The following is a 266,676-nucleotide window of genomic DNA, read 5'->3' as shown; positions in this document are numbered from 1 at the left end:
GTGTTGTGTTACAGCTGTAGCTGCTGACTCTAAGAATGCACTATTTAAAGGGATAGTTCAACATTTTGGCAAATTGGCCCATTGCCATAATCGCTATAGTCATAGCAGTAGGTTCGTTACCTTTAATTGTAGGTGTAAGCTATTTTCAGTACGGCGGAGCGCAGCAGCAGGCTGCTCAGAGCTACGCTATGGAGGCTAAGGGAATTTCTTGGTTTCCCTCATTAAACTCATCAAATTCAACATCCCAAAACTCCACAGCGCTTTTGTAGACAAGTTGTGACCTGCACAACCACCACGCTATGAGATAATGACGGAACGATACGAAACGGAGCCGTTTTCGAGGTAAATACAGGGTAAATACGGAGACTGCTTGCTGAAAAACTGTCCCTGAACGCAACGCGCATCAGCGGTTTTGTATGAATTTACCTCGAAAACGGCTCCGTTTCGTATCGTTCCGTCATTATCTCATAGCGTGGTGGTTGTGCAGCTCACAACTTGTCTACAAAAGCGCTGTGGAGTTTTGGGATGTTGAATTTGATGAGTTTAATGAGGGAAACCAAGAAATTCCGTTAGCCTCCATAGCGTAGCTCTGAGCCATACTGAAAATAGCTTACACCTACAATTAAAGGTAACGAACCTACTGCTATGACTATAGCGATTATGGCAATGGGCCAATTTGCCAAAATGTTGAACTATCCCTTTAACAGCTGAGCAATAATCCAGTCTGGCAAGTATAATATCTTATCCCTGTTTCGTCCGTCTGTTTTGTTCCTCTTAAATGAATGACTGATATACCAACTTGTTTAAATGCAATCAAATGTACAGTAAGGCGTAGAATGTAAGATTTCACAGCACCAATGTGCTGTTGTAAGTATTACTGCAAACACGATGTATTAAGATGTCTATTTGACTGAGATAATATTGAAAATGTGATATGTTTTTTACATCTCTTTTCGATGTGAGGTAGGCTACTTCGGACCCCAGGAAGACTAGCTTGTGCCACTGGCAGCAGCTAATAGGGATCCTTTTAAGTAAATAAATGAATAAGTCTACATCTCTCCTCTGCTCCTGGACGACTCTTCTCAGTTTTATTTTGACTCTGCCAGAATAAAAACTAGTGAGGACCTGGTCGTGTCCAGTTTATGGTGAAATGCTCCTTTAAGTTCCAGATTAACGGCACGAACAGATGAAACGCTTCATTCAGACCAGATAGTCTGTGACCGAAGCAGCAGGATGTTCTGCTGCATCAGTTCAACCTTTTCACAGGCGTCAGTTTGGACTAAAGCAGCTGATATTATGCTGCGTTCGATTGCACTCAGAACTCGGAGAGACCCGGGTCAGAAATTCTGACTTCCGAGGTAAATGCGTTTTATTGCAACCTCGGAAAACATGGCCGGCCGCAGTAAGCTGATGTCTTTCGAGCATCAAAAAGTAGCTGCTGCTGGGGAAGAACATGAGCTGCTTGGGGGAGAGAGAGAAAGAGAAACGCCACTTTTGCAACACACAGTCTTGAACGCAGCAGCGAGGGGAATCCTGCAGCGTCACAGCGAGCCGTGCAGATGTCAACACGTGGAACTAGGCGATATTCCCTTTTCCATAACTTCTCCCTTGCTTAAATGTCTAGGTTGGAAAATAAATAGCCTCAATAAATAAATAAATACCTCTCGCGGTGTGCGACGCCATTTTGCTGTGACGTAATTCCGACCGACTCGGGCTGCTTGGATCCTGTCACTACCCGATTTGCAACGCTACCCGATCTGTGACAAAACTGGTCTGCGCATGCGCAGACCGGCCGCCATCTTGGACAGCTGCCTACGGCAACTCCACTTGGACAAACTTCATTTGGGCACTGCCCGATTTGCGTACATGCTTAAAGTTCTGTGAATTTAAAATACGGTACTGTGAAAATGATTAAAAAATAAAATAAAATAAAATAAAAACCGCGGAGGTCCGTCATAAGACAGCCGCGGCAGACTGGTTTATTCAGTGAGTGTTGTGGTAGTTGTGATTGTTTGTGGTTGTCATGGTGATGAGGCCGGCGAGAAAAGAGGACAGTAAACATTAAAAGTCCGCCTGTGTTCCTGTTTTCTGAGCATCAAGATCCAGACCACCACAACCAACCCTCAATTTACATTACTAATAAAGTATTTAAAAAAATAAATAAAAAGATAAACCGTCTCTGGCGACGCACACAGGGCAGTGATCCTAAGTCAATTCAATTAAGTTTGTCCAAGTGGAGTTGCTGTACGTGGCTGTCACAAATCGGGTAGCGTAGCAAATCGGGTAGTGACAGATGCTACCCGAGTTCCCGAGCCGGAGTTCCGACTTCAACGGCCGCTCTATTGCATTTTTCCGATTTGGAGGTTGGATCTTTCTGAGTTCCGAGTGCAATCGAACGCAGCATTAGTTTGTACTGAGTAGGATTACTCACAGGATTACTTTCTAAACACTGACAGACTCCAGCTGCTTCTTTACCGTTCCTAACCTTCCTCCTGCTCTTCATGTGCTCAACACTTATTCCCTGTGTGAACTACAGTAACATATGTTCATTTCTTCTGTCTAATAACCAGGTCACATCCACCATCAGCAGGTCATCAATAACTGATCAGATTGATCCGTATAAGGACGGAGCAGGTGGAGGTGATGACGTCACACCCACACCTGTTGTTGCCCTGGTTACCGCCTCAACGGTTAGCCTAATGGTTTCATTCAAGTTCAGCAGCGTTTTCCCTAGAAGGGTTTACATGAACACACACAGACACACACATGCAATTACAAAAGGTGTGTGATGTTGTGGATTCACAGTAACACACAGCAGCATGTTGTTACCTGTCCATGTCCATGTGTGTGTGCGTGTGTGTGTGTCCATGTGTGTGTGTGTGTGTGTGTGTGTGTGTGTGTGTATCAGTGCTGGCTTTGTGCCCATCACCACTCATAAGAAAAAACACTTTACGTTGCACACAAGCAACAATCAGAGCAACAAACACACACTTTAACCACAGGGTGTGTGTGTGTGTGTGTGTGTGTGCGTGTGTGTGTGTGTGTGTGTGTGTGTGTGTGTGTGTGTGTGTGTGTGTGTGTTGTGTAATAACCTCACTACACACCCATTACCCCCCCCCCCCCAACCCCTCCATGTAGCTTTGTTATGTATATGAGAATCATTATGTAGGGAAGTAAATGTATTATTGCATAGAGGAGGAGAAGGGGGGGGGGGGGTAATAGTATTGTTGTGTGTTTGACATGAAGGAGGGGGGGGGGGGGGGGCTGTTCCCCAGAGGCTGCCCCCCCCCCCCACCCTCCCCTCCTCCCCTGTTGCTCCATTATCTCCCCCCTTCTCTCCTCCACTTGATATTAAGACAACAGGGAGGATTATGTGGAGCGACAACAGGGAGAAAAAGCAGAAAGCAATTTGGCCTGATGGAGGTGATGGAGGTGATGGAGGGGGGGGGGGGTCTTCTCTGGTCCATGATGTTTCTCTCAGACTGACGGAGGAAACGTGTTGAAGATGAATTCTCATCTGAGGTCGGTTCACGTTTCAAACTGAAGCTTCATGTTGAAAACTATTTATGACAAGTAATCAATCAATCAGTCAGCTGGTATTATCATGTTCACATCATCAGAATAAAAACAACAGTTAACACTGATGAAACTGCCCCGACTTCCAGGGACATGATTGAAAAGTTTTTTATTTTTTATGTTGGAGCAAACGGACATACGTTTAAATCTGTGACGTTTCCATGACAACAGGAGTTCATATCCAAGGAAACTCCTGGAATGAAACGTCAATAACATGAAGGAAAAGCAGTGATGAACAAACCACAAACTGAATCAACACAACACCAACATTATTTTAACATATTTGAGGATCATTGCAAAATAAAATAAAAATTAAAAAAATCTGTGTTTATGTATCATTGAGAAACGTCTGTTAAAAAATTGTTTTTCTTTCTTATGACAAGCACAAAAAACTTGGAGTTTTTGCAGTGTGAAGCTTCCTGCAGGTTGATGAGCAACTTTATTCTCAGCAGCGAGTTCCCTCACTGCAAAATCTCAAAATCTTTCCAAGAATATTTGTCTTATTTCTTGTCAAAATGTCTCATTTCTAGTCAAAACTAATCTCTTTCCACTTAAAATAAGACTCATCACCTAAAAATTTACTTATTTTTAGATCATTTTCATTTGTTTCAAACAAATTTTCACTTGAAATAAGTAGAAAAATCTGCCAGTGAAAGCAAGTTTTTTGTGTTTGTAATAAGAAAGAAAAACTTGCTCCACTATCAGATTTTTCTACTTATTTCAAGTGAAAATCTTCTTGAAAGAAGTAAAAAGTGTCTAAAAACAAGCTGCTTTTTAATGTGATGAGTCTTATTTTAGGTAGAATGAGATTAGTTTTGACTAGAAATGACATTTTGACTAGAAATAAGACAAATATTATTGGTAAGATTTTTGAGTTTTTGCAGTGTATCAAGCACAAGCACAAAAAAGGGGTATGAGTCTTATTTTAAGTGGAAAGAAAAACTTGATCCACTGTCAGATTTTTCTACTTATTTCAAGTGAAAATCTGCTTGAAAGAAGCAGATTTGTTTGAAACAAATGAAATATGTCTATAAAAAAAAGGGTATGAGTCTTATTTTAAGTGGAAAGAGACGAGTTTTGACTAAAATTGAGACATTTTGACAAGAAATAAGACAAATATTCTTGGACAGATGTGGAGTTTTTGCAGTAGTGCAGCAGCTTCCTACAGGTTGATGAGCAGCAGTGAGTTCCCTCCATCAGAACGAGCTGGCCGGGCGGCGAGCGAGAGCAGACAAACAGCTCAGACTAATAAAGTGACAGAGGAACAGAAGCATCAGCTGATTATCCGGCTGCGGTGGTTTCCTAATGAAACGCCGGCGGCCGAGCCCTTTTCGGATCTATCTTTAGGAGAGGAGTCCTGGTCCTGGCGCTGATCGATCGCCCCCCCCCCTCGGACTCTCAGGGCTTAATGGGAGGGGATGGCAGTGGAAGCAGAGAGAGCAGAGCGGTGCTTTGCTTTTAGAGGCCGGAGCGGAGAGAGAAACCTCGGCCAGACGAGCCGAGTGAGAGAATTATGTTTAAATGAGACTAAATGACCGGTGAAGGTTGTGGTTGAGGCTCCGAGCTGCAGACCAAGCTGTTGACTCCTCACTCCCTCACACACACACACACACACACACACTTGGATGCAGCTGTAACACACATGTTGCTGCTGTTCCTAATGAAAACTCCTGAACCTGAGTCGTAGCTGGTTAGTCGGTGATTCTCTGAACTCTCTGAACTTTGGGTCGACTCATTTTAGAAAAACACTTTCAACCCTGTAACAACGACTCAGTGTTTTTTGTTAGCCTACAGGGTTGAAGATTTGGGCTAAAAGTCAGTCGCCATAAATCCTTAAAGGGATAGTTTACTCTGACTAGAAATGACATTTTGACTAGAAATAAGACAAATATTCTTGGTAAGATTTTGGAGTTTTTGCAGTGTTTCAAGCACATTTTCACTTGAAATAGAAAAATTGTTTTTCTTTCTTATGAAAAGCACAAAAAACTTGCTTTCACTGGCAGATTTTTCTACTTATTTCAAGTGAAGATTTGTTTGAAACAAGTGAAATATGTCAAAAAAAAAAGGGGTATGAGTCTTATTTTAAGTGGAAAGAGACTTGTTTTAACTAAAATTGAGACATTTTGACAAGAAATAAGACAAATATTCTTGGAAGGATGTGGAGTTTTTGCAGTAGTGAAACTTCCTGCAGGTTGATGAGAAACTTTATTCTCAGCAGCGAGTTCCCTCACTGCAAAATCTTAAAATCCTTCCAAGAATATTCGTCTTATTTCTTGTCAAAATGTCTAATTTCTAGTCAAAACTAATCTCTTTCCACTTAAAATAAGACTCATCATATAAAAATGAACTTGTTTTTAGATCATTTTCACTTGTTTCAAACAAATTCTCACTTGAAATAAGTAGAAAAATCTGCCAGTGAAAGCAAGTTTTTTGTGTTTGTAATAAGAAAGAAAAATTTGCTCCACTATCAGATTTTTCTACTTATTTCAAGTGAAAATCACTTGATCAAATCACTTGATCATCAATCACTTGATCAATCAAATTACAGGGGGTCTCGGCGTAGCAGTGCATGTCCATATGACGGTTGCAAATGGATACCAACTGTCTTCATAACAAAAAGACACACCAAAAAACATCCAGATACCTCCATGCTGCTCGTATGTAATGTCCCTCTGGTATTGAAGCCCTGAAATGCGAAATTGTCCCGAAAACACTTTAATAATAATTAATAATAATAATTTAATAATTGTTTGTAGCAGAAGCTTCTCGAAGCTCCTCTTCCCGGTTCATCCAAATTTGACGAACCGGGAAGAGGAGCTTCGAGAAGCTTCTGCTACAAAACAAGCTTGAAATATAGACCTATTACTGTAAATTGTTTTCGGGACAATTTCTCATGTCGGGGCTTCAATACACCGGCTTCAATACACCTCTGAATCTCTCTGATGTTTGAATATGAATTATATAATAATAATAATATGAATCAGAGGAGAGCGTTTTAAAATGAGTCCAGGGGAATTTTACATTTCTAACTTCTCAGTAACTGAACAATATAAAGGAGCGACAGGTTAAAGTCTGCAGGCCGACGGTGACATTCTGTATGTAACAATCATAATAATAACAGTAATAATAATAATAATGATAAAGGTGAATTTGCCAGCACACAACAAACAGCCGGTGCAGCCTCTCCTCTCTCTGCAGGAGCTTCACAGTCACAGTCCTGCTGGTCTGGAGGAGGAGGAGCGGCTCAGACCGGATCAGACCGGATCATTAACGAAGCAGCCGGCCCACAACCGAGGCTCTGATTGGACCAACCTATAGAGAATGTACTTCACTGCAAAAACTCAACATCTTTCCAAGAATATTTGTTTTATTTCTTGTCAAAATGTCTCATTTCTAGTCAAAACTAATCTCTTTCCACTTAAAATAAGACTCATCACCTAAAAATTAACTTGTTTTTAGATCATTTTCACTTGTTTCAAACTAATTTTCACTTGAAATAAGTAGAAAAATCTGCCAGTGAAAGAAAGTTTTTTGTGTTTGTAATAAGAAAGAAAAACTTGCTCCACTATCAGATTTTTCTACTTATTTCAAGTGAAAATCTGCTTGAAAGAAGTAAAAAGTGTCTAAAAACAAGCTGCTTTTTATGTGATGAGTCTTATTTTAAGTAGAATGAGATTTGTTTTGACTAGAAATAAGACAAATATTCTTGGTAAGATTTTGAGTTTTTGCAGTGTAACGATCTGTAAATTATAGTTATCTGCAGAAAAGTAAGCGTGGTGCATTCAAAGCACCATGGGAACTATCAGTTATTTACATACGGTGGTATCGGCGTTGCAGCGTTTCACGTTTTTAAAATATTGGTTCAGTCCAACATCGTCAGCGCTGAGGAAGTGACATCATCAAGTCTTTAGAAGAACAAACTGTAAAGAGAAGAAAGTGTTGAACATCTTTTCTTACATTTATTTCATTGTTTTTATTGAGAGATCGACGTCATCACCTCAACATCTCACCTCCATTATAAATGATTGTTAGGAAAAAACTTATAATAGTGTTGAAAAATATTATGATTTCATGATTTCCTATAGTCCCGCCCTCCACGGTTACACGGCAAAAACTCAAAATCTTTCCAAGAATATTTGTCTTATTTCTTGTCAAAATGTCTCATTTCTAGTCAAAACTAATCTCTTTCCACTTAAAACAATACACTTAAAAATGAACTTGTTTTTAGATCATTTTCACTTGTTTCAAACTAATTTTCACTTGAAATAAGTAGAAAAATCTGCCAGTGAAAGTAAGTTTTTTGTGTTTGTAATAAGAAAGACAAACTTGCTCCACTATCAGATTTTTCTACTTATTTCAAGTAAAAATATGTTTGAAAAAAGTAAAAAAATGTCTTAAAAACAAGCTGCTTTTTAATGTGATGAGTCTTATTTTAAGTAGAAAGAGATTTGTTTTGACTAGAAATGACATTTTGACTAGAAATGAGACAAATATTCTTGGTAAGATATTTGAGTTTTTGCAGTGTACTGTTGCTAGGTTGGACAAACAATGGTCACGAAAGGGTTAACTCCCATTGGAAACCATTGAAAATTAGGCAGATTTAAATTGCTAGTAAGGAACATTTGAATTAACATAAATATTAACAGAAAAATGGCGTCCGTGATAGAAGACAGACATGGCTAAAGAGCGACTGAACCTTATCCACCGCTCCATGGATTGATTTCTCACCTGAACGTCTCTAAGTGTTGAAGTGTTTTTACGTCTGTGTTTTAATTTCTTTCTGGTTTTTAGCCGTCGGACGCCGCCGCGTTGGCTCTGAGCTGCAGGAACACGAAGCTTCACACAGGAACAAAAACAACAAAACAAAACAAAACCAAAACTACACAACAACAACAAACTTCAAATCCAGTTTTTATAACGATGGAAGTTAAAAGAAAAAGAAAAACTGCTGTGACCGACTGGAACCTGAAGGCATCACGAAGACACAGAGAGATTAATGTAGAAGAGAGAAGACAGAAAACAACATTAAAGGTTCAGTGTGTGTGTGTGTGTGTGTGTGTGTGTGTGTGTGTGTGTGTGTGTGTGTGCGTGTGTGTGTGTGTGTGTCTCATTGCTGCAGCAATTAAAGAAGAAGACTTTTGTCTATTTAGAGGAAATGGAAGAGACAGAATTGATCGGTGAGCCTCTAGCCACAAGGCAGTCTCCCAAATGTCAGAAACAAACAACACACACACACACACACACCTACACACACACATAGAGACACACACACACACCTACACACACACACACACACATTTAGCCATGAGCCATGAGCAGAGTCAAACAGAGCTGGTAAACAATGACCTCCCTCTGACAGACTCACACTGAGTCCAGCTTTAATAAAGAGGAAACAACACAATCTGCTTCAGCTACACACAACACACACACACACACACACACACACACAGAGACACACACACACACACCTGTGAGATGTTGTTTTTAACATGCACCTGAACGTCTCTTTTTCCATCTTTATAAACTGAAAGCATCATCACCATAATCCCTATAGTCATAGCAGTAGGATCGTTACCTTTAATTGTCGGTGCAAGCTGTTTTTAGAACGGCGGAGCAGAGCCGTGAGCTGCTCAGAGCTACGCTACTAATGGAGGCTCATTATGGGATTTCTTTGTTGGTTTCCCCTCCATCAAACTCATCAAATACACAATCCAACAACTCCACAACGCTCTGGTGGACAAGTTGTGAGCTGCACATTCACCACGCTATGAGATAATAACACAACGTTACCACACACACTGCAAAAACTCAAAATCTTTCCAAGAATATTTGTCTTATTTCTTGTCAAAATGTCTAATTTCTTGTCAAACTAATCCCTTTCCACTTAAAATAAGACTCATCACCTAAAAAGTAACTTGTTTTTAGATCATTTTCACTTGAAATAAGTAGAAAAATCTGCCAGCGAAAGCAAGTTTTTTGTGTTTGTAATAAGAAAGAAAAACTTGCTCCACTATCAGATTTTTCTACTTATTTCAAGTGAAAATCTGCTTGAAAGAAGTAAAAAGTGTCTAAAAACAAGCTGCTTTTTAATGTGATGAGTCTTAATTTAAGTAGAATGCGATGTGTTTTGACTAGAAATGACATTTTGACTAAAAATAAGACAAATATTCTTGGTAAGATATTTGATTTTTTGCAGTGCAGAGTTGTTTTAGAGGGAAATACAGAGACTGTTGATGAAAAACTGTCCCTGAAGGCAACGTGCATCAGCTGGTTTTGCATGAATTTCCCTCTAAAACAACTCTGTGTGGTAACGTTGTGTTATTATCTCATAGCGTGGTGAATGTGCAGCTCACAACTTGTCCACCAGAGCGTTGTGGAGTTGTTGGATTGTGTATTTGATGAGTTTGATGAGGGAAACCAACAAAGAAATCCCATAATGAGCCTCCGTAGCGTAGCTCTGAGCAGCTCACGGCTCTGCTCTGCCGTTCTAAAAACAGCTTGCACCGACAATTAAAGGTAACAAACCTACTACTGCTGTGACTATAGGGATTATTATGGCAATGGGCCAATTTGCCAAAAATGTTGGACTATCCCTTTAATTAAACTCCAGTGGTGTGAAATTCAATAATGAATAAAATACAGATGATGATGATGATGAGTAAAGTTGAGTCTCTGAAGAGTTTCAAGGTAAAAAAAACAAAAAAAAACTTGTGTTTCTATTTATCCGACACGTCTGTTCTTCAGCTGCTGCATCGTCTCCCACGGCGACATTAACACACACACACACACACACACACACACACACACACACACACACACACACACACACACACACACACACAGAGTCTGTCAGTGCAACACAAATGTTCAGTGTTATTTAAAGAAGTCCAATTAAAGGTAAAATGCTCAACATAATCTCTCTCTCCACTTTCATTAAGTTGCTTTTCCGCGGAGCGACGGGCGAGATGAGGACGAGCTGACAGCAACTGGAACCTCCCACGCCGCCTCAACGCCTCCTCAACGCCTCCTCTCCTCGTCCCCTCGCCTCCTCGTCTCCTCGCTGCTGCACAGAGCGACAGCGCCCTCTAGTGGACGACGCTCACAGGAGGAATCCTTCAGCTCAGAGAGGAATAAAACACATCTCACACTGCAAAAACTCTAAATCTTTCCAAGAATATTTGTCTTATTTCTTGTCAAAATGTCTCATTTCTAGTCAAAACAGATCTCATTATAATTTAAATAAGACTCATCACATTAAAAGCAGCTTGTTTTTAGACACTTTTTACTTCTTTCAAGCAGATTTTCACTTGAAATAAGTAGAAAAATCTGATAGTGGATCAAGTTTTTCTTTCTTATTACAAACACACAAAAAAACTTCCTTTCACTGGCAGATTTTTCTACTTATTTCGAGTGAAGATTAGTTTGAAACAAGTGAAAATGATCTAAAAACAAGTTCATTTTTAGGTGACGAGTCTAATTTAAAGTGGAAAGAGATTAGTTTTGACTAGAAATGAGACAGATATTCTTGGAAAGACCTTGAGTTTTTACAGTGTAGCTTGTTTTTAGACACTTTTTACTTCTATCAAGCAGATTTTCACTTGAAATAGAAAATTTGTTTTTCTTTCTTATTACAAGCACAAAAAAACTTGTTTTCACTGGCAGATTTTTCTACTTATTTCAAGTGAAGATTTGTTTGAAACAAGTGAAATATGTCTTTTAAAAAAAGGGTATTTTTTAGGTGATGAGTCTTATTTTAAGTGGAAAGAGATTAGTTTTGACTAGAAATGAGACATTTTGACAAGAAATAAGACAAATATTCTTGGAAGGATTTTGAGATTTTGCAGTGAGGGAACTCGTTGCTGAGAATAAAGTTGCTCATCAACCTGCAGGAAGCTGCACACTGCAAAAACTCCAACTTTGTCCAAGAATATTTGTCTTATTTCTTGTCAAAATGTCTCATTTCTAGTCAAAACTAATCTCTTTCCACTTAGAATAAGACTCATCACCTAAAAAATACCCTTTTTTTTTAGACATATTTCACTTGAAACAAGTAGAAAAATCTGCCAGTGAAAGCAAGTTTTTTGTGCTTGTAATAAGAAAGAAAAACTAATTTTCTATTTCAAGTAAAATATGCTTGATAGAAGTAAAAAGTGTCTAAAAACAAGCTACACTACAAAAACTCAAAGTCTTTCCAAGAATATTTGTCTCATTTCTAGTCAAAACTAAACTCTTTCCACTTAAAATAAGACTCATCACCTAAAAATGAACTTGTTTTTAGATCATTTTCACTTGTTTCAAACTAATTTTCACTTGAAATAAGTAGAAAAATCTGCCAGTGAAAGAAAGTTTTTTGTGCTTGTAATAAGAAAGAAAAACTTGCTCCACTATCAGATTTTTCTACTTATTTCAAGTGAAAATCTGCTTGAAAGAAGTAAAAAGTGTCTAAAAACAAGCTGCTTTTTAATGTGATGAGTCTGATTTTAAGTAGAATGAGATTTATTTTGACTAGAAATAAGACAAATATTCTTGGTGAGATATTTGAGTTTGTGTTTAAAGTTTGAGTTGTTTGGTGAAGTAGAAACTTTTCTCCATGTGGTCGTTGCTCAGTGGTTTAGACAGTAAAGTCTTCATCCTCCTGTTTCCTTCTGGGTCAAACTGACCCAATCTGTTCCCTTCTTCCTTCTTTCCACAATCCTTCCTTCCTTCCTTCCTTCCTTCCTTCCTTCTTCCTTTTTGACCCAGTTGACAAATCTGTTCCCTATACCTCCATCTTTCTTTCCTTCCCTTTTCACTTCCTTCCTTCCTTCCCTTCTTCCCTCCTTGAATGATTCTGTTCCCTCCCTCCATCTTTCGTTCCTTCCTTCCTTCCTTCCTTCCTTCCCTTCGTCCTTACTTCCTTCTTCCTTTTTGACCCAATTGACCCAATCTGTTCCCTCCCTCCTTCTATCATTCCTTTCTTTTTCCATCCTTCTTTTCACAATCCTTTTTCCCTTCCTTCTTTCCTCCCATCTTTCCATTTGTCCTTCCTTCCTTCCTTCTTTCCTTCCCTACCTCCCTTCCTCCCTTCCTTCCCTCCCTCCCTTCCTTCCTTCCTTCCTTCCCTCCTTCCTTCCCTCCCTCCCTTCCTTCCTTCCTTCTTCCTTTTTGACCCAGTTGACCAATCTGTTCCCTCCCTCCTTCTATCTTTCCTTCCTTCCTTCGTCCTTCCTTCCTTCCTTCCTTCCTTCCTTCCTCCCTTCCTTTCTTCCTCCCTCCCTTCCTTCCTTCCTTCCTTCCTTCCTTCCTTCCTTCCTTCCTTCCTTCCTTCCTTCCATTCATCCTTACTTCTTCCTTTCTTTTTAACCCAATTGACCCAATCTGTTCCCTCCCTCCTTCTATCTTTCCTTCCTTTTTCCATCCTTCTTTCCTTCCTTCCTTCCTTCCTTCCTTCCTTCCTTCCCTTCGTCCTTGCAGGAGGGTTAAGACACAGTTGATATAGTTTTTAAATATCTGGACTCAACCTGTGTTTTATTATTAATGTCATGATTAATTCTTTGTATTTCTGTTCCTCTACATGTAAAAGACAGTTTTCTGACCCTGTCGTGTTTCTATTAAAGACTCTTTCAACAACACAGTTTCTTTTTGTCACAGTGAATTAATTCTCTTTTATTGTGAAAGTGTGACAGACAGACAGTAACACACTGTGAGGAAAAACCAAACACGGTCGGTGTGTGAACGAAGCTTCGTAGATAAAGACCTTCATCTTCATCTTCACGTTTGATCTTTTGTTTTTAATTTGATTTTTTTTTTTTTTTTACTTTCTTTAGTTTTTAATGTTTTCTGTTTGTTTAAGGTCAGAATGAACTCATGTGTTTGTGTTTCCAGTGCAGAGTGAACATGAGGAACCAGGAGTCTCATCGTGTTGCAGCGCAGATCTCAGACTGATGCAGGAAGGAGGAGGAGAAGCTCTCAGGGAGGAAAGTTCTCCGTCATGTTGAGTTGTAGATCTGAGGAGGAACCAGGAACAACTCACTCAACTTTCTGTGAATGAACTGACACATGTTGCTAGGACGATGATCCATCCATCACTTGTTGTTGTGTGACACAGAGCTGCTGCTGCTTCTGTTTTCCTCTAACTGTCCATTCATCCATCCTGAGCAGCGATGAGCCAAAGTCTCATCATCTTAAAAGGGACAACGAGGAGTTTCTCCAGCGGCAGAACGAAAAATTCTGCAACAATAAAAAAGTCTCATGTTAATGTGGATGAATCTCCGTTACCACTTGTTAATGGTCCATTTTAGATAAATCTATGGTTTTGTCTCTATGGTTATTTTGTTATTATTAGTGGTGGTGGAAATGCTGGGCGAGCCGACCAGCGTTTCTTTACTTTCGGTTTCGTGGCGAGTCATGAGAATAACGCCGCCGTATGAATCTCCGTTTATGGTGGGAACTACGACGGTATGTGATCGTCTTCCAACCTCTGACTTTAATTCTTGATGAATGAAAACATGAGTCTGTCTTGCGCCGGTCAAAGAATTTCACGGTGCGGAGGCTCATAAATGTAGTGTGGAAACACTTCACTTTAACAAAACTCCTGGTTGTCCCTTTAAAACTACATTGTGTATGAATTCCTCCATCTAGCGTTGTGGTTGTGTATTTTTCATGCTGCATTCAGGTGAAATTGGGCAGACGGCAGAGTAACGGCATAAACAAGCCTCTATGTAAACAAGTGGTCCGTCAGCACGAGGCAAAACAATACACGTGACGATATGTTGTCATGGCGATGTCGTATTGTTGACCTGACCCACGTTTTAAGTAAGTAAGTAAAACTTTATTTATATAGCACCCATCATAGTACGCTTCACATTATGTAAAAAAAGACATTCAATCACACAAACAGTATGAAACACAATTGGAACTTAAACATTATAGATATGGACAAAGTGCAGTGGTAAATCGGCAGTGGCTCAACACTTAAAGGCTTTCTCTGGACTTCTGTGACTAAAACGACATCTGGTTTGTTAGCGACGGCCGTCTGCCCGACTGCAGGTGAATGCAGCATCAGTGTAACGCTCCATTCCTCCTCACTGCGTTACCACGGTGACTGATGATGAACTGATTGAAGCCCCTCGGATAAACGTCTTCCCAGACAAATAACCTACAAGTCCAGTTGCCTACGAGATTCAATTTGCACAGAAAAGAACAGGAATACAGAATAAAAAACTAAAAAGAATCAGTTTAAGAGGTCGGACGATAAAAGAGATTTTTAAAAAGTGATTTGAAACACTTCTTTTAGTCAAAGAAACTGAACAAAGAGAGAAAACAGTGTCCGTGGCCCTGCACTGACCCGGCTTCATTCTGCATCCAGACGTCTCATCATCAAAAATGAATGAATTCCCTAAAAATACAACAAGGCTGCTCATTGACATGAGAAGAAGCAGGGCCGAGCGAGGGAGAGTAATACTAATGAAGACCTGAGAGAGAGAGAGGTAGAGAGACAGAGAGGGAGAAGGAAGAGAGAGAGAGGCATCAGAGGAGGAAGATGTGACATCATCATCAACGTGATTGAACTGGAACGACTGGATTCTTTGTTCACTGCAAAAACTCAACAGCTTTCCAAGAATATTTGTCTTATTTCTTGTCAAAACGTAATTTCTAGTCAAAACTAATCTCTTTCCACTTAAAATAAGACTCATCACCTAAAAATCAACTTGTTTTTAGATCATTTTCACTTGTTTCAAACTAATTTTCACTTGAAATAAGTAGAAAAATCTGCCAGTGAAAGCAGGTTTTTTGTGCTTGTAATAAGAAAGAAAAACTTGCTCCACTGTCAGATTTTTCTACTTATTCCAAGTGAAAATCTGCTTGAAAGAAGTAAAAAGTGTCTAAAAACAAGCTGCTTTTAATGTGATGAGTCTTATTTTAAGTGGAATGAGGTTTGTTTTGACTAGAAATGACATTTTGACCAGAAATAAAACAAATATTCTTGGTAAGATTTTGAGTTATTGCAGTGAGTATGTTATGTTTGCAAGTTTTTCTTCCTTATTACAAGCACAAAAAACTTGCTTTCACTGGCAGATTTTTCTACTTATTTCAAGTGAAAATTTGTTTGAAACAAGTGAAAATGATCTAAAACAAGTTCATTTTTAGGTGATGAGTCTTATTTTAAGTGGAAAGAGGTTAGTTTTGACTAGAAATGAGACAAATATTCTTCTAGATTTTGAGTTTCTGCAGTGTTATTATTGCGACTTCAATAAAGTTGAAGAGAAAAAAACAAAAAAAACATGACATCTGGACGTGACAGTGAATGTTAACCCTGAGTCTACAGGTGTGTGTGTGTGTGTGTGTGTGTGTGTGTGTGTGTGTGTGTGTGTGTGTGTGTTAGCTCTAATTGCAGCTCGGTGTGTTTCTGTCACGCCGCTTCAATCAGCAGCTTCTGTTTCCTGTCGCGGCCGCGTGGCGCCGCATGCTGATGAGCTCATGCTGCAATTAGGACTGTGTACGGCCGCTAATGTGTGTGTGTGTGTGTGTGTGTGTGTGTGTGTGTCTAACATTAGAGTCTGATAGAAACAGGTGTGAGGAGGGGGGCGTGGCCACGTCGTCTCCCAGAATGCATTGCACACACTGCAAAAACTCAAATATCTTATCAAGAATATCTGTCTTATTTCTAGTCAAAACAAATCTCATTCTTCTGTTCGGCCATTTTCTTCCGCCTTTTTACGGTCTTCCTCTAGTCCTTCATACTTTGTGCTATTTCAACAATTCATATATCAAAACGTGCAGCTTTTTCTGGACTTTATCGGATGTATTCAAATTTTTCATACTTTTTATACTTTTTCAAATATTTAACTTTTTCTGATTTTTTTCAGCTTTATAATGTGTGTGTGTTGCGTCTAACGAGCAGAGCTAGAGTGGTGCTAGAGTGGAGAGAGGCAAAAAAACATTCTAGAGTTTTTCTGGCTAAACTGTCAGCACGGCCACAAATTAAACTCTAGACACATTATTTTCTCCAGTTTTGTAGCCACACTTGTCTTCTGGCTAAAATTCTGGTCAAAAATGCAAAGAGACTTAGATAATAATAGGGCTGTTTTCGACTAAGGATTTTCATAGTCGAATCTGATTCGTCAGATTTTGCCATAGTCGACTGATCGTCGAACCTTTTTTTTTTTTTTTTTTTTTTTTTAGATAGCAGCAAATTTGCGACTTTTTCCGTTTCAAACAAAAGAGCTAAAACACCCCAAAAATATGGTAGGTGTAAAACAAATACCTTTATTTATTTTCCACACTTTGGATGATTTTTAGTAGCCATTGTGAGCCAGGGTATGCGTTTATGTTACGTTGCCCTGGACAACGCTCCTGCTCGGACTGTGAGTGGCAAATCAAACATCCCTCAACGTGGTGAAGGATAGCGGTGGTCGTGGACACAGAGAAACCGGGTAAAACATGTAGTATCAAAACAAACGGAGGTCAGAAGGACTCGACAATCCGTACATTACGTTAATCAATCCTGTAACACACAGTGTGACCGCGGCACCGGCAGAGAGACAGACAGGCTGCAGAGGGACGAGATCACAGCTGTGACTCCCGACACTGATGGTGCGTTCATGACAACTCGGAAGTCGGAAAAAAAAACAAGTTCCTCTTCTGAAAAACTCTGACATGTCAAACTTTAGGATGTGTTAGAGACTAATTCATCTGTCTAACCATCAGAACTATTAACACTTGAAACGGTAAACACAGCTGATCCATCGAAAAAAAATCACCGCTGGAGTTAATTTATTTTCCGTGATTGAAAGCAGGTTCTTGAATGTAACTCGGTCAAAGTCAGATGTATCCTCACAATGTTTTGCTGTTCTGTCAGGTCATGCATGATAAATGCTGACAAAGTTAGACTGTCAGACTTCCTTGATTTTAAACTTTGGCGGCTCTGCCCCTCGTCTTTTTGCCACTCCGTGAGTGTTCTGCAGTGACTTTGACGGTCCTCCTGCTCACCTCCGCTCATTTGAAAAAAAAAAAAAAAACCTCCGCTCATTTAATTGTGCAACTGCAGTGGGTGATTTATTAATACGTAGTAAGAAGCTAAGACTACCGTTTAAACGCACACATAATTTTGAACTCTTTATTAACAGAAAGTAGGCAGATTTTGTATCAAAATAGTCTTTTTATAACGAAAAAAGACATTCTATGTAACAATTTATGCTCAGCAGCCGTGGGCACCCCATATAGTCAGAATGGTAGGGGTTAGATTCGACTACGAGGTTCATAGTCGAATCAGACCCCTCCGAATCGAATCGTCGAATCGTCGACTTTTGGAGGTCAGCCCTAGATAATAATTTAAAATATTTTTTAAATGCAGCCAGGGAGCTCTCTGCTCTCATTCAGCCCAATGCATTTTTTTCACAGCAGCAGGAGAAGGAGCTCAACTTTGAAACTTGCTGTTAAGTGCTTTTTAATTCATTTTAATTCACCAAAAAATAGTCACAGGTCACAAAAAAGTCCTCTTCTTACCTGGTGTGGCTAATTTCTGCACTTTCCTTACTTTTTTTTTTAAGCAGAAGCCAGTGATCCTCTTATTAAAGGTTTTCTTTGCCCCTCACACACTGTCTCTGTCTGTAGCCTAGTGGTTAGCTTGCTGGGTTAAAGACCTGAAGGTTACTAGTTAAAATCTTGCCTCAACAACAATTATAGTGAATTATTTTCCCAGTTGTCCTCTGTTGACTTCTGATAACTTGCTTCATGTTGAAACTGCTGCTCTCAGCCTGAAATTCACAGAAATTTTCATTGTAAGTCATTCAAGCTTGACTCTCAAGCTTTCTTGGTGTTGATACAGTGTGTTTCCAACAGGTGCAGCTTTGGGCTCGTTAACTTCAGAGTGAGACAGAGTGCAGCTCATCAACAGACAACAGTCTCTGTAACTGTGTGTGCACTGTGGCCTAGAGGCAGAGTGAAAGTCTACTGACCATGAGGTTGTGGATTCGATTCCTACCTCGGTCAAACATTTGTATGGTGATCACTGCTTGCACTGTTTGCTAATTCTGCAACAGCGTTCAGCTGCTTTCAGCATTCACACCATTTCCATTCTTGGAAATGCTTTTTCTAGTTCTACATAAAATAAGACTCATCACATTAAAAGCAGCTTGTTTTTAGACACTTTTTTACTTCTTTCAAGCAGATTTTCACTTGAAATAAGTAGAAAATCTGATAGTGGAGCAAGTTTTTCTTTCTTATCCAATCCAATCCAACTTTATTTGTTGAGCACTTTAAAACATCCACAGAAAACATGAAACATGGAATTACACATAAACAGATAAAATAATATAACAGGCATATAACATGGGTAAAATAATAGCCGTGCAATAAAAGAAACAATAGAATAAGATGAAAATCTAATCAAATCAAGTCAAATCAAGCCAACGTCTTACTAGGGAACAAAGGCCAAGGAGAAGACGTGAAGAGATTTAAAAACGAGACGGTAATGTTTTGAGAGAGATCGTTTTTGGAGCTGCAACAGCACAAAAAACTTGCTTTCACTGGCAGATTTTTCTACTTATTTCAAGTGAAAATTAGTTTGAAACAAGTGAAAATGATCTAAAATCAGGTACATTTTAGGTGATGAGTCTTATTTTACACACACACACACACACACCTGTGGACTCAGGGTTAACATTCACTGTCACGTCCAGATGTCATGTTTTTGTTTTTGTCTATTCAACTTTATTGAAGTTGCAATAATAACACTGCAAAAACTCAAAATCTAGAAGAATATCTGTCTTATTTCTTGTCCAAATGTCTCATTTCTAGTCAAAACTAATCTCTTTCCACTTAAAATAAGACTCGTCACCTAAAAATGAACTTGTTTTTAGATCATTTTCACTTGTTTCAAACAAATTTTCACTTGAAATAAGTAGAAAAATCTGCCAGTGAAAGCAAGTTTTTTGTGCTCGTAATAAGAAAGAAAAACTTGCTCCACTATCAGATTTTTCTACTTATTTCAAGTGAAAATCTGCTTGAAAGAAGTAAAAAGTGTCTAAAAACAAGCTGCTTTTAATGTGATGAGTCTTATTTTAAGTAGAATGAGATTTGTTTTGACTAGAAATGAGACATTTTGACAAGAAATAAGACAAATATTCTTCTATTATTCTAAAAGATTTAGAGTTTTTGCAGTGCACCTGAGCAGCAGTCTTTGTGCTTCATTCCTCCATCTTATTCTTTTATTAACATATTCCTCCCCCCTCTCTCATATTTGCTGCTGTATCCAGTCCATCACGGCAAATGGCTGTTTTTATTTCAATTTCACAAAATTGGATTTTAATGAATTCCACAATGAAACCGAGCAAGAAATTATTTTCCAATATCCTCCATCGCTCTGAGTCACCGTGGTAACACTCGATCTGATTAGGAATCTGGAGTTTTCAGCAAATCAGGTGTGTGTGTGTGTGTGTGTGTGTGTGTGTGTGTGTGTGTGTGTGTGTGTGTGTGTGTGTGTGTGTGTGTGTGTGTGTGAGGGGGGGTTACAATAATGTTTTATTTTTATTTGTTAATCTAAGATGCAGCAGCAGCAGGAAGAGGAAAGCTCCAGGATTCACACAAAACATCTACCTTTATTTTGAAGGAGCTTTAATTCAAGCATCTACCTTTATTTTGAAGGAGCTTTAATACAAACATCTACCTTTATTTTGAAGGAGCTTTAACACAAACATCTACCTTTATTTTGAAGGAGCTTTAATACAAACATCTAGGCCTACCTTTATTTTGAAGGAGCTTTAACACAAACATCTACCTTTATTTTGAAGGAGCTTTAACACAAACATCTACCTTTATTTTGAAGGAGCTTTAACACAAACATCTACCTTTATTTTGAAGGAGCTTTAACACAAACATCTACCTTTATTTTGAAGGAGCTTTAACACAAACATCTACCTTTATTCTGAAGGAGCTTTAACATAAACATCTACCTTTATTTTGAAGGAGCTTTAAGACAAACGTCTACCTTTATTTTGAAGGAGCTTTAACGAAAACGTCTACCTTTATTTTGAAGGAGCTTTAACGCAAACATCTACCTTTATTTTGAAGGAGCTTTAACACAAACATCTACCTTTATTTTGAAGGAGCTTTAACACAAACATCTACCTTTATTTTGAAGGAGCTTTAACACAAACATCTACCTTTATTCTGAAGGAGCTTTAACACAAACATCTACCTTTATTCTGAAGGAGCTTTAACATAAACATCTACCTTTATTTTGAAGGAGCTTTAACACAAACGTCTACCTTTATTCTGAAGGAGCTTTACCATAAACATCTACCTTTATTTTGAAGGAGCTTTAAGACAAACGTCTACCTTTATTTTGAGGGAGCTTTAACGCAATCATCTACCTTTATTCTGAAGGAGCTTTAACACAAACATCTACCTTTATTTTGAAGGAGCTTTAGCGCAAACATCTACCTTTATTCTGAAGGAGCTTTAACGCAAACATCTACCTTTATTTTGAAGGAGCTTTAACACAACCATCTACCTTTATTTTGAAGGAGCTTTAACGCAAACATCTACCTTTATTTTGAAGGAGCTTTAACGCAAACATCTACCTTTATTTTGAAGGAGCTTTTTATTTTGAAGGAGCTTTAACGCAAACATCTACCTTTATTTTGAAGGAGCTTTAAATCAAACATCTACTTTTATTCTGAAGGACCTTTAACGCAAACATCTACCTTTATTTTGAAGGAGCTTCAACAGAAACATCTACCTTTATTTTGAAGGAGCTTTAACGCAAACATCTACCTTTATTTTGAAGGAGCTTTAACACAAACATCTACCTTTATTTTGAAGGAGCTTTAACACAAACATCTACCTTTATTTTGAAGGAGCTTTAACACAAACATCTACCTTTATTCTGAAGGAGCTTTAACACAAACATCTACCTTTATTCTGAAGGAGCTTTAACATAAACATCTACCTTTATTTTGAAGGAGCTTTAAGACAAACGTCTACCTTTATTTTGAAGGAGCTTTAACACAGACATCTACCTTTATTCTGAAGGAGCTTTAACATAAACATCTACCTTTATTTTGAAGGAGCTTTAAGACAAACGTCTACCTTTATTTTGAAGGAGTTTTAACGCAAACATCTACCTTTATTCTGAAGGAGCTTTAACACAAACATCTACCTTTATTTTGAAGGAGCTTTAGCGCAAACATCTACCTTTATTCTGAAGGAGCTTTAACGCAAACATCTACCTTTATTTTGAAGGCGCTTTAACACAACCATCTACCTTTATTTTGAAGGAGCTTTAACGCAAACATCTACCTTTATTTTGAAGGAGCTTTAACGCAAACATCTACCTTTATTTTGAAGGAGCTTTTTATTTTGAAGGAGCTTTAACGCAAACATCTACCTTTATTTTGAAGGAGCTTTAAATCAAACATCTACTTTTATTCTGAAGGAACTTTAACGCAAACATCTACCTTTATTTTGAAGGAGCTTCAACAGAAACATCTACCTTTATTTTGAAGGAGCTTTAACACAAACATCTACCTTTATTTTGAAGGAGCTTTAATATGAACATCTACCTTTATTTTGAAGGAGCTTTAACAAAAACATCTACCTTTATTCTGAAGGAGCTTTTACACAAACATCTACCTTTATTTTGAAGGAGCTTTAACACAAACATCTACCTTTATTCTGAAGGATCTGTAACACAAACGTCTACCTTTATTTTGAAGGAGCTTTAACACAAACATCTACCTTTATTCTGAAGGAGCTTTAACGCAAACATCTACCTTTATTCTGAAGGAGCTTTAACGCAAACATCTACCTTTATTCTGAAGGAGCTTTAACGCAAACATCTACCTTTATTCTGAAGGAGCTTTAACGCAAACGTCTACCTTTATTCTGAAGGCGCTTTAACACAAACGTCTACCTTTATTTTGAAGGAGCTTTAACACAACCATCTACCTTTATTTTGAAGGAGTTTTAACACAAACATCTACCTTTATTTTGAAGGAGCTTTAACACAAACTTCTACCTTTATTCTGAAGGAGCTTTAACGCAAACATCTACCTTTATTCTGAAGGAGCTTTAACGCAAACATCTACCTTTATTCTGAAGGAGCTTTAATGCAAACATCTACCTTTATTGTGAAGGAGCTTTAACGCAAACATCTACCTTTATTCTGAAGGAGCTTTAATACAAACATCTACCTTTATTTTGAAGGAGCTTTAATACAAACATCTACCTTTATTTTGAAGGAGCTTTAATACAAACATCTACCTTTATTCTGAAGGAGCTTTAACACAAACATCTACCTTTATTCTGAAGGAGCTTCAACACAAACATCTACCTTTAAAAAGAAAAGTAAAGTGAGATTCTTGTTGTGAATGTGATTCCTCTGGACAGGTTTTATGGGTTTTTGTTTGGTTTGTTAGATTGTGTAATAATCTGCTGCTCGACCTTTGACCTTTGACCTTTGACCTCTGGCTGCGGCGGCGGTGGATGAAAGGTCGCGGGGTCGGAGGAGTCTGGATATTATTTGGGGACCGGGAGGAGGAAACTCGTCTCAGGCAGCGGCTTGTGAAAGATGTTTCTTCATAAACCGGGTTAAAGATCCAGATAATGACGAGCCAATCAGCAGCTGACACACACACACACACACACACACACACACACACACACACACAGTTTCTGTCCCCAGGTAACGTTATGGAATTACACTGCAAAAACTCAATATCTTACCAAGAATATCTGTCTTATTTCTTGTTAAAATGTCATTTCTAGTCAAAACAAATCTCATTATATTAAAATAAGACTCATCACATTAAAAAGCAGCTTGTTTTTAGACACTTTTTACTTCTTTCAAGCAGATTTTCACTTGAAATAAGTAGAAAAATCTGATAGTGGAGCAAGTTTTTCTTCCTCATTACAAAAAACTTGCTTTCACTGGCAGATTTTTCTACTTATTTCAATTGAAAATTTGTTTGAAACAAGTGAAAACTGCAAAGCCAGAGTTAGAGGGACATCAACAGAGCACAGATTTAGCTCCATGATTTACCTGTAGGCCATGTTACCCTTGTATGTTTACGTTTCCATGGTTTCAATAGTCGCGGTAAATGCATGGATTTTTTTTTTTCAATGAAAATCTGTAAAACGCATGGATCTTCACACCGGCATTTAACAATGGATATCACACAAATTGACATCCGTGTTAAAAGCCAGTGTTAATAGACCGAATCTCCTTGTTGTTTACATTCTACTTCCGGGTAGAAAACCAGCTGTAATGTGAATGAGATCAATAGTAACGAACAAGAGTTTAGCTATCATATTCGGTAGCTAAGCTAACGGCGGTAGCTTAGCTAACAGCAGCTAAGCTAACAGCGGTAGCTAAGCTAACGGCGGTAGCTAAGCTAACAGCGGTAGCTAAGCTAACGGCGGTAGCTAAGCTAACAGCAGGACGTCAGCTGTTAAAACCCTCCCGTTGTGGGACACCACATGAAACTACTCCAGTTAGCTCAGTCATGTTGGAACTCAGATATCCGCTGGAGAAAATATTTTTTCATGGAGCGTTTATTGAGTCACTGAGTTATTAAAGTTAAACAGGTAGCTAACCGTTAGCCCGGCTAATCTATGATAACCATTTTACAAAAACATGCACACAGAAATAGTAATGTTTGTCCAATCATTGGTTTTATAAACTTTACAAACATCAGATTAGTCTAAACGGTGATATAGTAACATGAAAAATTAGATAAATATAGAGAAACTCTCGTCCGTCACTATTGTTCTCATGCTGGTTTTCTACCAGGAAGTAGTTGGAAACAACAAGGAGATTCGTCCTATAGATCCATGCGTTTACCGCAACTATGACAACGACTGGAAACCATGGAAACGTAAACGTAGCCTATACAATTCCACCGGAAATGCAAAAACCGGCTTCCGGTTTTGACCATAGATGACGTTGGGAAACTTGTGGATAGTGGCTGGCATGGCGAGTCTAGACGGGAAAGACCGGACCTGTCAATCAATAACGACGGTGAAGCTCAGGAGAGAAAGAAGCAGTGATGAGGATGAAGATGCTCCAGAGGCTCCATGAGGAAGAGAAGTTATCTCACCTAGGAACCAAAATGGCTCCTTACACTGCAAAAACCCAAAATCTTTCCAAGAATATTTGTATTATTTCTTGTCAAGTGTCTCATTTCTACACTTAAAATAAGACTCATCACATCAAAATCTGCTTGTTTTTAGACATCTTTTACTTCTTTCAAGCAGATTTTCACTTGAAAGAAGTAGAAAAATCTGCCAGTGAAAGCAAGTTTTTTTGTGCTTGTAATAAGAAAGAAAAACTTGCTTCACTATCAGATTTTTCTACTTATTTCAAGTGAAGGTGTGGAGGCTGATGCACACCTAAAAAATCTTGAGAAACAGGTGCGTTGGAGCATAGGTTGGGAGTGAACAAAGGAAAAAAGGGTCTGCCGCACACTGTCAAGTCACTTGCAAAAGGCTACACTGCAAAAACTCAAAGTCTTTCCAAGAATATTTGTCTCATTTCTAGTCAAAACTAATCTCTTTCCACTTAAAACAAGACTCGTCACCTAAAAATTAACTTGTTTTTAGATCATTTTCACTTGTTTCAAACAAATTTTCACTTGAAATAAATAGAAAAATCTGCCAGTGAAAGCAAGTTTTTTTGTGTTTGTAATAAGAAAGAAAAACTTGCTCCATTATCAGATTTTTCTACTTATTTCAAGTGAAAATCTGCTTGAAAGAAGTAAAAAGTGTCTGAAAACAAGCTGCTTTTTAATGTGTGAGTCTTATTTTAAAGGGATAGTTCACCCTAGAATGATATTTCGCTCATTATCTACTCACCCTCATGTTGACTAAGGGCTGGAAGAACTTTCAGAGTCCACCGTCCCTTCTCTGAGTTACAGGGGGTCTTGACGTAGCAGTGCATTTCAATGCCATGTTCGCACTGAGACCGACTAGAGTCTTCAGTATCAGTGCGAACCTTGCGCATGCGCGCTGGCAGCGGAAGACCCGGACAACAACACTAGGAGCTAATGCTACAAACATGCTTGGAATGTGGACTTATTTAATTTTTTTCGGGACAATTACGCAATTTGGGGCTTCAGCACAAGACGGACATTACATACGAGCAGCATGGAGGTATTTGGATGTTTTTTTGTGTGTGTTTTTTTACGAAGAGCTCTGGTGTCCCTTTGCTACCGTGGCATTGAAATGCACTGCTACGCCGAGACCCCCTGTAACTCAGAGAAGGGACGGTGGACTCTGAAAATTCTTCCAGCCCTTAGTCAACATGAGGGTGAGTAGATAATGAGCGAAATATCATTCTAGGGTGAACTATCCCTTTAAGTAGAATGAGATTTGTTTCGACTAGAAATAAGACAAATGTTCTTGGTAAGAGTTTGAGTTTTTGCAGTGTATCATCACGGTCAGAGGCAGGACAACTAGACATCTCCTCCTCCTCCTCTTCCTCCTCCTCTTCCTCCTCCTCCTCTTCCTCCTCTTCCTCTTCCTCCTCCTCCTCCTCCTCCTCCTCTTCCTCCTGCAGCCAGATTGCAGCTGGGAGGAGATGAAGCTTTATTTTAAAGAATCAATCCGACAGAGTGAACTGGTAGAAATGGCAGCGAGATAATGTGATGGTGTTTGGCGCCGTGACCTTTAAACGCGGCGGCGGCGAACTGCTACTGCTACATCCCAACCAGTCAGAAACCCTGACCTTTGTAGAACCATTACAGAAGCCTCTAATCTGTGTTATTTACACACACACACACACACACACACACACACACACACACACACACACCGCTGACGAACATGTACTGCATCTTCTTCTCCATGCACATGTAGCCTACACTGCAAAAACTCTAAATCTCAAGAATATTTGTCTTATTTCTTGTCAAAATGTCTAATTTCTAGTCAAAACTAATCTCTTTCCACTAAAAATAAGACTCATCACCTAAAAATGAACTTGTTTTTAGATCATTTTCACTTCTTTCAAACTAATTTTCACTTGAAATAAGTAGAAAAATCTGCCAGTGAAAGAAAGTTTTTTGTGTGTTTGTAATAAGAAAGAAAAACTTGCTCCACTATCAGATTTTTCTACTTATTTCAAGTGAAAATCAGCTTGAAAGAAGTAAAAAGTGTCTAAAAACAAGCTGCTTTTTGTGTGATGAGTCTGATTTTAAGTAGAATGAGATTAGTTTTGACTAGAAATAAGACAAATATTCTTGGTTAGATACAGTATTTGAGTTTTTGCAGTGTACTGTAGCTACCTGTGTAGACGCACACACAGCGACGTGCAGCCATGCAGATTGATTTACCTACGACACGTGCATGGAAACAATTAGCAGAGACACACAAGGTTGGGAAGATGCAACAACACAACTGAGACACACACACACACACACACTGCAAAAAATCAAATATCTTACCAAGAATATTTGTCTTATTTTTAGTCAAAATGTCATTTCTGGTCAAAACAAATCTAATTATAGGCTACTTAAAATAAGACTCATCACATTATAAAGCAGCTTGTTTTTAGACACTTTTTACTTCTTTCAAGCAGATTTTCACTTGAAATAAGTAGAAAAATCTGATAGTGGAGCAAGTTTTTCTTTCTTATTACAAACACAAAAAACTTGCTTTCACTGGCAGATTTTTCTACTTATTTCAAGTGAAAATGTGTTTGAAACAAGTGAAAATGATCTAAAAACAAGTAGATTTTTATAGGTGATGAGTCTTATTTTAAGTGGAAAGAGATTAGTTTTGACTAGAAATGAGACATTTTGACAAGAAAGAAGACAAATATTCTTGGAAAGATTTTGAGTTTTTGCAGTGTCCTCCTCCTACTCCACTGCAAAAACTCAATGTCTTACCAAGAATATTGTCTATTTCTAGTCAAAATGTCATTTCTAGTCAAAACAAATCTCAAATGATCTAACAACAAGTTAATTTTTAGGTGATGAGTCTTATTTTAAGTGGAAAGAGATTAGTTTTGACTAGAAATGAGACATTTTGACAAGAAATAAGACAAATATTCTTTTGCAGTGCACACAGAGAGAGAGTGAGCAGGCTTCCTGTTGGCTGAAAGGCCAGATGTGATAATGGCTTCCATCCTTCCTTCCTTCCTTCCTTCCTCCTGTATGTTAATGCTGCTCCTCAGTATTCTGCTCAGCCGCATCATTTTGAATTGCAAAATGTCAAAAGTGGAACGACGACACATTGTTTGTAGCCTAATGCCAACGGCAGCAGCAGCGTTTAGAGGGAAATACAGAAAAAATATCCTGTGGAGTGTTTGAATAGATAATTATGTATGTGTGTGTGTGTGTGTGTGTGTGTGTTAGTGTGTGTGCTGACTGCAGACTGAACAATGTGACTGAGGCGGAAGAGGAGGAGGAGAGAGAAGGAGGAGGGGGAGGAGGAGGAGGAGGAAGAAGAAAAGGAGGAGGAGGAGAGGTGAGGAAGAGGAGGAGGGAGTAAGAAGAGGAGGAGGAGAGGAGGAGGAGGAGAGGGGAAGAGGAGGAGGAGGAGGAGAGGGGAAGAGGAGGAGGGAGGAAGAAGAGGGGGAGGAGGAGGAGGAAAAGGAGGAGAGAGGAGGAGGAGGAGAGGGGAAGAGGAAGAAGGAGGAGGGGGGAAGAAGAAGAGGAGGAGGAGGAGGAGAGAGGAGGAGGGGGAAGAGGAGGAAGAAGAGGAGGAGGAGGAGGGAAGAGGAGGAGGAGGGAAGAGGAGGAGGAGGGGGAAGAGGAGGAGGAGGAGGAAGAGGAGGAGGGGGGAAGAGGAGGAGGAGGGAAGAGGAGGAGGAGGGGGAAGAGGAGGAGGAGGAGGAAGAGGAGGAGGGGGGAAGAGGAGGAGGAGGGAAGAGGAGGAGGGGTGAAGAGGAGGAGGAGGGGGAGAGAAGAGGAGGAGGGAGGAGGAGGAGGAGGAGAGAGGAGAGAGGAGGAGGGGGAAGAGGAAGAAGGAGGAGGAGGAGGAGGAGAAGGATGAAGAGGAGGAGGAGGAGAGAGAAGGAGGAGGAGGAGGAAGAGGAAGAAGAAGAGGAGGAGGAGGAGGAGGAAGAAAAGGAGGAGGAGGAGAGGAGGAGGAAGAAAAGGAGGAGGAGGAGGAGGAGAGGGGAGGAAGAGGAGGAGGGAGGAAGAGGAGGAGGAGGGAAGAGGAGGAGGGAGGAGGAGGAGGAGGAAGAAAAGGAGGAGGAGGAGGAGGGGGGAAGAGGAAGAAGAAGGAGGGGGAGGAGAAGGAGGAGGAGGAAGAGGAAGAAGAAGAGGAGGAGAGAGGAGGGAAGAGGAGGAGGAGGAGGAGGAGGAGAGGGGAGGAGAGGGGGAGGAGGGAAGAGGAAGAGGAGGAGGAGGAGGGGGGGAGGAGAGGAGGGAAGAGGAAGAAGGAGGAGAGGGGAGGAGAGGGGGAGGAGGAGGAGGAGGAGGAGGAGGAGGAAGAGGAGGAGGAGGAGGGGGAGGAGGAGGAAGAAGAAAAGGAGGAGGAGGAGGGAAGAAGAGGAGGAGGAGGGAGAGGGGAGGAAGAGGAGGAGGAGAAGGAAGAAGAAAAGGACGAGGAGGAGGGAAGAGGAGGAGGAGGAGGAGGGGGGAAGAGGAAGAAGGAGGAGGGGGGAGGAGGAGGAGGAGGAGGAAGAGGAGGAGGAGGAAGAGGAGGGGGGAGGAGCATTAATTGTTGCTGTAGAGCTGCAGACAGCGATCGATCAATAGGGCTTCTAGATCAATACTTATAGATCAATACAGATCAATACTTATAGATTATCCTCTGTCCATTAGCAATAATTGGTGAAGTTTGAGCGACGCCGGTGCAACAGCATCGACCTGCACACACACACACTCTGACAGCCGCCGCAGTTTTAGTGTGTCACAATCTGATCAGCCACAGCTTCGCTTTATTGGGATCGATCAATAACACACACACACACACACACACACACACACACACACACACCCCGACTCAGAGAACTGGGGGTTTTCTGCCTGTGGAGATTTTGTCATGTTGTTGTCAGCTTGATTTACTAAACATGGAAATATATAGGCTAGCTACGTCTCTAATGACACCAGATCAATGATGCTGATTGGTTTGGTTTGATTGATTGGTTTGTATAGAGAGGCTATTGCTGTATCACTTCCATGGTTTAAAGGACTATACCGTAGTTTCCTAATATTTTAGGCCTAAAAATGGAGCTGGAATAGCTACATGGTTGTGGCTAGATGGCGTAGCCTAGCCTACATGAGCTGCAGGAAGCTAACGCCCTAGAAAACATGCAATCTTTAGCTAGGCTACTTAGCTGTGCCTAAACCCAACCAATGGCTTCACTTAGGCCTACATTTTGCTTTTGCTTTTTCCTATTTTACACCTGGACATGTCAGTTTTACTAAACTCAACCAGTCGGGAGTTCTTGACGAGATTTGGTGAGATTCTACGTGACTTCCTGCAGCTCATGTAGCGACGCCATCGAGTCACGACCGTAATACAAAGTCTCATGAGAGTCAAGTTGATGCTCAGAGTTTTACAGGCTGAATAAACAACATCCAGACTATGAAGATGCTGTGATTGATATTAAACTAACTGATTTTCCTTTGTTGATAAAACCAACAGGAGCTGTAACAGACTGAGACGGTCAACTCTACTCTAGTGCCAGACTTCGCGAGACTTTGTATTCCAGCTTCCTTTCCAAACATGTCGTCTTTCTATGAAGTGAACAAACCCCTCGGTGTCTGTTTAACAACATCTGATGTTGTCTGTTTTATGGGATGTAAACAGCCTAAAGATTCTACTGTGTTGATGCAGGGACAGACAGAACTACTGCAGGACAGGAGACAGGAAAAGGAAAATCTAAACATTCAGTCTGTTAGAGCTGAAATATTAGAAACTAGACTAGAGCCCCAGGTTGGATTTGACTGGAATCGTCCTTTAATGTGGATCCATGGTTCATCAGCACAGTGTTTCCAACTTGGCGACTTTCTCGCTAAATCTGGTGACTTTCCGACCCCTCTTGGTGACTTTTTTTTGTCAATAGTAGCAACAAATCTAGCGACTTTTTTCTGGTGTTGTGACGAACGTTTCTGGTTTGGAGACTCTGATGTGAAAGCACGTTATTAGCTGTTTTTAGCGTGTCTGCAAGTGCTGCCGTGAGCTATGTTAGCTGCTAGCCGCTAGTTGGTTAGCTGTTAGCAGTTAGCTTGCTTGCAGTCAGTTGGTTAGACGTTATCTGCTGGTTATCTTTAGCTGTCAGTTGGTTAGCTGTTGGTTGTGTTAGTTGGTTAACTGCTAGTTGGATAGCTGTTAGGTGTTAGCTGCTAGTTGGTTAGCATTAGCAATCAGTTGGTTAGACGTTATCTGCTGGTTATCATTAGCTGTCAGTTGGTTAGCTGCTAGTTGGTTAGCTGCTAGTTGGTTAGCTGTTAGGTGTTAGCTGCTAGTTGGTTAGCATTAGCAATCAGTTGGTTAGACGTTATCTGCTGGTTATCTTTAGCTGTCCGTTGGTTAGCTGCTAGTTGGTTAGCTGTTGGTTGGTTAGCTGTTAGCAGTTAGCTGGTTTGCAGTCAGTTTGTAAGACATTCTCTGCTGGTTAGTTGAGCTTTCAGTTGGGTTAGTTGGTTAGTTACTGTTAGTTTATTTAGCCTATCTATTTATTTAGGCTATTTAGGCCTAACTGATTGTTACATGGATCACAGGCAGTTTTGAAATATTAAAGTGACCAATAAATAATCTATAGGCTGCATTAACACATTCATGAAATTATGCACAACAGACACCATCATAGGCTACAGTTATGATTTAAATAAAGTATAATATGATATAGTATAAAGATATACTAACATGATATAATAATTAGTAGGCTACTATTGAATATTTGTATTAATGCCTCTATCTGATTTTATCATCACATCATAACACAGTGACTCTGTCTTGACTTCAGTGTCATCATTATTCTGTGTGAGTGTAAAGGAGGTGATTGTCTTTTTCCTTTAAACTGATAAGAAGAGGGCCTGTATGTGGTGTCAGAGCTGAGACTGATGCACCACTGTGGTTATTTATTTATTTATTTATTTATTCATGTATTTCCTCTGTTGCACAGTAACATAGGGTGACATCAGGTAAATTGGGCCACTTTTTGGTAAATCACTTAGGAAACCAAGAAAAAGCACTGTGTGACACTGAATTAAATTTGTGTAGTTAATATTGACTGTTTTTAATATTTTTTTGTTGAAATGACATAATAAAATATAATTGTTCAAGTCCTATAGCTTTTGAAACATCGGCTGTCCAACATTTTTGAGATGAGCATTGTTCAGGTAAAATGGGCCACGTGTTCAGGTAAAATGAGCCAGTCATCAGCTAAAATGAGCCACTCAAGCAAAACACCGCCATTTCTTCTTCTTTTTCTTCTTTTTTAAAGTTTAGTTTTGGGCTTTTAGGCCTTTAAGTGATAGGGCAGCTGTAGAGAGACAGAGAGACGGAATGACATGCAGCAAAGGACCACCAGAGGAATCGAACCGGGGCCAAGGACTATAGCCTTTGCACATGGGCACCTGCTCTATCCACTGAGCTAAACAAAACACTCAAAACACTATCATTTATGATAAAACAATCCACATATATAGCCTAATATTATTATATAACATTTGAATTCATGAACAATAACACTGAAGCATTAAGAATAGAATATTAGAATAACATCATGACAATTTTGGAACTTGTGTGTGTTTGTGGTGTTAGTGTGCGTGCATGTGTGTCTGTATGTCTGCGTGCGTGCATGCGTGTGTGTGTGTGTGTGTGTGCGTGCACGTGTGTGTGTATGTGTGTGTGTGGTGTTAGTGTGCGTGCATGTATGTGTGGTGTTAGTGTGCGTGCATGTGTGTCTGTGTGTTTGTGTGTGCACAGGTCACGATGCCTCCTGCACCAAAGCTAAAACACACACACACAAACATTGGGTCTGTATAATAACAAGGGCAATGTGAAGATACATAATATATGCTGGAGAAACCATCAAAACTCAGCTCTGAAGGTGGCTCATTTTAGCTGAAATGCATGGCTCAATTTACCATGATGCATTAAGGTAAATTGGGCCACCCACAAAAAATGCATTTAAATTAAAAACAAGTAAGCTTAGCAAGAATTTTGCATTCTATCCAATGGGGGGAATCACAATGTGTATTATAAATCACATTTTTTATTGTAGATCTGTTTTTTTACGGAGTTATCAACCTTATCAGTTTCAAGTGAAATTTGTTTGCCAGGCCACTTTTCGCACACTTCTCATCAGCAGGCTGGATATAAAGCATTGTCCCACTCACAACAGCAACCAGAGACTCAAATCAATTGTTTTTTGTCAAGTACAGTTGTAGCAACAATTTGAAATCATTTACAGCCATTGCCTGTTAAAACTTAAAAAGCTAGGAGGCTCAAACCTTAATTGGCTCATTTTACCTGATGGCCCAATTTACCTGATGTCACCCTAGTTGTTTTTATTTATTTAAAGCTGCAGCTGTGGCGTGATGAGGTGTGAGGACAGTTTGATGTGTGGTCACATGTTGGTCTGTGGTTCTGCTGCGTCCTCGATCACGGCGCCGTGGGCGTTTAAAAAAACACAGAGAAAATGATTGTTTCTCAAGAGAGTGTTTATTTTTTTTCTGGAGGGAATAAAAGAAAGAAGAGCAGCAGAATCTGGAACTCCTTCAACCAGAAAAGCAATTTTTTCCTTTGCAGAAAAAAAAGAAGGAAAAAAAAAGTAAGAATCGGAGAATAAAATCAATTTTTCCTGCTGCTAGATTTCCCTCTCTTCTGTGAGTGTGTGTGTGTGTGTGTGTGTGTGTGTCCCTGATGGACGGCATCCACACTGCAAAAACTCAAAATCTTTCCAAGAATATTTGTCTTATTTCTTGTCAAAATGTCTCATTTCTAGTCAAAACTAATCTCTTTCCACTTAAAATAAGACTCATCACCTAAAAATTAACTTGTTTTTAGATCATTTTCACTCGTTTCAAACTAATTTTCACTTGAAATAAGTAGAAAAATCTGCCAGTGAAAACAAGTTTTTTGTGTTTGTAATAAGAAAGAAAAACTTGCTCCACTATCAGATTTTTCTACTTATTTCAAGTGAAAATCTGCTTGAAAGAAGTAAAAAGTGTCTAAAAACAAGCTGCTTTTTATGCGATGAGTCTTATTTTACAGTTTTTCTCGATTGCTAAGACACATTTCTCGAAAGCTTCTCTCATTTTCTCTAAACTGTGAACACAAACCCCAATTTTCAAGCTACATTCACAAAACCTCAGACTCTTCTTGCAAAACCAAACTTTCACCTCAAAACAGTTCAATCTGGTGCCCAAAACTGAACTTTGTTGCCAAATCGTGCCCCGAGTCAATCAAAATTAAAAACACTACTGAGCAGCCACTAAACACTACATAGAAAAATAGAAAACACAACGCTCAGCACATGAAGCTGTAGAAATAAATGTTTATCGTTCACTGTAGGCTAAATGCATGTTGCAAAACAAAAAACCTGTGCATTTACACTGTAGCACTTCTCTCCTTCCCTTTCTTTCACCCTCCTCCTTACCTCTCCACATCCATTTCATCCCCTTTTCCCTCCTTCTTTTTTTCTGCCCAGTTCATCCCTCCCTCCCTCCCTCCCTCATCCTTTCTTTCTTCACCCTGTCGTCTCTCATCTTCTCCTCTTGCAAAACAAAAAACCTGTGCATTTAGCACTTGTACATAGTAAAAAAAAAAGGAGTACAAAAAACAGAAATCTTGTGCATTTTACACGTAGCACTTGTACAGTACAAAGAAAAACAGAAATCTTGTGCATTTAGTACTTGTATGCAGTAAGCCTACGTAAAAATAAAGTACAAAAATATAGAAATGAGAAGTGCACAACTCAGCCACAGCGTAATTTCTCTGTACTGGGTCAGGCCACAGGACTTCATCCTGAACTGGCTTACAGTATATGTGCCCTCACATCATTGGACACAAGTGTTATCAATTTTGAGTTGTTGTGTTCAACCGGTGAAACTTGTGCTTTACTTGTGTTTGACTTTTGCCTCCTGTGCTCAGCATTATGCAACACAGGTGCATCACAATGAAAATGTGTTGGTAAGTTGTGTCTAAACAGGTGAAAAGTGCTGACGGTTTTGCCAAAAGAGACTGATTCAATCAGTGGGTTCAGGCAACTGAGAATTTGGTTCAGACAACAGGGTTTAGTGTTTTAGCAACTGAGAAAAACTGTAAGTAGAATGAGATTTGTTTTGACTAGAAATAAGACAAATATTCTTGGTAAGATTTTGGAGTTTTTTGCAGTGTATCAAGCATATTTTCACCTGAAATAGAAAAATTGTTTTTCTTTCTTATGAAAAGCACAAAAAACTTGATTTTTCTACTTATTTCAAGTGAAGATTTGTTTGAAACAAATGAAATATGTCTAAAAAAAAAAGGGTATGAGTCCTATTTTAAGTGGAAAGAGACGAGTTTTGACTAAAATTGAGACATTTTGACAAGAAATAAGACAAATATTCTTGGAAAGATTTGGAGTTTTTGCCGTAGTGAAGCAGCTTCCTGCAGGTTGATGAGCAACTTTATTCTCAGCAGCGAGTTCCCTCACTGCAAAATCTCAAAATCCTTCCAAGAATATTTGTCTTATTTCTTGTCAAAAAGTCTCATTTCTAGTCAAAACTAATCTCTTTCCACTCACCACCTAAAAATTAACATGTTTTTAGATAATTTTCATTTGATTCAAACTAATTTTCACTTGAAATAAGTAGAAAAATCAGCTTTTTTTTCTGCTTGTAATAAGAAAGAAAAACTTGCTCCACTATCAGATTATTTTAAGTGAAAATCTGCTTGAAAGAAGTAAAAATTATCTAAAAACAAGCTGCTTTTTATGTGATGAGTCTTATTTTAAGTAGAATGAGATTTGTTTTGACTAAAAATAAGACAAATATTCTTGGTAAGATATTTGATTTTTTGCAGTGCACTGATCACACACACACAGACACACACATGGCTTGTGCAACAGTGACATCTCTTGGTGAGTGGGGGCCGGTGGTGCAGTAAACACAGATTATCATCATCACATCATGTAGATGAGCTCCGTCTGTACACGACTTTCTCTCTCTGTTTCTGTTCTGACACTCGTGTGTGTGAGTCCTCGCAGCGACACACACACACTCCGACTGCGCCGCCGTGTGTCGACAAGGCTGAAGGTGACAGGAAGTCACCGCTCTGACAAACAGCAGCGAATACATTATTATTATGACACTGATCCAGGTGCAGCGTGTGATTGGCTCAGAGGCAGCGGCCACGTCTGAGTTACAGAAACAAAGATACATCACTGTCAAACCAGGAGGAGTTTTAAAAGGATAGTTCAACATTTTTGTCAAATTGGCCCATTGCCATAATCCCTATAGTCATAGCAGTAGGTTCGTTACCTTTAATTGTCGGTGCAAGCTGTTTTTAGAACGGCGGAGCAGAGCCGTGAGCTGCTCAGAGCTACGCTACGGAGGCTCATTATGGGATTTCTTGGTTTTCCTCATTATCAAACTCATCAAATACACAATCCAACAATTCCACAACGCTCTGGTGGACAAGTTGTGAGCTGCACATTCACCACGCTATGAGATAATAACACAACGTTACCACACAGAGTTGTTTTAGAGGGAAATACAGAGACTGTTGATGAAAAACTGTCCCTGAAGGCAACGTGCATCAGTGGTTTTGCATGAATTTCCCTCTAAAACAACTCTGTCTGGTAACGTTGTGTTATTGCTCTGCTCCGCCGTTCTAAAAACAGCTTGCACCGACAATTAAAGGTAACGAACCTACTGCTATGACTATAGGGATTATGGCAATGGGCCAATTTGACAAAAATATTGAACTATCCCTTTAATGTTACTTATGAAATGGAAAGGTGAAATCCAGCCATCTGATTGGTTGTTAGCCGTGGTATAATGAGCATATACCACACAGCCTCGAGTGATATATTGCTTAAATAACAAATTTGGTTGGAATGCCCTTTAGTGGACGCAAGACAAAAAAAAACACACATTAAAAATTTACAACGTTACCACACAGAGTTGTTGTAAAGGGAAATTCATGCAAAACCTCTGATGCACGTTGCCTTCAGGGACAGTTTTTCATCAACAGTCTCTGTATTTACAAGGCTAGTAGCTACTAATATCATGGACCAAGTTAAATCCCTCTGATCCTCTTTTCTATAGGCTGTAGTTACAAACTTCTGAAACTCACTGAATGCAACACTCTCCACAACACTGCAGCCTGTGTAATGTATGATGAAGCATTTAGACTCAATGACAACATGAGAGGGAAACAACTTCTAAAGGGAAAGAAATGGAAACTACAAGTCTTCGAGTCACCGTTAAAGGACCACAGACTTGGAATGAGGTTGAGACGAGCACGATAAAAGAGTCTGCTACGGAATGTGTCTTTATTTGATGAGACTGTGTCACTACTACGAGGCCTACAATTTGACAAAGTGTTGAACTATCCCTTTAAACAGTGTTTGAATGTCTGTTAGTGTATTTTGTGCACTGATTTTATCAAAATGTAGTAGGCTAGTAGTAGTTTATTCGATCTTTTACACAAAATTGTTAACAGTTGAGCATCAATCAGAGTCAGTCAACTTCCATAAAACCATCATTAGTTCAACTAGTTCATAAATAGATAAAGGTGCAGGCTGAAGCTCTCTAGCTTATAAATGCCAACTACCCTTTAATTCAATTTTCCATTAAATCCATTAGAGCTCTTCATGATTTCAGAGTCATAGAAATAAATAAGTAGCCTATCCAATAATCAACAAGTGTAGCCAAAAAATAAAAGAAATAAATAATTTAGCAGCATTACAGTTGCAGTCAACACCCGATTAATCAATCCTGTTTATAGCTTTCTATCATACTACGTTTTAATCTATTTCTAAATTGTGTTATGTTTTGCTATTCCACAGTTTTACTCCCGCCACACAGATACATGTGCTTTTTAATGTAGGTTCTTGGTTGTTTTAAGTGAAGTTTCCCTCTTAGCTCATATCTCTTCTCTCTTTCCTTGAACATTTTTTTGAATATTATTAGGGAGTAAATTTTTCTTGGCTTTGTGTTTTTAATTCCACTCGTTGTGTTTAATCTAGATAAAGACTCTGTAACTGAGCCTCTGTATCACAGCAACATGAACTCATTCATCCAACACTGAAACTAAAACACTGATTTATTGTCTTTACTTCGCCTTTGTGAGTTTGGTTTGTTTGTTTTCTTTGTTTGTCCCGTGCAGGCCGCCGTCACGGTCCCGGACTGGCTCCTCCTCCTCCTCGGGCCCAGGTTCGAGTCCGACGGACTGACTCTAACAGTCTCTGGGTCTGCTGCAGGTCTGCTGGGGCGGACTCGAACCCGGTCCCGGTACCAGAGCAGCAGCAGCAGTAGCAGCAGGTCGGTTCGTCCAATCACGGAGCTGCTCACTCTCCAGCTGCTCTGCTACTTCCGCGTCTGCGTCACTGCGTCATCTGCGTCAAGAGCACCAACGTCACCAGCGCAAAACCGGATACAGTTTGATCTTTTTCTCCAAAATAAAAGCCTCAATTACTTTTACGTTATTCAGTTTAGGGGATTAAAAAAATAAATTCAAATATGAAATCTACCTGTCATTGATTGATTGGTTGATTGATTGATTGATTGATTGATTGATTGATTGATTGATTGATTGATTGATTGATTGATTGATTGATTGATGTGCTACATTTACTTTTTGTGTGTATGATATTGTCATCAGTGCCTTTGTTTGTATTATTCATGCTACAAAGACAATACTGTGACTTTCAGATGAATTATTGTCTCATTTTATCGAAGATAGATAGATAGATAGATGGATGGATGGACGGACGGACGGACGGACGGACGGACGGACGGACGGACGGACGGACAGATAGATAGATAGATAGATAGATAGATAGATAGATAGATAGATAGATGTACACACAACACTTATTCCCTGGTTAGAAAGGGAGAAGATATTTCCTGCCCTCTCACTCAATAGGCTACATCATTATTCAGAAATAATCTGTCAGTCACTTAGCAACAGTCTTATAACAATAAACTAAACTAAAATATGATATAATTATATTATATAATAAATACATGAGTTATCTCTGATATTTTAAGTCAAACAATGGATCCTAAGAAATCAGTCATGTCAGCATTAATCATGAGCCTAAATTATTTTTAACCTTGGCAAAATGTGAAGTAGATTTTAATAACTGTATGTTTCTTTCTGATATGAAATATGTCCTGAGTGTTTGTGATGTGTGAGAGGGTGTATTATGGGGTGTATTATGCACGTGTGTATAGATGTTTAGAACGCTGTGTAAACTGATAATTCTCACCTTTCTATTGTTCTTATTCACCTGCCCAGGGACGACGGATGGAAAGTAGCTAGTGAGATAAATCCACTACAAGGCATCTCTTCTCTTCTCATTTCCAGACTAATGTTATTTTGTACATTGTCCCTGATACATATAAACTTATTAAACTAAACTAAACTAAACTATTTTGGGGTCATTCCTTTGTTCCCACAGCCCTATGTTCCCACATTTCTAACTTTTGTTGTCACTGAAAATTAGGCCCTATGTTCCCACAGCCCTTTGGTCCCACCATTGGTTGGGTTTAGGCAATGAAGAAAGGCAAGGCAAGGCAATTTTATTAGCTAGTATAGCCCGTTTTTACCACCAGTTTGTCTCAAAGGGCTTTACATCCCATCATAACAACATCCTCTGTCCTTAGACCCTCACATCCACTGAGGAAAAACTCCATGGAAAACCCTTTTAACAGGGAAAAATCGGAGAGTTGGTTAAGTTTAGTAAAAAGACCAGGTAGAGGCTAGACAGGCCAGATAGAGAGAGTCCAGATAAGTAGAGAGAGTCCAGATAGGTAGAGAGAGTCCAGTGGGAACATAGACACGCTCATCCAAGAGGCTTCATCAGTTCATGTAGCATCTGACCAGGCTGGGACTGGTCCAACTATCTGGTGTGGAGACTCACTATTTAACCTCTTGTGAACGCCCACACTAGAGGTTAAATAGTGAGTCTCCACACCAGATAGTTGGACCAGTCCCAGCCTGGTCAGATGCTACATGAACTGATGAAGCCTCTTGGATGAAGGTGAAACGTCTTCCTAGACAAATAACTAAGTCCAGTTGCTTTCGATTTAACCTCCTTTGAAATACTATGACCTGGACAAATGAGAATATGCACCGGCTCATAGACACGCTCCCATTTGGACGCTGTCAGGTAGGCTATTTGCAGGGTTTTATTTTGAAATCCCTGAGCGGAAGCGCTGCAGCTGCTGAGGCGCTGCAGCTCCGACTTCTCTTCTCTCGGCTCTGTCTGAAGTGAAGTTGTGCTGAAGTTTTTTTAGTCTCTCAGGTGTTTGTCTCTAGTCTCTGTCCCTCTGTCTCTGTCCTAGTCTCGGGTTTAGGGGTTAGGAGTTAGGGGGTTTGGACCTGTTCGGTTCGGACGCAGCGATGAGCGGAGCCGCGGTCCCGGTCCCGGCGGACTTCTCCGGCCACATGCTGGACCTGGACGAGGACGAGGACCTGGAGGTCTTCACCAAGGTACTGGACTACACACACACACACACACACGCACACACACACACACACACACACACACACACACACACACACACACACACACACACACACACACACACACACACACACACACACACACACACACACACACACACAGATAGAGACACAAAGTCAGACAGAACCACTGGTCTCTCTGCGACGTGGACATGACGTCACTCTGCGTAAAGTTGATGCAAAGTTCATGCAAAGTAAAGTTACTCTAGAGTTGTTGCTGTAAATTAACTTAGTGTAAAGTTGCAGTAAAGTTTCCCTGGTCTGTCTGTCTGTCTGTCTGTCTGTCTGTCTGTCTGTCTGTCTGTCTGTCTGTCTGTCTGTCACGCGGAGGAAGAAGGGAACCGTGTCCGGTGTCAGCTGATCTGATCCAGGTCCAGTTCTGTGACCATTTAATGTTTACACTGCAAAAACTCAAATATCTGTTACCAAGAATATTTGTCTTATTTCTAGTCAAAACTAATCTCATTCTACTTAAAATCAGACTCATCACATTAAAAGCAGCTTGTTTTTAGACACTTTTTACTTCTTTCAAGCAGATTTACACTTGAAATAAGTAGAAAAATCTGATAGTGGAGCAAGTTTTTTGTGTTTGTAATAAGAAAGAAAAACTTGCTCCACTATCTACTATGGTTTCAAGTGAAAATCTGCTTGAAAGAAGTAAAAAGTGTCTAAAACAAGCTGCTATTTAATGTGATGAGTCTTATTTTAGGTAGAATTAGATTTGTTTTGACTAGAAATAAGACAAATATTCTTGGTAAGATTTAGAGTTTTTGCAGTGTGGACCTTCCTTCCCTCAGCTATAAATGTTTAGGTTTTCCCTTTGTTCAGAGTCTTTTCTTTACCATCACCCGCTCGGGTAGAAACTGACCTTTCCTTGCAAGGAAATAAAAACGTAAAAAAGTTTTTCTTTCTTATTACAAGCACAAAAAACTTTCTTTCACTGGCAGATTTTTCTACTTATTTCAAGTGAAAATTAGTTTGAAACAAGTGAAAATGATCTAAAAACAAGTTAATTTTATGTGATGAGTGTCATTTTAAGTGGAGAGAGATTAGTTTTGACTAGAAATGAGACATTTTGACAAGAAATAAGACAAATATTCTTGGAAAGATTTAGAGTTTTTGCAGTGTAATGAAGAAAAACAAACTAGTAAAGTTACGGTAAATAAATTCAGTTAAAGACAAATGAACTGTGTTTAAATCAAACAACAACCAACATACAACTGATCCAGGGGAGTTGAAACTGTCAGTCTGACTCACCTGTAGCTACTCACCTGTACACACCTGTACAGACCTGTACTACCTGACTCCTCCTCAGGGTTAAAAGTGTTTTTTTTACAGTAAAAATATCCAGTTTATTGACAGTAGTGTAGGTAAATGACAGGTGAAGTCTGAGCTGCTGCTGCTGGGTTGATCTGGGTCCAGTCTAGTCTAGTTTAGTTTAGTTTATTTATTTGTTTCATTCATCGAAAAAAAGAAAAGAAAAGAACTCAAAAAACAATAATGCAACTCCTTGAGAGGGGCAGAAAGAAGTGAACTCATGTCGTCTAACCCTTTATTCAAGAAATCCTTTTACAAATTAGATAATAGGCCTATAGTTTGTATACAGTTGATTAATTGGGGTTGTCTTGGACATAATAAACTCATAAACTAAACTAAACTCTCATGTGGACGGCTCTACAGTCCAATTTAATACTGTAATATACGGTTAAAAGAGTTAAAAAGAGATTTAATCTATGGTTAAAGATTAATATTGATGTTTAAAAGATTAATACTGATTAATAGAGCTGCTTAAAAATATAAATAGTGCTTTATTAAAATAAAGAAGTGCAAAATTTTATGTTACAATCTAAGTTCATGAGAGGTAGGCTAATTGTCATGGTAAATATACTTACACTGTACTGTAAAAAGTGTACAGACTCATTTACGATGCTTTGAATGCTGTTTATCCTGCACTCAGGTGACAGGTGAGGCCAGAGTAAAGATGGCCGCCGGGTGTCTGTCAGCTGACCAGTAGAGCTGCTCTGTGATTGGTCGAAGTGTTTATCATGTTCACTTTGATCTGCTCTGATCGTTTACAGCTGAACTCCTTCAGTCTCAGTCTCAGTCTTTATTGAACAGGAGTTGTTAGTGTTTTATGTCTGTGTCACACACACACACACACACACACACACACACACACACACACACACACACACACATAGTGACAGTGACCGTGGCGACCGCGCTCCGGGGAGGAGCTGCTGACCTCAGCTGTTGTTACAGGAAGCAGAGCAGTGTGTTTGCATGAAGTGGATCATTTGACTGAAACGCACACACACACACACACACACACACACACACACACACACACACACACACACACACACACACACACACACACACACACACACACACACGTCACTGTGGCTGTAGTTTGACCAGTTTATCACCGGCTGTAAAGTAAAGTTACAGCTCTGCAGGTCTCTCTCTGTGTGTGTGTGTGTATTTCCTGCATTTAGAGTTGAGCTGTGTTTGAGTCCTCTGAGCCACCGTAGTCATGTGATGTCACCTGACCTGAGCAGCTGTGATGAGTGTTAACGGGTGTTTATGTTGAAGCCTGTTGAAAAATCGTGTGTGTAGAGTGTAGTTTGGGGCCGTGAGCAGCGTGGAAAGAGAAAAGTTTCACACCCATTATAATCTCAACATTTCTCCTTAAATGATCATGGTCATTGAACAGTGATTGATCAGAAACTATTTTACCAATCCAAATGTGGATTAAAACACCGATAGAGGAGACTTGTGTCTACATTTTAAGGTTTAAATGGAGTCTCTAGGTGGAAGTATGCAGGAGTAGTAGACGTTTGAAAAAGTCCAATAATTCCTCTTTTTAACTACTCTTTTTGGCTCGTCCCATTCACTTCAATGCAAAATTGAAGAGAGGAGGAGACTCTGAATCTCCCTTCTGATTGGCTGACTGTTTTCTAAAGTGATCCAATGAAAACAGAGCAGATTCAACCAAATCCTGCAAGTTGTTGGATGGATGGTAGTCTGGGGCCGTTGACTCGCTGTTTTGGTAGGAAACAGATCCAGGGCGAGAGAGACAGGCCTTTCCGTCAAAATAAAAGCACCGAGCTAATAAAATGCGGTAAAACTCTTTAATTTAAGGAATATAATTTACAAGAAAGTCCCCGAGCCATTAAGTTAACATTTTGCTTTTATTGTATTACAAGTTAATGTTTATTTTATAAGTTTTATGTTGGTGAACACTTTTATTTTGGTGAATTTGGTGATTTCGGTCTCCGCTACAGACGGGAACCAGAATGCAGACGAAATTCGAGGTAACGGACACCAGGCTCTTCGCTTGTCTGAAGAGCCTGGTGATGCGAGGCTAGATGGATGGTGTTGTCCAGGTGGTGAGGGGGCGGGGCTTAGTTGTGACATCACAAAGTGACAGGAAGTCCTGATGGCTGGTTTTAAGGCTGTGTAACTTTCTCTGTGGACTGAGGCTTTGATACTTTTAAGATACTCATCAAACACACACTCTGTGACACACACACACACACACACACACACACACACACACACACACACTCTCCACACACTGAGACTGAGACAGAGTCAGAGACCTGATGACTCCTGACGTCACTGTTTTATAGTGATATAATCGGGTTTTACGGTGATGTCATGTGGTCTGACAGTGATGTAATCTGGTTTTAGGGTGATGTCATGTGGTTTTACGGTGATGTCATGTGGTTTTACGGTGATGTCATGTGGTTTTAAAGTGATGTCATGTGGTTTTACGGTGATGTAATCTTGTTTTACAGTGATGTCATGTGGTTTTAGAATGATGTCACACAGTTTTATAGTGATATAATCTGGTTTTATAGTGATGTCATGTGGTTTTATAGTGATATAATCTGGTTTTACAGTGATGTCATGTGGTTTTACAGTGATGTCATGTGGTTTTAAAGTGATGTCATGTCTCTCTGGTCCAGAACACGTCTCTGTCGGACGGCGGCCCGGCGCCGACCTCGCCCAGCTCGCTGGTGAACCAGTACCGCCTGGAGGAGGAAGAGGAGGAGGAGGAGCAGGAGGAGGAAGAGGAAGAGCCGCACGACGCCGACACCAAAGACATCTTCGTCACCGTGGACAACCCCGAGAGCCACGTCACCGCCATCGAGACCTTCATCATGTACCGAGTCCTGACCAGGGTGAGAGCCGGACCAGAACCGGACCAGAACCGGACCAGAACCGGACCAGAACCGGACCAGAACCGGACCAGAACCGGACCAGGGGCCGGATTCACCAATATATTCTTAAGAAAGATCTTTAGAAATGTCTTAAGAAGAAAATTAAGAAGTTCATAAGAAAGTTCTTAAGTGCAATTCCTCAATATTTTCTTAAGAACTGTAATTTCTTACAAACCTCTTATTTTTCCTACTTAAAGCAGAAGTAAGCGATCCGGTGGTTTTGGCTAATGCTGCGTTCCAGGCAGGCTTTTGAAACCGTAAATTACAGCTTCAAGTCACGACTTACGACTTTGTAGCGTTTCAGGCAACCCACTCGTGTTTCTCCGACCTGTTTTACCTGTGAAAGTCACTATAACGGCCACTCGTAACTTCTGACCTGTGAACTCGTACCAGATCGAACTGGTACCACTTCGCAGGTCGGAAAAACACCAGTTACGAGTTGACTTGAACGCACCATAACAGTCCTCGTCCCTACGTCACCACATTCACGGCGTCCCTTGGCTGCACACACAGCCCTGCATGCCGTTCTCTCTCCTCATTGGATAAAAACTGTAGGATACGATAAATGTTTTCTCCTGGGCTCAGAGCAGAGCAGAGGGACTGACAGACCCGTGTTTCAGACCAAACACTCTATAGAAGTGATTGCTGTCGGAAGATACAACTATTTAAGACTTATATTAACACAAATATATCACTTACTTCTGCTTTAAGAACTTTTTAAAATAAGTCATAGCATTGTATGCACCATCAAACAGCATAGCAGGTCGAGTCTGGAGTTTTGTTTGTTGCAGTTTATAAACCAAACATTGTAACTGGGCCCCGCCCCCTCCTCTGGAGCTAAGCTACGTAGCCTCCTGCCCCAGACAGCAGCCGTTGTCATGACAACAAAGGACAGGAAATACAGTCTGAGTGAAGCTCTGGAGCCGTGGGCCGATAGCCGACCGTCACCGACACCAGGAGCCTCCAGTGTTGTGTTGTTATGTCTTTGTGGTTAGGGTGAGCTGGGAAGACGGTGTTAGCGGCTGGATGCTAACCGCTACCGCTAGCCGAAGTTAGCATCGAGCTAGCTCACTACTTGGCCCTAATACTTGTTACCAGTGGAGGTTTTAGTTGTCGGTGACGGTGGGGAATCGGTCCGCGGCTCCAGCGCTTCACTCAGACTGTATTTCTTTTTCTTTGTTGTCATGACGACTGCTGCTGCTGAGAGAGAGAGACGTGCTAGCTGCTAGCACTCGTTAGCATTTACATTAACATTTATTGTTGGGCACAAAACTATGACCTAGCTACTAGTCTTGTCTAAAATCTGTTGAAAAAGGTGATTTTAGAGGCTCACCGTAGGAATTTAAGACAGGTCAAGGTTGTCTTAAAGTTAAGAAAAAAGTAAAGAACAACAAACAAATTTGAGAACTTTGATTTCAAGAATATCATTTGTTCTTAAGTTTTTTTCTTAAGAAGAAAGTTGAGAAAATACTTAAGAACTTTTTTGTAGAATATGACTTCTTCTCATTTTTCTTCTTAAGACTGAAGTTAAGAAAAAAATAGTCTCGCTGGCCAGACCCTCCTCCAGAGAAGAAGGTCTGGCTGCTCCGCCTATGATTCTGTGATCGGAGAAAAAAACGCTCCGGCCGTTTGGAATTCTTTCAACCAGTTACAATCGTTGTGATCGGCGCCGTAGCAACGGTGCGCTTGCAAAATATTGCCGGTTGGAAACTGGATTTGGGACCGCGGTTTAACGACGGTCGGCAACCGCTGACAGATACTCTGCAAAAACTCCAAATCTTACCATGAATATTTCTCCTATTTCTAGTCAAAATGTCATTTCTGCCTCATATTATACCTCAAATAAGACTCATCACATTAAAAGCAGCTTGTTTTTAGACACTTTTTACTTCTTTCAAGCAGATTTTCACTTGAAATAAGTAGAAAAATCTGATATTGGAGCAAGTTTTTCTTTCTTATTACAAGCACAAAAAACTTGCTTTCACTGGCAGATTTTTCTACTTATTTCAAGTTCATTTTTAGGTGGTGAGTGGAAAGAGATTACTTTTGACTAGAAATTAGACTTTTTGACAAGAAATAAGACATATTCTTGGAAGGATTTCGAGTTTTTGCAGTGTATTTATTCTTTTGTTCAGTTCAAGACACGGATGTATAATAGATCCATGGTTCGGTTCCTGTTGTTTGTTGATGTTTCCCAGGCTAATCGCAGCAACGCATTTCCGTCAGGCCAGACTAAGAAAAAAATGACACTTAAGAAGATTTTTTTTCTTAAGAAGGTTTTGTGAATCTGGCCCCAGCTGAGCCGGTTCTGTTCTGACCCTCCTCTCTCTCTGTCTCTCTGCAGACCACCAGGAGCGAGTTCGATTCCAGCGAGTACGAGGTTCGCCGCCGCTACCAGGACTTCCTGTGGCTGAGGAGCCGTCTGGAGGAAAACCACCCCACACTCATCGTCCACGTAGGTCACAGAGCTGGGCCACGCAGGGTTAACTTAAAGGGATAGTTCAACATTTAGTCAAACTGCCCCATTGCCATAATCCCTATAGTCATAGCAGTAGGTTCGTTACCTTTAATTGTCGGTGCAAGCTGTTTTTAGAACGGCGGAGCAGAGCCGTGCCCGTGAGCTGCTCAGAGCTACGCTACAGAGGCTCATTATGGGATTTCTTGGTTTCCCCTCCATCAAACTCATCAAATACACAATCCAACAACTCCACAACGCTCTGGTGGACAAGTTGTGAGCTGCACATTCACCACACTATGAGATAATAACACAACGTTACCACACAGAGTTGTTTTAGAGGGAAATTCATGCAAAACCGCTGATGCACGTTGCCTTCAGGGACAGTTTTTCATCAGCAGTCTCTGTATTTCCCTCTAAAACAACTCTGTGTGGTAACGTTGTGTTATTATCTCATAGCGTGGTGAATGTGCAGCTCACAACTTGTCCACCAGAGCGTTGTGGAGTTGTTGGATTGTGTATTTGATGAGTTTGATGAGTTAGAAACCAAGAAATCCCATAATGAGCCTCCGTAGCGTAGCTCTGAGCAGCTCACGGCTCTGCTCCGCCGTTCTAAAAACAGCTTGCACCGACAATTAAAGGTAACGAACCTACTGCTATGACTATAGGGATTATGGCAATGGGACAATTTGGTAAAATGTTGAACTATCCCTTTTCCTCTGTGTCAGCGTTCCTGTGGTTCACTCACTTTCTGCTCAGCGGAAACTCTGACCACTAATTATTATTATTGTCTGAGGGAATCTGATCCTCGCTGCTGCTGCTGTTGCCGCTGGCGACGGCACCTCTGACATCACAGCTCTGTCTTTCTGCTTGGTGCAGGTTTTCCACTTTTTAACTTTTCATTAGAACATCTGTTATATAAATATAAACATAAAGGACACACTGCAAAAACTCAAAGTCTTACCAAGAATATTTGTCTTATTTCTAGTCAAAATGTCATTTCTAGTCAAAACGAATCTCATTCTACTTAAAAAGCAGCTTGTTTTTAGACACTTTTTACTTCTTTCAAGCAGATTTTCACTTGAAATAAGTAGAACAATCTGGTAGTGGAGCAAGTTTTTCTTTCAAACACAAAAAACTTACTTCCACTGGCAGATTTTTCTGAAAATTAGTTTGAAACAAGTGAAAATGATCTAAAAACAAGTTAATTTTTAGGTGATGAGTCTTATTTTAAGTGAAAAGAGATTAGTTTTGACTAGAAATGAGACATTTCGACAAGAAATAAGACAAATATTCTTGGAAAAATGTAGATTTTTTGCAGTGCAGAAAGACAGGAGGACGTGTGGTTTAGTGATCAGAGGTGAAGTGGTGCAGTGAAACACATTTTCAATAAAAAAAAAGAAGGTTCAAGTTCAAGTGTTTAAAACAAAGTTGTGGCATTTTATTTTGTGTGTGTGTGTTTTTTCCCGTTCCAGCCGCTGCCGGAGAAGTTTGTGATGAAGGGAATGGTGGAACGCTTCAATGACGACTTCATCGAGACCCGGAGGAGAGCGCTGCACCGCTTCCTCAACAAGATCTCTGACCATCCCATCCTGTCCTGCAGCGAACACTTCAGAGTCTTCCTCACCGCTCAGGTCTCACACACACACACACACTGCAGAAATAATAACTGGTATCATTCACGATCGTGGGGAAATAGAGAGTGGGGGTAGGAGTTAATACGTTTTTACTACTTTTCAAACATGTTTAACTTTATTTTATTTATTAGTATTCTTTAGTAAAATGAGTTTTTTTCTCTTTCCACACTCCTCCCAGACACAATTTACACTCTTCACACATATTTTTTTCCAAATTTGTAGACAAACTTGTTCTGTTTCTCACCATGTGCTCAGAATATCAGAGAGACTAACAGAATTTACAGAATAAGCCTCTGAGTGCGGCCACGTCTGTCTCTGCTCCTCATTGACTCCAATACAAAGATTTTCTGAGAGAAGCAGAATGGACCCCTGTTTTAAAATCGCAAGTGTCTCCAAAATATTTACTGTAGAAACACCAAAATCACACCAAATCGTTCAGGAAGTCCTTACAGCGATGATGGTCTGTGTTTTGTTCTGATAGGAGTTACCGTTTTGTCACAGTAAGCCTAAATGTGAGACCAGTGCAGAGGCAGAAAATGGCTCTTTTTCTCCACGTTTCTCTCTGCCTCAGCCTGGGGGGCCCCTATCGTCATTGGCAACCACCTCAAGTTGCCGTGGTAACCTCTTATTCTCAGGCCAGAGCTCGTTAACTTCATAAACAATCCACCTGGAGCTCGTTAACATGTTTATAAACACACACACACACCAGGGTTTCCACTACCAGTTAGCATTAGCACCACTGGACTGGTCAAGGCTGACCTGTCGTCTCTCAGCAGCATCACGCAGCCTCGTTAAAACCTGATTAAAGGGACAACGAGGAGTTTTGGAAAAGCGAAGTGTTTCCACACTACATTTATGAGCCTCTGCACCGTGAAATTCTTTGACCGGCGCAAGACAGACTCATGTTTTCATTCATCAAGAATTAAAGTCAGAGGTTGGAAGACGATCACATACCGTCGTAGTTCCCACCATAAACGGAGATTCATACGGCGGCGTTATTCTCATGACTCGCCACGAAACCGAAAGTAAAGAAACGCTGGTCGGCTCGCCCAGCATTTCCACCACCACTAATAATAACAAAATAACCATAGAGACAAAACCATAGATTTATCTAAAATGGACCATTAACAAGTGGTAACGTAGATTCATCCACATTCATATCAGACTTTTTTATAACCAAATAGAAACTCCTCGTTGTCCCTTTAATTAACCGTGTGTGTGTGTGTGTGTGTGTGTGTGTGTGTGTGGTGCAGGACCTGGCGTCCCACAGGAAGCAGGGTCCAGGTTTCCTGAGCAGGATGGGGGAGACGGTTCGGGCCGTGGCCAACTCGGTCAGAGGCCTGAGGAGCCGACCGGAGGAGTTCAGCTCCATGCAGGACTACGTGGACGAGTTCAGCAACAAGGTCACGTCTGTGGACAAGGTCACGCAGAGGATCATCAAGGAGCAGAGAGGTGCTGCTCTTACTCTTCTTTCTGCTTCTTCTTTTCATGGGGGGCAAGCAAGCATGTTAAAGGATAATTTCCGTTTTTTACAATCTGGACCTTATTTCTAGCATGAAATACGATCACTTTATATTATATTTGTCTTATTTCAAGTCAAAACAAATCTCATTCTACTTAAAATAAGACTCATCACATAAAAAGCAGCTTGTTTTTAGACACTTTTTACTTCTTTCAAGCAGATTTTCACTTGAAATAAGTAGAAAAATCTGATAGTGGAGCAAGTTTTTCTTTCTTATTACAAGCACAAAAAACTTGCTTCCACTGGCAGATTTTTCTGAAAATTAGTTTGAAACAAGTGAAAATGATCTAAAAACAAGTTAATTTTTAGGTGATGAGTCTTATTTTAAGTGGAAAGAGATTAGTTTGACTAGAAATGAGACATTTTGACAAGAAGGAAGACAAATATTCTTGGAAAGATTTTGAGTTTTTGCAGTACAGAAAGACAGGAGGACGTGTGGTTTAGTGATCAGAGGTGAAGTGGTGCAGTGAAACATATTTACAATAAAAAAAAAAGAAGGTTACGGTTAAGTTAAGGTCACTTACTCCCCCAGGTAACTTTGGTGTCATTACAAGTCGTTCCGACGAAATTAGATGCAGCCAAGAGCCTCTAAATAACACATTATCTGCAGAGAAACTCCTTCATTTCACCAATATTTAGTTCTGATAGGCTAGTGCTATTCCCCTCTGAGTCCGGGGTTAGCTGTTATCAACATCCGGGGTCTGTAGGTTGACCTACTGACCTCTGACCTGGATGATGTCATCTCCGACAGCTGCCCGGTGCGGCTTGTTGCTAGCGCTAATGCTAATGCTCAACCTGGACTCACTAAAGCTCCGGCTAGTTGAGATAAAAATGGACCCGAATGCCGAAGCAGAATTATTATTATCAGAATGAGCCGGGCGGCGCTCAGAGATGACATCATCCAGGTGAGAGGTCAGCAGGTCAACCTACAGACCCCGGATGTTGATAACAGCTAACCCCGGACTCAGAGGGGAATAGCACTAGCCTATCAGAACTAAATCTTGGTGAAATGAAGGAGTTTCTCTGCAGATAATGTGTTATTTAGACCCTGTAGACTCCATTATACGGATATACGCGCCTCTCGGCTGGAGCTCATTTCATCACAACCACTTGGAATGACACCACAGTTATCTGGGGGAGGAAATGATCGGATTTTATGCTAGAAATAAGGTCCAGGTTGGAAAAAAATGGAAATTATCCTTTAAAACCTTTAAAACGTACCTGCTACAGTTTTACAACTTTCACCAAAAAGTCGCCCAAATACTTTAGAAACCTTTCTACAAATAAATCCAGTGCAAATTATGAAGTCCACCATCTGTTTTCTTTCTTGTCCTGCAATCTTTGCTCAGTTGACACCAAATTTGCTGAGACTGCCTCTTCAGACCGTCCTCCAGAAAAATACCACCCGGCTTTTTGATATATATATTTGTAAAATGCATGAAAACGTTTTTTTCAATATTATTACCATCAGTCTTTACTCTGTTTCCTCATTTTCACAGCACACAGAGGGAAATAAAATGTTTAGAGCCAGATGATCAATAATTGATCAGCTGAGAAACAACTAAATTAAAAGAAGAAAAAGAAGGAGAAAGAGTTAAATATAAAATATCTCCGATAATAAAAATTTTGAAGAGGAAAAACAAAGTTTTCAATAATGTTTGGAAATCATTGATCATCTGTCACCTCATTTACATTTAGTGAACTCTCATTGGTGAATGGTTGTTTTCTTTTGTCCAATGAGAAGAGGTGTTTAACCCTTTCATCAGTCGAGGTGTTTTGTTGACCTTACCGGCCTCGGAGGCTGAGGTTTCCCGCGGCCAGTGAACGCCTCGTGTCCCGTGTGTTGCAGAGCACCTGGACGAGCTGCGTCAGTACGGTCCGACCTACGGCCAGTGGGCGGAGTCGGAGCTGCAGCTGGCCGAGCCGCTGAGGGGCGTGGCCGGCTGCGTGGAGCGCTGCAGCCAGGAGACGGAGCAGCAGATACACCAGCTGTCAGACGTCCTGGTCCCGGCGCTGCACGAGTACGTCCTCTGTGCCGAGACGCTCAAGGTCAGTCCACACACCTCAACACACCTTAATACACCCGAATAAGACTAAACACACCTGAATGCAACAGAATGAGACTAAACACACCTCAGGGTTTCCCCCAGTGTATTATAAGCCCGGCGGGCCGCCAGCTGTTACCTGTTAGCTGTTAGCTGGTAGCTCGTAGCTGGTAGCTGTTAGCTCGTAGTTCGTAGCTGGTAGCTGTTAGCTCGTAGTTCGTAGCTGGTAGCTGTTAGCTCGTAGTTCGTAGCTGTTAGCTGGTAGCTGGTAGCTGTTAGCTCGTAGTTCGTAGCTGGTAGCTGTTAGCTCATAGTTCGTAGCTGGCAGCTGTTAGCTCGTAGTTCGTAGCTGTTAGCTGTTACCTCGTAGTTCGTAGCTGGTAGCTGTTAGCTCGTAGTTCGTAGCTGGTAGCTGTTAGCTGTTACCTGTTACCTGTTAGCTGGTAGCTGTTAGCTCGTAGTTCGTAGCTGGTAGCTGTTAGTTCGTAGTTCGTAGCTGTTAGCTGGTAGCTGTTAGCTCGTAGTTCGTAGCTGGTAGCTGTTAGCTGTTACCTGTTAGCTGGTAGCTGTTAGCTCGTAGTTCGTAGCTGGTAGCTGGTAGCTCGTAGTTTGTAGCTGGTAGCTGTTAGCTGTTACCTGTTAGCTGGTAGCTGTTAGCTGGTAGCTGTTAGCTCGTAGTTCGTAGCTGGTAGCTGTTAGTTCGTAGCTGTTAGCTGTTACCTGTTAGCTGGTAGCTGTTAGCTCGTAGTTCGTAGCTGGTAGCTGGTAGTTCGTAGCTGGTAGTTCGTAGCTGTTAGCTGTTAGCTGGTAGCTGTTAGCTCATAGCTGGTAGCTGGTAGCTGTTAGCTGTTAGCTGTTAGCTGTTAGCACGTCGTTTCCTGCAGCGTCAGAGCAGACTCCTGTGAGCTGAGACGCTTTCACCTGATGTGAAAATGATCCATTGTTTCATTTTTCAGCTCGTAAGGTTTGCGTTTACACACGTTTGTTTTCACTCTGGTCCAAACAGTAGATTACAGAGTATCTTTGGTAGATCCGTGAGTGTCACGTTTCCATGACGACTGACTGGAAAAAGACGCATGTTACGTCACGTGACTCCAGATTGTAAAAATCTCTGAGGAAAAAAAAAAAAAATCTCTGAGAAATAATGCTAGACTTTAACAATGGAGACACCAGGCAGTTGATATTATTTATTTAAATAGTATTTTTTGTTTTATTATTATTCATTTTTGGTTGATTGAACAGCATTTCTAGAGTGCAATCTGTAAGACTCTGCTATATCTGGTGTTTAAATATGTTACATAAATGTCTTATAATAAGACATGATAATGGTAATATTTTCACATTTCCAGTCAACTTTTAACATTGATCTTAAAACCTTATTGAATAACTCCTTAACAAGTTTTTTGGGGGAAACCCTGCACCTGAACGAGACTGAATGACAGAGTCTCCCTGTCTGTGTTTGTGACCTATAATGAGTCGGTCCATCCTGAAACAACACTGAGTCTCTGAGGACTAAGTCTGTCTCTCCCCTCATGTCTCAGGCTGTGATGAGACGCAGAGACAACATCCAGGCCGAGTTTGAAGCCAAGAACGAGGCGCTGGCTTCGAGGAAAGTCGACCCAGAAGCAGTGAGTGTGACTCTTTACCTCCACACACACACACACACACACACACACACAAACTTAAAATCTTTCCAAGAATATTTGTCTCATTTCTTGTCAAAACTAATCTCTTTCCACTTAAAATAAGACTCATCACCTAAAAATTAACTTGTTTTTAGATCATTTTCACTTGTTTCAAACTAATTTTCACTTGAAATAAGTAGAAAAATCTGCCAGTGAAAGCAAGTTTTTTGTGTTTGTAATAACAGGGATGCAAACAGCGGCCGAAAAGCGAAACTCGCTTTTTTCATGACCAATTAGGTGACTTGTGTGAATCGTTCAGATCCGAAGAGTTTTTGTTTTGGAGAGGGGGGGGGGGTCTCAGCGTCTCAGCTGGGGTCAGTAAAATGTTTTTCTAACAGGCTGACAGTGACAATCACGTGAAACTGAGGCGAACTCATTCATGGTCTCTGATTATATTAATAACAGCCGACCTCCAATGTAGACGTGCGACATGCGCGCTCATTAAAGCGGCGCGTATCCGCGTGCATCGGTGCGACGGCGACGCTGTTGTTTTCCCCCCGTGCACGGTTCCCTACCTTATGACTAACATTCAGTGAAGACGTAAAAATCAGTATTTCCAAAATTGAAATATTGTAAAGGATCTTTTTTTTAAAAGCATTTTTAATATAGAAATGTTGGCCTTCTGAAAACTATGTCTATAATCAATCAATCAATCAATATTTGGTTGGGGGGTTGAACTACTACTTTGTTAATGGTGAGCCCCCCCCCCCACGCCAGACAATTCCTCTCTTTTTTGGTCCTGACCCGTTTGCATCCCTGAATAAGAAAGAAAAACTTTCTCCACTATCAGATTTTTCTACTTATTTCAAGTGAAAATCTGTTTGAAAGAAGTAAAAAGTGTCTAAAAACAACCTGCTTTTTATGTGATGAGTCTTATTTTAAGTAGAATGAGATTTGTTTTGACTAGAAATAAGACAAATATTCTTGGTAAGATGTTGAGTTTTTGCAGTGCGCACACACACACACACACACACACACACACACACACACACACACACACACACACACACACACACACACACACACAGACAGATTAGGTGTAATAAAGTGGAGTTATATAGTGGAGCAGCAGCAGCTTCCTGGGAGGATTAAGTGAAGCTCCCGGCTCGTGGACTGGAAGCTCGTCCTCGTCCTCGTCGATATTATATCTGCGGGTGTGAAAGCGGCGGCTAATCGCTGCGTAATGAAAAGTTCCCAGATCCTCTTCAGACGCCGCGGCGCTCCCAAATGTCACGAGACAAAGAGCCCAGATGGAAAGTTAGACGAGCAAAGGACAGAGCTATTTATAAACTCTTCACCGGAGCTGCAGAGCATCCTTCAGGAAATTTTAATTAAGAAGCAGGACTCAGATATTCCCCCACAGACTCTACTACTCTAGTCAGCTTGTTTTTAGACACTTTTTACTTCTTTCAAGCAGATTTTCACTTGAAATAAGTAGAAAAATCTGATAGTGGAGCAAGTTTTTCTTTCTTATTACAAGCACAAAAAACTTGCTTTCACTGGCAGATTTTTCTACTTATTTCAAGTGAAAATTTGTTTAAAACAAGTAAAAAAATATCTAAAAACAAGTTAATTTTTAGGTGATGAGTCTTATTTTAAGTGGAAAGGGATTAGTTTTGACTAAAATTGAGACATTTTGACAAGAAATAAGACAAATATTCTTGGAAAGACTTAGAGTTTTTGCAGTGTGAAGCCATTGGTTGGGTTTAGGCACAGATAAGTAAAGTTTACATGTTTTCTAGGGCAGTGGTTCCCAAACGGTGTGCCGAGGCACACTGGTGTGCCGTGAGGCAAGTCCAGGTGTGCCTTGGGATTTTGTGACAACCATACATTATTATTGCAATATACAACTACACAAAAAATAATTATTTTTAATTTACTATCAGTACTTTGTATGCGCTCATTTCATAATACAGAGGCAAACTCTATACCTAAAAACAATTCTTAAAAAACAAAACCTCAAAGAGAACCCCATATTTTGCACAATATGTTTCAATACTGATCAATCTGTAGGACCATGGACGGTGCAGCTTCCTTGCATTGACACTTCTCTGTGATGACATTTTGCAAAGTTTCCTTTGACTTATTGTGACCTGTCTGGTTTAAATGGTTGTATTGCTGCTTTGATGAAGCCTAATTTGATGAAGTTTCAAATTAATTTTTTAAAAATATTTTGTTAATAAATATGATTTCGTGAGTAATGTAACCTAGTTGTCTTTGTCACATTTTATTTGGCATTATTAAATAATTATGCACATTTACAGATATTTTACATGATATAAGTGATAACACGTGTTATGAAGGCTATTTTGAACAATAGGTGTGCCTTGAGATTTTTACTTGTCCTTTGGTGTGCCTTGGCCACAAAAAGTTTGGGAACCACTGTTCTAGGCTGTTAGCTTCCTGCAGCTCATGTAGCTGGGTCATTATCAAAATACGGTGATTTTCCGAGGCAAAAAAGTAAAAAATTTTAATTCAGTTTTCACAAATTTAATTTAGTGGGAACTATTTATTAGCATGTTGACCATATTACCAACTATAATGGACAACTATAATATTTTTCTTTTTTTTTCATCTATCAAACGTATTGAGTTTTCTGTCATTAACACCAATGACAAATATCTATAACAGGCTAATTACACAAAATAGTGTCCAAGCTAGCCCAAAGCCAGCATGAGTCAGCACCTTAAAATCTATAAATTATACTTATTGAACTGTTTTTTTGGGAGTTCTCTTACATATTCTTAACCTTTCAAAATAACGGTCTGTGATGCCAGTAACACCAATGACACCAAATCGAAGGACAGAATTCTTTTAAAAATATTTTTATTATTAAACAGCCAATTTAGATTTCATTTTATTCATATATTAAGCCCAGTGTTTGCTCATTATTGACCACTTTTTTTTTTTTTAAACAAAAAAGAGGAAATATTTTTACACTGTCCAATAGCGTTGAACCATGGCAGTGGGACAAGTGTTTTTTTAGGTACAAAGGAAATTAAAACTGAAAAAAATAAAACAAAACAGTAAATATATAAACTGAAATTATCATCATCATTTAAAATGGTTTTAAATTACATAATTTTGGTTTAATGTGGATGATCTTTTTAAATTTTCAAGCATTTGTGTGTCTGGACAGGGACATGGCAGGGACATGTTTTTCACCGTATTTTGATAATGACCCAGCTACGCCATCTAGCCACAACCATGTGAAACTCAGAGCAGTGCATTGTGGGTAACAGACTGATTGTTGAAAGTGAAGTGGAAGTGGAGCGACTTCCTCTGCTCAGTGTTTATGTTTATCTACATGTGATCATGACTCATTGAACAGTTGGTTAGTAATAAGTTTATATGAAAACAGGGAGACAAAGAGCCCAGATGGAAAGTTAGACGAGCAAAGGACAGAGCTATTTATAAACTCTTCACCGGAGCTGCAGAGCATCCTTCAGGATATACGTGCACCAGTGTGTGTGTGTGTGTTTATATAGCCTATATGTGTGTGTGTGTGTGTGTTTATATAGCCTATATGTGTGTGTGTGTGTGTTGCAGGTGTGCGTCCCCTCACCTCGCCGATATCAAAATCCATCTGTGAAATTTTAATTAAGAAGCAGGACTCAGATATTCCCCTACAGACTCTAGTCGCCTTAATTAGTGTGTGTGTGTGTGTGTGTGTCACTGCCTCCTTTAACTGATCTGTGCTAATGAGAAGAGAAAAGACTTTGTCATGTGTTTCTGTGTGTGTGTGTTTCTATATGTGTGTGTTTCTATGTGTGTGTGTGTGTGTGTGTGTGTGTCGGGGTCTTTGAGTTAATTTCTCAGTGTGTGTTATTGATCAGACGAATCAAGACGCTCGACAGGAAACGGGAGGTGATCAATAGAAAATAACGATCAGTGAAGTTCAGAGAGTGAAGATGAACTCAACTCAACTCAGCTGCTGTAAAACTTCAGAGGTGAAACACACGAGTGGCGGGAAACACAGCGTTATAAATAAACAGCGTTATGAATTAAAGGGACAATGAGGAGTTTTGGAAAGCGAAGTGTTTTCACACTACTAACGCTGTTAGCCAATGTTGATCCGATGGCCAATTGATAGCTTTCATGTGACGTCACGGCCCGTATGGAACGCCCCCCTGGCGGTCAAAACAATCCACTTCCCCGCTGTCTGCAGCTTAGGACAAGGCAGAAAAACACACACTGCTCCCTGCTGCTTCAAAAATACCGGTGTTATGGCCCAACTGGTGTCTGATTTAACTGGTTACCGTACCGAACAACAGCTGTGCTGCACTTCCGTCCGCAGATTTGTCACAAATTCACAAATCAAGCCACAGTTCACATGTTACTGCAGCCAATATGCTTCTGTGAGTGAACCTGTTCAGGCAACCTACAGTCAGTCAGCGCCACACGACTCTGACTCTGCACAACACTGCACAGTATGACAAAGCCTGTCATGTTAAAGTTACGAAGTAATGGAAAACACTCTGAAAATACAATAACAACATCGTCCTCGCCGCGCCGCGGTCGGTCCCGACCCCCGTTACCGTGCCGCTGCCGCCGCGGGCGGTGCTGTTGCCGTGTCCAGTGGCGGGCGGTCCCGCCGGGTTACCATCGCCGCCGCCGCCGCCGCCGGTCCCGCTGCTGTCGGACCGCCGTCATCGTTGCCGTCGGTAGCGGTGCGTAGCAAAGCTCCGGGGGGTAAAGGGGGGGCAGCTGGTCACCGTGCAGCCCAGCTAAGGGCTCTGGTTTGTGGGTGAGAGGAGCAGGGAGCCTGGGCTCAGTGGGCTGGAGCTCAGACTGTGGAGCTCAGCGGAGCTGCGGTACCAGGACGGTGTTCCCACACAGGAAAGTTACAGGTACATTTCTACCACTTCAACGAGTTCAGAAACATTATTTTAAGATCAAAAAACTACAAAATGGGGCTTTTAATCAGACACCAGTTGAGCCATAACACCGGAGGTATTGGTTACAAGCGGTGGAGGATGATGGATTCTCCACCAGGTAAATGTAAACATCGCCCAACTGGAGCTTCGGCAGGGAACTGGTCATTTTAAACAGCTGGTATACAGCAGCTGGTGTTGAATATGGGTCACAAGTGCCCAAAACTTCAAAGCTGTTTTTATATCTTTCTTTCTCGGCTGCTGGCAGATGATTTAAGTCATTACTCGGTTGTTTGTCCATAGAAAGTCCATTGCGGGGCCACTTTGGAATGTTGCTTTTGACCGCCAGGTCCCTGGGAGGTGACGTCACTGAAAGCTATCAATTGACCTATGGCTAAGCCCCGCCCCCAAATGCGATGAGCCAATCACAGTGCGCATAGCTAGCCCATACACTGGGACATTCTCTGCTTCCACGTCCATTGAAATGCATTGCAGTTAGTCAGTTTTCATTCGTTTTTCTATGTTTTTTCTTGACATTTTAAGTTTTAAATGGTCAAACGGTGTTCATGGGGCACATGCAACTCTGACACTAGGTATCCTGAGAGGCCACGGGGGGATTTTTTTACCTTTTCCCAAGCCACATCTCAACCCAGAGAAGTGTCTGCTCTGGATAAAGTTATGCAGTAGACCACAACACCAACTAAACCTGGATAAACTTAACAAGGATGTCTACATCTGTTCTAAGTTAAGTCAACAACGTATTTGAGGCAACATATTGTCAGAGATGTTTAGATGTTAGCCAGCATCACAACTAAGCATAAAGTCTGCTAGCTTAATGCTAACGTATAATGTAAAACTCCATAGACAGGCTAACAGAAATTAGCCCGTCGCTATCGGTGTTTCGCGGCAACCGGCAGCCATAGCAGTAAAGATAAGTGAAGTTTTGGTGACAGAGATGGTATTTAATCTTTCTGTCTCCAAAAATCATCAATTGCCTCCTGTGAAATGTCTCTACTGTGACAGCTGTTGCCATAGCAACTGCCACCGAATGTTGACTGTTTGTCCCAGTGAGTGGAGGGGGCGGGGCTTAGCCAGAGGTCAATTCTCATCATTCCCCGGCATCAAGGGAGTTATGGTGCGTTCCAGGCAACCCGTAACTCGTATTTTTCCGACCTGTTCCTATGGTTACCCGTTAGAACGTACAGTCAAACTCGTAACTTCCCACCTGTGAACTCGTACTAGATCGATCTACTCCCAGTTCCCAGTTCGTAACTCGTAACTTGCCTGGAACGCTACAAACTCGTAACTGGTGACTTGAAGTCGTGACTTACGGGTTAAAAAGCCTGGAACGCACCATTAGCATGCCAGCTGATGGATTATTGATTGGTTTATTTCTGTCCAATCAGGAAGCTTCAAAGTTTTCTACACGGTTCAGTAACAAGATGTAAATAAATTATAATAAATAATAAAAAAAACAGACATTTCTCAGTGTCAGAGTCCAACTCCTCCACTGGTTGGAACCAGAACCAGAACATGAAGAGTTGAAGCGTCCAAACCGACCCACTCACTGTAGATCAGTCTGTCTCTGTCCACCAGCTCACAAGAAGAAACAAATCTCATTCTACTTAAAATCAGACTCATCACATAAAAAGCAGCTTGTTTTTAGACACTTTTTACTTCTTTAAAGCAGATTTTCACTTGAAATAAGTAGAAAAATCTGATAGTGGAGCAAGTTTTTCTTTCTTATTACAAACACAAAAAACTTGCTTTCACTGGCAGATTTTTCTACTTATTTCAAGTGAAAATTAGTTTGAAATAAGTGAAAATGATCTAAAAACAAGTTAATTTTTAGGTGATGAGTCTTATTTTAAAGGGATAGTTCACCCCAAATTCAAATTTCACTCATTATCTCCTCCCCCTCATGTGGACTAAGGGCTGGGAGAAGTTTCAGAGTCTTTTCTTCACTCACGTCACTTTTCTTCGTCCAAAAAGACACACCAAAAAACATCCAAATACCTCCATGCTGCTCGTCTGTAATGTCCGTCTTGTATTGAAGCCCCGACATGAGAAATTGTTCTGAAAAAAATTAAATAAGTAGAGTAGTAGAGGGTGAGTAGATAACGAGTGCAATTTGAATTTTGGGTGAACTATCCCTTTAACTGATCATTGTGATGTGAACTGAACTCACAGGTCAAAGGTCAAACATGGCTTGCATTTATTTATTTTTTTAATCTGTTTTTGTGACTGAACTCAGTGCAGCTTGTTACCAGGCAACAAGAGAGACTGAAACATGTGGTTTTAACATCTGGTCGTTCACCAGTGTTTTAGTTTTCACACAGTTCAGGTGAGACGTCTGAACTGACTGAATTTAATAGACTTTATATATATATATTATACTTTATAAGTCCCAAATTGATTTTTCTTCACTTCAAACCAAACTCAAATTAATTGAATTGAATTGAATTAACTTTATTGATCCCCCAAGGAGGGAAATTTGTTTGTCCCAGCACCACACAACAATAAAAGGCAAATACACAATATTTATAAAAATAGACAGATACTCTAGACACACACACAACATTCATTCATTAAAAATATGGTCAGCTAGAATGCACAGGTCTGGAGGCTACAGATAGATAGATAGATAGATAGATAGATAGATAGATAGATAGATAGATAGATAGATAGATAGATAGATAGATAGATAGATAGATAGATAGTTTTAAAGTGGATGTGAAACACCGTCACACCGGACGGATCAGACAGATTTGACTTCTAATCATAATTTGATGAAGAGTGGGATGACGAAGCCTCTCAGGGTTTCACCAGAGGAACCTTTAATAACAGCTGATCTGTGTGGAAACTGTCTTTAAAGCAGCTTTAACAGATTTTTATTGTCACTGGTTGAAGGAAGGAAAACAAGAGCTGGAGAGTTTCTACTGTGAGATTTATATAAAAATACCTTCAGTTTCTCATGAAATAAAAAAGAAAACAGACATTTGAGCATCACTCGTTGCGTATCCTCGGTGATAACCCGGTTTCCCTGTACCTTTCTTAAATTAATAAAATAGCAAACACAATATACCGTACATCTGCCTGTCTTCTAGTTAAATTTTTTACATAATCAATTGAAATAAATAGGCAAAAGTGAGAGAAAAAGATGGAAAAATGAAAAAATGAAAAAATAAATCATAATCCCTGTATTGAATTGAGTTGAATTCCTTTATTGTCATTCATACCAAGGTATAAACGGAATTTAAATGCAAACCTCCATGTGGTTACAGTAAAAACATCAGTGAAGATAAGAAAGAAAGACACACAATCAACAACATAGCAGTAGGGTCGTTACCTTTAATTGTCGGTGCAAGCTGTTTTTAGAACGGCGGAGCAGAGCCGTGAGCTGCTCAGAGATACATGAGCAGGAGAGTTTCTATAGACCGAATCTCCTTGTTGTTTACATTCTACTTCCTGGTAGAAAACCAGCTGTAATGTGAATGAGATCAATAGTAACGAACGAGAGTTTAGCTATATATCATATTTTTCACGCCCTATCACCGTTTAGACGAATCTGAAATGATTGAAGAAACATTACTATTTCTGTGTGTGTGTTTTGTGTTGCTATGTGTTGTATTTATTCAGTTTGGGGGAATCACAGTGTCTAGAAAGCATCAGTGGCTCAGCTGACAGGGACAGCTAACGGTAGCTAAGCTAACGGTAGCTAAGCTAACAGCGGTAGCTAAGCTAACAGCAGGACGTCAGCTGTTAAAACCCTCCCGTTGTGGGACACCACATGAAACTACTCCAGTTAGCTCAGTCATGTTGGAACTCAGATATCCGCTGGAGAAAATATTTATTCATGGAGCGTTTATTGAGTCACTGAGTTATTAAAGTTAAACAGGTAGCTAACCGTTAGCCCGGCTAATCTATGATAACCATGACTAATTACAAAAATGTGCACACAGAAATAGTAATGTTTGTCCAATCATTGGTTTTATAAACTTTACAAACATCAGATTAGTCTAAACGGTGATATAGTGACATGAAAAAGTAGATAAATATAGTGAAACTCTCGTCCGTCACTATTGTTCTCATGCTGGTTTTCTACCAGGAAGTAGTTGTAAACAACAAGGAGATTCGTCCTATACTGTGAGATTTATAAAAATAACTTTAGTTTCTCATGAAATAAAAAGAAAGCAGTGTGTATCCTTGGTGTTAACCCTGTGTGGTGTGTTGTGTTGTGTTGTGTTGTGTGTGTGTGTGTGTGTGTGTGTGTGTGTGTGTGTGTCAGCTGCAGGATGAGGTGGATGCGCTGGCGGACCGCGTGGAGCAGGCCAACAACGCCCTGAGAGGAGACTGGAGCCGCTGGCAGAGCAGCATGAGGACTGACCTCAGATCAGCCTTCATCTCCACGGCCCAGAGCAACGTGCAGTACTACGAGAAGGTGAGTCGCTGCACAGCCTGCTCCTCGTAGAGTCGTGTTGTAGATGTGAAACGGTCGTGGCTCGATGGCGTAGCTACATGAGCTGCAGGAAGTCACGTAGAATCTCACCAAAACTCGCCGAGAAGAACTCCCGACTGGTTAAGTTTAGTAAAACTGACGTGTCCAGGTGTAAAAAAAAGTGAGAAAAAAAAGCAAAAAGTAAGTGCACTGCAAAAACTCAAAATCTTACCAAGAATATTTGTCTTATTTCTAGTCAAAACAAATCTCATTCTACTTAAAATAAGACTCATCACATAAAAAGCAGCTTGTTTTTAGACACTTTTTACTTCTTTCAAGCAGATTTTCACTTGAAATAAGTAGAAAAATCTGATAGTGGAGCAAGTTTTTCTTTCTTATTACAAACACAAAAAACTTGCTTTCACTGGCAGATTTTTCTACTTATTTCAAGTGAAAATTAGTTTGAAACAAGTGAAAATGATCTAAAAACAAGTTCATTTTTAGGTGATGAGTCTTATATTTTAAGTGGAAAGAGTTAAGTTTTGACTAGAAATGAGACATTTTGACAAGAAATAAGACAAATATTCTTGGAAAGACTTAGAGTTTTTGCAGTGTGAAGCCATTGGTTGGGTTTAGGCACAGATAAGTAAAGATTGCATGTTTTCTAGGGTGTTAGCTTCCTGCAGCTCATGTAGCTACGCCATCTAGCCACAACCATGTGAAACTCAGAGCAGTGCATTGTGGGTAACTGACTGATTGTTGAAGGTGGAGGAAGTGGAGCGACTTCCTCTGCTCAGTGTTCATGTTTATTTACTTGTGATCACGATTCATTGAACAGTTAGCTAGTTAGCTTAGCATCAGTCTGTAGCCTCGTCCGTCACTTTATCGTTCCCCCAAGAAACAAGAAACACTTGTGTTAAAGGTATAGTACGTAGGAATTCCCCTCCATCTAGCGGTGCGGTTGCATATCTGAACGTATTCTTGATGCTGCATTCAGGTGAAATGGGGCAGACGTCAGACAGACAACAGACGCTGCATGTAACAGGATAAACAAGTGGTCTGACAACATGTTGTCATGGTGATGTGGTATTGTTTTACCGTCTTTCTCTGGTGGAGTAAAATGACCGACGGCCGTCTGCCTGACTGCACCTGAATGCAACACCGGTGCCTCCGTCCTTCCTCACACTACACAGTGGTGACGGTTTTAACAGGCCGTTTCCGTGGTTACCTACGGTCAGGATGCAACATGGCCGCCTCGGTTCGGTGCGTCGCCCACTTATGTATCTGTAACGACTTGTAACAACTCATTCTAAGGAACCAGAAAGCTTTACTTTGGATGCAGCTGTGATTCACCTTCAGTCAAATACGGATTTATGAAAGACAGGTTTGATTTTTGATCATAAAAAGACAAATAAGTTACAGACTGGGACTTTAAACCTGCAGCAGCTCTGTGTCTAAGAGTTGAGTTGAGCCTTCAGGGCCGCCGTAGAAAGACTCAGACCTGAAGTAGTTGGTCACTCGGTGAGTTTCAGTCTCAGAGTTCAGTTCTTGTCCCAGTCGACATGCAACAGGTGAATCTGATACCTGGCGGTGTTTCCTCCTCAACACCAGGTGGCGCTATGAGTCATTTCAGCAGCTTAACACAGAATCCTTCCTGTTGACTTTCTGTCACTGAGTTAATAACTGGACATAAAGAACTTAGAGTTCTCAACTACTTTAAGTTCTTTATGTCTTGAAACATAAACAACTGACTCAGGTCATTTATTTCTTTATAAAACATCTTCAGAGATGAACCGATGCATCAGCTCCGGTGTTTTTGGTTTGTTTCTTTTGTTCGTCTTCTCTGCTCCACTTGGTGTCGTCTCTACTGTTGTGAAGCGTGAACACGTGCGTTTCAGTTTCAGTCAGATGAACGTGAAAACATGCAGAAGAAAACAGGTTTCAGATGAAGGAGGAAGGAAGAGGAGGAGGAAGAGAAACAGAGAGATGAGATGGAGAAAAGCCAGTGTCCACGACAGGAGAAAAGCATCTGGAGGCAGTGACAGGATGAGACTGTGAGGTTGTTACGGTAACAGAGACACGCCTGGTGTTGGTGCAGCTGAGCCAGCAGAGGGCGCCACAGCTTCAGCTTCATCAGTGAACACAAATCTATAGATGTATAGGCGGCAACACAAACCACAATAATCAACACAATCAGCATCACTACACCTGAAATAACTATAAACTGAAACCAGAACACCTTTATTTATCAAAGTTAACACAACCAGTCAGTGTTTAAACATCAAACTGACCATGAGACTTCCTGACTACACATTATCTATAGATTGAGAATTAAAAAAATTATACCATGGTCTGGGTGATTCTGATTGGCTGCTGGGTGTCCATTAAAAAGTGATAATGGACACCCATAAAGATGTTCCGGTCAAATTGCCTGATTACGTTCTAAATATTACTGCGCTGGCTCAAACGCTTGTTGGTAACCACGGCGTTAAATAGTCCACTCAGCCGCTTATTGTGAAAGACGTATGATTTTAACGGTAAAAACAACATTAAATTATAAGTAATTGATTTAATAATTATTTATCTGGTAAGTGACCATGGTATAAGCGGGATAATGCCCTTCGAGGTGTCCGATTATCAGAGATTAATGGACGACGCGGAAGCAACCGCGTCGTCCATTATCCCTTACATGTTGTGGAAACAATATTATAGGATAAAAGATGAAAATATAAAAAATATATATATATATTTATAGTGTTCAGAGACACACACACAGTAGAAATATGAATATAGATTAAATATTAAACTCTGACACAGATACAAAGCTGTAGATTATATGACTTTATATTATTATATTATTATTATAGGAGGAGGAGGAGGAGGAAGAAGTCCTTTATGGGATTATTTCACATCAGTGTGTGTGTGTGTGTGTGTGTGTGTGTGTGTGTGCGTGTGTGTGTGTGTCTGCGTGTGTGTGTGTGTGTGTGTTGCTGTCATATTTGGGGTTTCTGTGTGTGTGTCCAGGGGCAGGACGTCTCTCTCTCTCTCTCCTGCAGCGGCTCTGACAAAAACACTCATCACCCGCCACGGTTGCCCCCGGCGATCTAACGCCACGCGACCAATGAGAGCTGCTGTGTGTGTGTGTGTGTGTGTGTGTGTGTGTGTGTGTGTGTGTGTGTGTGTGTGTGTGTGTGTGTGTGTATATGTGTGTGTGTTTGGGACACCGAGCGGCGGCCGTGATGTGATGTCGTGTCGCGTCCTGTCGTGTGATTGGTCGACGTCTCAGTGGGTTTATGTCTCACACACACACACACACACACACACACACACAGTAACACACACACACACACACACACACACACACACACACACACAGTAACACACACACACACACATGAACTCCTGAATATTTCAGATAAAAACATGAAATATGAATGAGTGAGTCTCAGAAGCTTCAGGAACAATAACAACATTCAGATTCCTGATGAATTAAACAACAGTTATAAGATAAACTCTGACCGCTGATCAGATTTAACTATCTTTAAAGGGATAGTTCAACATTTTACCAAATTGTCCCATCACCATAATCCCTATAGTCATACCAGTAGGTTTGTTACCTTTAATTGTCGGTGCAAGCTGTTTTTAGAACGGCGGAGCAGAGCCGTGAGCTGCTCAGAGCTACGCTACGGAGGCTCATTATGGGATTTCTTTGTTGGTTTCCCTCATCAAACTCATCAAATACACAATCCAACAACTCCACAACGCTCTGGTGGACAAGTTGTGAGCTGCACATTCACCACGCTATGAGATAATAACACAACGTTACCACACAGAGTTGTTTTAGAGGGAAATTCATGCAAAACCACTGATGCGCGTTGCCTTCAGGGACAGTTTTTCATCAACAGTCTCTGTATTTCCCTCTAAAACAACTCTGTGTGGTAACGTTGTGTTATTATCTCATAGCGTGGTGAATGTGCAGGTCACAACTTGTCCACCAGAGCGTTGTGGAGTTGTTGGATTGTGTATTTGATGATGAGTTTGATGAGGGAAACCAAGAAATCCCATAATGAGCCTCCGTAGCGTAGCTCTGAGCAGCTCACGGCTCTGCTCCGCCGTTATAAAAATAGCTTGCACCGACAATTAAAGGTAACGAACCTACTGCTATGACTATAGGGGTTATGGCAATGGACCAGTTTGACAACATGTTGAACTATCCCTTTAAATCTACTGTTACGGCTTGGTGCCACTGGTTAGGGCTGTAGCCGTTATCAGAGCTCAGACTTTGTGTTAATGTGCAGCTGCTGTTTAACATCACACAGACAGAGTCGATGACACAGTGAGTGGTCGTTACCTGATCGACTCAGGTATCGATCAGTTCTCACCTGTTCATCCTCAGAGACCAGTCAAGTTTGTCTCGAAGTAAAGTTTATTATCTGTGATGTTGGTGGTCATCGACCTTTATTCTGAAGGAGCTTTAACCTCTTCATGCAGAGGCCATTTTTGGCAATTTCCACCAGTTTTTGTATCACTGCAATTAAAGCTTTATAACTATAGAAAAAAACTCCCAGAAAACTATGTTTTGTACAGTTTAGTAAAGTAGATCCAAATAAAGAACTTGTGTGGTTAGACGATGCTGAGAAGCTAAAACTTCTTTTTCATTTGAATATTTTTGTATTTTCTTTATTTCTTGAAAAGGCTTGGGCAACGAGACGAAGAGCGATGTCTAGTCTTAGTTTTTGTGTTTGTTATTGTGTCTTGTAATCTCATACGGGATGGGCCACAGTGGTGGCATGACAGGAAAAAAAAAAATTCATTCATTCACTACAGAACTTTAATCCCACAACTATGGTTTATGGCTTAAATGAAAGAAAACATTTGTCCCTTTACATCTATATCTATAAAATATTGAATTGAGTCATTCCGTAAAAAATTGGTCTTCTGAAAATACAAAAATATATATTAAAAAAAGGTGAAAAGGTGATATTTCAAAATCCTAATTATAAAACAGGTTGAATTTTACATATATGGTTCACACACTCCCTGTCCACATGTGTACCAAATAGAGTTTTACCAAACAGTGTCCCTTGGCGATCTCCAGTGTGCCGAACCTGTCCGTCCTGCAGAGTTTGTTTGTCCTGCTCCATAATTCCGGTTATTAGCCGAGGACACGACTCAGACTGCAGCTCGGCTCGTTAGCAGCTCGTCTCGTTAGCAGCTCGGCTCGTTAGCAGCACGTCGTGTTGTTTTATTAACGGCTGTGTGTGTGAGCGGCCGGGAACAGACAGAAACTTCAGCTGATAGGAAGAACAGGAAGCATCAGGATCAGGAACGTTTCTCTGCTTCTGCTTTGACTTTTATAAACGTAATAACTCACATCAGTTTCCACGGCAACAGGAAACTCTCTGCTCTGTGATGATGGTCTGGTTAATTATCTCCAGTTGAGACGGAGGTCAGATGTTTCCTTATAGAAACACAACGCTAACCCTGCAGTTTGGACACAGTCAAAAGTTTAAGTTTAAGTGTTTAAGTTGAAACCTGTCGATCACTGTTTTATAATATAAAAAGTAAGAAATACACACAGCCAGAACACATTGGCTGAGCTCAAACAGAAACAAGTTCAACCATAATAATAATAAATAATAAATATTTTATTTGAATAGGGACAGTGCATATTAATGAACATTGGTATAAAAAATACTGCAGTAAAAATGACGGATTATAGCCGAGCCGCTAATTTACGTCCGTAACCATTGATTTTCATCGAGGTGTTTTGTATGAAAATATAAAAATAAATAAAATAGTTATAAGATATTGGTGCTCAGTTTGAAAATGTATTGTGTTGCTTATTCTACTAAAACTTCTTATTTGCAAGATAAAGTTGATTATTGATTGACTATAATTTTAATATTAAAGTGAGTCAGACACAGAGACTCATCTCTTCATCATGGTGACTGTTAATAAAACTCACCTGTTAACACTTCATTCACCACTAAAGCGCCACACAGGCCCCGCCCCTTTGACCATATTTGTGGCCGGCGCGTTCAGACTGAAAAAATAATTGGTTCTGAACCTGAAAAGTAAAAAAATAGTTGGTTTTTCCTCGCAAACCGTGTCATAATCAGTGGGCGAGTCACTTAATACGAGCAGGAAGGAGAAGGAAAGCAGCAGGAAACCGTAATAAAACCATGTTATATACAGTAGCTTAGTAAAATAAACCTTACTGCAGACTGATGTGTTGATAGTAAAACATGTATTTCTTGATGTAAATGTGGTGGTTTGTGTCCGTAGGCTCCAGAGCCCCGAGGCAGCGCTGCTCTTCTGTCCAATACACACAGGAAGCTTCACTTTACATTCAGACTAACTAATGCTACTGATACAGCTGTTAGATTTCATCACTGAGACCAACATTTATCTCCTAGAAATAATTTAACCAGCCGGTGGTAAACCTCTAAAAACCTACGGGTAAGTTAATTAGCGATGGTTTTCTCCCCCGGGATGAGGACGGAGGTTGGCCGGCCGAGCAGCTCTGCAGACCGGCTGCTGTCTCTGTGATGTCCCGGTCGCTGCAGAGCTTCACTTCTCTGAAAAACATCGGAGCAAACTTCTAAACAGCCGTCGTTTGGATCAACTGGCCGTAGATTTGGGATCTAAACAGTTACTTTCTCACATGAAAACATATTAAAACTTAATAAAGTAGTACGGTAGTTTTTTGCTGTTTCGGAAAGAGCCGTTGCTGTGGTTACTTCCGCCTGTGTGACTCCAGAACCAGAACCAGAACCAGAACCGTGGCAGTAGTTGCGTTTCCATCCACCTTTTCTTATTCACATTTTCAAAAATTGCGAATAAATACTTGGATGGAAACACCAGAAATTCGAAAAAAAGGCAGTAAATGCGCATAAAAGTTTTTACGCTTTGGGAGTGGAGGTGGATTTGTCAGCGTATCGATAAAAGGAAAATGCGAGTTTTTGTTATGGAAACAGGTTATGTGAATTGAGGCAGAGTTTGTGGGTGAAGACTTAACCCAGCGACGTTCAAAGAAATGGCTTTGTTGTCAACAGATGCACATGGAGGAGAGGAGCGTAACCAGAACAGCGGAAAAGCAAGCGGACTGTCACAGTTCCTACTGTCTTTCTGTGTAAATATCTCATGTTACAACATGAAAACCTGCAGCTTATATTAAAGTGCGGCCTATATGTACAGTATTTTCTTTTAAAATGTAGCTGGTGCGGATTATACAGGTGCGTCTATAGTCCGGAAAGTACGTAAATTGTCCATGATGTTGAGTGTCAGCTGAGTGTCAACTGTTGTCATGGATACATTCACGCTCTCTTATGACGTAATCTCACAGCACACTCCTCCTAATCGCAAAACACTAATGAATGGAAACGGTCATAAATTCACATTTGCTTTTTGCGCATTTTCACAAAATCCGCTTTTAAATTCGACACATTTGGATGGAAACCCAACTGGTGTGAAACCGCTCTGTCTGTATTTACAGTGTGTGTGTTTCCTGTCACACACATACACACACACACTGTTGTAATGAATGAGAAGCGTTTGTACCGAGCAGCATCAGAACCGAGCGGAGGTGTCAGAGGTCGGTTTGTTATTCTCAGTGAAGAGAGGAGGAGATATTATGGTCTGTAGGCAGAGACGTGCACGGACTCTAAAACACTCAGTGAATATTAATATGTTGAATATTAAAGATGAGAATCTGCGTCAGAGACAAAATGAAACAAGAACTCACTGACACCAGCTCCTCTTCCTCTTCTTCTGGCTTTTATTTTGAAGGGCTGATCCAGGAGAAGGTCAAAAAACCACCTACCTTTATTCTGAAGGAGCTTTAACACAAACATCTACCTTTATTCTGAAGGAGCTTTATTACAAACATCTACCTTTATTCTGAAGGAGCTTTAACACAAACATCTACTTTTATTTTGAAGGAGCTTTAACACAAACATCTACCTTTATTCTGAAGGAGCTTTAACACAAACATCTACCTTTATTCTGAAGGAGCTTTTAATACAAACATCTACCTTTATTTTGAAGGAGCGTTAACACAAACATCTACCTTTATTTTGAAGGAGCTTTAACACAAACATCTACCTTTATTCTGAAGGAGCTTTAACACAAACGTCTACCTTTATTTTGAAGGAGCTTTAATACAAACGTCTACCTTTATTCTGAAGGAGCTTTAACACAAACGTCTACCTTTATTTTGAAGGAGCTTTAACACAAACGTATACCTTTATTCTGAAGGAGCTTTAACACAAACATCTACCTTTATTCTGAAGGAGCTTTAACACAAACATCTACCTTTATTCTGAAGGAGCTTTAACACAAACATCTACCTTTATTCTGAAGGAGCTTTATTACAAACATCTACCTTTATTCTGAAGGAGCTTTATTACAAACATCTACCTTTATTCTGAAGGAGCTTTATTACAAACATCTACCTTTATTCTGAAGGAGCTTTAACACAAACATCTACCTTTATTCTGAAGGAGCTTTAACACAAACATCTACCTTTATTCTGAAGGAGCTTTAACACAAACATCTACCTTTATTCTGAAGGAGCTTTATTACAAACATCTACCTTTATTCTGAAGGAGCTTTAACACAAACATCTACCTTTATTCTGAAGGAGCTTTAACACAAACATCTACCTTTATTCTGAAGGAGCTTTAACACAAACATCTACCTTTATTCTGAAGGAGCTTTAACACAAACATCTACTTTTATTCTGAAGGAGCTTTAACACAAACATCTACCTTTATTCTGAAGGAGCTTTAACACAAACATCTACCTTTATTCTGAAGGAGCTTTAACACAAACATCTACCTTTATTCTGAAGGAGCTTTAACACAAACGTCTACCTTTATTCTGAAGGAGCTTTAACACAAACATCTACCTTTATTTTGAAGGAGCTTTAACACAAACATCTACCTTTATTCTGAAGGAGCTTTAACACAAACGTCTACCTTTATTCTGAAGGAGCTTTAACACAAACATCTACCTTTATTCTGAAGGAGCTTTAACACAAACATCTACCTTTATTCTGAAGGAGCTTTAACACAAACGTCTACCTTTATTCTGAAGGAGCTTTAACACAAACATCTACCTTTATTCTAAATGATTTATCTATAAGAATCTAATAAGACACCTGCAGCTGGGAGGGAGTTATAACACCTAGCTGTAGGAGGAGGAGGAGGAAGAGGAGGAGGAGGGATGGAGGGAAAGAACAATGTGAGGAAAGAAAAAGACAAAGACAAAGAAGAAAAAGAAGTAGAGAATGGGTGAGGGGGGAGGGAGGGAGGGAGGAGGAGGAAGAGGAGGCTGGAGACTCAAAGACACAATAGAGGTTTGAAGGAGGAGGTTTAAATATAGACAGAGAGAAGAAAAACACTGAACATCACAAAGAGCCTGAGAGATGGGGGGAGGAAGAGGAGGAGAAGGAGGAAGAGAAAGAGGAGAAGGGAGAAGAGATGGAGGAAGAGGAAGAGAGAGGAGGAGGAAGACCAGAAGAAGGAAGAGGAGGATGGAGAGCGAGAGAAAGACGAGGAGAAGGGAGAAGGAAGAGGGACAGGAGGAGAGAGGAAAAGGAGGAGGAGGAAGAAGATGAGAAAGGAGAGGAGGAGAAGGGAGAGAAAGAGGGAGAGGAGAAGGAGGAAGAGGAAGAGAGAGGAGAAGGAAGAAGAGGAGGAGATGGGAGAGGAAGAGGAGGAAGATGAGAAGGGAGAGGAGGAAGATGAGAAGGGAGAAGAGATGGAGGAAGAGGAAGAGAGAGGAGGAGGAAGACCAGAAGAAGGAAGAGGAGGATGGAGAGTGAGAGAAAGACGAGGAGAAGGGAGAAGGAAGAGGGACAGGAGGAGAGAGGAAAAGGAGGAGGAGAAGGGAGAAGGAGGAAGGGAGAGGAAGATGAGAAGTGAGAGGAGGAAGAAGAGGAGGATGGAGAGCGAGAGAAAGAGGAGGAGAAGGGAGAGGAAGACGAGAAGGAGGGAGAGGAGGAAGAGGAGGAAGTTGTGACTGACCAACGTTCAGTTTCTTCTTTCTTCTAACGCTGCATCATCATCATAGATCGGTGGTTGTGATTGGAGCTCTCTGATTGGTCGGCACAGAGACCCTGTCACTGTGTGTGTTTCCTGCTGCAGGTTGAGCAGGTGTTTGAACCTGATGACATCATGGTGTCATCATGAGGGGGGTTTAACTCTACCGTTTGACTGTTATTAGGTTAAAATTCTGGCCAATCAGGGCGCGGAAACGTTGAGTGACAGGTCCGAGCAGCTCCGTGGACAGCTGCTTCGAGGCCAGTGGGCGGGTTCTCGGCCGGTAAATCCAACATGGCGCTGTTCAGGCCGCCATATTGGATTCACAAAAACGACTCAAAACAAAACCACTGGGGGACGTCACGGACGCTACGTCCATTCTTTTTACAGTCTATGGTTTGGATGCGTAGCAGCAGAACAAAGACGTTTGTTCCACTCGACACTGATTCAGGATTAAACGCTGGAATTGGATTTTCCTCTCTGAGCTGACAGAGATCCAAGCTCCGCCCCCTTCCCCTCGCTCCTCTTCCTGCTCGCTGCTCGCCGTGGCTCCGTCTCTCTGTGTGTGAACTGGAGATGAATCAATCTTGTTTCCTCAGATTAACGTGCAGCCGTTTCCTGCTGCTGCTGCTGAGTCGACACGTTAAACCTCCGCTCGCAGATTTAGAGTCTCAACGAGCTTTGCTACAAACGCCATCACTCCCTCTCTCCCTCTCTCTCTCGCCTCGGGAGCTCAGAGCAGAATGTAGATGAGCAGCAGAGACAACAACGGTTAGAAAGTTAAATCACCGCTTTGTTCAGACACTTAGAGAGTAAAAGCCTCAGGACGAAAACCTCCAGTCTGCATCGGTGAGGTCTCACCGCTGAGCTCTGTAACACCCGAGGTCTCACCGCTGAGATCTGTAACACCTGAGGTCTCACCGCTGAGCTCTGTAACACCTGAGGTCTCACCGCTGAGATCTCTGGACCTAAATATTGGTTGCCAAATATTTCGCAATTTCGTGACGTTTTTTCATCAAAACCATTCACACCGGCGGCGACGCGAATATGCAACAGATGCAACAATTATAAAGCAAAGTTTCGACCAGACCAACAGACCGTGACTCCGCCCCCTTTAGGAGACCAACAGACCGTGACTCCGCCCCCTTTAGGAGACCAACAGACCGTGACTCCGCCCCCTTTAGGAGACCAACAGACCGTGACTCCGCCCCCTTTAGGAGACCAGCAGACCGTGACTCCGCCCCCTTTAGGAGACCAGCGGGCCGTGACTCCGCCCCCTTTAGGAGACCAACAGACAGCAGACCGTGACTCCGCCCCCTTTAGGAGACCAACAGACCGTGACTCCGCCCTCTTTAGGAGACCAGTTGACTGTGGCTCCGCCTCCTTAAGGGGAGACCAGCAGACCGTGACTCCGCCCCCTTTAGGAGACCAACAGACCGTGACTCCGCCCCCTTTAGGAGACAATCAGACCGTGACTCCGCCCCCTTTAGGAGACCAGTAGACCGTGACTCCGCCCCCTTTAGGAGACCAACAGACCGTGACTCCGCCTCCTTTAGGAGTCCAGCAGACCGTGACTCCGCCCCCTTTAGGAGACAATCAGACCGTGACTCCGCCCCCTTTAGGAGACCAGCAGACCGTGACTCCGCCCCCTTTAGGAGACCAGCAGACCGTGACTCCGCCCCCTTTAGGAGACCAGCTAACACTCTACAGGTTGATGTGTTTGCAATTTATTTTCATAATGTAACATAAAGTTCCCAAGAAAATAAAAAATAAAAATTGACGGATGGTTACCATGGAGATAGATGCAACAGCATGACATTGCGGAGTAATATTTTTAGTGATGAGTCAGGCGCGCTGTCGTGCTGATTTGAGCACGCTCTAAATGTCTTGTTGACCAATCAGATGCTTGGTCGGGACCAGTGGTGTAGTGGGGGTGGACGCCATCGAAATACCATCCACTGCCACACTAAGTTTAGTGTCACTGAACAAGACTGTGGTGTTTAATTGTTATCTAGCCTAATGCCACTGCCACAATTCATCACCCTTTCCAATTTTAAAACCAGACTTAAAGCAGAAGTCAGGTGAATGTTTGTGTTAATCTAAGTCTTAAATAGTTGTATCTTCCGACAGCAATCACTTCTATAGAGTGTTTGGTCTGAAACACGGGTCTGTCAGTCACTCTGCTCTGCTCTGAGCCCAGGAGAAAACTTTCCTTGTATCCTACAACCTTTATCCAATGAGGAGAGAGAACGGCATAAAGGGGCAGTCCTCTCTGTGTGTGCAGCCAAGGGATGCGCCTGAATGTGGTGACGTAGGGACGAGGGCGGGGACTGCTATCTCCATCGGCTGACAAGAAGTTAGCCAAAACGACCGGATCGCTTACTTCTGCTTTAACTAAATTTTAAAAAACAGTTTGATTTTCATGTTCTATTTCAAATATAAAAAAATAAAATCTCTAGACAACAGAAATTAAAAAACAGACCAAAAACCTACCTGTAGGCCAAAAAAAGGTCTTTGGAGCCCTCCTCAGATATGATTTTAGACATGGCAAAACAAGGCCTGACATCTACAGAAATCTGTGTGCATAATATCACACAAAAGTGGGTGCAGAAGAGGATTTGAGGAGATTTTGAGCTGAAAATGGCAGAAACTTGATGGGAGTCCCCAACATATCTGGAGTTAGAGGTGGAAAAAGTCATAACTGATCCAGTCCATCCCACAGTCTTACCTCGAAAATGACAACTTCTGGTGTCAGAACATGAAAAAAAAAGGTTGTCTTTGGTCTGTTTTTTAGTTTCTGTTGTCTAGTGATTTTATTTTTTGTTATATGAAATAGAATAAGAAAATCAAACTGTTTTTAAAATGTAGTTAATTGCTCTTTGAAACTCAAAAAGAAGAATTCTTTGTGTTTCCATTTTATTTCTTGTATTTCAACATGAAACTCAAATAAACCAATCTTTTTTTTGTTTTTTATTTCACATTCTTCAAAAGAAAATCCAATGACCAAAAGATACACTGACCCTAGCATAAATACATATTTCAAATGTGTGTGTTTTAGTGCCTGGCGGTGTGGGAAACCTTCCTCCTGTCCCAGCGGGCCGAGCCGAGCGAGCAGCGAGACGGAGAAGAGGTGTGTTAGAGGACGAGTGGAGACTCATGGACCCCCCCCGACCCCCCCTTTTCTATCTCTCTCTCATTCCAGTGACAAACCTTCGACACTTTGACCAAACGTACGAGTGTTTACACAAACCTGCCAGTCTTTAAAGGTGCCTTCTGCTAAAAATAAAGTGCTAACGTGTCAGTTTTTCTACATTAATGATTAATAGATGATGATGATGATGATGATGATGTCACTAATTAGAGAAACAGCTGAACCAATGAGGAGGCAGCGTGTGACTATGAGACGTGACCACTACTTTGTTGTTGTCGTTTTGTTTTTTTACCAAACTCCCGTCGTCATGGCGTCAGAGTGATGTCATCGACCAACAGAGGTTCATGTTTACATGTTGTTTCTCTCTCTTTGTGCTTTTATTCTGAAAATTTTTGAAAATGTAAAAGAAAAAAATCTGAATGAGTTTGTTTCCATAACGATAAATAATAAATAAATAAATAATAATAATAATGGTGATGATGATGATGATGATGATGATGATGATAATAAAGACAGATCTGACCCTGTGTGATGTCGGTTGTCGTGGTAACTGCAGCTTCACTCACTCACTCACTTCCTGTTTGAGTTCATCGACCAGTAGCAGCGTCGCCTGGTCGTCATGGTTACAGACAGTGATAAGAAGAACGACAACGTGGTTTAACTCTCCTATCGACCGGTCGGACGACAGCAACGACACGGGAATCGAACAGGGAGCGGAAGAGTCGACAACATTAACACACACAGACACACACACCCCTCCTCCTCTTTCTCATCTTCTTTTCCTTCTTCACCTTCCTCTTCTTCCTTCTCCTCCCCCTCTTTCTCCTCTTCTTCTTTCTCTTTTCCCCTCTTCCCCGCTTCTTCCTCCTCCTCTTCATCCTCTTTCTCCTCTTCTTCCTCTTCCTCCTCTCTTCTTCCTTCTCTTCCTCCCCCTCTTCTTCCTCCCCTTCTTCCTTCTCTTCTTCCTCTTCCTCCTCGCTTCTTCCTCCCCCTCTTCTTCCTCCTCCTCTTCATCCTCTTTCTCCTCTTCTTCCTCTTCCTCCTCGCTTCTTCCTCCCCCTCTTCTTCCTCCTCCTCTTCATCCTCTTTCTCCTCTTCTTCCTCTTCCTCCTCTCTTCTTCCTTCTCTTCCTCCCCCTCTTCTTCCTCCCCTTCTTCCTTCTCCTCTTCTTCCTCCCCTTCTTCCTCCTCCTCTTCTTCTTTCTCTTCCTCCTATTTCTCATCTTCTTCCTCTTCCTCCTCCCCTTCTTCCTCCTCTTCCTCCCCTCTTCTTCCTCCTCTTCCTCCCCCTCTTCCTCCTCCCCTTCTTCCTCCTCTTCCTCCCCCTCTTCTTCCTCCTCTTTCTCATCTTCTTCCTCTTCCTCCCCGCTTCTTCCTCCTCTTTATCCCCCTCTTCCTCCTCTTCTTCCTCCTCCTCTTCCTCCTCTTCCTCTTCCTCCCCCCTCCTTGTTCTCCTCTGCTTCATGTGGAGCCTCTGGTTTATTTAGAGAAGCTTCTTTAATTTATAATGTGATGAAGTGTGGAGGGAAAAACCGACAGTAACAACATGTTGTACAGCGGAGGAGGAGGGGGGGGGGGGGGGGGCTGTTGACTCTGACTGTTACTGTTAGTGTCTCTGTTACTGTAGAGATGTAGGGTAGTGAACTGAACTGTACTGTAGACTAGTGGAGTTTAATGTACTAATGTATACTGTACTGTAGTGGAGTGGAGTGGAGTGGAGTGTACTTCACTTTGTTGCAAGGCAAGGCATCTTTATTTATATAGCGCATTTCATACCAAGGCAACTCAAAGTGCTTTACATAAAGACAAAACATTAAAAAAGAAGCATAAGACAGAATAAAAACAAACAAAACACTAAAAACAGAGCAAATAAAAGAAAATAGATAAAGTTTTAAGTTCTCAGCTATAAGAACGTGAAAAGAGAAATGTTTTTAACCTGGATTTAAAAGACAGTTGGGGCTGATCTCAGTTCTGCTGGTAGTTTGTTCCACTTGTGTGCAGCATAACAGCTAAATGCTGCTTCACCATGTCTGGTTTGAAAGTGTAGTAGCCTACTATAATATACTATACTGGATTAGCCACATACTGTACTATACTACTATACTGTACTGTAGTATAGTATAGTATACTATAGTATAGTGTGCTGTACTTTGTTGTTGTATAGTTAAGTTATTGCACGTCTGTCCGTCCTGGGTGATGATCCTTCCTCTGTTGCTCACCCTGAGCTTTCTCCTGGTTTTCCCTGTTAAAGGGTTTTCCATGGAGTTTTTCCTCAGTGGATGTGAGGGTCTAAGGACAGAGGATGTTGTTATGATGGGATGTAAAGCCCTTTGAGACAAACTGGTGGTAGAAACGGGCTATACAGATAAAATTGCCTTGTCTTGTCTTGTATGGTGTTGTGTACTGAGTGAAGTATAGTGTACATTAAGCTGGTCTGCTCTCCCTGCCTCTCTTACCTACCAGAAGCTTCCTCCTTCAGCTGTTGTTAACATTTCCATGTTTCTCACATTCTCTGTTATAAACAGTTTTCTTGTCTGTAACAACATCTCTGTCCCGTCTGTCCGTCCTGGGTGAGGGATCCCTCCTCTGTTGCTCACCCTGAGCTTTCTCCTGGTTTTCCCTGTTAAACAGTACAGTGACTCTGTAGAGCTGCTCTCAGATTTATGGAAGAACTGGTCATCTGGCTGAGGATCAATCAATCAATATATGAAAACATGAAGTTTGGTCATAATGAAGAAAAAAGTATTTTCTGTGTTTTTACATTCATTTATTTCTTTAATTCACAGAAACAGGAAGTCACATCAGAGAGAGTTCAGATGATCAACATGTGATTTTACTAAATGTGAAACAGTCAGACACAAACAGGCAGTGAGTGAGTTGGTGTCCACAAACAGCTTTACAGAATCATCAAGACTTCATCAGATGTCAAAGATGAACCTGAACTCATTGATTATCAGTGATTGATCATTAGAGATCCAGTCAGACTCTCTGTGGTGTCACTCTCACACAAGTCAAACAAACAACTTTCTGTTTTTAATAATGAAATGTATTGAAACAATAAAATTGAATTCCCCTGAGCGTCTCACAACACTTTCACTTTCTGTGAGCTGTTTCCTGCAGCAGCTGGTGGCAGCGCCTCACACACTGAACATCTGACAGTATAAAATCAACCAATCAATCAATACCAGATTGAATCAGGATGTGAGTGTTTTAACTTCGGGACAGAGCTGCTCAGGTGAGGGGGATCAGACTAGAACATGGACAGACAAGCACACAGTTTATATACACACTACAGCTGTACATTATTATCATTCAGAGTCACAACAAAGCAGTTGCATTAACACGTACATTATTATTATTGTTGTTCACAAACTCAGTCATTATACACTCATACACTTCTTTATCAACAGCTGATCAATCATCAGTCTAGTTTTAAATACATCACCAAAACAACATGATAATACAGTGGTCAATAACACTTCTATAGACCCATTATAGACCCATTTAGCGTGGCAACAGAAATACTATTTTGCCCCGGCCACTCAAACGAGTGAGCAAGCAGGACAAGCTTTTTAATTACACCATGGTCTGGGTGAATACTCGATTCTGATTGGCTGCTGGGTGTCCCCATGAAGATGTTCCAGTCAAATTGCCTGATTACTTTCTAAATATTAGTGCACTGGTTCAAACGCATGTTGGTAACCATGGCAACGGAGACTCGGACCACAACTCGGACCAGCAGTAAGAAGTTCACTGGCCGTCTGAAATAATACTTTGACTTTGTGTCACGTAACACTTTCCTGCAACAGCAGTGCATTATACAACACATTAATTGTTCTGAATGTGCTCTTCATTGTTGTAAAACAAGTAAACGAATATCAAAGACATGTTAACATGATAAGTTTCATATTGACACAGTCAAATCTACTGTATTGTTGCCTGCATGGTGTTCGGCTGCACTTTGTATAAAAAGCAGTAAAGCAGTAAAAAAACAAACAAACAAAACAATCTCAATCACCAATATACAATCGGATCGCCAATCGGCACAACTTTATTAAATAATCCTCTCAGCTGCTTCTTGTGAAAAACATATGGTTTTAACCCCAAAAACAACATTAAAGTACAAGTAACTGATTTCATATTTCTTTCATTCATAAGTGACCATGGTATAAGTGGGATAACGCCCTCCGAGGTGTCTGATTAACGCGCACATCACACACACACAGCGATGGGACTCATTGCTCCTAATAATAGTCCAATACACAACAGAAAATATCAATAAAAATGTGTATTTACCTCTGAAAACCATCCACAAACTGTTCATAGAACCATCGGCCTGCTTAACCCCATATTCTTACTTCATTTCTATAGTTTCCTTTTGTTTCTGATTCATGGATCGAATAAGGGGGACAACTGATTAGCTGGTTGAGCAGGTGGAGGATCACTGATCCTCCAGCTACATGTCCTCCAGTCCAGGATCACTGATACTCTAGCTCCAGGAAATTGAAGTGCATGCAGCTCTACCGTTAATGTATATCTTCTATAGCTATAACCAACACCAACATAACAACCACCAACAACAACAACAACAACAATAACAACCCACAGAGCAGTCAGATCAGTCTTTGGACCCTTGTCTCCTCTCCCCTCAGTGTCTCCTGCAGAGAAACACACACACACACACACGAGCATCAGTGATGTCATTCTGACTACACCTCTCAGGTGTGAACAGGTTCATATGAACAAACTCACCTGAGTCTTGAACAGTCAGGTCGATGCTGCTGATGAGTTCAGGTTTACTTCCTCTTTTATTTCCAACAAGACACTCGTATCTCCCGGTATCGTTGACGTTGACGTTCTTCAGAATCACAGAAACATCTCCGTCCTTCATCTCTGGATCTTTCAGCTCCACTCGACCAAGATAAGACGGATGTAGGGAGCTGTTTTGAAACTGTTTGTCCTTGTAGAAGAAGATGTAACCTTTTGACTTCAGATCAGGTCTGATCCATTGTATCAGTAAGACTACAACTTCTCCTGAACTACGACACGGTAGAGTGGCGTCTTCTCCTGGTTTCACTGTCATCGCTTGAGGATCTGAATCAACAAATATATAGACACACGTGTTAAGGCGGGTTTACACTGTACGATTTTGCCACGATTTTCTCCTCCCAGACGAGTCGCAGCCTAATTTGCATAATCTTAGAGGGATCGCGGGGTCGTGAGCATAATCGGGACGTATGGTTAGTGAGGCTCTGCGTCACGTCCCGACGTCCTAAAGACGAGTCGCCGACCTCCCGATTATTTTCTGACATGCCAGAAAATTTCTCGTCGTGACGGACAATGTATGGGGTCCTACGTCACGATTCTGCACATACGACAGGTTTTTACCATGATAGTCAGGTACAAATATGACTTGACCCTAAACAAATTCTAACAAAAGGTTTCTCAGTTGTTTTTTATAGTATTAGATGTCCTTAATAACATACTAAAAGTTTGTCTTTATCACTCTGTAAATGAGAAAATACTGTCACCAGCCCTAAAAATTCAAGTTGGTCGTGTTTTTAGGAGTAAAATGTTGTATAAATCAGGCTATGAATGATATATCAACAATCCCCTCTGTAAAAACCTTCAGAATATAGAAAGGGATCAAACTGGAAGGTTTGGTGTCTGTAAGTGCTGCTGAAGTGGAGATTTCGGGCTCTTATACAACATTTTACTCCTAAAAACACGACGATATTTGAATTTTTAGGGCTATAGTATTTTCTCATTTACAGAGTGATAAAGAGAGATATCCAAAATCCCCTCTGTAAAAACTTCTGACTCTAGTATGTCAACAAAATAAAACAAGAATTTTGAAAGTGGCTTTTATCCATTGTTCAGATTTCGGATATGCAAATTAGCGCATATTTCATGAGATATTGCCTAATTTACATATTTAAACATACAATTTGACAAAACTTGTAATACAAAAAATATTTGTCTTAATGTAAGTGATAAACTTGGGAAGTTTCATGGTGATATCTGTTAGTTAAAATTTTTACCCTATTCACCTGTGGTGTCTCCTCAGGCTTCCTATCCATCTTGGACGCCATCTTGAAAATAACACCTTTCTAGTGGTCAAATTTTGGTAAACTTTTAGTATGTTATTAAGGACATCTAATACTATAAAAAACAGCTGAGAAACCTTTTGTTAGAATTTTTTTAGGGTTAGGTGGTTTTTTTTCATATATGTACCCGCCTATGACAGATTGTTTTAGCACAGAGCACAGAGCCTTTATGAACCTGAGTGTGATGCTGAACCTCGTCAGATGGAGTTAGAACGGGCAGACAGAGAGAGGAGGGACAGGGAAGTGACCAGCTGAAGTTAGACCACAGCTGTGACAGACAGGGTGACCGGGTGATGATCAGTAATGCAGCGCAGTCCGTGATGGAAGATCAGCCCGACAAATGTACACACACTATCAATCAGCAATTGAGGACGATTATTTTTTCTTGCCGTTACAGTATAAAATAGCGAGCCTACACCAGCCACTTCCACTGTGCTCTGGCTCCTGATCAGCTGAATTTTTAAACAAAGTGCAGGCGAGAGAGAGAACTAGTGAGGCTCCTCTGACAGCTGCAGGTGAGCTGCAGGTGAGCTACACGTCAGCTGGCTGGAGAGAGTAGCGCCGTCCTCTCCCTCTCTCTCTCTCTCTCTCTCTCTCTCTCTCTCTCTCTCTCTGCAGCACCGGCCTTGGAGGTGATGCGCGCTGTCTGTCTGTGTGTGTGTTTGTCGGTCTGATCTTCCACATGGACTCTGCTATATAGGAACCAACATCAGGAACCAATGTCAATTTGATGTTTACAATCGAGCAATTATAGAGCAGCACAAATCTCAGCGGCATCGCAGGGTAATCGTGGTGGAGAGCAATCGTAGAACGACGTGCAATTAGTGGGGGTCTGAGACTGATCTGAGACGTAGGACTGAAGAGGGACGCTCGTGCAGTTTGAGATGTGAACAGACGAATAGTCGTGCAGTGTAAACCCGCCTTTAGTTAGAGATCCAGGCGTTCATAGAAAACAACTGTCGTGGTCTTGGTCTGGTACCAGACCTAACCCTCTGAAACTCTGTTATGGAGCCAAACAACAGGAAGTGATCCACCATGATAGAGAGTGACTGACAACGGCTCTTACTTCACACTACAGTAGGTAACCAGAGTTCAGTTCCTTACCTCCAGAGGACAGACATGAAGGGAGACACAGCAGGAGACACAGGGAGAACATCAACACCGAGGAGGAACACATCTTCTTCTTCTTTAAAGTGGACAGTGAGCAGCAGCCGACCTCAACTAACCTGCTGCTGTCAATGAGCAGTAGCCTACAGCACTCTCTGGTTGAGTCTACACACCACACCCAGAGGAAGGAGTCACATGAGTGAACGCACTACAACATGGCTCATTTAAAACACCTGCATGTGCATGCATGCATGCATGCATGCATGCACGCACGCACACACACACACACACACACACACACACACACCACATATACTAATTCAACTTAAACATTTTATAATTTGATTTAAAGCAGAAGTAAGGTGAATATTTGTGTTAATAGAAGAGAGCAGAACACCTCAGATCATTTGCCGAATGAACCACTTTTGTAAAAACTATACACTAATTCATAAAATTCATTTTGTTGCCAAATGGAAACACACACGTTTTGTTTGAACCAGTTACAAACTGCTGTGTTTAACCTAAATCACTATCAGCAGTTCTACTTCTCAGTGATAAGAGTACTGTAAGTGAAGAACACAGAGAAATTGCAAATATACAGCAAATTCACCAAACACTGACACATTGTAAATTGAACATACCATTTGTTTCTCCATAGACTTAAATCAGTCAACATGTCAACAAAACCTGTCCCAGGCTTCATGTTACTACAGTAGAGTTCATCACACTGTCTGTGGACAGACATACAGTAGCCTAGTGTCCAGGTTACAAACTAAAAAAAAACAAAGAACTGTCCATCTCTTCACCTGGCTATTTCTAGGCAAGACAAGGCAATTTTATATGTAGGCCTATAGCCCGTTTTTACCAACATGCCATCACAACAACATCCTCTGTCCTTCACATCGACTGAGAAAAAACTCCATGGAAAACCCTTTTAACAGGGAAAAATCGGATTCTATTTTGGTAAAAGACAGGTGACAGGTTTCTATCATGCTTAAACCAGATTGGTGTGTCTACATTTCAGCAGTCATAATCACGTGGCTCACAGGTGTGGTCTCTTAACAGTTAGGCTGCATTCCAAAAGCAGGTTGTTCCATTTCTCTAAACAGCTGATGTGAACTCGGTGAGATCGACCCTTGAGGGATGAGTGATCGAGTCAACATTGATGGTCACTCCAGACCATAGCCTGTAGAGAGAATGGACGTAGCACCGTGACGTCACCCATCGGTTTGGGGGAGTCTGTTTTGTGTCTCTACTACGGGGGTTTGAGCTGCGCCATGTTGGATTCTACTTGCCATATTTGGAGCGGTGTGGCCGTTAGCCGGCCGAGAGCCCGCCCACTGGCCTCGTAGCAGCGGTCTCCAACGTTTCCACGCCCTAATTGGCCAGAATTTTAAACCTAATAATAGTAAAACAGTAGAGTTAAAAAAAAAATTCACCCCCCTCAGAGTGTGTGCGGGGGTAGAAACTATCGATTGAGACCAAAAAAATAAAATGTACCAGGCTGTAAATGTGTTTTTAAGCTGTAAAGTGGGTGATTTTAACATGGGGGTCTATGGGGTTGCTCCCTTCTGACACCAGCCCCCAGAGGAAGCCGAGGGGATTGCAGTTTAGTTTTTTGAACACGGAAGTGAGCTTCACTTCTCAGACCGACAACTGCCCCCTTGCTCCAGAGCTGTGTATCACCCACAATGCATTGCAGTGGTGCACGAAAAATACACATGCGTTGGCAATAATGAACCTCAAACACTGGTTGTGTGTTTACCACCAAGGAAGAAGAAAATTAATGTCAGTAAATATTCAATAGGCTCTATGCCGAGGGTCACATGACCAAACCGGAAACCGGGTAACTCCACTTCCGCTTAGATTCTGACAAGCACAACGCGCGGTAAAAACAAATCAAACAGACCACAGCCAGCTACTTCTACGCGTTCTTTTGCTACAGGTACGTTATAGTCTCTTTTATGTTGTATGTAATGTATAATGTTTTTTTATCGCTTTTATGTTTTATGTTTGAAAAATGTCGAGTAAAGACAGGGAAAAGAAGATGAAGTGCCAGTCAAGGCAAAGTGCTAGCAACCACAGCTTTTGCTGTGTTCCTGAATGCCCTATCTCAGGGAGATTCAACAGCTCTGTCAGTTTCCACTCGTTCCCCAAGGATGTGGACCAAAGAAAGAAGTGGATTCACAATATTAAAAGAAAAAACGTAATAATAAAAAAGAGCACCACCGTCTGCAGCCGGCACTTCCTTCAGACCGACGTCATACAAGGAGGTTACAAGTTGTATATTAAATGTTTTTTTTTATGTTAACAATGGACATTGTTGAATAAACTTCATATTTCATTCCTTTGTGTAATCTTTTTTTCAAACTGGTAATTGCAAAGTATACAGAAATATAGAGAAGGCATTTTTTAGAGCTTTTAACCTTTTTACCATGTCCACAATATGTTTTTTACATTATAGGCTACATTACATATGAATAAATTAACCGGTGGAAGTCTTAAATGTTTATTTCCATGTTGGAATAGCAGTGAACCGATGACAGGCTCATAAAAACAGATTAACTCAGCCAGTAATTAATCGTGAGAATTTGCAGGGAACAAGTAGTCTATAACCTGGCAGTAAGTTACAGACAGCGAGAGTTAGCATTAGCACAACTATTAACATTTTATAAGCCCTTGTCCATTTTCGTGGTAGGAGCTTTAGATATGATTCGATGGACGTCGGACATGCTCAGATTGGGTAATTCCTGCAGGCATCGTGAATAAAAAAGTTGTTGTGCCATCCTGGGAAGAGCAACAACAAAATCGTGGAAAAATGAAGTGGGTTTGATTTGTTTTTACCGCGCGTTGTGCTTGTCAGAATCTAAGCGGAAGTGGAGTTACCCGGTTTCCGGTTTGGTCATGTGACCCTCGGCATAGAGCCTATTAGACTAGTTTAGCAGTGACAACTTGTTAGTTACCATGGTGACTGACTCAGAGTTTAAGTTACCTCTCATCCTGGAAAGGAAAACCAGGAGTTTCCCGGATCTCAGGGTTCACTTACTCTGGGTTTTGATAAAACCTGCTTTCTGGAATATTCCTCTGGCCCTGACTCCGGGTCCACATGGTAGAAAATCTCTCTAAGTGAAGCACCTGCTCTCTGTTTACAGGAACCATGCCCAGAGGATGACATGTGATGCACTCTGCAGTGTGCAACTGCAATTTGCAAACTGTGACTATAGGTCACATCCTGATCACAGACCAGTGGTTAAACGTGAGACAAACACTCTTTCACTTGTCTTCATGAAATGGCTGCTTCTTTCTATCAACGAGTAACAAGATTTTAAGTTTTGATATAATGATATACTAATCATTTTAATTTAAATAATTTGTAAATTAAAGTCAAGCCTTTCTTATCATTAGATCAGCTTCAAGTGAGGGTGCTGATGTCCTTGCTGGTTGAGTCCTGTCACCTTCTAGATTTTTTAATTCTGTCTTAACTCGTGTCTTTATGTTTTCACTTCACACACTATTTTTGTTGAATACAGACACTCAGTCTGTGAATAGATAGATAGATAGACACTGTGCTACATAATTTGAGTACAATACATAATTTAAAAATGATATAATACTTGTGCAAAAGGGCCAAAACATAATTTAAAAATGTATGTTGTTGTACATATTATTGTTTATGTTCACCTACTACCGAAGGGTGGAGAGTTTTACGGTCTGATTGCCACAGGGAGGGCGTTCTGTAGTGGTAACACCCAGCTAACCACAAGGAGGAAGTGAGAGAGTTTTTCTTTTTTTTTTTTTTTTTTTTTAGTTTTTTTTTTTTACCGTAAACTGATCGGAGAACAAATGTAACATGTTGATGAAGAGTCAGGATGGAGGAAACGTCTCTGCTGATGCTGCTCTGTAAGTTAATTTGTCCTCATGTCTGTTGGTAGAAACTTTAGACCAGGGATATTCAGTTAAAATGCATTGAGGTCCCGTTACTAAACTTATAAAGTCCAAATGGTGTTTTATAGCCTACCCCTATGTCAATTAAATAAAATCAACGAAGTACTTTTTCATATCTATTGTCAATTTTCAATTTTCCTCCATTTGGTGATGCCTGCTTTAGACATTTTACACCTTAAGCTGTCTGAGCTGTCGGAGGTTCAGTTCAGATTGGTTTCACATCAAAAGTTAGTCGTGGTCCTCAGTCTGTGGAGACGGTAGGGTGGTCGTTTTCTGTCAGTGAAACTTCACAGAGATATCAACCTAGAGGGTTTGAAAAACATGAATCCACAGAGAAGGAAACAAGACAGTCAAGAAGAACTATGAGGGAAGCAATGTGTTCACAGTCAAACAATGTGCCGTTAGCTCAGTGGAGACAGCCTCTGGGATGGATAATACAAGACAGAACCATTTTCTCTGTTCTGTTCCCATTCTACCTCAGTAATCGCAAAACTAAACCCACTTCAGTTTGTCTGTTTATTGTTGTGTGAAACTGTTGTGTCTCTGCAGGTGTGATGTCTCTGCTCTGCTGCACAACCCACACAGGTCAGTGAACTGCTGTAACAGTAGCAACAACAGTCGCCATGTTTCCATCCAATGTGATTCAAATTACTGAGAAATGCGCATTAAAGGAAATTCAAATCCTGTGTGTTTCCATTAAAAGCACAGACTTTGGTGAAAAACACAAAACTCACACGAGTTTTCCACAGATTGGCATGGCAACCAGCCTGTAAACGCTTTACTGCCTTCCCGACCCGGAGTGTGGATATCACCATGGAGAGAGGACATAGCTTTAGTGACAAGCGGGCAGTGGACAGCATTGATGTTTTTCTCCTTTACTAATCTTTTAAAAAGTTACTACGGTGTTTTGTCCTCCGTCCACACAAATCTGATGTTGTCGCCACTCTCGTCAGACAGTAACTTTATTCAACTCCCCTTTCCCCTGATTTTAGAATTGTTAATTTATAGGAAATAAACTCTCTTTTTTTTCTTTTTTTTACTTTCAAAGCCGACTCCTCCTGATATCCGCACCTCACATGCTCCACTGCCCGTTGCACATGTCTGATGTTTTGTTTTTTCTTCTCTCTAATAGGCCTATATGTATTCGATGAGAAACAGTGTCTCAGATGCAAAAAAAAAAAATCAGAAGGAAACGTCTGACAACAACGTAATCAATCAATGACGGAAAAGCGGAATGTTTGAAAAATAGTAAAGTGCCGCTACTCCGACAATGAAAAAAAAAAATAATGCAGCTATTCTGACAATTAGAGGTCAATGTCGAAATAGCGGCATGTAACTGATGGAAACATGGCTAGTGACAATTAAACACTGGTTTTTATATTGGGTTGACCTAGTTAATGGTGGAGTTAAAGGTAGGGTTAGAGATCCTATTCTTGAACATTTTTTACAAAATCCCGTTACTTCCTGCTTCCGCTTCGGCACTCGAGCTGTCAACAATGAAGGACCGATAAGTTACACTTAAAGTTTGTTTACTGAGCTGGATTTATTTAACTGCCCCATGCTCGACCTGAACCCTGTTGCTAGGCAACCATGTCAACACATTCTACCATAAATGAATTAACTATCACGAGAAAAGGGTCTTATAGCCTATTGAGATAAGATTTTGGATGTGGCCGTTCTCGGCTTCCGTGTGTAGCTACGTTACAGAATGAATTGTTGTTGCTGCTCAAGTGACCTTGTTGACATGAAGCTGTTTTCTCCTCCCCAGCTCGTCTGACTGTGAGTCCCAGCAGCTCTCAGCTGTTTGAATATGAATCAGTGTCTCTGAGCTGTGAGGAGGACGACAGCTCTGCTGGATGGAAGGTGATGAGGAGCACAACTAGACAGCAGAAGACTCGGTGTGGAGCTGGATGGGGAACATTAAGTGGTTCCTCCTGTGAGATCGGCTTCGTTGACCATTTTGACAGTGGAGTTTACTGGTGTGAGTCTGGAGAGGGAGCAACAACCAGCAGCATCAACATCACTGTGACTGGTAAGATCAGACTGTGGAGTCAGTGTTAATGCAGCTGTGTGGAAATGGATCAACTGCTGTACTTTGTCTCTGTGTTCAGATAAACCAGTGATCCTGCAGAGTCCTGTCCATCCTGTGATGGAGGGACATGATGTCACTCTGAGCTGTCAATCAAAGGAGACCCCTCCCTCCAACCCCCCAGCTGCTTTCTATAAAGATGGCTCCCTCATCAGGACTGAGCCTACACGTCACATGACCATCCGCCATGTTACCAAGTCTGATGAAGGCCTCTACAGCTGTGACATCACAGGCTATGGAGGGTCTCCACCCAGCTGGATCACTGTCACAGGTCAGAAGTCAGGTCAGGAGGTCAAAGGTCAGGTTTTTCATGTGCTTGATGTCAAACAAACAGATGTCCAGACATATTGGTAATGACAAGATAAGCTAACGCTGGCCATGAAAGGATGGCCTAAGTGTAGGCTAAGTATTAGCTATGCCTATGTTCCCAAAGCCTTATGTTCCCACAGCCTTATGTTCCCACAGTCTTATGTTCCCACAGCCTTATGTTCCCACAGCCCTATGTTCCCACGGTCTTATGTTCCCACAGCCCTATGTTCCCACGGTCTTATGTTCCCACAGTCTTATGTTCCCACAGCCCTATGTTCCCACGGTCTTATGTTCCCACAGCCTTATGTTCCCACAGCCCTATGTTCCCACAGCCCTATGTTCCCACAGCCCTATGTTCCCATAGTCATATGTTCCCACAGTCTTATGTTCCCACAGTCTTATGTTCCCACAGCCTTATGTTCCCACAGCCCTATGTTATGTTCCCACAGTCTTATGTTCCCACAGCCTTATGTTCCCACAGCCTTATGTTATGTTCCCACAGTCTTATGTCCCCACAGTCTTATGTTCCCACAGCCTTATGTTCCCACAGCCTTATGTTATGTTCCCACAGTCTTATGTTCCCACAGCCTTATGTTCCCACAGCCTTATGTTCCCACAGCCTTATGTTATGTTCCCACAGCCTTATGTTCCCACAGTCTTATGTTCCCACAGCCTTATGTTCCCAGTCTTATGTTCCCACAGTCTTATGTTCCCACAGCCTTATGTTCCCAGTCTTATGTTCCCACAGTCTTATGTTCCCACAGCCTTATGTTCCCACAGCCTTATGTTCCCATAGCCTTATGTTCCCATAGCCTTATGTTCCCATAGCCTTATGTTATGTCCCCACAGCCTTATGTTCCCACAGCCTTATGTTCCCATAGCCTTATGTTATGTTCCCACAGTCTTATGTTCCCACAGTCTTATGTACGTTCCCACAGCCTTATGTTCCCACAGCCCTATGTTCCCACAGCCTTATGTTCCCACAGCCCTATGTCCCCACAGCCTTATGTTCCCACAGCCTTATGTTCCCACAGCCCTATGTTCCCACATTTGAGATTTATCACATGGCGCATGCTCTGCTACGTGTGGAAAGATGTCTATGGGTGTGATGTTATGGGAACATAGGGCCTAATTTTCAGTGGGGAAAAACAGGTGACTCTCTCGATCTATCTGGCCTGTCTAGACTCTACCTGCTCTTTTTACTGAACTTAACCAACTCCTTTCTTCATCGCCTAAACCCAACCAGTGCAAAATCTTTTGGGGAAAAAATACTCTATTAAAGGAATTGTTGGAAAGGCAGGATGTTTAAAAAAAAAAAAGAACAAAAATACTGTCATTCCGACCATAGGAGGCAAAAATTGTCGGAATGACGGGACGTTTGATAGAAAATTAAGTGTTGCCATTTAGACAATTAGAGGCCTATGTCGGACTGGTGGGATGTCAGAATGGCGGTTTCCCCCCTGTGGGAACATAGGGCCAAATTTTCAGTGAAAAAAAAATGTTAGAAATGTGGGAACATAGGGATGACCCTGTTTCTAAGTTCAACCTTAAGTTAAAATTTAGCTAACTGAAAACATTAGGCAGCTAACCTGTAAGCAAGTCAATGCTAAAATTTGGGACAAGCTAACCATAGCATCCATCACCAAATACAGTATTTGAACTAAGTTTGATTCAGAACTCTCAGGTTGACAAAGAGTTTGTTTATACCCATGATGCACTGCAAACAGGAGCTGCCGCTACTCCGACAATGAAAAAAAAAAATAATGCAGCTATTCTGACAATTAGAGGTCAATGTCGAAATAGCGGCATGTAACTGATGGAAACATGGCTAGTGACAATTAAACACTGGTTTTTATATTGGGTTGACCTAGTTAATGGTGGAGTTAAAGGTAGGGTTAGAGATCCTATTCTTGAACATTTTTTACAAAATCCCGTTACTTCCTGCTTCCGCTTCGGCACTCGAGCTGTCAACAATGAAGGACCGATAAGTTACACTTAAAGTTTGTTTACTGAGCTGGATTTATTTAACTGCACCATGCTCGACCTGAACCCTGTTGCTAGGCAACCATGTCAACACATTCTACCATAAATGAATTAGCTATCACGAGAAAACGGTCTTATAGCCTATCGAGATAACAAAATAATAAGTCGTTATCACGAGAAAACGGTAATAAAAAAATATATTTTGGATGTGGCCGTTCTCGGCTTCCGTGTGTAGCTACGTTACAGAATGAATTGTTGTTGCTGCTCAAGTGACCTTGTTGACATGAAGCTGTTTTCTCCTCCCCAGCTCGTCTGACTGTGAGTCCCAGCAGCTCTCAGCTGTTTGAATATGAATCAGTGTCTCTGAGCTGTGAGGAGGACGACAGCTCTGCTGGATGGAAGGTGATGAGGAGCACAACTAGACAGCAGAAGACTCGGTGTGGAGCTGGATGGGGAACATTAAGTGGTTCCTCCTGTGAGATCGGCTTTGTTGACCAGTTTGACAGTGGAGTTTACTGGTGTGAGTCTGGAGAGGGAGCAACAACCAGCAGCATCAACATCACTGTGACTGGTAAGATCAGACTGTGGAGACACTAGCCCTTTTTCCATCCAAAGTGATTCGAATTACTGGGAAATGCGCATTAAAAGAAATTTACCAGATAGCAAAGAATCATTGAAACAGTGTTGAATCAACATTATTTTGTCAATGTTGAGTCATTGAAATTGAATTGAATCAACGTTGGACTGGAACGTTGATTTTAGATCAGTTTGCACCCTTTTTTAATATTGAAACAATGTTGATTTTCTAACTAAAGATCAATGGAATTTCAATGGTATTTCTACTAAAAAGATATTGAAACAATGTTGAAATTTCAACCATTGAACAATATTGATTTTCTAACTAAAGCCTGCCACACACATAAAGATTTTATAAATCTCAACCGATTTATTATCTGTGAGAGACCCCACACATAAAGATACAAAATCTGTGATTGAACAGTTTTGATCGTATTGTGTGTGGGGTGCTGCGATATTCCAAACACAGCTCACCACACACATTAAGATTTTTCGACCTCTGGTCAGAAAACAATCCGGCATCAGCAGCGATACCAGGGGTGTCGTTGTAGCTACTCTTTCGGGTCTATTTCCGGAATGGACAATGAGAGCGACGTAATTTCTTTTTTAATGAAAGCGGGACACTTCAGCCTTTACAACGATCCCATCTGTGTGTGTCTGTGGCTCCGGACACCGAGCAGTCAAGCGGCTGTCCAATAGGGAGCCGTGCGCTGTCACATGACGGGCTGTGAGCGGCGGTCACATGATCGTTTAAACATGGCTGCTGTATTGCCGGCTGTTGCCGGCTACGAGCACTACCGTCTTTGCTATCGGCTTCAGGAAACCTCCCGTGTATGTGTGAATGTCTGTGTGAACCTCATGTAATGCCAGGGCTCAGGGCTGCACCGTGGCTCTCTGTGGGATTGCCGGTGCTGTGTGGAGAAGTGGCTTGTTGCTGCGAGCAGCATGCAGAGCTCGGTGCAGGCGCTTCTCCGCACAACACCAGCTTTCCACACACAAGATGACTTTTGATTGAAACGGCCACCGAAGTCGGCCCCGATAATCGTAAATATTGAACATGTTTAATACTTACGATTATCGGCGCCGAACGTTTTCCGAGCCGATTGTCGGGGGAATTTTGACTCTTAACACACCACACACTACAAGAGAATCTTATAAGATAATCTTAAGACCTTAAGATAATCGGGCGGTGTCTGTCCGTGGTCGGAAGGGGGAAAATCGGGGCAAAATCAGCCCGATTATCTTTATGTGTGTGGCAGGCTTAAAGCGCAACTGAATTTCAATGATATTTCTACAAAAAAGATATTGAAACAATGTTGAAATTTCAACCATTGAACAATGTTCATTTTCTAACTAAAGCTCAACTGAATTTCAATGATATTTCTATTAACACTAATATTGAAACAATGTTGAAATTTCAACCTAACTAAAGATCAACCCACTTTCAATGATATTTCAAATGATATTAAACCACAAAAAATACTAAATATGCCTAAGAAAAATAGGATGATAATAATACAAATAACTGCTTTATCTACAGTAAGGATGTTAGGAGTACACTGTAACAAATTTAGGCTATATTTCTGTGAATATCAGTTACATTCTGATAAGGGTCACTTTAAATGTTCACCGTTCAGTGTTAACAGGCATAAGTGACTCAGTTTAGCAGTTTAGAATATATACAATCTCAATTTTCAATGCAGTTAAAGACTGTATTGTTCTGACAGGTACTTAACAATCAATAAACAACCTACAAAGGATGTACATCACACAAATGTTTATTTAGACAGGCAGTGTCAACATAAATACTGTTAGACATCCCAGATTAACAAGCTAAAAATATTATAAGTAACAGTAAAAAACAGCCAAACTGTCTGCGGGAAACAATGTCATTTAACTAAAATTGCCCCTTAGCGAACATTGAAACACAGCTTGTGTTTCCTCTCATAAGATCTCTGTGCAGTAGGCGTGTGCTTTACCTCAGAATTGTCCATTGAGGGTTGTGTTTTACCTCTTACAGAGTTCTGTGAGGTGTAGGTGCATGTTCATCTTTGTCTGGTTATGTGTGGACAGTCCTGATTTAAAGAGGAATCTTCTTGGTCAGGGAGAGATGATCGTCACCTTGCTGGTCGTTGTTCCTCGCCCTGGCTTTATTCCAGCGTTGCTTCTCTAAAACAACGACAGAGAGAAAAATCTAAATAACTCAGGGATGTACAATAACATTACATGCTTATAGTCTCCACTGGTTTAATGGGGCAATGTCAGTCTGTCGGAACAACATCTGGAGTTAAGAACAAGATATAAGATTGAGCTCACTGACCTACATGATGAAATTCCATGAGGTTCAGACATCTTCTGGACCATCATAGGTGTCTTCTTGATGACACTTTCCCTGGATAGCCTCTGTTCCCCTCTCTGGGTAGATACCCATGAAGTGTCTGAAGTCAGAGTAGTCTATGATCAGAGACTGAATGAAAAACTATAACATTTTGGAGTTTAAAAGAGGTAGTAGTTTTCCAAAAACTTCAAGTATCAGCAACAATATTAAGTTTAAGTACATTTCTAAAAAGTCTATAAACAATGATCTGATATATGAAACAATAAAAATGAGCCTCAAGGCTGTGGGAACAGCCTCATGTTCCCACGGTCTTATGTTCCCACAGCCTTATGTTCCCACGGTCTTATGTTCCCACAGTCTTATGTTCCCACGGTCTTATGTTCCCAAAGGCCTCATGTTCCCACCGTCTTATGTTCCCACAGTCTTATGTTCCCACAGTCTTATGTTCCCACAGTCTTATGTTCCCACGGTCTTATGTCCCCACGGTCTTATGTTCCCACGGTCTTATGTTCCCACGGTCTTATGTTCCCAAAGGCCTCATGTTCCCACGGTCTTATGTTCCCACAGCCTTATGTTCCCACGGTCTTATGTTCCCACAGTCTTATGTTCCCACCGTCTTATGTTCCCACGGTCTTATGTTCCCACGGTCTTATGTTCCCAAAGGCCTCATGTTCCCACGGTCTTATGTTCCCACAGCCTTATGTTCCCACAGCCTTATGTTACGTTCCCACAGCCTTATGTTCCCACATCCCTATGTTCCCACAGTCTTATGCTCCCACAGCCTTGTGTTCCCACAGTCTTATGTTCCCACAGCCCTTTGTTCCCAGAGTTTTATGTTCCCACAGTCTTATGTTCCCACAGCCTTGTGTTCCCACAGCCTTATGTTCCCACGGCCTTATGTTCCCACAGCCCTATGTTCCCACAGTCTTATGTTCCCACAGTCTTATGTTCCCACAGTATTATGTTCCCACAGTCTTATTTTACCAAAGCCTTATGTTCCCACAGCCCTATGTTCCCACAGTCTTATGTTCCCACAGCCTTGTGTTCCCACAGCCTTATGTTCCCACGGCCTTATGTTCCCACAGCCCTATGTTTCCACAGTCTTATGTTCCCACAGTCTTATTTTACCAAAGCCTTATGTTCCCACAGCCCTATGTTCCCACGGCCTTATGTTCCCAAAGTCTTATGTTCCCACAGCCTTATGTTCCCACAGTCTTATGTTCCCACAGTCTTATGTTCCCACCGTCTTATGTTCCCACAGTCTTATGTTCCCACAGTCTTATGTTCCCACGGTCTTATGTTCCCAAAGGCCTCATGTTCCCACGGTCTTATGTTCCCACAGCCTTATGTTCCCACGGTCTTATGTTCCCACGGTCTTATGTTCCCACGGTCTTATGTTCCCACGGTCTTATGTTCCCAAAGGCCTCATGTTCCCACGGTCTTATGTTCCCACAGCCTTATGTTCCCACGGTCTTATGTTCCCACAGTCTTATGTTCCCACGGTCTTATGTTCCCAAAGGCCTCATGTTCCCACGGTCTTATGTTCCCACAGCCTTATGTTCCCACAGCCTTATGTTACGTTCCCACAGCCTTATGTTCCCACATCCCTATGTTCCCACAGTCTTATGTTCCCACAGCCTTATGTTCCCACAGCCTTGTGTTCCCACAGCCTTATGTTCCCACAGCCCTATGTTCCCACAGTCTTATGTTCCCACAGCCTTGTGTTCCCACAGCCTTATGTTCCCACGGCCTTATGTTCCCACAGCCCTATGTTTCCACAGTCTTATGTTCCCACAGTCTTATTTTACCAAAGCCTTATGTTCCCACAGCCCTATGTTCCCACGGCCTTATGTTCCCACGGTCTTATGTTCCCACGGTCTTATGTTCCCACGGTCTTATGTTCCCACGGTCTTATGTTCCCAAAGGCCTCATGTTCCCACGGTCTTATGTTCCCACAGCCTTATGTTCCCACGGTCTTATGTTCCCAAAGGCCTCATGTTCCCACGGTCTTATGTTCCCACAGCCTTATGTTCCCACGGTCTTATGTTCCCACGGTCTTATGTTCCCACGGTCTTATGTTCCCAAAGGCCTCATGTTCCCACGGTCTTATGTTCCCACAGCCTTATGTTCCCACGGTCTTATGTTCCCACAGTCTTATGTTCCCACGGTCTTATGTTCCCAAAGGCCTCATGTTCCCACGGTCTTATGTTCCCACAGCCTTATGTTCCCACAGCCTTATGTTACGTTCCCACAGCCTTATGTTCCCACATCCCTATGTTCCCACAGTCTTATGTTCCCACAGCCTTATGTTCCCACAGCCTTGTGTTCCCACAGCCTTATGTTCCCACAGCCCTATGTTCCCACAGTCTTATGTTCCCACAGCCTTGTGTTCCCACAGCCTTATGTTCCCACGGCCTTATGTTCCCACAGCCCTATGTTTCCACAGTCTTATGTTCCCACAGTCTTATTTTACCAAAGCCTTATGTTCCCACAGCCCTATGTTCCCACGGCCTTATGTTCCCAAAGTCTTATGTTCCCATAGTCTTATGTTCCCACAGTCTAATGTTCTCACAGCCTTATGTTCCCACAGTCTTTTGTTCCCACAGTCTTATTTTACCAAAGCCTTATGTTCCCACAGCCCTATGTTCCCACGGCCTTATGTTCCCACAGTCTTATGTTCCCACAGTCTTATGTTCTTACAGTCCTATGTTCCCACAGCCTTATGTTCCCACAGTCTTATGTTCCCACAGTCTTATGTTCCCACAGTCTTATGTTCTCGCAGTCCTATGTTCCCACAGCCTCATGTTCCCACAGTCTTATGTTCCCACAGTCTTATGTTTCCACAGCCTTGTGTTCCCACAGCCTTATGTTCCCACAGTCTTATGTTCCCACAGTCTTATGTTCTCACAGTCCTATGTTCCCACAGCCTTATGTTCCCACAGTCTTATGTTCCCACAGTCTTATGTTCTCACAGTCCTATGTTCCCACAGCCTTATGTTCCCACAGTCTTATGTTCTCACAGTCCTATGTTCCCACAGCCTTATGTTCCCACAGTCTTATGTTCCCACAGTCTTATGTTCTCACAGTCCTATGTTCCCACAGCCTTATGTTCCCACAGTCTTATGTTCTCACAGTCCTATGTTCCCACAGTCTTATGTTCCCACAGCCTTATGTTCCCACAGTCTTATGTTCCCACAGTCTTATGTTCCCACAGCCTTGTGTTCCCACAGTATTTGAACTGAGTTTGATTCAGAACTCTCAGGTTGACAAAGAGTTTGTTTATACCCATGATGCAATGCAAACAGGAGCTGATATTTACCTGACCAGGTGTGATTTGCAACCCCACTCATAGGTTCAACCCCTCCCCGTCGCTCTGCCCCGCCCACCTCTGGAGCTCCGCCCCCTGCCTGGTCCGTCCTGCAGCTTGTGCTGTTCGTGGTCCGATACCTGGTGGTGTTCAGTCCGTACTTCATCTGCACCGTCCTCATGGTGTCTTTGTATCGCCGCAGACCCACAGGTAACACTCCACTGATTGATTGATTAATTGATTGATTATAACATGTATAAATATGTTTTCTACCTTTTCCTACCTTCACCTGTTACTGGCAGATAACCAACCGTCCACTGAAGCCAAGCAGAGATGATGTCATGGCATCGAGCACCGAGCACGACTTCTGAGTGAATAGCCTACATGTTTAAAGCTGCAGTTTATCAATAATCAATGCTTATTGATCGCTATAGCAATACTTTGATTCTATCCACCTTATTCCTTGGGGCGTTGCAAATGCACCTGGAAGAAACACATTGTGATGAATGTAATGAAACGATAGCAACTCATTACGGATGTTCTAGGTCTTTTTGATTAAATTAACATTAGGCTAAATAATGGATTTATTTTTAACTACAACTTTTGTGGGGGGATGGGGCGCCCACCTTCCCAAATACACTGTAGAAAATAATCATTAAAACTACCAGAACAATCCACATTTACCTTTCAACGTGTGGCAGCAGCACGCCTGCAAGAGCTGCCTTGACCTGTGATACATGAACACCCTGCTGTTTGTATTTCACCTGACGTTGAGATAAGACCCATGGCTCGGTGATGCTTTAAGGTAAATACAATTGTGGCCCACATCTTTTATTTAACAAAACGCAGCCGTCCTTATAACTGTGTAGAAAATGCTTTTTAAACATTTCCAGAGCTTTTAAGATTGTTCATTACCTCACCATCTGCAGCAACTGAGATAACAACATAGCTTAATATGCTCTGTGTGTTATATCTTTGGCCACTTGAGCAACAACAGGTGGTGTTCCCACATGCTTTATGTCTCTAACACTCGAAAAACATATATTAGCGTGCACTGTAAGCATGTAACAAACGCCAATTCCGTTTTGCACCGGAAGTCGCTCCCATAATTCACGCAGCGCCTCATGGAGGCTAGGTGGATTGCTTCAGTGTTTAGCTGCTTCGTGCTCTTGTTTAAAAATGTTTCACTGCTGTCAAAAAACAAATAAAATGTCAGACATGATTTCACTTGAAGTCTTTTCTGTGTTTTCACATTCATTTACAGTATTTCTGTTTTTCAGTCTTCAAGCTTTAATTCATATGAGACTTGATCAGATGTCAAAGATCAACCGATCTCATTGTAGTTACTAATCCTCAAAGACCCAGTCAGACTCTCTTTGAGACAAACTGTTTGTAAAAACGGGCTATAGAAATAAAATTGCCTTGCCTCTTTAGTATATTGTATTGTAGTAAAGTGTACTGTACCATGTTGAAGTATCACCTGTACAGTCCGACCACCTCAGTCAAATCTGAGGTCGAATCTCATTAAATGTGATTATTGAAGAAATTATTGAATACCCCCCCCTCTACACCTTGAGGCCTGGTTGTATAATCTCTGCGCCGCCATCTTGTCTTCTCTCTGGACCCACAGACGTGTTCTTAAACATGAATCATTGCATCTTTACCCAGCATGCACTGCTGCTCGTGTGAGCGCCGTCCCACACTCTGAGCCTGAGGCCGCGTCCAGACGCACTGTGACATAATACGACCTGATGACACACACACACACACACACATCGTACACAAAGAAATAATCTCATTTTAAAGTTTGTAAATTCAAGTTTTTTCCTTTTTCCTTGTTTGATTGTGGAGTGAATTAAAAGGAAGTCAGGTGACGTGGACATTTCAAAGTAAAAGTTCAGAGGATTGTGTAGCTGTTCTCTATCTACACAGAGTTATTCATTTATTTCTGTGTCGTTTATCATTTCCTTCTGTCTGATTCGTTTCTTCTGGTTTTGTTTTTTTAATTGTGACAATAAAAATGTAAAAAAAAAACATCTGTTTTCTACGACGGAGTATTAGGGCCGCATTGACAAATAAAAAAATCTAAAACTTCAAGAATAAAGTCATAAATTTACGACTTCTCGTAATGTTATGACTTTTTTCTCGTAGGAAATTGACTTTATTCCCGAAGTCTGTGTTTTGTTTTGTTTTCTCAATGTGGCCTTAATATTCCATCGTAGTTTTCTGTCGACAAACAACTTTTATTCTCCTAATGATGTGACTTTATTCTGGAAACTTGTTTTTCCATCTGTCACGAAGCTGAAACATCACGATGTGGAAACACTGCAGCTTTGTGTGTGTGTGTGTTTGGATCTATAAACTCACATTAAACAAAATGAGTCTCAAAACACAAGAACGAGGAGTAAAAACCACCTGGACACAACGGTCTGAACCTTTCTGAGTGTTTTTTATTCAAAGGCTGTAAATTTATTTTTCTACAGTGTAAAAGGTCACAGTCTGAACTCAGGGTGAGAGAAGAAGAAGAGAGAGTTGAAAAAGAAACATAACAGAATATAAAAACAAGGAGAAGGAGAAGAAGAAGTTGGAGGAGCAACAACATCCAGAAACAAATGATCCACTTAAACATGTTGGAGAAAAGAAACAGAGCCAAGATGGCGTCCGTCACTACCCACACAAACACAACAGAGTCGATGAAACCTTGAACAACAACAGGAAGTTGAGCTCGTCTCAGTAAAACAAGGTGAAACTGATCTGAGACCAGAAACAAAGTGGTTATTTATATTCATATTCATAATTCCAAACATATACATTTGTACAGTTCTTTTCTCTGATATACTATTATAGGATAGTTGTGTTGCCGTAGCGATGCAGGTCGTGTTTCTGAGCCCTGAACGTGAACGTGAAGTGAACTTTGTTTTTTTTTAAAGCAGCAGACGTTGGTTTAGCGGCGTGGGCGGGGCCGTGGGCCGTGGGCGGGGCGATGGGCGGGGCCACGGCTCGGTTTTTTAAAGTGCTGCCGTTACTGAGTCGTTTTGTTCCGAAGTGCTTCAGTGATTCTTAGAAAAATAGATTTTAGAGATTTTTCAGGGGCGACAGAATCAGACCTTCGATCTCCACTTCCTCTCTCTCTCTCTCTCTCCTGATTGGACGAAATCCTGACGAGTTATTGCTACGAAAAAGGTTCGGTAGGTACAGACGAGCGATGGCACCAATTATCACCACATTAATATTAATTCATATTAATTACTGCTTCAAACAAAGATTTAATCAAACAACACCAAATTAACCAATAATGAACCAGTTAAAGCTGCAGTTCCCATTTTTGGCCACAAGGGACAAAAACGTCAAAAACAAGCTAAGGAAGAAGAATCAGCTGATTAAGACCATCCACCTGTTTCTAATTAAACTAATTAAACCGCTTCAATCTGAGTCACCGAGTCTCTTTTTGCTCCAGTTTGGCTCTTTAGCTGTCTAGGGATGTCACGACGATTAGCCTACTTGTTCTGTCTGTTAGCCACTTAGCTCTGTTAGCTCTTTTAGCTCTGTACTCCACCTGAAGGAAACAGTGTCAGATTCTCTGGAACTATTTTGTTGTCGACTAGACGACAAACGTCTGATGTGGGCGGAGCTTCACTCATGACCACAGAAGTATTTTAGCATTTATTTACTGTAATATTTAAAATATATTAAATCTGAAATATGGTAGGTTGGTAGGCTATAAATCTATCTGCCCCCTAGTAGCAGCATTAATCTATCTGCTCCGTAGGTGGGTCTAGAAACGAGCCATAGACACAGTCGGCAAGCAAGGAAACATCACTTCCGGTTAGGGCCGTGGGGGAAAACAAACCGTGTCCCCCATACACACTCATGCAAAAACGCGGCATTTTAAACCTTTGTCAAAGGCTTTTTCGCCGTCCTGTCTTAGTTTTAATCACATGTATATGCTGACAGAGAGCTATATTTTTAGAAACTCATCACGATCTGGGTCGATTGTTGTCCGTACATTTAAAAATATTAGGTATTTCACAGTCAGTCATATTTGTCTTCCCCCACGGCTCTGACGCTCTCTTAGTCGCCGCCGGCCGGCTCTAGACACTGCCTGAGTTATTGTGTATTATTTTGCACCGCAAATAAATTCAAAAACCACAACCTGAACTTTTATATCGGAACTTCGCTCATCTTCTCCAAACGTGTAACGCTCTGACCGGAAGTGAAGGTTGCCGACCCTGCTGACTCGGTGTAGGCTATGGCTGTGAAAACTTTATATTTTAAGATGTACGGACAGCAATCGACCCAGATCGTGATGAGTTTTCTAATATCTAGCTCTTTGTCAGCACATACATGTGATTAAAACTAAGACAGGACGGCGAACAAGCGTTTGACAAAGGTTTAAAATGCCGCCTTTTTGCATGAGTGTGTATGGGGAAAACGGTTTGTTTTCCCCCACGGCCCTAACCGGAAGTGACGTTTCCTTGCTTGCCGACTGTGTCTATAGGAACTTTTTGAGTCTGGAACACCGTTTGTGTTGACCAATCACAGCGCTCTATCTATTTAGAGAGTCGTTGGGCGGCTTAACGCCATGACAACATACATTTTAATTGGCTCGTCAGGCTAACGTCATCCTGCTCTTTGCTCTGATTGGTCGTAGCGCTACCCTATTGGTGCAGAGGCAGTTTGAAAGACAGCCTTCATCCCGCCCCCTGGATTGAGCCGAGGTCTACCGCTCGTTGACACACTAGACATGTTAATGATGTAGTCTGGTGCGTCAGGCTAGTACGTTGGTCAAACTGATGCTAACAGGTGGGCGACGTCCTCTTTATCTGAAAAGTTTCCACATGGTGACGACTCGGAAAACTCTACGGTGAGATAAATGAGCTAAAAGAGGCTAACAGACAGACAGAGCTAAGTTACAATCAGCTGCTTCAATGTTTGATTCCCTCTGAGAAACATGACAACGTTTAAATCACAGCTGCTCAGTCTTTGTGCTAAGCTAAGCTAAGCTAAGCTAAGCTAACAGAGAAACGCGTCATCTCATCTCGTCATCAACAAACTGACTGCTGCCTTCATGTGCTATGGTACAGATGGTATTTTCCACTTGTGACCTGGTATTTACCAGTGCGTTGTTGTTGTACAGAGAAAATAAAGATGGTGGACACACAGATTCAGACTTGTTACTTTGGTAAAACCATAGATATATCACACGTGCAGCATCTACGTGTATCTTGGATTGCCTAGTTCATCTCTTACAGCAAGAAGATGAATTATCAAAACTCAAACGGTAAATATTGATATTCATGGAGATTTAGCACTGGCTATTTGGCTTTTTAAAAGTGTTTGCATGCAGGCATACAAGTGAATAGCTGCTAACTGTTTTCTAAAGGCTTGCCTTGCTTACCATTAACCAATCTTGCGTTGCTCGCCGCCATGTTGAAAAGGTCAAAGGTTATTTTCATCTCGGCAGCTCGGGCATCAAAACATTCTACGAGTTGCCCAGTGGAAAATACCACATGAGAGGGTGTTCATGTGCACTTTTCACTTCGTCTTTTGGTATTTACCATAATTACCATAGCACATGAAGGCACCATCATATCAACACTGAGCTACAGGACACGTTCTGATTGGCTGGAGGTGTGGCCGTGGACACGCCCCCTCATGAATAAAGCGCGGGGGAGGGGGGGTCGGGGGGGGGGCAGCTGATTCTTAGAATAAATATAAACTGATAAAAGAGGGGGGGGGGGGGTGATTGTCTCAGTGGCTGATGAAGCTTCGACAGCTTTGTGTTTTCATTGGTTGGAGTCGACTACACACACACACACACACACACACACATATATATATTTATATATTTATACTGTATGTACACACACACAAACGCACACGCGCACTGAACAAACCAACAAAAAGACGCGACTACAGCACATGACCTCAGACTCTCTCCTGATTGGCTGCTTTGACCTGAGCCTGAGTTCATCAAACCACTGTTCATTGGTCATCGGGTTGTTTGATGATGTCATCAGCTCGGCGTCGGCGTCGGCCCGGTCCAGATGTTCCAGCTGTCAGTGTCTGATCCGTACCCGGAACACCATCCGCTCCAGACGCTTCTGCTCATGCACACTTCCCCCCTTCTTTTAGTTTACGGCGACACCGCGGATATGGATGAAAACAGAGACGTTCTATGAGGAAAAACACAAGCACGTCGCAACGAATTCCCCTCTGTTCTATTTCTGATTAAATTAAATGTAATGTAGACGATCAGTTAATTGTAAAACATTTATTTATTGATGTAAATGTGGTGATTTCTGCTCCTGAAGCTTCACTTTTCATTTACACAAACTAATCAATGAGACCATAAATTAATCTGCTCCTTTCTCCACCGGCATGACGACGTCTGGGTGACCGGTCGATCACAGGTTCGATCCCCTCAGCCGGCCGCTGCTGCCTCTGAGATGAGCCGAGCAGCGAGCTAACGTTAGCTCCCGGTGGCTACTCCCAGTAGCTCTGCACTTCTCCCAAAACCTCGGAGCAAACTTCCAAACAGACGTCAGTTGGATAAACTGACCACAGATCAGGACTCTAAACTGTGACTTTCTCACATGAAAAAAATATTTAAAATTAAAGCAGAAGTAAGCGATCCGGTGGTTTTGGCTAATGCTGCGTTCCAGGCAGGCTTTTGAAACCGTAAATTACAGCTTCAAGTCACAACTTACGACTTTGTAGCCTTCCAGGCAACCCACTCGTGTTTCTCCGACCTGTTTTACCTGTGAAAGTCACTATAACGGCCACTCGTAACTTCTGACCCGTGAACTCGTACCAGATCCAACTGGTACCACTTCACAGGTCGGAAAAACACCAGTTACGGGTTGCCTTGAACGCACCATAACTTCCTGTCAGCAGATGGAGTTAGCAGCCCCCGCCCTCGTCATGGATCTATTGGTCCTCGTCCCTACGTCACCACATTCAGGCGCATCCCTTGGCTGCACACACAGAGAGGACTGCCCCTTTATGCCGTTCTCTCTCCTCATTGGATAAAGGTTGTAGGATACAAGGAAAGTTTTCTCCTGGGCTCAGAGCAGAGCAGAGTGACTGACAGACCCGTGTTTCAGACCAAACACTCTATAGAAGTGATTGCTGTCGGAAGATACAACTATTTAAGACTTAGATTAACACAAACATTCACCTTACTGATAGCTTTAATAAAGTGACGTTTTAACAGCGCTACAGCGACTTTTAGCTGCTCTACTGCTAGGCTAGCAGTTAGCATAGCTTTGAAGCTAATGCCGAAAACGGCGCATGCGCAGAAGTCTGGAACGGATCTTGTTCCGGGTACGGATCGGGCACTGACACCAGCTGCTTCCTCTGAGTGTGATGAAGATGATGTCATGAAGATGATGTCATAAAGCTGAGACGCAATTCCTCCTTGGATCATAAACCGAACCAGGAGAGAGAGTTTGAAACTGTTGTCCGGTCTGGAACAGTCCAGGTTCTGGTCCGGTCCAGTTTCTGATCCGGTCCAATTTCTGGTCTGATCCGGTCCAGGTTTTGATCCGGTCCAGGTTCTGATCCGGTCCAGGTTTTGATCCGGTGCATAGATGAGGTCGTGGCAGCAGCAGCAGCAGCAGCAGCAGTCTGTCCTGTCCTGCTGAATCTCCTCGGCCTTTTTCCTTTAGATACAAGAAGCTGAACGACGACGACACAGAACAACAAACACACACACACACACACACACACACACACACAGACACAAACACACACAGACACACACAAACACACAAACACACACTCACACACCCGATGGATTTAGCGCTGCGTTCCGCTTAATGGGATTGGACGGTGAAGAGCGTGGACGTCCAATGGGTCTGCCACACGGCCGACTCCACGTCATGTGACCTCAGCGAAGGCGATGTGATTCTGTAGGAGGAGGAGAGGGAGAGTCAGACACACAACTACACACAACTACACACAACTACACACAGCTACACACAACTACACACAGCTACACACAGCTACACACAGCTACACACAACTACACACAGCTACACACAGCTACACACAGCTACACAGCGGCTTCATCAGAGCTGAGAAACACAACACACAGAGTTTATAATCCAACCTGAGAGGAAGAGGAAGTAGAATCACATTCACCACGCTATGAGATAATACTGTAACATTAGAGACAGTACAGAGTTGTTTTAGAGGGAAATGCAGCCGGAACTACTTTCCAGACACGGCTGCTGCTGGGCGGAGGGATTTCAATAGCGCAAAGTAGTTCAGAGTGTTTGCTTCATGTGTCGTAATAAAGTTACATAATGTTACATGATTATCTCATAGCGTTGTGAATGTGCCGTTTATCTGGAACTAACCAACTCACTCAGTAGTATTCCTCCACACAGAGAGGCTCCGTGACACACTGTATCCCTCCGCCTATCAGCTGTTTAGATCAGCAGCATGTAGAAAAGGCTTTTTTTTGCTCCCCCCAACACTGAGTGACCATCAGGACAACGATTTAGGCGTCAAAAATGGCCGGAATTCTCCTTTAATGTGTCCCCCACTGCTCTGCAAAGCGCTGTATCCCTCCGCCTCTCCCACACAGTTGATAGGCGGAGTGATACAGCGCGTCGCAGAGCCTCTCTGTGTGGAGGAATACTACTGAGTGAGTTGGTTAGTTCCAGATAAACGAAGGTTAGGGAGGGAAGTCCAAGTAATTTGACATATTTGAGCATTTTATAAAAAAGTAACGCAATAATTGTAATTAATTACTTTTATCATGTAGTAACTCAGTTACTTTTGGGGAAAGTAACTAGTACCTATAAATAATTACTTTTTCAAAGTAACGTGCCCAACACTGTGTATAATTATGTAACATTACGACACATGAAGCAAATACTCTGAACTACTTTCTCTTCTGAAATCCCTCCGCCCATGAAGCAGCCGTGTCTGGAATGTAGTTCCGGCTGCATTTCCCTCTAAAACAACTCTGTGTGGTAACGTTGTGTTATTATCTCATAGCGTGGTGAATGTGCAGCTCACAACTTGTCCACCAGAGCGTTGTGGAGTTGTTGGATTGTGTATTTGATGACTTTTTGTACCGTTCACCTCCATTGTGTTGACTGAGCAGCTCACGTCTCTGCTCCGCCCATCTTAAAACAACATGCACCGATGATTAAAGGTGATGAACCTGCTGCTATGACTATAGGGGTTATGATCTGACTAAATGTTGAACTGTCCCTTTAAATATCAAACGTTTAATGGTCTGTTTCCTGTCTGTTCAGTTTGAGCTCAAACATCACAACGTCTTCATCGTCTTCATCGCTGCAGGAAGTGAAACACACACACTGCAAAAACTCAAAATCTTACCAAGAATATTTGTCTCATTTCTAGTCAAAACAAATCTCATTCTACTTAAAATAAGACTCATCACATTAAAAGCAGCTTGTTTTTAGACACTTTTTACTTCTTTCAAGCAGATTTTCACTTGAAATAAGTAGAAAAATCTGATAGTGGAGCAAGTTTTTCTTTCTTATTACAAACACAAACAACTTGCTTTCACTGGCAGATTTTTCTACTTATTTCAAGTGAAAATTAGTTTGAAACAAGTGAAAATGATCTAAAAACAAGTTCATTTTTAGGTGATGAGTCTTAGTTTAAGTGGAAAGAGATTAGTTTTGACTAGAAATGAGACATTTTGACAAGAAATAAGACAAATATTCTTGGAAAGATGTAGAGTTTTTGCAGTGCACACACCACGCAGAGGAGAAGACACACACAAACGCAAACCTGCCAAACCCTCTGGACTCTCAGAGCTCAGTGTGTGTGTGTGTGTGTGTGTGCGTGTCCAGAGAGGTTTGGCAGCTCTCAGGTCAGTTTGTCTGTTGCCTTCTGTGTCGCAGCCTCTGGACCCAGCTGAGACTCTGCAGCCACCGGAGGAAAGACCGCAGACGCTGCTTCAGGTTCCACGAGTCCTCGTCCTCCTCATCGGTCTCCTAAAGCACAGTGTGTGTGTGTGTGTGTGTGTGTGTGTGCATGTGTGTGCATGTGTGTGTGTCACAGAGTGTGTGTTTGATGAACATCTTAAAAGTATCAAAGCCTCAGTCCACAGAGGAATGCACACAGCCTTAAAGGCCTCATGCTGTGCACTTTTCTCTGGGTTTATTTCCCTAACCAGATGTATCATTGGTTTGAGTACCTGTGATGGTTAATGTTTCTTAATATGGTTTCTACTGCCCCTTTCTGTTGCCTCTTTCTGGAGCTCTAGCAGCCACAGGTCATTTGGCCAATCAGAAGAGAGAATGAGAACCTCTCCTCTGATTGGCTCACTGTTTTTGAGTGGCATGTGGTCGGGCCAATCACAGGCAAGTAACTGAAACCTAAGCTGCATTCATACAAATTGAAAAAAAAAACAACTAGTCACGGTGGGCGGAGTTACCTTGGTGTGACATCACAGAAAGCAGGAAGTGCTATCTGCTCGTCTTAAAGAGACAGTTCCTACAAATGGGCGGTGTGTGTTTCTCCGTTTATGACCAGTTTGATGCATGGGGCAGTTTATACGTCTATCTATATACATCTATATCATCTATATACATCTATCTATATACATCTATATCATCTATATACGTGGCCCAGAGACCTCCCCAAGCACCAAAAAATAACCACAATCACATTTTTCATGCCATGGGGCCTTTAAAACCAGCTGTCAGGACTTCCTGCCACTTTGTGATGTCACAACTAAGCCCCGCCCCCTCACCACCACCTGGACCCACCATCCAACAACAACAACTTGTAGGATTTGGTTTCTCTGAGTGTTTTATTCTGAAATCTGCTCTGTTTTTAATTGGATCACTTTAGAAAACAGTCGGCCAATCAGAAGAGAGGATCAGAGTCTCCTCCTCGCTTCAATTTTGCATTGAAGTGAATTGGACAAACCAAAAAGTGCAGTTAAAAAAAGTACTTATTGGACTTTTTCAAACATCTACTGCTCTGGCATACTTTCACCTAGAGACTCCATTTGAACCTTAAAATGTAGACACAAGTCTCCTCTATTGGTGTATTAATCCACGTTTGGATTGGTGAGATAGTTTTTGATTAATCCCTGATCAATGACCATGATCATTTTAGGAGAAATGTTGAGATTATAATGGTTGTGTATTGCATGGAATGTTCGTGTCAGAGTGGATGACATCATCAGCTAGAGTGGGAAAAGTTGTCTGAAACTTTTCTCTTTCCACGCTGGTCCTAGCCACAAACTACACTCTGCACACATGATTTTTTCTGCAGTTGTAGACAAACTTGTCCTCTCTCTAACAATGTGTTCAACAAAGCAGAGAGACTTACAGAATTTAAACTGTGAGCCTCTGAGTGTGGCCACGTCTCTCTTTGCTCCTCATTGACTCTAATACAAAGATTTTCTGAGAGAAGCAGAACGGACCCCTGTTTATAACTCACAAGTGTGTTCAAAATATTCACTGAAGAAACACCAGAATCAAACCAAATCGTTCAGGAAGTCCTTACGACGCTCACGGTCTGCTTCTTCTTCTGATAGGAGCTGCCGTTTGGTCAGAATAAGCCCAAACGTGAGACCAGCGCTGAGGCAGAAATCACACTCTTTCTCAACGTTAGAAATAAAGCCGTTTCTCCTGGGCCGTTGGGTGAATAAAGGCCCCGGCTACTATTAGAGGAAATACGGTAAGATCGTGGGTTTGATTCCCATGTTGACAGAAGGTGTGTTTCCATGGAGACTGTTTCCTCCATGAATAGATTTTTCTGCTTTTGGCTCGACCAACACAATATCGTTCTTTCATTCATCTCTGCATAGCGCTCTTTCTCCGTTATTGTCGTTCACAGAGCGAAAAACAAAGCGAAACTCATACGGTCCAATTCTAGTTGTTGTTGTTGTGTTGTGTAGTAGTTGTGTACTGTAGTTGTTGTGTAGTTGTGCAGCACTGACCTGTGAGGCGATGTACTTCTCCAGAGGACTCTCCACTCGGCCCATGTTCAACACGCCGCTGCTGCTCCTCTGCTCCGCCGAGGAGTCGTCACTTAGCAACAACTTCCCTTTGAAGTTATGGACCACACACACCACCTGACACACACACACACACACACACACACACACAGGTGAGTGTATGTAGGTCACATGTGTACAGATTTTTCCTGGAGGGGGGGGGTCGACTTTGTGATGGATGAGAGCAACAACATGAAAGAAGTCATTTACTGCTGCACTGCAAAAACTCAATATCTTACCAAGAATATTTGTCTCATTTCTAGTCAAAACAAATCTCATTAAACTTAAAATAAGACTCATCACATAAAAAGCAGCTTGTTTCTAGACACTTTTTATATATTTCAAGCAGATTTTCACTTGAAATTAGTAGAAAAAAGTTTTTCTTTCTTATTACAAGCACAAAAAACTGGCAGATTTTTCTACTTATTTCAAGTGAAAATTTGTTTGAAACAAGTGAAAATGATCTAAAAACAAGTTAATTTTTAGGTGATGAGTCTTATTTAAAGAGGAAAGGGATTAGTTTTGACTAGAAATGAGACATTTTGACAAGAAATAAGACAAATATTCTTGGAAAGATGTTGAGTTTTTGCAGTGTGTTGAGTCCAGTGTGTGTGCACTGCAAAAGCTCAAAATCTTTCCAAGAACATTTGTCTTATTTCTTGTCAAAATGTCTCATTTCTAGTCAAAACTAATCTCTTTCCACTTAAAATAAGACTCACCACCTAAAAATTAACTTGTTTTTAGATCATTTTCACTTGTTTCAAACTAATTTGTGAAAGCAAGTTTTTTGTGCTTGTAATAAGTCAGATTTTTCTACTTATTTTAAGTGAAAATCTGCTTGAAAGAAGTAAAAAGTGTCTAAAAACAAGCTGCTTTTTAATGTGATGAGTCTTATTTTAAGTAAAACGAGATTGTTTTGACTAGAAATTAAATTTTGACTAGAAATAAGACAAATATTCTTGGAAAGATGTTGAGGTTTTGCAGTGTGGAGAGTCCAATGTGTGTGTGTGTGTGTGTGTGTGTAGGTGTGTGTGTGTGTGTGTGTTGTGTTGCAGTGTGTGTGTGTGTGTGTGTGTGTGTGTGTGTGTGTGCGTATCTCACCAGGAAGGCGGCGATGGCGGTGCCGATGATGAAGCCGGCGATGACGTCGGCCCAGTGGTTGCGGTACTCGGCGACCCGGTTGAGTCCGGTCAGGAAGGCCAGACACATGAAGCCCAGCGACAGGACGGGCTTGGCCAGGCGCGTGCCCTTCGCCTGCACCGTGCACGTCACGTACATCTGGAGGGGAGGGGGAGGGGCATGATGATGTCACATGATGATGTCACACGATGATGTCATCACAGCTGCAGGTCAACACTCATCATCAGGCTGACTCATGTTGATCCTCTCTGTTCCTTCTGTCATCATACAGATGAATTATTGCTATGTCATCTCTTCTGGGATTGTCCCTTTAGTCAAACCTTAGATACGCCTTTTAAAATCCAAATTTAATTTATTTTATTTGGTCTTTTTGATAAGAAAATACCCACAAAGAAATTATTTATTATCAACCTTTTTATTCTATTAGCAAAATTCCATACAGAATAGAATATAATTGATTTATTTTAATTTATTTATTTTCTCTCTGTTGCTCTCTTTATTTGATTCATGCACTATTGTCATTATTATGGGTTTTTTTCTTTTGTTTTGTTATTTTCCCAAACTGCAGCTGAACTCTGGTGCCACTAGTTGATGTGTGAAAGCAACCGCACTCTGGTGCGACCCAACTGCCAGGTGAACTCAACAGGTTTGAGCTAAAAGGGCTCCCGTAGTCACTGACTGGTCGGCGGGTCCGTCCCTCGGGTCCGCGGAGCAGCTGGTTACCATGGTGACCGAGCTGCAGCAGCAGAGGTCCGCCCGTGTTTAACGTTTAACCGGGAACTAACGGGACCGAGCTGGGTGAACGCAACCGGAAACCAGCCGGAAGTACCAAACAGAGTTATACATGCAAACAATATAGAAATAAATGACCAGAGCTAATAACATTCGGCCCTACTGGAGTCTCCATCATGAAAGTTTTATCAATCAGCGCTTCCAGATTTCAGCCGGTAGTCATGGAGACATGACGCTCTCCAAGTCTGGTCCCGAGTGACATTTGGTGCGCACTGTCACTACCCGATCTGTGACAAAACTGGTCTGCGCATGCGCAGGCCGGCCGCCATCTTGGACAGCTGCCTACGGCAACTCCACTTGGACAAACTTCATTTGGGCGCTGCCCGATTTGCTTACATGCTTAAAGTTCTGTGAAATTAAAATACGGTAGGCTACTGTGAAAATGATTAAAAAATAAAATAAAATAAAATAAAAAGCGCGGAGGTCCGTCATAAGACAGCCGCGGCAGACTGGTTTATTCAGTGAGTGTTGTGGTAGTTGTGATTGTTTGTGGTTGTCATGGTGATGAGGCCGGCGAGAAAAGAGGACAGTAAACATTAAAAGTCGCCTGTGTTCCTGTTTTCTGAGCATCAAGATCCAGACCACCACAACCAACCCTCAATTTACATTACTAATAAAGTATTTAAAAAAATAAATAAAAAGATAAACCGTCTCTGGCGACGCACACAGGGCAGTGATCCTAAGTCAATTCAACTAAGTTTGTCCAAGTGGAGTTGCCGTACGTAGCTGTCACAAATCGGGTAACGTTGCAAATCGGGTAGTGACAGGCACTTAACATGTGTGAAAACACCCTTAATGACGTAATCTCATGGCGCACCACTCCTCCTCTCCTAATATTCGCAAAACAATAACAAATGGAAACGGGCGTGAAGTCGCATTCGCTTTTTGTGCATTTTCACAAAATCGGCTCTTAACTTTGATACATCTGGATGGAAACACAGTTACTGTTAACGTGGTTTTATTCAGGAGCTGAAGTCAGAGACTCAGTCCTGTTTTGACCTTCAGTGACCTTTGTCAAGTCTGATGTGTGTGTGTTGTAGTGTGTGTGTGTGTGTGTGTGTGTGTGTGTGTGTGTTATAGTGTGTGTTGTCTTGTAGTGTGTGTGTCGTGTTGCAGTGTGTGTTGTGTGTCCTGTGGTGCTGTTAGTCAGAAACATCAAACATCCTGCAGCTCTGAGCTCATTCACCACATCACAGCAGATATCACTGATCCCCAGTCAGTTCAGTGTGTGTGTGTGTGTGTGTTGTATCGTGTGTGTGTGTGTGTGTGTGTGTGTTGTAGCAGTGAGAACACTTCCCCCTGCACCGAGCAGCAGCTCTGAATGTTAATACCAGAGAGGACGAAACCTCTGATCGGACAAAACACCAACAACAACATCAGCGATTCTGGCAACTTTGTCAAACTGACATAAACATGAATATGAATATTAATGTGAATGTGAATGTGAATATGAATGTGAATGCAAATGACTTCATTAATCCCCAGAGGGAAATTCATTTGTCTGTCAGCTCATCACTGTTTAATTTGCAGAAGAATCAAAAAGCCCGATGTCTGAACTGAAGGTCCAGAGATCCTGAGAGAGAAAACTGGGACTGCAACGATTACCATTATTTTCATTATGGATTCATCTGTCGAGAATTTAAACGATTAATCGATTAGTTGTTTGGTCAATAAAATGTTTTAAAACATCATCAGTGTTTCTCAAACCACCAGACGACATCGTCCTCTAATGTCTTGTTTTGTCCACAAACCAAAGAGAGACTCAGTTTATTGTCATAAAGGAACAAAGAAACCAGAAATATTCACATTGAAGAAGCTGAAATCAGAGAATCTGGAGCTTTTATTCTTTAAAAAACGACTCAAACTGATTATTAGATCATCAGAGAAGTTGAAGATTAATTTAATAATCGGTTATTGTTGGATTAATCGGTTAAAGCAGAAGTAAGTGATATATTTGTGTTAATCTAAGTCTTAAATAGTTGTATCTTCCGACAGCAATCACTTCTATAGAGTGTTTGGTCTGAAACACGGGTCTGTCAGTCACTCTGCTCTGCTCTGAGCCCAGGAGAAAACTTTCCTTGTATCCTACAACCTTTATCCAATGAGGGGAGAGAACGGCATAAAGGGGCAGTCCTCTCTGTGTGTGCAGCCAAGGGATGCGCCTGAATGTGGTGACGTAGCGACGAGGACCAATAGATCCATGACGAGGGCGGGGGCTGCTAACTCCATCGGCTGACAAGACGTTATGGTGCGTTCAAGGCAACCCGTAACTCGTGTTTTTCCGACCTGTGAAGTGGTACCAGTTCGATCTGGTACGAGTTCACGGGTCAGAAGTTACGAGTGGCCGTTATAGTGACTTTCACAGGTAAAACAGGTCGGAGAAACACGAGTGGGTTGCCTGGAACGCTACAAAGTCGTAAGTCGTGACTTGAAGCTGTAATTTACGGTTTCAAAAGCCTGCCTGGAACGCAGCATCAGTGTTGTTTTCGTTAACGATGACGATGACGAAATATTTTCGTTGACGCCCCTTTTTTTCATGACGATAACGAGACGGTGAGGAGATAAACATCATGGCTCTCTGATGACGAAAACATGACGAGACGTGTGTGAGTTTTCGTTGACGAGTGGATGGTCAGATGTTCAAAATGCACGACATTTCTGCTTATTGTGCGTATAACCTGTCAATTAAAAATCAACAAGTATCTGCAACGCTGCTGCATCCTTGTGGTCACACCACCACCTGACATGCAGCACATTCTGCTCAACACACCTGCCGTCACTCGACCAGAAGATACATGGACGCGTTTTAAATATAATCCAGCAGAAAACAAACTGAATGCACCAGGCTGCTGTTACCACTTTATCTGTGTGTAGGCTAATGCATACACTGCAAAAACTCGAAATCTTTCCAAGAATATTTGTCTTATTTCTTGTCAAAATGTCTCATTTCTATTCAAACTAATCTCTTTCCACTTAAAATAAGACTCAGAACCTAAAAATGAACTTGTTTTTAGATCATTTTCACTTGTTTCAAACTAATTTTCACTTGAAATAAGTAGAAAAATCTGATAGTGGAGCAAGTTTTTCTTTCTTATTACAAGCACAAAAAACTTGCTTTCACTGGCAGATTTTTCTACTAATTTCAAGTGAAAATTAGTTTTAAACAAGTGAAAATGATCTAAAAACAAGTTAATTTTAAGGTGATGAGTCTTATTTTAAGTGGAAATAGATTAGTTTTGACTAGAAATGAGACATTTTGACAAGAAATAAGACAAATATTCTTGGAAAGATTTATAGTTTTTGCAGTGCAATCCTTAGACCATAAAGTATTTGCCATTGGGTGGAAACATTATGTGTAAAACCATTCCTTTATTGAATTAATTTGTTAAAAGACTTTCTTTTTTTTACTAAAACTGACTAAAACTAGACAAAAACCTTTTTGAGTTTTCGTCGACTAAAACTAGACTAAAACTATCACATATAGAAATGACTAAAATTGACTAAAACTAATAAGTATTTTCGTCAAAAAGACTAAGACTAAATCTAAAATGCCTGCCAACAACAACACTGCGCAGCGTTAGCCAAACCCACCGGATCGCTGACTTCTGCTTTAATCGGTTAATAGTTGCAGCTTTAGACAAAATACGACAAAACTCGGAGCTGCCAGACTTTGCTGCTCGAGGCTGAAGCAGATGTTCCAGATGAAGTTGTGTGTCTGTCTGTGTGTGTGTGTGTGTGTGTGTGTGTGTTTGTGTGTGTGTGTGCGTGTTATTTGTGCAGCTGCAGAGAGTTGAGCCTTCAGGGCCACCGTAGTCTGTCAGTCTGTTCACTGGGATCCATCACAACACAACAGATGGCGTCATGGCTGCTGTGTGTGTGTGTGTGTGTGTGTGTGTGTGTGTGTGTGTGTGTGTGTGTGTGTGTGTGGGTCAAGGTGGTTCCTCCCTGTGAGGCTGGACCGGCCGTCACACACCATCAACGTTACACACACACACAGACACACACACACACACACGTCTCTCTCTCTAACCTACATTAATGTCAGACATTGTCATTAGCAGCTGTTGCCGCGGTGACGACATCCCAGTCCTGTCAGTCAGACGGAGAGCGAGACTTCCTCTGTTCACCAGCATCACACACACACACACGGCTACTCTGACATCATCGTGACATCATCAACATCTGGAGTAACTCCTGTTCTCTTCAACATCAAAGAGCCGATGGTTCTGTAGCTGGTTTCCATGGAGACGGTTTCCTCTCTCTGACTGAATGAGTGGTTCAGGTTTGAACTGTTTATATCTGATCTGATCTCTGACATTAAAATCTGGCAGTGAAAACACAATCTGACATTGAAATAAAAACTTTTGGCATCGAAAATAAACTTGAAACTGAAAACAGAAAATTTAAACTGAAAACCAGTGAGACTGAAAAAAAAAGACATTAAGAAGGAATCTGAAGACTGACATTGAAAAACACATGATCAGATATTTTTTAAATCCAAATAAAATATTGGGTTTTTTTATGCCTATGGTTAAAGCAGCACTAAAGAACTTTCAGTTGTGGTTGAGTTTGGCGGTGCCTGTGGACCAAAGCGGTAGTGTTTTGCCTGAAGGAAGACTCCATTTCCCATGAGCACCAGTGCATAGCAGTGTAAAAATTCTGATCTCCTGGTGCATGGAAATGAACAGAAGACATCCAAACTAAGTTTCTGTTTCCAGCGGATCATTTCACAGCAAACACACACACACAATCATTGCTGTTCCCTCCTTGTTGTGACTCGCTAAAGTGAAAGTGAAACTTAAGTGAGAGCCGGGTTCCTACCATGCTCCTCAAAGCTGCTTAGTGCCAGTGAAAGAGATACAGACCATAATGATACAGACCCCCTCAGGCCATGACTGAGGTGTCATTCAACCTGCTGTAAGTCGATGTACCATCACAAAAGTTATGAAAATATTATATGAAGGTTGAAAAGTTCCTTAGTGTAGGTTTAATTTTTCAATGGGACATGTTTCAATGCCAATACTTGTTTCAATACAGCTTTTATTACAACGCAAAATCTTATTTCCAGTGCTGAATATTAATGTAATTGATCCAGCTTCGTGTTGATCTTTGTTCTGACTCCAGTAAAGAAACGTCTCTACACGTTCACGTGGACACGGAGCAGAAAGAACAGAACCAGTTTCACCGTTTACATGACGTCATGTTACTGTGGATCGGGTTCATTCATGGCCTGTGAGTTTACCTTGATGCCGTCAGGACGACGCTACATGCAGCCTCTCAGGAAGACCAGTCGTTATTCTAGGTCTTTGTGCCTTCTGCCGTTAGTCTGTTGAATGTTCAGCTGACTTGAAGCTGTAGTTTTTAGTACTGTTGTTGACAATGTGTTTTTACGTATACTGCCCTCTCATGTATTTATTATATTTCTGTACTTTATCTTACTTGATCTCAATGTTGCACTGTCCTTGCACTTTCCTCCTCAATTGTATGTAGCTATGCTTGTGTATTTCATTTCTCCTTTATTTATTCAGGGAAGGTCAATTGAGAGCGAGCTCTCTTTTTCAATGACGCCCTGATTACAAAAACACAATTATACAGTATACAAGGTCATGATTCACAATCACATACAGGTTGAAAAACATTCGATAATATGTTTTTAAAACTATCTAAGGAAATAAGATGATCCAGTTTTGTAGGTTATTCCACTTTTGGGGGGCATAAAACTGAAAGGCAGTCTTCCCCAATTCTGTCCCCAATTCTGTCCTATGTGATTGTGGTGTGGTGGTCAGCTGTAGAAACAGAACTGCCATATGGGATAAATAAAGTAAACTCAACTCAACTCTCAACTCAACCTGTTTATTCTGACTGAGATGTTTATACAGAGCAGTTTCACTCAGTCTAAACATCTGGCTCCATGTGGACTCAGATACTCTGGTTCTGGTTCTGGTCCTGGTTCAGTCATACTTGCCAACACTCCCGATTTACGCGGGAGACTCCCGACTTTTAACCCTATTTCCCGCGATGCTCCCGGTTAGTAATTTCTCCCGCTAATCTCCCGATTTTACAGTGAAGGAAACAAGTGAGATTGTGGGGGATAATTGTTGCCGTATCTGGCAACCCTGGCCTGCCTGCACGTATGAGGCCAGCCGGTGACATGTCACTGACTGGAGTCAGTGATACCAGTAGCGTTGATACTGCGGTTGCCTGCCGCTGTCGACGTCGGCACGAGCGGACCCGCTGGTCCGAGCGGATGCGGCGGCGCACATTCGTTTTTTTTTTTTTTTTTCCGTACTCCCCCTCCGTGCATGTCCGCGATGCACCGCTCCACAGACGTGCCCCCCCGCACAGCAGAGGAAACGGGCCCTTGAATGGCTGATCCAGACCCCTAGATTTAAAATACGAGTTTAGTTCTTGCCCACCAGCCACTGCCCCCCACCAGACCAGCTCTGAGTTCATGTTAAGTGTCACTCCAGCCATTCTTGCCTTCAGTCAGTAGCTACTACCTAAATGTGCTTCTTTTTTTCTTTTTTCTTTTTTTTTTTTTTTAGTCTGTTCCCTTTATGTTCTCAGAGTAGCCTACACTAGAATGCTTCATTTATGTGTTAAAAATTACATTTTTTTGTGGGGGGGAATGCCCCCAGACCCCCCAACAGGGGTCTAGTGACTCAACTTTTTCACCCCTTCTGACTTTACTGACAGATTCTATGCATCTTCAGGTAGGCTTACTGGACAGGGCCACCTTTGGTCAGCCTTCTGGTTTTCATTTCAACAATTACAACTGCTTTTTTTCCCATTGTCCTGATTGGTAAACAGAATCATTTATTGAATAGGCTATCAAAGAAACAGTTTCAGAACAAGTTTCCTTCAGGTTTAAAATACAAGGCAAGAAATGATGGCAATTTATAGCCACACCTGGCGAATGAACCCTGATACACTGATGAAAAAAAATCTCCCTATTTTTCACAACCCAATGTTGGCAAGTATGGTTCAGTCTCCGTGTGTCTGTAACATCAGTGATCACAGCTCAGTCTGGATCAGATGAGACACAACGAGAGGAATCATCTTCATCAGAGCTGCAGGCCTCAGAGTGTGTGTGCAGACTGCATGTATAACCCAGAGCTGCACACACACACACACACACACACACACACACTGAGCTAAATGACCTAGATAACAGAGGCAATCTGCCCCCCCCCGATGGTCCAAATCTGAGCTTCCATGGCTCAAGGGCACTGGGGCAGACGGAGAAACCAGAGTCAGAGGTCTGAGGGTCTGAGGGATGAAGACTTCTCTGAGGGTCTAAAGCTGCTGCTGTGGTTGGAGGAGGAAGAAGACGCGTCGCCACGGCAACGATGAATGAATGGGAGCGGATTGAAGTTCTGCTGCTTAGGCTGTTTCCATCCCTCAAAGCCACAGACAGCGTCAGATGGAGACTCAAACATGAACCAGAAGTTTATTTACTTCAAGCAAGTCAAGAGGTTATGTGCTCACTGCAAAAACTCTTTCCAAGAATATTTGTCTTATTTCTTGTCAAAATGTCTCATTTCTAGTCAAAACTAATCTCTTTCCACTTAGAATAAGACTCATCACCTAAAAATGAACTTGTTTTTAGATCATTTTCACCTGTTTCAAACTAATTTTCACTTGAAATAAGTAGAAAAATCTGCCAGTGAAAGCAAGTTTTTTGTGTTTGTAATAAAAAAGAAAAACTTGCTCCACTATCAGATTTTTCTACTTATTTCAAGTAAAAATCTGTAAGTAAAAGTGATAAGTAAAAGTAAAAAGTGTCTAAAAACAAGCTGTTTTTTCTTATTTTTTAGTAGAATGAGATTTGTTTTGAGTAGAAATTACATTTTAACTAGAAATAAGACAAATATTCTTGGTAAGATTTCGAGTTTTTACAGTGTAGGCTGTTTCCATCCCTCAAAGCCACAGACAGCGTCAGATGGAGACTCAAACATGCAGCCAGAAGTTTATTTACTTCAACAAGCCGACATGTTTGTAAAACTAGATCTAATTCAAAGTCTGGCGGAGTCGAGACCCAAGTTGACGCTCGGTGTGTTCAGGTGCAGTGGGAAGCTCCCGTTTGTGTCAGAAACACAGGAATATCAACTCTGGACTTGAAGCTTCAAGTAAATAAACTTCTGGCTGCATGTTTCAGTCGCCATCTGACGCTGTCTGTGGAAAAAAAAAAGTTTACTTAAAGCAAGTCCAGAGAAAAAGAAAATACTGGGTCCGTCCGATCCTGAGAGGAATTCCACCTTCTGGTAAAGGAGCTGCAGAACGATCCGGACCGTTGTCAGATTTACTGTAGGATGACCGTCTGTCCAGTTCCATCAACTCACAGCACAACTGGAGCCACACATTAAAAAAAAGAGGACCGATTTCCGCGATCCAATTGATCCTGACCAGCAGCCGGCAATATGTCTAGACACACACACACACACACTCACACACACAGACCAACCCTGGTAAATGCCCTGAGGGGTCAGAAAGACTTTTCACAGATGCGAAAAACACAGAAAATCAAACCTGTTCCAAATGTTTTCATGTCAGTGTAAAAACGCAATTGACTCAGTGTGCAGAGGCCTTTAGTCTGTCTTTACTCTACAAGGTTCAGTGGCCCCAATTCAGATTGTTTCCTCCTAAAGTGGCTCAGATCTGTAACATGAATGTGTCAACGGGACAAATACACATGGAATCGGATGTTAGATCAGATTCAGACTTCGTTACATGTGGAAATGAATCAGATATAAACCAGATATCTGTCAGTACGTCTTCAGTCTGAACAGACAGATCGGGTCTTTACTGACAACGCCTGTCGTAAGTCATCAATTGACCTCTGGCTAAGCCCCGCCCCCTCCACTCACTCGGACAAACAGTGAACATGCGGTGACAGTTGCTATGGCAACAGCTGTCACAGTAGAGACATTTCACAGGAGGCAACTGATGGTTTTTGGAGACAGAAAGATTAAATATCATCTGGAAGTCACCAAAACTTCACTTAGCTTCACTGCTATGGCTGTCGGTAGCCACAGGCTAACTTCTGTTAGCCTGTCTATGGAGTTTTACATTATACGTTAGCATTAAGCTAGCGGTCTTTATGCTTAGTTGTGATGCTGGCTAACATCTAAACATCTCTGACAATATGTTGCCTCAAATACGTTGTTGACTTAACTTAGAGCAGATGTAGACACGGGCGTGGTAGTGGGGGGAAAAGTGGACCTGACTACCCAGGGCCCGAGTAGAGAGAGGGGCCCATGAAAATCCTGATTTTTTTTTTTTTTTTTTTTGTGATGTTTTTATTTCGAATGAATTGGGCCCTCCAATTAATTGGTGTCATAATTTATTTCAAATATATTGATAACATCAAATGAGAGAATGAACTTAATGTCACAGTTCTCCCAACATATTAGACATTCTGGGGCCCCCCTCTTGGAGATGCGAAATGGTTTAGTCCGCCCAACAGCGACCGGCAACAAGTGTAAGGTCAGGCAGTGCGCCCAGATCAGAGACCTGTGTGCAGGGCATCACGCTGCCCAAAAAACATAAATCGGGCTATCAGAAAAAGAAAGAGAGGAAACAAAAAGAAAGACGGCAGAACGAGGGGAGGCAGCTGCTGACTGCTTTCTTTCCCAAAGGTGAACCAAGTTAGCTTGTCATGCAAAGTCCAATTAAAGTTAACATAGTCCACTCCAGACAGCTGCTGCTTATATTTGTATGCTCACGTGAAGTCTTTAGCTTAGCTAGCTGCCAACCAGGCTGCTTGCGGCTGTCAGTATAAAGACAATTACAGGCCAGCTAACGTTAGTTGTCAATATTAACCAGTTTCAGAAACAGAGAGTGGCGCAGCCGCAGCAGCTGGAGCAGCAGAAGCAGCAGTGGTCAGTCCTGGCAGCTCTTCTGAAGATGAGATTAGAGATGAGCAAAGACAAGGTGAGATCGTTGTTCAAGTATTCAAAGGCGAGCTCCCCCCTCCGACCCCCCCTTACGTTGGTATATTGGTTCGCGAGGTGGAGAGAGAGAAAGAGAGAGAGTGGTGCTGACTGGTAGAATTGCTGTCTAAATATGAGTTGTTTACCTGAAGTTTAAAGTAAGTTAGCCTTTTGGTTCAGTGTGTGTGCTATAGCATTTTGTCTACTAACACAGCAGAGCTGAAAGTGAAACTCCGTGCTGAGATTTAATGAATGATCCATCTAGCAATATTGCTGCTGCATATATCAACATGTAAATAACATACCAATATCACTGTAGGCTCAAGTGCACACTAGTAATATATTAATTGAGCAATAACGCAATTTATTATTTTTGTCTGGTAAAAAGCCTTAGCATTGCGGTGCAGTGCTGTGCTTAAAAGCTATTGTCAATGTTCAATAAATTCATGATGTTACCAAAGCCAATGAATAATCATGTTAAATAACTGTGATCTCACTATCAATCAAAAATGATTGTGATTCTGATTTTTGCCACAGATAGATAGATAGAGAGAGAAAGAGATAGGTCTGGGTGGTGAGAACATAGAAAAACAATTAGCTATTCTTCTCAATCTGGCTGAAAAATGGCTTAAAACATTTTTGCCTCTGCAACTTATTGAGCATGATGAATACTGTGTGTGATAGCAAATAATTAGGAGCACGAGTGTCATGGATCAAAATGTTAGTACACAAACCAGATGTAGCCTAATGTTTTAGGTATTTGAGCACAAGTAGGCCAAATGCATCAATTCAGAACCACTCATCAATATAATCTGATCTGATTGTAGTTGATTGTAGTAGATTGTATAAATACAACCCCCCCCCCCACCCCCCTTTTTTTTTTTTTTTCTCTCACGCGCCTCGCGGGCATGGATAGGGGCCCACTGACATTGAGAGTGTACAGGGCCCAGAATTTGGTGCTACACCCCTGGATGTAGACATCCTTGTTAAGTTTATCCAGGTTTAGTTGGTGTTGTGGTCTACTGCATAACTTTATCCAGAGCAGACACTTCTCTGGGTTGAGATGTGGCTTGGGAAAAGGTAAAAAAATCCCCCCCGTGGCCTCTCAGGATACCTAGTGTCAGAGCTGCATGTACCCCATGAACACCGTTTGACCATTTTAAACTTAAAATGTCAAGAAAAAACATATAAAAACCAATGAAAACTGACTAACTGCAATGCATTTCAATGGACGTGGAAGCAGAGAATGTCCCAGTGTATGGGCTAGCTATGCGCACTGTGATTGGCTCATCGTGTTTGGGGGCGTGGCTTAGCCATAGGTCAATTATAATATTAATTCTCTGAATGAACCTCTGTGGCCTGTGATTGACAGGTGGTTACCTGGACGACCGTGTCCAGCTGTGACCAGCTGTGGTCACTGTCACAGCAGCTACATCCATGTGGTGCCTGTGCGTCTTGTTTTTCTTCCCCTCACTAGTTCTTGTTTTCATATAACATTCATTTATGCAGATTGATAGAAGAGGGAGTGTGAAAGAGAGAAACACCAGATTTCATGTTTTCCTACCAGAAAAAACTGAAACGAGCCGATTAGAAATCAGGGTATCCGCGGGGTCTTGAATAGTATTAAAAGGTGATAAATCAATTTTGGGAAAATTAAGACCCTTAAAAAGTATTAAAAAGACTTTTCACGACTTTTTAAGTCTTAAATTTTGAAGGTATTTTTTTCTGATTTAGCTGTCCAAGAGTTTGAGTCCTAAAAAACATTGTAAAAGTGTGTGAATTTATTCATTTTATTAAAAAACAAAGATGAACCGGTACATAAAAAAGAAAAGAAGATTGTTGTTTTTGTTTTTTGAGAGTGGAGCAATGCTTTTTTGGGTTTTTTTATAAACTTTGCCTTTGATTTATTATCCCAGCCTATTTTGAATTCTGTTGTATCATAGTGGTCTAGAGTCTTTATCACAAACTGAAACTGTTAAGTTAAAAGTGTCACTGTTGTGATGTAAATGGTTACAGCTTGAAGTGGCGGTGAGGTGTTGAAAAATATTGAAACGGTCTTGAAAAAGTCTTAAAAAGGTTTTAGAATTAACTTCAAGATTCCTGTATAAACCCTGGAAATAAAGAGCGCAGCCGCTCCACTAACTTTATTTTGAAAGGACAGACACTTAATACTTATTACTTGTAAACAGCGACGTGTTGGATAAACTCTGACTCAACTTCCTTTATAATTATGATTACAGTTTTTCTCAGTTGCTAAAACACTAAACCCTGTTGTCTGAACCAAATTCTCAGTTGCCTGAACCCACTGATTGAATCAGTCTCTTTTGGCAAAACCATCAGCACTTTTCACCTGTTTAGACACAACTTACCAACACATTTTCATTGTGATGCACCTGTGTTGCATAATGCTGAGCACAGGTGGCAAAAGTCAAACACAAGTAAAGCACAAGTTTCACCGGTTGAACAAAACAACTCAAAATTGATCACACTTGTGTCCAATGATGTGAGGGCACATATACTGTAGCTAGTTCAGGATGAAGTCCTGTGGCCTGATCCAGTACAGAGAAATGATGCTGTAGCTGAGTTATGCACTTCTCATTTCTATATTCTTGTACTTTATTTTTACGTAGGCTTACTGCATACAAGTACTAAATGCACAAGATTTCTGTTTGTCTTTGTACTGTACAAGTACTACGTGTAAAATGCACAGGATTTCTGTTTTTTGTACTTTTTTTTTTTTTTTTACACAGTACAGTACTATGTACAAGTGCTACTACGTAAATGCACAGGTTTTTTGTTTTGCAAGAGGAGAAGATGAGAGACGACAGGGTGAAGGAAGAGAGGATGAGGGAGGGAGGGATGAACTGGGCAGAAAAAAGAAGGAAGGAAAAGGGGATGAAATGGATGTGGAGAGGGAGGGAGGAGGGTGAAAGAAAGGGAAGGAGAGAAGTGCTACAGTGTAAATGCACAGGTTTTTTGTTTTGCAACATGCATTTAGCCTACAGTGAACAATAAACATTTATTTCTACAGCTTCATGTCCTGAGCGTTGTTTTCTATTTTTCTATGTAGTGTTTAGTGACTGGCTCAGTAGTGGTTTTAATTTTGACCTGACAACAAAGTTCAGTTTTGGGCACCAGATTGAACTGTTTTGAGGTGAAAGTTTGGTTTTGCAAGAAGAGTCTGAGGTTTTGTGAATGTAGCTTGAAAATTGGGGTTTGTGTTCACAGTTTAGAGAAAATGAGAGAAGCTTTCGAGAAATGTGTCTTAGCAATCGAGAAAAACTGTATTATGGGATCATAACGTGACCTAATAAATGTCCCGTCTTTAAAAAGAATCGGGTACAGGCGACCAATCAGAGCTGGGCATCGAGGCCTGCAGAGTAAAGACAGCCTAGAGACAGTTTCAGGTCTGTGTGTGTGTGTGTGTGTGTGTGTGTGTGTGTGTGTGTGTGTGTGTGTGTGTGTGTGTGTGTGTGTCACATATGGCGCTGACGGCCGAGGGCGACGACTGTTCTCTGATGAAATATGGACGAGACACTAACGAGTCGATCCGCGTCGCTGCAGCAGAGAAAGAAAGAGAAAGTCCTCGATGCTCGTTAAGCTCTGAGCCGGGGACAGTTAGTCTCCACGGTAACGAGCCCGTAGCCACGGTGACAGATGTGTTGTTTTTTAAAGCATCCGAAGGTGACGACGCTTCATTTAACTCCGAGGTCGTTACGTCTGTAAACACAGAGTTTGAGTCACAGAGGAGAGGAAGAGGAACGACGCAGCACTTAAAGGGATAGTTCAACATTTAGTCAGACTGGCCCATTGCCATAATCCGGAGGCTCATGGGATTTCTTTATATTCTTAAAAATGGGTAACGCAGTATGTATTGAGTATTGTGCATTTAAAATAGCACTTTATATGTACTACGCAATCGGGCAACTTGCAATATAATTACGCACCTAACACTTTAAAGGACAATTCCAGGCGAATTCAACTCAGGGCTGTATTTTCATATAAATTTAGGTCTAAAAGAATGAATCTGAAGATTTTCAGTTTTATCGCTCCTGTTTTGTGGTAGTTGCGTCTGTCCCCGCATCGCCACGGCAGCAATGAATGGGAGTGGATGTAAGTTCTGCTGTTTAGGCTGTTTCCATCCCTCAAAGCCACAGACAGCGTCAGATGGAGACTCAAACATGCAGCCAGAAGTTTATTTACTTCAACAAGGCGACATGTTTGTAAAACTAGATCTAATTCAAAGTCTCACAGAGTCTCGCGCGAGACCCAGTTGCCGTGCGCGGTGTGTTCACATGCAGTGGGAAAAGCTACCGTTTGTGTCATAAACACAGGAATATCAACTCTTTACTTGCTTCAAGTAAAAAAAACTTCTCGGCGCATGTTTGAGTCTCCACCTGACGCTGTCTGTGGAAAAAAATGTAGACTTGAAGCAAGTAAAGAGTTGATATTCCTGTGTTTATGACACAAGCGGTAGCTCCTACTGCACCTGAACACACCAGCACTGCAACTTCGGGCTCGCGCGAGACTCCGGGAGACTTTGAATTAGATCTAGTTTTACAAACATGTCGGCTTGTTGAAGTAAATAAACTTCTGGCTGCATGTTTGAGTCTCCATCTGACGCTGTCTGTGGCTTTGAGGGCTGGAAACAGCCTAAACAGCAGAACTTACATCCACTCCCATTCATTGCTGCCGTGGCGACGCGGGGACAGACACAACTACCGCAAAACAGGAGACATTAAACTGAAAATCTTCAGATTCCTTCTTTTAGACCTAAAATGATATGAAAATACACCCCCGAGTTGAATTCGCCTGGAATTGTCCTTTAACACTATAGCACTCTGCACTTTAATCAGCCTTTTGATATATAATTTTAGCATTTTAAATACCAGCGAAATACGTATGGTCCCCTGACCCTTGGTCTGCATGTTTCTTGATCCACTGTACGGTTTCATTGTTTTTTGTTCTTTTTCTGTCCTATTATGTTTTCAAGGACACGTTTTTTTCTCTCTCTCTCTCTGTAATTAGCCATTAAGACTAATTGCTTCACTTGTTGTCATCAATTGTTCTACTGTTGTCACTGTCACTGTCAACATCAACCTGCCGAAGGGACTAAAGATGGAAATTAGCCGTTGGCTATAATCTTGCATATTTACATGTATATGTCCATTAATGTGTATTGTCCCTATTTTAAATAAATAAACTTGAAACTTTCTCCTTTTTTCTCCTCTAAAACAACTCTGTGTGGTAACGTTGTGTTATTATCTCATAGCGTGGTGAATGTGCAGCTCACAACTTGTCCACCAGAGCGTTGTGGAGTTGTTGGATTGTGTATTTGATGAGTTTGATGAGGGAAACCAACAAAGAAATCCCATAATGAGCCTCCGTAGCGTAGCTCTGAGCAGCTCACGGCTCTGCTCCGCCGTTCTAAAAACAGCTTGCACCGACAATTAAAGGTAGCGAACCTACTGCTATGACTATAGGGATTATGGCAATGGGCCAATTTGCCAAAATGTTGAACTATCCCTTTGATGTGACTCGCTGATCAGAACCGCTACCTATCTGATTGGCTGTGGGCCCTCCTCCTCCTATATATAATAAATAAATAAACTACGAGTGATATAAAGTTGTAATTGTGCTCTGTGTTTTATTTTAGTGACTCATAGATCTCGGCTCAGAGATTTTGGATGCGTCTTAATCTGAGAAAAAAGCAAAAAGAGGGAAAGAAGTGAGGTAACCCATTAATTTACAGGTCGCTAATTACGTGATGATTTCAAGAAATAGCCAAGAAATAACAATTAATCACGTCATAATGTCTAGAAATAACAGTCAATTTCATAGTAATGTCTATAAATATCGCCAAGAAATAACGATTGAGTGCGTAGAAACAGCCCAGATACTGAATATTGGTCAACTACGACGACTTGGTGGAGAATAATTCTGGCCTTTCCCAAAAAAATTCTAAGCATGAAACACATTTATGAAAAACATGATATTCTATGAAACTGACCGTTATTTCTTTGCGATTTCTAAACATTATCACGTGATTAACGACCTGTAAATGAAAGAGTTACTGAAAGAGATTAACAGACGTCAATCATCAGGTCAGGTAACGATGCAACCAGTGAGTTTGAATATGGAGTAAATGATGTCGTTAGGGGTCAGAGGTCAGAGGTCAGAGGTGACTCACGGCCAGGTAGAGCGCGGCGTAGACGCTGAGCGCCGCCTCCTTGGAGGGGAAGGTCTTGCGCGCCCTGAGGATGTCGTCGTGGTTACCGGTGCAGGCCTCCTGGTGGCTGATGTAGCGCAGCGCGTGCTGGCAGCCCAGCGCCGTGTAGTTGGGCTTACACACCGTCAGGAAGTACGGCGCCAAGTTCCCCGTCACCACCTGGCCCGCGTTCACAAAGATGTCCACCGTGAACAGGCCGAAGGTGTACACGCCTGGAGGAGGGAAGAAACAGAAACAGTTAGAGCTACAGAGACAGAGGGGGCGGGGCTACAGAGGAGAAGGGGCGGGGCTACAGAGACTATTATGCTTAAAATATCACTACACTGCAAAAACTCAACATCTTTCCAAGAATATTTGTCTTATTTCTTGTCAAAATGTCTCATTTCTAGTCAAAACTAATCTCTTTCCACTTAAAATAAGACTCATAACCTAAAAATGAACTTGTTTTTAGATCATTTTCACTTGTTTCAAACTAATTTTCACTTGAAATAAGTAGAAAAATCGTTTGTGCTTGTAATAAGAAAGAAAAACTTGCTCCACTATCAGATTTTTCTACTTATTTCAAGTGAAAATCTGCTTGAAAGAAGTAAAAAGTGTCTAAAAACAAGCTGCTTTTTAATGTGATGAGTCTTATTTTAAGTAGAATGAGATTTGTTTTGACTAGAAATAAGACAAATATTCTTGGTAAGATTTTGAGTTTTTGCAGTGTAATCCTCCTGCTCCACCTGCACTGCAAAACCTCAAAATCTTTCCAAGAATATTTGTCTCATTTCTAGTCAAAACTAATCTCTTTCCACTTAAAATAAGACTCATCACCTAAATATTAACTTGTTTTCAGATCATTTTCACTTGTTTCAAACTAATTTTTACTTGAAATAAGTAGAAAAATCTGCCAGTGAAAGTAAGTTTTTTGTGTTTGTAATAAGAAAGAAAAACTTGCTCCACTATCAGATTTTTCTACTTATTTCAAGTGAAAATCTGCTTGAAAGAAGTAAAAAGTGTCTAAAAACAAGCTGCTTTTAATGTGATGAGTCTTATTTTGAGTAGAATCTGATTTGTTTTGTCTAGAAATGACATTTTGAATAGAAATGAGACAAATATTCTTGGTAAGATTTTGAGTTTTTGCAGTGTGTGTGTTTCACTTCCTGCAGCGATGAAGACGATGAAGTGATGAAGACGTCGTGATGTTTGAGCTCAAACAGAACAGACAGGAAACAGACCATTAAACGTTTGATATTTAAAGGGAGTCAGAGCTACAGAGAGAGAAGAGGAGCTTTGGCCTCTATGATGCTCACAATATCACTACACTGCAAAAACTTAAAATCTTACCAAGAATATTTGTCTTATTTCTAGTCAAAACAAATCTCATTCTACCTAAAATAAGACTCATCACATTAAAAAGCAGCTTGTTTTTAGACACTTTTTACTTTTTTCAAGCAGATTTTCACTTGAAATAAGTAGAAAAATCTGATAGTGGAGCAAGTTTTTCTTTCTTATTACAAGCACAAACAACTTGCTTTCACTGGCAGATTTTTCTACTTATTTCAAGTGAAAATTAGTTTGAAACAAATGAAAATGATTTAAAAACAAGTTAATTTTTAGGCGATGAGTCTTATTTTAAGTGGAAAGAGATTAGTTTTGACTATATGAGACAAATATTCTTGGAAAGATTTTGTTTTTTGCAGTGTAGGCTACACATGTTTTGTAACATCCACCAGTTCCTCACCACACAACACCGACTGTGTATAAACCATAGACTCTATAAACTCTGTTAATATGAGAGAGCAGCGTTAACGTGTGTGTTTTCATCACTGTTCATGCTTCCTGGTTAGACCTGACTAGTGGAGTGTGGAGCTCATTCCCAGGCTGCATCGGAGCAGGAAGTGGAAGAAGGAGATGTTGAAGAGATGGAGGAACATTTTGGATGTGATGGTCGTGTGTGTTTATTGGAACCAGATTATACAGATGAGGAGCCGTCGACTGCTCTGCATCGCTATGGAAACAGCCCCGAGCTCCACACTCCACTAGTGAGGTCTTCTCTGTTTAACTGCAGTGTATGGGGGGACCTAGAGCTGTAGAGCGTTACTTAGAAAATGACTGGAATTCTCCTTTAACTCACCCCACCTCTTCCTCACCCCTCTTCCTCCTCCTCTTCCTCCTCCTCCTCCTCCTCCTCCTCCTCCTCCTTTTCTTCCTCCTCTTCCTCTTCCTCACCCCTCCTCCTCCTCATCCCTCCTCCTCCTCCTTTTCCTCTTCCTCACCCCTCCTCTCCTCTCTCCTCCTCTTCCTCCTCCTCCTCCTCTTCCTCCTCTCCTCTCTCCTCCTCTTCCTCCTCCTTTTCCTCTCTCCTCTTCCTCCTCCTCCTACTCTACCTCCTCATCCTCCTCCTCCTCCTTTTCCTCTCTCCTCCTCCTCTTCCTCCTCTCTCCTCCTCCTCTTCCTCACCCCTCCTCTCCTCTCTCCTCCTCTTCCTCCTCCTCCTCCTCTTCCTCCTCCTCCTCTTCCTCTCTCCTCCTCCTCTTCCCTCTCTACCTCTTCCTCCTCCTCTTCCTCCTTCCTCCTCCTCCTCCTCCTCTTCCCTCCTCTTCCTCACCCCTCCTCCTCCCTCTTCCTCCTCCTCCTCTTCCTCCTCCTCCTCCTCCTCCCTCCTCCTTCTCTCCCTCTTCCTCCTCCTCCTCCCTCCTCCTCTCCCTCCTCTTTCTCCTCCTCCTCCTCTCTCCTCCTTTTCCTCCTCCTCCTCTTCCTCCTCCTTCCTCCTCCTCCTTTTCCTCCTCTTCCCCCTCCTCCTCCTCTTCCTCCTCCTCCTCACCCCTCCTCCTCTTCCTCCTCCTCCTCCTCTTTACCCCTCCTCCTCCCTCTTCCTCCTCCTCTCTCCTCCTCTTCCCCCTCCTCCTCCTCTTCCTCCTCCTCCTCCTCTTCACCCCTCCTCTTCTTTCTCCTCCTCCTCCTCACTCCTCTTCCTCTTCCTCCTCCTCCCCCTCCTCTTCCTCCCTCCTCCTTCTCCTCCTCCTCTTCCTCCTCTTCCTCTTCCTCCCTCCTCCTCCTCCTCCTCTTCCCTCCTCCTCCTCCCCCTTCTCTCCCTGCTCTTCCTCCTCTCCCTCTTCCTCACTCCTCCTCTTCTTCCCTCATCCTTCCTCACCCCTCCTCCTCCTCCTTTTCCTCCCCCTCCTCTTCTTCCTCACCCCTCCTCTTCCTCTTCCTCCTCCTCCTCCTCTTCCTCCTCTTTCTCCTCCTCCCTCCTCCTCTTCCTCCACCTCTTCCTCCTCCTCTTCCTCACCCCTCCTCCTCCTCCTCTTCCTCCTCCTCTTCCTCACCCCTCCTCCTTCACCCCTCCTCCTCCTCCTCTTCCTCCTCCTCTTCCCTCCTTCTCCTCCTCCTCTCCCTCCTCCTCCTCCTCTTCCTCTTCTTCCTCATCCTCCTCTTCCTCTTCTTCCTCATCCCTCCTCCTTCTCCTCCTCTTCCTCCTCCTCCTCCTCTTCTCTCCTCCTCCTCTCCCTCCTCCTCCTCCTCCTCTTCCTCCTCTTCCTCATGCCTCCTCCTCCTCCTCCTCCTCTTCCTCACCCCTCCTCCTCTCCCTCCTCTTCCTCCTTCTCCTCCTCTTCCTTCCTTCCTCCTCCTCCTTCTCCTCCTCCTCTTCCTCCTCCTCTTCCTCCTCTCTCCTCTTCCTCCTCCTCCTCCTCCTCTTCCCTCCTCTTCCTCCTCACCCCCCGTCCTCCTCCTCCTCTCTCCTCCTCCCCCTCCTCCTCCTCTTCCTCCTCCTCCTCTTCCTCCTCCCCCTCCTCCTCTTCTTCCTCCTCTTCCCTCCTCCTCCTCCTCCTCCTTCTCCTCTTCCTCCTCCTCTTCCTCACCCCCCCTCCTCTTCCTCCTCCTCTTCCCCCTCCTCCTCTTCCTCCTTCTCCTCTTCCTCCTCCTCTTCCTCACCCCCCCTCCTCTTCCTCCTCCTCTTCCTCCTCTTCCTCCTCCTTCCTCCTAACCCTCCTTCCTCTTTCTCCTCCTCTTCCTCCTCCTCCTCCTCTTCCTCCTCCTCACCCCCCCTCCTCTTCCTCCTCCTCTTCCCCCTCCTCCTCTTCCTCCTTCTCCTCTTCCTCCTCCTCTTCCTCACCCCCCCCTCCTCTTCCTCCTCCTCTTCCTCCTCTTCCTCCTCCTTCCTCCTAACCCTCCTTCCTCTTTCTCCTCCTCTTCCTCCTCCTCCTCCTCTTCCTCCTCCTCACCCCTCCTCCTCCTCCTCTTCCTCCTCCTCCTTCCTCACATCGTCCTGTGACTCAGTCTCTCAGCAGCTCATCACTGTCCCACTTTCAGCCACATGAGCGTGGGCGCTTCGTGTTTTACGGACGACTTAGTTACACTCGCTAGCTCACACCCCCCCCCCCCCACACACACACACACACACACACACACACACCCTCCCCCCTCCCCCTCCTCCCCCTCCTCCCCCCTCCCCTCGGAGAGACAGAGGCGACCAAAAATTGCTTATTAGAGCAGAAATCTAATTCAGTTTTCCTGCTTCAAACAAAGACATGATCTCTGCAGAGCTCAGTCAGCCATGTGTGAGTCTGTGTGTGTGTGTTTCTGTGTGTGTGTGAGTGTGTGTGTGTGTGTGTGTGTGTGTTTCTGTGTGTGTGTGTGTGTGTGTGTGATGCACCTCTCCCTTTGATCCCCTGCCAGTGTCTCCACGACGCTGCAGTGAGATGCACGACAACAGTGACTCTCTAAAGTTATCACTGTTCCCCAGAATTCCCCCGTGCACGCACAAACACACACACACACACACAATGACACACACACACACACATGACACGTGTCAGGTGGAGCCAGGACACTGAGCTCAGTGTGACTGAGCAGAGATGGACAGAGACCCCAGTAGGAGTAAAGTAGCCTACAAATAGCCTACTACTGGTCAAAATTTACTCTGTTACTAGTAAAAGTAGCTCAGTCCACATGTTACTCCAGTAAGAGTAAAAAAGTACTTGCTTTTAAAGGTACTTAAGTATCCAAAAGTACATGGTTTTAAATGTACTTTAAGTCAAAGTCAGAGTCAGAGTAAATGTCTTATTCTCCACATCAATGAATGACTCTAATAGTTTGTAAATGAATGTAAGGAGCTTTTAACTCTTGTTAGTGAGAATGAACTCTTTGAAAGCAGCTGCACTGATGTGCTGCTTTTAGGGGTTAGGGTTTCCTTCACAGACAAACACAGCTTGTGTCCAATAGGATTTTAGACAAAGACCTGAAAGTAACCAGTACTTTTCAGTAGTGGTGTAAACAATAATCGATTCGGCGATGCATCACAATGCGGGGCATGCACGATTCAGCATCGATGCGGCAACGTGCCATAGCCTAATCGATTATGTCAATGTTCATTTTCTGGCCTTGAGTGGACAATAAAGTTGTGAAGTTTCAATTACTTCCGGGGGCATTTCGGGCAAAGATACAGGAGAGTGATAATACACACATAGCAGCCAATAAAATTTGTTGTTCAATATCTGACTGCTTAAGTATTGCCTCATGACTGATGAAAAATTTGCCTTGTTGTGTGGAGTAGAATTTTGATGCATCGCAATGCATCGTAGAATTGAATTGAATCGAATCGTTACCTGGTGAATCGCAATCAAATCGAATTGTGAGGGCAGTGCCAATGCACACCCCTACTTTTCAGCCTTCCTAGAAATTAACTCCAGTATTGTCTTGGAAATGTATTCAAGTAAGAGTAATAAGTAGGCTACCAAAGAAATCTAATAGCCTACTCAAGTAAAGTAGGAAATCCGTACAGTAGGCTACTCAAGTAGGCTAAATTTACTCCGTTACTGTCCACCACTGCTGAGTAGAAACAGGAAGTGAACTTGTCAGAGCTGAGCTGATCAGTGATGTCACGTCTTCATTGATCTGTGATTGGTCGGTAGGCTATTGATGGGTCTGTATTGATCAGAGCGGCTGAATGAAGCCATGTGGATCGATGTGAGTCTCTTCAGCCTCCACGCTGCTGCTGCTTTAACAGACTCCACATCACTGTAGATCATGTGATAAGATCTTTTAAACTGATTTATTGGCTTTTACTTTAATGTTTTATGACTGTTGATGAATCCACAGACGACCAGGAGGCAGCGATGATGATGATGATGATGATGATGATGATTTAAGACATCGTTTACATTTTTCCACTCGTCACTATAACGAATGAAATTATAGCTTCAATTCCAGTAACGAGCACAAAGGATGAGAACATGCTAATTACCACTTGCGGCTATATTTTGATTTCTATTCCCTCACTGCAGCGTGCCAGAGAGTGTGTGTGTGTGTGTGTGTGTGTGTGTGTGTGTGTGTGTGTGTGTGTGTGTGTGTGTGTGTGTGTGTGTGTGTGCAGCTGCACCATTGTTACTACAGACATTTACAATAAGCTGCTGATGAGCTGCCAATGGGCATCGTTACAGCGCCGAGGCTCCAGGGCCGATGTGAATGGATCAGAGAACGGTTCATCAGCTACCAGAGCTAACATCAGCAGCAGCTAACAGAGCTAACAACAGCAGCTACCAGAGCTAACATCAGCAGCAGCTAACATCAGCAGCTAACATCAGCAGCTAACAACAGCAGCTACCAGAGCTAACATTAGCAGCTAACACTAGCAGCTACCAGAGCTAACATCAGCAGCTAACAGAGCTAACAACATCAGCTAACACCAACAGCTACCAGAGCAGCAGCTAACATCAACAGCTACCAGAGCTAACAACAGCAGCTACCAGCAGCAGCTAACATCAACATCAGCAGCTAACATTAGCAGCTAACATCAACAGCTACCGGTTCCAGGGTGCCATTCCGAAGGGCCGCCACTCCGAACGTTTACTTTAATTTGTCGGAATGCCGACCCTTAATTATTTATGGGAAAAGGGTGCCATTACGAACCTGAAAGAAAGGGTGCCATTCCGAACCTGAAAAAATCTTGAATGGTTTACGGCACGGAGTAAATAAGCCTAAATGCGGTGGTAGCGTAGTGGTCAGAGCATCTGCACTTGACATGGTGGATCAGGGTTCGACTCCCGGGGGAGATACATATTAACTGAGATTTTATTGGCCTCTACCTAACCTTTTTACTAAACTTAACCAACTCCTTTCTACATTGCCTAAACCTAACCAAAGCACAGAGCAAGGACATTTATTTTCAGCAGGAGTGCCGCGGCTGCATCAGACCATGGATGTAATGCATCAGACTCGCACCTGGGTGAAACTTTGGAGGCGGAGGCGGAGGGGGAGGGGCCGGTCGGGCGCTGTCCCCGCGGCGCGTCGTGTCAAGCCGGGCAGGAAGTCAAACCACGAGAGAATCCGGTCAATTTTCAAAATAAAACACATTCGGAACGGCGGCCCCTCGGGAAGTTCGAAATGACGGACCTTCGGGAATTTTCGGACTGGCAGACCGTCGGAATGGCGGTCCTTCGGAATGGCGGTCGCCCCCCACAGCTACCAGAGCAGCAGCCATAGAACAATAGGCTACCTGAAACTTAACTCTGTCAACCACAGACCTAAATCCCATTCAAAAAACGTTTAGACTTTTAGACGAGGGAACAGGAAGTGATAGAAGCGCTAATGGAGTTCAGAGTTTACTGGCAGACTATAGGAAAAACACACAATCAGTTGGCTAAACTGCAAATAAGAGCCAAAGCAATAAACTTTTAGTGAGCTGAAGCACAAATTAAAGATAAATCTAGAAACTATTTCACATTAGTAAGTTAAACTGTAGGCCTAACGTAGGCTAAAGCTACATTTAGAATAGCGGAACATATTGAGCTAAATTGTAAAGTTGACTAGCTTAGCAAACTGTAGGCTAACTTCTGACAGGTTGCCGCCGCCCGCCGAACCCCGTCATTACCCTAAAGTTAACCAAGGCTCAACTTCTCGTCTGGCGACGCTTTGGAAGCGTGGTGACGCCAGTTGAAGCTTTGGTCGCTCAGTGTCGCCGGGCTCTCATTGAAAATGAATTGACTTATGGCTTCTTGACGCTTTGAAAGCTTTTGGTGTGAACGCAGTTAGGCTATTCTTTTCTCCAAACAATGCCAGGCAGCGTCTCAATTTGCGGGACGTGTTAATGCGTGACTATCCCTCATTTAGCGGGACATCTGGCCACTAGCAGCTAACATCGGCAGCCAACATTAGCAGCTAACATTAGCAGCTAACATCGGCAGCCATTAGCAGCTAACATCGGCAGCCAACATTAGCAGCTATTGCTAACATCGGCAGCCAACATTAGCAGCCAACATTAGCAGCTATTGCTAACATCGGCAGCCAACATTAGCTGCTAACATCTAGCGTAGGCTAATTATGTTCCCTGTTTTTCCAAAAAAGGTTCCCATGTTCCCTGGTCACATACAAAGCGGGGAAAATAGGGATGATGAAGGTTAAATGCCTCTCCACATCGTTGGTCATCGTCAAAACCATCAGTTGATGGTGTTTGAGTGTTTGGCAGCAGGGTTAAACTCTCTGAACAATAATAATCTGGTCTGGTGTTTTCTGTTGTTGTGGATCAACAGAGTGAAGAAGAGTGGAATCAGCACAACAACAGACTTCAGACTTTCACTCTGAGAAGACGTTCAAAGAGCTGATGGTGCAGGGGGGGGGGGGGTGCGGGGTGCTGCATTCAGAGCCACAAACAGTCAAACTGCTGAACACTGCAGTCTGAGGAGGAGCTGCTCACTGACGGGCTGGGTGGGGGGGTTTATACAACATTAATGCTTGGGGGGGCAGAGCTGGTGGTGGTCCAGTGAAGCCCCCACCGTCCGCAGTCCTTTCAGGTTTCATAGTCGAATGTATCAACGTGTACAGTAGAGTTTCTACAGTTTCTACGTTTCCCCAAATCCTGGTGTTTTCTGTCATGGAGTCAACATGTCGTCAAGTAGCCAGGTAGCTACTAGCTAGTCCATGAGGTCAGATACATTCAGCTTCACGCTGACGTGTCTCACAGACGTTCATAGTAGGCTACTTAGTTAGGCTAGTTAATTAGTTGGTTGGTTGGTTGGTTGGTTGGCCACTCAGTCAGTTAGTTAGTTAGTTAGTTGGTTGGTTGGTTGGTTGGTTGGCCACTCAGTCAGTTAGTTAGTTGGTTAGTTGGTTGGTTGGTTGGCCACTCAGTCAGTTAGTTAGTTGGTTGGTTGGCCACTTAGTCAGTCAGTCAGTCAGTTAGTTAGTTAGTTGGTTGGCCACTCAGTCAGTTAGTTAGTTAGTTAGTTAGTTGGTTGGTTGGTTGGTTGGTTGGCCACTCAGTCAGTTAGTTAGTTAGTTGGTTGGTTAGTTGGTTGGTTGGTTGGTTGGCCACTCAGTCAGTTAGTTAGTTAGTTGGTTGGTTGGTTGGCCACTCAGTCAGTCAGTTAGTTAGTTAGTTAGTTAGTTAGTTGGTTGGCCACTCAGTCAGTTAGTTAGTTAGTTAGTTAGTTGGTTGGCCACTCAGTCAGTCAGTTAGTTAGTTAGTTAGTTAGTTAGTTGGTTGGTTGGTTGGTTGGCCACTCAGTCAGTTAGTTAGTTAGTTGGTTGGTTGGTTGGCCACTCAGTCAGTCAGTTAGTTAGTTAGTTAGTTGGTTGGTTGGTTGGTTGGCCACTCAGTCAGTTAGTTAGTTAGTTAGTTAGTTGGTTGGTTGGTTGGTTGGCCACTCAGTCAGTTAGTTAGTTGGTTAGTTGGTTGGTTGGTTGGCCACTCAGTCAGTTAGTTAGTTGGTTGGTTGGCCACTTAGTCAGTCAGTCAGTCAGTTAGTTAGTTAGTTAGTTAGTTGGTTGGCCACTCAGTCAGTTAGTTAGTTAGTTAGTTAGTTGGTTGGCCACTCAGTCAGTTAGTTAGTTAGTTAGTTAGTTGGTTGGCCACTCAGTCAGTCAGTTAGTTAGTTAGTTAGTTAGTTGGTTGGCCACTCAGTCAGTTAGTTAGTTAGTTAGTTGGTTGGCCACTCAGTCAGTTAGTTAGTTAGTTAGTTAGTTAGTTGGTTGGCCACTCAGTCAGTCAGTTAGTTAGTTAGTTAGTTAGTTGGTTGGTTGGTTGGTTGGCCACTCAGTCAGTTAGTTAGTTAGTTGGTTGGTTGGTTGGCCACTCAGTCAGTCAGTTAGTTAGTTAGTTAGTTGGTTGGTTGGTTGGTTGGCCACTCAGTCAGTTAGTTAGTTAGTTAGTTAGTTGGTTGGTTGGTTGGTTGGCCACTCAGTCAGTTAGTTAGTTGGTTAGTTGGTTGGTTGGTTGGCCACTCAGTCAGTTAGTTAGTTGGTTGGTTGGCCACTTAGTCAGTCAGTCAGTCAGTTAGTTAGTTAGTTAGTTGGTTGGCCACTCAGTCAGTTAGTTAGTTAGTTAGTTAGTTGGTTGGCCACTCAGTCAGTCAGTTAGTTAGTTAGTTAGTTAGTTGGTTGGTTGGTTGGTTGGCCACTCAGTCAGTTAGTTAGTTAGTTGGTTGGTTGGTTGGCCACTCAGTCAGTCAGTTAGTTAGTTAGTTAGTTAGTTAGTAAGCTGGTTAGTGAGTTGGTTAGTTAGGTAGTTGGTTAGTGAGTTAGTTAGTTAGTTAGTTAGTTAGTGAGTTGGTTAGTAAGTTAGTTGGCCACTTAGTCAGTCAGTTAGTTAGTAAGCTGGCTAATGAGTTGGTTAGTTAGTTGGTGAGTAAGTTAGTTAGTTGGTTGGTTGGTTGGTTGGCCACTCAGTCAGTTAGTTAGTTAGTTGGTTGGTTGGTTGGTTGGCCACTCAGTCTGTTAGTTAGTTAGTCAGTTAGTTAGTTAGTTAGTTAGTTAGTGAGTTGGTTAGTAGTTAGTTGGCCACTTACTCAGTCAGTTAGTTAGTCAGTTAGTTAGTAAGCTGGTTAATGAGTTGGTTAGTTAGTTGGTGAGTAGGCCTAAGTAGTTAGTTAGTTTGTTAATTAGTGAGCTGGTTAGTAAGTTAGTTGGCCACTACAGTCAGTTGGTTGGCTAGTTAGTTAGTTAGTTAGTTAGAAAGCTGGTTAGTGAGTTAGTTAGTTGGTTAGTAAGTTAGTTGGCCACTTAGTCAGTCAGTCAGTCAGTTAGTTAGTTAGTCGGGTGGTCGGTTAGTTGGTTGGTTGGTTGGTTGGTCGGTCGGTTAGTTAGTTGGTTAGTAAGCTGGTTAGTGAGTTGTTAGTTGGCCACTTAGTCAAACAGTCAGTCAGTTAGTTAGTCAGTCAGTCAGTCAGTTAGCTTGTTAGTTAGTGGGTTAGTTAGTTGTTACAGTGTTCACATGTTGCAACCAGTCTGTAACAAGTAGCCTAGTAGTCTATTCCATGAACATAGGCCTATGTGACATTTATCTTCACGTCTTTTCCACATTAAGTCTAAACGCCAGAGTTAACCTCTGTCACTATGGAGACAGAGGCTTTTGGTTTTTCAGACCTAAAGAAGAATAAAAAACACCAGAGGTGACAGTTGGTTTGGTTGGTTAGTGTTAACCACGTTCACACGCTGTCCCAGAGTTCATCTAGATGTGATGAACACTGATGTGATGGAGTTACTACAGAGTGAAGGTGTTGGAGCTTCTTTAACCCTGTGACCCCCAGGCCCTCGCTCACATTTAGATTAACTCACTGGTTTTACATAATGGCACTGACACACACACACACACACACAAACACACACATGCCCCAATCTAAAGTTCAACAAGCAGCACTGAAACACATGAAGGTAAAAACACAGAGACCCTGGGCTCTGTTCTAAATTTAATCTTCGTCAAACAGCTCGGCCTCTGAGTCATTATGTAAAGTAAAGAAAGAGGAGAGGAGAGGGGGGGTTGGGGGGTTGGGGGGGTCGAGCTGCTGCAGATGTAAAAAAAAAAAAAAAGTGGAAACAAACACGTGCATGAACGAACACACACACACACACACATACACACACACGGAGCGGATCACGTGTGAACACTTGACATGAGCACAGAGAGAAAACACAAAGAGGATCTGGGAGCAGCTGCAGTCGCACAACTCGGCTCTCAGCTGCAGCGCGGCATTGTGGGTAAAAGAGCTGCAGACCGACAAAAGGCTCAGAGCCCCGGTGACTGTTGGAATAATCATAATCATAATCATAATAATAACAACCTAATAATGGAACAAAGGTCATCAGCTGCTGTGTCACACTGCAAAAACTCAATATCTTACCAAGAATATTTGTCTTATTTCTAGTTAAAATGTCATTTCTAGTCAAAACAAATCTAATTATACTAAAAATAAGACTCATCACATTAAAAGCAGCTTGTTTTTAGACACTTTTTACTTTTTTCAAGCAGATTTTCACTTGAAATAAGTAGAAAAATCTGTTTTTCTTTCTTATTACAAGCACAAAAAAACCTGCTTGCAGATTTTACTACTTATTTCAATTAAAAATTTGTTTGAAACAAGTGAAAATGATCTAAAAACAAGTTAAAGAGATGAGTTTTGACTAAAATTGAGACATTTTGACAAGAAATAAGACAAATATTCTTATATATAAATATTCTATATAAAGATTTAGAGTTTTTGCAGTGCAGTCGTGTGTGTTGGAGCTGGAGGTGATGATGTCACACGACGAACAGCTGTTCACACATCTGTGAGGACGTGACGTGTCCTCGCTGAGTCCGTCCCTCGGCTCGTCTTCGTCCTCTGTCATGGACACACACACACACACACACACACAAACACACACACACGTACACACACACACACACACACACACACACACAAACACACTGCTGTCCAGATGTTTCTGTCCTCAGGGTCTGAACATCTGGACCGAGACGTGACTCAGGCTGCTCCCAGATCAGCGGTGTGACCTCATCACTCACTCAGTGATCTCATCAAAACAGACACAAATCCTCCGTCAGACTTCCTGTTCCCTTCTGACATCACTAGTTTAAAATCACTTTAAAGGGACAGTTCAACATTTAGTCAGATCCTCGCCTCTCACCATAATAACCCCTATAGTCATACACTGCAAAAACTCAACATCTTTCCAAGAATATTTGTCTTATTTCTTGTCAAAATGTCTCATTTCTAGTCAAAACTAACCTCTTTCCACTTAAAATAAGACTCATCACCTAAAAATGAACTTGTTTTTAGATCATTTTCACTTGTTTCAAACTAATTTTCACTTGAAATAAGTAGAAAAATCTGCCAGTGGAAGGAAGTTGTTTGTGCTTGTGATAAGAAAGAAAAACTTGCTCCACTATCAGATTTTTCTACTTATTTCAAGTGAAAATCTGCTTGAAAGAAGTAAAAAGTGTCTAGAAACAAGCTGCTTTTTAATGTGATGAGTCTTATTTTAAGTAGAATGAGATTTATTTTGACTAGAAATAAGACAAATATTAATTAAGCAATATTACCCGAGAGGGTGTGCTTTAACGTCATTTGAGCACGACGGTGATGCGGTCAGGACCGAGGCGCTTGCGCCGAGGTCCGCAAGCATCACCGAAGTGCTCAAATTACGTTTAAGCACACCCTCGAGGGTAATATTGCGATTATACAACAATTACCAACAAAATAAAGCGTATAATTAAATAAATATTCATGTTGACGGACATTTTGCTCTCAAAATTTAAAGTTTTTTGCGAGTGTGCTTCCCGTTTCCATGGAAATAAATGGGGTCTGTGTTATGTGGATGAGTCCCAAAAGAAAAGGTAGGTAAGGTTGTAACAGGGTTTATTCCCACATGGTAGCACAAGCAGAATATCACGTTCTTTTTAACTCCAGGATCAACAACTAACAGCCAGTAGTTACTTCCGCCTTTCTTCTTCTTCACTCACTAACTCACAGTGCCTCCTAGTGGCGGAACTTGGATGCAGGAATACTAAGTGAACACAACATCCCCCCTTTACTTAAGAACAGTTCTTCCTTCAGCTGTAATGTAATATAGAAAACATAAATCCTTTACTTGTCAATTCTCTCTCAAAGGTCTTTACACCTGAGACCAATTAATGAAATTAAGATTAATACACAGCATATGTTTCAACCTAGACTGCTTCTTTGTGTCAACAGAATCAACAACATTGTGTTTGTTCCTTTTAACTATTCTTCCTTTCTCACAACACAGTAAGAAGATCTAATAACATTCAGCTCAATCATTAATTTCTTTTAAGCAACTTATTTTGAACATTATCACAACACATCATTGTAACCACATTGTTCTTTTTTTTTTTCTTCCTTTTAAGTCTTATAGTCTTTGAGCCAAGCTGGTGGGTTATGTGCTCTAACAGGACGACTTCCGGTCTGTTGCACATTTCCAGGCTCAACTGTTCCTCCAACTTCAGTTTCTGGCTGAGCCGAGTTTTCAGGAAGCTCAGCGGGTACTGAAGTCAGATGAGAAGCATGCCATGTTTTTCCATCATCCAAGATGTAGGTGCTCGGACCCACTTGCTTTTTGATCATGATGGGGGCAGAGAATTTCTGATGTCCCTTTAACACATGTACAGGTTTGCGCACCCGCACCTTGTCTCCCTCTCTGAATGAAGGAGTGCGAACTCCACGTCTGGTATCAAAGTACTTCTTCATGTGCTTTTGTCGAAGGGACACTCTCTGACGCAGCACATCATCACGTGCTGTCATGGCAGGAGGAGAAAGCACGTCGAGCTTTGTTCTCATCTTGCGGCCATGCATCAGCTCGAACGGTGATGCACCCGTCATGGCGTGTGGTGTAGCACGATACACTTGTAGGAAATCAGCCGTAGCTCTTTTCCATGCTTTGTTTTGAAGCATTGTGGCCTGGATGCAGCTTTTGAAGACTCTGTTAAACCGCTCTATTGCACCGTTAGCAGCTGGGTGGTACACAGAGGAGCGGATATGAGTGATTCCTCTTTCTTTCAGGAATGATGAGAATTCAGCAGATGTAAATTGCGGTCCATTGTCAGTGACCAGGGACTCTGGATCACCACACCGGCTGAACACACTGCTGAGAAATCCAAGCACAGTTACCGTGGTGACAGATGGTGCAAAAGCTACTTCGGGCCATTTTGAGTAGTAATCGGTGAGTGTGATTGCAAACCTGCAGTCGTAAGTTGCATTTTCAAAAGGTCCAACTATATCCATGCCCAATTTCTTCCAGGGGCCTTCAGGCAGAGACACAGGTTGCAGCGGTGCCTCAAAAACCTTTGCAGACTTGTCAGAGCTTTGACACACTGAGCATGCAGATATTTGAGAACGTACCAGTGCATCCATTCCAGGGAACCAGTACAACTCTCGCAGGCGCTGTCTTGTTCTCACAATGCCCTGATGACCTTCGTGAGCCAGAGCAGTGAGTGTGTGGCGCAAAGAGGCGGGCACCACAAGGCGTGTCCCTCGAAACACCAAATTGTCCTTCACACACAGTTCATGCCTCATCTTGAAGTAAGGCTGCAGAATTGGCTCCACGGCTTTCACAGAAGCTGGCCACTGCTGGAGGATCTGTGCACGCAGAGAAGCAAGTTCAGAGCAGGAGGAGGAAGCATCCTCAAACTCACCAGCAGTCACAGAGACAGGACATGTTGACAGCAGAGCCACGAGTTCAGGATCAGAGTCTGTAAGGAGAGGAGAGGCAGCAGGCAGAGGTAAGCGTGAAAGGCAGTCGGCTGTGTGATTGAGTGAACCAGCCCGATAAACAACGTCATAAGTGAAACAGAGAAGGCGCGCAGACCATCTTGCAATGCGCATCCCTGCTCTATCAGTCCCTTTCGTTGAGAGGAGTGTTGTGAGGGCCTGATGGTCGGTGCGCAGTGTGAATTTCCGGCCCCACAAGTAAGTCCTCCATTTTTCCACTGCCCAGACACACGCGAGAGCCTCTTTCTCGACAGTTGAATATTTCCTCTCAGTCGGCGTCAGCGTCCTTGATGCAAACGCCACTGTTCGTTCTGTGTGATCTGGATGCAGCTGAGTGAATACAGCACCAAGACCATAATCTGATGCATCAGTTGAGATTATGGTTGGAAAGTCCGGGTCAAATAAAGCAAGGGCAGGGCTATTCACCAGTAGCTGTTTCACATGAAGAAAGCATTCTTGAGCTTCATCAGTCCATTCAAATGTGGCATCTTGACGCAGACAGGCACGGAGTGGTTCTACCACTGTGGCGTAGTTAGGTATGAATTTTCCATACCAAGACAGCATGCCTAAGAAGGAACGCAGGCTGCAGGCATTTTTGGGAGCAGGAGCCTGTGTAATGGCTTGTAGGTGTTCAGTGTCAGGCTGAATGCCTCTTGCTGTCACTAAATGTCCCAAGAACTTTAAGCTGGTTTGGCGAAAGTGGCATTTCTTTTCATTCAGGTGCAAGCCTGCATCTTTAAGGCGTTGCAGTACAGTTTCCAGAGCTGTGTCATGCTCCTGTGCCGTGCGTCCATAGCAGATTATGTCATCCAGGTAGTACTGTACATTAGGCACACCACTCAACACTGTCGCCATCAGTCTTTGAAATGCTGCTGGAGCTGAAGCCAGACCATAAGGAACTCTGCAATAACGAAACAGTCCCTCATGTGTGATGAAAGCAGTTAAATCCCGACTCTCAGGATGCAGCAGCACTTGGTGATACGCACACTCCAGGTCAATAGTTGAAAATACAGTCGCACCTGAAAGTGTCGAGAGCAATTCCTCCATGTGAGGGAGAGGGTAGCTGTCTACTATGATTGCTTTGTTCGGCTCTCGAAAGTCTCCACACATTCGAATACCTCCCGTTTTCTTTTGTGTGACTACTATCGGTGAGACCCACGGAGAGGCTTCAATGCGTTCTATCACACCAGCAGAAAGTAGTCGATTGAGCTCCTCTGACACAGCAGCTCGCACTGAGAAGGGAAGGCGCCGTAGCTTTTGACGCACAGGTACAGCTGTTTGTGTGACTTTTACCTTATGCATGAACCCTTTGGCGCATCCTACGGTTGCAGGAGAGGCTGGCTGTGAGGTGAGAGAGGCCACTGCAGCTGTAGGGAGCAGAGGAGGAGGTGAAGCAGTTGGTGGGTGTACAGTGTTGTCCTCAATGCGCAGGCGAAGGGCAGATATTAAATCCCGTCCCATCAGTGCAGTTCCTGAGTCCACCACATAGAAATTTGCCATGCCTTTAATGCCATCCATGTGTACAGTCGCTTTCATGCATCCTAACACTTTGATAGGGGTCTTGGAATATGTCACCAGTCGGACAGAGGATTGATGGAGTGGAGCTTCTCTGAAATGCTCCTCATAGATGCATCGAGGCAGAACAGAAACAGCAGCACCCGTATCCACAGTCAGTTTCATTGTTTGAATTGTCTTTGCAGTCTGAATGTCCACTTTGCACTGTATTCTATCCGGAGAGTCTGTTCCATCCACCAGCAGCAGCGTGTATTCAGGCATTTCAACCTCTTTCACTGCCTGAGTTTGCTGAGATTGACACACACGTGCAAAGTGTCCTTTTTTATTACAATTTCTGCACGTTACTTTGGCTGCTGGGCATTCACGTGAGTTGGCCAGGTGTTTTTGTGAACCACAACGGAAGCAAGCATGTGCAGATGAGGTCGAGGCAGGTTTATTAGCAGGTTTTGCAGAATAGCTCCTACGTGGCTGTCTTGGCCTGTATGCTGTATCATGAGCCTTCACAACATGAACAGGTAAGTGTTGATCACCTGCCATAGACTTAGCTTGTTCACTGGCAGATTCAACTTGAGTGGCTATTGTAATAGCATCAGTTAATGTCAGTTTATCTTTAAGAAGCAGTTTCTCCCTAATGCGGGGGTTAGCCACATGCTCCACGAGCTGGTCTCTAATCATATCATCAGCATTGGCAAATTCACATGTTGCAGCAAGCTCTCTTAGTGAAGCAATGCATTGTACAATGGACTCCTGGGGTCTCTGTGCTCTCTTCCTGAACGTGTGGCGCTCCACCACCACGTTAACGGAAGGCATAAAATGTTCATTTAATGCAGCAATGGCGGCTGCTAGGTCGTCACCTGTGTTCGGCAGAGTATGAAAGATCCGCTGTCCCTCCGAGCCCAGACAATGCAGAAGTAGCGCACGTCTCCTTGCTTCCGGCCACGCGTCTCCATTTGCACGGATGACCAGGAGGTAGTTTTCGAACATCCTCACCCACGTCTTGAAAGGAATGGCCGGCTCCCCCGGGCAAGGCAAGAAAAAATCCGGGAACGGCGCATTTACAGCCATCTTCCGCAAAAACAAATGCAGGTTCGACTCGTCGCCAATTTGTTATGTGGATGAGTCCCAAAAGAAAAGGTAGGTAAGGTTGTAACAGGGTTTATTCCCACATGGTAGCACAAGCAGAATATCACGTTCTTTTTAGCTCCAGGATCAACAACTAACAGCCAGTAGTTACTTCCGCCTTTCTTCTTCTTCACTCACTAACTCACAGTGCCTCCTAGTGGCGGAACTTGGATGCAGGAATACTAAGTGAACACAACAGTCTGACTAATAACTGAAACACAATCAGTCACGTCAGTAGACTCCTATGTGTAAAAACATATTCACCGCGATCACAACTCGTGTCTCTCCGACTTTGTAACGTTACACACATGGGAGGGAGACAATCCTCTCGGCTGTAACGGGGAAGTTTACAATATATTAACAAAAAATAATAATAAATATTGTTCTATAAATGTGACTTTGGCAGCTGACAGGAACAACCTACAGGAGGTCAATGTAGTTTGTGATTTATTTTCACGAGTAATAACTGACGTTTCTGAAAATAAAAGGGGGAAAAATCCATGTTGCCATGGAGATGTATAAACAACATGACATGGCGAAGTAATATTTTCAGTGATGAGTCAACCGTGCTGTAATGCTGATTTGAGCACGTTCTAAATGTCTTATTGACCAATCAGATTGCTTGGTCGGAACTACTTGTTGTATAATATACCTTTAATTATCGGTGCATGTTGTTTTGAGATGGGCGGGGCAGAGACGTGAGCTGCTCAGTGAACACAATGTCCCTCATCAAACTCATCAAATACACAATCCAACAACTCCACAACGCTCTGGTGGACAAGTTGTGAGCTGCACATTCACCACGCTATGAGATAATAACACAACGTTACCACACAGAGTTGTTGTAGAGGGAAATGCAGTATTGCAGTATTTGCTTCACGTGTCGTAATGTTACATAATGTTACATGATTATTTCATAGCGTGGTGGTGAATGTGCAGGAACTCTCTCTCCACTGACAGCTGGAGCTTCACTCATTCAAAATGCAGAATAACTAATGTTTTCATTTCTTTGGTAGCTACAGCACTACCGTTATAGTTCCCAACAAGATTAAACTGCTGTATCTCTATATTGTATCTCTGCAGCATCTAATGATCCTCTGATCCGACATGAACACTAATCCTTCTCTCCTGCCACCAGGACTTATCAATATCACAGCATCAAATGGACTGAAACACACACACACACACACACACACACACACACACACACACACACACACACACACACACACACACACACAGCAGTGCAGTGTGTGTGTGTGTGTGTGTGTGTGTGTGTAATAGTGTGTGAAGAGGCTGTGACGGCTCCACATGGAGACATTAAGCTGCTGCTGCTCTGAACACACGGACCGAGATTCACTATGAACTCTGGGAACTCTGAGGAGGAAGAGGAGGAGGAGGAGGAGGAGGAGGAGGAGGAGGAGGAGGAGGAGGAGGAGGAGGAGGAGGAAGAAGAGGAGGAGGAGGAGGAGGAGGAGGAAGAGGAGGAGGAGGAGGAGGAGGAGGAGGAGGAGGAGGAAGGAGGAGGAGGAGGAGGAGGGAGGAGGAGGGAGGAAGAGGAGGAGGAGGAGGAGGAGGAAGAGGAGGAGGAGGAGGAGGAGGAGGAGAGGAGGAGGAGGAGGAGGAGGAGGAGGAGGAGGAGGAGGAGGAGAGGAGGAGGAGGAGGAGGAAGAGAGGAGGAGGAGGAGGAGGAGGAGGAGGGAGGAGGAGGAAGGAGGAGGAGGAGGAGGAGGAAGAGGAGGAGGGAGAAGAGGAGGAAGAGGAGGAGGAGAGAGGAGGAGAGGAGGAGAAGAGGAGGAGGAGAAGAGGAGGAGGAGAGAGAGGAGGAGGAGGAGAGGAGGAGAGGAAGAGGAGGAGGAGGAGAGAGGAGGAGAGAAGAGGAGGAAGAGGAGGAGGAGGAGGAGAGAAGGAGGAAGAGGAAGAGGAGAGAAGAAGAGGAGGAGGAGAAGGAGGAGAGAAGAAGAGGAGGAGAGAAGAGGAGGAAGAGGAGAGAAGAGGAGGAGAGAAGAGGAGGAAGAGGGGGAGGAGAGAAGAGGAGGAGGAAGAGGAGGAGGAAGAGGAGGAGGAGGAGAAGGAGGAGGAGAGAAGGAGGAAGAGGAAGAGGAGAGAAGAAGAGGAGGAGGAGAAGGAGGAGAGAAGAAGAGGAGGAGAGAAGAGGAGGAAGAGGAGGAGGAGAGGAGGAGGAGAGAAGAAGAGGAGGAGAGAAGAGGAGGAAGAGGAGGAGGAGAGGAGGAGCAGGAGAGAAGAGGAGGAAGAGGAGGAGGAGGAGAAGGAGGAGGAGAGAAGGAGGAAGAGGAGAGAAGAAGAGGAGGAGGAGAAGGAGGAGAGAAGAAGAGGAGGAGAGAAGAGGAGGAAGAGGAGGAGGAGAGGAGGAGGAGAGAAGAAGAGGAGGAGAGAAGAGGAGGAAGAGGAGGAGGAGAGGAGGAGGAGAAGGAGGAGGAGAGAAGGAGGAAGAGGAAGAGGAGAGAAGAAGAGGAGGAGGAGGAGGAAGAGGAGGAGAGAAGAGGAGGAAGAGGAGCAGGAGGAGGAGGGAAGAGGAGGAGAAGGAGGAGGAGAGAAGGAGGAAGAGGAAGAGGAGAGAAGAAGAGGAGGAGGAGGAGAGAAGAAGAGGAGGAGAGAAGAGGAGGAAGAGGAGGAGGAGAGGAGGAGGAGGAGAAGGAGGAGGAGAGAAGGAGGAAGAGGAAGAGGAGAGAAGAAGAGGAGGAGGAGGAGGAGGAAGAGGAGGAGAGAAGAGGAGGAAGAGGAGCAGGAGGAGGAGGGAAGAGGAGGAGAGAAGAGGAGGAGGAGGAGGAGAGAAGAGGAGGAGGAGGAAGAGGAGGAAGAAGGAGGAGAGAAGAGGAGAGAAGAGGAGGAGGAAGAAGGAGGAGCAGGAGAGAAGAGGAGGAAGAGGGGGAGGAGAGAAGAGGAGGAGGAAGAGGAGAAGGAGGAGGAGAGAAGAGGAGGAAGAGGAGAGAAGAGGAGGAGAGAAGAGGAGGAAGAGGGGGAGGAGAGAAGAGGAGGAGGAAGAGGAGGAGGAAGAGAGAAGGAGGAAGAGGAAGAGGAGAGAAGAAGAGGAGGAGGAGAAGGAGGAGAGAAGAAGAGGAGGAGAGAAGAGGAGGAAGAGGAGGAGGAGAGGAGGAGGAGAGAAGAAGAGGAGGAAGAGGAGGAGGAGAGGAGGAGGAGGAGAAGGAGGAGGAGAGAAGGAGGAAGAGGAAGAGGAGAGAAGAAGAGGAGGAGGAGAAGGAGGAAGAGGAGGAGAGAAGAGGAGGAAGAGGAGCAGGAGGAGGAGGAGGAGGAGGAAGGAGGAAGAGGATGAGGAGTAGAGAAGAGGAGGAGGATGAGGAGTAGAGAAGAGGAGGAGGAAGAGGAGGAAGAAGGAGGAGAGAAGAGGAGAGAAGAGGAGGAGGAAGAAGGAGGAGCAGGAGAGAAGAGGAGGAAGAGGGGGAGGAGAGAAGAGGAGGAGGAAGAGGAGAAGGAGGAGGAGAGAAGAGGAGGAAGAGGAGAGAAGAGGAGGAGAGAAGAGGAGGAAGAGGAGGAGGAGGAGAGAAGAGGAGGAGGAAGAGGAAGAGGAGAGAAGAAGAGGAGGAGGAGAAGGAGGAGAGAAGAAGAGGAGGAGAGAAGAGGAGGAAGAGGAGGAGGAGAGGAGGAGGAGAGAAGAAGAGGAGGAGAGAAGAGGAGGAAGAGGAGGAGGAGAGGAGGAGCAGGAGAGAAGAGGAGGAAGAGGAGGAGGAGGAGAAGGAGGAGGAGAGAAGGAGGAAGAGGAGAGAAGAAGAGGAGGAGGAGAAGGAGGAGAGAAGAAGAGGAGGAGAGAAGAGGAGGAAGAGGAGGAGGAGAGGAGGAGGAGAGAAGAAGAGGAGGAGAGAAGAGGAGGAAGAGGAGGAGGAGAGGAGGAGGAGGAGAAGGAGGAAGAGGAGAGAAGAGGAGGAAGAGGAGGAGGAGAGGAGGAGGAGGAGAAGGAGGAAGAGGAAGAGGAGAGAAGAAGAGGAGGAGGAGAAGGAGGAGAGAAGAAGAGGAGGAGAGAAGAGGAGGAAGAGGAGGAGGAGGAGGAGGAGGAGGAGGAGGAGGAGGAAGGAGGAAGAGGATGAGGAGTAGAGAAGAGGAGGAGGAAGAGGAGGAGAGAAGAGGAGGAAGAGGAGGAGGAGGAGGAGGAAGGAGGAGCAGCAGCAGCTTCATCACTGCTCATCGTTAATAGAAAGTCAGAGCTCAGTGACATCATTAACATTAAAGGCTTAAAGACATGAAGACGTTACACTAAGACATGAGCCGTGTTAGAGACTAATCCACCATGACGGGGGGGGGGGGCAGAGCAGCTTCATCCTGAGCCAGGTACGTTAAAGGGATAGTTCGGGTCTTTTGACATGAATCTATATGGCCTCTATAAGCAGTTACATGCATCAACAGTGACTTTCCCCACGAAAAAGTCACAATCGCTGCACTGCAAAAACTCGAATATCTTACCAAGAATATTTGTCTTATTTCTAGTCAAAACAAGTCTAATTCTACTTAAAATAAGACTCATCACATAAAAAGCAGCTTGTTTTTAGACACTTTTTACTTCTTTCAAGCAGATTTTCACTTGAAATAAGTAGAAAAATCTGATAGTGGAGCAAGTTTTTCTTTCTTATTACAAACACAAAAAACTTACTTTCACTGGCAGATTTTTCTACTTATTTCAAGTGAAAATTAGTTTGAAACAAGTGAAAATGATCTAAAAACAAGTTAACTTTTAGGTGATGAGTCTTATTTTAAGAGGAAAGAGATTAGTTTAGACTAGAAATGAGACATTTTGATAAGAAATTAGACAAATATTCTTGGAAAGATTTTGAGTTTTTGCAGTGTGGGCGCTATTTTCTCTCCCTTCGTATCACTGCGCGCTGCCGCCAGTAGACGGCTGCGCGTTTCCATCAGCTGTTTCACGACAGTGCTCGGATAGTTCACGTAAACACATCTGACTATGACACAAGTGATGAAGCCATCCCTTGTTTTAGCACAGAGCCAAAGGGAGTAGACCTTTATGAACCTTTATGACCCTGAATAGGTTGAAACGGTTTTTACACTGCAAAAACTCTAAATCTTTCCAAGAATATTTGTCTTATTTCTTGTCAAAATGTCTCATTTCTAGTCAAAACTAATCTCTTTCCACCTAAAATAAGACTCATCACCTAAAAATTAACTTGTTTTTAGATCATTTTCACTTTTTTAACTTGAAATAAGTAGAAAAATCTGCCAGTGTTTTTGTGCTTGTAATAAGAAAGAAAAACTTGCTCCAATATCAGATTTTTCTACTTATTTCAAGTGAAAATCTGCTTGAAAGAAGTAAAAAGTGTCTAAAAACAAGATGCTTTTAATGTGATGAGTCTTATTTTAAGTAGAATGAGATTTGTTTTGACTAGAAATAAGACAAATATTCTTGCTAAGATTTTGAGTTTTTGCAGTGTAGTGATGTAAATGTATCACTCTTTTGAACGCATATGTGTGTGTGTGTGTGTGTGTGTGTGTGTGTGTGTGTGTGTGTGTGTGTGTGTGTGTGTGTGTGTGTGTGTGAGTGTGTGTGTGTGTGTGTGTGTTGTGGTGTGTGTGTGTGTGTGTGAGTGTAGGCTACTCACCCAGGAACCTGAATGTCCTCCTCACCAGGGGGTTCAGGTAGCAACAGTCTCCCGTGGCGACCGTCTTCTCGGAGCGGTCGAACTCTTTGGACGTGTACTGGACCAGGAAGAGGACGGTCTCTGTGATGGTGATCTGGGCCAATCAGAGAGCAGAGAGAGACACACACACTGTGACCAACCAATCAGAGAGCAGAGAGACACTCAGAGACAACATGGCCGCCAACACACTAAGGAACTAACCTGACAAACAGAAAAATAAAAAGACTTCATGTGACTAATTAGAGTGATTAGAGTGACGTGATGTCAGTGAACGCCACACAGGTGAAACCTCAGTAACAGACCATGTGATGATGATGATGAAGCCCTTCACAATAAAAGCCCAGAGCGCGTGACTGCTTAGAGCTGCTTTTACTGCACTGCAAAAACTCAACATCTTTCCAAGAATATTTGTCTTATTTCTTGTCAAAATGTCTCATTTCTAGTCAAAACTAATCTCTTTCCACTTAAAATAAGACTCATCACCTAAAAATGAACTTGTTTTGAGATCATTTTCACTTGTTTCAAACTAATTTTCACTTGAAATAAGTAGAAAAATCTGCCAGTGAAAGCAAGTTTTTTTGTGTTTGTAATAAGAAAGAAAAACTTGCTCCACTATCAGATTTTTCTACTTATTTCAAGTGAAAATCAGCTTGAAAGAAGTAAAAAGTGTCTAAAAACAAGCTGCTTTTTAATGTGATGAGTCTGATTTTAAGTAGAATGAGATTTATTTTGACTAGAAATGACATTTTGACTAGAAATAAGAAAAATATTCTTGGTAAGATTTTGGGTTTTTGCAGTGTATAATAAAAGCCCAGAGTGCGTGATGGCTTAGAGCTGCTTTTACTGTGAAACATCAGCAGGAAGTTCCATACGGGTCATCAGCACATTAACGTTAAACACCGACTCAGAGTCACAGTCACACTTTACAGCTGAAGACGTGTTTCTATGGAGACGACACAGTTGTGTGTTGTCGCCTGTATCCAGGAAACTAACTGTGTGTTCACCATCCGATTCCACAGTCTGGATGTTGTTGAACATCAGTCTAACAGTTTACAGCCTGCAGTGAAGTGACGCTCAGGGTTATTAAAGGGATAGTTTCAAGCTTGTTTCAAGCTTGTTTTGTAACGGAAGCTTCTCGAAGCTCCTCTTCCCGGTTCGTCCAAATTTGACGAACCAGGAAGAGGAGCTTCTGCTACAAATAAGCTTGAAATAGCCTATAGACTTGTTTAATTTTTTTCGGGACAATTCCGGGGCTTCAATAGATAGATATCACGTGACGTCACACAGCGTTCGCAGCTGGTCACAGCGCCATCTTGGGTACCGACTTCCAAAGGCAGTCTATGGGCTGTGACATCAAATCTCACAAAAATAGTGGATAAACCTTTTTTTATTACATGGCACTATTGAATGTCGTATTCCGATAATTTATTGATATATCTGATATTTATTTACATCTTGATTTTGCATTTAACAGTCTGTTATTCCTGTTTAACAGATCGTTGCTAAGTAAAATACACTAGGTAGGGACGCCGCTCTGATCAGCGCAGCACAGAAAAGAGAAACGATGCAGGATATTTACTTTGTTTCATTTTTTACCGTCATTAAACAGCTTGGGAGACATGTACGCCAAGGGAGGCTGCCTCACTCTACTGAGTGTGAGCAGCACGTACGTTCACGTTGCTTTCGTGAATTGTAAACACACAGACGCCCCCCTCGGTTTTAGCGTCCAGCAGTTTAGCGGCTAATTCAACAGCAGTGATGGATAACTGTACCGGAGAGGCTCAACATGAGCTTCATCTGAGGAATAAACGGCAGCTTTTACCTGACGGGAGACCGACGCCTGAGCTACGGTAGCTAACAGTTAGCAGCTAGCAGGTTTTTACCTACTTTTCCTCTCTCCCTCCCTCCCTCCCCCCTTTCTTATCGCACACACACGGCCCAGGTTGTCTGTCATATCTGTTGTAAACCTTGTAATAACAGCTTGTTGAGTACAGTTAACACTATTGCTGCCTCGGTTTGAGTGTGGATTAATAGTTAACGGTTTGTTTAATGTGAGTGGTGGTCATCGCGTCCTGATGAGTTGGGTTTTAATAACAGCTGAGCTGATAACGTAGCTGTGTAGATGGTGTGGATTGTGATGAGAAGGTGTTGCACATATTTTAAGACTTATCTGTGCAAACCATTGTGCAAAACCTGTTTGTTGTGACTTTTTGCGTGATAAGATGATTTGCCGAATTCTTCTTCCATTCCTGCAGCCTTTTGTCTCAATGTTAACGGTGGCAAAATGTCCAGATATTTTATTACTTTATGAAAATAAATGTCTGTGAGTTAAAAAGAAGTGGGCTACGCATTTCTGATTTGATTTGGCTTTTCGTGTATTTGGAGAGACAGAGCGAGCGAGAGAGAGAGAGAGAGAGAGAGAGAGAGAGAGAGGAGGTCCGCTGGGTGAGCTAGATTAACTTTTAACGGGAGAGAGAGCGGCGCACCGCACTGTCAAAGATCGTCTCAGCAGAAATGGTGTGTGCTTTCAAGGCAAGGCCATCAGAATGAGAAATATCCATATCCAAATATCAGGCAGCAGTCATTTCTGGTCAGAGAGGATGTGGCTGCACTGAGCTGAATAGAGGTTAACTCAGTGTTCGGTACCCAGCATGGCGGCGGCCAGGTGGAACGCGTCGTGACGTCACCTACTGATAAGTATCAATACAAGACGGACATTACATACGAGCAGCATGGAGGTATTTGGATGTTTTTTGGTGTGTCTTTTTGTTATGAAGACAGTTGGTATCCATTTGCAACCGTCATATGGACATGCACTGCTACGCCGAGACCCCCTGTAACTCAGAGAAGCCACGGAGGACTCTGAAACTTCTCCCAGCCCTTAGTCCACATGAGGGGGAGGAGATAATGAGGGACATTTAAATTTTGGGTGAACTTTCCCTTTAACACCTGGACTGAGGATAAAAAAGATATATGATCAGAAAAAGGAAGAAAAATAAAAAATGCTCGTGTAAAATGTGTAAATGTTAAATCTACACATTATTTATTATATTGCCAGCTTTTTTCCCCCATTAATCACGATTAAACAAGTCGACAGAGCAACAATCTTGATGTAATGAACTCTCTTTGATGTCTGCTGCTGACCTGAGGATCGCTGGTTCGATCCCCAGCTCCTCTGGGACACTGAAGCCAACACGTGTCTGTGCTGAATGAACAGTGATGAACAGTAGACATCAACAGACTGTAACAACCTCAGTGTCTCATGACGACTGAAGTCTGGACAGATTTAATCATCATCATTTAAAAAACAATCACTGCATCTCTTGAATCAAAAATAGCGATTTATTCGTGTCTGGTTTGCAGTGTCCACATCCACACACACAACTTAAGAGTCATGATACGTAAAAGAAAAGTAAAACGGAAAACTGCACTGCAAAAACTCAAAATCTTACCAAGAATATTTGTCTTATTTCTAGTCAAAATGTCATTTCTAGTCAAAACTAATCTCATTCTACTTAAAATAAGACTCATCACATTAAAAAGCAGCTTGTTTTTAGACACTTTTTACTTCTTTCAAACAGATTTTCACTTGAAATAAGTAGAAAAATCTGATAGTGGAGCAAGTTTTTCTTTCTTATTACGAGCACAAAAAACCTGCTTTCACTGGCAGATTTTTCTATTTATTTCAAGTGAAAATTAGTTTGAAACAAGTGAAAATGATCTAAAAACAAGTTCATTTTTAGGTGATGAGTCTTATTTTAAGTGGAAAGAGATTAGTTTTGACTAGAAATGAGACATTTTGACAAGAAATAAGACAGATATTCTTGGAAAGATGTAGAGTTTTTGTTGTGTGAGAGCGGTCTGAAAACATGATGGCTCCCATGATCAAACAAAATATGAAAATATGGCTCTAATTTTCTTTTAATGATGTCATGATCTTTTTTATTCTTTCATTTCTTTTTTCTAGGTGACCACCAGACCCTCCAGACCCTATCAGACCCAGAGTGGAGTGGTTCTCTGGTCTCCTCCTCTCTGAGTCTGAGCTGTGAAACATCCACATCCATCTCTCAGCAGCAGTAGATGTAGTGTAACAGTAACTCTCTTCTCTCTGCTCTTTGTCTGGTCACGGCGTGCTGCGTCGCTCACACACTGAACCATCTGGATCATTACTGTTGTTTCTACACACACACACACACACACCTGTACACACACACACACACACACACACACACCTGTACACACACACAACATGGTGCTGCTGACTGGATGTTTGGACTGGAGCAGAAAACAACACACACTTGATCAATCATCTCTATGTCCTGACACACACTGGCTGTGTTCGAAATCATCCACTCCCTCCCTCTCCACTACATCATGTAGACGATGTAGGGAACGACGGGAGGAGAATTCAGACACTAGACGGTCATTTTCTGGACGTGGTTGCGTCAGCTGATGCTCCAGGTGTTAGCGTGTTAGCCTACTGCTGTGACGTAGCAGACGCACCGAGAATCATGTAAACAAACCATGGATGTATGAAACAAACCGGACACATAAAAATAAAATAATAAAAACCAGACACTTGCGGGAACATTTTAGGATGTGATTCTGTGTGGTTGTGTTACTCGGACAATAAACTGTTGAAATATCTGAAGTTTGGTTTGGTCGACTACTGTTGTGTGTCCCGACCGTGAGCTGTAACGGCTCTGTGGCTATTAGCTTAGCTCGTTAGCTGGTATTTCCTCCATATTCTACTACAGTTTCTTTATCAGATTGATTTAATGCTGCCTGTTAATGTTGGGATGCTGCTGCCCAACTCCTGCTGCTCAGGCAAACGGAGCGAAGGCAAATACGTCTGAGGAGTTTACTGCTAAATAACCTAAATAAATCCTAGCTAACATGCTAATTAGCTTGCTGCTCTTCTCTGGCAAAACACGACCGCATTGCATTGTGGGATACATACGGGAGTAGAAAGTAGTGTACATCGCTTGTTCACTCAATTTTGTGGTGCATTGTGGGTGTTTTGTCATCCACTACATAGTAGGTGAAATTAATTGTGGAGAATTTGAACAACACTACAAAATGTTGAACACACTAGTTAGTGAACTACATCCGTGATAGGGGGAGATTTACTACACAGCCAGAGTCAATGTAACGCCTCCTGCAGCTCTGGGGTTTACTGATGACGTCATCACTGACATCATCACACACACACACACACACTCCTGTCCTCTGAGGAAGGAGCTCATTAATTATTCAAGATTATACGAATAAAACTGTTAATTGGGTTAAAATATTAGTTTTAATTACAGTAACATCGATGAATCGTCCTGCTGCAGTCGTTTTATATAACACTTGTTAAAATGTTTTTTGTGTTCATCTTTTTTGTGTCATTGTTGTGTGAACTACTGGACTAACTTGAAGTATTCTCTATCTATCTATCTATCTATCTATCTATCTATCTATCTATCTATCTATCTATCTATCTATCTATCTATCTATCTATCTATCTATCTATCTATCTATCTATCTATCTATCTATCCAGACCGAAGCTGCCTTCACTCACTCACTCACTAACAACCTGCTGCTGTGACGTCACTGTGACATCACTGTGACATCACACTCCTCTGGTCTGTAGCTGAACTTCAATGACATCATCTAAAGACCCAAACTAAACAAAGGTTTATTCTTCTTCTTCCTCTTCCTCTTCCTGATTGGTTCCTCTGCAGACTCGACTGCAGCAGCTTCATCTGAACTCTGTTTCTCCTCTCAGTTTAAATCTTTAATCTCCTCTCATTCACCTCCAGATGTTCCAGATGTTCCAGATGTTCAGCTGCTCTGTTCAGACTCTCATCACTGTTGTTGTGTTTCTGTGTTCTGCTGTTGTGTTTGGATTTGATTGTGTTTGTGTTTGTGTTCCTCATCATGTTCGTGTCTGTCTGTTCCTGAGTTTAAATAAAGGTTGGTTGAATAATAAATGTGTGTCTGAATATTCACTTTGTTCTGTCGCTCGTCCACCAACCAACCAACACTCAGCGAGCTGCGACGGTGAAACCAGAGCAACACTGACCTCAGACCAGTAGAATATAGGCTACAATAATCAATAATAAAACATCAATATCCACAAGTTTCCAAACGTCGTCTACTATGGTCAAAACCAGAAGCCGGTTTGGTGGAATTGTACCTTTACGTTTACATGGTTTCCAGTCGTTGTCATAGTTGCGGTAAACGCATGGATCTATTAACCACTTTATTTTCCCATGATCCATTGCGTCACACCACAACGGAAGTGGGTTTTAGTAGCATTCTAGCGAGCGGCTAACTGGTAGCGTTAGCGGCTAACTGGTAGCGTTAGCCACCGGTGTAGGCACCAAATGTGGGGGCTCCGGGCTGCCAAAACAGTTTTGACTAAATCTGATGTTTGTTAAGTCTAGAAAACGAATTATTGAACAAACTACTATTTTGTGCACTATTTCTATGTGCACGTTTTTGTAATTAGTCATAGTTATCGTAGCCGTTAGCTTAGCTGTTGCTGACAGCTAACAGCAGCAGCAAAGCTAGCACCAGGACGTCAGCTGTTAAAACCCTCCCGTTGTGGGACACGACATGAAACTACTCCAGTTAGCTCAGTCATGTTGGAACTAGGATATCCACTGGAAAAAATATTTTTTTCATGGGCCGTTTATTGAGTTATTGTTTATTGACACTGCTAACGGCTAACAGCTAACGGTTAGCCGCCCAGCTAATCTAAAATGTTTGTTCAACAATTCGTTTTATAGACTTCATAAACATCAGAGTCGTCACAACGGTGATATAGTGACGTGAAAATGTGACATAAAGCTAAAACCTCGTCCGTATTGTTCTCATTAAAATGAGGTGATGATTATAAGTAAAGTCATCACGGCCGATGTCTATCAACTAGTCTATGATATCAACAATACAGTAACGGTGGGATGGATCGTCATGGCGACACCCAGTGTCATTCTCCGGAAAGTGGTGGATTAACGTTGGCTTTTAACACGGATGTCAGTCTGTGTGATATCCACTGTTACAAGCTGCTGTGATGATCCATGCCTTTTACACATTTAGCCTACATTGAAAAGAAAAAAAGAGAAGAAAATCCATGCATTTACCGCGACTATTGAAACCATGGAAACGTAAACATAAAATTCCACCGGAAGAGCAAAACCGGCAAAACAGGCTATGTTTTTACCGTACGGAAAAAGGTGGATAATGTGATCCTATTCTATAAGCTTGATACCACACGTCCTGCTCTATGACATCACAGCTTCACTCCGTGACATCACAGCTTCACTCTGTGACATCATCACTCTAACCCTCCTCGGGCGTCTCACCTGTCCTCTAACGTCCTGACTCTGAACACTGACTGCATTACCCATGAGCCTCGGCTGCCATCGCCATGGAGAATAAAACCGGTCAGAGGCGTGAAGCAGAAGAGCAGCAGAGTCAAAACACGTTACTGTCACTTCACTCACACACACACACACACACACACACACACACGCACACACACACACTGTCCTCAACACAATGCATGATGGGAGTTCCACCACAAAAAGCTACTGTAACATATTGACTTTACGTTAATTACATCTAATTATAAGATTGAACATTATGTTAAAGGGATAGTTCAACATTTTGTCAAATTCCCCCATTGCCATAATCCCTATAGTCATAGCAGTAGGTTCGTTACCTTTAATTGTCGGTGCAAGCTGTTTTTAGAACGGCGGAGCAGAGCCTTGAGCTGCTCAGAGCTACGCTACGGAGGCTCATTATGGGATTTCTTGGTTTCCCTCATCAAACTCATCAAATACACAATCCAACAACTCCACAACGCTCTGGTGGACAAGTTGTGAGCTGCACATTCACCACGCTATGAGATAATAACACAACGTTACCACACAGAGTTGTTTTAGAGGGAAATTCATGCAAAACCGCTGATGCATGTTGCCTTCAGGGACAGTTTTTCATCAACAGTCTCTGAATTTCCCTAAAAAATAAAGGTAAAGAACCTACTGCTATGACTATAGGGATTATGGCAATGGGCCAATTTGCCAAAATGTTGAAATGAAAACGTAATATAATGGGAAATATTGTGATTTATGAATGAATACGTCTTCATCAGTCTGAGACAGGACGGTTTGTCTCTGAACAAACACATAACAGAGGAGAAGATGATGAAGAATTAATTTTAAATGATTCAATACGAATCTCCTAACTTCCTGTCGGGGGTTTTTCACATTAAAAGCCTCTGGTTCGCTCCTCCTGGTTGATGTTGATGTGAAGCGCTCAGATGTCCTGCGGTCCCTGAACAGCACACGGCGCCGCCGCCTGCAGCCGAGTCACAGGAAGTTAAGGTCACGTCTCTTCTTCTGCTTCTTCTCTCTGAATCACTGCACTCGACGTCGACCTCAGCTGCTCCTTAGAAACACCATGACGACCACGACCATGACGACCATGATGACGATGACGATGACGACCTTTAGATAGAAAATGTCACCATGACGACTTGTTCTTCATCTTCCTGTTCAACTCCCAGGGTCACAGTGACCTCGACCTCCTCCTGTTTACATCACACAGACCATAAAAACCACTATGACGGTCACATGGTTTTTATTTCAATTAAAGGATAATTACCGTTTTTTACATTCTGGACCTTATTTCTATCATAAAATCCGATCATCTCCTCCCCCAGATAACTTTGGTGTCATTCCAAGTGGTTGTGATGAAATGAGCTCCAGCCGAGAGGCGCGTATATCCGTATAATGGAGTCTACAGGGTCTAAATAACACATTATCTGCTCTAAGTCCAGACCACACTGTAAAAACTCAAAATCTTTCCAAGAATATTTGTCTTATTTCTTGTCAAAATGTCTCATTTCTAGTCAAAACTAAACTCTTTCCACTTAAACTAAGACTCATCACCTAAAAATTTACTTGTTTTTAGATAATTTTCACTTGTTTCAAACAAATTTTCACTTGAAATAAGTAGAAAAATCTGCCAGTGAAAGCAAGTTTTTTATGCTTGTAATAAGAAAGAAAAACTTGCTCCACTATCAGATTTTTCTACTTATTTCAAGTGAAAATCTGCTTGAAAGAAGTAAAAAGTGAATAAAACAAGCTACTTTTTAATGTGATGAGTCTTATTTTAAGTAGAATGAGATCAGTTTTGACTAGAAATGACATTTTTGACTTGAAATGAGACAAATATTCTTGGTAAGATTTCGAGTTTTTGCAGTGCAACAATGAGACAAAACCAAATTGTATTGTGTCAAGTTCCTAATCAAAATCCACAAGGGGTTCATGCCCTATAATCAGGACCAACAAGTCAACTTTTAACTAGAAGACCAACAAGACAGTGAAGAGTCAAGACCAACAATTAAAGTCTAAAGTCAAGACCAACAAGTTTTAACACTAATCAAAATCTAATCAAAAAGTCAAGTCCCTAATCAAAATCCATGGAGAAAGTCAGTTTCTTAGTCAGAACCAACAAGTCAACTATGTGATATAGACCAACAAGAAAGTCAAGCTACGAGTTTAAGGATAATTGCCGGGGTTTTTTTTACAACCTGGACCTTATTTCTATCCTAAAATCCGATCATTTCCTCCCCCAGATAACTTTGGTGTCATTCCAAGTGGTTGTGATGAAATGAGCTCCAGCCGAGAGCCGCGTATATCCGTATAATGGAGTCTACAGGGTCTAAATAACACATTATCTGCAGAGAAACTCCTTCATTTCACCAATATTTAGTTCTGATAGGCTAGTGCTATTCCCCTCTGAGTCCGGGGTTAGCTGTTATCAACATCCGGGGTCTGTAGGTTGACCTACTGACCTCTGACCTGGATGATGTCATCTCTGAGCTTGTTGCTAACGCTAATGCTACGGTTCGTTTATGCGTGTTTCTGACTTGTCAGAACAAAATGAGCAGCTGGACACTGCAAAAACTCCAAATCTTTCCAAGAATATTTGTCTTATCACTTGTCAAAATGTCTCATTTCTAGTCAAAACTAATCTCTTTCCACTTAAAATAAGACTCATCACCTAAAAATGAACTTGTTTTTAGATCATTTTCACTTGTTTCAAACAAATTTTCAATTGAAATAAGTAGAAAAATCTGCCAGTGAAAGCAAGTTTTTTGTGCTCGTAATAAGAAAGAAAAACTTGCTCCACTATCAGATTTTTCTACTTATTTAAAGTGGAAAATTTGCTTGAAAAAAGTAAAAAGTGTCTAAAAACAAGCTGCTTTTTAATGTGATGAGTCTTATTTTAAGTATAATTAGATTTATTTTGACTGGAAATGACATTTTGACTAGAAATAAGACAAATATTCTTGGTAAGATTTAGAATTTTTGCAGCTGGATGAAGTTCAGCTTCCACAGGCTTCCTCTCCTCAACCTGGACTCACTAAAGCTCCGGCTAGTTGAGATAAAAATGGACCCGAATGCCGAAGCAGAATGATTATTATCAGAATGAGCCGCGCGGCGCTCAGAGATGACATCATCCAGGTCAGAGGTCAGTAGGTCAACCTACAGACCCCGGATGTTGATAACAGCTAACCCCGGACTCAGAGGGGAATAGCACTAGCCTATCAGAACTAAATATTGGTGAAATGAAGGAGTTTCTCTGCAGATAATGTGTTATTTAGAGGCTGTAGACTCCATTATACGGATATACGCGCCTCTCGGCTGGAGCTCATTTCATCACAACCACTTGGAATGACACCAAAGTTATCTGGGGGAGGAAATGATCGGATTTTATGATAGAAATAAGGCCCAGATTGTAAAAAACAGTAATTATCCTTTAATATGTTTTTGTTCCAACTCACCATAATATAATAATATAATAATAATAATAATATCTAATCAGTCATGTGGTTGTGATGGTCCAGTCCTCTGTCGTCTGGTTTTTCTGCCGTCGCCTCAGGAAACTCAACAATCATGTTTGTACTTGAAGCAGCTTTGATCTCAGGATCTTCTGCTTTGATCCACAACGCACCGAGATGTGAAGTTTCCTGTGAAGTGATGAAGTGGTTTAGAGTCGGTCAACAGGTTTATTATTACACTCAGTGGAGCTGGAGCAGGTGGATCACATGTTGCAATCAACCTGGGATTTAAACAGTTCTCTGGCTTTTTCTTTTAAATGCAGCTTTCTTCTTGTTTTGCAGTCGCCAGGTCGTCTGTCGTCTGGTTATTGAGTCTTTCCCGGTGATGTGTGTTATTTCTTCTCCCTTACCCCTGTAGATCCGTCTGTCGACTGCAAGGCGCCGGGAAGAGGAAGAGGAGGAAGAGGCAACGTTTCCCAAATAAAACATACGACACATAACATGTCGTCTTTCTCAACAGCATTTAACTGAACAACGGCTCAATAAACGGTCAAACTCTTCTAGTGTTGGGCGATCTTGACATTCTCGTCATTCTCAGATCGTCCCAATCGCCCTCCCAGGAGATCGCCGATAGACCTATCTAACGCCGGGGTGCTGGGTGCGGGGGGGGGGGGGTTGCGACCGGAGCTTTCCACGTGTTCCCTTCGACAGGGGGGGGCGGCGGCGTATGAGTTTTGCTTTTACCGTGCACTGCTGTCATGCCGCTTCTCTCTGTGTGTGTGAGGACTAATAACGGAGAAAGAGCGCTATGATCAATGAACGGAACGATATTGCGTCAACCATAGTGGTTGACGTTTTTTTTAAGATCCTTTTAATGGTTTTTAAAGCTCTTAATGGTCTCGGTCCCAGTTACCTATCTTCTTCGTCTTCGTCTTCAGGCAGCGGCCTTTTAATTATTCCAAAAGTTGCGAACAAAACATATGGTGAGGCCTCATTTTATCACTACGGCCCACGTTGCCTATGGAACCGACTGCCTGAGGACTTGAGGAAGGCAGAGAATCTGGACATTTTTAAAAGCAAACTGAAGACCTACCTTTTTAGCCTTGCTTTTAACTGACTCGTACTATTTCTATTATTCTGAAACATGCATTTAAATTTAATTTATCTTATTTCCTTATTTATTTGTTTACTATTATTATCTTTTTTATTCTATTTTAATTCACCCATTCTTTTCTCTATTTTATCCCACTACATCTGCTTATTTTTACCTAGTGTCTTTCTGGTCTTCTCTTTTTATCTATTTTACCTCATTTGATCTAGTATCTCTCTTATCCTCTCATTTTATCTATCTTATTTCATTTTACCTAGTGTCTTTCTCGTCTTCTCAATTTTATTTATTTTACTTCATTTTATTTAGTGTTTTCCCCACTGCAAATGAGTGAATATTAGATAGCGTTTCCCCGATAAAATCCAATGTTCTAAAATTATTGTGTGAATGTGTATGTGTTTGCGAATCTATGTATGTCTCCCTAACATGTGTTCCCTATGTCTCCCAATATGTGTCCCCTATATTGCTTGTTTTTAACATGTAAAGCACTTTGAGCTGCCATGGGCATGAACAGTGCTATACAAATAAAGCCTGATTGATTGATTGATTGATTGATTGATTGATTGATTGATTGATTGATTGATTGATTGATTGATTGACGCAAACCAAATCTATTCGTGGCGGACGTAATTTATTTGTTGCATATCAGTGAACACCTCGTCGGGCTGTGACATACAGTAACAGGGCTGGCCTCGGCAGCTTAGTCACAGCCACAACAGCAGCTAAACGTGTTTCCTCAAATGTGAGGCGGAGTGGCCACCCTGTTAACCACAGAGATGTTGTGTGCGGTCACATGACTACCTGGCTCCGTCTGATTGGACGTCGCCAGTGGCTGCATTTGATTGGTGAAACACTGTCATTTGACAGAGTATCTGTTAGCAGCCAGAGAAGTGGCTTCATTAAAACAAAACAAACAGATTGCGCATTGGATCAATAAAAAAGTAGCGAGTATGTGTGTGTGTAAAATCGGCAAGAAAACAAAACATCGCCGCTCGTCCTTCCAATCGCAGATAGACGATCGGATCGGCAATCGGCACAACACTAAACTCTTCACATAAAAACATCTCATTTAAGCCTTTAAACAACATTTGTGTAATCCAAGGCAGAACGACTGGGGGGTCGTTGAACACCGTTCATTCTTTACACTTCGGTGGTTGGGAACCCCCGGTTTAGTTTAAATAACACACCTGTGATCAGACTCTATAATAAGACTAATAAGTCTGACGTCGTCTTTCTTTCTACACCTCAGAGTAGAGAAACACAGACGGAGACAGATGAACTCATCTTTGGTCCTAGAGATAACTACACTTCCCATAATGCACCTGCAACAGCCTGATTGATTCTGCACCAATCACACTCTTCTTCCTCCGCGTGACGAAGGAGCGACTGAGCCGAAGATTCATTTAAAAATAGATTATTATTATTATTATTATTGATCACAGTGAGTCCTCCCCCATCCACACACACACACACACACACAGACACACACACACACACACACACACACACACAGACACAGACACACACACACGTGTCTGCTACATGCTACATGTCTCGGAGCGACATAAAGCTCATTCCAGCCTTCAGCCATGTAAACAGTGAAGAACAGTGAGTCTGTTCACACACATTCATCTGCAACAACACACACATTCATCTGCAACAACACACACATTCATCTGCAACAACACACACATTCATCTGCAACAACACACACATTCATCTGCAACAACACACTGGACGTCAGCAGAGAAACACATGAGCATCGACTTCAGCTCCACATGTCGGTTTAAAGATACAATAAAGAACTGAAGCTGCTGAACATCTGAACAGCTGCTGCAGAGTGTGTGTGTGTCTGTGTGTGTGTGTGTGTGTGTGTGTGTGTGTGTGTGTCTGTGTGTCACTGTGTGTGTGTGTCACTGTGTGTGTCTGTGTGTGTGTTAGTAAAGGAGGAAACTGTCACATGTTGGTTTGGATTCAGACTGTGAACCAGTATCTGAGATCTTCAGACTGAATGAAACTGCTCCATCAGAATAAACAGGTGGAATAACCCTTTACTGTACATTTTCAGACCAGACCGGATCGGATGGAAACAGTTAAAAAAAACTGAACGACTCATTCAGGATGAACTCAGTCAGAGGAAAGAGAGGAAACAGTCTCCATGGAAACCATATGAGACGATCTTATTTTGGAAAATCAATAAAGATACAGTCTGACTGATGCAGTCGGAGTTCAGCTGGAGACTTTCTGACAAACTCCACTTCCTGTTCGTCCTGTTTGTCCTCGGCTGTCGGCTCAGAACCACAACCCAGAATAAAACAAGTGGGCCGGGATCAGAAGAACCGGTCTGGTCCGGTCTGGTCCGGTTCGTTTGCAAGACAAGGATCTTTATTTATAGCACATTCCATACCGAGGCAGCTCAATGTGTTTTACATGAGGACAAAACATTTTAACAGAACAGCATAAAAATTTAAATCAGAAGTCAGGTGAATGTTTGTGTTAATATAAGTCTTAAATAGTTGTATCTTCCGACAGCAATCACTTCTATAGAGTGTTTGGTCTGAAACACGGGTCTGTCAGTCACTCTGCTCTGCTCTGAGCCCAGGAGAAAACTTTCCTTGTATCCTACAACCTTTATCCAATGAGGAGAGAGAACGGCATAAAGGGGCAGTCCTCTCTGTGTGTGCAGCCAAGGGATGCGCCTGAATGTGGTGACGTAGGGACGAGGACCAATAGATCCATGACGAGGGCGGGGGCTGCTAACTCCATCTGCTGACAAGACGTTATGGTGCGTTCAAGGCAACTCGTAACTGGTGTTTTTCCGACCTGTGAAGTCGTACCAGTTCGATCTGGTACGAGTTCACGGGTCAGAAGTTACGAGTGGCCGTTATAGTGACTTTCACAGGTAAAACAGGTCGGAGAAACACGAGTGGGTTGCCTGGAACGCTACAAAGTCGTAAGTCGTGACTTGAAGCTGTAATTTACGGTTTCAAAAGCCTGCCTGGAACGCAGCATTAGCCAAAACCACCGGATCGCTGACTTCTGCTTTAACTTAATAAAATTAATATACCATGAAAGTTCATTGTGTCCGTATGAAATAATTTGTTTCCTTTTTCTTTTCCAAGACAAGAAGTTTTTCTCATACCTTTTTGTTGACGGTTTTGGCGTTTTCTTCCGCCTTCCTCAGAACCGTCAACAAAAAGGTATGAGAGAAACTTCTTGTCTTGGAAAAGAAAAAGGAAACTAATTCCGTCAGTCTGCCCCAGAGCAGCTGTGGCTACACACGTAGCTCACCACCACCGGTGTGAATGTGGTATGAATGAATAATGGTTTCTGTAAAGCGCTTTGGGTATCGTGAAAAGCGCTATAAAAATGTAAATCATTATCATTATTATTAATAAAATTAAAGCAGAAGTAAGTGATATATTTGTGTTAATATAAGTCTTAAATAGTTGTATCTTCCGACAGCAATCACTTCTATAGAGTGTTTGGTCTGAAACACGGGTCTGTCAGTCACTCTGCTCTGCTCTGAGCCCAGGAGAAAACTTTTATCGTATCCTACAGTTTTTATCCAATGAGGAGAGAGAACGGCATGCAGGGCTGTGTGTGCAGCCAAGGGACGCCGTGAATGTGGTGACGTAGGGACGAGGACTGTTATGGTGCGTTCAAGGAAACTCGTATTTTTCCGACCGTGAAGTGGTACCAGTTCGATCTGGTACGAGTTCACGGGTCAGAAGTTACGAGTGGCCGTTATAGTGACTTTCACAGGTAAAACAGGTCGGAGAAACACGAGTGGGTTGCCTGGAACGCTACAAAGTCGTAAGTCGTGACTTGAAGCTGTAATTTACGATTTCAAAAGCCTGCCTGGAACGCAGCATTAGCGAAAACGACCGGACCACTTACTTCTGCTTTAAGTTAAAGTTGCAATATGTAAGAATGTGGCCAAAACGGTTACTGCAGTCAAATTCAAAACACAGCGATCTGGTTTTTCCTCCCAGCCGTAGCAGCAGCTCAGTGGAAGCAGACCGAGGCTGAAACTCCACTGACGCCGCTGTGACTGGGAGAGAGCGCTAGGTGGCGCAACATGTAAACACGTAAATTCAAAACATAAACATGATTTGCAGCAAAAAAAGATTTTTAATGCGAATACTCTGGCTGTACTATTGTTGTTGGTGAGTTCATCATGTTGTATGAACATTATTCCTGAGTCTCTGTGACATATTAGGAGGATTTGATGGCCAGTTGCTTTAGATTTCTTACATACTGTACCTTTAAAAGGAAGAGCAAAGAAGAATAAAAAGTAGAAGAAAAGATATAAGATATAAAATATAAATAAATAAAGTTTAGCAGAACTTTAATTCTGTTCAGTAGCCGACTGGGAGCCAGTGTAAAGACTCTCAGTGCTCTGATCTGTTTGTTCTGGTTAAACCTGGACAAAACAACCAAAACAACGGCTGCTGGTGTCACATGGTTCAACAGGAACTTGACTCAGGTCGGCTTCCCTTCTATTGACCGAGTTCAGGTCCACATTACAACATGGACTGGACTCCACCGGACCTGTATCTGGTCCCGGCTTCAACCGCCGCTCAGACCGGGTCAGGTTTACATCTTCAGACCCGTTCAGAACTCTAATCCATGTTTTTGTCTAAGATTTCTGACCAATGAGAGAACATTTTAGCCTCGTAAACCAGCCTCTCGCGGAAATACATTTCATTTCATTTCATTTCTCAGGAGAGTCTGGCCTCATTCCCGCTGTAAGCGTTTGGCCTGAAACCCTCAGAAGGCCGAGCCAATCAGCGTCGCCGCTCAGATTTCTGTGATTGACGCAGCACGTTGGCCAATCAGGGACCGACGTCACTACACTGTGCGACTCTTACCACAACAAACATGGCGGAGCTATCTGGCAGTAGCAGCCTAAAAACAGCTGAAACACCATCAACCATCCATTACAGCAGTTAAACAAGAGCAAGAGTCGGCGCTTGTTGAGTTTCTTGAAGGAAAAGACGTTTTCGCTGTTCTTCCAACTGGATTTGGCAAAAGTTTGATATGATACCAACTTGCTCATTGGCTGAATGGGTTTGTCTGTCAACGCTACTGCTCCCGCCCAGCTCCCACCCAGCCCAAACGCTTAAAGGGGGGATGAGGCCAGACTCTCCCTCAGAAATGAAATAATACATTTCCAGGAGAGGCTGGTTTTACGAGGCTAAGAAGAGTTGGCATTTATTTAAAACTTTGGACCGATTGGGACGGTTACCGTGGGAACACAAACGACCCAAAAAGGAAAGATGCAACAACTGGATCGGTTTTAGTCGACGAATCAGAACAAAGCAAACGAGCCACTGACAGGTCTGAACTCTGGGTCCAGGTCTGCAGTGAGCAGCAAACTTCAGTCTCTCATCCTGACAACGCTGCAGGATGGGGATGGCCCAGTGTGTGTGTGTGTGTGTCTATGTGTGTGTGTGTGTGTGTGTGTGCGTGCAGACAGTCCGACACGTAGCAGAGTCTCTGCACCGTCAGCTCTGAACCAGATACTGCAGCACTAATCACACCACTTAACATTCAAGGTGCAACTGCTGCACCGCCGCCGCCGCCACTTCACCCCCCCACCCCCACCGACCCCCCCTCAGCCCCTCACCGACCCCCCCTTCACCATTTCACCACTTCACCACTTCACCACAACCAGCTGCTAACTGGCCGAGCTAACGACCTGACCAGACCGTCAGACAGCAGCTTCAGCTCCGATAACGAGCTGCTGCTGCTGAACACACACACACATCCTTGTAAATCTATCTTTGTGATGACATGTCATTGACATAATGTATTCCCTAGCCCCTTACCCTAACCTTAAAGCTATCAGTAAGGTGAATGTTTGTGTTAATCTAAGTCTTAAATAGTTGTATCTTCCGACAGCAATCACTTCTATAGAGTGTTTGGTCTGAAACACGGGTCTGTCAGTCACTCTGCTCTGCTCTGAGCCCAGGAGAAAACTTTCCTTGTATCCTACAACCTTTATCCAATGAGGAGAGAGAACGGCATAAAGGGGCAGGCCTCTCTGTGTGTGCAGCCAAGGGATGCGCCTGAATGTGGTGACGTAGGGACGAGGGAGGGGACTGCTAACTCCATCGGCTGACAGGAAGTTAGCCAAAACAACCAGATCGCTTACTTCTGCTTTAACCATCCAAAACAAATGCCTAAACTTAACCACTACTCTAAACCTAATTTAAACCTAATTATAACCTAAACTTAACCATTACTCTAAACCTAATTATAACCTAAACTTAACCATGACTCTAAACCTAATTTAAACCTAATTATAACCTAAACTTAACCATTACTCTAAACCTAATTTAAACCTAATTATAACCTAAACTTAACCATTACTCTGAACCTAATTTAAACCTAATTATAACCTAAACTTAACCATCACTCTAAACCTAATATAAACCTAATTATAACCTAAACTTAACCATTACTCTAAACCTAATATAAACCTAATTATAACCTAAACTTAACCATTACTCTAAACCTAATTTAAACCTTATTATAACCTAAACTTAACCATGACTCTAAACCTCATTTAAACCTAATTATAACCTAAACTTAACCATTACTCTAAACCTAATTTAAACCTTATTATAACCTAAACTTAACCATGACTCTAAACCTATCTATAACCTAAACTTAACCATCACTCTAAACCTCATTTAAACCTAATTATAACCTAAACTTAACCATTACTCTAAACCTAATTTAAACCTAATTATAACCTAAACTTAACCATCACTCTAAACCTAGTTTAAACCTAATTATAACCTAACGTCTTAACCCTCAAACAGCCCTTGGAAAAAGTGAGGACCGGCCAAAATGTCCTCACTTCTCATAAACGTCCTCACTCTGTTGGTTAAAAACTTGTTCCGGTCCTCACAACGTAGCATGTACAAGAACACACACACACACACACACACTCTGATGAACCTGAGTCTCTGCTCTCGTCCACCTGGTTTCCAACAGCAACAGGCAGCAGCTGTGTTCAGAAACAGCTCCGATTGTAAAGACACAACACACACACACATACACACACACACACACACACACACAACACAGACACACAACACACACACACACACACACACACACACACACACACACTCACGGTCAATGATCAATGCTAAACACAGGTAATGTGTGTGAAGGCGTGTTAACTGCGCTGCCCCCATGTGGACAAACACACAGCAGCTCTGGGAAAACATCCCATCAGAGGATCAATAATAATCACTGACAGACAGCCCATAATAACTCCTATCCATGTGTGTGTGTGTGTGTTTGTTTCGTTGACATGGTAACTGAGCAGAGTCCACTACTTCATCCACAGTGTTTCTTTGTTTTAACTCAGTAAAACAGTAATTACCAACTCCTCATTATCAGATATTCTGTAATTATCCGTTAATCTTCCTGTTGTGTATTGATCTATTATTGATTCATATATTTTCTATATTAATCCCTCGTCTGAATTCTCTAGTTAAATGTTTCCTCTCTCTCTGTGTCTCTCTGCTCCGGCAGCTCAAGGTGACATCTACTGAACCAAACATCTGCTTGTTGCTCTTGTTTTCATTTTTCAGCTTCATGAGATGAAAACGTGACAGAGCAGCGGAGAAGCCGAGCCCAGGGGCATTCTGGGAGTTTCTCTAAACGACCTTTTCATTTCATTTTCATTTTCATTCATTAGTTTAGTTTAGGGCTCTGCATATTCATGAACATACAGTATGTAAATATGCCAGATTTAGCTCTAAAGCTCATTTCCATCTGCAGTCACACAACATTAGACAAGGACGAGACTAAAATCGAATGCAACTGGACTTGGTTATTTGTCTAGAAAGACGTTTCACCTTCATCCAAGAGGCTTCATCAGTTCATGTGTTCAAAACGTCTTCCTAGACAAATAACCAAGTCCAGTTGCATTCGATTTATATTTCCTTGAGATAACTATGACCTGGACAAATATTGGAGAATATTCACAGGCTTAAAGCACAACATGGTGAAAATACCATATATCACAACATAACCAATATATCACACTGTAGCTTCAGTCAGAAGGAGAAAGGAGTAGTACAACATTAATGCATTTGATCGACAAAAGTGTCGTATAGAGCTGTTAAGATTCATTAAAGTGCATGGCATTGTTATCTGTTTTCTTATTTCTTATCTTTTACTGATATAAATGCTGCTAGAACTCTGTCCTCTCTTATATTTATGCAGGTTGCTATCTGCTTTCTTATTGTTGGAACTGCTGCTATTACTATGTCTTTTCATTTATGCAGGTAGCTTCCTACTGTTATCTTTCTGTATGGTATGTCTGTCTGGATGGAAATTAGCTTTGAGCTAAATCTGGCATATTTACATGATGTGATGTGCATGTTACAAATTGATCATTAATGTGCACTGTCCTTGTCAAATAAACAATAAATGAAAATGAAATGAAATGCATTTGATCGACAAAAGTGTCGTATAGCGCTGTTAAGATTCATCTGTCATAAAGTGCTGGTTGTAAAGTGCATGGAGTGGACTCATTGCACTACTGTATATTCATATAGCACATCTGTATAGGAAAAAAACATATATTATATTATTAGATTAGATTAGATTAGATTAGATTAGATTAGATTAGATTAGATAAACTTTATTGTCCCCCAAAAGGGGAAATTTGTCTTGGGCAAAAGTGCACCGTGTAGCAACAAGACAATAAGACATATAAGCAGCAATAAGCAATAAGCAGTGATAGACATACAAGCAATAGACATAAGTACAGTGACAGACGTACAGACAGAGCAGCATTGCACAGCATCAGAACCATAGCAGTCGGCATTATCAGTTCTAAAAGAGAGGTGTAAAGTAAAAAGGACAGAAGCTTGGCTTGGTAAAAAATAAATAAAGGAATTTAAAAGATCCTAAGATCAAGGAAATTTGCAAGAATATTTATAATCCCCATGCACTTTGAATGTATGTTTTTTATTCTACTGCATGATGCACTCTGGTCGGATGCAAACTGCATTTTGTTGCCTTGTTTCTTTAACATGTGTAATGACAATAAATTGAATCAATCAATTAAAGGGACAACGAGGAGTTTCTCCATCGGCAGAATGAAAACTTCCGCAACAATAAAAAAGTCTGATATTAATGTGGATGAATCTCCGTTACCACTTGTTAATGGTCCATTTTAGATAAATCTATGGTTTTGTCTCTATGGTTATTTTGTTATTATTAGTGGTGGTGGAAATGCTGGGCGAGCCGACCAGCGTTTCTTTACTTTCGGTTTCGTGGCGAGTCATGAGAATAACGCCGCCGTATGAATCTCCGTTTATGGTGGGAACTACGACGGTATGTGATCGTCTTCCAACCTCTGACTTTAATTCTTGATGAATGAAAACATGAGTCTGTCTTGCGCCGGTCAAAGAATTTCACGGTGCGGAGGCTCATACATGTAGTGTGGAAACACTTCACTTTAACAAAACTCCTCATTGTCCCTTTAAACAGTCACTGCACTACTGTACATTCATATAGCACATCTGTATAGGAAACAAACATATATTATATTATATCTATAATCCCCATGCACTTTGTATGTTTTTTATCATACTGCATATGCACTCTGGTCGGATGCAAATTGCATTTCGTTGCCTTGTTTTTTTAACATGTGTAATGACAATAAATTAAATCAATCAACTAAAACCTGATTAAAGGGACAACCAGGAGTTTTGTTAAAGTGAAGTGTTTTCTCACTACATTTATGAGCCTCCGCACCGTGAAATTCTTTGACCGGTGCAAGACAGACTCATGTTTTCATTCATCAAGAATTAAAGTCAGAGGTTGGAAGACGATCACATACCGTCGTAGTTCCCACCATAAACGGAGATTCATACGGCGGCGTTATTCTCATGACTCGCCACGAAACCGAAAGTAAAGAAACGCTGGTCGGCTCGCCCAGCATTTCCACCACCACTAATAATAACAAAATAACCATAGAGACAAAACCATAGATTTATCTAAAATGGACCATTAACAAGTGGTAACGGAGATTCATCCTCATTAATATCAGACTTTTTTATAACCAAATAGAAACTCCTCGTTGGCCCTTTAAAACTAATTAAATGATGAATGAAGTGATGACTCTGCTTCATGTTCTGACGGACCGGACCGGCCCTAGACCTGCAGCCCTGCATGTTACATGTCCTCATCAAATAAACAATAAATGAAAATGAAACGAAATGCATTTGATCGACAAAAGTGTCGTATAGGGCTGTTAAGATTCATCTGTCATAAAGTGCTGGTTGTGGACCAGCGGTTAGTCACTCAGTGCACTACTGCACATTCATATAGCACATCTGTATAGGAAAAAAACATATATTATATTATATTATTAGATTAGATTAGATTAGATTAGATTAGATAAACTTTATTGTACCCCAAAAGGGGAAATTTGTCTTGGGCAAAAGTGCACCGTGTAGCAACAAGACAATAAGACATATAAGCAGCAATAAGCAATAAGCAGTGATAGACATACAAGCAATAGACATACAGACAAAGATCAAGGATATTTGCAAGAATAATTATAATCCCCATGCACTTTGTATGTATGTTTCTATTATACTGCATATGCACTCCTTGTTTCTTTAACATGTGTAATGACAATAAATTGAATCAATCAATTCAAACTAATTAAATGATGAATGAAGTGATGACTCTGCTGCATGTTCTGACGGTTTCTAACCCTGAACTTTACTGCTGATGATGGTGATGGTGATGGTGATGGTGATGAAGGGGAGTGTGTGTGTGTGGTTAGTGTGTGTGGTTAGTGTGTGTGTAGCCTACTCACCAGCAGCGTGGGCAGCGCGGCCACGGCGGCGTACAGCAGCACGGGCGGCACGGCGCTGCGCTCCTCGGGGCCCAGGTAGGGCTTGGTGTAGGCGGCGTCGTAGCAGAAGAAGCCCTGCACGTGCACGCTGAAGGTGTCCGTGCACTCGAAGTAGTAGGCCAGCATCACGGTCCCGGCCATGATGACCAGCTGGAAGTACAGCATGACGGCTGATTACAACACACACACACACACACACACACACACTCAGCCTTCTCTCTCTCTGTCTCTCTCTACGGGGGCGGTATCGACTCCCGCTGCCTTCATCTTCATCATCCTCAGCATCATCATCATCCTCAGCATCATCATCATCACCTCGGCTGCACGCGACCAGCCGCCGGTCGGTCGGTCGCCCCGGTTTCCTTTCCTCCGCTCTCTCTGGCTGCTACGGCGACGACTGACTGAGTGTGTGTGAGTGTGACTGTGTGTGTGTGAGAGGGAAAGAGGGAAAGAGGGAGAGAGAGAGAGAGAGGAGGCGGTGGGTGTGTGTGTGTGTGTGTGTGTGTGTGTGTGTCAGATGAGATGAGGAGGCTCGGCTAAATCCCCTCGCCACGTCATGTGTGTGTGTTAATGTGTGTGTGTGTTTATGTGTGTGTGTGTGTGTGTGTGTGTGAGAGAAAGGCAGATTAGAGCGACATGTATACAAACAGAAGGACTGACAGCTCAGTGTGTGTGTGTGTTACTGTGTGTGTGTGTGTGTGTGTGTGTGCAGCAGAGAAGCAGTGGGAGCGAGTGAATGAACAGAAAATAAAGAATAAAAATAGAGCAGGAGTGGGAGGAAGAGGAGGAGGAGAAGAGGAGTGGGAGGAGGGGAGGAGGAATCATCAGAGAAATAATAAAGAAGAAAAAGAAGATGAAGATGTGGAAGAGAAACTGACCACAGCATCGTCGTGGTAACGTGATGTCACGATGGGAGGGAAGACGTCAACACCAACACAGTCTAATAATATACATATATATAGTCTATACATATACATATAAACATGAACATTACAGGTGATAGTAATAATAATAATAATAATAATAATAATAATAATAACCTGAGATTTCTCCTCATTAACTGTTAATTATAAATTCACATTCACTCATCAGTTTGTTGTGTGGGCGTTTCCACGGAGACGTGAAGGAGCCGACTAATGATGCTCTGCTCTGATGAGACCAGCTGCTCCAACATGGGCTGGGGGGGGGGGGGGCAGGGAGGGCCAAGCCCACAGGGTAGATTATTAATATACAGCAGCAGCAGCAGCAGCAGTAGTGGTGGTAGTGGTAGTAGTAGGGTGGGGGAGGGGTACAAATACTTCAAAGTTGTTTTACTCTGAGGGTATGGAGATGAGCGCCGATGCTGCCAACGTACGAGCTGCTGAAGGATAATAGAATCAGTGATGGAATAACAGCGTTAGAAAACAACATCATCATCAAAAAAGTTACTGTTTCCCCCGTTACAACACTGTTAAGGCCCATTTATGCTCAACGTTAAATACGCATACGGATACGGACGGAGCCTTTCGTCCGTACTCTGCGTTCATTTCGTCCGTTTTTCGTCCGTTTCCACAAAGCTTACGGATACGCACCAAACGGAGCAGTACCACCGGAGACCGTGGGGGCGCTGTTGCCGTCACTACCCGATACGTAGCCTAGAGTCAGTGTCAGACAGAAGAAAAAGAAGACACGATGGCTGGACTTTTCGAGGAGAAACTGTGCGAGGAACTACCACCATATTTTCGATGCCAGTTCACCGGGTAGTGTTGTGACGTTCACGAACGAACCGATTCTATTGAACGGCTCGTTAACATGAACGATGGGAACCGAGTCACAGCTGGGAACCGTTCTTTTTTTTTTTTAACATCTCTGTGTGTTCATAACAGTCAATTGAAGCTGCTCCATTGTCTACGTAAGTGGCGTGCAAACTCAGATATTAGTGGGATATCTAATTTTGTATTATTTTGTTCCAAATCTCACCCCATTATTTCCAAGATAAAATGAGTTACCACCAGGTTGGCTTCTTAAAACTTAATAAATATTTAAAAAATCAGTCAAATGAGCCAGTTTTTTGAACGGCTCTTTGAAAGGAACGGCTCACCAAGATCCGGCTCCCCTCAAAGAGCCATAAATCCCATCTCTATCACCGGGACACAGAGACAAACAATTAATAAATAATTACATTATCAAGATCTCCTCCATAGTCGCCATGTTTGTTGTCATAACCTTTTGACTCTGAGCTGCCCCCTGGTGGATGTATTGGTGAACATCCATGCCAACGTAAAGGACGCATGAAAGTATGTGGGCAGTGACGGTAACAACGTTTGAAACGGACGCAAACAATTTCGTACATTCGTGGAGCATAAATGAGCCTTTACTGTTACTGACAATAAAACGCATCGTTACTTGACTCAATAAGTCCCGTCACTAAATAATAAAACACATTAAAGTGTAGGACGTCATATACAGAATTTTATTTTCAGTTCAACGGTTCAGAAAAAAAGCCTTTTATCTGGAACTAACCAACTCACTCAGTAGTATCCCTCCACACAGGCGGAGGGATACTGAGTGAGTTTATAATGTACTAGTAATTCAGTTAACAACTTGGTTACCTTTAGGGGAAAGTAACGAGTAACTATAACTAATTTCTTTTTTAAAGTAACGTGCAACAACATTATTAATCAGCTATATCGTAATTTAAGGCTAACGTTAGCAGCAACGTAAGGGGCTAGCTCACGTTAACATGAACGTAACAGACTGGACTGTTCCTACAGCTTCCTTTAGGAGACCAACAGACCGTGACTCCGCCCCCTTTAGGAGACCAGCAGCAGACCGTGACTCCGCCCCCTTTAGGAGACCGGCAGACCGTGACTCCGCCCCCTTTAGGAGACCAGCAGACGGTGACTCCGCCCCCTTTAGGAGACAATCAGACCGTGACTCCGCCCCCTTTAGGAGACCAGCAGACGGTGACTCCGCCCCCTTTAGGAGACCAGCGGACGGTGACTCCGCCCCCTTTAGGAGACCAACAGACCGTGACTCCGCCCCCTTTAGGAGACCAGCAGACCGTGACTCCGCCCCCTTTAGGAGACCGGCAGACCGTGACTCCGCCCCCTTTAGGAGACCAACAGACCGTGACTCCGCCCCCTTTAGGAGACCGTGACTCCGCCCCCTTTAGGAGACCGGCAGACCGTGACTCCGCCCCCTTTAGGAGACCGGCAGACCGTGACTCCGCCCCCTTTAGGAGACAAGCAGACCGTGACTCCGCCCCCTTTAGGAGACCGGCAGACCATGACTCCGCCCCCTTTAGGAGACCGTGACTCCGCCCCCTTTAGGAGACCGGCAGACCGTGACTCCGCCCCCTTTAGGAGACCGTGACTCCGCCCCCTTTAGGAGACCAGCAGACCGTGACTCCGCCCCCTTTAGGAGACCAGCAGACCGTGACTCCGCCCCCTTTAGGAGACCAGCAGACCGTGACTCCGCCCCCTTTAGGAGACCAGCAGACCGTGACTCCGCCCCCTTTAGGAGACCCAAGCTGTTTAATGAAGGTGAAGATGAAACATGAGGTGAATATCCTGCATAGTTCTTCTCCTTCTCAGAGCGGCGTCCTTAGCAACGGTCTGTTATCCACCACTTTCCGGAGAACGACGCTGGGTGTCGCCATGACACTCCATTCATTACATTTTACATTAGCTGGGCTAACCGTTAGCTGTTAGCCGTTAGCAGTGTCTTAAATAACTCAATAAATGGCCCATGAAAAAATATTTTTTCCAGCGGATATCCTAGTTCCAACATGACTGAGCTAACTGGAGTAGTTTCATGTCGTGTCCCACAACGGGAGGGTTTTAACAGCTGACGTCCTGATGTTAGCTTAGCTACAGCTGTTAGCTGTTAGCAACTACGATAACCATGACTAATTACAAAAACGTGCACACAGAAATAGTAATGTTTGTTCAATAATTCGTTTTATAGACTTAACAAACATCAGATTTAGTCAAAACGGTTTTGGCAGCCCGGAGCCCCCACATTTGGTACCTACACCGGTGGCTAACGCTACCAGCTAGCCGCTAACGCTACCAGTTAGCCGCTCGCTAGAATGCTACTAAAACCGACTTCCGTTGTGGTGTTACGCAATGGATCATGGGAAAATAAAGTGGTGGATACAGAAACCGTAGAACGCATCGATCGACCAATCAGAGAGCAGCATTCAATAGAGCCGTGTAATAAGTTTATATAAATGTTTCCACGCTCTTTGAGCTGCTGTTTTCACCTCCATCCACATTTCCCCCAGCGCCTCTTCTTCTTGAAGCCTGTTAAATGAACCTGAGCTGTCGCTGTGTGTGTGTGTGTGTGTGTGTGTGTGTGTGTGTGTGTGTGTGTGTGTTGCAGGCTGACAGATGATGAAGCAGGGGGAATCTTCTCCTCTATCTCCACTGATCTTATCTTTTTGTTCTTCCTCTCTCTGCTGCTGCTCCGCTCTGAGACTCCGTCGAGGAAAAACACACACAGATAATTATCTGGTAACTTTGGAGGAAACCAACTTTCTGTGTTTACCTCTGACTGCTGGAGCCGACGTTAGACTCAGACACAGTGGGAAACAGAGCTGCTCATTTCCTCCCTCCTGTTAGAAACGGGTGATTACAGCTGGTAAACATGCTTCACTACACACATCCACGTCTGAGTGTCGCCGTGTTTGGAATAAATATGAATTCTCTTCTTTTTTCTTACTGTTGGTTAAAATAAAAAACAAATATTTCCCATTTCCTGCAGCTGCAGCCTCATTTCAAGCCTTCAGCTGCTGAAGAACTTAAAGGGATAGTTCAACATTTTGGCAAATTGGCCCCATCACCATAATCCCTATAGGCATAGCAGTAGGTTTGTCACCTTTAATTGTCGGTGCAAGCTGTTTTTAGAACGGCGGAGCAGAGCCATGAGCTGCTCAGAGCTACGCTATGGAGGCTCATTATGGGATTTCTTGGTTTCCCTCATCAAACTCATCAAATACACAATCCAACAACTCCACAACGCTCTGGTGGACAAGTTGTGAGCTGCACATTCACCACGCTATGAGATAATAACACAACGTTACCACACAGAGTTGATTTAGAGGGAAATTTATGCAAAACCTTCTCTGTATTTCCCTCTAAAACAACTCTGTGTGGTAACGTTGTGTTATTATCTCATAGCGTGGTGAATGTGCAGCTCACAACTTGTCCACCAGAGCGTTGTGGAGTTGTTGGATTGTGTATTTGATGAGTTTGATGATCCAAATGGTCCATGATCAGTTTCACGTGTTTATTGTAACAAAATCCAAGAATTAGAAAAAGAGCCAACAAGCAGTTATAGCAAAAAGATTTTAAAATAATAACAGCGATGGTGACGTTCAACAAAATATTAGAGCTATTAAGTTCCTTTGTGTTCAAACTCCCAACACCAAAGAAAATAACCACACGCCCTCGATGTGTTAACGCAATGACGTCATCAACATAATGACGTAAACCCTAACGTTAAAAACCACACGCATGTTAAAACAAAGAATTAGTGAGCACAAGAGCTCCATCAGACATAATGATGTGAACTATCCTGTAGCCCGCCACTTTAATGAATTTTCTCATCCTATCTCCTCTTTAGGATTTCAGGGCATTGAGCACATTGTATTGCCAAGAGGAGGAGATGTGGACAGAAGGTTATAATGCCAACGGGAGTTATTCTGGATAGATACTCTAGACACACTTCAACCAATGGGCCTGAACGAGGATTTCGATTTGCATGTTATGTTGTAATCCAAGACATTTTTCTAGAATGTAGAGATGGGTAGAGATAGCTCTTCACTCACACGATTAATGCACTGGTTTTCTTTCTTCTTCCTTTTTTTCTTATAGGTGTTTCCTGTTTGTATGTGTTTTTTCTAGATTGTTTAAAGAAAAAATGAATTGACTGTGTTTCACCCTGTAAACTACAAGTCCCAAGAGGTGGAGCTTCCACCATCAGGGTGCACACAGGTGTACTGCATATCACTGATTGGATTGGGGAGTGTGTGGCTGTTTTCGAAACCGCATACTAGGCTACCGTACTGCCTACTACATACTGCGTTATATGTACTGTATACTGCATACTGCATGTGGTATTCAGTCTGCTACTTCAGCAGACCGACGCCGTTATCATCGCAGTATGCAGTATACGAGTTTCCCAGAATGCATTTCACGGCAACCGGTAGCAGTAGCTGTAAAACAGGCTAAAAGCTGTTTTATTTCCCGCTCTAGTGCTGTTATTATGTAACTTTATTAAGTTTTAATATGTTTTCATGTGAGAAAGTAACTGTTGAGATCCCAAATCTACGGCCAGTTGATCCAAACGACGGCTGTTTAGAAGTTTGCTCCGATGTTTTTCAGAGAAGTGAAGCTCTGCAGCGACCGGGACATCACAGAGACAGCAGCCGGTCTGCAGAGCTGCTCGGCCGGCCAACCTCCGTCCTCATCCCGGGGGAGAAAACCATCGCTAATTAACTTACCCGCAGGTTTTTAGAGGTTTACCACCGGCTGGTTACATTATTTTCAGGAGATAAATGTTGGTCTCAGTGATGAAATCTAACAGCTGTATCAGTAGCATTAGTTAGTCTGAATGTAAAGTGAAGCTTCCTGTGTGTATTGGACAGAAGAGCAGCGCTGCCTCGGGGCTCTGGAGCCTACGGACACAAACCACCACATTTACAAAAAATAAATAAATATTTTACAATGAACCGATCAGTCTGCATTAAGTTTTATTTTATTAAACTATAGTTACGGTACACGGCTACACTACCGTCTTTGGTTACGCTCTGGTTATGGTTAGACGTCAGGGGAGCATTGCATTGTGGGATACAGTAGGCGATGTAGACTGGTCAGATGCATACTGGAGATATTTTCCGAATCAGTACGACATCCGGGAACTTTTCACATACTGCAGATTTTGCTTTTGTTCGCATACTGCATACTACATACTACATTTTGGCCAAATCAGTACGTACTAGCAGTATAGTATGTGGTTTTGAATACAGCCTGTGTGTTCTTCTACCTGCCTGTCCATTGTTTCAGTGTATTGCTCTGATGAAGGTCGTCTGAGACCGAAAGCTTAGCCTTTAATAAAGTGAAATTGCATAGATCCAAGTGTGCGGAGATCTTTCCCTTCAGTTTGGACACTTTTTGATACCTCCAGCACCTTAGCAGAGAGCCAGCCGGGTGAAGCGGCAGCCCCCCTTTTTGCATGTAAACCCTAACGTTAGAAATATATCTGGCCTTCTACACTCGTACTAACACACCTTCAGTCTGGCGCTCTGCAGTCACACCTGAAGTTCATGACAGAAGATGATGATGATGATGATGATGAAGATGCAGAAACACCTGAGTGAACATCATGACATCATCTCACCTCAGCATGATGATGTCATACATTCACACGTCTGCAGCCGTCACCTCCAGTGGATTCTCTCTGTCTCTTTATGGACGTTACAGCATCACTTTGAAAGATGTTCAGCGTGTCAGCGAGAGGCCAACACACCCAACATGTGTGTGTGTGTGTCAGTGTGTGTGTGTGTGTGTGTGTGTGTGTGTGTGTGTGTCAGTGTGTGTGTGTGTGTGTGTCAGTGTGTGTGTGTGTCTGTGTGTGTCTTCCCCTCTAATTTCAGGTGTGTGTATAATGGAGAGTGTCAGGGACCATAAAGCCGGTCGTTATCGGGCTTCCTGCCAGGAAGCTGAATGACTGGGGAATATAATCCTCACACACACACACACACACACACACACACACACACACACACACTCACACACACACACACATGCACAGCCTCAGTTTTATGTTCATTTGTTTCTGTCGCACTTTTTTAAAATGTACTTTTTCTATATTTCCATTTCCTCTCCTGCTGTTTCCCGCTCCATAATTCTGCTGTAACTCTGGGAACATTTGTTCTTCCTGACTCGCTGCGTCGCTGCTGTTATGTTCAATCACCCCACCGGCTCTGACTGCAGTTATTTATATTTCTGTTATTTATTTATTTATTTATTTATCTATTTTCTCTTCTGTTGCTGCAGCAGCGACGACCCCATTTTCCCCAAATGGCTCATTGAAGCCTCATCTTGTTTCATACTCCACCCACTCCCTCCCTCTCCGTCTCTCCGGCTGCGAGCGGCTCGGAGTGAAGGAGGAGGAGGAGGAGGAGGAGGAGGAGGAGGAAGAGGAGGAGGAGGAGGAAGAGGAGGAGGAAGAGGAGGAGGAGGAGGAGGAGGAGGAGGAGGAGGAGGAGCAGACAGATGGAGTCAGACAGACGGACAGAGATGGAGGTGCAGATGGAGCAGCTGAGGCCGTGTGGAGTCAGGTGGCTGCACACTGACAGCTCTGAGTAATGGACGCCATTACCGTGTCACTCCATCATCTCTGGCCGCCACGGTAACAGCAGCCGGGCCCAGCATATCCACAAGTTTATTTCCCCATGATCCATTGCGTCACACCACAACGGAAGTGGGTTTTAGTAGCATTCTAGCGAGCGGCTAACTGGTAGCGTTAGCGGCTAACTGGTAGCGTGAAGGGGCGTTCACACCGGACGAGATAGACGCGAATGGAGCGGCAACTCTACATTGAAAATCAATGTAAATGGCGCGATGACACGCGATTCAGGCGGAGGCGGCGCAAATGGAGCGTCTGGAGCGATGAGACGCGGCGCGAATGAAGCGGCGCGTCTGAAGCGGCGAGAATAAAGTTGAAAATATTGAACTTTTCAGGCGGCATCGCGCCGTGACATCCAATCAGCGACGAGTTCAAGCCGACGACGTCACTTCTCTGTACGGTTGTTTACACTCAGAACAACATAAAGGAGAAGCTGATTGTATTTGAGCTGTGTGTGGCACCGCTGCCGTCTTCTACACAGAGTGGACACACACACACACACACACACACACACACACACACACACACACACACACACACACAGTGAACCCAGACACGACGGCGGTGGTTTTCCGGTGTTTCTGAGACTTGTACAGCAGTAGTACAGTGCAGCAACGGTGGTGATATCAGCCACGATCGACGTGGAAAGAGAGCAGGTTGAGACCGGTTTTCAAATGAACGGGCGGAGCGTCTAGCGCGAATGACGCGATGGACGCGAATGATCCAAAATGACCAAGCGGCGCGATGGAAGCGTCTGGCGCGATTATATTCGCGTCTATCGCGTCCGGTGTGAACGCCGCTTTAGCCACCGGTGTAGGTACCACATGTGGGGGCTCTGGGCTGCCAAAACCACTTTGACTAAATCTGATGTTTGTTAAGTCTATAAAACGAATTATTGAACAAACATTACTATTTCTGTGTGCACGCCTCTGCAACTAGTCATGGCTATCGTAGCCGTTAGCTTAGCTTCTGCTGACAGCTAAGCTAACAGCAGTAGCTAAGCTAACAGCAGGACGTCAGCTGTTAAAACCCTCCCGTTGTGGGACACGACATGAAACTACTCCAGTTAGCTCAGTCATGTTGGAACTAGGATATCCGCTGGAGAAAATATTTTTTCATGGAGCGTTTATTGAGTTATTTATTGACACTGCTAACGGCTAACAGCTAACGGTTAGCCCAGCTAATCTAAAATGTTTGTTCACAGGGTTGCCAACTCTCACGCATCTGGCGTGTGTCACACGCTTTTAGGTCCTGTCTCACGCTCTCACGCCACTCAAACAATTCTCACGCCAAAATCAAGCGATTTGGAAAAAAAAAAAAAAAATTTTAAGCAAGCTTTGGCACTCATCAATAGGCTCTCTGATTGGTGCGTGATGCTTATCCGCGTGTCGATTGGACGGCTGCTCAAGCCTGTGATCACAGCACAGTAGGACGGGGAGTTGTCGACCCCCCCCCCCCCCCACCCCTCCACCAACAGTGGCACGGTGCTGAAGCCTGGACCCGACTTGGTCCGAATCCGATGGCCAAAAAAAAGAGGGAGAGAGTGAAGCCCGAGACACAACCTGACCTGACCGAGTTATGTTTTCAGACTGAACGCGGCTCGAACTGACGCCTGCGGTCGGGCTGGTTGGGCCAGTCCGTTGAAAACTATAACATCAAGATGCAGACTGGGTAGCACAAAAGTACAGCCAGGCAGCTCAGTCCAGAGAGCAGAGGAGAGAGAGACAGCGCAGCAACAGGTGTGTGTGTGTGTGTGTGTGTGTGTGTGTGTGTGTGTGTGTGTGTGTGTGTGCGCAACTGCGCATGCACGTGTGCTATACCTGCAAACTCCGAATGGGTATGTAGAATGTTTATTACAGAAGAGAAACACACATTTCAGGACCTGACTTGTATCATCAGGCTGTAGTAGAAGACTGAACAGGACGTGTCTGTTCTGTCCTTTCATTAATAGGCTCAATAGGCTGGTCCAGGCCAAAAGCCACAGCTCCCCACTAGACCAGTTTCATACACTCCAGCCATACAATGATAGGAACCACAGATCTGCTTTTTTCCCTCTTATCTGAAGCAAATGTTGTGTTTTCCCTTTATTTTCTTCTCAGAGTACACCAGAATGCTTCAAATACATGTTAAAATCACAATTTTTTCCTGGGGGGGTGCCCCCAGACCCCCCTAGAGGGATATATTTTGTCACCTATTACACCTCTAGCCTACTCAGTTTGCAGGTATAGTGTGTGTGCGTGTGTGTGTGTGTGTGTGTGTGAGAGAGAGAGAGAGAGAGAGAGAGAGACAGAGAGAAAAACTACAATAAACATTACTATTATTATTATTATTATTATAGACAGCACCCCCCCCCCGCCAACAGAATCTCACTCCAGCCCAGGACCAAAAGTTGGCAACCCTGTTGTTCAACAATTCGTTTTATAGACTTCATTAACATCAGAGTAGTAGGTGATAGTGACGTGAAAATGTGACATAAAGCTAAAACCTCATCTGTATTGTTCTCATTAAAATGAGGTGATGATTATAAATAAAGTCGTCACGGCCGATGTCTATCAACCAGTCTATGCTGTCAACAATACAGTAACGGTGGAATGTTGTCATGGCGACACCCAGTGTCGTTCTCCAGAAAGTGGTGGATATGCCGCCGCCGTACGCAGACGGACAGACGGATAACGACGCTCTCCTTCTCCGACAAAACGGTTTCATCCAAACTCTGACATGAAGGATCCACTGCTGTCCGTCAGACTGACGGCTGCAAAACAAACCATCAACCATCAACCAACAACCATAAACTATAAACCATAAACCATGATTTTTCCCTGTTAAAAGGGTTTTCCATGGAGTTTTTCCTCAGTGGATGTGAGGGTCTAAGGACAGAGGATGTTGTTATGATGGGATGTAAAGCCCTTTGAGACAAACTGGTGGTAAAAACGGGCTTTACAAATAAAATTGCCTTGCCATCAACCATAAACCATCAACCATAAGTTTGATCTTCAGTTCAGATCTCAGTGAGTTAGTTTCATCAGAGCGTGGTCATCCTCCCCGGCCTTGGCCTCTCAGCAGCTCGTTAATACCTCTAATGTAATAAATACAGATATAAATACATGATAAAACTCAGGAAGTTACACTGAGACCAACATCTCATTTATCTATTTATCTGTTTATCTGTTTATCTGCCTCCGCCTTCGTCTCAGTTTAGCACGTTGCTATAAACAGAGCCAGAGGCAGCCTGCAGCCTGCAGCCGGGGCTGATGGGAAAACCACGAGGCCGTGGACGATGGAAAGTCAGACCATCAACAAAGACATGTGAACTCATCCTGAGGGGACAGATGTTGGGACAGATGTTGGGACCTGAGCATCAGTCAGTAACTCAGTCTCTCTGTCCAACAGCTGCTTGAGTCACCAACAGAGTAGAAGCCACGAGTCCATCTAAAGAGACTGAAGCAGCAGAAACTCCTCCATCAAGGCAAGGCAATTTTATTAGTATAGCCCGTTTTTACCACCAGTTTGTCTCAAAGGGCTTTACATCCCATCATAACAACATCCTCTGTCCTTAGACCCTCACATCCACTGAGGAAAAACTCCATGGAAAACCCTTTAAACAGGGAAAACCAGGAGAAAGCTCAGGGTGAGCAACAGAGGAGGGAAGATGCAGAGACACCTGAGTGACCGAAGCATCAAAAAGTCTGTTTCTATAAATATTATGTTTCAACACTGTCAGAGGAGATGTACACACACACACACACACACACACACACACACACACACACACACACACACACACAGGAAGCAGTGAAGCAGAGAGGAGCCTCCAGATTCGGCCAATCAGAGCCCAGTGTGTGTAAACAGTGGTGTTGTGAACACAGTCGAGTCCTCGGTGGAGCTGTAGGTCCATCTGTCACCGTCACACACACACACACACACACACACACACACACAGATTCATCAACCTGAACATTAAAGGTGCAGTCCGTCTCTTGTCCCTGTCGACTAACTGTCCTGACCTCACACACACACACACTCGGTGGTTTACCTGGACGGTTTTAAACGCTTTGGTTTAAATGAAACCTGCTTAACGATTTCTGCTTGAGTGTATCCATGGTTACAAAGTAAACTGGTTGGGTGTTTACAGTACATGCGAACGTGCGCGCGTGGAAGCTGCTTAGTGCTAGTGAAGGCGATACAGACCATAATGATACAGACCCCCTCAGGCCATGACAGAGGTGTCATTCAACCTGCTGTAAGTCGATGGACCATCACTAAAGTTCTGAAGGTTGAAAAGTGACTTAAAGCGTATTCACACCAGGAAAGTCCCATAGTTCACTTGCTTTGGTGCGGACTAAATTTTTTTTTACTTGGTGCGGTTTGTATTCACATTGCATTTTTTCACAAGCAGATCAACTTTGTAAACAAAAGCATGTGTGTCCCACAGTCGCTCAGTCATTGGATAAAAATGATCAGCGTACTCAGACCAGGGTTTTTTCTGCCGCCTGTCTGCGTTTGTACGGAGAGATCAGCTGATCCGCTGCTGTTTACTTTCTCTCCGAGCGTCTCCGCCTGCAGATGTTCAGATGAGGGAATACCTACGCTGCTCGCGTCAGGAGCAAGTTGATAACCAGCTTCGTAACCTAGGCTACCGTGTTAACTCGGACCGGGGCTTGAGGTTTTGTTAAGCTGGAACATGAACACAAAGCCTGGCGATGTTGAGCCTCCTTCGCAGTACAGGCTGGAGGAGTCGGTGTTTTGTTTATTTTCCCCCGGCCTTTATTTTGAAAGGACAGCTGGAGAGAGACAGGTAGGCTACGCGGAGATAAAGTGAGGGGGGACTGACACGCAGTTTATTATCTGAAGCTTTCAGGCAACATTATCACCCCTAAAAATACTATAGGCTAGCCTATATATTGGTGAGAAATGAACGAGGAGGAGGGGGAAAAAGACGTGCTATTGATTTTTCTAAACGGTTATGATTCCTACCCGTTTACACGTGTAGATGTTGACACCCCTAGTCTGAAGGATGGTGAGCTAACAAAAAAGAAAAAAAGGACAGCACAGCAAAAAACAAACAAACAAAAAAAACATAATCATTCTCTCAGGATGCCGCGTTGCTGATCGTCATTTAAGCCTTGTCACATTTATTTCTATTAACCTAACTAACCAGCAGCATGACGTATGGCTACTGTTAGAATCCAGCAGCAGGAGAAGAGGAGAAGAAGACAGAGCCTTTTGGAGTCGGAGTGCGTCTGCAACATGTTGGTCTGTTAGTCTGTCCAGTAGTTTACAGGTTTCTCTTCAAGTCCGTCTTGGGCCGGTGGAGTTCTTGCAGACAGACAACACGGCTCAACCTGAGTACGTGAAGTCCTGAGCTGAGCAGATCGAACGCAGCCAGAGATCAACCTGTTTCCAGGTTTACATGACAGACCGACGCTTTAGAGAAGCTTTAAACTGCCTCCTTCAAACCGGTCTGGGGTCTCTGAGGCGGTTCGAGGTGTTTACATGAACTATTTTCAATCGGTTTGTCTCCTAAACCAGTTTGAAGCCGTTTAAAAGGGGTCATTCCTATGTTCCCACAGCCCTTTGGTCCCACCATTGGTTTGGTTTAGGCAATAAAGAAAAGAGTTTGTTAAGTTTAGTAAAAAGACCAGGTAGGGCTGGAAGAACATTGTCAGATATTTTATTACACCAGCACAACAGAAGTCTAGAGATACACGATGCTGGAGACTTTGTGGGGAGAATAAAGCCAGTCATTTTCATATCTTTTGGGGATGCCCCTGTATTCTCCCTTATTGGCAGGAGTTACATAAGAGTATGGAAAAAATTTTGAAAGTGAAAATTCCATTTACATTTGAAGTTTTATATTTGGGAAAAGAGAACCAGGAGATTACAAGGTCAGGAGAAAAATACATATTTCGAATAATGCTGGTGGCAGCTAAAAAAGCCATCACCAGAAAATGGCTTAAAACTGAGGTACCAAGAATGGAGGATTGGGTTGAGGTAATGCTCAATATTTATAGAATGGAGAAGCTGACTTTCTCAACTAGACTAAAAACAGAGACTTTTAAAAATTATTGGGAAAACTGGGTTAATTTTGTGTCTCCATTGAGAACAGACTTTGTGCAGTAAGGACAATGTGTATGGTAGATTACGGATCCCCTTGGTTCAGGCTACAAATTTGTTCATTGTTCATATGTTTATTATGTTGTTTACCCTCCAATGGGAGATAAGGGACGATGTTAGAGAGATGTGAAAATAAGGACAGGAGTGAAAAAGTGTTTCTTTTATTTCTTCAGATTTACTCTACGGTAACTTTCTTTGAGAATGTATGTTTATATATGTCTCTGCTCCCTGGCGGAGAATTTGTTGTATACTGTTTGAAAATTGTATATGTGAAATGTTAAATATTGATATGTGGAATCAATAAAAAAATGTTAATTAAAAAAAAAAAAAAAAAAGACCAGGTAGAGGCTAGACAGGCCAGATAGAGAGAGTCCAGATAGGTAGAGAGAGTCCAGAGGGAACATAGGCATGGACCCGTTTAAAACTGTCATGTCATGTTGCTCTGCTGTTCATCTGGATCTCTACAGTGATCTTCAGCTTTACCTCCGTCAGTTCAACTCCTCTAATCCACCCGTTAATCTGGCCAGGTGGCAGCAGGTGGACCGGGCTAATCCAGATCCTGCAGGAGGATCTCAGGACACATGAGACGTTTAATCTAACGAGACCCGGAGACTCTGAGCCGCTCAGAGATAATTCACATCAGCTCCATCCAGAAGCTTCAGGGGTTAGGGTTCAGGAGCTGATGAGGAGGAAGAAGAGACACCTAACCCCTAACCCTGCTGCTGGTGAGCCAGACACAGAACTAACCAGAGAGATGTGTTAAAGGGATAGTTTACTCACAATTGAAATTGTGGACTAAGGGCTGGGAGAAGTTTCAGAGTCCTCCGTGGCTTCTCTGAGTTACAGGGGGTCTCGGCGTAGCAGTGCATGTCCATATGACGGTTGCAAATGGATACCAACTGTCTTCGTAACAAAAAGACACACCAAAAAACATCCAGATACCTCCATGCTGCTCGTCTGTAATGTCCCTCTTGTATTGAAGCCCCGACATGAGAAATTGTTCCGAAAATAATTAAATAAGTCTATATTTATAGCTTGTTTGTAGCGGAAGCTTCCAGTGTCTCAGTCTCAAATTGCGCAAGATTTTCACAGACACCGGCAGAGCAGTGAACTGAGACACTGGAAGCTTCCGTTACAAACAAGCTTAAAATATAGACTTATTTCATTTTTTTCTGAACAATTTCTTGGAAAATGAATGAATTTAAATACCTCGGACTCTGGCTGGACCCCGAGCTCACCTTTAAACCACATATTGATTATGTTTGCAAAAGAATTTATGGTCACTTGGGTTCTCTTTATCGTAGCATTAACTGTTTTTCATTTCAAGTCAGGAAAAGGGTAGTTACACAACTGATACTTCCTATACTTGATTATGCAGATATTGTGTATCAAAACACCACTGACTCCATCCTCAAACCTCTCAATATTTTAACTAACTCTTTATGCAGATTTGTCTTGAGATGCCCATTTAAAACCCACCACTGCCTTATGTATGATGCCCTCACCTGGCTCCATCCTAAACCCAGGCGTCAGTTTCATTGGTTTTTGTTTCTTCATAAATGTATCTACTCAGAAGTCCCACCGTACTTAAAACAGTTGTTGGTCCCTTATACATCTCCCTACCCCCTTAGACACACAGCAAATTTATTTTTCACGGTGCCTATGATTCATAAAGAAATTGGCCGCCGATCTTTCAAATACAAAGCTCCATCTGATTGGAACAATCTACCCCCTGTGTTAAAGTCCATCACCTCCTTCTATATCTTTCGAACAGATCTATTTTCCCAATTAAGAACAGGTTGCTCATGTTTTTGATGCAGTGGTTTACTGTTGCCTCCGATGTGTGTTGCTCTTGTTATTGGGGCAGACCCATTTGTGTATTTGTGTACTTGCTCATGTGTATACTTGCTCACATCTACATTTACACAGTATATAGGTTTATGTGCATTTTCAGTGTAAGTCTATGATAAGTTGGGTGGGGTTTGGGGGTTGGTGAAGTGGGTGAGCAGTGTGCTGTGCTTTGTGTCTCTGTGTGTTTTGTATCATTGTAATAGTATGTCTTGTTTGTGTATTGTTTGCATTGTTTCTGTATAGGGACCCCCTCGAAAACGAGATGCTGCATCTCAAGGGGCTATCCTAAATAAACTTAAACTTAAAATATACTTTTTTTAATTTATTTTTTTAACAACTTTATTGACAACAAGAGTATACACAGGACTGTCTGAATACAGTTAGATGAAATAAGTGTATACAACATTAACGCCAGGGGATGACAGCAAGACAGAAAAAAACATAAACTTAGATAAATATTTTGTAAAGCTTACCAAGATCATAAGTTTTTCTCACAATCACAGAGGGAGGAGATATATTGACCAACATTGCATACGAGCAGCATGGAGGTATCTGGATGTTTTTTGGTGTGTCTTTTTGTTACGAAGACAGTTGGTATCCATTAGCAACCGTCATATGGACATGCACTGCTACGCCGAGACCCCCTGTAACTCAGAGAAGCCACGGAGGACTCTGAAACTTCTCCCAGCCCTTAGTCAAATTTCAATTTTGAGTGAACTACCCCTTTAACACAGGTATCACACACCTGAGAGGAGAGAGAGAGAGAGGAACTGGACCTGGACCAGAGCTGCTGCTGTTTGTTTCTACTCTGAATACAGACGATGCAGCTCCAGACCGAACACAGCCGAGTGACGGATTACACCTGAAGATCAAATACATCACTGTCAGTTTAAAGCAGCAACACACACACACACACACACACACTCTCACACACACACACACACAGAGACACACACACACCTGTAGAGAAGATGAAAGCTCCGTCACACACCTCAGACTTCAGGAGAGGCTAAAACATCCAACAAAGCAGCGTTTTCATCACAAAGTCAAACAAACAGACAAACAAACAAACAGAGTCGGTTCAGATCAACATGACTTCTGTTGTTACTGCAGCGTCACGTCACCATGGCAACCAGGTGAACTGTTTTAATTGGTGGAAAAGAGGCAGAACACATCTCCTTTAAAGTATCGAGACAAAAGAGAATAAAGTCAGAATGTTATGAGAAAAAAAACTAAAGTGTCAATTTCATGAGAAAAAAGCAGCGGATTCTTTTCTTCAGTCCTGATACTGAGGACAACGTGCTGCTGATGAGCCAAAAGATGAAGATTCTCCTGGTTTGTGAAACTTACACTGAAGTACAATGTCATTAAATCCACTCCACGGCCTCATTTTAACAACTTAACTCCTCTGAAACAAACAGGTTTTTGACTTTATTATGATGTTAAAATCTCAATGTGTCTAATACTGTCGTAGATCAGAGTTCAAATAACTCTAAAGATCAGTCCGTCCTGTGTGTGATGTGAGGAGAAGAATCTGTTGAGTCTAGAGCTGCAACTAACCATTATTTATCATTACCAATTAATCTGTCAATTATTTAAACGATTAATAAATTAGTTGTTTGGTCAATAAAATGTTAAAAATAGGGCTGTCAAGAGTTAACGCGTTAATCGCGATGAGATTAATTAAAAAAATTAACTCGATTAAATTTTTTAATCGCGGTTAATCGCGGCCCATTTTGTCCTCTGTCTGCTGGACTGGAGGACTGGAGTGTGGGACCTCCAGTCCAGTAGGTGGCGGTAAGGCACCTTCAAGTTGGTTGCTACACAAATATACACAGTCTAACATATATCCACAGCTCCATCCATTCATTCTTTGACGGCTTTGTTGTCAACAAACGCACATGGCCAGGCAGAGGCGTAGCAAAGTAAAGGGCAATTTCCACTGGATGCAATTCGTTTCAATTCTGTGTGAGTTTCATGCATCATGTGTTATGATTAGGTACTAGGCCTACTAGGTCTGGTCTAGAAGTTGTTTGTCTAGAGATTATAACACTTTGGAGTGTTGAAAGTCCACAGCGCCATATATAATATTTTTAATAGAGATTAATCGCGAGTTAACTATGGAAAAAATGCGATTAATCGTGATTAGAAAAATTAATCGTTTGACAGCCCTAGTTAAAAAATGTCTAAAAACATCGTTCAGTGTTTCTCAAACCACCAGACGACATCGTCCTCTAATGTCTCGTTTTGTCCACAAACCAAACAGAGACTCAGTTTATTGTCATAAAGGAACAAAGAAACCAGAAATATTCACATTGAAGAAGCTGCAATCAGAGAATCTGGAGCTTTTTTTCTTTAAAAAACGACTCAAACTGATTATTAGATTATCAGAATAGTTGAAGATTAATTAAATAATCGATTATTGTTTGATTAATCGATTTATTGTTGCATCTCTAGTTGAATCAGAGTGACACACACACACACACACACACACACACACTGACAGACTGAGTCTATAAATAGACGTGTGTGTGTGTGAGATATGAGAAATGCTTACATTGAGTTTTATTACAGCAGCCGACGGCAGCAGCTCGACCCACATTCACTCCATCACACACACACACACACACACACACACACACACACACACACACACACACACACACCGAGTGTATCTGTGTGTGTGTGAAGCAGCAGCAGAGAGATGTTCATGAGGAATTGATGCAGCCTCTTCGCTGCCGTGACGACGACCGCGACCACGACGACGCTCATGAATGAAAGTGACTGTGACAGGAGGAACGAGAGGGGGCGGAGTCTCTCTCACACACACACAGATACACACACACACACACACACACACACACACACACACACACACACACACAGACACACACAGCTCTGCAGGTGTTTTATTGCTGTGAATCTGAATGAGCTCAGACTTTTATTGTGAAACATCTGAACAGGAAGTGTTGGTGTTGATTGACAGCAGCGACAGAAACAGGAAGTAGCGTTAAAGACAGAACCGGCCCAAGGCATAAGCCAACTGAGCTCCTGGGGCCCCGTGACTATTGGGGGGCCCCAAAAGGCAAGTAACTTTTTAAAACTGTAGTGCGTAACTTTTGTCGATCCTTAGAGAAACACTGCGTAATTACAAAAAACTTTGATTATTGTTGCATTTCAAATTGTTGTTGCACTTTTCTGTAAACATTTTAAAAAGCAGATGATGTGTTTACAGTAAATGCATTGTCTGTTGGTTTATTTTGTTTCTTTTAGTCGACCTATAGGTGACATTCAGTATCCCAGTAGGCTACTATATCAATTTGAAGAAATGTAAATCAACCCCAGGCTGCACTTTTAGTTCAGTTTGGTGCCATTTCAGAATAAAAACCATAGATGGGTGAAAACCTGCCAGGATGTGATGATTCGTAATGACAGAGTAAAACATGAAATAGTATTATTGGCAGTAATAGAGGGCACCAAAATAAAGATTTAGCTTAGGGCCCCATGGAGGCTTGGGCCGGCCCTGGTTAAAGAGATGATGATGAAACACATTAAAACACACACACACACACACACACTCAGAGTCTCTGTCTGTGTTAAACCTTCTCAGCCTGTTGTAGAAGTCGTCGCTGCTGTTTCTCTAACTGAGGCTCCGCTGCACTTAAATATTGATCACTGAGTGTTTGATTAATATATTATATATATATTAATATATTGATAGAAACATGAAGATGGAGAAACACAGAGGACGAGTCAGCGGCTGCTCTCTCTTCCTCTGTTTCCTCTCTCTTCTCTTCTCTTCTCTTCTTTCTCTCAATTCAATTCAAGTTCTCTTTTTTGTCATGAATGTTACTAGAACTACCGGCAGTGGTGTAGTGGGAAATTTTTTACTGGGGGGACGCCATCTAAATACCAAATCTGTGACGTCACTGAAATAAATCTGTGATGTCATTGAAACACCATCCACTGCCACACTAAGTTTAGTGTGACTGAACAAGACTGTGATGTTTAATTGTTATCTAACCTAATGCCACTGTCACAATCATTCACTCCAAAGTGTTGAAAGTCCAAGACAAAGTGTTATAATCTCTAGACAAACAACTTTTAGACCAGACCTAGCAGGCCTAGTACCTAATCATAACACAGGATGCATGAAACTCACACAGAATTGAAACGAATTGCATCCAGTGGAAATTGCCCTTTACTTTGCTACACCTCTGCCTGGCCATGTGCATTTGTTGACAACAAAGCCGTCAAAAAATCAATGGATGGAGCTGTGGATATATGTTAGACTGTGGCTGTATTCGAAACCACATACTATACTGCTAGTACGTACTGATTTGGCCAAAATGCAGTATGCAGTATACAGTATGCGAACAAAAGCAAAATCTGCAGTATGTGAAAAGTTCCCGGATGTCGTAGTGATTCAGAAAATATCTCCAGTATCTGACCAGTCTACATCGCGTACTGTATCCCACAATGCAATGCTCCCCTGACGTCTAACCGTAACCAGAGCGTAACCAAAGACGGTAGTGTAGCCGTGTACCGTAACTATAGTTTAATAAAATAAAACTTACTGCAGACTGATCGGTTCATTGTAAATTATTTATTTATTTTTTGTAAATGTGGTGATTTCTGTACGTAACGTCAGGCTCCAGAGCCCCGAGGCAGCGCTGCTCTTCTGTCCAATACACACAGGAAGCTTCACTTTACATTCACACTAACTAATGCTACTGCCACAATTGAGATTTCATCACTGAGACCAACATTTATCTCCTAGAAATACTTTAACCAGCCGGTGGTAAACCTCTAAGAACCTGTGGGTAAGTTAATTAGCGATGGTTTTCTCCCCCGGGATGAGGACGGAGGTTGGCCGGCCGAGCAGCTCTGCAGACCGGCTGCTGTCTCTGTGATGTCCCGGTCGCTGCAGAGCTTCACTTCTCTGAAAAACATCGGAGCAAACTTCTAAACAGCCGTCGTTTGGATCAACTGGCCGTAGATTTGGGATCTAAACAGTTACTTTCTCACATGAAAACATATTAAAACTTAATAAAGTTACATAATAACAGCGCTAGAGCGGGAAATAAAACAGCTGTTCACCTGTTTTACAGCTACCGCTACCGGTTGCCGTGAAATGCATTCTGGGAAACTCGTCTACTACATACTGCGATGATAACGGCGTCGGTCTGCTGAAGTAGCAGACTGAATCCCACATTCAGTATGCAGTATACAGTACATATAACGCAGTATGTAGTAGGCAGTACGGTAGTATGCGGTTTCGAAAACAGCCTGTGTATATTTGTGTAGCAACCAACTTGAAGGTGCCTTACCGCCACCTACTGGACTGGAGGTCCCACACTCCAGTCCTCCAGTCCAGCAGACAGAGGACAAAATGGGCCGCGATTACTGTAACAGCGATTTAAAAAATGTAACGCGTTATTTTTTTTTTTATTAATCGCATCGCGATTAACGCGTTAACTCTGACAGCCCTAATTAATATATTGATAGAAACATAAAGATGGAGACACACAGAGGACGTGTTTCCTCTCTCTTCTCTTCTTTCTCTCAATTCAACTCAAATTCTCTTTATTTATTGTCATGAATGTTACTAGAACTATGAGGCCAAAGCTTCAAGAATCAGTGAAACTAAACAAAAACAACTCACAGAGTCAAATATATACAATAAAACCTATAAAAATAAAAAGTATATCAAATCAAATCAAATAGCCTTTATTGTCGTTGCAACAGACAAGTGCAATGAAACGTGTGGTGCCACATCCATTCCAGGGCAGATTAAGAACAGATTAAGCTAAAAAGGACAACCTCAATGACACGCATGTACACTCACACAAGAAAATAAATAAATAAATCATCCAGTTATTAAAAATCACACTGCAGGAATAAATAGATATTGCACAATAACATTAGGAAAGTGCTGTTTGGTGCAGTGGTGCTGGTTGCTGTGGTTAATAAATAATCTAAAAAGTATCTATACATCTATACTCTCCCTCTTTCTTTCTTTTCTCTCTCTCCCCCTCTCTTCACCTGGTCACATGACTGACTCTAACTCTGTTCACCTGTCTGTACAACTCACATACACTATGTCCATATATGGTCGTATCCTTCCTGTCACTTCCTGTTTGTCCAGAGTCTGAAAATATTAAAGTTTAAACCTCTGTGTGACCTTTGACCTTTGACCACCACAGTCTAAAGTCTAATCACACACACACACACAGCTCCTGTTCCCATGGAGACAAGGTCAAACATCCCAGACGATGGAGATGAGGAGTTCCCAGAATGCACCGGGGCCAGAGACTCAGAGGTAAACTAGTCCTGGTACCACAGTAAACACGAATATTAATATTTACACTACAACACTTCACGTCTGTACTACACGTGTAATGTGACGTAGTTTACATAATAAAACACACACACACACACACACACACACACACACACACACACACACACACACACAGGGTGTAGTGTGGTGAGGCTCCGCCCTCTGGTGGTGAATCCACGTCACTGACGCACAAACAGAGTTGATGATCAGAGACGACGTCAGAATCTCCTGATGACCTCAAACGCATCATCAGTGATGTCATCTATCTATCTATCTATCTATCTATCTATCTATCTATCTATCTATCTATCTATCTATCTATCTATCTATCTATCTATCTATCATCCATCTATCTATCTATCTATCTATCTATCTATCTATCTATCTATCTATCTGTCTATCTGTCTATCTATCTATCTATCTATCTATCTATCTATCTGTCTATCTGTCTATCTATCTATCTATCTATCTATCTATCTATCTATCTATCTATCTATCTATCTATCTATCTATCTATATATCTGTCTATCTATCTATCTATCTATCTAGTATCTATCTATCTATCTATCTATCTATCTATCTATCTATCTATCTATCTATCTATCTATCTATCTATCTATCTATCTATCTATCTAGTATCTATCTATCTATCTATTTATCTATCTATCTATCTATCTATCTGTCTATCTATCTATCTATCTATCTATCTATCTATCTATCTATATCTATCTATCTATCTATCTATCTATCTATCTATCTGTCTATCTATCTATCTATCTATCTATCTATCTATCTATATCTATCTATCTATCTATCTATCTATCTATCTATCTATCTACTATCTATCTATCTGTCTATCTGTCTATCTATCTATCTATCTACTATCTATCTATCTATCTATCTATCTATCTATCTATTATCTATCTACTATCTATCTATCTATCTATCTATCTATCTATCTATCTATCTATCTATCTATCTATTATCTATCTACTATCTATCTATCTATCTATCTATTATCTATCTACTATCTATCTATCTATCTATCTATCTATCTATCTATCTATCTATCTATCTATCTATCTATTATCTATCTACTATCTATCTATCTATCTATCTATCTATCTATCTATCTATCTATCTATCTATCTATCTATCTATCTATCTATCTATTATCTATCTACTATCTATCTATCTATCTATCTATCTATCTATCTATAGATAGATAATAAACCACAGCTCAATCAGACTCATCACCACATCTACATCGTCATGGTCTAACCCTCCTGAACAGAAACACCTGTGAGTCTGTCTCTCTCCACCAGGTGGCGCTCTGCAGCACTTTGATCTGAGCTTCATATGGTTCTGATATAAATACTGTATGAATGAAACATGTTGGACCCTCATCAATTATTTCCTGAGAGGGAAGGTTGTAAAAGATAAGACTTAAAGGCACAACAAGGAGTTTTGTAAAAGCAAGGTGTCTTCACACTACTGTACATTTATGAGCCTCAGCACCGTGAAATTCTTTGACCGGCGCAAGACAGACTCATGTTTTCATTCATCAAGAATTAAAGTCAGAGGTTGGAAGACGATCACATACCGTCGTAGTTCCCACCATAAACGGAGATTCATACGGCGGCGTTATTCTCATGACTCGCCACGAAACCGAAAGTAAAGAAACGCTGGTCGGCTCGCCCAGCATTTCCACCACCACTAATAATAACAAAATAACCATAGAGACAAAACCATAGATTTATCTAAAATGGACCATTAACAAGTGGTAACGGAGATTCATCCACATTAATATCAGACTTTTTTATAACCAAATACAAACTCCTCGTTGTCCCTCTAAGAGGAAAACTCAAATTGCAACAACAAAGTGTAAGATCGACTCTTAAAAGTATGTGTATTTCTGTCTGAGGAGTTATTCTATGGAATAGTTTAGATGTAGAGGTTAAACTCAGTAAAAGTGTGAATCAATTTAGAAGTAAGTTTAGAAAAGTAGTGTTTGAAATATATAGCAGAGAGGAGGAGAGATAAATGATGTAAACTGATGAGATGACTGTGGGGGGGGGGGGTTGTGTTAATGTTGTATGTGTGTTGTCTGGGGTTGGAAACTTAAAAGCTTTGCTTCTTCCATCCCCATTTCAAACAGTGTTTGTTGTTGTTAGTGTCTGTTGTTGTTATTGGTTGTCCTGTTCACTATATGGTTATATATATATGGTGTCCTGTGGATTTTCTTGTTATGTTGTAGCTATGTGAGATATAATGTTGTTTGGTTTGAAATAAATATGATCTAATCTAATCTAAAATCTTTCTATTATTTTCCTGTTAACCGGCCCTGATGTGATTCTGTCTTTCCTCCACCAGGTGGAGACAGAACTCCAGAGTTTAGAGGAGCAGCAGCTGATCTGAGGTCTGAACCCTGCTGAGCAGCTGGCCTAAGGTCAAAGGTCAAAGGTCAAAGTCCTGTCTCACCTCTCCAGCCAGTGACTTCAGCAGCTTCTTCTGCTCCTTCCTGATCAGACGCTTTGAAGGCATCACGACGACTTCCTCCTCCTCCTCTTCCTCTTCCTCTTCCTCCTCCTCTTCTTCCTCTGATCAGAACCTGAAACAAGATACAAGAAAGAACCAGTTGGATGGATTTAATAAAGTGAAGTAACTCTGATGTTTGGACCTGAAGGAGGCTGAGTTCACTACAACAACAGACCAGAACATTAAAGCAGATATCAGTGGAATGTTTTTGTTAATATAAGTCCTAAATAGTCCTATTTTCCGTCAGCAATCACTTACATGAAGTATTTCAGCCTAAACACGAGTCTCTCCGTCACTCTGCTCTGCTGTAAGCCGAGGAGAAAATTTTCCTTGTGGGATACAAGTGTTATCCAATGAGGGGAGAGAACGGCATGAAGGGCTGTGTGTGCAGCCAAGGGATGCGCGTGAATGTGGTGACGTAGCACGAGGACCAATTGATGCCTGACGAGGGCGGGGGCTGCTAACTCATGGTGCGTTCAAGGAAACTCGTACTTTGTGTTTTTCCTTCCTGTGAAGTCATACCAGTTCGATCTGGTACGAGTTCACGGGTCGGAAGTTACGAGTGGCCGTTATAGGGAACTTTCACAGACAACAGGACGGTAAAAACACGAGCTACGGGTTACCTGGAACGCTACCAAGTCGTAGTTGTGACTTGAAGCTGTAACTTACGGTTTCAAAAGCCTGCCTTGAACACAGCATTAGCCGAAACGGCCGTGCCACTGATATCTGCTTTAAGAAACTAAAACAAACTGAAGAATCATTACAGACTAGAGACACCAAAAAAGCAAAAAACATCAACCAGTGTTTCTCAAACCACCAGACGACATCGTCCTCAAACGTCTTGTTTTGTCCACAAACCAAACAGAGACTCAGTTTATTGTCATAAAGGAACAAAGAAACCAGAAATATTCACATTGAAGAAGCTGAAATCAGAGAATTTGGACTTTTTTTAATTAAAAAACTACTCAAACTGATTATTAGATTATCAAAATAGTTGATTTAATAATCGATTATTGTTTGATTAATCAATTAATTAATGCAGCTCTACTGTATAGCAGCATCATCAGCGACATGGCACTAATTATCTGTAGTTTCACTGTTCTACCACTAGATTTTGTGCGTAAACTTGGTCAGAGTTGTGCTTGAATTTACACACATTAATAAACACAAGTTGATAAATTCCATCCCGTTCAAAATGTTCTCACGCGCTCATTCTACGCACGCACTAGTGTATACGCACGGCTGATAAATGAGGCGGATGGTTCCTTTAAAGCAGCAGCTGCAGTTCCTCTCCGGACCACTAGAGTGAGTCAGTCTCCACATGTTTACCACCTGGTCACTTCCTGTTTACACAACTCACCTGTTGACTCTTTATAAAGGTGTGGAGGACGGAGGGGGCGGGGCCTCTTTGACTGACAGGTGAGGTTGTGTAAAACTACTTTGGTTTTTGTATTTAAAGGTGTTCAGAAACGGCCGTTTGTCCTGTTTGTCGCGCCAAGTTTCCACGAGCTGCAACACGAGTTTACCTTTGGGCTCCCTGACCTGAAAAAAAACAAGGAAAAAGCCAACATAACTTTTATTATCAACCTTAATATTTTAATGGCAAAATTTCATATTCATAAATGTTAAGTTCATTTAAAAAAAAACTTCCTTTATTGCTCTCAGCGGTGAGCTCAAGCAACACATAACCTCCATCAACTTCTCAAACAACCAGAAAGCCATTAAGAATATCAATATATGTGAAAACTTGAACATTTTTTTGTAAACTCTTAAATTCCCCCTGGCCTATACTATAGAAGTGCTTTATATAGGCTACTGCATATTATTCTGAAAAACTGTTTTATAATGTGGAACAAAGTTTTGAATAAAAATAAAAAATAAAAAAAATGGTAACACTTTACAATAAAGGTCCCTTAATTAACATTAGCTAGTACATTATTAAGCATTAATTAACTGTTTTCAGATATATTAACAATCATTATTATGTATTACTTAGATTAGGAAACACATTAATTAATGTAGCCTATTAGTAAGCAGTTAATTAATGTTTACTACTCAAAGTTAGGTAATAAATTATTAAGTAATAATAAAAGTTGAATAATGTAATTAGTTATCATTATGTATGCATTACTTAGCATTAATTAACACATTAGTTTATATATTAATGCTTGTAATGTACTAACTAATGTTAATTAAGGGAGCCTTATTGTAAAGTGTTACCAAAATAATAAATGTGACACAGCTGTTTCACTGCAGCTGTGAAATAAATGAGGTGATGATGATGTATGAACCCCTGACTGACTGACTGTCTGACCACGTGACCGCACCTGACCGGTGACGTCAGCTCCTTCCGGTCTCACCTGCTGAAGGACTGAAGGACTGAAGGACACCCCAGAGAGGAGGCTGTTACCCCAGAGAGGAGCCTCTTATCCCGGGCAGCAGCAGCAGAACCAGCGGCCGGAGACCCAGCGGGCAGCGGCAGCAGCTCAGTCCGCCTCTCAGCGCCTCAGACTCGGTCAGCAGCGGCTCAGAGCTCCGGTCTCTGTCCCACAACACTTCTCCGCATCTTCTGTCTTAATTACCGGGTCCTCGGTGCTGTGTGTGTGTGTCTATGTGTGTGTGCGTGTGTGCACAGCTGCTGGGGGGCGCATGCGCGGCTCAGGTGGTTGGTCTCCGAGGTGAGTGATGCCTTCAAGGACTGCAGGAAACAAGGGAGGGAAGTCGAAGAATAAATACAGAACACATGTGGAATAAAATACTGAGCAGGTGTTGATGTGATCTGAACTATGCAGCCTACACTGAATAGTGGGGAAGGCTCTGTACTTTGTATTTTGTGTTTTTCTTTTTCTTTTTTTCTAACTCTTATTCTGTCTTTCTTTTATTATTTGATTGTGCTTTTATGGCGATATGGATCCTGTCCCCTTGGGTCTGAAATAAAGAAATGGATGAATGAATGAACAGAAGCCTCAAGTTTAATATATAAAACCACTGATTTTATATGATTATTATTTAAAACACACAGTGATGAACATGGAGGGAGCAGCTGCAGTGCAGACATGTCTGAGCTTAGAGACGGACCCTGAACGCAGCATCGGTCCTCTACCTGTAACACACACACACACACACACTGTGACACACACACACACATGGTGGTGTCCTCTTACTTGGAGCAGCAGTTAATGAAGCAGTGGAGGAAACATCACACTGAACTGTTGGCAGTTAAAGGTCCAGTCTGTAAATAATGGGCTTTATGCACTGTACAGCTCCACTACTTCCTGAAATAAGCAAGCTCGTTTATTTCCTGTCTTACATTATTGGACAAACTGATTAATCCAGGTGTGTCTGACCTCACAACAATGAGGGGGAGTCAACAATGACTACATTTCTATTCCTTTAAGGTCGAGGGTTTGATTCCCATGTTAACAGAGATGGTACCGGCAGTATCCCCCCGTGGTCCTATCAGAATTTCCCAGAGGAAATCTTCTAGTTTATTTTAATTGTGGTGATTATGGTTTATACATTAGGCCTATTACATGAAATACCAAAAGTCAGTAAATCAAAACATTTGAATATTGTAGAAAAAGTTCACGAACCCGAACATTGATGATGTCACTGTCATCAGCTGATTAACTCACCTGCACAGGAAACTGCTGACCTCCATCATGTTCTACTTTATTGACGTGCAGCTGTATGTGTGTGTGCATAATGCATATTTATATATATATACAGGCCTTTAAATATACATACACTGTATATGTATGTATGTATATTTAAAGGAGTTATAAATAGATTCTGCTGCATGTAGAGATTTACAGTACAGCCATGTGTGTGTTTGCACTGCAAAAACTGGAAATCTTTCCAAGAATATTTGTCTTATTTCTTGTCAAAATGTCTCATTTCTAGTCAAAACTAATCTCTTTCCACTTAAAATAAGACTCATCACCTAAAAATGAACTTGTTTTTAAATCATTTTCACTTGTTTCAAACTAATTTTCACTTGAAATAAGTAGAAAAATCTGCCAGTGAAAGCAAGTTTTTTGTGCTTGTGATAAAAACTTGCTCCACTATCAGATTTTTCTACTTATTTCAAGTGGAAATCTGCTTGAAAGAAGTAAAAAGTGTCTAAAAACAAGCTGCTTTTTAATGTGATGAGTCTGATTTTAATATAATGAGTTTTGTTTGGACTAGAAATGACATTTTTGACAAGAAATAAGACAAATATTCTTGGTAAGATTTAGAGTTTTTGCAGTGTTGTTGTTGGATCAGAACCGAACCGGACCAGCTGCCAACGACCCTGTTCCATTGCGCATGCGCCTCTCCGCCTCTCCTCCTCCTCCTCTTCCTCCCCCCTCCTCTTCCTCCGTGGTGCTCCGTCTCTACCTGACAGCTCGTCGGTCTGAAGCCACAGCACCTCCTCCTCCTCCTCCTCCTCCTCCAGCAGCAGCAGCGCCGCAGAACCAGGACCAGGGACCGTGTTTGGACCAGGCCGTCGGTGAGTCCCGGTCCCGGTGGGGGGGACAGGAGAGACCGAGCTACCGGAGCACCGACCGAGCTGCAGATCGAGCTGCAGACGGCGGCGGCGGCATGGCGCTCCGCTGCTGCTGCTGCTGCTGCTGCTGCTGATCCACGGCGGGAAGCTGAAGACTCAGAGCTCCGTCACCACATCCTGATCCAACATGTCGGCCAGAGAGAAGCTGGTCCCGCTGCCCACCAAGGACAGCGTCAGTCTGCTGCCATGCTTCTACTTCGTGGAGGTGGGTCTCATCTTTCAGCCTTTACTCAGCTCATCCCTACACAGCATCACCACACTACACAGCATCTCATCTCTACACAGCATCTCCATACAGCCCATAATAACAGACAGTCAGTCAGTCTGCTGCCCTGCTTCTACTTCGTGGAGGTAGGTCAGCTCTTTACTCAGCTCATCCCCTCATCTCATCCCTACACAGCATCTCCATCGAGCCCATAATAACACAGCATCTCCATACAGCATCTCCATACAGCCCATAATAACACAGCATCTCCATACAGCCCATAATAACACAGCATCTCCATACAGCCCATAATAACACAGCATCTCCATACAGCCCATAATAACACAGCATCTCCATACAGCATCTCTATACAGCCCATAATAACACAGCATCTCCATACAGCCTCTCTATACAGCCCATAATAACACAGCATCACCATACAGCCCATAATAACACAGCATCTCCATACAGCCCATAATAACACAGCATCTCCATACAGCATCTCCATACAGCCCATAATAACACAGCATCTCCATACAGCATCTCCATACAGCCCATAATAACACAGCATCTCCATACAGCCCATAATAACACAGCATCTCCATACAGCCCATAATAACACAGCATCTCCATACAGCATCTCTATACAGCCCATAATAACACAGTATCTACCATACAGCATCTCCATACAGCCCATAATAACAGAGCATCACCATCCAGCATCTCCATACAGCCCATAATAACACAGCATCTCCATACAGCCCATAATAACACAGCATCACCATACAGCATCTCCATACAGCCCATAATAACACAGCATCTCCATACAGCCCATAATAACAGAGCTGACAGTGTCTCAGAGTAGACAGAGATCATTGGTCAGTCACCTGAGTTCAGTGTGAGTGTAGCGGATGTGCTCTCTCTCCACCCATAAAAGACGTGCTAACCAACCTGCCCAGTGGTTGTCAACCTCTTGGTGAAGCGGTTAGCATCGCCGCCTCCGGTGCGGGAGGTCGTGGGATCGAACCCCACCAACTCCGCAATGTTACTTTAAGTGTTGAGTTCAAATCTCAGTGTGTGTGTTGTGTTTGTGTAGCAGCTTCACACACTTGTGTCTGTGGTGTGTGTGTTGATGTTACAGCTGCAGACAGGTGTGTGTGTGTGTGTGTGTGTGTGTGTGTGTGTGTGTGTGTGTGTGTGTGTGTGTGTGTGTGTGTGATGGGCTGGCGGCCATGTTGGATGAGGAGTCTCAGAGTGTGAGGGTCTTTTATTTTGAAGGGCTGAGGCTGTTTATGCTGCTCTACTTCACCTGAAGCCCCGAGGCTCTACTCCTCTCTCCTCCTCTCTGCTGCTGCTCCACCTCCTCCTCTTCTCCTCCTCCTCTTCCTCCTCCTCTCTTTTCCTCCTCTCCTCCTCCTCTCTGCTCCTCCTCCTCCTCTCCTCTCTTCTCTCTTCTCCTCTCTACTCCTCTCTCCTCCTCCTCCTCTCTCATCTCTCCTCTTCTCTACTCCTCTCTGCTCTCTTCTCTCTACTCCTCTCTCCTCTCTGCTGCTGCTCCACCTCCTCCTCTTCTCCTCCTCCTCTTCCTCCTCCTCTCTTTTCCTCCTCTCCTCCTCCTCTCTGCTCCTCCTCCTCCTCTCCTCCTCTCTTCTCTCTTCTCCTCTCTACTCCTCTCTCCTCCTCCTCCTCTCTCATCTCTCCTCTTCTCTACTCCTCTCTGCTCTCTTCTCTCTACTCCTCTCTGCTCCTCTTCTCCTCCTCCTCCTGCTCTCCTCCCCTCCTCTTCCTCTCTTCCTCCTATCCTCCTCCTCCTCTTCCTCTTCTCTCCTCCTCTCTGCTGCTGCTCCTCTTCCTCTCCTCCTCTCTCCTCCTCTCCTCCTCCTTTCACCCTCCTCCCCCTCCTCCTCTCTCCTTCTCTCCTCCTCCTCCTCCTCTCCTCTTCTCCTCCTCCTCTCCTCTCTCTTCCTCCTCCTCCTCTCTCCTCCTCCTCTCCTCCTCCTCTCCTCTCCTCTCTCCTCCTCCTCTCTCCTCTCCTCCTCCTCCTCTCCTCTCCTCCTCTTCCTCTTCTCCTCTCCTCCTCCTCTCTCCTTCTCTTTCTCCTCTCCTCCTGCTCCTCTTCCTCCTCTCTCTACCTCATCTCTCTTTCTCCTCCTCCTCTCCTTCTCTTTCTCTCCTCTCCTCCTCCTCTCTGCTCCTCTTCCTCCTCTCCTTTTCCTCATCCTCCTCCTCTCCTCCTCTCTGCTCCTCCTCTCTTCTTCCTCTCCTCTTCTCCTCCTCCTCTCTGCCCCTCCTCTTTGCTCCTCTCTCCTCTCCTCCTCCTCCTCCTCTTCTCCTCCTCCTCCTCCTCCATCACTCTTTTTCTCCTCCTCTTCCTCCTCTCTCCTCTCTCCTCTTTCTCTTCTCTCCTCTTCTCCTCTCCTCCTCCTCCTCTCCTTCCCCTCTCACCCTCCTCCTCTCTTTTCCTCCTCTCTCCTTCTCCTCCTCCTCTCTTTTCCTCCTCTCTCTTCCTCCTCCTCTTCCTCCTCTCCTCTCCTCTCCTCCTTCTCCTCCTCTCTTTTCCTCTCCTCCTCCTCTCCTTTCCTTTCCTCCTCTCTCGTCTTCCTCCTCTCTCCTCCTTTTCTCCTTTCCTCCTCTTTTCCTCCTCCTCTCTGCTCCTCCTCCTCTCCTCCTCTGTCGGGGATTCCCTGAGTGACGCTCTGTTTCTGGACGTTTTCCTGAACATTGAACGCACCGCACAGCTGCACCTCCTCTCCTCCTCTTCCTCTCTTCCTCCTCTCCTCCTCTCCTCCTCTCCTCTCCTCCTCTCCTCCATCTCTCCTCCTCTTCCTCTCTTCCTCCTCTCCTCCTCTCCTCCTCTCCTCTCCTCCTCTCCTCCTCCTCCTCCTCCACCTCCTCCTCCTCCACCTCCTCCTCCTCCTCCTCTGTCTATTTTTACTTGACGACCAGGAGGGGGCGGAGCCAGTAACTAGGTCACAGAGCCGAGCGTTAATTCTCCTCACTGAACTCCACTGTGTTTAATTAGGCTCAGTGTGTGTGTGTGTGTGTGTGTGTGTCAGTGTGTGTGTGTGTGTGTGTGTGTGTGTGTGTGTGTGTGTGTGTGTGTGTTTTGTGTGTGTGTGTGTGTGTGTGTGTGTGTGTGTGTGTGTGTGTGTGTGTGTGTGTGTGTGTGTGTGTGTGTGTGTGTGTGTGTGTGTCGGTCGTGGTCGTCCCATCGTCCCGTCGTCGTGGCGCCGTGTCGTTACATCACAGTAGGTGTCAGTCATCATCGTGGCTCCGCCCCCTCAGCGACTCCTTCTTAAAGACGCAGTAACAACAAACACCAAGCGGATGACATCATCACCCAGATGACATCATCACCCAGATGACATCATCACCGTTTACTTTTTAATCATCATCACTGTGAAGAATTTGACCCACATCAGCCTCTGTACGATGACGACGGCAAGGAAAACATGGCCGCCGTGGACTGACTCACATGCTAAGCTAACATGCTAACGTGATGAAGACTGACTGAAGGGTTATACAGACCAGAACCAGTGTAGTATTATTAATAAAGCTGCAACAATTTATCGATTATTAAATGAATCGTCAACTATTTTGATAGTCTAATAATCAGTTTGAGTCGTTTTTTATTTTTAAAAAAGCTCCAGATTCTCTGATTGCAGCTTCTTAAATGTGAATATTTCTGGTTTCTTTGTTCCTTTATGACAATAAACTGAGTCTCTCTTTGGTTTGTGGACAAAACAAGACATTAGAGGACGATGTCGTCTGGTGGTTTGAGAAACACTGATTGATGTTTTTAGACATTTTATTGACCAAACAACTAATCGATTAATCGTTTAAATAGCTAATTGACAGATAATTGTTAGTTGCAGCTCTAATTATTAACTAGGCTATAATATTTATTCAGTTTTTTAAGCAGGAAGTTGTTTTAAAGGTAGGAGATCTTGGAGAAACGGACACAGTTTGGAAATACAGACTCTGAATCACATGTGTGTGATATCATTAGTGCAGGAAGAGGAGAGAGGGAGATAGACGGCAGCTTGATTGACACGTAACGATCCAATCATCTTGGATGGTGTTTTTACAGGATCGTCCGTCCCACGGGCTGTTTTCATTTTTGTGAACAAGCATTTAATTAATAACTTGGTTGCAATCGGAGTGTGGAGAGGATTTCAAACAATTTAGTAAAGAAATGCTCCAGAAAGAGTTCTCCAACCCTCCTTCCTTCCTTTATTATTGTTTTTCTACATTTCATCGGAGCTTCTTCTTCCAGACGTCGACTCCATGAATTCATCAGATGCTGAGAGAGTTTGATTATTTGAATATTTGAGATGAAATCGTGGTGATGAACTGACTTTCAGTGGTTTGGTTTGTGTGTAGTAGTTGTGGGGGGGGGCGACTCCCCCTGGTGGCCGGAGGAGCAGCTGCTTCTTCACTTAGTTTCAGTCGACTCAGCAGTTTGTTAGCGGACTGAGCTCCGTCCAGGACCAGAGGTCGCCGTGGAAACCCTTCAGACGGGCGCCGGCCCTTTAAATCTGAGTTTAAACACATGGAAGAGGAGTCGGAGAGGAGACCGCAGCAGGGAATCGAACCTGCGGTCGGACCGTGCCAGCAGCCCACCGTCGCTCCGTGTCTGTAGTTTGTCCAGAGCTGAATAAAGTTTGTTGTGAAAGTGGAGTGAAAGGGGGCGGGGCCTAAACCATGTGGTCACAGTGACATCACTGGTCTGCAGAGGCCCCGCCCCCTCCTCACACACACTCATCACCCCCCCTCCCCCCTTCTCTCTTTCTCTTTCTCTTTATTCTCTCTCTCTCTATCTGTCTCTCTGCCCCCCTCCATCCCTCCATCCCTCCATCCCTCCTCCTCCTCCTCCTCTCTGCTCCACTTTTCCTTCAGCTGCAGTGGATCAGAGTTAAAGCTGCAGGAAGCTCCGGGCCACGTTCAGCTCCTCCTCCTCTTCCTCTTCTCCTTCATTCCTTCACTCCTTCATTCCTCCTCTCCTTCACTCCTCCATTCCTTCATTCCTCCTCCTTCCCTCCTCTCCTTCATTCCTTCATTCCTCCTCCTCTCCTTCACTCCTCCATTCCTTCATTCCTCCTCTCCTTCACTCCATCATTACTCCTCTTCTCCTCTCCTCCTTCCCTCCATTCCTTCATTCCTCATCCTTCTCCTCTCCTCCATTCCTTCATTCCTCTTCTTCTCCTTCATTCCTCTTCTCCTTCATTCCCCCTTCCTTAATTTCTCCACTCCTCCATTCCCCCTCTCCTTCATTCCTCGTCCTTCATTACTCTTCCCTCCACTCCTTCATTCCTCCTCCTCTCCTTCACTCCTCCATTCCTTCATTCCTCCTCTCCTTCACTCCATCATTCCTCCTCTTCCTCTTCTCCTCTCCTCCTTCCCTCCATTCCTTCATTCCTCATCCTTCTCCTCTCCTCCTTTCCTCCATTCCTCTTCTTCTCCTCTTCTCCTTCCCTCCATTCCTTCATTCCTCTTCTTCTCCTTCATTCCTCTTCTCCTTCATTCCCCTTATTCCCCATTAATTTCTCCACTCCTCCATTCCTCCTTTCCTTCATTCCTCGTCCTTCATTCCTCTCGTCCTTCCCTCCACTCCTTCATTCCTCCACTCCTTCATTCCTCCTCTTCCTCCTCTCCTCCTTCCCTCCACTCCTTCATTCCTCCTCTTCCTCCTTCCCTCCACTCCTTCATTCTCGTCCTTCATTCCTCTTCTCCTTCCCTCCATTCCTTCATTCCTCCTCTCCTTCACTCCTCCTTCCCTCCATTCCTTCATTCCTCTTCTTCTCCTCCTCTCCTCCTTCCCTCCATTCCTTCATTCTCGTCCTTCATTCCTCTTTCCCTCCATTCCCCCTCTCCTTCATTCCTCTTCTCCTCTCCTCCTTCCCTCCATTCCTTCATTCCTCCTCCTCCTCCTCCTCCTCCTTATCTCCTCCATCAGGTTTCATCTCTGTATTAAGTCTCAGCCTGAAGTTCCTCAGCTCCAGATGTTTAGTTGTGTCAACTGGTTCTACTGGTTTCCAGTTACAGCTGTGGCTAAAGCTAAGCTACGCTAACGCTATCGCTAACCGTATTTACCAAGCAGCAGCTCTGGTGTCGACAGTGAACTGGAAACACTTCTCAATCATTTCACACTAACTCACCTGCAGACGAACCCGACAAACCCACAGCATCACAATCACACCTGCACCGGAAACGTTACAGTACCAGCTGACCGTTAGTTAGCATTAGCATTAGCACAATGGCATTCCTCCACAGAGGATCTGGCCCCCCCACATCAACGTTCTAATGCTGTTGCCACAGAGATCATTCCATGCCGACGTTGCCAACATAACCAGATGTAAATATTTATATAGCCTCTTTTGGACCCGTCAACATTTATTAAACAATTATTTATAGGCTACTATTAAAAAAAAATCTGTAAAATTAATACTTTTATTCTGCATCCCTCTAGACGTTCTGTGGATGCATTATTTTTGAAAAATGTATCCTTCTGATGAAAAAGTTGTAGCTATAACCTTTAAATATTTATTTGTTGTGTGTTTGTTGTGGTTGTTGTGCGTCCAGCTACCCATCCTGGTGTCGTCCGTGGTCAGTCTCTACTTCCTGGAGTGGACGGACGTCTTCAAGCCGGTGAAGTCTGGCTTCACCTGCCACGACCGCAGCCTGAGCCTCCCCTACATCGACCCCACGCACGAGGTCATCCCGCTGCTCATGCTGCTCAGCCTGGCCTTCGCCGGCCCCGCCATCACGGTGAGGACCAATCACAGCGCAGCAGGCAGCTGTGGTGGGAGGGGCTACAGTCAGAGGGACTGATGAGTGGACGATGTGTCGGTGGAGAAACAGAAATGTTCACACAGCTTCAGCTACTGGCTGGCTAGCTGAAGCTGTGTGATGTTACGATGTGCTAGCGTAGCGTAGCGCGATATAAAACTGTCTACGGTTCGATATATAACCCTCCATAGACCGAATCTCCTTGTTGTTTACATTCTACTTCCTGGTAGAAAACCAGCTGTAATGTGAATGAGATCAATAGTAACAAACGAGAGTTTAGCTATATATCATATTTTTCACGCCCTATCACCGTTTAGACAAATCTGAAATGATTGAAGAAACATTACTATTTCTGTGTGTGTGTTTTGTGTTGCTATGTGTTGTATTTATTCAGTTTGGGGGAATCACAGTGTCTAGAAAGCATCAGTGGCTCAGCTGACAGGGACAGCTAACGGTAGCTAAGCTAACGGCGGTATCTAAGCTAACAGCGGTAGCTAAGCTAACAGCTAACGGTAGCTAAGCTAACAGCAGGACGTCAGCTGTTAAAACCCTCCCGTTGTGGGACACCACATGAAACTACTCCAGTTAGCTCAGTCATGTTGGAACTCAGATATCCGCTGGAGAAAATATTTGTTCATGGAGCGTTTATTGAGTCACTGAGTTATTAAAGTTAAACAGGTAGTGTCGGAGGAAAAATAAGATCCAAAACAGGGCCAGTTGCGATCAAGGATCTCTTTTATTCCAACATGTAATTAGTACAAAATAATGGTATTGAATATGCTCAAAGGTTATAAAATTTGTTCATCAAAGTTATAAGAAAAATCCCATCAGAGTATGAGAATAGCTCCACAAGGCGATCAGAGTAGACTGAGCTTTGGTGCAGTAGAGTTTACGCCGCTTAGAAAAAATGGACATAAACCCGAGCCTGTTCCGGACCAGACTAAGTTGTTATCTCCTTGTCTTCGCTTTTTATTTACGATCCTCCCTTCTATTCAAATGACGGTTGACGATGATGGTTCGACTACGATCTGCCCCGCTGATTTGTTCAACTAAAATTACACGACATCGCACGATGCTAATCCCCGCCTTCATGGACGTGTCTTACTATGGCACGTGTTGGGGTTCATCCCAAGTTCAGCTTCATTGGCGCCACACAGTCTTGCTGACGGGGTTATCTACGTTACCCCCCTTGACTCCCTCTGTAGGCACCTAGACACCAAACTTACGATGCACTCCTACGCATGCGCACACCCTGATGATGCACTCCCACGCATGCGCACACTCTGACCACTCCTCCCTTGCTTCCTCAGCACTCTCTTGGTTTCCTCATGCTCACCCCTCCCTTCTCTGTCTCTCTCTGCTGTATCAGAGCTCAGTGCTTTTCCTTTTTTTACCCAACATTCCCCCCTGTGAGACTTGCAAAGTCTCATCAAATCAAAAATGACATATAATGCATGATTACAGCAGATGATAAAGACAAAACAATCAGTAAGTAAAGAGTTTCAGTAGGTCAAAACAATATTTTTTCAATATTAACCATAGTGTGTTTACCAGAATCAGTTAGAAGCAGAGACTAAAAAAATACTAAAAACAACATGTATGATGTGAGTCAGACAGCAGTTAGTTGTGACTCATAATGCAGTAGTGGTGGCATTAAAATATTAAAAACCATCAATAAATGTTCAACTATGTATTTAATGTATTTAACCACTGTAAGTTTCACTATTTCACTATTAATAGATACACATATGTCTTCCGCAGATGTAGTTGTTGGCAAATTGTTTACATGGTACGGCAGTAGATCAAAAGAATTAGTAGGTTCTTGTCTATATATGAGAATATGTCTTATTAGTAATTCTAACATAGTAACAAGTCATTAAGATACTTATGTATTTGCCTTGTCTGAGTATGACAACAGGTATATCAACAGTAAATCAGAGAGAACAGGTGTAATGTCCATCAGCATCAAAGCTCTTCTTCATGGTGTTTTCCTTCATGGCTCTGCCTTCCTGTCACAACTTGTGATTCTCGTGAGCCAATCTTTTCTTGTCCCTTAGCTGATGTAGTTTCTTCATGTGTTGACCATTCTCTGTCTTCAGACAGTTGTTTTTTAGTTCTTAGTTCTTAGTGCCTTCATATTGTGGCTTAGCAGTGGCGAGTGTTGACCAGTCTTTCTGCATGCTGCGTTACAGCTTCTGTAGTAGTTGCATTCATCTCAGGATACACAACTGTCATGGTGTAGTCGGTTGCATCTCCACTTGGATCATACGTGATGGTTCTGATATATGTAGTAGCGATTCCAAGGTAGGTGTCGGCTGCATCATGGGTGTCCCTTATACTGCGATGGAAGATATGGACTCATGTCCATGTCCCATGTCCCATGTACAACGATCGTGGTTGAGGTTGCTTCGCCACGTCTAGACCTCAGGCTGGTTTGACTATGTATGTTCCATAGCGAGGAATCACCCCTGGCCTTGATGGCACCATGAGATGGTTTGCTGGCCTTTCCAGGTATTGCCTGCACTGGTCTTGTCTCATAGTGGTCTGTCATGGTGTAACTGTCAGTAAGGCAAACAGAAATATCATTAATACACAGAAAAACATATATAAGTAAAATATATCTTCTCCTAAGTCAACCTAGCTGAACTTAGGGGCCTACACTTTAATATCATATCCAAATCAAAGCAAAGCCATATGACATTAGGGCCTTAAGTTGGTGTTTGAAAGCCATATGTTATGGAGCCATGTTACTGTCTCCATTAGTTGGTCTCTCTGCGAGGTGGTATCACTGGCTCCTTCCAACTAAGGATCTGCTGCACCTTTTTCTGCAGCCATATATTGTCCTCGAAGGATCATCTGCTCTACAGAAATGGTTAGGAGGAATAAAACTCTTACCGTCGACTTACAATGTAGTTGATGTTACCAAGATGACCTTCAGTTGTCCTTCACGTCTGGGTTGATTCTCCTTCCTTTATAAAAACCTCAACATACATCCAGTTGCCTGGCTGTAGTCTTTGGTTTGGCTCTGTGATAAGAACTTTTACCTGTTTAAATAAAACTTTGTGGATTCTAGTATTAGTGCCAAAGGCAAAGCATTTTATCAAATTCAATCCGTGTTTACTGTCAACTATTATTCTAAACAGTTTGGATTTCACTATTGACTGAACTGATGGTGTTTGGCATACCAAACCTCGGAACCACTTCTGTACACCAGAACTTGGTTACTGACTTACAGTATGACCTGGTGCTTTTGTTGATACTGCTTCTACTCATCTACAAAAATTACATTTCAATCATGTCAACAAAATCTACCATAATATGATGAAATGGACCATCACATGATGGTATCTGCGCATAGGCGCCGAAAAAACTTTTCGCGTATTATATTTAGTGCAAACTTCTACATTCTTGTAGTCTTCCATCCACTGTTTCCACCAAAAATGGGGACAACCAGTAGGTGTCTGATTGCTTCCCCCCTGGCGCAGTGGTCCTGACCATGCGCCATCCTAACCGTACACATAAGAAAAAACAGTGGAAGAACAAAATGATCTGCTTGATTTCGCCGCAAACTCTTGTCTGGTCATCAGTATTTTCATAATAGTACGCCTTTTGATCTACACAATCTTTTCTGTGGTAAATTACTATCCTGTGCTTGGATGAGAGAAAAGATAGTTGTTGAGGGTTCACTGCCTGCAATGTGTGATTTTGCTATAAATCATCACATGTATGCATGCATAACATCATGTGTCACCTGTACACAGTCATGAGGAGTTCCATCTACTGGTGTGACCTGCTGGATTTACTGTATTGCACAAGTTCTGGGCTAGTTAACAATGCACATGTACAGTAAATTATCACCAATTTATGTATAAGGCTGCCAAGCCTTGGTTACAAGGTGGCAGTCTGATTTCAATGTTGTCTAGCTTTATGCTGCAGTATGTAAGTGGTTGCTTTCCTGTTTTAACATTTGGAAAGTTGCTTCAGTCGCATCATACAAATGTAGCTTTGTGATATAATCTTTGAACTGCTGCTCTAATAAGAGCATGCATGGGTGACGTTTTTCATCATTGTCACACTAATCCATGAACAACTGTATCCTGCCATTCTCAGAGATGAAAGTACTTCTACAATGTGGTTTTGATTACCTTGTGTCCTCCTTTAGCTAAAGCATTTAAACAGTCGGCTCAATCCAGGGGGCGAGATGAAGGCTGTCTTTCAAACTGCCTCTGCACCAATAGGGTAGCGCTACGACCAATCAGAGCAAAGAGCAGGATGATGTTAGCCTGACAAGCCAATTAAAATCTATGTCGTCATCACGTTAAGCCCGCCCAACGATTCTCTAAACAGATAGAGCGCTGTGATTGGTGAACACAATCGGTGTTCGAGACTCAAAAAGTTCCTATGGCTCGTTTCTAGACCCACCTATATTTGCTGCCGCTAGGGTGCGTCTAGATTTCTAGGCTACTTTAGTGGGGCTGCAAACCAACAAATCATCTACATATTGAAGGATTTAGCTATCTAAATCTAAGTGTTGTAGGTCTTGGGTCAGTACTTTGTTAAACAAAGATGGACTTTCTACATACCCTTGTGGCAGTCTGGTATATGTATACTGCGGCCCTTTGTAGGTAAATGCAAAAATGTTTTGAAAATCTGGGTGAATAGGAACACTAAAAAAATGCAGAACACAAATCATCTACTGCAAACCATTTACTGTAGGTTAGTGCTGCACTACTGTAGGTGGTAGGCTATATGTAAGAATAAGGTGTAAGGATCTGGGACGATGGGAGTTTTTTAGATCCTACAACAGAGTTGACAGCTTGTAAATCATGTACTAGTCTATAATCATTAAACTGTGGTTTTCTGATTGGAAAATTAGTATGTTTTACATACAGTCTTTGTTTTTTACCAACACTCCAGCTTTTAACAGCCGTGCGACTGTTGGCTTAATACCTTCAATGGCATGTTGCTTCAGTGGTTATTGTCTTTGGTTTGGATGGTGAGCTCCAGGCTTTATCTTGATGCTTGTTGGTAGACTTCACCTTTTTTTTTTTTTCATCTGTTTTGTGTTGATTTTGACTTTTGTGTAGACTTAAAATTTCTCAGTTGCTGGTCCAATAAAATTTTCTTTGTCATTTCCTCTTCATTTTTTCTTCTAGGGATATTATGCTCAAGTAGTCTCTGGGAATGTCTTGACCTTGAATTGTCCCTGTCAGTGGTCTCATCTTGTGATTGAGTGGAGAGTGGTGACACGGTAGTCACCCTCCTGGTTCCTCAATTGCCAATTTATAGCGTCTGTCCGTTGTCTTGTGGGACAGTCTCTGCATCAATGTCCTGGTTGTTGACATCGCCAACATAGTTCATCATAAGATGTGTCGTCATAATCTCCCTCATAAAACTGAATTTGTTGATATAATTTCTTTTGGTATCTCGTCAGGGCTCCTCTTTGTGCTGGTCTCCATCTTCCTGGAGGATTCATTCTGATATCCTCCACTTGTTGTTGTGTAATGCACATATATAAATGGTGCACTTATTGGTCTTCGTGCAGCCGCTGGATTTGACAATGGAGAGTTGGTGACTTGTGTGGTGGCTTGGGTTGCAGGTGGTTGTGTTTCTGTTACTACTGACTGTGGTGGGCTTGGTTGGGTCACTGTCACTACTGGACCTTATGTTTCTTCTTTATCCTTCTTCTGCTTGGTGAGTTCACCAAGCTGCTGCTGGGCTAGTTTGTTTACTAGCTGTCCATTCTTTTCTTCTGCCATTTGCTTTCTAATCACATGCATTAATAGGGATTCCATATTCCCTAGTACCATCTTCACACCTGCTGTACCTTCTTCTAGCTTCCCGATCCACTTGTGTGCTCCTTCAGTGAGGTCTGGCAGTCTGCCAGGCAATCATATCCATAAAGGACAATGATTCACGCTTGGTGTGTCCACTGGCTCTCGTTGATGGACACACTGAAGTTGCTACTTCTTCATCCTCCTGTTGGTCATTTGGAGTCCGGAAGTCCAAATCTCGTGGGCCCAATCTTTTCCATTTTGCATTTGCAATGGTTCGCTCTTCATTTGCCTTGCATTCATCTCCTTTGCTCCCGCCTCTTCTCCATTCTTCAATAACTTTCGTAATACTTTCTTAAATTCTTCTTCATCTTCATCCAGCTGCTGTATCGTCCTGGTTACATCAGTTTGTGACATCATGGCCCTTTTTTTCTGCTCTACCAGCTGAGCTTAGGCTGTATCCTTGTGTCAGTTTTTTGGAGTGATCTTTGGTTCAGGTGAGAGGGTTCTTGAGGTGTTGTTGATCATTGGCTCTTCAGGGTCATATGGTGGCGGTGATGAGTTTATTGTCCACATGGGAGTCGTCAGAACTTTTTCTTCTTTTGCTCCCACAACCCCTGCCTGTGTTTCAACTCCATCAGGGAAATTTTTCTCATTGGTGATATCAACAGGCGTGGACACAGGGTTTGTTGTTGCCATAGTCCTTCTTGTCCAAACCACTGCAGCACTTCTCTCTCTTTTGTTTGCTTGTATTCTCTGTTGTCATTGGAGTCTTTTGCTGCACAATGTTTGATGTCGACTGCCACTTCATCACAACATTTTCAATGAAGGTTCCAGCTGTAGGCCACTATGCCTCTCTAGACATTCTCCTATGGCTTTTTACCATACTTTTTTTTTTTTTTTTTAACTTGCATCTCATCTTTTTTGGTGCTGTCTCTGTATTCCCTCCATTGGGATCAACATCCCATAGTCTTTTTCCTCAGTTCTGCTCCTATGCTTAACTATCTTCGCTGTGTCTCTATTTGCTTTGGTTTGTTGAGTGTGTTTCTTAGTTAGATTTGCGCCTTGTATATCCACTACTGTTGCCACTTACTGTGGTTTTAACTTTAGATGGCCTAAATTGTGTCTTTTATTTTTATTATTTAATATTGTTACTTATAATAGTTTATTTATCAGTAATATTTTCTTCCTTCTTATTTTATGTTATTGTGATAACAGTGGCATGTGTTTTTTATTATTATTATTTTTATATTGGATTTAAATGTTTAACTTTAAGTTTCTCTCTCTCTCTCTCTCTCTCTCTCTCTCTCTCTCTCTCTCTCTCTCTGTCCAACTTGTGTGTGTCGTTATCAGTTCCCCAATTAGCTCTCCTAGGGATGGCAGTACACAGAGTAGAGTGGATTTATGGTACTTTCCAGACTATCTTGGTACTCCCCCACAGGCCTCTGTTGGCCCGCTTACACAGCAGCTCAGGGAACTTTTCTGTGACTGTGCCAGATTTAGTAAATAATGTTAGATGTCAGTTTTATTATTTTAACTTAATTTTATTTTCTATATTACTATTAAATGTGCTTTCGTCCTAGATGTATTTTATATTCTCTTTGTTAAAAAAAAATGCTTTAATGTTAGCACTGTCAATTCACCACAGTTTTCTCTTTTTACTCCAGTTACTGTGTTTCAACCATCCTCCAAATTACCTCAGTAAGAAACACTACGAACATTAAGCCTGTCAGTATTCCTAGGAAAGCATATCCTAGTTCAGTTTGTTCATACAAATTCTCTAATGACTCTATTTTGTCAGATTTACACATACACTCACACACACATAGGCCTACACACATACAGTATATATACGTCGTCTAGTTCTATATTACTACTCACTATTAATGCAGTTTACACAAGCTGGTTAACATATAGATATATATACACTATTTACAACCGTGCACGAAGTATAGTACCTCACGTACTATACACTCTGATCAGCAGTCCTCCCAATCACCATGAGAGCGGGATCCTCAGAGATTTTAAACTTAGTACCTCACGTACTATACACTCTGATCAGCAGTCCTCTCAATCACCATGAGAGCTGGATCATCAGAGATTTTCACATTCAGCACCTATTGTACTGCTCTGCTCAACAGACCTCTCATTTACCATGAGAGCTGGCTTATCAGAGTTTCTCTAAATTCAGCACTTATTGTACTGCTCTGCTCAACAGACCTCTCATTCACCATGAGAGCTGGCTTATCAGAGTTTCTCTAAATTCAGCACTTATTGTACTGCTCTGCTCAACAGACCTCTCATTTACCATGAGAGCTGGCTTATCAGAGTTTCTCTAAATTCCCTTATTCAGGTTAGCAGACCTCTCGATGTCTTGAGAGCGGTATCATCAGAATTTAACCTGGAACTTCCCCCCCACTTTGGTATTTTAGATTTATAGCACGCTGCCACTTCGATTAGTGAGAAGAATTTCACTCAGATCTTAACATAGCCGCATGCAAAGCAGTCCATGCCAGTCCAGCAAAAAACCCCAAACAGACTAATAGCCACAATCCAATCACCACATTCAGTGTTGTCTCATTCATTCACTCCGCACCATGGTTTTCTTTTCTTTTTTTCTATTTTTTCAAACATGCACTAACTTATCTTCAATTTTATATATCCACAGACACAGATTCTAGACAGTGGTTCAGAACAGATAACATACAGATGGAGAGGTTAAAAGACATACAAAACATGGAATCTGCACCAAAGCTCAGTCAGTTGTATTTACGACCTAAGGTTTGGGAGTTAACAACAATTTACAGCTAGGTTCTTTAGGGGCAAGCTTATATTTTCTGAGTTATCTTACCTTGGCGGAGACCTGCACTCAGTCACACAAATTTGAGCAGAAAATTAACTGCTTTACCTTTAATTTGTGGCCACAAGTGTGATGAGTAGCAGGCTGTCCACCCTGGCACGTCCTCAGCTGCTCGCAATCCCTCCTGGCTAGCTCGCCAATTATGTCGGAGGAAAAATAAGATCCAAAACAGGGCCAGTTGCGATCAAGGATCTCTTTTATTCCAACATGTAATTAGTACAAAATAATGGTATTGAATATGCTCAAAGGTTATAAAATTTGTTCATCAAAGTTATAAGAAAAATCCCATCAGAGTATGAGAATAGCTCCACAAGGCGATCAGAGTAGACTGAGCTTTGGTGCAGTAGAGTTTACGCCGCTTAGAAAAAATGGACATAAACCCGAGCCTGTTCCGGACCAGACTAAGTTGTTATCTCCTTGTCTTCGCTTTTTATTTACGATCCTCCCTTCTATTCAAATGACGGTTGACGATGATGGTTCGACTACGATCTGCCCCGCTGATTTGTTCAACTAAAATTACACGACATCGCACGATGCTAATCCCCGCCTTCATGGACGTGTCTTACTATGGCACGCGTTGGGGTTCATCCCAAGTTCAGCTTCATTGGCGCCACACAGTCTTGCTGACGGGGTTATCTACGTTACCCCCCTTGACTCCCTCTGTAGGCACCTAGACACCAAACTTACGATGCACTCCTACGCATGCGCACACCCTGATGATGCACTCCCACGCATGCGCACACTCTGACCACTCCTCCCTTGCTTCCTCAGCACTCTCTTGGTTTCCTCATGCTCACCCCTCCCTTCTCTGTCTCTCTCTGCTGTATCAGAGCTCAGTGCTTTTCCTTTTTTTACCCAACAGTAGCTAACCGTTAGCCCGGCTAATCTATGATAACCATGACTAATTACAAAAATGTGCACACAGAAATAGTAATGTTTGTCCAGTCATTGGTTTTATAAACTTTACAAACATCAGATTAGTCTAAACGGTGATATAGTGACATGAAAAATGAGATAAATATAGAGAAACTCTCGTCCGTCACTATTGTTCTCATGCTGGTTTTCTACCAGGAAGTAGTTGTACACAACAAGGCGATTCGTTCTATTGTTTATATTGTAGGCTATATAACGTGTGGGGCACTGGGTTAGCTCTCTTAGAATTAAGATTAGCGATGGCGGCCAATACCAAATTCTCGATGCAGGAAAAAACCTTTATATAATTGTAAGAAAAAATACTGTATTGGGATATACAGTATATCATTATGGCTCAGCACTAGTCTCAGGTGTCTCAGGTGTTTCCATGAGTCAGTTAAATCAAACGGTGACAGTGAAAATGAATCAAAGCGACCTCTGACTCTGAGTCTGTGAATAAACCTCAGAAACATCTGTTTCAGCTTCCAGAGGAAAATCTGCTCTCACATAATCCTGCTTTAGTCAAACTGTGTGTGTGTGTGTGTGTGTGTGTGTGTGTGTATTAAGCAGCCCCCTACAGGCTGTAAATGCCGTTAATCCTCTCTGTCCGTCACTGATGCTGCTGCTCATTTCTCTGCAGCTTCTCTTCATCTGTGTGTGTGTGTGTGTGTGTGTGTGTGTGTGTGTGTGTGTGTGTGTGTGTGTGTGTGTGTGTGTGTGTGTGTGTGTGTATTAGACAGGGCAGATAACTCATCAGGTTATAATAGAATATCACATTACATTACAGAAACCCTCTCTTCACCCAGTGCATGCTGGGATTAGGGATGGGTACCTTTCACATTTGTACCGATCCTCAGTTCCTGGGAACTGGCACCAGTTTACACTAAAACTAAAACTAGCAGTGAAACAATAATGTAGTAAACCTAAATAAAACTAAAAACTAGAACTAACATAATGTGTAGTAAGGCTAAATAAAAGTAAAACTCTCCTGTCTCCAGCCTCCAGGTTTGATGCTAAACTGCAGTAAAGTAAAGTTTCATCAGTAACAGCAGCTTAGTTGTAGTTTTCTTGTCGATGTCTAAAGCTGCAGGAAGAAAAGGACTTGGAGTTCGACCCACAGGGAGATAAGAGGGAATGTTAACATGATGAGGACTGATGGGAACATTATGGGATGGATGCAACTAAAAGGGTTTAAAGAGTTCATCTTCAGACGTCTGACAGAGGCTTTCTCCTAAAACCTGGAAAACTACAACTAAGACTAAGACTAAATAAAAACTACAACTAAGACTCAATAAAAACTAAATAAAAACTACAACTAAGACTGAATAAAAACTAAATAAAAACTACAACTAAAACTCAATAAAAACTACAACTAAGACTCAATAAAAACTACAACTAAGACTCAATAAAAACTACAACTCGACTCAAAAACTACAACTACGACTCAATAAAACTACAACTAAGACTCAATAAAAACTACAACTAAGACTCAATAAAAACTACAACTACGACTCAATAAAAACTACAACTCGACTCAAAAACTACAACTACGACTCAATAAAACTACAACTACGACTCAATAAAAACTACAACTACGACTCAATAAAACTACAACTACGACTCAATAAAACTACAACTAAGACTGAATAAAACTACAACTAAGACTGAATAAAAACTACAACTACGACTCAATAAAAACTACAACTACGACTGAATAAAAACTACAACTACGACTCAATAAAACTACAACTAAGACTGAATAAAAACTACAACTACGACTCAATAAAAACTATGACTCAATAAAACTACAACTACGACTCAATAAAAACTACAACTCGACTCAAAAACTACAACTACGACTCAATAAAACTACAACTACGACTCAATAAAAACTACAACTACGACTCAATAAAACTACAACTACGACTCAATAAAACTACAACTAAGACTGAATAAAACTACAACTAAGACTCAATAAAAACTACAACTACGACTCAATAAAAACTACAACTACGACTGAATAAAAACTACAACTACGACTCAATAAAACTACAACTAAGACTGAATAAAAACTACAACTACGACTCAATAAAAACTACGACTCAATAAAACTACAACTACGACTCAATAAAACTACAACTACGACTCAATAAAAACTACAACTACGACTGAATAAAAACTACAACTACGACTCAATAAAAACTACAACTACGACTCAATAAAAACTACAACTACGACTCAATAAAAACTACGACTCAATAAAACTACAACTAAGACTGAATAAAAACTACAACTAAGACTCAATAAAAACTACAACTACAACTAAGACTGAATAAAAACTACAACTACGACTCAATAAAAACTACAACTAAGACTGAATAAAAACTACAACTACGACTCAATAAAAACTACGACTCAATAAAACTACAACTACGACTGAATAAAAACTACAACTACGACTCAATAAAAACTACAACTACGACTCAATAAAAACTACAACTACAACTAAGACTGAATAAAAACTACAACTAAGACTCAATAAAAACTACAACTACAACTAAGACTGAATAAAAACTACAACTACGACTCAATAAAAACTACAACTAAGACTGAATAAAAACTACAACTACGACTCAATAAAAACTACGACTCAATAAAACTACAACTACGACTGAATAAAAACTACAACTACGACTCAATAAAAACTACAACTACGACTCAATAAAACTACAACTACGACTCAATAAAAACTACAACTACGACTCAATAAAAACTACAACTACGACTCAATAAAAACTACAACTACAACTACGACTCAATAAAAACTACAACTAAGACTGAATAAAAACTACAACTACGACTCAATAAAAACTACAACTAAGACTGAATAAAAACTACAACTAAGACTCAATAAAAACTACAACTAAGACTGAATAAAAACTACAACTAAGACTCAATAAAAACTACAACTACAACTAAGACTGAATAAAAACTACAACTACGACTCAATAAAAACTACAACTAAGACTGAATAAAAACTACAACTACGACTCAATAAAAACTACGACTCAATAAAACTACAACTACGACTGAATAAAAACTACAACTACGACTCAATAAAAACTACAACTACGACTCAATAAAAACTACAACTACAACTAAGACTGAATAAAAACTACAACTAAGACTCAATAAAAACTACAACTACAACTAAGACTGAATAAAAACTACAACTACGACTCAATAAAAACTACAACTAAGACTGAATAAAAACTACAACTACGACTCAATAAAAACTACGACTCAATAAAACTACAACTACGACTGAATAAAAACTACAACTACGACTCAATAAAACTACAACTACGACTCAATAAAAACTACAACTACGACTCAATAAAAACTACAACTACGACTCAATAAAAACTACAACTACAACTACGACTCAATAAAAACTACAACTAAGACTGAATAAAAACTACAACTACGACTCAATAAAAACTACAACTAAGACTGAATAAAAACTACAACTACGACTCAATAAAAACTACGACTCAATAAAAACTAAACTAAGACTAAATAAAAAACTCGTCAATTCCTCTAAAATAAAAACTAAACTAAAACTGATTAATCACTAAAACTTAACTGTAATAAAAAACAACAACTGAAAAACTAGCGAACATTGTAAAACTTTAATAACCTTGAGGTGCGTTCTGGTACCGAGATGTGCTACGACGTGAATCGATGCTCGGTGGGAAGTCGGACAGGAAGATTGTAGATGTGACATGATGATGTGACAGGTGTGTTGTTGTTGCTGTTGTTATGGTGACAGATCATGATCGGGGAGGCCATCTTGTTCTGCTGTCTGTCCCGGAGGAGGAGCGGCGGCGCCGAGGCCAACATCAACGCCGCCGGCTGCAACTTCAACTCCTTCATACGCCGAGCGGTGCGCTTCGTCGGTAGGCTACACCCGCTTCCTGTCTGTCTGTCTGTCTGTCTCCGTGACGACGTCCTGTCTGTCTGTCTGTCTCCACGGTAACCGAGCGCTTCCTGTCCTGTCCCGTCCGTCCCCCCCAGGTGTGCACGCCTTCGGCCTGTGTGCGACGGCGCTGATCACCGACGTGCTGCAGCTGATGACGGGCTACCCGGCGCCGTACTTCCTGACGGTGTGTAAACCCAACTACACCACGCTCAACGTCAGCTGTGAGCAGAACCCCTTCGTCATGGAGGACATCTGCTCCGGGGGCGACCCCACCGCCATCAACCAGGGCAGGTAGGAGGGGCATCTTCCTCATCATCATCATTATCAGAGGGGAGGTTTCTCTGGTTGTTCAAGTGGGACTAAAATATGGCAAGCGGACTAACATTTAAAAGCTAAGTTTGACTCTCCAGAATTAACATTGTAGATATCAACAACGTCTTTCTGACTGGTCCTAACTACATTTGGAATAGTTGGATTTTTCATTTAGTGTGGCGGATTAGCTGAACAATCGTTCACTTTGTGATAAAAGCATGAAATTTGGTGGATGTGTTGGTGAATATGTTTCAGACAAATCTGGATATTGGGCCAACTCAAAAGCGCCCCCTAGTGGCCGTGGCAGCTATTTGTTATGCGAATAAATGAATGATGAATAAAAACTACCCTTTTAATAATACCAACTATGTATTATAGTGTCATAATTATTGGAAAAAGTGTGTTCATTTGTCTTTGTATGATGTCTGGTTTAGGAGTTATGAAAATTGGCGTTTTCACCATTCGTGCGGACATGAATTCAAAATGGCCACCGAAAAAACCCCCATGGGACAATAGTTGACCCGGGCAACAAGCAAAAATCTTAAGTAGACATCTTAAGGGTCCTTAAAAACCATGTTTCAAAAATGTATCATCACCAACACATCCACCAAATGTTGTGCTTCTGTCACAAAATAAACAATTCCTGTGATTTATTGAGCTAATCCGCCCCATAGGGGATGCACATTGTTGGGGGGGCGCTACCCACACGTTTAGCCCCGTTGCTCATTCCATGAATGCACGATCCTTACAAGCTGCACCTCGTTGTAAAGGTGACTAATCAGGCTTTCCAACAATATACAATACATCACCTGTTGGTATTATTAAAAGGGCAGTTTATATTCATCATTCATTTATTCGCATAACAAATGGCTGCCACGGCCACTAGGGGGCGCTTTTGAGGTGGCCCAATATCCAGATTTGATTGAAACATATTCACCAACACATCTACCAAATGTCATGCTTTTATCACAAAGTGAACGATTGGTGTAAAATATTGAGCTAATCCGCCCCACTAATTCCAGATATCTGTAATTCAGTTTTACCTCTTGTCAAAAAGAACATTTCCGATATCCACAACTACGTTCTTCCTAGGACAAATGACGTCACTGTAACCATTCATGTGTATGGGGTTTGTCATTACAGATATCTACAATTCAGTTGCAGATATCCACTATGTGAATTACAGATATCTGTAACTGAATTACGACTAGTACGAATTCCACTTTGAGATATCTACAACGTCATTTCACCTAGCCTCAATAAGGAGATAAATCCCAGCTGCTATAACCCCGGCCCCGACAGCACCACTCCAGAACCGCTATAAGAGCAAGTGAACGTAGAAATTTAGCCGCACTAGACTCCCGTGCCAGAGTCCTGCAACAGGTCGGGTACCGGATGGGTTACCCGCAAAAAAATGTGTCTGACGTAGAGGTCTTCACGAGTCCAATTTGACGGATACCAACCCAAATGGACCTGTGAAAATTGTACCCGGAGCCGACTGGCCCCGAGATATTATTATAAATCTGAGTTCCGATCCCGAGCAGCACCGAGATATGTCGGAACCAGCTCCGAATAGAACCGTGACATACCAGCCCCGAACCCTAAAAAACCTGTGGACCTGAAATGCCCGAGTTGCTTTTTGATTTAATACAAGTTGTCTAGCGTTAAACAAGACATTTTTATTACTTTCTGTTTCTTACCTAAACGTAGTCTTCTTCTACCTGGTTCTTTTGCCCTGCGTTTGTTTGTGATGCAACACACACACACACACTCCCCCTGCAGCAAAGTCATACTGTTTGTTTATTTGTTTGAACTCATTCAGTTGTATGTAAAGACTGATGCTAAGCTAACAGCTAATCGCTAAGAGCTAACAGCTCCTCTGCAGCTTCACATCAACATCAACAGTCGGATGAGGAGGTTTATTCTGAGCACGAGCTGCTTTTATATGGATGTGAATTATTTATGACTCCAGATGTTGTTACACGCACACACACACACACACACACACACACACACACACACACTAGTCAGCAGTGAGGAGGAGGTTGTGTTGTCAGAAGTAGGTCACTGGGATGTTGCTCACAGAGAAACTGGGCCACATGTTCACTCTGCACTGTGTGTGTGTCTGTGTGTCTTTGTTCTATTATTTTGGGTTTTTCTTCCATGAGAGGAGCCTGAAACAACACACACACACACACACACACACACACACACACACACACACACACACACGCACACACACATCCTTGTAATGCTATCTTTGTGAGGACACTCAATGACATAATGTATTCCCTAGCCTCTAACCCTAACCTTAAAGGGACAACCAGGAGTTTCTCCATCGGCAGAACGAAAAATTCTGCGACAATAAAAAAGTCTGATATTAATGTGGATGAATCTCCGTTACCACTTGTTAATGGTCCATTTTAGATAAATCTATGGTTTTGTCTCTATGGTTATTTTGTTATTATTAGTGGTGGTGGAAATGCTGGGCGAGCCCACCAGCGTTTCTTTACTTTCGGTTTCGTGGCGAGTCATGAGAATAACGCCGCCGTATGAATCTCCGTTTATGGTGGGAACTACGACGGTATGTGATCGTCTTCCAACCTCTGACTTTAATTCTTGATGAATGAAAACATGAGTCTGTCTTGCACCGGTCAAAGAATTTCACGGTGCGGAGGCTCATAAATGTAGTGTGGAAACACTTCGCTTTAACAAAACTCCTCGTTGTCCCTTTAACCATTTAACCAAACCTAATTATAATCTAAAGTCTTAACCCTCAAACAGCCTTTGGAAAAAGAGAGGACCGGCCAAAATGTCCTCACTCTGTTGGTTAAACACTCGTTCGGGTCCTCACAACGTAGTAAGAACAAGAACACACACACACACACACACACACACACACACACACACATCCTTGTAATGCTATCTTTGTGAGGACACTCAATGACATAATGTATTCCCTAGCCTCAAACCTTAACCATTACTCTTAATCTAATTTAAACCTAATTATAACCTAACGTCTTAAGGCCCTTTCACACCGGAGACGTATTTTTCGTGCGAATAATTCGCGCATCAATATTTTTTTTCGAACCCCGGTTTTTATCACGAGTCCGTTCACATCGACCGCGAATGTGTCGCGGCGAAAATGCGACATAATTTTTTTTCGTCGTGAGGTCGATTTTTCCGAGCTTTCGCCCGGCGAATAAACGCATCAACCAATCATGTGGCATGAAAAGGAGGTACGTCACATCCCTCTCGTCAGAACACAGCTGTTTCCCAACAGACTGTGGTCTCTCACAGGAAAAAAGTTTCACCGTCTTTGCTCTCATCTCTGCCAGTCAGCCCCTTCACCTGCCGTCTCTCTGGGCACGGACTCACACAGAGACGCACACATACACACACACGCACGCACGCATGCGCGCGGGCGCATGGACACGTGCTTGGCCGCTAATGTAAACAATGTAAATAACCTGTGTCTCGGAGGAGAGAGGAGAGGAGAGGAGAGGAGGAGGAGGAGGAGGGGGGTAAGTGGAAAGAGGAGAGGAGGAGGAGAAATAGCAATAGAGTGTGTTCATACTGTCAGGCAGTGATCAGATATTGATCAGTGATCAGACAGGTAGCTGCTGTGTTGAGTAAAGTTGGTAACAACAGTGGCATAGTGAATACGTGAGGGATAATTAACAGATTAAAGACATGACGTGGAGGCGAAGAACCAGCCGTCGCAAAGCGAAACTTTGGAATCTAATCGTCACATCTGTCGCATATTCGTGTCGCCGCCGGTGTGAATGGTTTTGATGCGAAATATTTGGCCGCGAATATTTCGCAATTTCGTGTCGTTTATTCGTTACGTCCGCGGTGTGAAAGGGCCTTTAACCCTCAAAAAAGAGAAGACCGGCCAAAATGTCCTCACTTCCCATAAACGTCCCCACTCTGTTGGTTAAAAACTCGGTCCTCACAACGTAGTAAGAACAAGAACACACACACACACACACATACTAATGTGAGTGTTTCTCTTTCATCTCCTGTAGGAAGTCCTTCCCGTCGCAGCACGCCACCCTCGCTTCCTTCGCCGCCGTCTACGTGTCGGTGAGTAGCTCGGCCCCCCTAACGGCCCAGCTGACCCAAATATGGTCAAAGAGAAGGCGGGGTCTCAGGTGTGACTCAGGTGTGTGTGTGTGTGTTGTGTGTGTGTGTTGTGTCCTCAGATGTACTTTAACAGCACGCTGACCGACTCGTCCAAGCTGCTGAAGCCGCTGCTCGTCTTCTCCTTCATCATCTGCGGCATCATCTGCGGCCTGACGCGGATCATCCAGTACAAGAACCACGCCATCGACGTCTACCTGGGCTTCCTGCTGGGCGGCGCCATCGCCGTCTACCTGGTACAGCTCCCTTCACTCATTTAATAACATTTAATAACATTTAATAACCTTTAAGTCAGTGGTTCTCAAACTGTTTTACATCAAGGACACAAATTAGACCAGAGACCCCCAAAACCCAGAAATACACAAATATTTGTTCTGAGACTGAAGAATGTTACTTAGTCAATGTACGTTCAAATTAGGACCAATGGCTTAAACTTTTGGAAATATTGTAGTGAAATTTGTATGGAAAAAAGTGGTACAATTTCTCCAAAAACGTTGAAACATTTCTAGAAAAAAAGTGGTAAAAAAATTCCAGAAAAAAAGTGGCAAAATTTCTCAAAGTGGTAAAATTTCTAAATAAAACAAACAAACAAAAGAAAGCACTTAGTATCTCTCAACTGTTCTATCTAATAAAGGCATAAAAAGTCCCAAAATAAACTTTCAAGAAAAAATTCTAGGAAAAAAAACTGGTAAAATTTCAAGAAAAAGTTGGGGACCCCCTTCTCAAAGACCCCTGAGGGTCCCCGGACCTCACTTTGAGAACCATTGACTTAGATTACAGATAAGACTTAACACCTTATTCGCTCATTCTTCATAGTTATTCTTGTACATATTGTTAATAGTAGCCTATAGTCGGTTCAGTTTGCATCTTCGTACATAGTGTTCAAAGTGTTTTTGACCACATCTTGCCGTTAGCCACTCGGCTAACTTAGCCCAACTGGCTAAACACATACAACATACATACAACACTTTAATCCTTCATAGTTATTTTTGTACATATTGTTAATAGTGTAGTTGGTTCAGTTTGCATCTTTGTACATACAGTAGTGTTCAAAGTGTTCTTGACCACATCTTGCCGTTAGCTACTCGGCTAATTTAGCCCAACTGGCTAAATACATACATATACAACACTTTCATTCTTAATAGTTATTCTTATTGTTAACAGTATAGTCGGTTCAGTTTGGGATGAAGTGTTTGGAAAATCTTTGATCATTTTTAATCATCGATCTACGAGTAGTTAGTAGCGTTAGCTTGACGTTGCTTGGTAACGGTAAACAGTTTGTCCGGTCTGATATGAACCTGCTACGTAGCTCTCAGCTGAGATTCATCTGGAGATGAGTGAAAACTCAGGGAGGAGAACTGAGACATGAGGAGCAAAGAGCTGGTCGCCCTCTAAACTGATGGTGCTTTTTTCACTTAGCTAATTAGGCTAAGTTAGCCGAGTGGCTAACGGCAAGATGCTATCAATGATTAAATGATCAAAAACACTTCAAACACTATAAACAAAGATGCAAACTGAACTGACATAGGGATATTCCGGTGTGAGTTTAACCCATGGTCTAACACACTTTGACACAGACAACCCCCCCCCCCCCTCCTCCAGAGATCTAGCTAGCTTCTCTAGTTGTAGCAACTTTAGCAACGACCGCCAGATGGAACAACACTGCTGTCATTTCCTCCAGCAGCTAACCGCCATCAAAAAGCCACAGCTATCCACCACTTTCCGGAGAATGACGCTGGGTGTCGCCATGACACACCATTCCACTGTTACTGTATTGTTGATATCATAGACTAGTTGATAGACATCGGCCGTGATGACTTTATTTATAATCATCACGTAATTTTAATGAGAACAATACAGACGAAGTTTTAGCTTTATGTCACATTTTCACGTCACTATATCACTGTTGCGACTACTCTGATGTTTATGAAGTCTATAAAACGAATTGTTGAACAAATATTTTAGATTAGCTGGGCTAACCGTTAGCTGTTAGCCGTTAGCAGTGTCAATAAACAATAACTCAATAAACGGCCCATGAAAAAAAAAAGTTTTCCAGCAGATATCCTAGTTCCAACATGACTGAGCTAACTGGAGTAGTTTCATGTCGTGTCCCACAACGGGAGGGTTTTAACAGCTGACGTCCTGCTGTTAGCTTAGCTGCTGCTGTTAGCTGTCAGCAGCAGCAAAGCTAACAACTACAACCATGACTAATTACAAAAACATGCACATGCTCAATAATTCATTTTATAGACTTAAACATCAGATTTAGTCAAAACGGTTTTGGCAGCCCGGAGCCCCCACATTTGGTACCTACACCGGTGGCTAACGCTACCAGTTAGCCGCTAACGCTACCAGTTAGCCGCTCGCTAGAATGCTTCTAAAACCCACTTCCTGTCCCCTCAGGGTCTGTATGCTGTGGGTAACTTCCAGCCCAGCGAGGAGTCGAGCTGCTGCCCCCCCCCGGCGCTGCCCCGCCCCCCCTGCTCGCTGCCCCACATCAGCCAGGAGGCGGCGCTGCAGCAGCTGCAGCTGAAGGCGCTGGAGGGGGAGGGGCTTCTGCACCGCGGCGCCGCCGCCGCCGTGCTGCAGCAGAGACACGACGACGCCGCCAAGCACCCGGACATGGACGCCGTCGCCGTCGCCATGGCCGCCGCCGCCGCCCGCGGCCGCGCCCCCCCCAGCAAGGACGCCATGCTGACGTTCAGCCACACGCTGCCCCGCGTGCACACGCCGGCGGCCGTGGCGGCGTACGAGGAGGCGGCGCGGCGCCACGCGGCCACGCTGCATCACGCCTCCATGGACTCCAGCCGCTCCAAGCAGCTGCTGAGTCAGTGGAAGAGCAAGAACCAGCGGCCGCCCGGCGCCGACGGCAACCATCACCACGGCAGCATGGAGCTCCGCCCCGGCTGCGAGTCGCCCGCCGCCGCCGCCGCCGCCGGGCTGAACGGCGGCTTCGACGCCTACCTGTCCAAGCTGGCGTCCGGCGCCAGCACGTTGCCTAGCAACTGCAGCGGCATCACGGGCGGCGCCAGGATCCACATGCAGCAGCCGCGGCCCGGCTCCTCGCCGCTCGTCCACATCCCCGAGGAGCACGAGCATCACCACGGCAACGCCTCCCCCCGGGCGCCGTCACCGCCGCCGCCGTCCACGGTGAGCGGCGCCGTCCAGGCCAACTGGCAGCGAGCGGCGGAGAAGACGGCGGCGGCGGCGTGCCGCGGCGGCGAGGCCGGGACGCCGCCGCGCATCCTGCAGGTCCTCGCCATGAAGCAGCACGGGCTCCTCGCCACGCACAGCAAGAGCCTCGACGAGAGCAGCATGGCCGCCGGCTGCCAGGGCAACGCCGCCGCCGCCGCCCGTTACCGCGGCTTCAACGACCACGACTACGACCACGACGCGGCCGTCGCCACGGCGCCCGGCTCGCTGAGCAGCGCCACAGGAAGCGTCTGCGGCAGCACCGGCGCCATCGTCCGCGTGGAGGCTCATCCCCCCGACAACCACCGGCCCGTCATCCCGCCGCCCGGCGCCTCCGACGGCGGCGGCTCGTGGCGCTGGCGCTCCCTCGACCACGGCACCGGCACCGCGGTCGGCGGCGGCGGCGGCGGCGGGGGGAGTCTGCGGCGGTCGTTGGAGCTCAACGACCTGAACAGAGACTCTGAGAGCTCCGACTCCCGCGGCGACGGCTCCATCGACAGGAAACGCTCCAATCACGTCACCGTCACCGCGGCAACGACCGCCGTCGCCACGCCGCCGCCCGTCGTCACCGTGCACACGCAGAGCGCCGGCCAATCAGAGCAGAGCAGGCTCCACCCACAGCAGCAGCAGGGCCTCTCCACCATCAGGGTCACCCCGGGCGACGGCGGCGGCGGTGGCGGTGGCGGTGGCGTCGCCATGGAGACGGCGTCCGAGTCGGTCTGCTCCAGCCGCGAGTCGACGCTCCAGAGGAACAAAGGGAACAACATGATCCTGATCCCGGAGCGAGCCAACAGCCCCGAGTCGGCGCGCAACATCTTCTACAAGGGGACCAGTCAGTCGGCCATGATGACGCCCGCCTTCAGGGACTGACTCCGCCCCCTCGCCGCCGCTAGCCGCTAGCCGCTAGCCACTAGCCGCTAGCCGCTAGCCGCGGCGGCTACGTAGCATCAGAGAGAGGAGGAGCTTCTCTTCTTCTCTTCAGCATGTGACCTTTGACCTTTTCTACGTGTTTACACTAAAGCACAAACCTCCGAGCTGGAGGAACATCACTGTGCTCCTCCCACCTCCTTTTCTCCTCCTCCTCTTCCTCCCTCCTTCTCCTTCCTCCTCTTCCTCCTCCTCCTCCTCCTCCTCCTCTTCCTCTTCTTCCTCCTCCTCCTCCTTCCTCCTTTTCCCTTCTCCTCCTCCTCTTCCTCGTCCCTCCTCCTCCTCCTCCTCGTCCCCCCTCCTTCTCTTCCCCCCTCCTCCTCCTCTTTCCTCCTCCTCTTCCCCCTCCTCCTCTTTCCTCCTCCTCCTCCTCCTCCTCCTCTTCTTCCTCCTCCTCTTCCTCCTCTTTCCTCCTTCTCTTCCTCTTCCTCTTTTCTCCTCTTCTTCCTCCTCCTCCTCCTCTTTCCTCTTCTTCTTCCTCCTCCTCCTCCTCTTCACTGCAAAAACTCGTATCTTACCAAGAATATTTGTCTTATTTCTAGTCAAAACAAATAGTCTACTTTCCAACAATGAGAACCCGGACATGTTGAGTACCCCAAAGTTTTATGTTAGAAATAGATAGTATGGGTCCCCAGTATTCAGAAACTGCCGGATGCTAACTTATATATTTTGGGCAATTAGCATAACATACATAATTAGCATAAATTAGCATAATCGCCTATATGGGCAATATTTCATCAAAATTGACTTGGCTGATCTGGGCAATATTGGAGTGGTTTTAGGGGTTATTGATGATGCTGAATCCATTTCTGACATTTTCAAAATTCAAAATGGCTGTCTAAACCGGAAGTGACCAGATTTTAACCGCCAGTGGGCCGATTTTGATGGATTTTAAGCCAAATCTTAAGTTTTAGAGGATGCTGGTTGGACATATAACTCATGTATTTGAAGTAATAGATAGTATGGGTCCCCAGTGTTCAGAAACTGCCGGATGCTAATTTATATATATTGGACAATTAGCATAACTTACATAATTAGCATAAATTAGCATAATCGCCTATATGGGCAATATTTCATCAAAATTGACTTGGCTGATCTGGGCAATATTAGTGTGGTTTTAGGGGTTATTGATGATGCTGAATCCATTTCAAAACAAGTTCAGTTTTAGGTGATGAGTCTTATTTTAAGTGGAAAGAGATTAGTTTTGACTAGAAATGAGACATTTGGACAAGAAATAAGACAAATATTCTTGGAAAGATGTTGAGTTTTTACAGTGTTCCTCCTCCTCCTCCTCTTCCCTCTTCCTCCTCTTCCTCCTCCTCCTCCTCCTCCTCCTCCGTCGGAGCTTTTTTAACCTTTTGGATCAAACTGGCCACACCAACACCAACAGCAGCAGATGAAGCAGCAGCATCAGTGACTGTGACTGTGTAAATGTTGACTCGGTGCTGCCGCTGAAACAGCTTCTGTCTCATCAGTAGATAAAAAGAAAGATTTATTTTACAAAGAGTGAACAACTATGACGTTAATAATAATAATAACAATAACAATAATAATACTAATACTAATAATATTAATATTAATATGTGACAGAGATATGTTTTGTATTTTGACTCCACATTCTCAATACTGTTGAACCATAAGTGTGCTTAGCGTTCCTCCTGTAGCGATGAAGTCAATACGCTGTGACTTGCACTGAAATATGCGTTTACTGTACCTAGTATACTGTAAACCCCCCCGACCTTCTCTCTACACCTACACCCCCCCCCCTCACTCACTCATGTCCACACACACACACACACACACACACACATAGAAGAGTATTATTATTAGTGATGCAATACCTGAGCTGTAGCGTCCAGGAGCACGGTGACATGACGCTGAAAAACACAGTCGTCCAAGCTGCACCTGAACGCACCACGGAGTCTCAGAGCTCCAGACCAGCGGACATCGTAGGGAAGAAGTTCTTAAAGGGATAGTTCACCCAAAATTGAAATTTCTTCTCTTCTCTGAGTTACAGGGGGTCTCGGCGTAGCAGTGCATGTCCATATAACGGTTGCAAATGGATACCAACTGTCTTCGTAACAAAAAGACACACCAAAAAACATCCAAATACCTCCATGCTGCTTGTATGTAATGAGAAATTGTCCCGAAAAAAATTAAATAAGTCTGTGTTTCAAGCTTGTTTTGTAGCGGAAGCTCCTCTTACGAACCGGGAAGAGGAGCTTCAAGAAGCTTCCGATACAAAACAAGCTTAAAATATAGACTTATTTAATTTTTTTCTGAACAATTTCTCATGTCGGGGCTTCAATACAAGACGGACATTACATACGAGCAGCATGGAGGTATTTGGATGTTTTTTGGTGTGTCTTTTTGTTACGAAGACAGTTGGTATCCATTTGCAACCGTCATATGGACATGCACTGCTACGCCGAGACCCCCTGTAACTCAGAGAAGCCACGGAGGACTCTGAAACTTCTCCCAGCCCTTAGTCCACATGAGGGGGAGGAGGAGATCATGAGGGACACTTGAATATTGGGTGAACTATCCCTTTAACAACAAAGGACGATTCAACCTGAGGCTCTAGTTTCTAGTTTCTAAAACTTCAGCTCTAACAGAATGAATCTTTAGATTTTCTTTTGAATGTCTCGAGCAGCAGTGTAGAATGGGAGCAGACTGATCTCAGGCTGTTTACATCCCATAAACCAGACAACGTCAGATGTCTTCAAACAGACACCGAGGGGTTTGTTACCTTCAAGAAAGACGACGTGTTTGTAGACGGAGCTGGAAAACAAAGTCTCACTCGTTGTGTTTCTAAAACTCCAGTTTGTTTTATCAAAAAGGAAAATCAACTTGACGCCCGTTAACCGATTATTAACCGCTAACTGGTAGATTAAAATACTTTTATGCTTTTTTTAAAATTAGATTAGATCCATGCTGCTTTACAAAGACACTCTAGCAGCACATTTCCACTCTTCTTCCCTGTTTGTGGCAGTGTTACAGCGCCACCACAGGCCTGGAGTGTGTACTACAGCAGCGTAGTGAGTCGTTTATAAGAATAGTTTGGGTCGGCACACTATTACACTATTATATTTGCTTATTTATCGCAAATCATAGCGTCATCGCGATATTGAACAGTGTGATCGCACATGGCGCATTTAGCTGATTTCATTCAGGCCTCCATTGATGTTAAACAGAAGATCTTCAGATTTGTTCTTCTAGACCTAAAATATCTTCAGAAAGAAACTTCAGCCCCAGGTTGGATTTGTACGGAATTTAAAGGTTAAACCGGCCCCAGGTCTGTTCATCTCTACTACCTGAGGAGGGGGCGGAGCTTCACGCTTCCTGTCTGATCTCCTCTGGAAAAGAGAAATGCTGTCCCACAATGCCTTGCTGCAGCAGCATTTAAGGTAGAGCACTGGAGAAGAGAGTAGTGACAGCATTGGTCCAATGGCAGCGCCTCCTGGTGGAGGAATATGGGTTTTGCTAAAGAACTGACATCTCTGCATTGTTGGTGAATGAGCAGTGTGGTGTTTTCAATAAGTTAAGGACATTTATAGATCACCCACGTTAATAGCATCATTGAGGATCCTTTACAGATAAACATTAACACATAGGAGAGTAAAAAAAAACAGTTTTCTACATGAATGTTTCAATCTACATTTTGTAATAAACAAATTATAAGTATAATTTGATATGACCAAGACACCTAAAAACAAAAACACGGCTGTTTTCATCAATTTACAAGCAACTGGGTAACACACATACATTGGAGTGAATGGGTTTTCTGGGCGCTTTTGCAATACCCATATCCTGCCACTAGGGGGCAAAACCCTTAAACCCTTAAACCCTTAAACCCTTAAACCCTTAGACCTTTAAACCCTTAAACCCTTAAACCCTTAAACCCTTACCACGGGAGTCAATGGTGGTGTCCTTATTCTCTTTTACAGTGCTCTAGTTTGGACTTTCCTTTATGAAAGGAAAAGAGAAACGCTGTCCCACAATGTCTTGCTGCAGCAGCGTTTAAGGTAGCTGGAGGTGGGCGGAGTCTCTGGGACCGACTCCCTCTAGTGGCCAGGTGAGGAACTGACTGTGTTTTCATGTCACATCTCCGTGCTCCATCAGAGTTTATTCTCAGACGCGTGTGTTTTCACCACAGTAGCAGAATTCAACTAACTGGTCCCGTCGCCTCCCGGTGCTCCATCATGTAGCATTAACCAGATTATTATGGAATAATATAATAATTACGAACATTGCTGTAAATTAGAATACCTCAGATTAACCGTCACCATGGAGATGTTTGCTGGTGTAGTTCTCCTGCCACCTCCTGCCCTTTGCACTGGAAGAACAGCACCTTCTCCCAGTTTCTAGTGCTGTGACCTGTTTTCCTTTTGTGCCATAAAGTAACCAGCAGATTTTCTACCAAAACTAAACTAACCCAGCGCATCAGAAGCTCCGTAGAGAAGCTCCAACTCTGTACATGTGTGTGTTAATGAACAGTTGGTACAGGATGGAGACTGTTGTTTACATTCACCTGTGGTCGGACAGAAACTTGGTGCCGGAGAGACTCTGTGAGAAAAGTTGCCAAAGGTTAGAATTTTTCATAGAAGAAAAAAGAAGAGGAATATAAGTCGCCGGATGGAGTTTTCAGTATTTGTATAGAAAAGCCTGCATTGCATTATATTGTACATGATGAGTTATCGACATTTGCATGGTCACTTTTTTCTATAGTGCATATCACAATATTTCTATCATAACTGTGTTTCATTTTTGGATTTAATAACAGAGGTGTTTGACAGTGAGTACTTTAGTTCCCGTCTGTGTGCCATAGTGACAGTTAAATGACAATCTTTTGTATCAGAGTACTGTTTCCCCTGCAGCTGGTTGGTCAGGCTGCTTCTCCGTCGCTCCGCCGCTCATCCCAGACCTCGATTAGCATCCACTTCTCTGACATAGAACCAGTTTAAACCTGCAGCTGCTCCTCATCTCAGTAATAAGGTGAAGGTTCAGTTTATGGAGGTTTAACGTTGACATGGTGTTAAATTAATCACATGTTCACCAGCTCTGTCGGATAAACACAAACAGTTTGACTGGTGCCAAACGTACGGAAGAGCGTTAGCGATTCTGAGATAAAAACTCAGAATCTTAAAAAAAAATCTCCTTTTTTGGCCCTAATGCTCCTCCGTACAAACGTGTTAAATACAAAATGCTGTAAAACAGTATTTTTGTTTTTTTTAATGTTGTGTTTATGTTATTTTCTAACTTGAATTTATACGATAAAGAGTCAGAACCATCGTCCTCGTCCAGTGTTAAACACTGAAGCTCATTGGCTCCAAATGACGACGTCAACTTTAGCATTAGCGGCTGTTAGTTAGCTAGCTAGCTAGCGGCCATCAGTCTGATGGAGGCTCGCCAACATCTATCCTGTCTCCAGAGGTGGAAACAAACACCAACATTAAAGGGATAGTAGCATTTTTTTTAAAGTGTGGTTGTATGATCTCCAAATAGCCCCTAAGTACTTTAATTGCAGTAGAAGACTCTCTACACTCCTCCCGTTAGCAACGCCAGCCCATAATAGCCCTGCCCAGAGATTTACAACATACAGTGTTGTGAACAGACCCAAAGAAACGGCCTATTTTCACGGCCTAAAAGAGGTTTTACCTGGAAAAAAATACACAGTTCCATTGTTCACTATAATATAATTTTTTCCAGGAAAAACACAGTTTTTATTTGGACCGAACCAACTGCTGATCGGCGGGCGCTAACCCTGGGCGGAGGGATAAGTGAGTTGGTTAGGTCCAAATAAAAACTGTGTTTTTTCCTGCACTTTGAAGGGCTGGAAAAAATTATATTATAGCGAACAATGGAACTGTGTATTTTTTTTCAGGTAAAACCTCTTTTAGGCTGTGAAAATAGGCCGTTTCTTTGGGTCTGTTCACAACACTGTATGTTGTAAATCTCTGGGCAGGGCTATTATGGGCTGGCGTTGCTAACGGGAGGAGTGCAGAGAGTCTTCTACTGCAATTAAAGTACTTAGGGGCTATTTGTAGATCATACAACCCCACTTTTAAAAAAATGATACTATCCCTTTAACTCTTTTCATACTAAAGACGTTAGCATGCTAACCAGCTAGCCACAGTCACTGTAGCGTCTCGGGCCTAATTTGTAGTAGCCTAAACGTTTCTTAAATAGGAGTTTGTTAGTTTTTATTTGTCGGGGACTATTTTTATCAGCGGACTGATCTGACGGACGCCATCGGACTGCTGCTGCTTTCAAAGCTACCGAGCTGCCGCCGATTCATCCAAACCAGCGTCTGGTTGTTTAGCTAGCTTCATATCAAACAAACATGGCTGCCGTAGGAAACCAGCCTGTATGACGCCCCCCGCCCCGGTCGTCGCCATGGTTACGGACCTGAACCTGTTGTTGACGTGACGACGGTTCGAGACACAAGTTCCATTGTTTTAGATTAAAAGCCTTAACATCGTCCATGCTCCCTTTAGGATGACCCCCCCCCACCCCCCCTCCACCCAGAGTAACATATCTAATATATATATTAGATATAAAGAAAAGATAAATTCTATAATAATAATAATAATATTTCAATGGAGTTGTTTTAATGATTTGTCCCAAAGGCCTGTGAACCTGGGTAGAAACGTAGCTCCAGTGGGGTAAACTGTGAATGGATGCTCTCTGCATGTGTAGCCTCTTGTGTTGTCCCTGGATGAATTATCAATGTTTTCTGATACTGTGATCAGCTGTATGATGACCAAGTCTATGCAGCCAGAAAAAAAAAAGAAAAGAAAAGAAAAGAAAAAAGACTTAAAACATGGATTTAATTATCAGTCGAGTTCAAAAAGAAGTAAAAAAAAAAAAAGATTCAAACGTTTCTTTATTTTTTTTGTGTAACAGTCAAATATAGCAAAGTATTGATTGAATGGATCAATCACACTGAGTCTTCAGAGCACGTTGATCAGGGTAGATGTCTCAATGATTGGAATAAATGTTTGCTATTGAAACCAGCGGCTGTTTCCTCTCGTCTCTCTGTCGCACCCATGGATGTTATTATATCACCTCACTGTCACTGTCCTCACCTCGCTGTCTCTACACAGGACCTCGCTGTCTGTCCCTACACAGGACAAAGATGAGCTGCTCTGAATTTATTCAGCACGACGTATTACAGTATGTTTGGACCACAACTTAAATGGAACTGGACTGTAACTGTTAACTGGACCATAACTGAATCATAACTGGACTGTAATTATTAGCTGAACCATAACTGAACAATAACTGAATCATAACTGAACTGAAACTATTAACTGAACCATAACTGAATCATAACTGAACTGTAACTGAATCATAACTGGACTATAACTATTAACTGAACTATAACTGGATCATAACTGAATCATAACTGGACCATAACTGAATCATAACTGAACTGTAACTGAATCATAACTGGACTACAACTATTAACTGGACCGTAACTGAATCATAACTGAACAATAACTGAATCATAACTGGATCATAACTGAATCATAACTGAACTGTAACTGAATTGGACTACAACTATTAACTGGACCATAACTGAACCATAACTGAATCATAACTGGACCATAACTGAACAATAACGGAATCATAACTGAACTGAACCATAACTGAATCATAACTGAACCATAACTGAATCATAACTGAACTGTAACTGAATCATAACTGGACTATAACTATTAACTGGACCATAACTGAACAATAACTGAATCATAACTGAATCATAACTGGACTATAACTATTAACTGGACCATAACTGAATCATAACTGAACAATAACTGAATCATAACTGGATCATAACTGAATCATAACTGAACCATAACTGAATCATAGCTGAACTGTTACTGAATCATAACTGGACTACAACTATTAACTGGACCATAACTGAATCATAACTGAACAATAACTGGACTATAACTATTAACTGAACCCTAACTGAATCATAACTGAACAATAACTGAATCATAACTGGACTGTAATTATTAGCTGAACCATAACTGAACAATAACTGAATCATAACTGAACTGAAACTATTAACTGAACCATAACTGAACCATAACTGAATCATAACTGAACTGTAACTGAATCATAACTGGACTATAACTATTAACTGAACTATAACTGGATCATAACTGAATCATAACTGGACCATAACTGAATCATAACTGAACTGTAACTGAATCATAACTGGACTACAACTATTAACTGGACCGTAACTGAATCATAACTGAACAATAACTGAATCATAACTGGATCATAACTGAATCATAACTGAACTGTAACTGAATTGGACTACAACTATTAACTGGACCATAACTGAACCATAACTGAATCATAACTGGACCATAACTGAACAATAACGGAATCATAACTGAACTGAACCATAACTGAACCATAACTGAATCATAACTGGACTATAACTATTAACTGGACCATAACTGAACAATAACTGAATCATAACTGAATCATAACTGGACTATAACTATTAACTGAACCCTAACTGAATCATAACTGGACTATAACTATTAACTGGACCATAACTGAATCATAACTGAACAATAACTGAATCATAACTGGATCATAACTGAATCATAACTGAACCATAACTGAATCATAGCTGAACTGTAACTGAATCATAACTGGACTACAACTATTAACTGGACCATAACTGAATCATAACTGAACAATAACTGAATCATAACTGGACTACAACTATTAACTGGACTGTGACTGAACCTCCTGAGATACTGGGCTGACAGACCTACTGTTCTCCTGGTACTAGTCACATCCACCATGATGCGGTGCGGTCTACTTCCTGCTGCATCAGTCATTGTATTACACACATGGAGCAGATGTACAGGTGTCTAAACATGTGGTTTATCATGTGTGTTACAGAGCTGCAGAGTGTTGTTACCACACCAACTTTATTCATAAAGCACTTTACTTTAAAACCCCAATAGACCAGAATGCTGACAGTGATACAGTTACAGTGATGTTCACTTCATTTAAGCAGGTGCAGTGTTTAGACGGAGGTGAAGTGTGTGACGGCAGCAGAGCAGAACTAAACCACCGCGTTGCTCTGACTCTGACTCTGACCTACTAACTCACTCAGCAGAGAGAAAGAGAAGAAATGGCTGAAACCATCAACGTTCTCACTGTTTAGTCTGATCCTGTTGTCATATGATTCATCTGTAGGTCAGAGACCGAGACGTCCACGTGGCAGCTGCTGCTTGAACAGGTGTGTGTTGTGTGTGTGTGTGTGTGTTGTAGTGTGGGGTTGTGTTATTACTGTATGTGTGTGTGATGTAGTTTATATAACCGAGGCGTCTTTAATGCGCTGCAGAGTTTAATAACGCTCCAATAATCACTTGTTCCACTGAGTTCACGTCTCAGTCTGAATGATCCTGACTCTGATGTATTGATCCCCATAGTCTGACCTTTGACCTCTAACACATCCTGCTGTGTATGTGTGTGTGTGTGTGTGTGTGTGTGTGTGTGTATTAATCTTGGTCCCGTCCCTATAGAAACGCTGCCGTGTGATGCTGCTGCTGCTCCTCTGCCCCAGATGTGTCCTCGGAGATGAAAGCTCAATAATGCAGCGTTAATTTCACACATATTTAGACACATTTTTCTCTCTCTCCTTCATGAAGATCTGCTCCTTCCTCCTCCTCTTCCTCCTCCTCTTCCTCCTCCTCCTCCTCCTCCTCCTCCTCCTCTCTGCTGCTTTGTCTCTGTGGCAGTAGAACAAACCTCGTTAGCATTGCCATGTGTAATTATCGTCATTTGGTTTTAAAGTGGGTCAGTGAGATCAGATGACCCAAATCAAAGAGTTTAGGAGTTTACTGAAGAAGAAGAAGCTCCAGCAGAGGAACCAGGATGAAGCTGAGGATCATTTTCACCCACTACACTGGAGTTAAAGGACAATTCCGGGCAAATTCACCTCAGGCTGTATGTTCCTAACATTTTAGGTCTAACAGAAGGAATCTGAAGGTTTTCAGTTTAATCGCTCCTGTTTTGCGGTAGTTGTGTCTGTCCCCGCGTCGCCACGGCAGCGATGAATGGGAGTGGATGTAAGTTCTGCTGTTTAGGCTGTTTCCATCCCTCAAAGCCACAGACAGCGTCAGATGGAGACTCAAACATGCAGCCAGAAGTTTATTTACTTCAACAAGCCGACATGTTTGTAAAACTAGATCTAATTCAAAGTCTGGCGGAGTCGAGACCCAAGTTGACGCTCGGTGTGTTCAGGTGCAGTGGGAAGCTCCCGTTGGTGTCATAAACACAGGAATATCAACTCTGGACTTGCTTCAAGTAAAGCAACCAGGAGCTCCGGGCAAATAGAACCTCAGACCATCAATCACACCGAGGAGACTGTGACTCAGAGGCTCCGCCCACAGAGTCACAGTCTCTCACAGCTCATGTTTAAAGGGAAATTGTGTAGGAATTCCTCCCATCTAGCGTTGTGGTTGTAGATCACAAGCAACTCAGTCGTATTTTTCATGCTGCATTCAGGTGAAATTGGGCAGACGGCAGACGGACGACAGCTGCTGCACGTAACGGCATAAACAAGTGGTCCGTCAGCACGAGGCAAAACAATAATACACGTGACAATATGTTGTCATGGCGATGTTGTATTGTTATCACACTGATATATTATATTCATGGGTTTTAAACTTTATTTCTTGTGTATGTTCTGGGTCATGTGACCAGAGCGTAGTCTATATGAACACACCCAGCAACACCAGAGGTGAACCTGACGACGCAACAAGCGAAACGCGTTGTTCACATTACATTGTTTCATCAGTGTGCGGTGGTCGTTCTTCACAATGTGTTTTACGTACTCCTGCTGCCCACCAGCACCTGAAGGATTGTGGCTGTGCAGGGAGATCCGTCTCTATTCTGCTCATATTTACATATTTATATCTCATATTTACACAGTGATGATGATACAGACACAGCACCAGGTGATAGTGTCCTTGGATATGGTGATAAGTCATGTTGTGTTGAGTATTTGAAACACTGACAGTGTGTTAGTGTGTCTGTGTGTGTGTTAATGTGTGTGTAGAAGCCGAGCTGAGCTGAGCTGCTCTCAGACCAGCCAGTCGTGTGTCGACTCTACGGTGAATAATTCAACCTGCACTGATCAATAATTCAGAAATACACAGAGGAGCCGGGAAGAGACACAAATAATTTAAAGGAGCAGCGCCGCGTCCTACATCAGGGAGGGAGGGGGCGGAGCCAAAGCAGGAGGGGGCGGAGTCACAGCTAAACCAGTCAGGAGGGGGCAAGTTTCCCAGAATGCATTTCACAGCAACTGGTAGCGGTAGCTGTAAAACAGGCTAAAAGCTGTTTTATTTCCCGCTCTAGCACTGTTATTATGTAACTTTATTAAGTTTTAATATGTTTCCATGTGAGAAAGTAACTGTTTAGACCCCAAATCTACGGCCAGTTGATCCAAACGACGGCTGTTTAGAAGTTTGCTCCGATGTTTTTCAGAGAAGTGAAGCTCTGCAGCGACCGGGACATCACAGAGACAGCAGCCGGTCTGCAGAGCTGCTCGGCCGGCCAACCTCCGTCGTCGTCCCGGGGGAGAAAACCATCGCTAGTTAACTTACCCGCAGGTTTTTAGAGGTTTACCACCGGCTGGTTACATTATTTCTAGGAGATAAATGTTGGTCTCAGTGATGAAATCTAACAGTAGCATTAGTTAGTCTGAATGTAAAGTGAAGCTTCCTGTGTGTATCTCTAATAACAAACCTCTGGATCAGATGTTTCCTCTCTAACCAGTCTGGTTCAGGTTCAGTCTCACTGTGTTAGAACTGCAGAGTCTAAATGAGTGAAGTGACAGATTTATAGATTATTATTCATATTAATGTCATTTCCTCCATTTGTCACGCTGGTGTGTTCACTGACCTTCTGGTGGGAGCAGACACCATGAAGCCGCTGACTGGTCGTTGTAATGAGTCACAGCTGTAATACGATCCAGAGAGGAAGGTCACACACACACACACACACACACACACACACACACACACAAACACACACGCACACACACACACAGAGGCCGAGCTCAGAGTGATGTCACACAAACAGCATCTTTGTAGGTCAGAGGTCACACACTGAGCACTGTAAAAGAGAGTAGTGACAGCATCGGTCCAATGGCAGCGCCTCCTGGTGGAGGAATATGGGTTTTACTAAAGAACTGACATCTCTGCATTGTTGGTGAATGAGCAGTGTGGTGTTTTCAATAAGTTAAGGACATTTATAGATCACCCACGTTAATAGCATCATTGAGGATCCTTTACAGATAAACATTAACACATAGGATAGTAAAAAAAAACAATAAAAAACAGTTTTCTACATGAATGTTTCAATCTATATTTTATAATAAACACATTATAAGTATAATGTGATATGACCAAGACACCTAAAAACACAAACACGGCCGTTTTCATCAATTTACAAGCAAGTGGGCAACACACATACATTGGAGTGAATGGGTTTTCTGGGCGCTTTTGCAATACCCATATCCTGCCACTAGGGGCGCAAAACCCTTAAACCCTTAAACCCTTACCACGGGAGTCAATGGTGGTGTCCTTACTCTCTTTTCCAGTGCTCTATAGTTTACAGAACACACACCTTTCTGCTAACTAAGGAAGTCATTCCAAAGGACCAATCAGAATCCGGAGTGGGCGGAGCTACCGATTCGGTGTGTGACAGGTTAAAGGTGCAGATGTTATTCGATACTTCAGTCATGACATTATTGATATTATTGATATTTTGCAGTACTTGTGTGAGTCTTAGAGTGAAATACTGAGACGTCACCTGGAATAAAAACTTCATAAACGTGTTTAAGTTCTGAGTCTGACAGAAACAGAGGTGTGAAGGTGTGAAGGTGTGAAGTCGTCAGTGGAGCCTGAAAACAAATATTCAGCCCCTGGTTTAATTAGCCTCCTCTTCTTCCTCCTCTGTGGACGTCTCCGTCTCTCTTCCTCGGTGTTGCCATAGCAACAGAGTAGATTGTCTGGAGATGGGATGTTTCCTCCGTCTTTCACAGACAAACAGAGAGATTCACATCAGCACCATCAGTCTGTGAACCTGTCGCCACGGCAACCAGGGACACAACAGACAACTCCAGACTGAGCAGCGGTCGGATTAAAGATGGAGACGAGACGTTACAGCTGCTGGACGAGTCCTACTGTCACTGAACGCACCACGGAACCTGAACGCACCATGGGACCTGAACACACCACAGCATATATTAACACAGTTAGCATTTTAATGTTTGTTTATGGTCTTTGTTAGCTTCTAATTGACCTATGGCTAAGCCACACCCCCAAACACGATGAGCCAATCACAGTGCTCATAGCTAGCCCATACACTGGGACATTCTCTGCTTCCACGTCCATTGAAATGCATTGCAGTTAGTCAGTTTTCATCTGTTTTTATATGTTTTTTCTTGACATTTTAAGTTTAAAATGGTCAAACGGTGTTCATGGGGTACATGCAACTCTGACACTAGGTATCCTGAGAGGCCACGGGGGAGATTTTTTTACCTTTTCCCAAGTCACATCTCAACCGAGAGAAGTGTCTGCTCTGGATAAAGTTATGCAGTAGACCACAACACCAACTAAACCTGGATAAACTTAACAAGGATGTCTACATCTGTTCTAAGTTAAGTCAACAACGTATTTGAGGCAACATATTGTCAGAGATGTTTAGATGTTAGCCAGTATCACAACTAAGCATAAAGCCCGCTAGCTTAATGCTAACGTATAATGTAAAACTCCATAGACAGGCTAACAGAAATTAGCCCGTTGCTATCGACAGCCATAGCAGTAAAGCTAAGTGAAGTTTTGGTGACTTCCAGATGATATTTAATCTTTCTGTCTCCTCCTGTGAAATGTCTCCTAGTGTGACAGCTGTTACCATAGCAACTGTCACCCAATGTTGACTGTTTGTCCCAGTGAGTGGAGGGGGCGGGGCTTAGCCAGAGGTCAATTGGCAGTGGTTAGGACAGGGTTGCCAACTCTCACGCATCTGGCGTGTGTCACACGCTTTTAGGTCCTGTCTCACGCTCTCACGCCACTCAAACAATTCTCACGCCAAAATCAAGCGATTTGGCAAAAAAAAAAAAAAAAAAATTTAAAGCAAGCTTTGGCACTCATCAATAGGCTCTCTGATTGGTGTGCGCGATGCTTATCCGCGTGTCGATTGGACGGCTGCTCAAGCCTGTGATCACAGCACAGTAGGACGGGGAGTTGTCGATCCGCGACCCCCCCCCCCCCCCCCCCCCCCCCCACCAACAGCGGCACGGTGCTGAAGCCTGGACCCGACTTGGTCCGAATCCGATGGCCAAAAAAAAGAGGGAGAGAGCGAAGCCCGAGACACAACCTGACCTGACCGAGTTATGTTTTCAGACTCGAACTGACGCCTGCGGTCGGGCTGGTTGGGCCAGTCCGTTGAAAACTATAAAATCAAGATGCAGACTGGGTAGCACAAAAGTACAGCCAGGCAGCTCAGTCCAGAGAGCAGAGGAGAGAGAGACAGCGCAGCAACAGGTGTGTGTGTGTGTGTGTGTGTGTGTGTGTGTGTGTGTGTGTGTGTGTGTGTGTGTGTGTGTGTGTGTGTGTACGTGTGTGTACGTGTGTGTACGTGTGTGCGCAACTGCGCATGCACGTGGGCCATACCTGCAAACTCCGAATGGGTATGTAGAATGTTTATTACAGAAGAGAAACACACATTTCAGGACCTGACTTGTATCATCAGGCTGTAGTAGAAGACTGAAAATCACAGGACATGTCTGTTCTGTCCTTTCATATATTAATAGGCTCAATAGGCTGGTCCAGGCCAAAAGCCACAGCTCCCCACTAGACCAGTTTCATACACTCCAGCCATACAATGATAGGAACCACAGATCTGCTTTTTTCCCTCTTATCTGAAGCAAATGTTGTGTTTTCCCTTCATTTTCTTCTCAGAGTACACCAGAATGCTTCAAATACATGTTAAAATCACAATTTTTTCCTGGGGGGGTGCCCCCAGACCCCCCTAGAGGGATATATTTTGTCACCTATTACACCTCTAGCCTACTCAGTTTGCAGGTATAGCCTAATGTGTGTGTGTGTGTGTGTGTGTGTGTGAGAGAGAGAGAGAGACAGAGAGAGAGAGAGAGAGACAGAGAGAAAAACTACAATAAACACTACTATTATTATTATTATTATAGACAGCCTCATCCCCCCCCCCCCCCCGCCAACAGAATCTCACTCCAGCCCAGGACCAAAAGTTGGCAACCCTGGGTTAGGAGCAGTTAGTAGTAGCAGCTAATGCTAATGCAAATTCCCATGGTCTCAGGTGTGTGTGAACCTGTGTTGAAACAGTCGTCATAGAAACATGATGTGGACGTTAACGAGGTGAAACAGTGGAGCCACTTTAATTAACGTTATAAACAACATGAACGTTGTTGTTCTGCAGAATCAGCTCCAGTCTCACCTTTACCTGCTCACTGCATCACCCCCCCTTCTCTCTCTGTGTGTGTGTGTGTGTGTGTGTGTGTGTGTGTGTGTGTGTGTGTGTGTGTGTGTGTGTGTGTGTGTGTGTGTGTCTTGGAGCAGGTTAAGTCAGTAGAGCAGATGGCGTCTCAGTGTCTCTCTACAGTTTCCTGGAGACAGATCAGCTTTTATTGGAAAACATGTTATTTTTAACCGCACGCTTTTATTTTGAAGAAAATAGAGAGGAAGAAGCTGAGCAGAGACCTACTGCTTCTCTAGATACATAGATAGATAGATAGATGGATGGATGGATGGATGGATAGTAGGGCTGCCAGAAAGAACGCTGCTATTCGAACAGAATTCAAAGTATTTTAAAAATGAGAGAATTGGAAATTGGAAACCTAGCCTAGCCGCCCTTTATTTTCATTTTGATATGATTTAATTCATTTACTTAACCTGTATTTGTGTTATAGATAGATAGATAGATAGATAGATAGATAGATAGATAGATAGATAGATAGATAGATAGATAGATAGATAGACGTAGATTATTATTTATTGATGAAACACTTCATCCATTCACATGTTTATTCATTCATTTATTCCTTTATTCACTCATGTTCATGTCCTAAAGTGGGTCATCTGCTCAGTGTGGAGAATATGCTGATGTGAGACGCAGCTCTCTCTCTCACACACACACACACACACACACACACACACACACACACACACACACACACACACACCCACAGGCCTCCGAGGAGCCAGAGAACGAGCTGAAGACTCACTGGTCTGAGATCTGCAGAGAAGAGAAGCTGGAGGTTGAAGCATCAGGGTGAAGCAGCAGCAGCTCACTGACAATCTGTCTGTTATAAACTATAGGCTACTATATAGGTACTAGGCCTATATAAACGTTGGTTTATGGAGAAGAAACAAACAGGTTCAAATACAGGACGTTTAACATAATGATCAGGGACGAGTTGTTGGTTCAGACTTCATCTTAAAGGAACAACGAGGAGTTTCTCCAGTGGCAGAACGAACGAAAAATTCCGCGACAATAAAAAAAGTCTGATATTAATGTGGATGAATCTCCGTTACCACTTGTTAATGGTCCATTTTAGATAAATCTATGGTTTTGTCTCTATGGTTATTTTGTTATTATTAGTGGTGGTGGAAATGCTGGGCGAGCCGACCAGCGTTTCTTTACTTTCGGTTTCGTGGCGAGTCATGAGAATAACGCCGCCGTATGAATCTCCGTTTATGGTGGGAACTACGACGGTATGTGATCGTCTTCCAACCTCTGACTTTAATTCTTGATGAATGAAAACATGAGTCTGTCTTGCACCGGTCAAAGAATTTCACGGTGCGGAGGCTCATAAATGTAGTGTGGAAACACTTCGCTTTAACAAAACTCCTCGTTGTCCCTTTAAAGCTCCTGTACGACTTTTCATTTAGTCTTGATTCTGGCGGCCCCCTGTGGACGAAAGCGGTGGTGTTTTGCCGGAATGAGAACTGCATTTCCCCGTTTGTCTGTAGATTTGTTTTGGAAACGTCGGAAAGAAGACGGGACTTTTTTTTTTAAAGCACATGAACATTACAGAGGCCCAGAGTGAAGCTGATTGATTGATTGATTGAAAACTTAATTGAACAACGTTAAACAAGTGTTCAAAAGGATTAAAACACAATAAAGCCAAAAGGCTTGTTTCCATTGTGGTCCTGTGAGATGGTAGACAACATGGAATTAAAACAAGGAAGACAACACACAGCACATGGAATGACACTCGGACACATAGACTACCACATTGAAGAACAAGACGACAACGAAAATAGATAAGACAAGGGGATTAGTTCCCAAACAAAAACAACAAAACATTTGACAGACATACAAACAAACAATAGCCTACATAATCTAGTGCTTCACTGCTCTTTTGATTTAATTTATTGATTGGCTAACCATTTTTTTATGCTGAGGATTATTGCTTATTATATTATAAATAACTGTGTTGAAGGCTTCAGTGTTTTACCTCTGTGTGTCCAGATGTGAAGCTGCAGCTTTAAACTGCTGTCACCTGTCAGTCAGTCTGGTGACCGGTGAGTTCACCTGAGTCCGTCATGTGACTGATAATGACAGACAGCTGTTTCTCTGATTCCTGCCCATCGCTCCTCCCTACAACAACTCTTCTTTGCCTGGATGGGTATTACAGTATCTAAGTTCACTTCTTTCTGCCCCCTTTCATTCAAGAGTTACAGTATTGTCATTATTTTCTATGAGTTTTATTTTATTTTTTGTTTTTATGCTCGATAAATGAATGAAATAAATGAATAAACTAAACTAACTACACACACGATGTCACCCTAAATGTCAGTATTAATGGTGTGTGGTGGCGACGGCCTCTTACTCATGTGGATGTGTTTATAACCCCCCCCCCTCCTCTCCTCTCCTCTGATTGGACGATGTGATGGAAGCCATTTACAGTAAAATTAATTTAGTGAGGTGGCATAAACCCTGGTGACGGATCACACACGTTCCACTGCACTGATGTGTGTGTGTGTGTGTGTGTCGGGGGAGGGGGAGGCTGCTGCTCCATGTTCATGTGTAACATCATGTAATTACATTCTTATTCTCCTCAGTCTGATGGAACATGACAGTTCCATCTACACTAATATAATATTATATATATATATATACATACTCCAGTGTGTGTACAAAATGGCAGCTTACATGTAAAATTACAGAAATGTAGAGTACAGTACAGATACTGCATCGACCCACATTACTGTATAATAGCTACTACTGTTACTGTAAAAGCTTCCCAGTTGTATAATGCTGTAGTACTGTATCTCTATTCTAAGTATGTTGCTGTAATACACAATACAGTGAATCTGTACTGTAGTAAAACTGTGGAATATCTTGTCAGAGGATCAAACAATGTAAAAACATAACACAATTTAAAAATAGATTTATAGAAAGCTATAAACAGGATTGATTAATTGGGTGTTGACTGCAACTGTAATGCTGTTAAATTATCTATTTATTGTATTTTTTGGCTACATGTGTTAATTGTTGGATACTTGTTTCTTTCTATGACTCTGAAACCATGAAGAGCTCTAATGGATTTAATGGAATATTGAATTAAAGGGTAGTACAGTAGGCATCTATAAGCTAGAGAGCTTCAGCCTGCACCTTTTCTATCTATATATGAACTAGTTTGAACTAATGATGGTTTCTATGGAGGTTGACTGACTGTGATTGATGCTCAACTGTAAACAATTTTGTGTTAAAGATCGAATAAACTAAACTAAACTAAACTGTAGTAAAGCTGTAAGTCTAAATGTAAAAAGTAAAAAGTTCTTGTCCTCCTGCAGCAGCTTAAAGCCTGACACAATGACAGTAGAGCAGATTGTTTAGTGCTGAGTTACTATACATAACTGTTCTGTTAGAATAAGTGACTTCACAGTGCTTCTCCCAACATTTAACATGAGTTTGACAGATTTTAACAACTAGTTCAACAGTTTTTTATGTAATAAATCAAGCAATGACATGAGGACTATTAGTTTTATAGGGAACGACTATTCAGTGTTCATAAGTAGCCTATAGTTCATTTTGACTGACAAGACATAAACAAATGATAATGTTATAAAACAGCAGATAATTGTATGAAAGCAACTGATACGTGTCCAGAAGCATTTGCAATTTGTTCAGAGGAATAAGAACTACAATGTTGTGGAGGGTGAACTAATAACTGAGCTGTTTCCTGCTGAAAGGAGTGGGACAGCGCCACCTGGTGGTTGTTTAATGACATTACATGTATATAACAGATGAGTGCAGCCAGGAAAACAGTGAGAACATATTCACACTCCTCAGTACTGTCACCTCCAGCTCTGCTGTTGTTGTCTGGTGGTATTTTAACCACCTGATGTGAACAGCTGAAACATTACTGTGTGGTGAATATGATGATGATGTGCGGTTGAAACACAGAATAAATAGCAGAAGTTAGATTAAATACAATAAATACTAAGTGAAGTTATATCAAAAATGAAAATCCATTACAATGCATTCAGGGTGTTACAGTAAAAAGATGTGTTCAAAGGCTGATGAGTTTTGCCCGAAGGCCTGAAGAGGGAGCTCTTGTTTCACTCTAAATGAAGCTGACAAAACTGTGTTTCATTGTTTACATTTCCCTCATCAGGGTTATTACATTAGCCTGTTAGCTCAGATTCAGATCAGATTTTAAATTCAGTTTAATAGTCATTTTCATGCACTTGCATACATAAAAAATGAAATGTTTCACTTAAAAAAAGGGAGAATAAATAGGGTAGTACAAGGCAAGATTTAGGTTTACTAATATTAGTTAAAATATCATAAATAAATGAATATGCTTAGAATCTATGCTTCTAAACTGCACCTAAGCCTTTTTATGCTGCTTTTTGATTTGATGTGATGCTGCAAATGAAATTTCATTGTGTTTTTATATGCAATGACAATAAATCTGAATACTGAATTTTATTATTGTTTTATTGTTGTTGCTTGTGTGTCTTTCTTTTTCATCTTCACTGATGCAGTTTCATCAAGTTATCAAGCTTGTTAGTGTTACGTAATAACTCATGGCAAGACAAAGAAGTGCAGCTTCTTCTTCTTCCAGGAGAAACAGGGGGAGGTTTTAGAGACTCCAGCTGATGGAGATTCCTCTGAGGGAGAGCAGCATCATCACTTCTCTCTGTGTGTTTTCCACTTCAAGGACTGAGAGTGTGTTTGCAGCAGCAGCAGCAGCTTTTCTCCTGTCTTCTCCACGGTAACAAGTAGAGAAACACATCAGAAAGAAGAAGAGAGAAGGAAGAGGAGAGAGTGAGAACAGCCGTCAATGCACGAACACGACTGAAGATCAGAGAAGCTGCACATCTGTCACGTTACCCTTTATACTTACTGTAAAACCCCCGTGTTTCTTCTTTTATTTTGAAGGGCTGATCCATGAGAAGATCTAAAGAAACATCTCAGTGTAGTTTTCCACCTCTGGAGCTCTAGTAACAACAGATCGGTGTCAGCCAATCAGAGGAGAGGAGGGGAGAGGAGTACAAACATCTACTTTTATTTTGAAGGAGCTTTAGCACAGACATCTACTTTTATTTTGAAGGAGCTTTACTGTAACACAAACATCTACTTTTATTTTGAAGGACCTTTAACACAAACATCTACCTTTATTTTGAAGGAGCTTTTATTCAAACATCTACTTTTATTTTGAAGGAGCTTTAAAACATCTACTTTTATTTTGAAGGAGCTTTAACACAACATCTACCTTTATTCTGAAGGAGCTTTAACACAAACATCTACCTTTATTTTGAAGGAGCTTTAATACTAACATCTACCTTTATTCTGAAGGAGCTTTAATACAAACATCTACTTTTATTTTGAAGAAGCTTTAAGACAAACATCTAGCCTACTTTTATTTTGAAGGAGCTTTAACACAAACATCTACCTTTATTTTGAAGGAGCTTTAACACAAACATCTACCTTTATTCTGAAGGAATTTTAATACAAACATCTACCTTTATTCTGAAGGAGCTTTAACACAAACATCTACCTTTATTTTGAAGGAGTTTTAACACAGACATCTACCTTTATTTTGAAGGAGCTTTAACACAGACATCTACCTTTATTTTGAAGGAGCTTTAACACAGACATCTACCTTTATTTTGAAGGAGCTTTAATACAAACATCTACTTTTATTTTGAAGGAGTTTTAACACAGACATCTACCTTTATTTTGAAGGAGTTTTAACACAGACATCTACCTTTATTTTGAAGGAGCTTTAACACAGACATCTACCTTTATTTTGAAGGAGCTTTAATACAAACATCTACTTTTATTTTGAAGGAGCTTTAACACAGACATCTACCTTTATTTTGAAGGAGCTTTAACACAGACATCTACCTTTATTTTGAAGGAGCTTTAACACAAACATCTACTTTTATTTTGAAGGAGCTTTAACACAAACATCTACTTTTATTTTGAAGGAGCTTTAACACAAACATCTACCTTTATTTTGAAGGAGCTTTAACACAAACATCTACTTTTATTTTGAAGGACCTTTAACACAAACATCTACCTTTATTTTGAAGGAGCTTTAACACAAACATCTACCTTTATTTTGAAGGAGCTTTAACACAAACATCTACTTTTATTTTGAAGGACCTTTAACACAAACATCTAGTAGCCTACTTTTATTTTGAAGGAGCTTTAACACAAACATCTACTTTTATTTTGAAGGAGCTTTAACACAAACATCTACTTTTATTTTGAAGGAGCTTTAATGCAAACATCTACTTTTATTTTGAAGGAGCTTTAACACAGACATCTACTTTTATTTTGAAGGAGCTTTAACACAAACATCTACCTTTATTTTGAAGGAGCTTTAACACGAACATCTACCTTTATTTTGAAGGAGCTTTAACACAAACATCTACCTTTATTTTGAAAGAGCATTAATGTCTACCTTTATTCTGAAGGAGCTTTAACACAAACATCTACCTTTATTCTGAAGGAGCTTTTATACAAACATCTACCTTTATTTTGAAGGAGCTTTAACACAAACATCTACCTTTATTTTGAAGGAGCTTTTATTCAAACATCTACTTTTATTCTGAAGGAGCTTTTATACAAACATATACTTTTATTTTGAAGGAGCTTTACTGTAATACAGACATCTACTTTTATTTTGAAGGAGCTTTAATACAAACATCTACCTTTATTTTGAAGGAGCTTTAACACAAACATCTACCTTTATTTTGAAGGAGCTTTTATTCAAACATCTACTTTTATTTTGAAGGAGCTTTAAAACATCTACTTTTATTTTGAAGGAGCTTTAACACAACATCTACCTTTATTCTGAAGGAGCTTTAATACTAACATCTACCTTTATTCTGAAGGAGCTTTAACACAAACATCTACCTTTATTTTGAAGGAGCTTTAATACAAACATCTACCTTTATTTTGAAGGAGCTTTAATACAAACATCTACCTTTATTCTGAAGGAGCTTTAACACAAACATCTACCTTTATTTTGAAGGAGCTTTAATACAAACATCTACTTTTATTTTGAAGGAGCTTTAATACAAACATCTACCTTTATTTTGAAGGAGCTTTAATACAAACATCTACCTTTATTTTGACGTTTTACTGGACGGCTGGAGCTTTGGGCTGTTGCTATGGCGACACCAGGTGGTTTTTTGTGCTTCGTGAAAAATCAATTTACTAAACAATAGAGAAATAACAGTCAGCATGATAGATAGATAGATAGATAGATAGATAGATAGATAGATAGATAGATAGATAGATAGATAGATAGATAGATAGATAGATAGATAGATAGATAGATAGATAGATAGAACGATAGATAGAACGATAGATAGATAGATAGATAGATAGATAGATAGATAGATAGATAGATAGATAGATAGATAGAACGATAGATAGATAGATAGATAGATAGATAGATAGATAGATAGATAGATAGATAGAACGATAGATAGATAGATAGATAGATAGATAGATAGATAGATAGATAGATAGAACGATAGATAGATAGATAGATAGATAGAACGATAGATAGATAGAACGATAGATAGATAGATAGATAGATAGATAGATAGATAGATAGATAGATAGATAGATAGATAGATAGATAGAACGATAGATAGATAGATAGATAGATAGATAGATAGATAGATAGAACGATAGATAGATAGATAGATAGATAGATAGATAGAACGATAGATAGATAGATAGATAGATAGATAGATAGATAGATAGATAGATAGATAGATAGATAGATAGAACGATAGATAGAACGATAGATAGATAGATAGATAGATAGAACGATAGATAGATAGATAGATAGATAGATAGATAGATAGATAGATAGATAGATAGATAGATAGATAGATAGATAGATAGATAGATAGATAGAACGATAGATAGATAGATAGATAGATAGATAGATAGATAGATAGATAGATAGATAGATAGAACGATAGATAGATAGATAGATAGATAGATAGATAGATAGATAGATAGATAGATAGATAGATAGAACGATAGATAGATAGATAGATACTGTAGCCTACTAGATGATAGATAGATAGATAGATAGATAGATAGATAGATAGATAGATAGATAGAACGATAGATAGATAGATAGATAGATAGATAGATAGATAGATAGATAGATAGATAGATAGATAGATAGATAGATAGATAGATAGATAGATAGATAGATAGATAGATAGATAGATAGATAGAACGATAGATAGATAGATAGATAGATAGAACGATAGATAGATAGATAGATAGATAGATAGATAGATAGATAGATAGAACGATAGATAGATAGATAGATAGATAGATAGATAGATAGATAGATAGATAGATAGATAGATAGATAGATAGAACGATAGATAGATAGATAGATAGATAGATAGATAGATAGATAGATAGATAGATAGAACGATAGAACGATAGATAGATAGATAGATAGATAGATAGATAGATAGATAGATAGATAGATAGATAGATAGATAGATAGATAGATAGATAGAACGATAGATAGATAGAACGATAGATAGATAGATAGATAGATAGATAGAACGATAGATAGATAGAACGATAGATAGATAGATAGATAGAACGATAGATAGATAGATAGATAGAACGATAGAACGATAGATAGATAGAGAGATAGATAGATAGATAGATAGATAGATAGATAGATAGATAGATAGATAGATAGATAGATAGATAGATAGATAGATAGATAGAACGATAGATAGAACGATAGAACGATAGATAGATAGATAGATAGATAGATAGATAGATAGATAGATAGATAGATAGATAGATAGATAGATAGATAGATAGATAGATAGATAGAACGATAGATAGAACGATAGAACGATAGAACGATAGATAGATAGATAGATAGATAGATAGATAGATAGATAGATAGATAGATAGATAGATAGATAGATAGATAGATAGAACGATAGATAGAACGATAGAACGATAGAACGATAGAACGATAGATAGATAGATAGATAGATAGATAGATAGATAGATAGATAGAACGATAGAACGATAGATAGATACAGTAGATAGCTAGATAGATAGATAGCTAGACAGATAGATAGATAGATAGATAGATAGATAGATAGATAGATAGATAGATAGATAGATAGAGAATATTAAGTGTTTAGTCAAGGCATCTTTATTTATACAGCACATTTCATACCAAGGCAACTCAATGTGCTTTACATAAAAGAAGACATTTAAAGAACAGCATAAAAACAAAAAACACAGAGAAAAGAAGGAGCAAAAGAAGAATTAGAAAGTAGAATAAAAGAAAATAGATTAAGTTTAAAGTTCTTAAAGAGAAGCTCAGCTACATGTAAAGAGAAATGTTTTTAACGTCACATGAAGTCACATGAACGTTATTGATCTCAAATCATCATCACTGTGTATAAATGTGTAAAATGTGTATAAATCAATCCAGTAGAGGGCGCTGGTTGTCTGCAGCTGTTCATGTGTGTGTGTGTGTGTGTGTGTGTGTGTGTGTGTGTTATGTGAGAGACAGATGTAGATATAAAGTCTAAATGTGACGGATTCAGATGTGAACTGATGTCTCTTTATTACATTAGAGATGGGAACCTCTACCTGTGTGTGTGTATATGCATGTGCGTGGAAGACACACACACACACACACACACACACCCCCAGCTGTCTGTGTGGCAGCGTGGGGCTGTGGGCCGTCATGTTCCTGTGTGGGAGGATGAAGGATCCAGATCTGATGGATCAGAGCAGAGAAACGGTTCAGATGGGATTCAACCGGATTCAACCGGATTCAACCCACCCACCCACCGACCAGCCTGTCTTCCTCTTCTCCTCCATCTTCCTCTTCTCCTCTGTTCTCCTCTCTGTTCTCCTCTGTGTTCGAACACATGAATGACATGTCAGAGTGGCAGGATGTGGGTGTTGCAACAGCGCCCAGAAAACCCATTCACTCCAATGTATGTGTGTTGCCCACTGGCTGGTAAATGGATGAAAACGGCCGTGTTTTTGTTTTTAGGTGTCTTGGTCATATCAGATTATACTTAGAATTAGTTTATTACAAAATGTAGATTGAAACATTAATGTAGAAAACTGTTTTTTATTGTTTTTTTTACTCTCCTATGTGTTAATGTTCATCTGTAAAGGATCCTCAATGATGCTATTAACGTGGGTGATCTATAAATGTCCTTAAATGATTGAAAACACCACACTGCTCATTCACCAACAATGCAGAGATGTCAGTTCTTTAGTAAAACCCATATTCCTCCACCAGGAGGCGCTGCCATTGGACCAATGCTGTCACTACTCTCTGTTACAGTAACAGAGCTCTAGTAGAGTCTAAACTACATGAATGACATGTTAGTAGAGTATAAACCCAGTAGAGCTCTGAGATCTACTGCCTCAGGTCAGATAGTGGAGCTCAGAGTTCAGACCAGACCTGGTGAAGCAGCATTTAGCTGCTATGCTGCAACAACTGGAACAAACTACCACTACTACCACCACTACTACTACTACTACTACTACCACGACTACCACTACCACCACTACTGGTACTACTCAGGGCCGTTGTCTAGGGGAGAAAGGTGATGATAACTCTAGGGGCCCAGCGCCCAGTGGGGCCCATACAAAACCCCAGTAGTCTAATCTTTGTATGACTGATTTATTCTACATAAGACCCTGACTAATACTCATAGTAGGCTACACTGTACAAACTCAACATCTTTCCAAGAATATTTGTCTTATTTCTTGTCCAAATGTCTAATTTCTAGTCAAAACTAATCTCTTTCCACTTAAAATAAGACTCATTACCTAAAAATTAACTTGTTTTTAGATCATTTTCACTTAAATTCACAATAGATAGAAAAATCTGCCAGTGAAAGTAAGTTTTTTGTGCTTGTAATAGGAAGAAAAACTTGCTCCACTATCAGATTTTTCTACTTATTCCAAGTGAAAATCTGCTTGAAAGAAGTAAAAAGTGTCTAAAAACAAGCTACTTTTAATATGATGAGTCTTATTTTAAGTAGAATGAGATTTGTTTTGACTAGAAATGACATTTTGACTAGAAATAAGACAAATATTCTTGCTAAGATACTTGAGTTTTTGCAGTGTAATGCTGCATTAGCATCAAAACAAAGAAGGCTAAATAAAAAACAATAATACATACGTAGTCTAAGAAAAAAAAAAGGAAAAGTTAGGGGGAGGGGCCCACTTTAGTATTCTTTAAGGGGGCCCAGAATTCTTAGTAACGGCCCTGGTACTACTACTACTGCTACCACCAGCAGAACTGAGATCAGCCCCGACTGTCAGCACTTTTAAATCCAGGTTAAAAACATTTCTCTTTTCATGTGCTTATAGCTGAGCTCTTTTTACTGTAATACTGTAACTTTAAACTTTATCTATTTTATTTTATTCTACTTTTTTTATCCTTCTTTGCTCCTGCTTTTACAGTAACTCTGTGTTTTTAGTTTTTATGCTGTTCTTTTCTTTTTTTTTATGATGTTTTGTCTTTATGTAAAGCACATTGAGTTGCCTTGGTATGAAATGTGCTGTATATATAAATAAAGATGCCTTGACTTCTCCTCTATTCACAGCTAGAATAGAGGAGAACACTTGTGGGGAAGATAGATAGATAGATAGATAGATAGATAGATAGATAGATAGATAGATAGATAGATAGATAGATAGATAGATAGATAGATAGATAGATAGATAGATAGATAGATAGATAGATAGATAGATAGATAGATAGATAGATAGATAGATAGATAGATAGATAGATCGATCGATCGATCGATCGATAGAACGATAGATAGAACGATAGAACGATAGATAGAACGATAGATAGATAGATAGATAGATAGATAGATAGATAGATAGATAGATAGATAGATAGATAGATAGATAGATAGATAGATAGAACGATAGATAGATAGATAGATAGATAGATAGATAGATAGATAGATAGATAGATAGATAGATAGAACGATAGATAGAACGATAGAACGATAGATAGAACGATAGATAGATAGATAGAACGATAGATAGATAGATAGAACGATAGATAGATAGATAGATAGAACAATAGATAGATAGATAGAACGATAGATAGATAGATAGAACGATAGATAGATAGATAGATAGATAGATAGATAGATAGATAGATAGATAGATAGATAGATAGATAGATAGATAGATAGATAGATAGATAGATAGATAGATAGATAGATAGATAGATAGATAGATAGATAGATTCATTCATTTATTCCTCTCTCCCTCTCTCTCCCTCTCTCTCTCTCTGAGGAAGAGGATGGTTGGACCTTCCTCGTGGTTTGGACAGTTCAGAGGAAGCAGCCGGAGAGAACAGCTCTGCCATCTGTCGTCCATCTCCATGGCGATGGTGCTGATGATGAAGATGAAGATGAAGATGCTGATGAAGATGAAGCTGTGTGTGCAGCTCGTTAACACCCGCCGTCACTCTTCCTCTTCCTCCTCCTCTTCCTCTTCCTCTTCCTCCTCCTCTTCCTCCTCCTCTTCCTCTTCCTCTCCTCTTCCTCCTCCTCTTCCTCCTCCTCTTCCTCGTCCTGGTCCCGGGTCTTTGTGTAGAGCGATGTGTGTTTGTGAGGACTCTATCTCTATCTTTAGACACACAACACTGCTCTTCAGCCGTTTCCATGGTAACAGGAGCGCTGGTTCTAACAGCACCAGAGCAGCACTGATGATGGTGATGATGATGATGATGATGATGAAGAGGAGGAAGAGGAAGAGGAGGAGAAGGAAGAGGAGGATATGGAGGTGTGAAGCTGTCAGACGTCGTGTGTCCAGCAGCTTCACATCGTTGGTTTAACGGCTGGAAGACGAGTGTCAAGGTCATGTGACGGGTCATGTGACCGGTTGTGTGACAGGTTGTGTGCAAGGGAGCAGTTGTGGGTCTGAGAAGTGAAGTCACTTCCGCGTTCAACAAACTGCAATCCCCTCTTCTTCCTCTGGGGGCTGGTGTCAGAAAGCAGCATTCTCCATAGACCCCCATGTTAAAATCACCCACTTTACATCCTCAGTAAACATGTTAAAAGCCTGGTGTCAGAACGTTTTCTGGTCTCAACCGATAGTTTCTACCCCCACACACACTCTGAGGGGGGTGAATTTTTTTTAACTCTACAGTTTTACTGTTATTAGGTTAAAACTCTGGCCAATTAGGGCGCGGAAACGTTGAGTGACAGCTCCGTGGACAGCTGCTTCGAGGCCAGTGGGCGGGTTCTCAGTCGGCCAATCCAACATGGCGCTGTTCAGGCCGCCATATTGGAGTCACAAAAACGACTCCCCAAAACCAATGGGGGACGTCACGGTGCTACGGCCATGTTTTTTACAGTCTATGGTGTGTGTAGTTACGGGTTCTAAATTAACTTTTTAGATCACCAGCAAATGTGGCTGGTAACTTTCTATATAACTTTCCACTAGCCAAATTTTTTCCGGTGAAAATAATGTACATAATCTGTATGTTCGTAAAACAAAACCTCTATCATATTGTTTCAAAGGAGGTTAAATCGAAAGCAACTGGACTTAGTTATTTGTCAAATAACTAAGTCCAGTTCGGACAAATGAATATGCACAGGCTCTATCATATTGACAACTGAAATTATTACTTTCAGGTATTGTCCCTCCTCCATTAAATATGTGCAGGCTTGGGGAGTAACGGACTAACGGCGTTACGTAATTAGGATACAAAAAGAAGGTACCTAACTGTAGTCCGTTACAAGTAGCCTACAGAAAAAAAAAACCCGTAATCAGATTACCGGTACATTTGATAAAAACGGAGATTACTTGGCTGATTACTTCACATTTTAAAAATCAACCACAGGCTATAGAGCGGCCGTAGAAACCACTCGCCGTCTCGTTGTATTTCAGAGGAGAGGCACAGAGCTGCTCTGCCTCTTCTGCCCGTACGGTGTGTGCACGTCTGTTCTGATGATACAAGTCATTGGTCCTGAGATGTTTGTTTCTCTTCTATAAAACTCATCCTACACCTGGGGGCGGAGCTCTGTTCTGTTCTGCATCCGAGCCGATTGTTGTGTTCACATCTGAACCAAACGAACCGATCTCTGACGTAAAACACTTCCTGTTTCAGAACAACTGGTCCAAACTAATATAAAATACTATACCACAACTAATGTAGCTATAAAACACATTTATAATTCTCTCTTTGGTCTAAACTCAGTTCTCATCAAACTGATGATCAACTGAATTCACTTTTGAGAGTGAAAAATGCTCTTTTTTTTGGACATAAATGTTAAACCACTTCACTCATGTGGCTCTGACCTTCACAGACTCCAGGAAATGAAACGATGTGATGTGATGTAACGCCTTCCTCCTAAATATTTGGTCATATGCTCAATTTTTTGTTATGGTTTCCTATAGCAACAAGGGATGGATCAACTAACCCTATATCTACCCCGTTCTCCGTACTGATAAAACTCCTGACAGGTTGAAGGAACGACTGGTTCAGACTCGATTCACTCCGCTCTTCCATCAGATCAAGTCGGAGTCGTTTCCCTTCCTGTTTCAGCAGCACTCGAAGTTGGAGTGGGAAGCGTTGCTATGGCAACAACAACCCCTTCAATTAAAGCTTTTAAGTAGGGCAGTGTTTCAAGAATGTGTGTGTGTGATGGATTCTGTATTACTAACCTGTGTTACTGTGTTTGAGTGTGTTTGAGTGTGTGTGTGTGTGTGTGTGTGTGTGTGTGTGTGTGTGTGTGTGTGTTATGGCAGGGGAGTCTCAGCTGATAATACACACACACACACACACACACACACACACGCTGACATTCACCCAACACACTCCACTGCTCCGTCTCTGTCTCTCTGAAGCTAAATATGGAGACTCCAGTGTGGTGCTAATTGTGTGTCAGCACCGAGGTCTGTGCACGTCCATCACCGACACGGACAGCTGGACACACACACACACACACACACATGTTTCCACGGTGACGCCATCTCTCAGGTAGAACAGGTGTGAACGGGAGCTCTGACTCATAATAATAATAATAATAATAATATGTAGCCTATCATAATAAACTTTATTCATAAAGCTTAATAATAAATCATAAATCATTCAATTCAATTCAAAAAACTTTATTGTCTATCACAAGGACAGAAAACTGTCAAGTCTGTAGCCTAATGAATAAACCCAGTTATCAATAATGTAATTATAATGTGTTTGATGTATTTACATGATGATTCATTATTAATAAATCCAGTGAGGTATCAACAACAAACCTGTTATTCATAAATGAACAAGCAGTGTTGTTAATATAATATAAACCACTGTCACCATGGAAACTACTGATAAAACATTGGTACAGTTCTTTAAAGCTATAGTGCGACTTTAGGTGGAGGCAGGCTAACACTACCTATACACTTCCAGTGTTTGAGCTAAGCTAATTAGCCACTTTAGGTGGAGGCAGGCTAACACTACCTATACACTTCCAGCGTTTGAGCTAAGCTAATTAGCCACTTTAGGTGGAGGCAGGCTAACACTACCTATACACTTCCAGCGTTTGAGCTAAGCTAATTAGCGACTTTAGGTGGAGGCAGGCTAACACTACCCATACACTTCCAGTGTTTGAGCTAAGCTAATTAGCGACTTTAGGTAGGAGGCAGGCTAACACTACCCATTCACTTCAAGCGTTTGAGCTAAGCTAATTAGCGACTTTAGGTAGGAGGCAGGCTAACACTACCCATTCACTTCCAGTGTTTCAGCTAAGCTAATTAGCGACTTTAGGTAGGAGGCAGGCTAACACTACCCATACACTTCCAGTGTTTGAGCTAAGCTAATTAGCGACTTTAGGTGGGAGGCAGGCTAACACTACCTATACACTTCCAGCGTTTGAGCTAAGCTAATTAGCGACTTTAGGTGGAGGCAGGCTAACACTACCCATACACCTCCAGTGTTTGAGCTTAGCTAATTAGCGACTTTAGGTGGAGGCAGGCTAACACTACCCATACACTTCCAGTGTTTGAGCTAAGCTAATTAGCGACTTTAGGTGGAGGCAGGCTAACACTACCTATACACTTCCAGCGTTTGAGCTAAGCTAATTAGCGACTTTAGGCGGAGGCAGGCTAACACTACCCATACACTTCCAGCGTTTGAGCTAAGCTACTTAGCGACTTTAGGCGGAGGCAGGCTAACACTACCTATACACTTCCAGCGTTTGAGCTAAGCTAATTAGCGACTTTAGGTGGGAGGCAGGCTAACACTACCCATACACTTCCAGCGTTTGAGCTAAGCTAATTAGCGACTTTAGGTACGAGGCAGGCTAACACTACCCATACACTTCCAGCATTTGAGCTAAGCTAATTAGCGACTTTAGGTGGAGGCAGGCTAACACTACCCATACACTTCCAGTGTTTGAGCTAAGCTAATTAGCGACTTTAGGTGGAGGCAGGCTAACACTACCCATACACTTCCAGTGTTTGAGCTAAGCTAATTACGGGCGATACAGCTCTATCTCCCTTGTTACTGCACGCACAGTGGAAAGGATGGTGTCTATCTGCTGGTCATGGACTCGGGAGTGAGGCAAGACACGAAAAAAAATTTTTTAGCGTATCCCTTTAATTAAATTTCCTTGAGATTATCAATATGTAATAACATTTCTGTGGGTTTTGATCTGTAGTCTGTGTGTGTGTGTTAAAGTGTGTGCAGCGATTGTTTGGCGGAGGTATGTGAGGCACATGGCTGGGCTCAGTGACAGCAGCAGATAGAGACGGAGAGAGGAGGGAGAGGTGAAGAGGAGGAGGGAGAGGAGGAGGGAGGGAGGGGGGGAGTCTCCAGTCTTCAGCCTGTGAGAGAGAGAGAGAGTATGAGTGTGTGTGTATGAGTGTGTGTGTTAGTGTGAGTGTGTGTTCCCTCTCTCTCTCCCAGTCTGAGGCTGAAGCTCCGTGATGTTGGATTCGCTCTGAGCTGCTCGTCCTCCTCACACACTCTGCTGCTTCACCTGACACACACACACACACACCTGGTGAGTACAGCTCTCTGTCCATTACTCTATGTGTGTGTGTGTGTGTGTGTGTGTGTGTGTGTGTCACAATAATGTGCAGTGTGTGTGTGTGTGTGTTGTTAACTAGTGTGTGACTTTCTGTGACTGTGACTGAAGCTCTCTGCTGCTTTAAGCCTTTAATTCCTCTGATCTGTCTCCGTGTCCTATAGCGTCGGTGTGTGTGTGTGTGGTGGGGAGTGTGTGTGTGTGTGTGTGTGGGGCGGAGTGTGTGTGTGTGTGTGTGTGTGTGTGTGTGTGTGTGTAACTACCAACTAGTTCTAGTGGGAGCCGTCAGATAGTGTCGGATAGAGCTGTGACTGTTCATCCTCTAATGTATGTAGCTGTATATGACACATGCAACTCCCACATACATGCTGTTGTTCTGCTGCAGAGAAACACTCAC

The 266,676-nt window shown here is 42.2% G+C and overlaps 4 protein-coding genes across 4 annotated transcripts; 3 read left to right on the top strand and 1 right to left on the bottom strand.

Annotated features, from left to right (window-relative positions):
* Positions 1-40,044: 40,044 nt before the first annotated feature.
* On the top strand, positions 40,045-76,320 carry snx7 (sorting nexin 7). The gene is made up of 9 exons (XM_085763475.1): positions 40,045-40,164; positions 44,172-44,387; positions 46,771-46,881; positions 48,357-48,515; positions 49,772-49,970; positions 51,890-52,089; positions 53,627-53,713; positions 62,933-63,085; positions 76,187-76,320. The coding sequence occupies exons 1-9, from the start codon at positions 40,075-40,077 to the stop codon at positions 76,265-76,267; spliced, it is 1,296 nt and encodes a 431-aa protein (XP_085619601.1). The 5' UTR covers positions 40,045-40,074; the 3' UTR covers positions 76,268-76,320.
* An 11,041-nt stretch (positions 76,321-87,361) lies between these two features.
* Positions 87,362-99,781, top strand: LOC146965791 (hemicentin-2-like). Its single transcript, XM_085763977.1, has 6 exons — positions 87,362-87,392; positions 87,987-88,022; positions 89,206-89,469; positions 89,549-89,797; positions 98,085-98,249; positions 99,708-99,781. Exons 1-6 carry the CDS (start codon positions 87,362-87,364, stop codon positions 99,779-99,781), a joined length of 819 nt encoding a protein of 272 aa, XP_085620103.1.
* A 5,899-nt stretch (positions 99,782-105,680) lies between these two features.
* On the bottom strand, positions 105,681-174,899 carry plppr5b (phospholipid phosphatase related 5b). The gene is made up of 6 exons (XM_085762736.1): positions 174,696-174,899; positions 151,841-151,973; positions 128,095-128,345; positions 111,142-111,318; positions 109,984-110,118; positions 105,681-105,950 (listed from the first exon to the last, which is right to left on the bottom strand). Exons 1-6 carry the CDS (start codon positions 174,897-174,899, stop codon positions 105,921-105,923), a joined length of 930 nt encoding a protein of 309 aa, XP_085618862.1. The 3' UTR covers positions 105,681-105,920.
* A 29,751-nt stretch (positions 174,900-204,650) lies between these two features.
* On the top strand, positions 204,651-233,562 carry plppr4b (phospholipid phosphatase related 4b). The gene is made up of 7 exons (XM_085763048.1): positions 204,651-204,728; positions 211,311-211,496; positions 224,896-225,022; positions 225,141-225,336; positions 229,386-229,443; positions 229,563-229,736; positions 231,904-233,562. The coding sequence occupies exons 1-7, from the start codon at positions 204,651-204,653 to the stop codon at positions 233,560-233,562; spliced, it is 2,478 nt and encodes an 825-aa protein (XP_085619174.1).
* Positions 233,563-266,676: the final 33,114 nt, after the last annotated feature.

This window comes from Trachurus japonicus, chromosome 20, assembly GCF_045865225.1.
Source record: "Trachurus japonicus isolate A0001 chromosome 20, Traja_1.0".
Taxonomy (NCBI): domain Eukaryota; kingdom Metazoa; phylum Chordata; class Actinopteri; order Carangiformes; family Carangidae; genus Trachurus; species Trachurus japonicus.
The sequence above is the reverse complement of the archived record's forward strand: the minus strand, read 5'-3'. Positions and strand labels throughout refer to the sequence as shown.

Excerpts from the sequence above, each read along its gene's own strand:
- snx7 (XM_085763475.1), top strand. The coding sequence starts at position 40,075 with ATGAGCGGAGCCGCGGTCCCGGTCCCGGCGGACTTCTCCGGCCACATG. Across the intron at positions 40,165-44,171 it reads ACCTGGAGGTCTTCACCAAG|AACACGTCTCTGTCGGACGG; the intron begins GTACTGGACTAC and ends TCTCTGGTCCAG. Across the intron at positions 48,516-49,771 it reads GAGTCTTCCTCACCGCTCAG|GACCTGGCGTCCCACAGGAA; the intron begins GTCTCACACACA and ends TGTGTGGTGCAG.
- LOC146965791 (XM_085763977.1), top strand. The coding sequence starts at position 87,362 with ATGGAGGAAACGTCTCTGCTGATGCTGCTCT. Across the intron at positions 88,023-89,205 it reads CTGCTGCACAACCCACACAG|CTCGTCTGACTGTGAGTCCC; the intron begins GTCAGTGAACTG and ends TCTCCTCCCCAG. Across the intron at positions 89,470-89,548 it reads CATCAACATCACTGTGACTG|ATAAACCAGTGATCCTGCAG; the intron begins GTAAGATCAGAC and ends CTCTGTGTTCAG.
- plppr4b (XM_085763048.1), top strand. The coding sequence starts at position 204,651 with ATGTCGGCCAGAGAGAAGCTGGTCCCGCTGCCCACCAAGGACAGCGTC. Across the intron at positions 204,729-211,310 it reads CATGCTTCTACTTCGTGGAG|CTACCCATCCTGGTGTCGTC; the intron begins GTGGGTCTCATC and ends TTGTGCGTCCAG. Across the intron at positions 229,737-231,903 it reads GCGCCATCGCCGTCTACCTG|GGTCTGTATGCTGTGGGTAA; the intron begins GTACAGCTCCCT and ends CTGTCCCCTCAG.
- plppr5b (XM_085762736.1), bottom strand. The coding sequence starts at position 174,899 with ATGCTGTACTTCCAGCTGGTCATCATGGCCGGGACCGTGATGCTGGCC. Across the intron at positions 151,974-174,695 it reads CCGCGCTGCCCACGCTGCTG|ATCACCATCACAGAGACCGT; the intron begins GTGAGTAGGCTA and ends TGATTGGCCCAG. Across the intron at positions 128,346-151,840 it reads GAGGACATTCAGGTTCCTGG|GCGTGTACACCTTCGGCCTG; the intron begins GTGAGTAGCCTA and ends TCCCTCCTCCAG.